Here is a 288,358-nt window from a genome sequence, read left to right as displayed (position 1 = left end):
TTGTTTTACTCCACAAGATATAGTTTGTTACACAATTGCAAAAGATATGTGTTACGTAGACTAATTAAGCATAATTAGTTAAAGGCAAACAGGGGCCTGAGATGATTCACCTGTCTCCATTGTTATCTCGTTCTAAGGTGCTTCTTCTCTACACAAAGACTGTATGACATAATCAGATTGACAGAACCTAAGGCAGCTTCAACAGGAACACTTCCAGAATCATTACCTTATACAACAATATGGAGGGGCAAGTCCAAAGAAGAATTTGAATAGAATGATGATGATGTTGATTTTGAGCTAACAAAATCTGTAGGTACAGGGATGATGCAGAAATTTAGATAGATTAGTTTAGATTACTTACAGTGTGGAAACAGGCCCTTCGGCCCAACAAGTCCACACTGACCCGCTGAAGCGCAACCCACCCATTCCCCTACATTTACCCCTTCATCTAACACTACGGGCAATTTAACTTGGCCAATTCACCTAACCTGCACATTTTTGGACTGTGGGAGGAAACCGGAGCACCCAGAGGAAACCCACGCAGACACGGGGAGAATGTGCAAACTCCACAGACAGTCGCCTGAGGCGGGCAATGAACCCAGGTCTCTGGCGCTGTGAGGAAGCAGTCCTAACTACTGTGCCACCGTGCCGCCCGTATGTTGCAGAAATTATGGAGTGTGTAATTTAGGGAAATCACAAGTGCACGCAAATGATCAAGTCTGTTGGTAACAAAGGCATGTTTCAACAGTTGAAGAGTTGAATCGTGGAGAAACAGAAGTGGGCAGTAATGCTAATAGAATTTGGAGGTGGAAGCCATCTTAATGTTAAGAATGATTCCACAATTAAGTAGGTTGCTAACAATCTTGTTCACTCTCTGTAGTCAAGGTGAAGTTAGCCAGAGAACAGATTTTGTGGCAAAGTCTGAAAACAGTGGCTTCAATCCTGCCAATATTTGATGAAAGATGGGACTGGTCACCAACTTTAGACAGGCATCGTGACAAATCTGAAACAGTGAGGGATTTATGAAAGATGATAATGAGTTACCAGGTCATCACAGTCCATGTGAGATGTAATGTATTTGGTTGATGTTGTTGACAACTAAGTGTGGTGCTGCTGTCACTAGATAATCTGAAGATTCATGCTGCTTTCACAGCATTTGTAAACTACCAATTTAATACTGAAACTTTAGAAATGTCTGGATAATTTGCCAGTTTTAATCTAGATATGTGTCATCATAGATCCAAGGTATGAAATTAATTCGACACTCCATCAACTTGTACTGTCATTCCATCTGCTTATTTTAAAACTTAAAGTATTATTTACCAAAACCCCTGAGTTCACTGGCTTCCACTGATAGGTTCAGCAGCAAAGCCTCAAATCTAAATTTCATATTGTTATGTTCAAAGTATTCCATCTCCTCATCCCTATCTCTGTAACCCCTACCTTCCCCACCACTCTCTGTGATCCTCCTCTTCTGGCCTCTTGCTATCCCTATTTTTTTTTTAAACCTTTCATTAATGGCTGTGCTTTAAGCTGTCTCATCCTTCAGCTCTTGAAATCTCTTCATAAATCTTTTTTCTTCTGTCTCGGTTGCTTCTTAAAGCCTATATCTTTAACCAGTTTTTTTTTTCCTAAATAGCTCAGTGTCCCATTTATGAGATATCAGACACTGATCTGATAATGGATAAAAAGAAACAAAGAACTGCGCATGTAGGAACAGAAACAAACAGAGAAATTGCTGGAAAAACACAGCAAATCTGGCAGCATCTGTGGACAGAAAGCAGCCTTAATGTTTCAAGTTCAGTGACCCTTCTTCACAAGTGTTCTGAATATAGTCTGAATATAGTTTATCCGGTTTCATAAAAAGCTGTACTCACTAGAAGATTCTACATATGATTTCTCGGTTGTGCTGAAGAAGTGGGGTTGCAGTATGTTTAACAGTCTTGGTCAAGGCAGGAAGAAATATAGACACCCTAGAATCCACTTCTGAATACTATATCATGGTAGCTCAGTGGTTAGCATTATTACCTCATAGTGCTAGGGACCTGGTTTGACTCCAGCCTCGGGCAACTGTCTATGTGGAATTTGCAGTCTTCCGATGTCTGTGTTTGTTTCCTCTGGGTGTTCTGGTTTCCTCCCACAGTCCAAAGATGTGCAGGTTAGGTGAATTGGCCATGCTAAATTGCCCATTGCATTCAGCTATGGGTAGGTTAGGTGCATTAGCCAGGGGAAATGTTGGGGAATGGATCTGGGTGGGTTACTGTTCGAAGGATTGGTATGGACTTGTTGGGCCACATGGCCTGTTTCCATACTGCAGGGATTCTGTGATCTATGATTACATAAAAGAAAATAAAAAGCCATAGATCAGGAAGATCTTATACGTTTCAAAAAGAAGGCTTAACCTTTTTTGCCAGCAATATTCTTGACAGATATTCAATTCAAGTGAAATATTACTCCTATATACAATTCAAAGTTTCCTACTCGACTGATGATGTTACAAGTATTTCCTTTTGGTGACTTTCTGCACATCATTCATCAGATGCGATTTTCTCCATCTTTCCTAAAAAGACAAGCAGAAACGGACTAACTCGCCAACATTTCTCACTGAACTATAAGAAGCACTCAAAATATTTTCCAGGCCTATGTACTTGGACTATTGAAACAGCTTAAGTCTTATTTTCAGCTCTGACTGCCTGAGCACTGCCAAAACATAACTAACGTTTTGCTCATACGGAGCTTTTCTTCCAAACTGCAGTTACTCTATCCCCGACCTCTCTTTCTTTAGGTCACAAAAGCTCAACTAAGTGAACATTTGAGCAGTTATTACTCTCGGTAACTTGTTTAATCATTTAGCTTAAGTCACATAATTCACTGAGAACACTACCACCAGCAAGTTCGCTTCAAGCCACTCACCATCTTGACTTGAAAATTTAGCACTATTTCTTCACTGTTGCTGTGTCAAAATCCTGGCATTTTCTCCCTAACATCCCTGTTGATGTGCCTACAGCACATGGACTGAGGCAGTTCGAGAAGGTGGCCTACTACCATCTTCTCAAGGGCAACTAGAGATGGGTAATAAATGCTGGCCTGCCAAGGTTGCCTATATCCCACAAGCAAATAAAAGAAAAATGCTGTTTTAATACACTTTTTAAAATGGTTCTTGCCCTTAAAAAGTCACATTCACAGAACTAAAAATCAGAAACTCATTTATTTCTACTTTAGATTCCAAGTTACCAAATAATGTATTTCAAACCATTGTCACACCTCTTCCATAAAAACAAGGAAAGGGACCTTTAAGGGACATTTTAATTTTGTATTAAAACTCACTCATGCTATTTGCATTTTACTTCTGACAGTAATGATATATTTATATTGAACACAGTACTTTCATAGCAATTATATTCTGCACAAGCCCATTTTTAACGAGAATTATTTTCTTTTATATTTGCTTTTGATCAAGCATCCACTATAATATTGCCTTTTCTTAAGATGCCGATTATTTTCAAATTATACTGCTTCAACATTAAACTCAAACAAGTTTCAAATCTTGGTATAAAATCTCAGTAAATAAAACTATAGGATTATGGTCCAGATAAATTAGTTTTTGGATTTGGAGACTTCAAAATATTGCAGAGTAAAAACCAGGTTCAACATTTCTTTGTCCACCATTGAATCTGTTGGCATAAATTTAATTTTCTAGAAAACTAGATTTGATCCCCATTTCATCCTTGAATAATGTCAGAATGCTTATGACAGTTTGAAAGTGATACTGACTACTCCATCAATTTTACTGGCACCAAATTAAGGTAAGCCATTCAAACTAGTTGTCCTTGTATAACAGGACTGCACCAACACCAATGTTGCTGGTGTCAACAACTAGTTTGAATGGCTTATCTTAATTTGGTGCCAGTAAAATTGGAGTAGTCAGTATCACTTTCAAACTGTCATAAGCATTCTGACATTCCTCAAATTTCCTCATGAACTCTCAGATTTCCTGTCTTTTTTTAAAAACAAATGGGTTAATAGAACCAGTTGAAACTTTATTGCTGGAACAGCGCAGCAGGTCAGGCAGCATCCAGGGAACAGGAGATTCGACGTTTCGGGCACAGGCCCTTCTTCAGGAATGAGCAGAGAGTGTTCAGCAGGAGAAGATAAAAGGTAGGGAGGAGGGACTTGGAGGAGGGGCGTTGGAAATGTGATAGGTGGAAAGAGGTCAAGGTGAGGGTGATAGGTCGGAGTAGGATGGAGGTGGAGAGGTCAAGAAGAAGACTGCAGGTCAGGAAGGCGGTGCCGGGCTGGAGGGATTCGGCTGAGACAAGGTGGGGGGAGGGGGGATGAAGAAACTGGTGAAGTCCAAGTTCATCCCCTGTGGTTGGAGGGTTCCCAGTCGGAAGATAAGACGCTCCTCCTCCGACCGTCGCGTTGTTGTGGTTTGGCGGTGGATGAGTCCAATGACCTGCATATCCTCGGTGGAGTGGGAGGGGGAGTTGAAATGCTGTGCTACAGGGTGGTTGGGTTGGTTCGTCCGGGTGGCCCAGAGGTGCTCTCTGAATCGCTCCGCAAGTAGGCGGCCTGTCTCCCCAATATAGAGGAGGCCACACCGGCTGCAGTAGATGATGTGGGTGGAGGTGCAGGTGAATCTGTGGCGGATATGGAAGTTTCCTTTGGGGCCTTGGAGAGAAGTGAGGGGGGAGGTGTGGGCGCAAGTGTTGCACCTCCTGCGGTTGCAAGGGAAGGTGCCGGGAGTGGAGGTTGGGTCGGTGGGGGGTGTGGATCTGACAAGGGAGTCGCGGAGGGAGTGGTCTCTACGAAAAGCTGATAGGGGAGGGGAGGGAAATATATCCTTGGTGCTGGGGTCTGTTTGGAGGTGGCGGAAGTGACGGCGGATGATGCACTGTACATGGAGATTGGTGGGGTGGTAGGTGAGGACCAGTGGGGTCAATAGAACCACTACAGTGCTAAAATTTGTAACAAACTTCTGATAAAATCCACTCGTAATATATTGTAAAATTTTGCATTTTGTCTTTGGTACAGGAAAAGTCAAGGTATCCCTTATTTTTGATTCTCTAAGTGCTATATGACTGTCTTCCTACGGGGTGGTCCAAATGTTTCACATGCTGTGGCAACTTCACCTTTAGCTTTCTTTAAGATCAATTTGGTTCTTTGAAACTGATCAAACAGTTTTGGGTCCGAGACAAAAAAAATTAAAGAACTGCAGCTGCTGGATATCACAAAAACAGAAATTGTGGGAAAATTTCTGCAGGTCTGGCAGCATCTGTGGAGAGTAATCAAAGTTAACGTTTTGGGTCCAATGAAAAAGGATAGATCTGAAGTGTAGTCTCTGAACTTATTCATTAGTTTTTCTTATCTCCAATCATGTATATCAATTCAAAAGAACTTAACTTTGTGGACTCATTAGGGGTATCCCTAATGGTAAATTCTATCAGGGGAATTCCTTCATTCCAATTACTAGAACATTCTCAATAAGCTCTAATCGTGGTCTTTTATATTTTATGCTACATTTCCAATGCTCCTTGAAATTGTGACTGATAAGCTGAAGACATAAATTGTTTTATTCTCAAATCATTATCTCTTTGAATATATATGACATGCAATCAGTTCAGTATTCAAATTTTATTTAATTAGGTAATTCACATTTTGTAAACAAATTTGGACAAACTTTTCTGCTGCCATTTTTGCAATATTTTTTTCAAAGTCACTGCTTCAAGAAATCCTGTTGAAACATCCATAATTAATAAAAGATATTGACTCCTAATTGGGGCCACAAATAGACGTTTTACACAATCTATTATGATTCTGCTAAATGGTTCTTTGAAAGCTGGTATGATAATTAAAGGTGCAGATTTAACTAATTGTTGTTTCCTGACTGCGTGATATGTATGACATAAGTTAACTTTAATTTTAAGTAAACCTGACCAATAAAACTGTTAGTATTTTAGCCTGCATCTTCCTAATGACTAAGTGACGTGAAATTTGATGAGCCACTCTAAAACTGAATTTCGATACTCATGAAATTACATTCTGATGGGCTACCTAACATTTCTCATCAGCAGGCATTTATAGACTTTATATGTAAGTCTATATCCTTAACATTTTGTCTTTTAAAAATAATGCTCAGATATTGGTGCTCTTTTGATTTCTGAACAGGCAGTTTGGTATGTCCAGCTCTCTTAATTCAGGATGTTTATTGCATTTCTAATAAAGAAGTGAGCCTTCTCTTTACCTTTATCCTTTCTACTTAATTATTTGATACAAAGATAGTATCAAATAATAAATTTCTAACTCATCTCCCCTTTTTGCAGATACTTCCTCCTGTGAAATTCTTTGAGCCTGAGGTCTGTCACAACAGAATCAGGAAAATCCAGGATTTTTCTCCTTAGCATTTCAGGGTTAAATTCATCAACTAAAGTTTAGAACTATTACAGTTATGTAGAGAGTTTGCAAGATAAAAGTGAAATGCCGTAGAATTAGTGATTTTGATTACTAAAGGCAAGAAAAGAATTTGAGAACATGAGTGAAATCTTTACTATGGAAGCTGCTGTGTGGTCCTTTTGCTGGTCTTTGTACCTTTCCCATTCAGCATAATTTACTCTAGTCCAAGCTTTTTGATGAAGGGCTTTTGCCCAAAACATCAATTTTCCTGTTCCTCAGATGCTGCCTTACCTGCTGTGCTTTTCCAGCACCACACTGAACTCCAAGTTTTTTGAGAGACAAGTCATGTTCTCTTAATTTCCTCTTTTTGGTATTCCAGTTTTTTTAAATTTAATTTCCTCTTTTTATTTCTTTCTTCTCAATTTCCAATTCAAACTTTCCTGTCTTTAATTCTTTTTCCCTTCCTTTGCTCTTTTCCTTTCATTCTCTTCTGTTTATTCTTTCATCTCTTTTTGCTTCTAATTGAAAGTTTGAAAAAAGTTTTTAACTGAATCTTAGTTAATTCTAGCAGTGATATAAATTTCAAGTTTGCCTCCTTTTACTCCTGATCATATTCTTATGAAGCTGCTACTATGCATTTAGTGTAAGAATGCAAATTTATTACACAAAATATAAAAAAGCTATATTTCTATATGATAGTTTGGAAAGATCTTTCCATAAACATAAAAAAAAACTAGCCCTTTCTCCCAGCAATATCCTTTACAAGAACTCAATGCCAATGAAGTTTCACTCCTAACTTCACTTTAATTTTTTAAACTCAATTGTTGAGGTTGCAAACATTTTCATTTTGGTGACTATGTGCACACTCACCAGATGTGATTCTCTTCCTCTCTCCGAGAAACACATAGGTACTGGCTAAGTCAGTATTTTTTTTTAACTGAACTCTAAGAAAAGCTAAGGGCTTTTCTCCAGCCCTATCTACTTGGACTACTAAAACACCTTGTGACCTCTTTCCAGTGCTGATAGCCTGAAGACTGCCAGAACTAAACTGCCATTTGTTTGTATGGATCTTTTCTTCTGAACTTCACTCACCTCTAGCCTTTAGGCTAGGTCAAAAATCACATAACATCGGATACACTATAACCTAACCTCGAGGCTCTCTATGGCCACAAAAGTTCAACTAAGTGAACACTTCAGCATTTTTTTCACCATGTAGTTTTAGTCATTTACCTTAAGTCACATGATTTCTTGGAAATGCTGTTTTGAACTCTGCTAAAAAAAAGGTTTCTGATCCTTAAAGCCATATCCACAGCACTAAAAAATTTACTTCTACTTTAGATTCCAAGTTTCCAAATAATAATCTTTTTTTTAAATCTTCATTACATATTTACATACACCATTTTAATTAACTATCCTTAACAATTTGACAGAGATAGCTAATCCATTGTACAAAAGTTTTATAGTTATATACGTTTTTTTCTTGAAGTGCAAAATCTTAATTGATTGCAAAATAGTTGTATGGCCTGCTCCTATTTGTTATATTCATACGTCTGGTAGATATAGCTTCAGCACTTGATTGCAAGTGTAGTATATATTCAATAAAAGAGAGTAAAAACATAGACTGAAAGATTTTCAAATTTTTCCTTATTCTCAGTTCAGCTCACACAAAATCCACTTCTGTCAGTCCCTTTGGCCACCTCAATTTTTTTCTTGAATATAATCAATTGACAAATTTAACAATCATTTAATCTCCTGAGGCACAGCATGATGCAGTTCTGCAAATTATCTGTTAGCATTATTTAGCTGAAAATCTCCACAAGTGGGCCATGCCACCAGTGGTTCTTCTGGAGGCTCACTGATGATGTTACCTAGTATGGTGATGAAATGTCTGAAAACAAACCTGCCAGCTCAGCGAGCAAACCTACATTCAGAATCTCCACCCTCCCCAGCTTTTCAACAGTGTTTCTGAACAACATTTATTTTTAAAAAGGACTGCTAAGACTATTCTGATGAATATGGCACAAGTACCGACCAGTGACATGTAAACATTGGCAGCTAGCCATTGTGTGGCTTTTGTTACTTAAGCAGTAATGCATGGAAGACTAGCACTATCATTGTAAAGACTACTTTCATTGAATTTCGGTAGATGGACAAATTCCATAGCAAATCCACTGACATACAAATGCTACACTGCTATGATGGAATAGGAAAAGTATGCTTCATGTTAAAGTATGCTTCATGTTAAGTCTAAACATCAAACTGCATAGCATGTTGTTACACTGATAGTAATTATCTTCAATAAATCATAATTTGAAGATAGGACAGTTTGATGCAAGTAATTTAAGATTCTTACTTGTAAGAAGCACTTTTTTCATTTCTCACATTTACTGATATTAATAGTGGGGAAAATAACAAGAATGAAAACACATATGTCCTTCAAATAACAGACGCCAAATACAACTTTTTTACTCAGGCCATTAATTTGGGACAATCGGCCACTTATGAATTAAATTGTTCATCAATTTTTAAAATTGACTCTTCAAAACGTTTATTTCTCCAGTTTTCCATCTTCCTCCTCTCCTTACTATTTCTGAAGACAATAATTACAGCCTTCCAGGTGATCATGTGGCACCCTGGACAGTAAAAGACAAAGAGCGGTTTAATTAATGGGGTCTTTTACAGTCAGTCCATCCTGACTGTCCACCATGGGTTGCTGACGAGCGGTCAAGTAGCGAAAACGTGTTCGCCTTGGCTTTTAGCCCTAATCACAGCCGACTCGTGTTGAAGGTGGGAGATCTTCCATTGTCCATTACCACCGAGGCGGTACGTCCAGTGTTGAAAATGGAAACTCTCTCTTGCTAAAACCCTACACTGTTACGGCTGACGTGTTTCGAAATCTAAAAAATAATTCTGATGAAAACATTAGGGGGTTATCTACACATTCGGTAACCAAGGGGACACATTTGCCCGTTGTGCGCGGCGGGGGGGGGCGTCACGGAGAATGAAATACTGCGGCCGCTGGAAACCTGAGATGAAAATAGAAAATGCTAGAAGTTGCAGTCCGTGGGCTCGAAACGTTCGGTGTCTCAGGGCATGGACCGAAACATCGACTCTTCTCCGCCACTCCAGACCTGTCGGGTTTATTTTTAAAAAAATGTCCCCCTTTCCAGCGCCCTGAGTTCGAATGAAGGTGGGAGTTTTCTTCTTCTCCTCTCCCCCCCCCAAAAAGACAGAAACTTCTGGACTTTTTCAAAAAAAATGTCAACAACAGAGGCCCCTGGAGGAGGGGTGACGTCACCGGGCCGCAGCCGGGAGGCTGTAAACAGGTTCGGGCCGGATCACTCTGTGAGGGGGAGGGGATGGAACCTCCATCGTCGACTTCACTGCAGCTTCACCTTAACCTGGAATCGAAGCCGGGAACGCAGTTGTCAAATACACACTGATTGTTTACATTTGCGATAGGTCTCCGCAACATTTTGACGATAAAAGTGTTAAGAGCCGGCTTCACCACGCCAACACACACCCCTGCCCTCCCAGCGCTGTGGAAGTTCCCGGCCCACTTCCGGTAGAAGGCCCAAAGCCGCGGGCGGAGATAAAACATCGGCGGCGGCGCTGGAGGCCTGCGGCAGCGAGAGGGATGAGAGGAGGCGGCTCTGTGGCCTGGGCTGCTGAGCGCAGGGACAAACACAGCCGGAGGCAGCAGCCACTGCAACACTAAAGCAAGCATCCAGCCCGGGCGATGGCTCTGTGCGGGGCGGCGGCGGCCGTGGCCGAGATTCTGCCGTGCGAAGTCATCGTTCACATCTTCTCCTTCCTGCCCCCCTGGGACCGGCTTCGGGCCTCGTCTGTCTGCTCCAGGTGGCGAGAGTGCCTCTTCTACCCGTCTCTGTGGCCCGAGCTGCGGCTCCGCCTGCGCGGCTCCGAGGCCGAGCGCTGCCGCCTTGACTTCCTCATGAAGAAGTGCGGCTCGTTCGTGCGGGAGCTGCGGGTGGAGTTCGAGGGCAGCGGATCTGAGAGTGCGGCGGAGCTGGGTGCCGGGGAGCTGGTCACCCTCAAGGCCTACGTGGACGAGATGGTGTGCGTCTTGAGGAGTATCCGGAGTAATCGCAACCTGCAAAAGCTGAGCGTTTTCGGGGACATCTACCTGCAGGAGCAGGGGGAGAAGCAGCCGCACGAGTAGGTGTCCGGGCAAAACTCTGGGGCTTGGGGATGTGTGAGGGAACAGAGTCGGGTTGGTCGCAGTCACTCCAGCGAACCGACAAACACTAGGAAGGGAGTAGTCGGGGAATTAGGAAAGAGTTCGAGGCTGGGGAATGGCATCGCCTGGGAAAAGCTTTTCTCCATTTATAACAAACGCTGGGATAGTTTGTGGATCCTCCGCTTTTCCACCGTCATCTTTACTTTGCATAATTCCAGAGAGAGGAATTTGTTGTGAAGTGATGTTGTTCAATTCATTGCATGTAACCTTTAGCATGATGGATGATCTGAATGAAGGGACTGGGGGCATTCTAGCGAAGTTTGCCGATAATGCGAAGTTAGGTGGACAGGCAGGTAGTACTGAGGAAGTGGGGAGGCTGCAGAAGGATCAAGACAGTTTGGAAGAGTGGTCCAGTAAATGGCTGGAATTCAACGTGAGCAAATACGAGGTCTTGCACTTTGGGGGAAAAAAAAGAATACAAGCATGGACTATCTAAACGGTGAGAAAATTCATAGTCAAAGTACAATGGGATCTGGGAGTGATAGTTGAGGATTCTCTAAAGGTAAACATGCAGGTTGAATTAAGAAAGTGAATGCAAAGTTGTCATTTATCTCAAGAGGGTTGGAATATAAAAGCAGCGATGTGCTACTGAGCCTTTATAAAGCTCTGGTTAGGCCCCATTTGGAGTACTGTGTCCAGTTTTGGTCCCCTCACCTCAGGAAGGACATACTGGCACTGGAGCGTGTCCAGTGAAGATTCACACGGATGATCCCTGGAATGGCAGGTCTAACCTATGAGGAACGGCTGAGGATCCTGGGATTGTATTCATTGGAGCTTAGAAGGTTAAGGGGAGATCTAATAGAAACTTACAAGATAATACATGGCTTGGAAAGGGACGCTAAGAAATTGTTTCCGTTAAGTGAAGAGACTAGGACCTGTGGGCACAGCCTTGGAATTAGAGGGGGTAAATTCAGAACAGAAATGCGGAGACATTTCTTCAGCCAGAGAGTGGAATTCATTGCAGTGGAGGCTGGGACGCTAAATGGCTTCAAGGCTGAGATTGATAACTTCTTGAGGTCGCAAGGAATTAAGGGCTACGGGGAGAATGCTGGTAAGTGGAGTTGAAATGCCCATCAGCCATGATTAAATGGCGGAGTGGACTCGATGGCCTTACTTCCACTCATGTCTTATAGTAGGACAGATCGGGCTGAAGATGTGAATGGAGTGTGTACAGTGATAGTGTAGTGCTTTTGAAGTTAATACTCACCACCCCCACACTTTTTTTCCTCTTTGTGCCCATTATCACATACCCAGTTTAATGTTCTAAGCTCCAGGACTGAGCCAACGTGGTTTTGTAATCTTTGTGTAAACCCGATTTAATAATATTCCCTCACAGACACTTTCCATGAGGCTTTCTCAGTAATTGAGCCGAGAGTAGGGTCTGGGAAAGCACAGCAGGTCAAGCAGCATCCAAGGAACAGGAGAATTGACGTTTTGGGTAAGAGCCTTTCATAGGGCTCATTCCTTGACCTACTGTGCGTTCCTAGGACCCACTCTCCACTCTGATCTCCAGCAGCTGCTGTCCTCACTTTCTCCTGGTGTAATTGAGTCAAGTCCTTTTTTCAAATATTAACACTTTGTCCATTGTCATTTAGACTAGTTGTACTGCCCTTTCTATTCTTATACCTTTAGACTATCTAATTTCTTTTTAAAAGAATCTCCTACTGCTAATGCATTTTTAGGGTTGGGACTGTATGTTGAGAGCCATTGAATTGATTTGCTTCAGCCTATTTCGTTTTCAAATGTCTTCTCTACTCAAATCAATACAAGGATCCTCCCAAATGATAGTATACCACATAAATATTGTCATGAGCAAAATGCTGTGCCTGCTGGAAGTCTGGAGTAAAGCAATGCAAGGACATACTCTGCAAATCTTGTAGCATTTGTGCAGAGAAAAATGGTCAATGTTTTAAGCTGGTAATCTTGTTTTGAGTAGACTTCCTGCAAATGTACAAGTAAACTGAAAGATACATGCTGGTCTTTTTTTCTTCATGGGCTGAAGATGTTGCTGACTGACTCGGCAGCATTTATTGCCCATCTCTAATTATCTTGGACAGTTGAGTAAACCATTATAGCTGTGGGTATGGAGCCACGTGTAGGCCAGGCCATATAAGGATGACCGTTTTTTTTTTAAAAGGGCATTATGAATCAGATGGATTTTCCCAATGATTGACAATGGATTCATGGTCATTACACTCCAATTTCAGAATTTAAAAAAAAATCGAATTCAAATTTCACCATCTGTGACAAGATTTGAACTCTGATCCCCAATCACTTTCTGGGTCTCTGGAATAACAGTCCAACAATAATACTATCAGGCCATCATCTTCCCCTTTTCAACGTAGTTATACCTTATATTGTCCGTTGATTAGAGAAGGCCTCGAGTACAACTTAACTTTGAACTTTCACAAGCTACACATGTGCATAATTCTGAGAAGCACGCAGTCAGTGATTCCATAATCCCCCATGTCCAAATGCTTATCACTACCCTGCTGTGCATAGTGTGCTGGAAATGAAACTCCACAATCCACAAGTCATCTCATTTAGATTATGATCGATTTTTAATATCAAAGATGGTTCATGCTTGACTGATTATCATTGAAGGTAAAATAAAACTCTCGGTTTCATCAGTTAACCAGAAAGCTAAATAAATATTTAATGACCAACTTGTCCTGTAATATGGCCAAAAATAGATTATTGATTACTAATTCAAACTTAAACTATATTCCTTGAACCGAACACCCTTTTGCACACAGAATGGACAAGACAGATCAAACATTCTGGGAATATGATGATTAGAAAACCTTAGTTAAGGTCAAGTTTTATAGATCAGAGTATAATGGAAGGAGATTACTTTTTTCAAACTTTAATGGTGATGTCATGCAATGTTGACTGCTACAATACTCAATTTGGTAGCTAGTCACTTGTCACAGCTTTGGTTGAAACTAAAAGACTTTTCTTTTTGCAGAGTGTTATTTAGCATTGACTTCCAGTTGTGTGTGCTCCTTTCAGCTCAGACAAATGGCTACTTAAGCCAATCAAAGTAGATTGCGCCATTATTTGTTTCCAAAGATGTGGATGACAGATTTTGTTCACTTTTAGAATTAGATGCGATTAATACAAGGCAGATCAGGATCATATGAGGTGGATTTAATCTGAGGAAGGGTTGCTTTTAGTATAAGTTGAATTCTTAGTGGACAATGAAACGAAAGTATACTTTTGTTTATCTAGCCTTTGTGAATGAGATGGGATATGTCAATGACTACAATTGAGCCAAGAATTTGAATTGATATCTTCTCTTTATACCTCTGGGTTGACTAACTTTAAGTTCCCTAAAGCCAGCTGTTCTGAACTAAACAATTTTTATTGCCCAGGAATTTATACATTGTGCCATGTAATTAACCTTTCTTTGCAGGAATAGCCAATTAAATTTGAAAGTTAGTGGAAACTAAATACATTAAATAGTGGGTATTGGTATCAGTCATCCAAATGTTCTGATTTTTTTGGTTTAAATAGGAAGATGGTTTGCTTTTGCACTTGCATCTTTAGTAATTCCTTCATCGGTTTCAAATAGACATGAGGATCAAAAGATCTAAGTTTAAAAATGAAATTACTCTGGTCCTCTTATTACCTTGGACTATGTTGTAGAATCAAATCTTGCTTCCCATTAAATTCTCTTTGCCAAATTGTGAATGTATCAAGGGCTTTATTTCTAATAAACATTTCTCATGAAAAATGCCAAAAGTATTAACAATATTTATACTCTTACCACAAGTAGAACCACTTAACCAATATTTTAAATAATAAAATGAATGTTAATTCTATGCTTAACACAATCACTTGCATTTTATATAAAATGATTGGATTAAATTTAGAAATTAATGGAAAGAACTTGACTTTCTGGATAACCTTTTTTTTATATTTTTCCCTTCCCTACACTTTCTCACTGTTTAATGTTTAACATGTTTTTTCTTAACATTTTCTGTCTTCGAATTTCATTTTCTTTTTCTCATTTCTATTTTTTTAGATCGATACTTAACTCAAAGTCTGAGCAGATTATTTTTTCCCCTCCCCCCAGTCTGCAGCCATTGGTTCTTCGGTATGCTAAAGAATATATTCTGCTGGTCCAGTTTATATTAAAAATGTAGTTCTCATACCAGTGGAATTTTTGTCCCTTTATTAAAGGTAAGGTTTGCTAGGATATAATGTATTAAAGGGCTATTGATACAGAAACAAATTGATTACCATATTAAAAGTTAGCCCCCCCTCCCCCATGGAAAGAAGTGGGTTTGAAAATTAGTTTGCTAGCGTATTTTCAGGTGGCTATTGAAGCAAAACATCATTTTGAAAGAATCAAATACCCAAGTGCAATATCACTACTTTGGCATGGTTTCAAAAAAAAATTGACACAGGTTGGAAAGTACAGAAAATTGTTTGCAAATTAAAATGTTAGTTTTGGGCTTGATACCATGCGATGTTTCATTTCACAGCATTTTAAATTATAGACTTTTCGAAGTACAAGAGAATTGGTTAGGAATTGTGGAGTAATTATTTTGGAATAGTTTAGAGGCTGAGAAGCAAACCTTTGATCAAAAGGGCTATTGTGTAGGTTTGTTGCTATGGTTAGTTTCAGGGTGTGTAGCGTAGATTGAATTGCATATTTGCACGTCTGCAGCTTGTCTGCAGTGAGTGGTTGTACTAAAGTAATATGGATGGCAATTGTGTATACAGCAGAGCATTTAACCCTGGTAGTTTTAAGGTTTTGTGGGAACTTGCATTTCATTGCAGACAATAAAGTTTTGGCTTGGTTGGTTGCCTTATGTAACCTGTTGACTTGACAAATAGTATAGTGGGATTTGTACCCGTTCTTCCTGTGGCCTTTTTCTTTTTGCTTTGGTGTTTGAGCAGAAAGAAGGCATTTCTCCAAGAAGTTGGAAAAGCACCTGAAGCAGCATTTGGTCTGTTAGTGCCTTGTAAGAACTTTAACTGCAAATTGGTAGCTTTTGTCGGCACTTGGTAGCAATAGATTAGCTTATTTAGTCACCAGATGACGTGGGTGGATTTGAAAGGAGAACAATCCAAGAATTAATGGTATGTTTTAAGCAGCTCATTCCCCTGATAAGAGTATTAATCTGTGCTCTATACTTTTTTTGAAATAACTCCCTAAAACCAGGTATGATCTGGTTTCAGTTTGTAAAGATGACCCTGCTAACCTTTTTGGGCTGTAACTGCCATTTTCTCTCTACTGGTAAGTATCACAATGGAAATAAATGAATCATTGTTTTGAGATTGCAGCTGAAAATTGTCCAACTCCAAAGAAGTGTCTCAGGAAATCATACATTGCATTCTGGGAATTTTTTAAAACAACAAATCACTTAATTTGAGTTTTGAATAAGAACTGTGCATGGGAAATTTTGAATTAAAATATTATGACTTTTAAATTTCCTGTTCCATCTTTGTTTAAACAGTTTTTAATGGCTAGTTTGAAGCTGCATTCTCAGCTCTTGCACTGTCTGGTATTGTTTCAATTAACGTCACACTTTTTTGATTAACTAAAGCTTCTCAATTTCTAACTTGCCCAGAGTCTATTTTAAAATTTCTATTATCTATATACTCTCTCCAAAAGAACATCATTAAAGTGAATGGTAAAGCAAGGGGAGTTCCCAAATGGGGCAATTATTTTTCTCTTTAGAGAAGCTATAAAAGCATAGTGAGTTTATAACTGCAGATGGTTTTCCATAAAATGGAAAACAATTAATTTAAACTGGATTACTGTGAGACACAGGAAAGTTCAATATCTGGAAACTACAACCAAAATGTATAGTAATCTGACCATCAGGTTAATAACAGAATAAGCTCATTATGTTGAAATGTAGTCTTAAACTACAAAGTTAAATAGAATTGGCTATAAATTAGTATTAAATGGCATTTATTAAGCAAATGTGCAGTTGCTAGTTGAGCTGCATGGCTTTCCTGTTTGTTCATGCTGTTTCCAATATGATGTGCATTCTGTCCCAGACAGTTTTTAAATGGTTCTGGGGCTTTGGACTTGCAAATCTAATTGTTGGTAATACCTAGAAATGTAGCAATTGTAATGCTTTTGTTTATTGCAGAATCCAACAATTGATTGAAGAGCTATTGGGAAATTCCAAACATCTGAAATGGCTCTCCCTTGGGTTTATGATGGAGGTAGTAACTCCCACAACATTAGCAGCCTTGCCTCAGTCCAGTGCCAATTGCATTGAACACCTGAGTCTCCTGGATACCCATTTTATTAACAAATCCCCAGTTGTTGAGGCAGTTGAGTTGGAGCGCTTTTTAAACCTGCGATCGCTTGCATTGGATTTCTGCGATTTTACTGCTGATGTGACACGAGTACTCGCCAACAGCAACCACGTGCCTTTGCATAGGTTGTCTCTCTTGATGTCCAACGTACATGTTTTAGATAACATGCCACAAGATGCAGATTGGAAGGTGCTTACCAGGCACTGTGCAAATCTTCATGTTTACATCATGGCTTTTAATGTCAGGAATGACATTTTACTAAGAATTCTGAAGCCGAGTATACCTTTAGAGAGAATTCATTTTGACAGCTCAACTAATGGTATTTCAGGTGATGTGGTAGATCTCATAACCCAGCAGTATAACAAATCCCTTACCCACCTCCTCCTCATAAAGGATGTAGAGCAAGGCATCAATGGTTTTCCAGATGTCGGCAGTGACCGAAATGAAGACCCCATGGTAATTTTGGCATGGAAGTGTAGAAAACTCTCTCACCTCTCAATCCATGGTAAGCAATACTTTTGATTATTTCAATGTATTAATATTAGTGAATTAAATACATTTCCTTTTTGAATTGAATGTGCATGTTTGGTGTTTGAATCAAACAATTTTGCATGTTGAGACTCTGGTTATAGAATGCATAACTATGAAAGGAAAGACAAAAGCAATGTCAGAAATTCAATGCAAAGTCACATCTGAGTCTTGTCACATATGCTGCACTCATAACTCTTCATTAAGATGAAGTAATGTAGATTCTGGGAGATTATGGCACTGGCTTTTGAGCATTCTGCCTGACTCTCACTTTACCTAATGTTACGTACATGTTACCGACGCTGCACTAGTGACATTTCACATAGCATCTTTTATCATAACTCACTGTCATGCTGAATAATGGAATTTTTGTAACCATATGGTCACAAGTGACTGCATTAATGAGCCAAACGCCTTTTCAGTTGGGTAGTGCATTAGTAACTGCTTTGAATTTGAACTCCATAAAAGCTTGTGGAAGGATGTTTGCAGCAGTATTTTTGTAAGGTAAATTAGTTTCAAGAATATTGGAACTTTGGTTCATTTTTCTTTTTTAATTTAAATAAACTACAACTTGGTTTCTCTTTGGAAATTAGTAAATTTTTGGAATAAACTTGTAGCCTTTAACTTGTAACTTTTTTGCATTTTCAAATTCAGTAACTTTTTTTTGTTTTCAATTTACAATCTAGGATATGTTGTTTGGGCCCACAATCTCATTGCTATCGCTCGGCTTCGTGGACCAGGACTGCAAGTCCTGGAAGTCACTGAGGAGAGCATTAATTTTGATGCTGCGATGACTCCCCTGGATGGGGATCCTATGCATAATCTCATTGAAGAAGTATCCTTAGGTTTGGGAAAACGATGGCATCCAGTAATGAAAAATGAAATTCTTTATGTTTTCAGTGAGACCGCTCGTTATTTTTACAAGGAAATGCAGCGCTTCAGTGAAGGCATTTAGCATTTCAAAACTTGTGTATTAGAGGGCCCTGCATTTTCAATAACTTAACATTTACATGTGCTGTTAATTAGTATTAGTTATATATAAAGTGTGTATCCTGCTTAATCTGTAAATGTAGTTGGTATTGGTTTAGAAGTAGATGTGGCAAGAGTCACTGGATTTTCTCTGTCAGCGCCTGTGTCAACTGCCAAAGAAAACAGAATGAAGAAGTGCCCACATGCTGGCAGGGGCAGGCCAATGGCTGGTCAGCCAGAACCTACGAGTTTAAAAGGTCGAATTTTCGACCTGCGGTACACAGCTGTGCTGTGGCTCAGTCAACAACTTTACAGCTCTTAAACGAACGTGCACCTGGTTCACTGTGAATAGTGAATACAAAAAAAATCAGTTCTAACAAAGCTATGAGCTGCTGCTATGATTTTGAGAACATTCCACTAGGATAACTTAAATCTTGTTAAAGCAAGAGGCTTTAAAAGCCGCAATGTTCAGGGCAACCGCGGGTACAGTCGTGGTCTCTGTGAGACTAGCACCTGACCCCAGTTTTAAGTGGTACGAATGTTGTGCATTTAATGTAAGGACAGCCAGTATTACTCAGTGTGGCCATCATGCTGCCCAGCAGTGCTGTGACCTGGCTGCTTTGTATAAGCTTGTAAAACAAATTTACTGTATGCAACATATGTCAAGATTCTATTTATGAAGAAAGTGTGAGTGGTGATTGTTTCAAATGGTTTTACCATCTTGTGTCAATGATGCATTTTGACAGGTGTGCATTATGTTGCATGTCTCCAGTGATTAATGCACTTACCATGCGGATTTTATATGTACATCTGTAGAGTGGATCCACTGGTGCAATGTATGAAAATGCCAGATGTGGTGAGATTTTATCATTGAATGAGATCATATGAAATACTGACAGAAAATGTGAGGAAAGCAGTTGAATGTTAAATTAATGTTTAAGTTTGTGTTGACTGTTTATTGTTTAATCTATCAATAAAGCATTCAAATTACTTAATGTTTAGTGCTAAAGTTTTGGGAATTTACAATAAAGTTGAGCTATATCATGTGCACATGGCAAAAAATGCATGTGCTGACAGTAAAATACATTGGTTTTCAAAAGTTTAGCCTTTTGCATACATTTACTGTATTTGCAGTAAAGTATGGTTGCAAGCTATAACAATTGGTTTCTATTCCTTACACTCTTGTTGGAAATCTCTAATGCTTCCTGAGATATTTGCACATCAAATAGAAAATTGTATTGCTGGTGGGTTTTTACCATAACTAGGTAAAGATAAAGTTGAATTTCTCCCAGATGACAACCATAGGGAGAGAGATGACTAGTGAATTTTAACCTGAATGTCACCATGTCATGAAGGTAGAACCTTCATGGTGACTTTAGCAGTGTGTAAATTGAACCTGTGCTATTAGTGTCACTGTTCATCACTAACTAGCTATTATACCACACATTCCATTACTTTAAAATTTTGCTGATAGGAAAAATTTATCTTTTCGAAGACTTCTAGCATTTGAGTTTGAAAACAATGTGGTGTAGTCTTTTTAGCTGGCTGAAGGCAAGGGGGAAAATGGCACCGGCAGCTACTGAGGGACTTTGGAGCATGTATGGATGTAAAATGCTTTAAGCATAGAACATGGGGAACGAGGTAATTCTTTAAATCAAGAATAACATGGATTTAGAATTTGGGTGGGGTGTTCCAGTGGTGCTAATTCTTTTGTTCCCTGCTTGTGTTCCACTTGATACTGTTCTTTCACTCATTAGATTAAATCTTGGACAGCCTTTCCTAATGCACCTTTTTTTGGTGTAGCTATGCCACCTAGACTACAGAAGTCAAGATGACTCTCTACCTTTAAGAGCAATTATTATGGCCACAAATGTTAGAACTAGTGATGCTCACATTGTGTGCAAATTAACAACTTTGTAGGGGGAAGAAATTGATGTTGGGACTCTGATATATCCAGTACATTTCAGGTGTTCAATGCAACTTGCATTGAATTGCAAACTGGTGTAAGGTCCTGTTCACAGTTAAGTTAATCCAGTGAGCAATTTTTTTAAGATCATTGTGCACCTACACCATGGTTTGAGTATTCATGGATCCTCTTCCTGATTAACCACTAAAATAGATGTGTTTTACTGTCAAACTTTGAGATTGCTTAACTCTTATCTAACCTATTGCATCGGTGTTTAACAAGTAACTTTTGATAGGTTTGCTATATCTTCATACTTTCTACTGAAGCAGATTTAAGGTCTTAATTTAGGGGTGGAGAATTGTTTTTGCTTTTGAACACTTCTTGGCTTCTGTTGGATGAACTTACAGGGTTCAGCTAACAGTTGTTCTTCCCTTTCCACATGGTTTTGTTCAGCAGACATTTTCAGGCCATTATTGAACTCTATATTCCCACCTGACTGTGCTATCCCACCTAGTTATGCTCATTGATTTAAAGGTTGCAAAGGCAGTGACTTGAAGCAATGTTTACTGTTTCTCCACCACTCATTTCAGATTGGGTTTTTAACATTGTTAGCCCTTCAGTCTATCAATATCATTGAGTTTTAAACAAGTGATCTTTGGAATTGGCAATAAAGAAAATAGCACTAACCTAACTACAAAATGATTAAACAATTTGCTTTTTCCACTTCACTCTTTACAATTTACTTTTCATCTATTTGATATCCTGCACTGACACTCCCAGTGCAAAGATGTGATACATGCATATAAATTGACCTCCACAGAAATGGCACACAAGGGTGGGTTTCTTCAGTGTTGCCTACAGTTATTTGACTTCACTTGAACCCAGACCTTCTAGCCCAGGGGTAGATATGCTACAATGCCACAAACCTATATATTTTATTCCTAGGATGTGAAAAATCACCTCTTTAAAAAGAAATGTTCCATTGTTTGCCATTCAACAAACTATCAATAGTTGAAAGTGCTTCAAATGGCATGATGGAAACTAGCTATAATTTCTAGAATTTGTCTAGGAATACCAGAGTTGGCTTTAGATAATTAAACTATAGTAAGTGACTAATTTTCATTCAATGTGAAGTAGCTTTGAAATGTCAAACAAGTTCAAGCAGAAAAGGTGATTTGTAGAACTAGTCAAAGTTGTAAAATCCCATAACTGATTACCTTCATTCCAATGTATAGATGTCTGTATGAAAAAATTACACATCTAAAAAGTTGTTTAAATCAAGCACTTGTCTTATTTTCAGTATTTTACAATAAACTTTTATATTCTAAATGTTCTTCAAACATTCCTTCTTATATTAAGAGTATAAATCTGCATTTACATCAGTGGAATTAAGCACAGCACCACTTTTCAACACATGGTATTTTCTGGTTAAGATCTCTTGCACTTCAAATACTGTTGCTTTAAAAAAAATCATAGCACTTACAAATTCCACACAACTACAGCATACAATGCTGTTAATGCATGGTAAACTACTGTACAATGGCAAGCTAAGTGCACAGTAAAAGTTTAAAATTTCATTAAGTCTCCTGAGTTGTGCAACTTGTAAACAGCACTTTTGTCAGAATGTGTCTTTATTCCAAATTGGAAAGTCCATATTAAATATTAACCAATTAAAGTTATTTATAATTCACATCTTTAATGTACATTTGACTCAACATGGCTAGAGGTTTTTATTCCCCTCACCTAATTCATTTTTCTTCTGATGGGTGTTCTGGTGCAGAAAACTTGGGTACAGGCTGCCGAGATGGGAGAAGACCACTTGGTACATCTAGAAGTTGTCTTGGTGGAAGAAATGTAGGCTGAGGCAGTGGGAGATGATTTACTCCTGCCTGTACTGGATCTCTCACTAAAACAAAAGTACAGATAAGTTATTCTCAATTAGTGCAGCATTTTATTCAGCCAGTTAACTTGTTATTGCTTTCAATAACCAATTGGGAAAGTTGAACAACCTCCAGGAAGACCTTTTCTATCTAATTTCTAGGATATTAATAGATTTTGTTTGATTGAAATATTACAACCTACATAGGGAGCAAAGCCATAAGTAGCTAAATTTGTAGACTACACCAAGTAGCTGCAAGTTGAGTGCAATGTAGGAAAAGATAAAGTTGTTCACTTGGCAAAAAAGAACAAGGTCAAAAAAATAAACTTAAATGAAAAATGACAATTCTAAGGTGCAGAGAAGTGTTCTAGTATGAGTCCAAATCAATAGGCAGGTCGAGCCTGTAATCAAAGTAGTTAATAGGGTGCTATCCTTTGAGAAATTAGTAAGTCCCCTGTATTTCACTGCCTAAGAGAACAAAGCCACAGTATTTTAGAGTTTCTTGGACAAAAGACTTTACATTCAGGATAACATAACTTGACAGCCCAAAATAAAACTTGTTCAACATGGGTAGTGTGATTGAATACCCCACAGCACAAATGCAATCAAGAGATTTCAGTAACTACTCCCAGATATTAATGAGAGGGTGACAGAGAGGTAGCAGAGAGAGAGGGCGACAGTGAGAGGGGTCAGATTCCCCAATTTTTCACTTTTGCTGATCCAACCCTTGACTAAAACAGTTGAGTGTTTCAATCAATTTATCAGTCCAATATGTCTGTGCTGATCAGATATCCAAAATATTTGGCTGATATCCCTTCCTATCGTGTCCCTATTCAGATATTTTTAAAATGTTTTAAATTTTGTAATTGTATCCCCATATACATGCCACCCTGAAAAACTTGCCTTTCAGGTCCCTTTTAAAATCTTTCCAGTCTCACATTAAACCTCTGCCCTCCAGTTCTGGACTCCTCTATCCTGTGAAAAAGACTGGGTCTTCACCCTATTCACTCCCCTTGTGATTTTATAAGCCTCTATAAGGTCACCCCTTAGCCTCTTACACTCCAGGGGTAAAAAAGCCCCAGCCTATTGAGCCTCTTCCTATACCTCAAACTCTCCAATTCTGGCAACATCCTTGTAAATCTTTTCTGAACCATTTCAATTTTAAACAACAACTTTGCAATAGCAGGGAGACCAGAACTTTAAGAATATTGCGTTGTGGCCTCAAAGTGTCCTATACAGCTGTAACACTGCATCCCAACTTCTACACAATGTACTGACCAAGAAGGCAAGCATGTCAAACACTACTAAACAGGGTTATGAAGAAGGCAGCTCCACTTTCAAGGAACTGTGCACCTGGACCACTAAACCTCTTTGTTTGGCAACACTCCCCAAGGCCCTACAATTAACAAAATGCAACACCTCACATTTATTTGAAATAAACTCCTTGGCCCATTTGATCAGGGTCACATATTCTGAGATAACCTTCCTCACTGTACCACCAATTTTGGTGTCACCTGCAAACTGATTAACAAGATGCAATTGAGGTAAGTTATTGTGGCAGAGAAGCAGAAGCTTATTAAAATAGTGCTTGCTATACCGAAATACTGAGTCCAAATGGAAAGTCCTTCACACCCTAGACCTAGTGAAGAACTGGAGAAATCCCTTCCTCAAAGCAAAACACTCCCTTAAAGCTTGCACAATGTTCACATGTGTACTAAATCCATAAATGAAATACATCTGCACACTAGATTCCTTATGATCTGGGGGGAAAAAAGCATAAAAGAGGCAATAAAAATTGTCCTGAACATTTATCAACTTTCCATACAGGATGTATACCACTTCTTATCAAGATGACCAAAAACGTTGTCAAAAACAGCTTGGATTCTTCAGAAGATATTCTCTGGGAAGGCCCAGTACAGTTCAAGGCCTGATAGAATATTAGCACCTTAGTTGAGACCAGCAATGTTGTGCACTTGGGAATCTGAAAAACGTCAAGTATTTACTAATGGAATGAAGCCAGCAGGTTCCACATTTCAAAGCAAACAAATTATATTGTATAAGAAACATATAAAATAGGCTTATACTTTACGCATATAAACTTTACACTTAAATTCTCAACAGAACCTCAACTTTCGCCTAATTATTTCCCCACAGTGTATTTGGTTACTTATCAAGTTCTTGAAAGTTTCTTTACTTCTGAGACTAAAATGCCATAGCTCTCAGGAATTTTCAGCATTCCTCCTGTCCCTCCAGGGTATGAGCTTTATTGGACTCCTTCCACTAGCCTTCAGCTAATCAACTCTCTCCAGTGTCCCTTGAGCACCTTATGTCTATGGACGCTCCATCTCCAGAGTGGGTTTCGTTGCATTCCAACTTAGTTCTGTCCCCTCAGAAATACTATTAGTTTCTGGAGCTAGAACTTAATTCCTGCTTGAAACAGAACCATAATCACAATCCCTATAATTAACCTCTGTATGACATTTCCACCGCCCTGCCGCCCCCCCCCCCCCCCCCCCTATTGTTTATCTCAGGAGGTAGTTTGGTCATATAATAACTTGCTGAAAGTTATAGGCTGATTTTTTTAAATTTTAAAAACAATTCACCTTGCAAAAAACCTATAGCTCTTAAAAAGGATCAGCATCCCAACAGAATATATATTTTATTCAAATTGCCCAAATGTACATGGGCAACACAAGAGTTAAACTATAATAAATAAATTCCAATTCAAATTTTTTGGGCAAAGACAATTCCAACATCAAAAGCCTCAACATATGTAGCTTTAGATCCACGTTGGCTGTAGTGATATGCCCAAGGATGATGATCATAGTGGTCCAAATTATCAACAAGCGATGCTAAATTTTACAACAGCCAATTAGGTCAGGTCCTAGACTGTCAGCTGAAATTCATGGCCAGGATAGATAAAGTGGGCCATTTTACTCTCACAATATGTTCAACTTGATTGCAATTTAAATTAATAGCAGCACTTACTGAATTTAGTTTTGATAAACAAAGTTACAATACTCTAGATTTTAGCAATTTGCTCCATTCAGGAAATAGTTCCCGTATGTAATTCTCCATTTTTGTTGGATTGCCTTTAATTTGTCCCTAGGATCCTTACACACCTTTTGATCCACAAACAAAATCTTCCCATATCTGTGTGGGCTTCCTCTGGGTCTTCGACTTCCTCCCAAGTCCAAATATGTGGGGGTTAGGTGAATTGGCCGTGTTAAATTGCCCATAGTGTTCAGGGATGGGTAGGTTACTCTTCGGAGGGTCGGTGTGGACTTGTTGGACCGAAAGGCCTGTTTCCACACTGTAGGGATTCTATGATTCCAATAATAGGTCCAACTTCCAACGTTAGGAAGGCAGTCCTCTAATGAAGCACCCAATAAGTCTTTAGAAATTTGACATGGAATCCCATTTATTTTGTGAACACAGAATTTGTGTTCTACAGGTTTTAATTTGATTCCTTATATGTTCGGGCATTATTAACTAGGCCAGTATATTTTTTCTTCTCTTCAACTGCTTTGGAGAAGGGGATGGTGAGTTCGTTTTTTTAAAGTCTGTGACATTTAGAAAAATCCACAGTGCTGTTCGAGAGGGAGTTATAGGATTTTGACTGAGCAGCAGTGATTGGATGGTGATTTGTTCCATGTCAGGATGGTGTGTAATTTGAAACTGAACTTAGATGTTACTCCCATGCATTGCCTACACTTATTCTTCTACATAGTAAAGGTCATGGGTTTTGGAAGCTGATGTTGAAAGAGCCTTGAGTTACACATTATCGCTACTAAGTATCAGTGGTAAAAGGAATGAATGTTTAAGGTAGTTAATAGGGTACCAATCAAGCAAGCTTTCAGTGTTGTTGGAAACATACTCATCCAGGAAAATAGGGAATATTCCATAATTCTCTTAACTTGTGCCTTTATATATGGCAAACAGACTTTGGGGAATCAGGAACTGAGTTACACACCTTAGAATCCTGATGTGCTGTTGTAGCCACAGTATTTATATGGTTAGTGCAGTTCAACTTCTGGTCAATGATAATCCGCAGGATATAGATGGTGGGGGATTCAGCAATGATAATGTCACTGAATGGTAAGGAGAGACAGTTAGATTCTCTATTGCTAGTGACGGTCTTTGTTTGGCAGTTGTGGCATGAATGTTGCTTGCTGTTTAACAGCTTAAGCCTGAATGTTGTCCAGGTCTTATTGCAGATGGACACAAACAGTGTTGAAAAGCTTGCCATCATTAGAGAACATTTCTACTTCTGACTTTATAGATTGAGGGAAGATCATTGATGAAGGAAAGATAGTTTGTCTTAGAACTGTACCCTGACAAACTCAACAGTCACGTCCTGGAAATAGGATAATTGAGCTCTAACAAGCACAATCATCTTTTTCTGAGGATCCTTGATGATGCACTCAGATTAACTATTACCATGTTGACAAGGGCAATTACTTTACCTCACCTCTGGAGTTTAGATGAAGGCCCAATTATCTGTTGCAGGAAAGCATGAGTAAATTATGGATTAACAAAATTATGGTTATCTCCACTGCACTTTTATCTGGAGGCTCGGGATCATAAATTTCTGTAGGTATAGGGAGAAATGTGTCTTGGCTATAATGGAGTTTGTTCTGCCACTCAAGCCTCACCTACAGAAGATAGTTAGAGTCATAGAGTCAAACAGACCCTTTGGTCCAACTAGTTAACGCCAACCATGTTCCAAAACCAAACTAGTCCCACTTAAATAAAATTAATACAATCATCTAAAGATAGTTCATCTGCTATTTAGATCATTTTTCAGCACCTGAGATGAATGTTTACAAATAATCTTATTTTATACTGTCACCAAATGGATAAATAGATGAGTATACTTACTTCCCATGGCAGGATGAGGTGGTAAACCAAAAGCTCTTAGAGGGATGTGTTCTGGAAGACCATAGATTCCACTACGTGGACGAAGTGGAATTCCCCTGGGCAGGAAGTGACCTCGTGGATCAAAAGGTAAGGAAGGTATTTGCTTAGCAGAAGCAGCTGCAAAACCAGGTCTAACTCCAAAGTCAGGTTCAGTAGGTAGGGTTTGGTTTATAGATATACTTGATGTGCCCTGCAGAAAAGATCACACTTTATTTAATCTGTCATAATAAATCTAAAAATGAAATAAAATGAGCTGTGTAATCAAGTTAAAAATACAAAGCTTGTTGGAAGTTGTGGGATTTTCTCAGTTGGATACATGGTTTGTGTTCTTGGTGACATTTAAAAGGCAAGAGGCAATGGGGAGAGAAGAGCATAAAAAGTAAGACAGTAATAATACATGAAGTAGACTTGCATGGACTTGTGTCTGATTCCCTGGAGCAGAATTTGAAATTTCCATGCTACTTTCCAGCGTTGAGCATTCACCTGTTCAAATCAAAAATTTATAATAAAGTTATTTATAAATTATGTTTTATCATATCAGGACAATTACAAATGCAATGGTATCCTCATCGATTTTCTACACTTTCCTGTGACTAATTTATTTCTCTTTAGTACTAAGAGAAATTAGCAAATTGCAAACACTACACAATACACACCCATACATACATATGGAGAGGATAGAAAGTACATTCAGCACCCTGTTGTAGCAGTACAATAGTTTATGATTACCTACCAACTTTGATAAAACATGATGTGGAATGATCAAAGCAAGACTGCCATGTGACTGATTGAAAGAACTTAACCTTTCATTTAACTTTTAAGGGATTAGTGAAATGATAAAGGAGTGAACCAACTAATCTTGCCAAATAGGAAAGGTTTAGAAAACAATAAAAAAACCCTATAAAATATGATTATCTTCTTCCCAAAATGAACGAATGGAACGCAAAGATTAAATTTAGAAATTAAATGAGTGCACAAATACCAGAATTAGATTTAGTACTTTACATTTTAAAAATTTAACTAATAAATTTATGATATGGTTTAAACATTAAAGTACATCTTCTTTCACTGTTATTTAGACTTTGTAATGCCTGCATTTTTCAGCCACTTTGCTCTAATACTTTTCTCATTGGGGGAATGAAAATTGGATTTAAATAAAAGCAAAATATTATTGATTTTGGAAATCTGAAATAAAAACAGAAAATGCTAGAGAAACTCAGATCTTGCAACATTTACAGAGAGAGAAAAACACAAAAAGTTAACATTGCAAGTCCAATACAAAGAAGTTGTAAAAAGTCAGAAATGTCACATCGGCTCGAAATGTTAACTCAGTTTCTGTCTCCACAGGTGCTGCCAGACATGCTGAGTTTCTCCAGCACTGTCAATTTTTATTTCAAATCTCAAGCATCCACCATACTCTGTTTTTATTTCACTGTTAAGAATACGTTTGTCAAAGTAATATTTTAGGCCTATTTAAATTTAAATTTTAGAAGTATGAATGATGAAGAGTTTTTGGATTTTGATCGATTTCAATCATAAATATATTTTCTTCCCACAAATTTCTCAAGTTGGTTTATAACTTACTTTATTTCCTCAATTCATTTGTGTTATACTAAAATGATGGCTTCAGTATTATTTTATAACTAGAATAGATAAATGTAAGTGTGTAATTCTACTGGTTCACATAAACTTCCAGAATATATATATCCCTTGTTTGATGCCTGATATTACACAAAAATTAGACAAAATTTCTTTATAAAGATCCTTATATACCTGATGGTGTCTCCAAGAGCTTCCGTTCTCTTTCCCACACAGGGGACAGCGAACCACTATCTGACTGCGGACCATGGTGATCAGACAACTGGTCAGAGACTGAATCTGCATTTTCATTTGAGGCATGGACTGATGGACCTTGTGCTATAGACATAAAGATACACTAAAACAAATTAGAATACATTTTAGATATTATGGCTAATAATTCTTAACAAATAAACACTGTACACGCTATAGAATTGCATCTTGTAAATTAATTTGCATTCCAAAACAATTTCTTTACACATATTGTTGCTCACAAGAGCACTTGTATGTTTACTTTACTATTCAGAAAGCTAAACAAAAATGACAATTGGAGTGCTCAGTACTTAGTCTGAACTATTATGAAGGATAATATTACTTTTGAAATCTGGTCTTCCAGGAAACAAAGGTGAAAACCTTAAGGGTCCATCTATCAATGGAGGTGACAGAAAGCCCACGGAATCAGAGCCAGGTCGACCCACTGGAGAAGAACCATACGGAGAACTTCCTGCAATGCAATACGCAAAATACAAAACACCGCTAATTTCCATTCATGAAATCAAGAGAGTTCTGGTTTTAATTAAGACGTAGACAAATCAAAAAGTGTAATAAATAAACTAAGTCACAGATGTGAAGTCTCTTGAATATACATCAGAAGAATGTACAAATTAGCAGCAGCAGAGGTCATTCAGCCACTTAAGCTTACTCTGCTAGAAGACTGGCTTATCTGATTGAGGCTTCAAGTCCATTTTTCTGTCTACCTTCAGTCAATCAACAATCTGAATAAATCAACAGTGGTCAATGGCCTTGCCTCCCATACCCTCTATCAATGCACTCTCATACTCGCCCTCTCTCAGCTAAACTCATATTTGCTGAGAGTCTCTCTTGCACTCTTGCCCCTCTTTTGTCCCTGTTCTTGCTCAACTCAACCACATTTGCCCTTCCTCCAACACCTATACTCTGACCCCTCACCCACACTCATCACTCTTCTGTCTACCCTCGCATCCCTCTCCATTGTGCCCTTCCCTAGTCAGTCACTCTCCTCTATCTCATACACCCACTCCTGCACATACACATAATCTCCTTCTCCCTCACACTAACATCTGTGTTTGTGTTGGGATGTGTAGGTTACTGCTGATTTGAGGGATACAAAAATATTTTTCTCTCAGAACGTCATAAAACTTTGGATTTCGCTTCTGAGAGCAGTGGAGTCAGGGCTGTTGAATATTTTTAAACGGCAGAGTATGAGTAATGACTTATGTATTATTGGAATGTAGGAAAGTGGAGTTGAGACCACATTTAGATCAGCTTTGAACTTCTCCTAAGTTGTAATGTTCACAAGTCCTGAAAAATAATGTTAAAAGGTACCTCTGTAAGGTGGGACAAGTGTTGAAGAACTTAATAATGCTGGCCTTCCAGACGTATCATTGACAAGTGGACCTTTCAATGCTATGTCCATTTTGAATTCCGCTTCAGTTATCCTGTAAAATGAAGACATACTTTATACCTAAAGCTGGCACAAGGATAGACTTTTAGTTATTTGAATCAACTTGATTTAACATGTCCCACATACCTCTGTGACAATTGGGGCTTGAACCTGGACCTTCTGGCCCAGAGCTAAGACAAGGCCCTATGGGATAACTTTTTATTCTAATGTAAAGTCTATTCTTTTCTATATACATCCATTCATCATTTTTACTAAGTTAAAGATCACACAACACCAGGCTATAGTCCAACAGATTTATTTGGAAGCACTAGCTTTTGAAGTGCTGCTTCTTCTAATCTTCTGCATCTCCAAATCATTTTTACTATTAGACCATCAAGAGGATTGTAGAGATTAAATGCAGACCCCAATGAAGTATTTTAGATCCTGCACTAATTTCCACTGAATTGCAAGCAATACTAATCACCATTTGATGACCATGTTTTATATTCTAGAATCTGTAATAACGTTTTCTGAAGGACTTTCCCTTGGCAGGTTGTAAATCCAAAGAATCACAAGGATGAAACTAAATCGGAGGGAATCATGATCAGAAATGACTGAACAGGCAGACACAATGAGGAGGTGCTGGTGTTGGACTGGAGAAAGTTAAAAATCACAAAACACCAAGTTATAGTCCAACAGGTTTATTTGGATGTACTAGCTTTCAGAGCAGAGCTCAGACAGATTCTAACGTCACATCTCTAATGCATTGTCTGAGCTGAGATGTCATTTTTTTTTATTAAACCTTAAGTTATCTCGGGAATGTGACTTGAAAGAAGTTCTGGGATTTACATATTAAATGAATCAAAACCTGCAATCGATTCTAAAAGATGAAAATCTTAACAGCAATCTAGATTTGTGCAATGTAGTGTATCAGTTGCATGATACTGTGATCTTTTGCTTTAAATTCTGTATCTTATAATCCTGCCCCACCAGCGAGCAGTGCTCCAAAAGCTAATACATCCATATAAACCTGCTAGACTATAACCCGATGTTGTGTGATTTTTAACTTTGAAAAGGCAGAGTCCCTCTTCACTTGCATAAAAGCGGCAGACTGGTGACATAATAGAAATCTTTAAAATTACAATGGAATTAGACAATACAGAGAAGTGCAAATTTAAGGGTCATAAATATAAATTAGTTACTAATAAAATTATAGTGTGGTGATAATGTGGAACTTATTACCACGTGAAAATCAATAACAAATATATTAAAAGGTGGGCTAGCTAAATACAAAATGGAAAGGAATCTAAGGAACACATACTGTTACTAGTATATGAGGGTAAGATGGGAAGATGCTGGTGCAGAGCATTTATTCTTGCATAGATCAGGTGGGTCACATTTCTGCATTAACTATTGGGGGCGGCGGGGGTCAGGGAGGTTATCTCGAAGTAATACTTTTAGAACACAAGAAAATGATTAGTCTATTCAGCCCATCAAGCCAGCATTACCTTTCAATTAGGTCAAGGCAGGTGTTTAATTTCCACTTTCCCACATTATCTCTATATCTCTTAATGTCTTTAGTCTCCAGACACCTATCAATTTCTGATTTGAATATGCCCAATGATCTTGCTTTCACAGCCCTCTTGTGGTAAAGAATTCTAAAGATTCACTACTTTGAGTGAAGACATTCCTTATCTGTCTTAAAGAGCCTGGCTGTTAACTTGACATTACATTGCCTGTTCTAGATTCACCAGTCAAGCTATTGAATAAGGAGTTCAAAGCCCCACACAATATTCCAGGTGAGGTCTTACCCAGCTCAATACATTGCAACAAGTGTATGTTGTTTAAATCTGTAATTAAATCCCCTGAAATGATTGGAAACATACAGATTGCATTTCTATTACTTGCTACACCTGCCTGCTAGCTTTTAGTGATTTACGGACAAAGACATTCAGCTCCCTTTGGACATAGCACTTCCCAAACTCTTACCATTTAAGAAATATTCTTTGTGTTCTCTATCACGTGAATAACTTCATACTTATCTACATTATATTTCATCTGCCATGTTCTAGTCTATTCACTTAGCTGTCCAAGTCCTCTTGAAGCCCCTTTGCATCCGCTTCAAATCTTTCATTCCCTCCCTTTTGGTGTCATCAGAAAATCTGGAAATATTACAATTGATCCCCACATCCAAATCAGATTGTGAACAGTTGTGGTACCCCAATAGTAACATTCTAAGAATGATCTTTTTATTCCTACTTTCTGTCTGTCAACTAATTCTCAATCGCATGCACTCGAATTTTACTTAGTAACTTTCTGTGTGAGAAGTCACCAAAAACTGGGGACATTTTCCTTTGTTTGTTACAAGAACAGATCTCCTATTTAAGCGTCAGGAAATAATGTATCCAATGTTTATGGTCGTCTTTGTTATGGCAATATGGGAGCAAACACTTTGTGCAGAACAGTTTTTTCTGGCAATATATTATTTAAGGATTTTTCAAGTATATGGTCAGCTATAAGTAATGCAAGAGGTAAAAACAATGACTGCAGATGCTGGAAACCAGATTCTGGATTAGTGGTGCTGGAAGAGCGCAGCAGTTCAGGCAGCATCCAAGGAGCAGCGCTTGGATGCTGCCTGAACTGCTGCGCTCTTCCAGCACCACTAATCCAGAATATAAGTAATGCAATACAATCTGCAGCAATGTGACCCACAGCCAGGAAAAGAATGAACACTGCATCATGTCAGTACATCAATACTGCAAAAAGGGATGAATGAATATACAAATGTTTAATATTTAGGATAATGCAAAAAATCCAAAATCTATACTTCTCTCTTCAAATATAACTGGCAAAATACAGCTTTCAAACAAGTATAATGTGATCAAACTATTTTCTTTTCAAGTTTGCCTTCAGGTTTCTGCAGGTGACGAGGGTCAGTTGAACCACTTGGATTCAGTCACCTAGTGGTAGGTAAGAGGGTTCTCTGTCTATAATACAGCAGCTCAGACTGCCCCGCACCTCTCAGTGATTACCTGGTTGCAAAAACTTTAAATTTAAAGAAGTTGTAGAGAGCACAGCTCCATTTTCAAGTGCTCGCTTCCTTATTTGCCTCCAATGTAACCTGCAGTTCCTTTCAAGCCAAAGGAACTCTCAATAGCCCTCCAGTTTCACAGGCCTGACCCCTGTCTTTCATTGGTCAGTGAGCCCAGCAACTGGCCACTGAGTGTAATTATCCTCAGGGCAACCACTCAGGTGGTCATTTCCTCTTCAGTGCAAGCTTCTGACCCAATTTCAGCTGACTGCTAGGTTCAGAAGCCTGCAGGAAAAATCCTGGAACTACAATTTTGTTTTCTGAAGTAGAACCGACTTAGGAAAGAGAATCTGGAGAAACATTTTCATAGATCTAAAGGTTTAGGGGAAAAATGTTTTAACTGATGGAATCAGTTTCTATATCCTCTACCCACCAAATTAAAAGGAGAAAAACCATAAACTCTGAAGGTAATCTCGGACCCAATAAACTTTCAAATATTGTAGTCGTTTCCTATCTTGCAAATTCACTTTCAAACAAGATATCTGTTTGTATCCATATGGGTTATAACATTGAAAGTATCTGCAGTAGTAATCTATATTAATTTTTTTAAAAAAACATCAACATCTAAAAATGTATTTATCAAAACAAATCTCATTTTTGAGCTTGAGATAGCAATCTTCATAAACATTAGAGAAATATTGTTATCACATACAAATAAAAAAAACTCATTTTGGATCATGTTGAAATATTTTGGAACAGATATCAACTTACTTTTGTCGAAGGTGAATGTTCTCTCTCTTAATATTGCCAAGCTCTCGATCTGCTTCACGAGCGGACAGCTACAAATAAAAGTATTTATTTTAAAATGATCCAAGTACAGATAATGCAAATATTAGCCTTTATTAGTTCTCTATATTCCACTGGGATATTGGCCTCACTGACCAATCCAGATAAGCCTGCTAAGTAATTTCACAAGCATGTCACTTCCAACAATGATTTCATACTTTTAATGAGAAATATTATATAGTAGCAATCAAAATAAAATCATAGAACATCTTGTAACTAGGTTCCTAGAATGGGTCATAGATGAAATCACTTTGATACAGAATAGCTATAGTAATTCTCAGAGGCAACAGCATATGGTAAAGCCACTGGATTATAATCTAAAGGCACAGGCCAATGTCTGGGAACACAGATTTAAATCCTACCTTGGCAACTGGTGGAATTTGAATTTACTCAATAAATCTGGATTTAGCCTCAGTAAGGAACTATCAACTGTCATGAAAGCCATTTCGGTTCACTTGTACACTTACAGGCAATTGAATATTTTCCCAAAACGAATAAATTGTCCAATGATCAGTTGATTAATTTAACCCGTTTTTCCCTCTATAAGGGAATGGTAAAACAGGAAAGGAATTTCAGGAATGTGCTGCACAAAGACATCTACTACACATAGCTACCAACTACTCTGAGAAGTTTGGGACAGGAACATTAAACGATAAATGTTGATATATTCAGTTACGATAATTATGCTGGGAGAAAAGGAGGACTAAAAAAAGTGACAGCTGGAAAGAAAGTACAAAAGAAGAAAGAAACTTGCATTGATCTAACATCTTTCACAAACCCAAGATGTCACAAGTCAGCTTACAACCAATGCAAAATACTTAAATTGTATCAGACCAAATGATACATCAGAAATTTAAACAACCAGAACCGCCATTTTACATCCAAAACTCACCCAATTATCATGTGCTTTCTTCTCATGAGATACAATCTGTAAACACAAACAAAAATTTGTTTAATTGAAGTCTGTTCAACAAAATGAAGAAGCCCTATCTGACAACATGATTATATCCATTGACATTAACAGATAATGTTTCATAAACTTCAATTTAACAAGCAAAACATTGAATATTATGTCTTTGCTTTTGATAATGGGAAAATCATGTACATTTTTAATGCAACAGTTCACATTAATATAGCACCTTAAACATAGAAAAAGTATCTCAAATATCTCTCAGAAGTGTAATCAGATTAGTCAATATCAAGCCAAAGAATGAGTATTAGGTGGAATGGGAGGAGATGTGTTGTTTAAAGTGTGTCAAGTGTGTGTGAGGAAAATAGGACAGAGCATAGAGAATCTGAAACTAAATTATACAGAATAGGTACAAAATGACTGAAGGCATGGGCTGAATGGAAGGTGGAGTCAGGAGGGTGGTGGAAGAAGGATGCACATGACCAAAGTTAGAGAAATAGAGTTCAAGTAGAGGTAGAAAATGTTACAGTTATAGAGACTGCAAAACCAGAACAGGTTTTAAACATTAGGAACTAAACAAGTCAGTTAGCACTCGTGTAATGGATAACTGAGATTTGAGCTGATTATTCCTTGCAAGAACGAGAAACAGACATCAGGACCATCTACCTTGCAAAGTGCAGTGTGGACTCATGCACCAAAACTCTGAGGTTCACTGACCTTACAGCTCTCAAAGATGGAGAACTCTCTCAGGTTTTTCAGCTTGAATAGAACAACAGTTGACCGTAGAAGTAAAACAGAGACTCTTCAAAACGACAGTACTTCTTCCCAATCTTTAAAAATCTTAAAAATGGCTTTTACCAGCCAGACTATCATTGTGGGGATGGAGGGAAAGTGCTCTCTCTTCAACTGCAGGAAGAGTCTAAAGATTTATCTGGAATGTTGGAACCTGGCAATACTCCCTAAACTGGCACCTGCCATCTGAGGGACTATTCCAAATGACCTAATGGTTTTTAATGAGCCCGAATGCTTGGCTACCAACAGGCAGCCAAATACCTGATCCAATCTCAGCAAAACAACCAAGAGGATGAGAAACAGCTCTTCAGCCAGTCTCTCCTGCTTTGGCTTCTACCTTGGCACAAACCAAGAATCTATCCCTTTGTGCAACATAGGATATAGCCAGCAGACTTTTGGATGAACTGGAATTATAAAGAATACAGAATGGGATTAATTATAAATATGTGCTGAGGGCTTTAGAAGCAGGGGATCTTAATGGTGGTACATTATTGAAGATTTTTTTTTAAAATATTGAAACTAGTGAAAATTATTCAATAATTTTGTTTTACATACTTGATTTTTATACGACTGTATAGTTTTAACTAATTCTTCTTCAAGATCTTTAGCACGTTGCCTGAAAAGAAAGTAAGAATTGTATTGGTACTGGAAATAAACTGAAATGAGGTATTAAATAACAACTGAAAATGCCAGTTACCTATAAATATTGAGTTCCTCAGTTGCTTGATTAATCTTTTCATCGACTTCAGAAAGCTTCTCTTCCTTCTGTAGACGCTGATGCTCCTCTAATGTCAAATTTCTATGTACAATGCAACAATCGTGAGAAATTATTCACAACCTTACAACCTTCTACCGGTTCATTTAAGAATAAAAACAATTACAAATGTCTCACGGTGATGGCTTAGTGCTATCAGTAGCTGCATTAATATTTTGGAATTTATTGACTTAGGAATTTTCATTGGGGATTTTCAGTTTCTGAAAGGGTTTATATTAAGTGGAAGGAAACGGTGTCTCTCTAAGTATCAACTCTAACCAGGCAACACCAGGATATTTAGTAGATGAAAAACAGAACTTTACAGATTGAATATTGCCTCCTAAATTATAACGGGCTAGAAAGCACTGATGACAACTGGACTTGCGTTCTTATGAAAACAAAATTCAAACATAAATTGTTGAAGAATAACTCGATTAACTTCCATTTTAATCAGGGGAGAAAGTGAGGTCTGCAGATGCTGGAGATCAAAGTTGAAACTTTATTGCTGGAACAGCACAGCAGGTCAGGCAGCATCCAGGGAACAGGAGATTCGACGTTTCGGGCACAGGCCCTTCTTCAGGAATGAGCAGAGAGTGTCACTCTCTGCTCATTCCTGAAGAAGGGCCTGTGCCCGAAACGTCGAATCTCCTGTTCCCTGGATGCTGCCTGACCTGCTGTGCTGTTCCAGCAATAAAGTTTCAACTTCCATTTTAATCAGCATTTTCTTATTTTCCACACTTCAATTGACCATACGTGATTTCATTACATGAAGAAACAATTTACATCAGGCCATAACTATTGTTGCTGAACATACACGCTTGTGAATAGAAAGCAATGTTTCCACATGATTTTCCCTCACATTAAGAAACGATCTGGATTTCACCTTATTCCCCCTCTCAAAGTTAAGATCAGGACCAAGTGTAAGCATCAAAATCAGCATCGTATTACTAAATACAACCAGATTTTCTGAGACTAATGTAATCATATTCCTACACGATTCATTTTCATTTAAATTCTACCTGAATCATGCTTTGTACCTTTGAAGTTCCATCTCTTTCTCATGGTATAATTCTGTCATGATCTTTAACTTCTGCTGAATGGTCTTGTATTCAGTCTCAAACTGAGTTGTCTCATTTTGTACAGAAGTATGTTCTAATTGAAGTTTTTCAATTCGCTCTGCCAAATGGAAAGAAAAAGCTTCCTGATTACATTAGAAGTTAGATTTTTTTTTAAAATTACTTACAGTGTGGAAACAGGCCCTTCGGCCCAACAAGTCCACACCGCCCCGCCGAAGCACAACCCACCCATGCCCCTACATTTACCCCTTACCTAACACTACGGGCAATTTAGCATGGCCAATTCACCTGACCTGCACATCTTTGGACTGTGGGAGGAAACCGGAGCACCCAGAGGAAACCCACGCAGACCCACGCAGACACAGGGAGAACATGCAAACTCCACACAGTCAGTCGCCTGAGGCGGTAATTGAACCCGGGTCTCCGGCACTGTGAGGCAGCAGTGCTAACCACTGTGCCACCGTGCCGCCCACAAGTTCAGTTGTATTTTGTATGACAGCAGCCATAACACAAAATAGTCACAGAAGAGAATTTTCAGGAGAATTATGGATTAGGAAAAATATTAAGTGAAGGTATTAACAAAAAGAAACATGATGTAAAATAGCATACCATGTACCAATGCAAGCACATTGAAACTAGAAATTTTTATTTTGGAAATGTGCAGAGAGACTGCCAGCAAAAGGACAGTAAATCAACAGTACATGGTATCCAAGTGAAACTGGTTGTTTGTTGAAAGACGACGAGCCAGAGAACAATAACATTTTAAATCACAGAAACAGGCCATTCACTGACTCTTTGCTATAACAAGAATAATCCAATTGTCTTATATTCTATCCATGCTTCATGTGTTTAATCATTTCTCTCATAAAACACACAGGTTTCTGCCTCAACTACTACCCGTAGCAAAAGTTATACACTCCAATAACTCTTGGAAATTTCTACTAACTTTTTCCAAATTAGAACCTAACTTAAAGTGATGATCCAAATCATTGACTCTCCACCTGAAAAAATATTGTTTTTGACCGTCACCATAACTCAAACGTTCATTATTTTAATTAGTTCGATTAAATATCTTCATAGAAATGGGGAAACCGTCTCAGTACATCAAGTTACTCCTCATTCCCGTCCCATTATCTTCACTGTGCACTACCTCTTGCTCTAAAGTCCTTCTATAAGGCACAGAACCGTTTAACTGATGAGAGAACTTACACTTTTTCACTCTATGTCTCTATTTATAAAACTCAAAATGCTATTGGCCTTTGTGGCTACTTAATTTATTTTAGCGCTTAAATTTCTCTGTTCCTCACAATGGCCACTATTTTTTCTACTAAGTGTTTCCGTCTTTCAGGGATCACTGGAGTCAGGGAGGGTCCCAGAGAGCTGAAAAATGGCTAATGCAGAACACTTGTTTAAGAGGTGAAGGAGGCACAAGATGGCAAATTAGAGGCCAGTTAGCCTGACCTCAGTTGTTATTAAGATTTTAGAGTCCATGATTGAGGATAAAATTGCAGAGTACTTGGAACTGCATGGTAAAATTGGGCTGATTCAGACTGGCTTTGTCAAGGGGAGATCATGCCTGACAAACCTGTAAGAATTAGAGTCATAGAGACGTACAGCACGGAAACAGATCCTTCGGTCCAATACGTCCATTCTGATCAGATATTCTAACCCAATTTAGTCCCACCTGCCAGCACCCGGCCCATATCTCTCCAAACCCTTCCTATTCATTTACCCATCCAGATGCCTTTTAAATGTTGCAATTGTACTAGCCTCCACCACTTCCTCTGGCAGCTTATTTCATACACGTAGAAATGGAAATCTCGAAAAATGATAGAGGGAAAGGGAATAGGCTGTCAGCGCAGGAATCCTCTGTGGCCAATCCCCTCAATAATAAGTATACCGCTTTGGACACTGTTTTGTTTTTGGAGATGGAGGGGGTTTACCTACCAGGGGAAAACCACAGCAGCCACATCTGCAGCAGTGATCTGGCTCTGTGGCTCAGAAGGGAAGCGGAGAGAATAGGAGAGTAATAGTGATAGGAGATTCAACGGTGAGAGGAATAGACAGGAGATTCTGTGGTCCTGTGCAAGACTCCCAGATGGTATGTTGCCTCCTGGGTGCCAGGGTCAGAGATGTCTACAGGATTCTTAAGGGGGAACGTGAGCAGCTGGAAGCCGTGGTACACATCGGTACCAAGGACATAGCTAGGAAAAGGGATGAGTACCTGAAAAGTGAATACAGGGAGTTAGGTTGGAAGCTAAAACGGCAGGACGAGAAGAGGAATAATCTCAGGATTGCTACAAGTGCCATGGGCTAGTAAGGCAGGGAACAGACAGCAAGTGCAGCTGAACACGTGGCTGCAGAAGGGTGTAGGAGGGTGGAATTGCGATATTTGGATCATTGGGATATCTTCAGGGGAAAATGCGACCTGTAAAAGGAGGATAGGTTGCACCTGAACTGGAGGGGCACCAATATCCTGGGCGGGAAATTTGCTAGCGTACTTTGGGAAGGTTTAAACTACTTTGGCAGGAGGATGGGAACCGGAGCTAGGGATCAGAGGGTGGGGTATCTGGTGAACATGCAGAATCAATATGCAGAGAGTCTGAGAGGAAGGATAGACAATTGATAGAGCAAAGTTGCAGTTAGTGTGATGGTTTGAAGTCTATCTATTTTAAGGCAAGAAGCGGCAGGAATAAGTGTGATAAACTTGGAGCATGGATCAGTACTTGGAGCTACGATGCTGTAGCCATAATGGAGACTTGGATATCATGGGGGCAGGAGTGGTTGTTGGATGTTCAGTGGTTTAGGTATTTCAAAAGGAATAAGGAGAGAAGTTAAAATGTGGGGGAGTGGCATTGCTAATCAGGGTTTGCATATTAGCTGCAGAAAGGGAGGTTGTCAAAGGGGGTTTGTCTACTGAGTCATTATGGGTGGAAAAGAGCAGTTACTTTATTGGGAGCTTTCTATAGAACCCCCCAATAGTAACAGAGACACAGAGGAGCAGATTGGGAGGCAGATTTTGGAAATGTGTAGAAGTAACAGGGTTGTTATCATGGGTGACTTCAACTTCCATAATATTGATTGGAACCTCCTTACTGTCAATAGTTTGGATGGAGCAGACTTTGTCAGGTGTGCCAAGGAAGGGTTCCTGACTCAATATGTAGATGGGCCGACTAGAGGGGAGGCCACATTGGATCTGGAGCTTGACAACAAACCAGATCTGGCGTCAGATCTTTTGGTGGGACAGCATTTCGGTGATAGCGATCATAACTCCCTGACCTTTACTATAGTAATGGAGAGGGACAGGTGCAGACGGTATGGGAAAATATTTAATTGGGGGAGGGGGAGTTACAGGGAAATGCATGTGGAGGTTGTTTAGGGAGCACTTGCTGCAAGTACTGAATAGGTTTGTTCCACTGAGGCAAGGAAGGGATGATAGGGTAAAAAACCTTGGATGACAAGAGATGTAGAACATCTAGTCAAGAAGAAGAAGGAAACTTAAGGTTGAGGAGACAAGGATCAGACAGGGCTCGAGAGGGTTACAAGGTAGCCAACAAGGAACTGAATAATGGAATTAGGAGAGCGAGAAGGGGGCATGAAAAAGCCTTGGCGGGTAGGATTAACGAAAACCCTAAGGCGTTCTACATTTATGTGAGGAACAAGAGGATGGCCACAGTGAGGGTAGGGCCAATCAAGGAAAGTGGAGGGAACAGAGAGCGAGTGCAGCTGAACACGTGGCTGAAGAGCTGGTGTAGGAGGGTGGGATTGAGTCAGAGGAGGTAGGGGAAGTCCTTAATGAATACTTGCTTCAGTATTCAAACATGAGAGGGACCTTATCGTTTGTGAGGACAGTGTGAAACAAGCTGAATTAAGGAGGAGGATGAGCTAGAAATTTAAAAAAAACATGAGAATAGATAAGTCCCCTGGGACAGACAGGAGATACCAAAGGTTACTATAGGATACGAGGAGAGAGATTGCTGCGCCTTTGGCGATGATCTTTGTGTCCTCACTGTCCACTTCAGTACTGCCAGATTATTGGAGAGTGGCAAATGTTATTCCCTTGTTCAAGAAAGGGAATAGGGATAAGCAATTTTAGAGAAGATGTGTAGCTCAGTTTGAAGTTCAATGACCTGGAATTGGGATAACCCTGGGAATTACAGACCAATCAGTCAGTCTTACATTGGTCGTAGGGAAATTACTGGAGAGGATTCTGACAGATAAGATTTATGATTATTTGGAAAAGCATAGCTTGATTAGAGATAGTTAGCATGGCTTTGTGAGAGCCTTATTGAATTCTTTGAGGATGTGACAAAATGCATTGATGAAGGTAGAGCAGTGGATGTCGTGTATATGTATTTTAGCAAGGCGTTTGATAAGGTTCCCCATGGTAGGCTCATTCAGAAAGTAAGAAGGCATGGGATACAGGGAAACCTGTCTGTCTGGATATAGAATTGGCTGGCCCATAGAAGACAGAGAGTAGTATTTGATGGAAAATATTTAGCCTAGAGCTTGGTGACCAGTGGTGCTCTGCAGGAATCTGTTCTGTGCTCTCTGCTCTTTGCGATTTTTATAAATGAATTGGATGAGGAAGTGGAGGGTGGGTTCGTAAGCTTGCCAATGGCATGAAGGTTGTTGGAGTGATAGATAGTTTGGAGGGCTTTTGTAGGTTGCAACGGGCAATTGACAGGATGCAGAACTGGGCTAATAAGTGGCAGATGGAGTTCAACCTGGAAAAGTGTGAACTGATTCATTTTGGAAGGTCAAATGTGAATGCAGATTAGAGGGTTAAAGGCAGGATTCTTTGCAGTGTGGAGAAATAAAGGGGTCTTGGGGTCCATATCCATAGATCTCTCAAAGTTGCCACCCAAGTTGAAAAGGTTGTTAAGAAGGCGTATGGTGTGTTGTCTTTCATCGGCAGGGGAATTGAGCTTATGAGCCGCAAGGCTATGCTGCAGGTCAATAAAGCCCCGGTTAGACCACACTTGGAATATTGTATTCAGTTCTGGTCACCTCATTATAGGAAGGATGTGGAAGCATTAGAGAGGGTGCAGAGGAGGTTTACCAGGATGCTGCCTGGACTGGAGAGCATGGCTTATGAAGAAAGGTTGAGGGAGCTAGGGCTTTTCTCACTAGACCAAAGGAGGATAAGAGGTGATTTGATAGAGGTGTACAAGATGGTGAGAGGCATAGATAGAGTGGATAGTCAGAGATTATTTCCGAGGGCGGAAATGTCTATCATGAGGGAGCATAATTTTAAGGTGATTGGAGGAAGGTTTAGGGGAGATGTCAGAGGTCAGTTGTTTACACAGAGAGTAGTGGGTGTGTGGAATGCACTGCCAGCAGTGGTAGTAGGGTCAGATACTTGAGGGACATTTAAGTAATACTTGGATAGACACATGGATGATAGTAAAATGAAGGGCATGTAGGTTAGTTTAGCCTTAGAGTAGGATAAAAGGTCAACACAACATAGAGGGGTGAATGGCTTGTACTGTTCTATGTACTAAACCTCGAAGAGGGAAAACCTCAAACTGGTTATAAGGAAATAAAAATGTTGCTTAAGAAAATTCCTCAAATAAAAACCAACACTGGAATGGAACTTTCCAACCATGTACTGATGCAATCTGCTTCTTAAAAACAGACACATGATATAGTAATATTCTACAATGAATAGATGAATGTTTCAAGTTCTTGTATTTACCCATCAGCTCTTGCTTTGCTTTGATTTCATCAGATAACTTGCTGTAAATCTGATTTCTTTCATCTTCTGCCGACTTCAACTCAGCATTTAACTAAAAGAGATTTAAAAGTATTTCAAAACAATAGTTACAAACATCACATTGTCACAATGGAGTTTTAAAGCTTTTATTTTATTTTAAGTGGCTAATTTCTGGCAAATTGATATCAGCAAATTATATAGGGACAATTTTCATTCTCACGGGCCTGATGAGCTGAATGATGGTCTCCTGTGCTGGATCAATTATTTTATGTATATTTTTTATATTCATTCTTGAAACGACAGTGTGACCATAAAGGCTATCAGCTATTGCCCATTCTAGACTGTCCTTATCCAGATGGCGATCAGACATCACTTTGAATCACTGCAGTCAGATTAGATTTGCCACAGGTTTTTGACACAGTGGAGGAAAGTAAAGTGAGATTTTTCCAACGCAGGATGGGAAGTGGAAGGGACACCTACAGGTGATGAATTCCCCATATTTCTTCTGCCTTGTTCTTCTGGGTGATCAAGATCACATGTTTTGAAGGCACAGTTAAAGGAGCCTTGGTGAGCTCATCTTGTAGATAGTACACACACTGCTGCCACAGTACTCTGGGGGTGGAGGGAATGAAGTTTGAGGTGCTGAATAGGTGCGAATCAAGTGGGCTGCTTTGTTTCAGATGGTATGTGTGTGTTTTTTCTGATTATTGCTGGTGCTTCAAGGCAATTTAACAGTATTCCATCACATTCCCAACTTGTGTCTTGCGGATGGTGGACAGATTTTGGACAGTCCCACACCCCCCCACCTTACTAGTTTAAATCCTCCTGAGCAGCTCAAGCAACTCTCCCTGCCAGTATATTAGTCCCCTTCCAATTTAGATGCAATTCGTTCTTCTTGTACAGGTCACTTCTACCCCAAAAGAGATTCCAATGATCCAAAAATGCAAATCCTTCTCCCATACACCAGCTCCTCAGCCATGTATTTATCTGCTCTGTCCTCCTATTCCTGCCCTCACTAGCTCATAGCATCGGGAGTAATCCAGATATTACTACTCTCGAGGACCTCCTTTTTAAATTCCTGCCTAACTCTCTGAAATCTCCCTTCAGAATCTCAACCTTTTCCCTTCCAATGTTATTGGTTCCAATGTGTACAATGACCTCCTGCTGGCCCCTCTCCCCCATTTTGCACTCTCTCGGAGACATCCTTGATCCTGGCCCAGGGAAGCAACACACCATTCTGACTTTTCTCTGCTGGCCACAGAAATGTCTCTCTGTACCTCAGACTAGAAAGTCCCCTAACACAATTGATCTGTTGGAACACAACATAGCCCTCATTGCATTAAAGCCAGTTTCAATACATTCCCCTGAGAATCCATCACCCCCTACATTTTCCAAAACAGCATATCTGTTTGAAATGGGGATAGCCATAGAAGACACCTGGACTAACTGCCTACTCTCTTATCTTTCTTGAAGTTAACCATGGGGGCTTTGGGGTGGGGAGGGGACCTTGCTGCTGATTGACTTGTTGCTCTTGGAAGACAGATCATTCCCCACTTGCTCCTGATTCTGCGTAGAGCCTGCTGCTGGCCTTTCAAGTGCCTGAGTGGAACAAAATGTGGCAAGCCTTCCTGAAAAGCTGTGCTCAGGGCTCTTGCAACACTTCAGCCAGTGGCAGAGACCCTTTACATCTCCACAAGATTTCACTCTGGTTCCGTTTGTGTAAAATTGTGGTTCGGTGATACATCGAGGACAATGTGCTTTATATATTAAAAATACTTTATAAATTAATTAGGGACAAGAAAGGGCTAAGCTAAGTTATGCTAAGTTTTTTTTCATGTTTTGTTGAATGGAAGCAGCAGTGCAGTAGCACTCCAGTTCATTTCTCCAAAATGCAGCACAGAACAACCTCGATTGTCCAAACATGATGGGCGGGGAGTATTTTGCTTGGATAACTGAGAGTTCAGATAGCAGATAGCGTTTATACAGGATAATTGAAGTTCGGCTAACTGAGGTTGTTCTGTACATTGAACAACAGTTAATGGTACTAGCTGTTTCATTTTTCCATGAGAATCACTATCTCTCCAGTAGTACAAAGAATATTAGGATATGTTGGCATACTGTAAAACTTAACATTTAATCACACATTTCAAAGCAAGTACATTATGTGGAGCATCAGAAAGATAGAATATTGCCCAGGAATATCTTATTAGAAAGTATGAAAACAAGTGACATAGCATAGAGATTATACCGCAAACTGTAACTTACCTTCGCAAAATAAATCAATTTTTCAATTTTTTCCTTTTGCTGTTCTTCTGACATTTCTAATACACAAAAAAAAACATGTTTTAGACAAACAAGTTAGCATCCTGAGAATCCAAAACTTAGGATAAAAAGGGCCATGAAATTTAACACCAATCAACCTGGAAGCACACATACTAAGTGAAAGTATGACATATTAGTGGGAAGGTCCTTAACCAGAATTAGTTGATCCAGCTCCTTCAATCAGAACTTAGGACAGTGTTCAAAAGATAAAAATGATATTACTACATCCTATTCAGCAGTACTATTCAGAATCTGGCCCTTGAGCCATCTGTGGCCTGAACGTGGCTTTGCTGTAGCCTTTCACTGAGTTATCAGCTTGCTGCCATTAATCTGCTCACTAATTCTCCTACTCATTACCATCCTCATGTTTAGTGCCATTCCTATACTCACCTTCCCACCACGTCTCCTTTACTCACCACTTCCCTCACAAATTTCCCACGAGCTGCCTGTGCCACTTTCTCCTTCCCTCCCACTTGCACTTCCTTGCTTTTGTTATCCATCTCTTAAGCCCTTGCTCACAACGGTTCAGAGAGGGAAGCAGAACGCCAAAGGATCAGTGAGGGAAATGGTAAGCTGATGGTTCAGCAAACAGGAGAATGGAGTGAGTGAGATCATTGTGGAGTGAAATGGCAAGTGAGAGGGTTGACAAGGAGAAGGAAAGCAGTGGGCAAAAGAGGCAGCGAGCAAGAGGGTTGTGGTAAGTAGTTATTAAATATGAGTTATTAAAGTGTTGAAGTGTTTTTTATGACATGCGTTGTATGTAACAAGATTTTTTTTGAAGAAGTAAATCATAATTAATCCTTATGTATTTTTAAACTCTACTTTGGAGGTCTGTTCAAACTCCCAAAACTTCTCCCTATTTTTCCAGTCAATATCACTGCTACCGAATAAGGACATATGTAGGAAAGCACCTGAACTTCAGCAAGAGATTTGCATCATTTGTATTAAAACAAACAAACAAACAAATTAATTGATGCTGTAAGCAAATAACACTACAAAAGAAATAAAACAGCTAAACAATTATTACCCCATATTTTGAGAAATAGCTACTTTCAATGGATGGCTGGGGGTTTAGTACCAGGGTAATTTCTGAATTGTCAGAACAATCTTAACAATAAAGAAATTCTGGAGATTTTTGAGGAGCCCACAATAAGGGTAATGCTGTTGACGTGATTACATGGACTTTCAAAAGGTATTCAATATAGAGAGTTGTGAGAAAAGGTATAGCTTGTGGACTAAAGGAACAATAGCAATGTGGATACAAAATCAGTTGAAGGAAAGGAAGACAGAGTTAAAGGATATTTTTCAGGCTGGAGGAAGGTTTGTGGTGGCATTCCCCAAGGGTCAGGTTACAGAACCATTTATTTTCCTGCTTTATATTAATAATCTCTTAATGTGCTGAAGTCAATACCCAAGTTTGCAATGGTACAGAAGTTGGAAACATTGTAAACTGTGAGGGTGCTGTAATGCTACAAAACAACATGGACAAGTTGGTGAACTAGGCAGGTGAGTGGGTAGCAAATAAAATTCAATGAAGATACATATGAAGTAATTCATTTGGTATAAATAACATGAGGATACGTTATAAAGAGGGCACTATAGTAAAAGATGTGCAGGAGCAGAGAGAGATTTATGAGCATATGTCACTAAAGATGGCAGAACTAGTACAGCGAGATGTGGAGAAATCTTTTCCAAAGTGTTGTGAATCTTTGGAAGGCTCTAACTTGAGAGTTACAGATGCACCATCATTGAAAATATTTAAACTGCAGATAGGCTGATTGCTTTTTCAGGGATTGAACAGGAAGGCAGGGATTGAACAGGAAGGCAGGGACAAAGTCCTAAGTCTGGCAGATCAGGCTTGATTGGGCTGTATGATCTTCTCCTGTTCCTTTTTTTTAAATCTTCTTTTTCCAGACTATTATTGGTACCAGCAAACACACCAACAACTAGATTTAGCTGGTTTTCTTAGAAAAAAACTCTTCAATTAGACCTAATATTAATTCACTGAATCACTAGCTAAGCACTCCCCATTTTCAGGTTTAGATCCATTTTGCCCTAGCTATTACCTTCAGCAGGACTTTCCTCCTCAGGTACATTCCATAATTTCATCTTTAGAAGGCAGCTTGTCAGAGTCTGTAAATAAAGAAAAATCAGAAATGAATATTTTTAAGAACTGCTTGCATTATTACTTGATTTTATAGGAACAAGACCTTACCTTCACCTCATTCTCTTTACTTGCAAAAACTCTCCGAATATCTTTCTGTGTCTTCTCGCATAATTTAATTTGTTCAGAACGTTCACTGTACCGCTCCTCCCATCCTTCTGATTCTTGCAATAGCTATAGAATACAATCATGAGAATGGCTTGTAAGACACCCGCTACATAGTGGGGTATAATCAATACATTTGATCCGATCAAGAACCTGCATCTCAGTTATAACAAATACAATTATCCACTTAGTTATAAAATAGAACGTAAAAGTGAACTTGCATCCAGATCCACAAGTCCAGCACAAAACTGCACAAAGGCTCAAAAATTTGAACTGAGAAGAAATTAAATATACAGTGACAAACTGTTATTAGACAATGCTGGAAAGAAAACATTGTAACTTTTGATATTCAAAAATACAACCTAGTGAACTTGGTTACAAATGAATAGCCATGATTATACAAAATAAATTCCAAATCTTAATCAGGACACTTATCAAAAACTGGAGATTGGAAGCTAGGCACTATCCTATAGAAAGGGAGAAAGAAAACGATTTGCAAAAGTTAACTTCAATATCTCTTAGCTATTAGATGCTGCACAAGATGGTGAGAAGCTTGGAGAATGTTTCATTGGTTCTCATTTTGTATGAAACACAGTTTATGCTGCAAGATGGTGAAAGGAAAAAAAAAATTACAACATAAAAGGGTAAAAAAATTCAAACAAATCATACTAAACCCTCTTTAATTATTATTAAACGCATCTCTAGTTAATCACCATTAGATTATCACTGCCATAGCTCATTGTTATTCTATACACAATATCAGTTAGCATCCTTGAAGAAACAAAGGCCAAACAGATACATTTTATACTTTGCAGGATATAAAATGTTTGAATGAAATATTTCAGCCATACCTGTTCTTTGCTTTGTTTAAGATGATAATTTTCTTCTTGCGCAGTTTGGAAGGATTCCTGATGCTTGGAGTTGTTAATCTGAATTGCTTTTAATTCAGTTGTAGTCTTAAAATACAAACAGACATTGAATTATTTTCTGTCTCATTGTAAACAAATCAGCATTACTCAATTGTGTGTTGTATGCCTTACCTCTTCAATTTGGACTTGAAGGTTCTGTGCTTCATTTTCTAGGGTAGTTAAATTTGCTCGGATTTCTGTAATCTGCAAGCAGTAAACTTGCAATTAAAACTATACAGGACCTATACTTCCAGCTTTCTTCATACATTTGACAACACTTTTATACAGCTGTTAGCTAGTTATAAATGCTAACTATTTAGCATTTATAACTAAATAGTTAACAATGGATTAAAATTTAAAAAAAAATGGAACTGCTCAGTTACTACATACCAAATTGCTGCATTGGGATCTGGTTTGCTTTTCTTCTTCTAGGTCCTGTGTGAGCTGATCAATGGTTTGTCTAAGATTGCCATTTGACTTATCCAACTTGGCATATGCGTCCTAAGAAAAAGTTTTACAAATGAAGTTGATCCTAAACATCATCTCACCTGTACAGAAAAACTCAACTGCAAAAAAAAAACTTAGCCCCTCAAAGCTATTTTAACACCCTTTTGCCACCATCTGAAATCAAGAATAAGGACATTTTAACTTAATTTAGAAAAGCATAAAAACTCTAATTGGATCAGATTTTCTTTTGATGTAGCAAGATTGCAACCTTCTTCCTTCCCTCACACAAACATCCAACACATAAACCGGAGTCTGTTCTAAGCTGTATCAGCAGTTGTAAAATTAATTTTATAAAATGGCAACAGGGAAGACTGATTATTTTAAAATCCCCATATTAAAAATCTGCACATGATGGTGGAATTCCTAATCGAATATTTGAAATTACAAACTAATCACTGCCAACTCCCACTTTATATCTTTCTCTTTGATAATTATTGGTATAGTCTGAAATACATGATTCTTGAAAAAGGGAATTAGTTGGCAGTAAATAGTTCAATTGTGAAATGAGAAACACAAAGAAAAGAAAATTAAGTAGTCAGAAGGGTGTGAAAATGCTAAATATGCAAAACAATCTCAGAGATATACTTCAAATTATGATCAATTCAGAATGTTTGGTTTAGAACACAGTAGTGGTGAGCATAATGAAAGCTGTTTAGTGCTAATATTACACTGAAGGGAAAGAGCTGCATCACTGATGAAAAAGTTGACATTATCAACACAGTTATTGAAAGGCATCACTGGGATGCAATAACATCTGTGGACATGCTGATTATAAAATATCTAAAGAACTGGATTCTGGAGGGCTCTAATAATGTAATTATAATGTTCCTACCACTGGGTTAGAAGAATTGGGCTCAAGTCCCATCTACACCAATGCTGTGCCATAACATATCTGAACAGATTGATTAAAAAAAAACCGAACTGGTTCGTAAGGGTTCTTGTGGTGCAGTGATAGTATCCCCATCTCTGAATCAGGTGGCCTGAATTCAAGTCTCAACTACTCCAGAGCTGTACAATAATATCTTCAAGCAGGGTTATTAGTAAATATCTACATGAAATTAATCTTTGTAGATTAAAATAAATCAATAGTCACACAAAAAAGAAAAATTAGGATACTTGTGGCACAGTGGTAGTAGACTAAGATCAATTCCCACCCGCTCCAGAGGCATATCATTAAATATCTGCACAAGATTCAGTAACAATATCTTTAAACTAGGATAGAATTTCTAAAGTTGGGCTAAGTTTGGAAAATGAAAACTGGGTTATTAACTGGACATTGAGGGGGCTGGGTGCATTATTTCCCCCTCCAACACTATTTTGCTTTCGTCCCCTTCTTTTTTTCCTGTTATTTTTACACAGTCCCTCGTGGTAGTTCACTGGTGATTGGCTAATTTGGTAGTGGGTTTCTTTATTTCAGAAAAAGAGAGTTGGTGCTTTTGTTGTGCTGTGGGAGTGTCTCTACCTTTGGGTCAAAAGTCCCGAGTTCCCTCATAACACATCTGACCAGACTGATTATAAATATCTACAGTTAGGGGAGACTTGTGAGACAACAAAGTAGGGGTGTTGCAGCCTCTAGGCCAGAAGACCCAGATTCAAGTTCCACCTGCTCCAGAAGTGTGTAATTACATGCCTGAATGGGCTGATTAGAAAATGCCTTTAAAAACAGCTGGATTCTACAGTGGCCACTGTAGGATCTGGGATATATTAGCTTCCCCCACCCCACCCAACATTATTTTGATTTAGTTTCCCAACACCCCCCCCCCAGATTTACCCCTGTTTTCAGGTTTTGATTAATAATACAATATTCTTGGTGAGCAGTTTTTTTTTTCTTAATCTGGTTATTTGGTTTATTTAAAAAGATAGAGCTGAGTTCTTCTCTCGTGGGGTTGGCTTCTGGATGAAGAAAGGAGAAGAGAATAATTAAACTGGTATTTGAGTTAAACTATAAATTTACAATGAAGCTTTTGTAAATCTCCAAAAAGTCTTCTACTGTTTAATTCAAAACATGGATGTTGATCTGTTAAACACACACTGCCCTCTTTGGAAAGTCTCAAATGCTCAACTAGGCAACACCAAGTCTTCCACAGGATCCCTCTGGGGGCAAAAATTCCACCATTCCTCCCCTACCCTCAAGTCACCAATCAATCAGGGTTATGCAGCTGCAATTGGAAGTGTAGCTGCTGACAATGCACACAGGAAGATCTCTAGCATTGATGAGGAATCCAGGCCACTTGAGAGTGACGGTGAGAGGAGTTCACTTGGTGGGGTGGAACACCCTGATATTGGGTATCGTGATCAGGTTGTGCCTTTTCTTTCACTGGCAGCACCATTAATACCTTGTGGGTGTTCACGAAATAGGGTCAAGTTTACAGCTGTCAGTTACAGTGACTATGAGGAGAACTTGGATGTTAGATCTCACTCCTCCAAAACCCAAAGCTGTTCTCCCCACAAGTCCATATGACAAAATAGTAGGTGCTCCTTAGAGCACTCCTCAGTATCAATTCTTTTGGACTCATAGAAGAACATAGAACAGATCCACATATACTTGACAATATATTTTGGGTTATAGCTCTAAAAGATAATTTTAAATTTCACTCATCCTCAATCTTCTGGCCAGCTTATTCAATTATTTTTCCTGAAACTCTAACTCACAATATCCTTACCTGAAGCTGTAAAGTTGTTGTTTCTGTTGATTCTTTTAAGTCAGCAGCATTCTTTACAGATGATTCAAATTCTTTGTACTGAAAATGAGAACAATTGTTTTAAACTATAGATAAATAATTAATAAAGATAGATCTTAACTTATTTTTGTACAAATGAAAAAATCGTGGCAGTTCAATCAATTCTGGATATTAAATTGTAATAAATTAAGTTAAAAATGCATTAGTTCTCCAAATAGACTTTACACTAAAATGAGCAGATTTTCAACTGACCAGCTTTAGACAATAGACAATAGGTGCAGGAGTAGGCCATTCAGCCCTTCGAGCCTGCACCGCCATTCAACATGATCATGGCTGATCATTCCTAATCAGTATCCTGTTCCTGCCTTATCTCCATAACCCTTGATTCCACTATCTTTGAGAGCTCTATCCAACTCCTTCTTAAATGAATCCAGAGAGTGGGCCTCCACTGCCCTCTGGGGCAGAGCATTCCACACAGCCACCACTCTCTGGGTGAAGAAGTTTCTCCTGAGCTCTGTCCTAAATGGTCTACCCCGTATTTTTAAGCTGTGTCCTCTGGTTCGGCACTCACCCATCAGCGGAAATATGTTTCCTACTGCCAGAGTGTCCAATCCTTTCATAATCTTATACGTCTCAATCAGATCCCCTCTCAATCTTCGAAACTCAAGGGTATTCAAGCCCAGTCGCTTCAGTCTTTCAGTGTAAGGTAATCCTGCCATTCCAGGAATTGACCTCGTGAACCTACGCTGCACTCCCTCAATAGCCAGAATGTCTTTTCTCAAATTTGGAGACCAGAACTGCACACAGTACTCCAGGTGTGGTCTCACCAGGGCCTTGTACAGCTGCAGAAGCACCTCTTTGCTTCTATACTCAATTCCTCTTGTTATGAAGGCCAGCATGCTATTAGCCTTCTTCACTACCTGCTGTACCTGCATGCTTGCCTTCATTGACTGGTGTACAAGAACACCCAGATCTCTCTGTACTGCCCCTTTACATAAATTGATTCCATGGAGGTAGTAGTCTGCCTTCCTGTTCTTGCTACCAAAGTGGATAACCATACATTTATCCACATTAAACTGCATCTGCCATGCATCTGCCCACTCACCTAACTTGTCCAGGTCACCCTGTAATCTCCTAACATCCTCATCACTTTTCACCCTGCCACCCAGCTTTGTATCATCAGCAAATTTGCTAATGTTATTGCTGATACCATCTTCTATATCATTAACATATATTGTAAAAAGCTGCGGTCCCAGCACGGATCCCTGCGGTACCCCACTGGTCACTGCCTGCCATTCCGAAATGGAGCCGTTTATCACTACCCTTTGTTTCCTATTAGCCAACCAATTTTCAATCCAATCTAATACTTTGCCCCCAATACCATGCACTCTAATTTTACTCACTAACCTCCTGTGTGGGACTTTATCAAAAGCTTTCTGAAAGTCCAGGTACACTACATCTACTGGATTTCCCTCATCCAACTTCATAATTACATCCTCAAAAAATTCAAGAAGATTAGTCAAGCATGATTTCCCCTTCATAAATCCATGCTGACTCTGTCCTATCCTGTTACTACTATCCAGATGTGCAGTAATTTCATCCTTTATAATAGACTCCAGCATCTTTCCCACCACTGAGGTCAGACTAACTGGTCTATAATTACCTGCTTTCTCTCGCCCACCTTTCTTAAAAAGTGGTATAACATTAGCCACCCTCCAATCCTCAGGAACTGACCCCGAATCTATTGAACTCTGGAAAATAATCACCAACGCATCCACGATTTCCCGAGCCACCTCCTTCAGTACCCTGGGATGCAGACCATCAGGCCCTGGAGACTTATCAACCTTCAGACCTAACAGCTTCTCCAACACCAAATCCTGGCAAATATAAATTCCCTTAAGTTCAGGTCCTTCAGCCACTGTTATCTCAGGGAGATTGCTTGTGTCTTCCCAAGTGAACACAGATCTGAAGTACCCATTTAATTCCTCTGCCATTTCTTTATTCCTAGTAATATATTCCCCTGATTCTGTCTTCAAGGGCCCAATTTTTGTCCTAACCATTTTTTTGCCTTGCACATACCTAAAAAAGCTTTTACTATCCTCCTTAATATTCTTGGCCAGTTTACCTTCATACCTCATTTTTCCTCTGCGTATTTCCTTCTTAGTAATCCTCTGTTGTTCTTTAAAAGCTTCCCAGTCCTCATTTTCCCACTTATTTTAGCTATGTTATACTTTTTCTCTTTTAACTTTATATGTTTCTTTACTTCCCTTTTTATTAGTAATAGTAAAAGTTACAATTCAGCAGCTGGTAACAAACAATAGGACAACTGAAGTAGTAGAAACTACGCACATACCTTTTGTGTGCAATCACTTAGTCTTTCGAGAAATTTACATTTTTCATCAAGCAGCTGAGAAACTGTCCCTGCAAGTTGTTTTTCTCTCCCTAAACAAATTCAAAATATAATGAAATTTAAAGATAAACTGATTATATTACAAATGTAAACTCACTGCATCAGGATGTAATACATAAAACTGACATGACTTACCAAAGTACCTTCTGCTTTTGATCTGAAAAGAAAGCATATACCATCAGTTAACACATAGTTCAATACAAGCATCACACGAACATCATCGTCTCTAGAGTATATTGATGCATTTATTTTGTGAAGTAAGTTTTGTAAAATAAGTAACTGTAATTTGCAACAAACATACTTACTGCTCGGCAGATCCTTTGTATAAACAGCAATGTGGTAACAAACCCCACCAGAGCTGGAATCAGGAACAACTCGGTGTAAGTACCTTGCAGGTTCAAAATAGCTTCAGCATCTTCAGACAACGCATCCATCACCTTCAGGTAGAACTGAAAAAAAAAGTATTACTCAGAGACGGGGCAAGGTTTAAGGAAGCATCAGTAACAGTAATACCCAGACTGTGGGTAATATTATCTATAATAAATGGAGAAGATAATAGTGACAGCAATTTGACAGTCAAATCAAATATATTAACAAAAGTAACAGCAATGATGTGATCTATAGTAGCAGTAATATTACCAAACACCCGCAACTGGTAATACCCAAATCAGTATCATTACCCAAATCATAGCCAGAGATCACTGCCAGAAATATTTGTCAGCTTAACAGTTGAGAGTAATAACAATATGAACAAAATTAATGGACAATCTGTTACATGCATCAGCAAAGAAAGTGATGAAATCAAATGTACCAGTGGAAGAGATGTCAGCCAGGATAATATTATCAACAATGCCAGAAGGCATGACATTATCGTTGTCACATTCTTTTGGTAATACCCTTATTTTCCTTTAAGGCAATGGTGACATGCAGGTTTGGCAGTAGTTCAACAGGTATATGATTGGACAATGCAAATGACTCTCCTGTTCCCTGGATGCTGCCTGACCTCCTGTGCTGTTCCAGCAATAAAGTTTCAACAAATGACTAAGCTGTTGAGTTCCTCTTCTTGTGCTTGCCCTCTGCTTTTCGATGTTTGCTTATATTCAAAGGAAGCTGCGTTGATTTTTCATTTGGTTGTGCCGGATTAGTATTTGGTTTCCCCAGAACTCTTAATAGAAGTTTAAAGTGACCTTCTTTTGAACACTATGAAAATGCACTACAGAGTTAAACCAGGCTAAACAAATCCTAAACAGCTGGGATTAGAAACCTGTGCTGTCTCCAGGTCTTGGTCTACCAAAGCAGTTTACTGGGATGTTGCTGCTTGGGAGCCACAGATGAGAAATTGGTAAAATGAGGACCAAATAGGATAAACCATGTCAGATTGCAGCAAGCCCACTTGTGAAAGGTGCCATTGCTCCATACACAATTATTCTTGTATGACAAATGAGTTAAAGGCAGTTACACAGTCAAGCAAAAGGGAGGAAATAATATCCACAAGATTTGGCTGAGGGATCATAGTTGGTCATCATTTACCCAAAAGTACTGGACTTAGGAATTAGAAATGAGTTTTAAAATTTTGCACCCTTACACCAAAGTGAGCTGTGAGGACAGCTGCAACAAACTTCAATACACTAGTAAGATGGCACGTTTGTGTAAGAAGAATCCCATACCACTTGGAAATAACTATCAAAATATAAGAGAGGGATTTGGATCACACATTTTAATCGGCTCATTAAAGAACTTAACAAAGCACTGAAGCACTTATTTCAAAAAGGTTAGGATTTTAAAAAAAAAGAGTAATTGCTTTATACTGTACATGGCGGGGGAGAAGAGAGAAAGAACTGGTCACATAATATTTTGGACCACTAAATAATTCTGCTTTCTGTACAATTAAAAGAATATGCAGGTCAGAAAAGTGCAAATAAAGAATCAATAAGATAATAGAAATGAGATGTTATACTTATCAGGAAAGACTCAGCTGGTCAAGACTCTTTCCTCTAGATAAACAAAGATATGATAACCTCCTGCGATGACACTGAATATAACAGAACATATAATTGGGTTTCCCTGACTCCAACAAGATGCATTACTGCAATTCCTAGGATAGTGCTGATCGTACTGGATGTTATTACTGCAATTTGAGGTTACATTACTGTAATTCCTTGAAGAACACCAGACTGTACTTGGGGAATTATTATTATTATTCCAAGAACAAGATCGGAGATACTACTGCAATTGCCAAGGTCACAGCGGATGATGTTATTGTAACCCTTGGGGTAACATTGACTGAACTGGGGAGTATATTACTGTAATTCCCAAAGTGAGCCAGACTGTATGGGGGGGTAGAATACTATAGTAATTCCCAAACACCGCCTGTGCCGAGATGACATCACAATAACCCGCGTCATAAATACCGGGGTTCGTTCCCCAGCCAGCTGCTGTAATCACGGCCTCCTCCGCCGTCTCGCTCACGCGCGCTCTCTCGATCTCTCCGTCAGGCCGGGCCCTCTGGGCCGAACGCCATCTTTAAAAGACAGCGGTCTCCCTTTACATATCCGAGTCGAAGGTCATTACAGGGAAACAACTTCCGCTCTCGTGGAGAGCGAGAGGATAGAGACGGGGGACATGAAGGAGAATGAGAATGAGAATGAGAATGGGTTGGAGAGGTTGGAAGGTGTTGGGGGAATGGGGATAGAGAGTGGGGGGGGGTGTGGTGGTGGGAAGGGTGGAGTGGGGGCAGGGTGAGGGGGTGGCGGTGGAGTGGGGGCAGGGTGAGGGGGTGGCGGTGGAGTGGGGGGCAGGGTGAGGGGGGGTGGGGTAAGATGTGTGGCAGTGGAAAGGGGGTATGGAGGGGTTTGAAGGAGAGGGGATGCAGGCGTAGAAGGTGGCGGATGCGGAAGTAGAGGAGATGGAGGGAGCATGGGGAAGGAGGAGGGGAAGGGAGGGGCATGGGGGTGGTGGGGAGAGGACATTGGATATAGTGGGAAGGGTGGAGAGAGCATGGGTGGGTGATGGGGAGGAGGGAAGAGGCATGGGAGGGAAGGGTGTTGGGTATGGGGAATGGGGGTGGTAGGTAGGTGGAGGGGGCATGGGGGAGAGGGATGAGGGCAGGGGCTGTGGGGAGAGGGGGTTGTGAGGGAGGAGTAATTAGATTAGATTAGATTACAGTGTGGAAACAGGCCCTTCGGCCCAACAAGTCCACACCGCCCCACCGAAGCGCAACCCACCCATACCCCTACCCCTACATTTACCCCTTACCTAACACTACGGGCAATTTAGCATAGCCAATTCACCTGATCTGCACATCTTTGGACTGTGGGAGGAAACCGGAGCACCCGGAGGAAACCCACGCAGACACGGGGAGAACGTGCAAACTCCACACAGTCAGTCGCCTGAGGCGGGAATTGAACCTGGGTCTCTGGCGTTGCGAGGCAACAGTGCTAACCACTGTGCCGCCGTGCCGCCCATAGAGTGGGGGTGTGGGGAGGGAGACTGTAGAGAGGGGGATGGGGAATGGTGAGGGGGACATGGGGAGAGGGTTCAGCTGGAGGAGAAGGAGGAGCGGAAATGTAGGGAATCTTAAAAAAAAAGGTTGGCGAGGATAGCGTATGTTGGGGATGGGATGAGAAATAAAAACTGAATACCTGCAGATGCTGTAAATCATTGATCAAAAAAAAATTAATGGAAATGCGCAGCAGGTCTGTCAGCCTCTGGTGAGAAATCAGAGTTTTGGGGCCGGTGATCCTTCCTCAGGAGAGTGGAGGTATGGTGGTGATAGGGAGAAGGGGATGAGGAGACGGGGGATATGATGGGGAGGAAATGTTGAGCGGTGAGTGGGGATGGGATGGGAAGAGGGAAGAAAAGGGAGGGGAATCCGGAAGTGGGATGGAAAAAATGGGAAGGGGAAGAAATTGGTGCAGGTGGAAGTAACAGGAAAGTGAAGTGAGAAAGGGATGAGGAAAGGGGAGTGTGAGTGAAGGTGATACTGGAAAGGGGTAAAAGAAGAGGAGGGTAAAGGATGGAAGAGGTCAAGGGAAGCTGGGGAGGTAGAAGACAGGAGGGAATGGATGGAGTAAAGGGGATGGGAGAGGAGATGGAGTGGGGGAAAGAAGGAGGAAAAGGTATAAGGGAGTGAGGAAATAGGGTAAAGTGAGTTGGGTTGGGAGGAAGAAAGGTGAAAAATTGGGAGGGAGACAAGGGGTAAAAGTGGAGGGGGAGGGAAGAGAAAAGGGGAAGGAGAAAGGATCAAGAGAGTGGAAGAGAAAAGGAAGGGGACAGGCAGGGAAGGATGGAAGGACAGATGAAGGAGAATTGGGAGGGATTAATAGCAGGGGAGGGAGAAAGAGAGGGTAGGGAGTTTGGAGAGGGGGTAGAGGTGTTTGGGGAAAGGGGTGGGATTGTTGGGGTGGTGACGGTTGAAAAGGAGAAGGCAGGTTGATGGAGTGTGAGGGAGTTGTTGAGGTAGGTAGTGATGGGGTAAGAGAGGGGTTACGAAAGGAGGAAAGGCAGGGTAGGGAGGGGCATGAGCGAGGGCAAGTTGGGGAAATGCATGAGTGAGGTCACAGGAATGCATCAGTGCTCTAGTCCAAATACTCCATTCACCATAACATAAAATAAAAATACTTTTTCCAGGATGAACAATTAAATATATTTTCTCTGTCAGGGTTCAAACAAATATTGGTGCCATAAATATATGAATTAAGAAATTAATGTTATGGTAGATGAATTTAAATCCCACAATGGCAGATAGTGAAATGAGAATTCAATAAAAAAAATCTGGTATTTAGAACTAACCCAGGGGGGCATGGGAGGGTGTTGGGGAGGAGGGAAGCGGATGCTGTCAATTGTTCTAAAATGCTATCTAATTCTAGGACAGTTGATTTCTTTCCCAAGTCTGACATACATGTGACTCCAGACTCAGCAATATGGTTGATTCTGAATTACCCAGTGGGGAATTGGGGATGACCAATAAATGCTGGTTGAGACAGTGATGCTCACATACCATGAAAAAATTTAGAAAGGATAATTGACATACATAGTCAGTAATGTAGAAGTGCGGGCCCGCTTGTGCCATGGTGGTAATATCCCTATCCCTGGACTGAGGCCCAGGTTCAAGTCCCACCTGCTCCAGAAGTGTGTAATAACATCTCTGACCACATTGTTTAGAAAAATAGCTCAAGTAAAAATTAAAAACAGATTTCTGTGTGGTGATTGGTTTCTGGAAGAAAAACACTTTGGCCTGTGGGTTAATTTTGAAAAAGATAAAGGGTGGAAGTTTTCAGAGTCTGCAGCTCTAATGGTTTAGCATATGTGGTCAGCATGTGTTGCATTGAAACAGACACAGTCTATGTACATTGTATATTTTTTCTTCATATTACTTCAATCACCCTGGAAAGGTAAGGTATTTAAAACATTTTAGCAACTGGGTAGATAAGAGTCTAGCACCAGAGGGCATAATTTCAGAATAAGAGGTCACACATTTAAGACCACAATAAGGAAAATTTTCTTCTTTCAGATGGTAGTGTATCTATGGAATTCTTTACTGCAGAAGGCTTTCAAGACTTGGACATTAAGGCTGTCACAGACTTTTAATCAGTGAAGGAATCAAAGGTTACAAGGAAAAGGCAGGGATGTGCAGTTAAGAATGATCAGTTCAGGCCTGATCTTAATGAATAGCAGAATAGACAAATAGCCAGGTTCTGTTCATACGTCTAATGGTCTTAACAGGTAAAACTAATTGTTGACACATTGCTGTTATGTAGTAGCTAGGTGAGTGAATTTCGTCATTAACTGGATGTTGCTGTCAAGCCAATAAGTGTTATGCCTTTCACATAGATAAGTAATTTGTAAATTTCAGTGCTGGTGAGATGCTATGCTATGTGTTCTGAAGACTGGCAAATCGTATCAGGCAACATAGCCCTTTGGCTGTTTGCAATAAGTGGGGTTATGACCGTAGTCAGCCACCTACACTTGATAAACTCACAATACTAGGAGATAGTGAGATTTGCAGATGCTGGAGATTAGAGTCGAAAGTGTGTTGATGGAAAAACACAGCAGGTCAGGCAGCATCCAAGGAGCAGGAAAATCGACGTTTTGGGCTGGAGCCCGTCATCAGGAATGACGCTGGAAGCCTCGGGGGTGGAGAGATAAATGGGAGGGAGCTGGGACTGGAAGAAGGTAGCTGAGAGTGCAAGAGGTGGATGAAGGTGGGGATAAAGGTGATAAATCGGAGAGGAGGGTGGAATGGATGGGTAGAAAGGAAGATTGACAGGTGGGACAGGTCATGAGGGCGGCGCTGAGTGGAAGGTTGGAATTGGGGTAAGTTGGGGAGAGGGGAATTGAGGAAACTGATGAAGTCCACATTGACGCCCTGGGGTTGGAGGGTCCCGAGGCGGAAGATAAGGCGCTCTTTCTCCAGGCGTTGATTTTACCTGCTCCTCGGATGCTGCCTGACCTGTTGTGCTTTTCCAGCAACAAACTCACAATATTGCCTAATATTAGATACACCTCTGCAATTGAACAGCATTTTTTACATAATGCTGAATATGCTAACAACCAATTATTATTAAGGATTATCATTTGACCTCACTGTATGGTGTACTTGAGTGTATTGGAAGCTTCATACATTAATTCATGGTGTCCAGTTCTTTACAGATGGAAAGCCACTGCCCATTTCAATAAAATAGAACAAGAGCCATTCTCCAGCTTATTTCTCAGGGCGAGGTATTCACCAATCCTCAAGAATTGTCCAAAGTCAAGGGAAAAACGTGATATACTGTATAAGCACTGGTAGGTTGGCACGTGGCCTCTTCTTGGTAGAGGCATTGTCATGGAGAATTCACGAGTCAATGCCTTGTTTACAATTCAGACAAAACTTAACAGTTATCTGTCATTCATTACTAACTAGTGAACAGAGGCTACATGCCAACCCACCAGTGCTCACACAGCATAACTAATTCACAATGCTTTGACAAAAATGTGTCTTTTTTCAGCTATACTCAATCTTGAGATGTTTATTCAATCACTCTTTCAAAAGACCAAATAAGTGTCATCCTTAACTGAAGAGTATTTTTTTTTTAGAAATTGGAAAGACCAGCTGAGTAACTGCTTCTTAGTATGCTTTCTTCCAACTGAACCAGATAAAACAAGAACCTCTCCAAGCCAGTCATCTTTCAAAACAGCTTCAGCAGGAACTTACAGCAAAGCCAGTAGTTATCACCAGTCATGTGATAGCCTTGCTGAAAATAAACTCGAAAGTCCACAATACTTGAAATAAATAAATTTTCCCTAATCCTATAAGAGCTATGGTATTGGTGATGGAATGGATATGAGATTGAACAAGTGCTCAGGGTTAAATAAGATGATACTCCATTGCAAAGGCAATACCTACAGCTCCAATTTATTGCATTTCCCTGCCCCTTCAGCATATCTACTGTCAAAACGCTGATTTATGCTTTTGTCATCTTGAAACTTGACTACTTCAATGTTCTCATGACTGGTTGTTTTGCAATCCATAAACACTGATTTTAAACCTCTTCAGCTCTAAAAACGTGTGGAAATATCTTCAATTCTAGTCTCTTGCACAACTTAATGTTAATTGTTCCACCCTCAGTAGCCATGTCTTCGAATGCCTTGGTCATAAACACTAGAATTTTCTCCCTAAATCACTGCCTCTCCAGAATCCCTTGTTTTCAGTTGCTCCTCAAACCTTTAACATTTGCCATGTTTTTGGATGTTGTGTGGACAGATTAGATTTGAGTGGTTTTGTTGGTAAATGCCAAGGCTCAGATGTGATAGGTGAGCAACTGAATAAGTTACTGCGTCAGTAGCATCTTACTCAAGTATAAAGCAAAATAGGAAAGGTGAGTAGAGAGAGGGGAAAAAAACAAAAACTTGTAAGTTCTAAAATTAAAGGAAATTAAATATATATATATTTGAATGAAACAATATGCAACAGAAGCACTGAAGTTGTAGCCCCAGCTCTTTGTGCATCACGATATGAAGTGTTACTTACATTGTTGATGAACTGGTCAGTTGCTATCTGGATAGCCTGGAAATCAAGGTCAAACACACTGGCTACTTTGTGGAAATCTATATTCTTGACACTCGGCTTATATTCTGTTAAGAACAAAATTAAATAATAAAGTAAAATAATTCAAATTGTCTTTAGACTTCATATAAAATCATGTACACCAATAGGTTTCATTCTTTACGCTTACCATTATTATTTTCACTTGCAACTTTGATTTTTGAATTGATGATTCCTGATGATTTTTTAACCTCAAAATCTTTATTCAAAGATGAGGATGCCATTTTCTCTTCTATTTTGTCATAAATTCTTTCCTCTGTCTTAATATCATGTGACGTTTTCTGTATTTGATTTCCTAACTTAGTTTCCATCATAGTTTTGACAGCTGCTTTCTCCAAATCTGGTATTTTTTCTGATAAGTTTAACAGAGGCATTTCCAATGTTGGTGTCTCTGTAACTTCTGAAGTAATATCTTTGGCTGTCTTCTGCTCCTGGATATCTTTGTTAGTGTGACCATTCTCACGAGAAATATCTGAAATTGGCTCATTATTTGTAACACCAGCCTTCAAAATATCTCCAGAACTGAAAGCATCTGTAAAATAAAGATTTAAAGTACTTGTTGTCTCTAGTATTCTGTAGTGGTATGAAGAAATGACTCTCTGATTTTGATGGCCTGAAAACTGATATCAAAAATGCTAGCAGAGATTGTGATGCACATCATGAATTAGGGATAAATATTATTTTTGGATTAGAATTTTTGAGACAAACAAAACAGTTCAAATTAATGCATTGTTTCGCAAACACTGGAAAATTGGGGAGGATCAATTATTGTAGGAAGCATGATAACATAAAACTGACATCTAAAAACTCTTAATTCATGAAAACTTAATTATGCTAATACAACATTTCTGTTTTCTTCCAAAGACTGTTTATTCTCTATACTTTGAATTTTCTCTCCGTTTGTCTCTAAATTGATGCATCATTTTTGGGTTGAGAGATCAAGCAGGGCACTTTGGATTTTTACCATTCCATCAGCAAAATCAATGTAAATTCATTGACACTTTTAGCATAACAAAACATCTCAAGTCACCTCAAAGAGCATTACCACAAAGTATGACATTGAGCCACACCAAACCCAGCTTTAGAATAGACTGGGAAATGCCATTTCTGACTTGCCTCCCATCGAACAAGGAAATGATTGTCTCCTTGGCAATATTGATATGCATATAAGTTTAGAATTAGACCTGTGAGACACCACTGCATTGCACATCACTGCTCCATTGTATTTTACAACCATGAGAGACCAATACATTCTTCTGAATATGGTGTTATTTAAATGTGTGTGTGGTATATTGCAAGTTCTAAGCTTGCTAGATTGCCTTTTATGTTGGAAAGTGTAAATGAAATTGTTTGTGTCATGATTGCTTACTGTAAATCCACTCCTGAATCTTATCTCAAAGATGATTATGATGCTGGGTAGAAATTTTCTATTGTATTTCGGTTGAGAAATTAAGGACTGGAGAACATTGTAACACATCTTTGGAACACCTAAAGTTAACTCTGAGGAAGTTTGAGCAATTTGAAAGATTGCACAATGTACGCATCATGTTTAACTTCTCTGTACTTAGTTGAAGAGACTTAAGTTACTTAAGAGCAATAGGGGAATTCAAACTTAACAAACAGGACTGATGTAATTCCAAGCCAAGGTTTCACATTTGGCAGAAAATGAATAAAATAGGAGATGAGAATAAAATAGGAGATGAGAATAAAGTAAATGTTTTTCTCATCGCAGTAAAGCCTATGCTTTTGAGGTGTATCTAACCAATGTTTCCTGCAAATTGTTCAAATTATTCAATATACAATTTTAATAGCATGACATTGTGATCTTTTGCTTTAAATTCTGTGTCTTATGACCCTGCTCAACTAGTTACCTGATGAAGGAGCAGCGCTCTGGAAGCTAGTACTTCCAAATAAACCTGTTGGAATATAACCTGGTGTTGTGTGATTTTTAACTTTGTCCACCCCAGTCCAACACCAGCACCTCCACATAATAATAATGTAGGCAATAAGACTTAAAGTCTGAGATTTACAACTTGTTTCTTCATTGATACAGCAGCAGCACTGTCTGTTATCTCAGAAGAATATAAAAATTCATAGTCCATTAATCAAAACTTGTGTGAAACCGACCAAGTTATTCCAATTATTCTAGTGTTAGTTCAAGTTACTGTTAGCGTAAAATACGATAATGCCTCCTGCTATTTGCTATTGGAAATACTAGAGGAGAGTCACCATCATGACTTAAAAATATATTGCTTTTACTTGAATTTTGCTCTATCAAAATCCTGAATCTGTCTTCCTAACCATAGAAAGTGAGGACTGCAGATGCTGGAGATCAAAGCTTAAAAATGTGTTGCTGGAAAAGCGCAACAGGTCAGGCAGCATAGTAGAGTTATAGAGATGTATAGCATGGAAACAAACCCTTCGATCCAACTTGTCCCTGCTGACCAGATATGCTAAATTAGTCTAGTCCCATTTGCCAGCACTTGGCCCAAATCTCTCTAAACCCTTCCTATTCATATACCCAATCCAAATGCCTTTTAAATGTTGTAATTGTACCAGCCTCCACCACTTCCTCTGGCAGCTCATTCCAAGCATGCACCACCCTCTGCATGAAAACATTGCACCTTAGGTCCCTTTTAAATCCTTCCCCTCTCGCCTTAAACCTATCCCTTTAGTTTTGGATGCCCCCACACCAGGGAAAAAACCTTGTCTATTTACCCTATCCATGCCTCACATGATTTTATAAACATCTATATGGTCACCTCTCATCCTCCAATGTTCCAGGGAAAATAACCCCAGCCTATTCAACCTCTCCCTGTAGGTGAAACCCTCTAATCCTGGCAACATACTTGTAAATCTTTTCTAAACCCGTTCAAGTTTCACAATATCCTTCCTATAGCAGGAAGATTAGAAATGCATGCAGTATTCCAAAAGTGGCCTAAACAATGTCCTGTACAGCTGCAACACGACATCCCATATTCAATGCACTGACCAATGCAAGCACACCAAAAGCCTTCTTCACTATTCTATCGACCTGAGACTTCACTTTCAATGAACTATGAACCTGCACTCCAAGGTCTCTTTTTTCAGCAACACTCCCATGACCATACCATTAAGTATAAAAGTCGAGCCCTGATTTGCCTTTCCAAAATGCAGCAATACTATGGGTATAACTACACTGTTTGGACTACAATAGTTAAAAATGCAACTCACCATGATCTACTGTAGGATAACTAAAGAAGAACAATAATGCTGACCCAGCTAGTAAATTCCACATCCCTTGAATAAATAATATTAAAAAATCCCAAATGCTTTCATTGTGCAGTTATCAGGACAATTCAGAAGAAATATCAAAGTAGAGTGGAAAGATTTATCTTTTATAAGCGAAGAATGTTGATTGGTTGGCAAGTGGACTCTGATTGGTAGAGGTGTTGATATGAGGAATGCCCTAGTTAGATGACTACATGACAGTTAACTGCCAAGTTTTGTTTAACTTTTAAACCAAGCAGGTTGACTCTGATTGACCAGAGAATGGCCATCAGTTATTTCAGTGAGTGGAAACAGGTGCATGGTGTGTGCTTTATTTCTGCAAAGACCAGAAAGCCTGTATATTGCATGTAGTTTCCAGAATATGCTCAAGTTTAAGATACGTCATTCTCACATAGTGTCTTTTTCCAGCTATAGTTAAGAAAATATGTTTAAAATATGAAAATATGAGATGCGTTCGTGATGGTAAGCATTGGTAAGTGAATGATCATCAATGAGGAAGTGCTAAAAGAGTATAAAATGGTTTTTGAGTAAAAATTATAAATGAACCATCAGTACAATATTAAAGATTCTCAGTCAGCAGCTCAGTCAAATAGAAGCATTTGCTAGTATTTGCTAGGATCAACTAGACAACGTGTCTCTTCAGCACCGGCTGGACAATTTTCTGTTCTCTTGAAACGATTCCCCACAATCTACAAGAGATTGCTCACTATGATTGAGTGTTTAAAAACATTTCTAGGACCAAGTTTAGTTTGTTTAAGTCTCATAGCAAGAGAAAAGCAAGATAAAGTGAAGATGTGTCCTAATACACCTGTGTGAAACTTACAGACAGCTAATGCTTGGTCAGAAGGTAGTGGTGAAAAGCAATTGAGATGATAAGAAGTTTGTGATTGGAATTGTTGTAAGGAGACTAGCATTCATATTATAGACAGACTCCATCAGAGTCAGTGACAGTAGATCTTTTGCTTAAAAGAGGAAAACTGACAAAAGAAAGCATGGAAAACCTCCAAAAATCCCATTTCCTCAGAAAGGGAAAGTCGAAAAGAAAATGAGTCACAAAGGAACTGAGAGCTTGTGGGGATAATAGAATCCAACAGCACAGAAAAGTTAATCAGGGTTTTTGATTAAAATCAATCAATGTCACAATCCCAACTATTATGCAGACTAATAGTCAAAGTCAAAGTTCAGGCTTGGCACAGTCAGAGATGCTAAGAGAGCAGAGACAAGCTAATGGAAATGGAAGGATACTAATTAAAAAGTTTATTAGAAGAAAGAATAAAAGAGTGTTCTTTCCATTATTGATTGTCAAATAATAGTATTTTGTGAAACACATACTGTTGTTTAGGAAAGAACATTCTTCAAACATGTAAATTACTCTGGTAGTAATTTTGATTATAGTAAAATGAGTTTGCAAACCAATCTGCTAAATGTTCAGGTATGATTTAGTTATACTGCTTTCTGGGAACTTTTGTACCTTTACATTTGATATATTATATATTTAAGAGAGAAGGAATATAATATATTTCAAAATGAGCATTTTGTTGTACCATATTGCCTTTTCTATGGGCAACTGTAACTCACACTGTTTATAGAATGGCTGTTTGTTCTGAGACCATGTATTAATCTTTTCACAGTGCAATAAACAACAACTTGAATTTCATGAATAATATAAAAACTCAAATATTTGCAAGTAGTTTTGCACTGCAGTAAGTTATTAAGCATGCCATGCCCAAAGCTCAGGATGTAGTGTTAGTAAGCAATAACGATGAAGGTCCAGATTCCAATTGCTAGCTTGGATTCAGCGAGCTAATCTTGGTTGTGCTTACAAAGACAGCATTCCCATCAAGTTCTGGAAAAATGGTAGGGGAATTTTCTTCTCAAATTTCCTGTGTCCGATTAATGCTTAAAAATGTGCTTGTGTGATTGGCTGGGTTGGATTTGTCTTGCTTTTTAAGTACATGGACATTCCTGGACAATTTTCCACATTGTTAGGCAGGATCTAGTGTTTCAGTGGTACTGGAACCGCTTGGCTAGGGGCCTGGCTAGGTCTGGAACACCAGTGTACAGTAACATTATCCGAATGTTGTCAGGGCCCAAACCCTTGCAGTATCCAGTGCCCTCAGCCGTTTCTTGATATCACATGGAATAAATCGATGGACTCTAACCTGGTGTCGTGTACTTCTGACTTTAATGTAATAGAGGATATCCTTGATGTGGTGACAGGACTCTATCTCCACAAGTACTCTATGATTGATACTTCAAGGATACTGTCAATCTGCATTGGCAGATTGGTGAGGATCAGGTCAAGTATGTTTTTCCCTCTTGAGGGTTTAGTCAGCAACAGCTGCATACCTGGTCTTGCTGCAACATTGTATCGGACTCTATTAATTCAGTGTGTAGTGGGACAACTGAGCTACCGATAGACACTGAAGTCCCTCATCCAGAGTGCATTTTGTGCCATTGCCACCCCCAGTTTCCTCCAAAGTGGTGTTTAACACGGAGAAATATTGATTCATCCATGGAGGAGTTTGTTCGTGGTAATCAGAAGGAAGATTAACTGACCATGGTTTATTGACCTGATGTCATGAGACTTCATGGCTTCAACAGTCAATATTGAGAACTTCCAGGGCAACTTCCTCCAGACTGTGCCACTACCTTTGGTCAGTCTATCTTTCTGCTGTGTCAGGGCATACCCAGAGATGGTGGTGTCTTTGATATTGTCCGTAAGGTATCATTGCGTGAATGTGACATGTCACGATGTAGCTTGACTAAGTCAACAGGGCCCAAGGTATTAGTAAGGAGAATTTTGTAGGGTCAAGACGGCTGGATTTGCTATTGTTCTCTCCTGTATTTACTAGTCCAGTGACAGAACCATTACACCATCACCTTCCTGGCAATGTAAATTACACAGAAAGATGCAAGAATGCCTGATTTGAGAAACTGAAAAGAAAAATCACTATTGTAGGTGAGAGTGAATCAGTGATGGAGCACTGCAAGTGATTGTGTTTTCCTCAACTGAAATTGATGCGTGGCCCTTTTACAGTGCTAACAATGTGCAAATGAAATTTTCCAAAATATAAATTAAATATACATTTGAAAAGTATTTGATCTCTTTTCCTTAAAAAACATACAAAGATGTTTGTTCGAAATTGCATCATTCCCATTAACTTATTATCCAATACCTTCAATGGTGCTTGAACTAGAGATATTTGAGGTGCATTTCATTTTGATGGCAGTTAGGATATCTTGTAGCTTTTGAAACATCTCTGTATCTTCATCATGTTGTCTTTCAATCATTATATATTCAATGTTTGCATCATTCTTGTCACATGTGAAGTCTTTGTTTTGCCAGAAACTATCTTCAAAAGTGTTCACTTTTTGGAGAATGTTATTAAAACCATTATTGCAATTCTCATTCTCTAACTGTTCAAGAATTTCTTCCAACCATAAGAGCTTTGTTTTATCAAAACATCTTTCCAAATGCTGCAGATGAGCAATACCCATTTGCTTTTTTAATAATTTAAGATTACTATTTAGGTTTAAGATGTCAGATGATGTATGCCTTACTCTGAGTTTTTCAAATGGTTTATTTACTTCTTCTAAAGGTGACTGCCTTCCCCAGAATGAGGAACTGCTGGTTTGGTCATCACTGAATTCAACATCTCTCACTATTGTTATTTCTTCATCAGTCACATGTCTTGTTCTATGTTCATTTTCAGCACTTGCAGAAATAGCTGGATTTATATTTTCATTGGCACCATCTGGATTAGGCATTACTGTTGTGCTTAACTGACTTGTATATAGACTTTTAGGAGTGGAGATATCTGACAGCTCTTCAGAATCACTCAATGTTTTTTCTTCCCACAGGTTTGGGGTTATAGGATCAATCAATGGTTGTGTTGCTTTTTCACTTATTGTATTCTTAATCTCTCTATGGTTGTCATTTGTTTCAACTGTCCTTGTTTCCTTGATAATCAGTTGTGGTTCAACTTTAGTATCAGTGTCCTCAGCCCTACTGAAACTTACTCCAGTAAGATTCATATTCTCAGAAAGCAGTGAATTCACAAGTTCCACATTAGTTTTATGCATCTTGTTTCTTTTTTCACTATGTAAGGTTGTGTTACTATTAACTTTGGTTACTTCTGTTTCTTCTTGTGATAAATCCTCTGTGGAATGTAATACAACGGATTGTTCTGATTCTAAAGTTATTTTATCTCCCATGTTGTTTTGTTGATGGAAAGGGTTTTCCTGTTTCAAGGTTTTGCCATCATTTGAAACAGTGAGCTCTTCAACTTGTGAACTTGATAACTGATCTGATAAAGTTTGTTTTTTGTCTTGCAATAAGGATTCTGTATTATCTATTGTAGTAAGCGGTTTTAATGCTAAATCTGAAATTATACATTGTGTCTGTAAAGCATGGTGTTTATCATTCATTTTTTCATTTAACAGAAGTCTATCTTTATCTGAATCAGTATGTTTTTCAGACTGTTGAAGTGTCAAAATACTTGCCTGGAGAATTTCCTCATGCACATGCAATTTTTCAGACAATGCATTTTTACTATGATCTGAGACAGAAAGCCAGTTAGATTCAGAAGTACAACTTATTTGGTATTCTTGCAAGTCTTGCCCATCACATTTTTTCAGTAAAAGGGATTTCTCAATATCTGGAGCAGCCTGATTAGATTCAGGTTTTATGGGCAGACACTCTTTGAAGACATGCTCTTCTTCATGCAAACAGTGCCGTAATTCAGCTTCACCATGATCCAAAGTAAACTGACTGGATTCAGAGTCTGATACTGGGGCTTGTTGTTGCAAGGTGTTGCTGCCACTGTAAAATTCTTCCTGTGGCAAAGTGTGAGTAGGATCTGAAGCTGGCTGAAGAGACAGTACTCTCTGGGCTTCATCACACATTTGTTCTTTTAAGGAAGGACCATAGGTATTTATAACTGTGATCTTCTTATCAACCAAACTTGATGGATGCCTTTCCTCTAATGCTTGTTTTTCATTCTGTGATAAAGGATTATAATTATCTAAAATTTCCTGCTTTGCTGATGTTATGTGCTTTCCTTCTGTGATGCATTCTTTGTTCCCCAATTCATTCTGTGAAGAAGGAATATCTTGACCAGAGGTAGTAAGTTCATCAAATTCAGAATTTAAAGTTTGCTGTTCATTAAAAGTTTGCGTATGGGATAATAGCTTATTTTCATCTGAAATACCAAGCTGTTCCAGTTCCATGGTTGATTCAATATGTTGCTGTTGTGAGATTAGTTGTTCATGTGGCAATTCTTTATCTGGATATTGATCCCTATCTGTCACAGTAATTTGTTGGGAGTCCGACTTTATTAATTTGTTTTCCTGTGAAAAATTGTCTTTATTCTGTAAGGTATTCTGTGACATAGAATTAGCAGCATTTGAAAGAAGTAAATTTGATTCCGAATCAGAAACTAAATTATGTTGTAAAGTTTCTTCAGCCTGTAATTTGTCCAATGCTGAAGGTTTTGCGGAGTTTGTGACTGTACTTTCTGAACTTCGATCTTCAGTAGGCGGCAATTCAGGATCCAATGTTAAATGTTGTTCTTCCTTATGCAGTCCAAATTCTAAAGCTTGATCTTTACTTTCAACACCAAATTCTCCTATTGATGAAATTAGATCCTGGCTGTGCAAGAAATTGTGTTTACTGTGTGATGTTTCTTTAGTTTGTAGATCTTTATGTGTCATTGACCTCATATAATCTGAGTTAGATTGTTTAACTACTGAAGGAATTTTTAAATGTTCTTGCAGATATTGTTCTTTATGGATACTTTTCTGAGTCAAAGGTTTATTATCTCCTACCAATTTTGAATCCATCATTGAATGTTGCTCTTGTAGATTTTGAACTTCTAGTTTCCAAATATCTTTAAGCTTTGATGCTGTGCCATCAAATCTGAAACTATTTTCTAAACTATTTGTAGAATGTACCTTTTGAGTGTTTTCACTTTTTATTACCCCAGGTTCCTTTGCAGTCTGTTGCAAGTCTTCAGAGAGGCAATTAATATCATTCTCCATTTTACAGAGATTTATTTCTGGATAGTGGATTGGTTCTTCATTTATTAATGAATCAACAATCAATGCCTCTCTTTCTCTTGGAGCTTGATCCACTACAAGTATGGGAGAACAAACTTCAGATTCACTATTCATTGTGTTTTTGTTGCTTTCAGTGATACATTTCTTTGTTTCTTCTTGCAAATTGGAAGCCAACTGATCCTCATTGCCTTGACTAAAGCCGAATGTCTCACTCAAACCAAAGTGATACCATGGTGATGGTTTTGATCTATCAGTGCCTCTTATAGAATCTTTGTTAACAGCACTGTCTTGTGTTCCTTCTGATGTCTTGGAAGTCTGCTCTCCATTGTTTTCATTAAATCTAAATGTTTTCCTTGCAGTATTAAAGTCAAACCACCATGTTTTTGATCCATCTTTATCTGTTGGATTCTTTACTCCAACATTTTCTGTTTCTTTGGATATGCCTGAATTCTCACCTGTACCAGTTTGACCAGCCCATGCTTTGTCCGTATAATTAAATATCAACTGATCATTATCCATTAAATTGTGAGTAGCTCTGCTGGTATCTTTTGATATTTTCTCTGAACTACTAGATTGTAGCTTTATTTCACTTGGAACTGAAAGGTCAGGTGTTTTGTTTTCCAGGTTAGGTATCTCACTTTTACTTGGGACTGTTGAATCATCAACAGAAAATGAATTTATATTTTCAAGCTCTTCTCTACTTTTATCATCATCACTGGATAAAGCATCTTCTGGTGAATCACTAGTGAAGCTGAACAATTTGGACAAATCACCAATCCAGGATGAAGTTTCAGAACCAAGGTTTTCTTTGTCCTTGAAATGCTCATTAATTTGATCATCCATTGCTTCATATGCTGGAGTATCTTCAGCATCACCTAATGCAATTTTTCGACTTTTAAAGGAGTTTATCTGTTCCACAGGCTTTTTATCCAGATCGTTTTTTGAACCAAACCACCCGCTAATTCTAGATCCAATCCAACTAGATGCTTCTTGCAGAAATTTAGATTCTTCGTTGCTTTCAGATGTGATAGCAGGTTTTTCTCTGATCTCCTGCCCTGAAAGTTCACTTTCTGGGGCAATGTGTTGACTGTACACAGATTCAGGACCTGTTTCTGATTTTAATTCATTGTTATCTGTGTGTTTGGAGGCACTTGCTTCATTTAATTGATTCAGATTATCAGCTGCTGAATGAAACTCATTGACTTGTCCAATCACATCAGTTGCTAGACTTGGTTCAATTTGTTCGTTACTAGGTGTCATCTCTAAAACAGCATCATCTGCAGCATGATGTGTTCTTTGAAACTGCTCTTTATAAAGATTAATTAAATTGTCCACAAGTTCATCTTTAGCAGAATTACCTTTGTAATCCTGGCTGTTTATGTTGGACTCAGACTGATGTCCTAATATGGATTTTATTTCTTCTGAGTTTGAATTTTCCCCATATTCATCACTAACTGAATCAGTTTCTTCACTTTCGATGTAATAATCACCACCATCAAGACAAAGGAAGTCACTTTCCTGGGGAAAAATAAAACATTCATAGTCTTAAGTTTATAACCCTGATTTAGGATCCATGCACAACCTTTTGTTCTTCTGTGCTTATTCTGTGGGTTGTTTTAATTTAGATGCAGGCATTGACAATGGAATAAATACCTCGATGATAAAGAGAAGATTAAGAAATACTAAGATAGAAAGCTTACTTTGAGAAGAATATTCTGAATAAAGTTCTACCTATAGCTTATGTTAAAGAATTGAAAATGAAAGTTGAAATGAAAGTTAGCAATAATCAGAAAAAAATTATACATTTTAGTTTGTATTACAATAAAAGATAGACCTGATGTGAAACACATTTGTTACTGTGAGTTCGCTGAGGAAGTTCTGCCTACAGTTTTCAGATTGACTGTTCAGAATTAGCATTTTTTTTATTCCAGGGTAATACTTTACAAATGTTGGATGTAGGTTTGCTTGCTGAGCTGAAAGTATAATTTCCAGACGTTTTGTTACCTTACTAGGTAACATCTTCAGTGGACCTCATGCGAAGCAATGCTGAAAATTCCTGCTTTCTATTTATATGTCTGGGTTTTTTTTTGGTTGGTGATGTCATTTCCTGTGGTGATGTTACTTCCTGTAATGAAGTCACTTCCAGTTCCTTTTCTCAGGGGGTGGTAGATGGGGTCTAACTCGATGTGTTTGTTGATAGAGTTCCGGTTGGAATACCATGCTTCTAGGAATTCTTGTGCATGTCTTTGTTTGGCTTGTCCTAGGATGGATGTATTGTCCCATTCGAAGTGGTGTTTTTCCTCATCCGTATGTGAGGATACTAGTGAGAGAGGGTCATGTCTTTTTATGGCTAGTTGGTGTTCATGTATCCTGGTGGCTAGTTTTCTGCCTGTTTGTCCAATGTAGTGTTTGTTACAGTCCTTGCACGGTATTTTGTAAATGACATTAGTTTTTCTGATTGTCTCTATAGGGTCTTTCAAGTTCATTAGCTGCTGTTTTAGTGTGTTGGTGGGTTTGTGGGCTACCATGATGCCAAGGGGTCTGAGAAGTCTGGCAGTCATTTCCGAGATGTCCTTGATGTAGGGGAGAGTGCCTAGGGTTTCTATAACACATCCAGAAACAGATGAGGAAGAACATCACTTCGACTGGGACAACACATCCATCCTAGGACAAGCCAAACAAAGACACGCACGAGAATTCCTAGAAGCATGGCATTCCAACCGGAACACTATCAACAAATGCATCGAGTTAGATCTCATCTACCACCCCCGAGAAAAGGAACAGGAAGTGACTTCATCACAGGAAATAACATCACCACAGGAAATGACATTATCAACCAAAAAAACCCAAACATATAAATAGAAAGCAGGAATTTTCAGCATTGCTTCACATGAGGTCCACTGAAGATGTTACCTAGTAAGATAACGAAACGTCTGGAAATTAACCTTTCAGCTCAGCGAGCAAACCTACATCTAAAACCTCAACCTGAGCTACAAATCTTCTCAAAACTCACTTTACAAATATTTCTGCTCTGGACTAAACCATGTTCTGGCATGATTCAGTGTCATTTGGGTGGATCTAAAAATTAACATTTGAAAACTTTGCAGGAGGATATTGTCATGAAATGTTTAATGCAGCAAACATAAAGCTAGACTTAAGTACATTCATTCACTGGTTACCTTGGTTGGTAGTTCTATTTCAGTTGACACTAATACATCTTCAACTTGAACTGCATCTTTTGGAAAATACCCAAACTGTTTTCCTATCTAAAATAGAAGAAAGTCATTACAAGTTAACTGAAGAAAGTCATAAAGGTTTGCATAAAGATAAAAGCAAAACACTGCAGATGCATTAGCGCTGAAATAAAATCAGAAAATACTGGGGAATTCAGCATCTATGGCAGCATCTGTGGAGGAAGAAAGAAGGTTAATGTTTCAAGTCCAGTTCTGAAGAAGTTGTTGGATTCAAAACACCAACTCTGTTTCTCCCTCCAAAACTGCCTGAGTTTGCGTAGCATATTTTGTTTTTAATTCTAAACACCTGATTGTTGGAAAACTGTACGTACTCTGAGTCATAAAAAAAACTAAACAATGTTGACGAAACCCTTTTTCCACGATGCACTACATACAAAAACTTAGGTTCATACTTATCAAACTTGATGAACACAAAGCAACTCATTTCTAGTTACTGAAAGCATTGCATAAAGAAGGGAGTACTTTTTTATGGTCTTGGGACTATATAAATTCACTGAATAGGCAAGCAATGCAACGATTAATTCTATTACATTCATTGTGTTTAACAAACACACTTGGGGTTATGTAGTGTCTTTAATGAAGCAATATATTTTCAAGGGAACGTGATCAAATAAAAATTGACAATGAGCCAAAGGAGATATTGGAACAGGTGTTTAAAGTCTTTGTCAAAATGTATTAAGGACCATCTTAAAGCAGGGCAGACTGGTAGAGAGGTGACAAGATTCAGAGGGGGAATTTGAGAGCTCATAGTTTTACTTTCTGAAGGCATGGTCATCAATGGTGGGCAAAAGAAGCACATAAAACACCAGTAGCCAGGGTTGTGGAAACACAGAATTCCTGAAGGGCTGGAATTGGTTACAGAGACAGCAAAGACAGGCAGGAATTTTAACATGAGGATGAGAAAAGATTGGGGGAACCATACCATGTTTTGGCCAAATGACAATTTTGGGATTTCTCTTCACAAGAAAAGGCAAGGCAAGGAGGTCATGGACATTTAAATAGTTTCAAAGTGAGTGAGCACAAAGAGGAAGTAAGATACCCTGAGTTACAGACTGGTCCAATCTCTGAGTTGGGATGCCTGTCGCTATGTATAGTGTGTCCTTGAGCAGTCATTCAATGCTGGCTGCTGGTGCGTTCTGAAGCTTTAAAGTGTAGAAGCATCCTCTAAGTGAATTGAGGTGGCACGGTGGCTCAGTGGTTAGCACTGCTGCCTCACAGCACCAGGATCCCAGGTTCAATTCCAGCCTCAGGCAACTGTCTGTGTGGAGTTTGCACGTTCTCCCAGTGTCTGTGTGGGTTTCCTCTCACAGTCCAAAGATGTGCAGGGCAGGTGAATTGGTCATGCTAAATTGCCCATGGTGTTAGGTGCATTAGTCTGGGAAATGGATCTGGGTGGGTTGCTCTTCGGAGGATCGATGCAGACTTGGTGGGCCAACGGGCCTGTTTCCACACTAATCTAAAAAATATGGAGAGATCCCATAAGGTCCTAACAGGCTGGGAGATTTCAGTTGCCAATATCAGTGGATGGGCTTATGCCCTGGAGAGTGCCTTGTGCTGCTGTTGCCAGGTGTCCAACGGAGATCTAGAGGAGAAGGCAGCCAGTCAAATCACCAGGTACATGCTCAGATATCATTGTCGAGAGTTCTCACCATCTTGTCTTCTCATGGTAAGCGTCTGTATACTAATGAGGTGAGATGTGCATTTAATGAGGTAAGTATAAACAAGAATTCCTTCTTAATAGGCACCTCACTGATGCCTAATGAGAATCTTGTCTCAATATCCCAAACTCTGTTGGAAAATGCAACATTTTGTTCCCAATGTCAGGATAGGCTTTTCTTGACCTCTCACGCAATCCTCCCAGATTTCTTGCCATCGCCCATGTTATTCAGAGCCTGGTAAGATTCTGCCCATGGTACTTGAAGGAGCATGAGAGAGGGCTTTCAGGAGATAGTTTTTCATGATGACAAGAAGCCAGGAGTTTTGTTTGCATTACAGACTTCACAAGTGAGCAGTTTTGGCAGAGAAAAGCAGAGCGTGCAAATGTTTGACGAGGTTTAATCAGATTTAGTCATGCAAGGGCTAAACCAATCATGGACTTTGTTCAAATCAGAATCCATTGGATTTAAGGGAGTGAAAATAGGGCCTGTACATTGCAAAACAATTGGGGTGGGAGAATGTAAAGTCGAAACTGAAGGTGTCGGGCTTTTTTTCCAGAGGCTGGGGTGGTTCCTTTCAGAATGGTCATCAAAGAAGGGAATGCACAAGAGGACTGAATCAGAGGAATAGGTATTGGAGATTTCTGAAGCCAACCTACGTAACGCAGCTTATTTCCATTGCTCCTCTGCATATCTGTTCCTGAAAATCACATCCATCAGGTTATCTTCACTAGGTGCCTGTTATAAAACTGTCCTCATGGTCTTCTATCTTTCTGTAAATCATAAGAAAATGGCAGGGGGAAGAGACCGTTTAGTAAGATCATGGCTAATTCGATTGTGACATTAATCTTGACTTCCCACTGCCCCACAATCCTCAAGTCTCTTCCTGAGCAAAGATCAGTCTTGATTAAACTCAATAACCCAGCCTCCACTACTCAGTGGGGAGATAATCCAAAGATTAACAACTCAGATGATTTTCTTCTCATTTCTGGCTTAAATGGAAGATTTTACAGAATCTGTGCTGCTTAGCTCTAGGTATTCTCACAAAGGAAAATATTCTCTCAGCAACTACCCAGTCAGGTGATTTCAGAATCTTATATTTCAAATATATTATTAAAATAAGATCACTTCTCATTTTTTTTAGAATTCCAGCAAATACAGGTCCAATTTTTTTCAACTTTGCCCATAAGACAAGCCCCTCATCCCCGAAATCAGCACAGGGAACCTTCTCTGAAACATCTCAAATGCATTCAAGTACACTCTTAATTTTTCCTTAAGGAAGAGACCACAGTACTCTCGGTGTGGTATCACCAATGCTCAATGCTCATCAAGTTCTAGCAAGACTTCCTTATTTTTAAACACCACCTCATTTCAATAAAAGTCAACATGACATTTTCCTTCCTAATTACTTGCTGTACCTGCATGCGAACTTTTTGTGAATCATGTACAAGGACACTCAGACCCTGCTGTGCTCAATTTAAATTACATTTTTCTTTTTTATTCTTCTTGCCAAAGTGAACAACCTCACACTTTACAAGATAATGTTTGCCTCTTATGTCTCTCTTCACAACTTTTTGTATCTCCTTCACAGCTTACTTTCCTACCAGCCATTGGATCCAACACTGCCTTGAGGTTAAATTTGTCATTCCTGTTAAAATCATTGCATTACCTCATTCTGTCTATATATGTTATCTTCTCCAGCTTTCTACAAACACTGTACTGGTTGAGTTCTGACCTGTTGAGCAATCCTCATTACTTTTACCCCACCATTGGCAGACATGCATTGCCATGGAACTGCCAATCTCTCCATCCTTTAAACCTACCTCCTCAGCTGAATATTTTCTCATCCATCCTATTATTTACCTCTTTGGCTCGGTGTCAATTTTGTCAGTTCTGTGAACTGCTTGGGAGATTTTAGTATGTCTTTATATATGAATGTTGCTGTCAGTCTGGAGTTGGTTAACCATGGAAGTGGTGAGGCATGCACAATATCGCAAATTACTATCAATTGGCCCATGAGGTAGGAATATAATGAAACAAATCAATTCTACAAAAATGGAACATGAATATATTTTGAAACAAAGTATTATACCACAAAATACAATACTTACACTTCCAGCCCATAAATCATCTTTTTTCCCAGTCAACTTAAAATAAACAAATATTGAGTCTCCAGACTTGAAAGTAAGGAATCTACAGTCGTGACCAATGTAGTCCACTGTAGCCTTTACTCGACTAAGGTATCCTGTATAAACATCAAGAGCAGATTAGACCAAAACCTTAAAAAGACATAAAAGTCCCTTGTAGACAATAAATAGTTGTTTCTTTTGGTATATTAAAGCTAACTCATTGTTTAAATTGTTAATTTTGTAATGTTCATGTTATTAATTTAGTAAACTTATTCCATTACATGGCCTATGATCACAAAATTAAAGTAAAAGACCTTAACACAAGAAATCTTTATAGAGAAGTGAAGGTAGTCAATTTGTGTTGTCAGTACATGTGGGCGTACAAAACTAGGAAGCATAGTTGAATTTGTAGATGCAACTTTGGCAGTACAAGTTATTTAGGGATGCATTGGTGGATAGACAAATCTAGATATGTAACAGTAAAAAGGCACATTATGGAGGGAAGGCAAATGTAAAGCATTAAACAGAGTTGAAAAAACATGGTAAAAAATAAATTACAAATAGCCTCACAACAGCCAAGTTCAGGTATGGGCATTTCTTTTAATAGATTAGTTTCCCTACAGTATGGAAACAGGCCCTTCTGCCCAACTAGTCCACATGGACCTTCTGAAGAGTAACCCACCCAGACCCATTCCCCTACCCTATATTTACCCCTGACTAAAGCACCTAACACAACAGACAATTTAGCACAGCCAATTCACCTGACCTGCACATCTTTGGATTGTGGGAGGAAACCAGAGGAAATCCACACAGACACAGGGAGAATGTGCAAACTCCACATAGACGGTTGCCCTGAGGCTGGAATCAAACCCAGGTCCCTGGTGCTGTGAGGCAGCAGTGCTAATCACTGAGCCACCATGCCGTCCACTCTCTGGCTGAAGAAATTTCTCCTGATCTCCTTTCTAAAAGGCCTTCCCTTTACTCTAAGGGTGTGCTCTCGGGTCCTAGTCTCTCCCTACCAATGGAAACATCTTTCCAACATCTACTCTGTCCAGACCATTCTTCATTTATTTCACAGGAATGTGCGTATCACTGATAAAGCCAAAAATTGTTGGCTTTATGGAGTTATTTAGTTGAGATATTTCAGGGGGCAGTTACAAATCAACCACATTACTGTGGTCCATAGTCACGTGGAGGCCAGACCATGTATAAGACCACAAGACATAGGAGCACAAATTAGGCCATTCAGTCCATTGAGTCTGCTCTGCCAAACAATCATGGCTGATATGTTTCTTAACCCCATTCTGCCACATTCTCCTTGAAATCCTTTATGCCCTTGACAATCAAAAACCTATCTATTTTGTCTTAAATATACTCAATGACCTGGTCTCCACAGGCTTCTGTGGCAGTGAATTCCATAGATTCACCACTCTCTGGCTGAAGACATTTCTCCTTATCTCCATTCTAAAAGGTCTCCCCTTTACTCAAAGGGTCCTAGTCTCTCCTACCAATGGAAACATTTTCCCAACATCTACTCTGTCCAGGCCATTCAGTATTCTGTAAGTTTCAAATAGATCCCCCTCTTATCCTTCTAAACTCCATCGAGTATAGTTCCAGAGTACTCAAATGTTCCTCATAGGTTAAACGTTTCATTCCTGGGACCATTTTTGTTAACCTCCTCTGAACCCACTCCAGGGCCAAGACATCCTTCCTGAGATGTGGGACCCAAAACTGCACATAATATTCTAAATTTTATAGAGCCTCAGCATTACATCCCTGCTTTTACATTCAAATCCTCTCAAAATAAATGCCAACATTGCATTTGCCTTCCTAACTACTGACTCAACCTGCAAGTTTACCTTGAGAGAATCCTAGACTAGAACTCCCAAATCTCTTTGCACTTCAGACTTCTGAATTTTCTCCCCACTTAGAAAATAGTCCATGCTTCTATTCTTCTTACTAAGCTGCATGACCTCGCACTTTCCCACATTGTTTTCCATCTGCCCCTTCTTTGTGGACTCTCCTAATCCTGTCCAAGTCCTTCTGCAGCCTTCCCATCTCCCCAATGCTACCTGAGCCTCGAGCTATCTTTGTATCACCTGCAAACTTAGCCAGAATGCTAAGTTCCTTCATCTAGATCTTTAGTGAAGTTTCCTTCACTAAAGGATATTAGTGAACCAGATGGAATTTTGCAACAGTCAATCATTGTCACAAGTGTAAAGACTAGCTTTGAATTGCAGATATATTGAATGAATTTATACTCCACCAGTAGTCATGATAGAATTTGAATGAGTAGTAGCCTGAGCCTCCAAATTACTTATTCACAAGAATTTCCACTCATCTCTTATAAACTTAAATGCCAACATATCTAAGCACTATATTGCAGCAACTAAAATAGTATACTGAACTCTAAAGCCAAAGTAGTTAGATGTAACCAAGCCCAGGGTATTAGAATCAGCCCTCACATAGATAATACATTTTCATTTGATTTCTCTCTCAATGCTATCTTAACTGCAGTGAACTCTTTATGTGTAAAATCAGGTTCTAGTCCTAAATTACAGCAAGATAGCAAGAGAAGTTTCAAGGAAACTCACCCTTGCTTGGAAAGAGAAGGAAGTTCTTGCACCCTTAGTCTGACCTTCTGTTTTAGTCATCAAGGGACAAAAGCAGAGATTCAATAATGGGCATGATGCGGAGAAAATATTAGGAGCTGATCCCTAGCATCAGTGTTTTGGAATTCTGACTTGAGTGTTGCAGACACTTGTTGAAGGTTTCAATCTTGCACAGATCAAAGCAATTCACTTGAAAAATCAATATATGGGGAAACAACATATATACTGTATGATAGGATATGCTGATTACTTCACAATTGGAATCTGATTGGTAAAGGCATTACCATGGAGAATGCACCAATTAGATGATGACTGACATTTAACTGCTACACGGCATTTAAATTTTGAAACAGTCACGTTGGCATTGATTGGTCTAGGCTGTGCCTGAGCAAGGTAACAGAGAATGGCTATCATCTATAATTGTTGAATTGGAACAGGTGTAGTGATGCACATTTGTTCTTTCAGTCTGCAAATAATAGGCCCCTGTATATTATGTATGTAGCTTTCAGTGTGCACAGGTGTGCCACATTGTAATCCTGACTGACAATCTTAAAAGAATTATGTCAGCATAATTCTTTGCACACTAGAACTGCTTAATAAAAATGGTCCAATCAAAATTTAGATAAGACGTTTTGGGATTTGAAAGTATTGGAGCTGAAATTGACTTACTATGTTTGTGTGATAGGCAGATTGTCTTTTTGGCTTGACTGCAGGATCCTGTGCTGAAACTTTTGAGATATCCTATTTAGAGTAGACTGTATACTTTTTAGGATCAAGACCAAATGGTCTTGATCCCAGTCATGAGCTTGCACAATGCACGGTGGCTCAGTGATTAGCATTGCTGCCTCACAGCATTAGGATCCCAGGTTCAATTCCAACCCTGGGCAACTATCTGTGTGGAGTTTGCACATTCTCCCTGTGTCTGTGTGGGTTTCCTCCCACAGTCCAAAGATGTGCAAGTCAGATGAATTGACCATGCAAAATTGCCAAGACTGTTAGGTGCATTAGTCAGAGGGAAATGGGTCTGGGTGGGTTACTCTTTGGAGGGTCGGTGTGAACATGTTGGGCTGAAGAGCTTGTTTCCACTCTGTAGGGAATCTAATCTAATCTGATCAGGGGCATTAGCTAGCATGATAGCTCTGATGCAACCTATTTTAGCATCAAGCTTGCAGAGTGGCCAAATGGCTCAGATCCTGTTTATAAGGATGCTGATAAAGGAAATCTTATCATACATGGAATTGTAGGAATCGCAATGCATTTATTGAGCAGAGAAGGTTGGGTTGCAATAGCCAGAGTTCTCAACTAAGCATTTTAGAAAAGGGAGCTCTCTCTTTTTAAAAATTCATCCATGGGACATGAGCCATGCTGGGCCCATTTACTGCGCATCCATTGTTCCTTGAAACGGTGGGACTGAGCTGCCTTCTTGAACCTTTGCAGTCCATAAGGTGTAGGTATATCCACAATTCAGGGAAAACTCTTTTCTGGCTAGAGTCATACCTGACACAAAGAAAGAGGCAAGTTATCTTAGTCTTCAGTATTATTGTTGAAACTTTATCAAGACCCATAACCTTTGCAATATCCAGTGCCTCCAGCCATTCTTGATATCATGTGGAGTGAATTGAATTGGTGAGGACTGGCACCAGTGATTTTGGGGATCACTGGAGGAGGCTGAGATGAATTATCGACTTGGGACTTCTGGCTGAAGATTCAGCATTATAATTGGCATTGATGTGCTGGGCTCCCCCATGATTGAGGATGAGGGTTTTTGTAGAGTCTCTTCCTCTAGTTAGTTGTTTAATTGTTCACCACTATTCATGACTGGATGTGGCAGGACTGCAGAATGTAATCTGATCCAATGATTGTGTAATGGCTTAGCTCTGTCTATCAACTGCAGCTAGGACTGTTTGCCACGCAAGTAGCCCTGTTTTTAGTTTCATCAAGTTGACCTCTCATTTTTAGGTATTCTTTCTGCTGCTTCTGTCATGGTCTCCAGCTCTCTTTATTGAATCAGGATTGATCCCCTGACTTGTTGGTAATAGTAGAGTGAGGGAATATACTGAGCCATGAGGTTCAAGTTGTATCGGAGTGTGATTTGCTGCTGATGGCCCACAGTGCCAAATGGATGTCCGGTCTTCAGCTGCTCGATCAAAGTCTATCCAATTTTGCACAGTGCTATGTCACCCAACACGTTGGAGGTTATCCTCAGTGTAAGGGTTGGACTTTATCTCCACAAGGGCGGTGGAGGTGATCTCTGAGGTTGTCACTCCTGAGTTATGGACAAATTATTCTTCAGTCGGCAAACTGGTGAGGATGAGGTCAAGTATGTTTTTCTCTCTGACCATCTGCCATAGATCCAGTTTAACAGCTATGTCTTTCAGGACTTGACCAGCTCACTCAGTAGTGCTGTTGCCAAGCTACTTTTGGTAATGGGCATTGAACACCACAATGGTGCTCAACATGGACAAGTACTGATTTGTCAGATGAGAAAGGTGATATGTAGTAATCAGCAGATTTTCTGGTCCATGTTTGATCTGATGCTGTGAGACTTCATAGAGGTCCAGATCAATGTTGAGGACTCCCAGAACAATTCCCTCTTGACTGTTTATCACCATATCACCCAAGTTTGGGCATAAGACCTCAAATATTGGTAAGGATGTGATTCAGAGTTGACAGGATTGAATTTGCCATTGTCATTTCCAGTGTCAAGGTCAGTGCCAGATGGTCCGACCAGGTTTGTTTCTTTTTTAAGATCATTTTATTGGTTGACACAACTGAATGCCTTCTTAGGCCAGTTTAGAGGGCAATTAAGAATTAACCACATTGCTGTGGGTCTGAAGTCACATATAGGCCAAACCAAATAAGCATAGGAGTTTCCTTTCCATTTTTACAATTGACTATGGTTTTATTATGGTTTCATTGTTAGGCTTCTAATTCAAGATTTTATTGAATTCAGATACCATGGCGGGATTCTACCCCAGGGTATTAAAACATTACCTATGTCTCTGGCTTGCTAGTTCAGTGACAATACCACTATGCCATTGTCTCCCCAAATTTGCATATAGAAAGAACATGTACACATAATGTATATGTTACAACTCAACAAACAGTTGGCAGTAATTCTTTGGATCATTTATAAGGGCAATGCCTTGCAATCAGAGTAAAGCTACAGGTTCAAAATGTAAACAAAACCTGGCAGTTAATTGTCGTTATCTTACAGGAACACTCTCCATGACAACCCGTTACTTTTCAGAGTCCACTTGCTAATTAGCACTCTCTTCTTATGAAAAATAAATGTTGTTTTCCTTTTCATTGCATTTCTTGTGAATTTTCCTGATGAGTACAAGATGAAATGTTTGGACAAAACATGTTTTTGATTAGAAATAGTCAAGTCTTTGACTTTTAGACCAGTTCTCCTCTAAATTGTTCCCACATGACTGCAGTTTGAGGCATGAAACTTGCCTTGACCCTTCAGTACACCTTTGAGAGTTCAGGGACATGTTACAAGAGTACAGCTCAAAATTTCAGCTCATGACTCCACTGGGGGAGGGGAGGGGGGGGCACAAGCCACATTATGGGAATCTCTGTCTTAAACACTGAAAAGAGACAGCAAAGTGGCATATTAATGATTCCTAAGGGCTTTTGACCGGGTAAATGCTGAGAGAATGTTTCCTCTCATTGGGGGTGTCTCAGACCAGAGGACATGGTCTCAGAATAAAGGGGCACCAACTTAAGACTCAGTAGGAATTTCTTCTCTCAGAGGGTTGAGGGTGTTTGGAACTCGTTGCCACAGGGAGCTGTGGGGGCAATGGCCTGATGTATATTTAAAGCTGATTTTTAATCAAGGGTTATGGGAAAACTGCAGGAAAGTACATGTGAGGCAAGTCAGAACAGCCCTGATCTTGTTGAATGGTGGAGCAGGCTTGAGGGACTCAACCAGCGGACTCCAGTTCCTACTTTTTACTGTCTTGTATATGTGGTATATAAAAAGATAGTTCTATTTCTAATTGAACTAAACAAAATTGGGCAAAGACCAAAGCACAAATTCAAATCAATTTGAATTCAAATCAATAAAAGGTAAATTTAATGAGGAAGAATACTTGTAAATGAACATCCTGGTGACAATGGAATTTAATTTTAAACTTGTTTTTACCCTTCTGCTTCGTTATTGACTCAAATAGAACACATATAAGAGAAGCTCGGTCAGAAATTTTGTCATGACATCCCTTTTATAATATGGACGCGAACTGTCACGCGGTATTTCTTGCCGGAAGCTTCTAAAATTTATCTAGTGGCTTTCAAATTTCTATCAATCTTGGAAATCAAACGTCTTATTTTGATTTAACATCGACTGCACAGTAGATCACTTACGTTCACATTCAGGATCTCCACATATTTTTAGGTCAGACAGTTTTGAACACTTGTGATATGGGATGAACTGTAGAAGCAGTAAGACTAAGATGGTGAATGCGGCAGATTGCGCCATGTCTGTCCAATCTTCTTTCCCGGCGTCGGGCGACAGAAGCTGGAGGTAAATCACTAAGCAGCACTGAAATCGGGAAAAGAAAACTTTCTTCCAGACAGCTGGGTACCCCCAACAATGCTATCACTTGCTGTCCTTCAAATAGAGAGCTCTTTTTTTAAAAGAATTGGAAACGTAAATTGCGATGTGTCCTTGGACTGTAGCTCGCTAAAGTGCTTAATGATTAACTCTGTAGAAATTGATCAAGTAAATCATCAAACCTGGAACTTGGAATATCTGAAATCAGAAATACACCGAGTGATTTGTCCAGTTCAACAGCGTCCTGGTCCTAAGGTTACGCATCGCTTCAAAATAACACTTAACGACCCATGATTTATTCTGCTCTTCACTTAGCTCTTGCTTTTTAAAACTGTTTGGACATTCCCCTTACCACCTTGCAGATTACAAAAATGGTTATAAAAATAATTTTTAAAAATCACAGCGTTAAGCTTTCTTCAGTTTCGCTGCCATTTTTCCAAATCTGATGGAAGCTGAGCGCACATAACTGAATCTACACAACTTTAAAATGAAAATACAAGCCGGAGGGCAAATTTGAGAGAAAATAACATTAATTCGGTCACTAAATGCCTCAAGGTTAAACAAGGTTTTTAGAACCGCATCAAAAACTAACTCGTAGGCACAACTTTCTCATCACCATCGACTCAGTGGACTTTCCAGTATTCTTTTCCACAGCGGAAAGATAGTTATTTACTGAAAAACTATCAACCATAACCTTGGACCCAGCAACTGCGTAGTGTCCAGTCACACGTTAGTCTGCCCATTAATTATCTTTCCAAATTGAGAAATCTGTGCCTGAAAGAGCTCCTGTTGAAATTGTTGTACGCTAACAATAGACACACACCTGAACGTTTCCAGTAAGCAGAAACATTGATCTATTGATCTATTTCAAGTCATTTACTTTCTGAACAGTTCCTGCAACTATTCCCATACAGAGAGATTAAAATTCAAACTAAAATATACAAAGTAAGATAGTCCTGAAAAATGAGCTTGTTCAGTATATTTGACAATTGTTTATGCTGGGTTCTACTCGTCACGGTTGAGAATGCTATTTTTCAAGTGGACTTTCAGCCCTGTGCGAATAAGCCAATCAGAGGAGGGCTGTGTCTCGAACTCTTGTTCTTGCCTGTGAACATTCAGGTTGGGCGAGTATGGATCTGGGAGGAGCATCAGTATGTGGTGCAGATCAGGGCTGATACCATTGTATTCACAGATTATAATGTGATCTCCTCGACACCGGGGAGACGAAATGTAAACTATTTGCATCCTGCCTGCAGAAATGACACTGAGCTTCCGTTTGCCTGCCACTTTAACACATCTGCATGGTCCCTGGCCAACATTTCAGTCTTGGAGCTGCTGTAGTGCTCAAGAACAGCATCTCATTTTCCATTTCGGGACCCTGAAGTCTTCAGGACTCAATGTCAAGTTCAATAATTATAAGGCCTCAACACTTTTTCCCAAGTCCTTTTCACAGATCCAACACATGGGCTGCTACCACAACCAATATATGGTCAGCTACTAAGGCCTCCATTAGTAGCTATTGATTCGCCAGGAGGGAAAGCAAATTCATGTTGAATCAGTAACACTGGTGAAAATGATAATAATTTCCATACAGAAATCTGCAGGAGAAAATGAAGCTTGTGAGAAATCTTTTGTATTTAATATTTTCACCATGGGTAATTGATTGGTTTATATTTGAAGAGCATGTCACTCCAACTTTATCCAAAAGTGCCTAGAAATAGAAAGATTGCTATCCTGAGAAATATTGATTCAGCTCTGAACTTACAGTGAGCAAAGATTGGGCCTTCCTTCTGAAAGTTCATGGAATCAAAATTATTATTACAGGGTTTTGATAGAAAATATGTGCCTTTCCAATTGCATAAAGTGCATTTAAATTGTGCTGTGATAAAGGGCTCTTGTCTAGTTGAGACTGTTCCTAAATCACCTGTTAAAAATATTGATTTTATATTGGGAAATGAGTTAGCAAACAATACAATTTTCCATTATCTAGGAAGGCATTCCACAATTCTGAAAGTTATTTCTGTGAGTATAAACTCTCCTTATTTGTAATCCAGATTAAAAAAAACTCATGCAAAAGCATTAATGAGTGTCCACATCAGCAATAGAAGTAAGGAAGATATATAAATGCTTGCCGAATTGTCTAATAAGGCCTTTCACTGGTGAGGACTGAGATCACAAAGTGGGATTGAAAGGCCAATGACAACTAACATCAAATAAAGAGTGATTGCCAATGTAAAATATAGGACACAACAGCAGGAATCCAAACAAGTCAGGAAGTTCCCAAAAGACTGTTTAATATCCAAAAATGATCGAACAAATGAGGCTTATGAATTGTGGGAGAGACAAAAAAATTTGGAATGGAAAATATAAATCCAAATCAAGAATGTTGTGAACGTCAGTCAGAAGTAATTAAACCAGGGACATTCAAAATAGGCTCAAGAGAAAATGAAAGATTTCACTGTTCAGAGCTCGAATCCAACCAGAATATAAACTCTTCTATTTGAACATGAAAAATATCTCATACAAAAATCATTCTTGAAACAACAAAAAGAGACGTGAATAAGAAGTGATATGACATTTTGACTGAGAATTTACTCATTTAAAAACAAATAGAAGTGTTTTGTATTCCTGCCAGTTGTGTGTGATTGGGGTGTCAGCTTCATACTTAGTCAGGAATTCCTGCTAACTTTTCCAGGCAGCTATTCAGTAAGTCAAAATCTCCAAAGTCGCTAGCTGTAGATGTTGGGAACTTTTTGGAGGGTTCCAGGTGCTGGGTAATTGCTCACCAGAGTTTAAACTTCCTAGGCAAATTCCCTGTAAACTGTATTCTGTAATATTTTGTTCTATATTATGTATAGTATCTAGTATTCTATTCTACAATAATATGTGAACAAAATAGTTTATTGGAACTCCTGACATCAGACAAATAGTCATTCTTAGGTTAGACATGTTTCAGACTCATTGTAATAATAATCTTGCGTAATAGAGCAGCCTCAAGAGATTAACTTTTGAAAAAAATTAATAAAGTAAATTTCAATAGAACTTGTTGCTTTTAAAGTATCATACAGAATCACATAGAGGTCCACAGCATGGAAAAACACCCTTTAGCCCATTAAGCCTGTGCCAGTCAAAAACCACCATTTAACTATTCTAAACCCATTTTCCAGCACTTGGCCCATAGCCTTTTCAATTACATTATACTTAGATGGAGGTAACTCAACCACTCTATGGGACTGGCTTTCTTATGTTAATTTCAGATGATTTTTACATATTATAATAACTTGTTTGGATTTTTGAATTTTGAACTTTTTGCTATATGGGTTTTCTGTGTGTCTAAAGGGTTTAATGATTAACTTGTAGGCATTTCTGTAGCTATGGTGACTTTATTTTTATACAGCCTGAGAGAGATTGTTTGGGGAAGCTAATAGGAAGTTTTTAAGAACAAATAAACAGTAGGGCATGAGGATTTTAGTCTAGGTAGATAAGGTTTGATTATTTTGTTTCAGGGAGTCTTTTAGTTTCAATCAGCATTTTGCATAAATCCTGGCTGAAGCTGAAGGTGTTAAATAGTTGTTCCTGAGAAATGGGCATAGTTTAGGGCTGTTAACAAAGAGATTACCTCATGTAAGGAGCTTCGGTTAAAACCAGGAAAGGGTGAAGCTGAGAAGACCAACCTCAGTTGCGTGACAAATCAAGAAAGAGACTTTTTGATTCTCACTTGGAATTGAAACCAAAGCTAAATCAAACGCTGTGTGGGATAGAGAAGCGAATTCACTCTGGTCTTTGAATACTGTAATAGAATGCTGTTAGGATAAATGGAATTTTTTTTTTACCATGTGACATCTTTACACACACATTTTACGTAGTTTGGTTCATCCTGTCTTCACGTCTTGCATTATAACCTATTTTATTATTAAATGTAAATCTGAAGCATTGTGCATTTGTATTTCAATGAAATACCACCTCCTAAAAAGCATAAGAAACTCTCAACAAAATATGTTCTATCAACCCAGATTTCAACTTGGCATCCGATTTATCCAGTAATAACATCAACTAGGGGAAAGTGAGGACTGCAGATGCTGGAGACCAGGGATGAAAAGTGTGGCGCTGGAAAAGCGCACAGGCCAGGCAGCATCCGAGGAGCAGGAGAATCAATGTTTCGGGCATAAGCCCTTCTTCAGGAATGAGGCTAGCGGGCTGAGATAAAAGGTGGTGGGGGGGGGGGGGGGGGGAGGAATTTGGGGGAGGGGCGCTGGGAATATGATAGGTGGAAGGAGGTGTGGGTGAGGGTGATAGGCCGGAGAGGGGGTGGGGGTGGAGAGGTCGGGAAGAAGATTGCAGGTTAAGAGGGCGGTCCTGAGTCCGGGGGTTGGGACTGAGCTCCTCATTTCCCCTCCCCCCACCTTATCTCAGCCAGACCTTGGCCACACGCGCTTGGAGGAAGAGCACCTCACCTTCCGCCTAGGAACTCTCCAACCACACGGGATGAATGTAGATTTCTCCAACTTCCTCATTTCCCCTCCCCCCACTTTATCTCAATCCCAACCCCCGGATTTTTGACATCATTGGATTTAAGAGGGGTCTGTGTCATCCCTTCCAAAGCAACAGTAATGTGGGGGCATTGGACACCGTTCAGAATTGAGATGGTTTATTGCTTTGGAAACTGGAAGATGGCCTTGAATGTTTTTAAGAGATTTCTGGAGGTGGGAATGTATAACTGAATTCTTTGAAATTTTTGAAATGAAGGTAAACTGAGAGATTAAGCAAACTAATTGAAGGCAGCAGTAAAAGGAGACCTTGTAAAGATTCAAAATTTAGAACGGGAAGAAAGGAAACAAGAAATTGGGATATCACAACTGGAATTCACCAAGTTACAGTTAGAAATTAAAGTACTTGTGAGTTAGAGAAGAGTGGTACACAGAGACTAAGTCATAAGAGTTAAGAAAACTTGAAATGAAAAGAGAGAAAAAAATGGAATTTGAACTCCAGCGAGAGGGAAATTAGAGACCATGAGCTGACTATGGACCACCTGAGAGCAAAGAAGAATAGAAGAGGTACAGGTACAGGTTTAAGAGAACAGATAGGTGGACAATATGAAAGAAACAGGCTAGCACCAATAAGTGATATAAAGGAAGTGACATGATTCCATTGTAAGAAGACTGGACATACCAAAGCCAATTGCTGGAGGTTAAATAGGAGAGCAATTACAGTGGTAGGAATGTCAATGATATATTCTGTAATGGGGGTTGGTGGGTGGAAGTGGTGGAGAACTGCATGCGTGGGCTGGGGGGGGGGTGGCAGGAAAGGAAGTAGATAATAAAATTGCAATAGTAGTTTCAAGAAAGTATGTTTTGTTATAAGGCAAGAAGGGAGATAAAGATTTGTTAAGACATTAAGGCCAATATATATCAAGTTGGGCCACATATCAGCCATCATCCCATTGATGGCTTAAGTCAGTCATGACAATTTTATTTCTAATAGTGATGAGAATCATCTTATTGGAGGTTCTGATCATGTCACCTCAAAATAAATTTTCTTATGCTTCAAATCAAGGAGGTAAAGATATTAAACATCTGGGCAAGTTAGTCACTAATGTTGGCTGAAAGTACGATTTGTCACCCAGAGGGGTTCATGAAGGAAAAATAAAGATTAATTGGAGGTGTCTGGGGGTTATAAACCAGTTTCATAAAGAACAGAATTAAGAATGACTTGGTGAATTGGTAAGTTGTAGTGGAGTTAGCAAAACAAATAATAATACAAGAAATTGACTTTTATTTGGGAAATGATCTTGCAGGTTCAAGAATATTATTCAAATTATTCATCCTTATTCATAAAAGGCAAAAAAAAGGGAACCTATAGTCTAGTTAATTTGATCTCTGTAGTGGGAAAGTTGGAATCTATCAAAAAGGGAATAACTAAACACTTGGAAAAAACAAGGCTCAATTCCCAGTATCAGCACAAATTCATGATGGGCAAATCGTGCTTCACAAACTCGCTGGAGTTCTTTAAGGATGTAACCAGCAAGGTAGATAATGGGGATCCGGTGGATGTAGTGCATCGAGACTTCCAGAAGGCATTTGAAAAGGTGCTGCATAAAAGACTGATCCAATAGATTAGATCCCAGGGGGTTGAATGTTGGTTGAACAGAGGATCAATTGTCTGACAGAAAGCAGAGGATCGAATAAATGAGTCCTTCTCTGGATGGTGACATGGAACTAGTGAGTTGTTGCAGGGTTCAGTTCTCAGACCCCAACTACTTACAATCTATATAAATGATCTGCAAGCAAGGACAAAGTGTAACATAGAAAATGTGCAGATTATAATAAAATAGATGGGAAAGCAAGCTATAATGAGTAGATAAAGAGTTTACAGATGGATATTGATAGCCGAGGAGAACAAGCCAGAATCTGGCAGATGCAGTTTAATGTGCATAAGTGTCAGGTTGTCCATGTTGGTTGGAAAAACAAGAGAGCAAATTATTATTTAAAGGGGAAGCAGATTCAAAGTGCATCAGTGCAGAGGGATAAGAATGTCTTTGTGCATGAATCTCAGAAATTGAGTTTGCATGTGCAGGATATAATAAAAAAGGCAAATGGAATCCTGTCATTTATTGCAAAAGGACTGGATTATAAAATTAAAGAAGTGCTGTTGCAATTATATAAAGGTGTTGGTGAGATCACACCTGGAGTAGTGTGCAGCTTTGATCTCCTTACTTGAGGAAGGATGTGGTGGCACTGGAGACAGTTCAGAGGACGTTCGCCAGATTGATTCGAAAGACGAAAGCGCAAGAAACAGTTGAATCGCTTAGGCTTGTACTCGCTGGAGTTCAGAAGAATGAAGGGGGTTCTGATTGAGCTTATTAAATGCTAAAGGAGATTGATAAGGGAGATGTTGAATAGACGTTCTCCCTTATGGGACAGTCTTGAACAAGAGGTCATAGACCGAGAGTGAGAGGAGGTAGGTTCAAAACTGAAATGAGGGAAAACTACCTCAGAGGGCTGTGAATCTGTGGAATTCACTGCCCCAGAATGTAACGAAGATAGAATCAATCAACAAATTCAATAAAGAAATCGATGTTTCTGTTGAAAAGCAGGATAAAGGGCTATGGGCAGCAAGCAGGTGAAACCAGGATAAGATCAGCCATGATATGTTAAATAGCAAAGTGGGCTGTAAGGGCTGAATTGCTTTATCCCACTTCTAATTCCTATGCAATACTGTCTTCACCAACTAGTGGCGATAGAACTAGACTGTTATAAGAGGAACATCTGGTTTGTTTCCTGACTGTATTGTGACTAGATCAGAAGGCCATAAAATTAAACAAGAAAAAGTGTTTTATGAAACAAAGATAATTTGGAAATTCAGTTACTGGATCCAAATATTGACAATTTAACTATCTTCATCCTTTTTAAACAAGAATGTTCAGCCCATCTTCTTTGTTAGAAATACAACAAATTAAACACATTATAGCAAACAGCCTACTCAGAGAATGGATCAGAAACACTATCTGAATGTTAATATTTGGAAGACCAGATCTTAATGAGAAAATGAAGACCATCTCAAATGTCAGGTGATGAGGAATGGACAGTGATCCATCAAGAGACTCTCACTGGCATTTGAATATGATAAAGAGATTCTGTTAGGATTATACAGCGTGTTTTGAAATTTTAACTATAACATGTAAATAGTTTGTTCTATATTGTCTTCATTTCATTTGCATAATAAACTTGTTTTATTGTTAAAATCAATACACAATACTGCAGATATGGGTTTAAGTGAAACACCATCGCCTTAAAACCAAAAAAAATTGAAACATGATCTATCAGACAGATTTCACTCTGCGATCTAACTTATCCACTAATAGCATCAGTCAGGGTCATTGCAATATAAACTGTCAATAGTACTGCAAGCGACTTTTAAAATGCCCTTAGTTCATTATAGCTTGAAAGAAACATTGCATATTGTGCTAAAATAGATCTGTGTGCTTTGCAATTTAGTGAAGTATGGGCTTTATTCCAGCTTGCTTAATTTTATGTCTTAATAAGTCTACAATGGATAGAGCAAAGGAAACCTTTTCCATCCTGGTTCGCTGAAAGAGTAACTCAGCTCGTCACACTTTCTTGGACTCTGGCAAATATTTTCTCTTCGACCAATTATCCCCATTCCATTTGAAAAGCTACAACTGAATCTTCCTCCATTACACTGCATTCCAAATGTAACAACTTGTTGCATAAAATATACTTTTCCTAACATTAAATTTGGTTCTTTTCTAATTCACTTTAAATCAGTGACCCCTGGTTTTCAAATCTTCTATCCATGTGAAGAATGTCTATTTACTCTGATCTGACCCCTCATGCTTTTGAGCAGCTTTATCAAATTTCGTCTCAACTTTAGTTTCTCCAGGGAAAACAGTTCCAGCTTCTCAAATCCATCCAAATGATTCAAGCTCCTCGTTGAAACCACTTTTTTCCACATGCTTTAAAAAGCAGAATTGGACACAATTCTTGTGTTGAGGCAGAAGCAATGCTGGATAAGGCTGTACTGTACTTTTCATTTGTACTTTAAGTTTACAAAGCCCAGGATCTCATACCCTTTACTAGCTACTTTCGTGATCAGCCCTGCCACCTTCATCTTCTGCCCATATAACCCCCCAGGTCACTCCATTCCTCCAGTTTTAGTATTAGAGTTTGGCTGAGAAAAGACTGTTGTCAAAGTAATCAATGTTAACTGGTGCATTCCCCATTGCAATATCTTTGCCAATTGGAGTCCACTTGCCATCTAACCAGTATTCTTGTCTTACACAGTATGTGTTGATTTCCCTCTATTGACAATTATGAATTAGCCTGACCATAAGTTGAAATGTTCAGTACTATCAAACTATTACTTTTAGAATACATCCTTTACCTTATTTTTTTCTCATCCTTCCTACCAAAATGTACCACTTCATATTTCCCAGAACTAAATGTCATTTGCTATGAATTCACTCATGCCACCAGCCTGTTACGCTCGCTTGAAATCTTTCACTAGCCTCCTCACAGTTCAGTGTGGTCAACTGTGTCATCAACAAATCAGGACATCGTACCCTGCAAACCTAAGTGTATTAATCAATACAGTAGTGGCCCTCCTATTAGAATACCTTCCTACAGTCTAGAAAATAACTGTTCACCAATATTGCTTCCAGTCACTCACTCAACTTCATATCGCATCTGCCACTTTCTTTTTTATTCCATGAACTTTGAATTTGTTGACAAGCCTGTTACGTGGCACTTGGTCAAACACCTTTAGAAAGTCCACTGACACATCAATTGCAATAACCTTATCAATGTATTAAATCAAGCTAATTAATCAGGACTTGCCTTCAAACAATCTCTTTGCTTAATCCACTGCTGTCCATTCGATTGTGAATCCAGGATAATATAATCATTTCTAAAAGCTTTACCACCAGGAAGATTAAATTATGTTGTTACTACTACAATATCTTTTGAACAAGGGTGCAAACGTAAATTCTCCAGATCTCAGACACCTCCTTTTCATAGGATTGGAAGATTATAAACAATGCCTCCGCATTTTCTTACTTTTCTGTGTATGCTGCAATGCATCTGATCCAGTCCTGGTGGCTTGCCAACTTCAAACATTGTCTTCTTTAGTATTTTTAAGGCCTTCCTGTATCTGTAGAATACTAAAATAACTTAGGCATCTACAGCTCTCCCTTAGTTAGAATGATTCCTACAGTTGTTTTCAAAATCCTGATCACCGATGAACTCTGTTCACCCTCAGGCCAACAAACTGCCACATTTTATAAAAAGTTTTTGTCAGTTGCTTATTTGTCCTGAGAGGATTGTATCAAAGGCTTGCTGAAAGACCAAAGAAGCAATATCAAGAGGAATTCTCTTTCATCCTTAAAACTGAGTCAAGACTCAAGACACTGGGCCATAATTTTCTGCAGTACATCGTCTTTACCTGTTTAATAACAATGACATTGAGCCCAAAGTTTCCTAAAATGAGAGGTAATTTCACAGCAAGTGAAGGAGCAGATCTGTGACTTGAGTGAACACTGCAAGAGCTGCATACTTGCACTTGACTGGGCAAGGATGTATTATAAAATGGTACAAGGACTTTGGGGAGGAAAAAAAAGTAACAAAATTAATCTCTCTGCTAATATCTAATTTGGCAGAGAGAAAAGTAAATACCATACCGGGTAAAAATATAAAAGTGATTAGACTAAAACCCCTAACAGTTAAAACCTGAAGATATTGCTTGGCAATATTTTTTCAAGAATCTTGAAATATGGGCATCTCTGGCTCTCAGCATTTGTTCCACGTTCTTATTTGCTTTAAAGGCAGTAGAAGAAACTTAGCAGTAGCAGTAGGCTATTCTGCCCCTTGATCCTGTTCTGACATCCTTGATCAGTTTGACAGGTTTCATTAATAGGTGCAAGAGTATAAGGCAGGGTTATAATGAATCTCAAAAACACTGATTAGACCTCAGCTGGAGTATTATGTATAATTCTTGGCACCACACTATAGGAAGGAATGTAAACACACTGGAAAGAATGCAGAAATGGTTTATTATTATGGTTCCATGGATGAGATTTCTGAGGTTTTCAGAATCATGTGGAGTCTGAACAAAGTTTCTAGGGAGAAACAGTTCCTTCTGGAAGTGGATCAACCAGATTTCATAGCTTTAAGATGTTTTCTAAAGAAGCAAATACAAGTTGAACAAAATACATTTTTTATACAAGTGAAAGCTATAACACTGACATTTACGTGGAAAATTGCCAGGCACGTCCTGTATACAAAAAGCCGAGTGAATCCAATCCAGCCAATCACCACCCCATCAGTCTACTTTTGATTGTCAACAGTACTATCAAACAGCACCACTTCAGGAATAATCTGCGCTGTGATGCCCAGTTTGTGTTCCGTCAGGGTCACTCAGCTTCTAACTTCAGTACAGCCTTGGCCCAAGTATAGTCAGAAAGAGCTGAGTTTCAGAGATGAACAGACTGCCCACCATTCTCCTTTACATCTCATCTTGGGAGATTCAACAAATTATGTCAAGATTAATTTGCAAGAAAGCAATCAGTAATACATGGCTTTTAATTTGTGTACTCAAATATTTTTTTCCCAACTTTTAATTGAGAGAGGATTTATTTCTTAGAACTTGTCTATCCCACTTACCAATATAAAATCAACACAGCAAATCAATGTAAAACAGAAATAGGTGGTGGTGGTGGTCATTTGGCCACTTCAGCCTGCTCTGCCATTCATCAAGTAGACAGGAAGGAGGCTGGAAGAACACAGCGAGCCAGGCAGTATTAGGAGGTGGAGAAGTCAATGTTTGGGTGTAACCCTTCTTCAGGACTGGGGTAGGTGTAAGGGAAGCTGCAGATAAAGGTGACAGGTGCAGGATGAAGTATGGCTAGGTAAAGACAGGCAGAGTACGACCTAGTTTGTCCTCCCAATGCTGCCTGGCTTTGTGTTCTTCCAGCCTCCTGTCTGTCTACTTGGGATTACAGCATCTGCAGTGTTTTTGTCTCTAACCATTCATCATGATCATAGCCAATCATCTGACTCAATAGCCAGTTCCTCCTTTTTCCCTATAAATATGTTTATATTTCAAAAGATTAAATCAACAAAAGTCAGTGTATAAGCCATTACTGTAAGAAAATCATATGATAAGCAATTAGTTTCCCTCAGCAATTTATTTTAGATGGTTAAGTACAATTTCTTAACAAAGTTTCAGTCTTCCAGTAAACAAAGACCTCTTTGTAGGATTAGCTACAGGGTCAAAGCTGCACTCAAGAAAACAAAGAGCCTCAAATCTTCATACATAATATGCACCAGGTTTTACCAAGTAATTGAGTTTCCCTCTTTATTGAAGCATGTTGGGTAGTTTCAAATCTTCAATCTAACACAATGTCAACATGATATTGGATCACAAAATCAAGAAAATTGACAGTCAGAGTTGCACAGCACAGAAAGAGACCCTTTGATCCAACTCGTCCATGCCAACCGGATATCCTAAATTAATATAGCCCCATTTGCCAGTATTTGGCCCATATCCCTCTAAACCCTTCCTATTCTTATAATTATCTAAATGCCTTTTGAAAGTTGGTCACTGTACCAGCCTCTACCACTTCCTCTGGCAGCTCATTTCAGACATACACCAACTGCTGTGTGAAAACAATTGCCCCTTAGGTCTCTCATAAATCTTTTTCCTCTCAACTTAAATCTATGTCCTCTAGTTTTGGACTCCCTTACCCTGGGGAAAAGACTTGGTTATTCACCCTATCCATGCCACTCATGATTTTATAAACCGCGATAAGGTCACCCCTCAGCCTCCAACGCTCCAGGGAAAACAGCCCCAGTCTATTCAGCCTCGCCCTATAGCTTAGGCCCTCTAATCCTTGTAAATCTTTTCTGAACCCTTTCAAGTTTCATAACATCCTTTCTGTTGCAGGGAGACCAGAACTGCAAGCAGTACTCCGAAAGTGGCCTATCCAATGCCTTCTACAGCCACAACATGACCTCTCATTTTCTATACTCAATGCACTAACCACTAAAAGGCAAGCTTACCAAACACCTTTTTCACTTTAGGGTGTAGGTTTGATATCCAGACGTTTCATTACCTGGCTAGGTAACATCAGTGGCGACCTCCAAGTGAAGCGAAGCTGATGTCTCCTGCTTTCTATTTATATCTTTCTCCTGAATGGGGTTCCTGGGGTTTGTGGTGATGTCATTTCCTGTTTGTTTTCTGAGGGGTTGATAGATGGTGTCTAGATCTGTGTGTTTGTTTATGGCATTGTGGTTGGAGTGCCAGGTCTCTAGGAATTCTCTAGCATGTCTTTGCTTAGCCTGTCCCAGGATAGATGTGTTGTCCCAGTCGAAATGGTGGGTTTTTTCCTCTGTGTGTAGGGCTACAAGGGAGAGAGGGTAGTGTCTTTTTGTGGCTAGCTGGTGTTCATGTATCCTGGTGGCTAACTTTCTTCCTGTTTGTCCTACATAGTGTTTGTGGCAGTCCTTGCATGGAATTTTGTAGATGACGTTGGTTTTGTCCATAGGTTGTACTGGGTCTTTTAAGTTTGTTAGTTTTTGTTTGAGTGTGTTGGTGGGTTTGTGTGCTACTAGGATTCCGAGGGATCTTAGTAGTTTGGCTGTCATTTCTGAGACTTTTGATGTATGGTAACCACAACACCATAAACAAACACACAGACCTAGACACCATCTATCAACCCCTCAGAAAACAAACAGGTAATGACATCACCACAAACCCCAGGTTCCCCACCCAGGCCAAACATATAAATAGAAAGTTGGAGACAACAACTTCGCTTTACTTGGAGATTGCCACTGATGTTACCTAGCCAGGTAATGAAACGTCTAGATATCAAACCTACAGCTCAGCGAGCAAACCTACACTCTAAACCTCAGCCTGAGCTACAAACCTTGCAACAACCTTTTTCACTATCCTATCTACCTGCGATTTCACTTAAAAGGAATTATGAACTTGCACTCCCCAGCTCTTTACCATTAAATGTAAAAGTCCTGTCCTGATTTGTCTTTCCAAAATGCAGCATCGCACATTTATCCAAATTAAATGCCACCTGCTACTCCTCAGCCCAGTGGCCCATCTAATTAAGATCATGCTGTACTTGGAGATAACCTTCTTAGCTGTCCAGTACACCTCCAATTTTGGTGTTATCTGCAAACTTACTAACCAAACCTAGTTCACATCCAAATCAGTTAAATGCCGAAAAGCAAGTGTACCCTAAAGATGTGCATATATAAACACTATCATAGAAGGGTGATTAAGAGGGCAACACCAACTAATTTTTCCTCTCTCCAGTCATAGGACACTGAAGATTAATTATCCCAACCAAGATTAAGCAACTGAGTTCAAACCAAATTTGGGATCTTCCTGGCTATATGCAATTATGCACTCAACTGTTGAAATGGTGGTATTTAAATCTCTCAGACTACTAACTTTGCAAGTTTATTGTTTAGGAGCGATTTCTTTGTTTCATGAGTCAAGGACTTTCAATATATCACAAATTCTGTAGAAACATTTTAATAGAAAGACAAACAGTTTTCACTCTTTAAAATGTACATTTAATTCTACATAAAGGAACTGTATAGTACATATTCAAAGACAACCATCTTTACGCTAAGAATTAACAATGTTCAGATGACATCTTTTCCCCCTGGAATTGCAACTGTACAGAACTGCATCATTGGTCGAATACAACAGATTTAAAAACACTGAAAAGAGGGGAAGGCTAGCCCTTCTATGAAGTTTAGTACAATATTTCCATACAACGCCATCTTGAGAAATACTCTTTAATTATAATCAGAGAAACATGTGCATACAAAACATTGTAAAAGTACAGGGTCTAATGGCAATTTTAAGTCTCATGGTTTTCAAATAAAAGTACTAAACAGCAAGCAAGACTTAAGGCGGCTTTATCCTCCAGCTGAAAGAAAACATCCCTCCTTTTATCAGGTACATTGTACATAGCCTTCCTAAAGTCATTCTTTCTTTTTCAGTCTCCTGTGAATTAGTGTTTTTTGTCTTTCCTGTCCAATTTATGATCTCTTTCAGTCCGTGAAGATCTTTTGCCTGAATGACTTTCTGTTATAGATCTCTTCCTATCTAACCGTGACCCTTTTTCCCTGGATCCTTTTAAGTCTTTGCTACTGGGTTTTGATGACTTACGATCTTTGTCTGCATTTGAAGTAACTCTACGCTTTCGATCTGAGCTCCTCCTCCGCTTTCTGTCCCTGCTGTGACCCCGACTACGACTTCTACTTCGACTCTCACTACTGCTGCTAGTGCTACTGCTGCTATCTCTGCTACTACTGCCACTGCTACTGCTAGTGCTGGAACTGCTTCTACTGCTGCTACCACTGCTCGAGCTACTGCCACTGCTACTGGTACTTGAACTACTACTCGAGCTGGTGCTACTGCTACTCCGACTGCGACTTTTACTCTTGGTCTTCTCACGACCTCTGCTTTTACTCCTGCTACTACTCTTGCTCCTACTTGTGCTTTTCCTTGGTGACACCCTAACTGGTTCCACTTGTAAATCCACTGGCTGAGTGTTTACAGGACTTTGTGCTGGCTCATTCCCAACCGAACATTCAAGCTCAGGTTCAGGCTTGGGTTCGGATTCCAGTTTGTATTTCAACTCAGGTACTGGCTTGGGTTCAGGTTCTGGCTCCAACTCAGGTTCTGGCTCAGGCACAGGCTCAGGTTCCTTAGAAACCTCTTCTACTCTCTCCTCCCTACACTCATCTACTTCCTCCACCATATCCTGATCATTCTCTACATTTTGGCTTACTTCCTTATCATCAACAGGCATACTCTCTGGCTGGCTGTTGTTTTCCCCCTCCTCTACCTCCTCCTCCTCAGCCTCCACTTCTTGCTCCTTGTCCTGCTGTTTCTCTACACTTTTAACTGCAACTACTTCAACTTCCTCTTCTGCTGCCTCCATTTCTACATCATTATTCTGGTTACCCAAATCCTCCACCTCTTCATGGTGAGCCACCTTACCCTCCTGTTCCTCGTTTTGTTGCTCTTCCTTCTGCACCTCTCGCTGTTCTTTTTCCTTCAGTGACTGACGTCTAGGTCTAACTTCCATTCTGTTAATTTGATCTGCAAACTCCAGACGCCTGTGTTCAAAAATACCTGAAGATTCAAAAATAAACAAACTTGCATACAAAAAACTTAAATATAATGTAGCACCATATCAAAAAGAAATAAATCATAGTGGTGGTGCAGGGAACATAAGAGATGATAAAAGATCATATTAATTAGATTCTGTTCAAATTGATATCCATGTTATAGGCCATATTCCTAGCTTGACTACGAGAGATGTCCATTACAAAGATCAGCTAGTTTTCTTGCTTCTTAAACAATTAGATATTTATAGGGGTAACATGGTTGTAGAAAACAGATTATAAATACAAACAGCGAAGGGGGAAGGGAAACAGGACATGCACTGCACACCTTCCAAAAATGAAAACATATCCTTTCTACACATTTATTTCCAGTGCATTATGAAAACCTGCAATAATTTTGCAAACAACATCTGAAGAACTGCCTGACAGGAATAAACAGTTCCTGTAACTCCCCATGATACCAGACCTTCCAGCACTTTATTTATAGCTTGTCATTCTGAAATCACTGTTTGCTCCAAAACAAAATCAAATATGAATGGGTTAAATCTTTTTTTAAGAGAAAGAACTATCATTTTAAGTCAAAGAAAGAGAGGCATTCTAAATTGAGTAAGAGAAACTGTTTCAAGTGGTCAGATTTCATTTTGCATCTCATTGAATAAAAATATGTCCTCAGTGAGGGAATAGGACTGGAACTTGAAAGATTCAGTATTGAACCATGGATACATTGCATCTTTAAAGTATTAATATACACTTAAGGAACTAAAATTTGTGCTACTAAAGATGACTGCAGTAGAAGAAGAATTACTATCAAATTAGTCAATAGTTACCTAATTAAGTCATTAAACTTGCAATACCCTATGCATAAAACTAGTTAAAATCTGTCAGTCAGTCACAAACATTAGACTGAGGAATTAAGAATAGGGCGCTTAAAAAAAAATTAGGGTTTGACTCTTCAATACAAAGTCCTGTACTCCCCTGATAATTTTTAGAAATATTTTCACTACTTCCTTGTAACAGGCTGTGCATAACGAGATGAATATTAAGATTTGCACCAAACAGTGTGAAATGAAACCTTGAAACACTGAGGTGTAGAAATAGATTGTTCTGGAACTTTTGAATCCATTTGTTACAACAAATACAAAATTCAATCAACTAGACAATGTTAAATATACAGCCAAGGTCTCCCAGGAGTCTCACTCAGCACTTTAAAATGATACAGCAATTTTATTTTAGCAATACTCTTATTTAAAGTTACTGTATAACTGTGGGGAAAGATGTGGTAACCTAGTAAATATGCCAACAGCCTTAGAACCTAAGTACTGCATATTCAAGTCTCAGGGCAATTTATGAAACTGAACTAAAAAAAAATTGTAGATTTACATAAGCAGCGGTGACTACAATAGCATCCATGAGGCTAAATATGACAATTATTGGTCCTGCCTTACCAAAAAGTCAAGTCCAACATTGAGGTTTAGATTGAAAGTTATCAGGCTAACCAAGGACATACAAAAACTTTTGTCCTTTCTAAACCGAAGTAGTAGGTATAGGCTTCTAGAGGGACTGAAGGTGAGATTCAGCCCTTTCAAATCATTCAACAGGTTTGATATGCATGCAGCTTGTGAAGAGGAGCAAACACTGCAGGAAGGTTGAGCAAATTGACCACAGCATCATGATGCAGTGGCCATTCAAGGGGTTTTGGGGAGGGTAGTAATGATGGTGTTTTTTTTGGAGAGGGCAGTGTACTGGTAGGAAACACCACGTTCTCTACATTAGAATGACAAAGTCCAGAAAACTGCTGCTTGCCTGGTACCATGGAGAGAAAGGGAACGGAACCAATTATTATCACTGACCATTGGGAGGATTAAGGTAGACTTTCTGCAGAGTGTTTCAGGATTGAAGTACAAAAGGTAGAAATTCCTGAATCATTACTCAAGCCACAAGTAAACGGACAGTAAAAACGAAACAACAGATGAATGTGTGGTTTAAAACTTGGCATGGAAGAATCGTAAGCGTGGCAAATTAGATTCTAGATTAGAGTGGTGCTGGACAGCAGGTCAGGCAGCATCTGAGGAGCAGGAAAAATCGACGTTTCGGGCAAAAGCCCTTCATCAGGAATCACTTTTGCCTGGCAAATTAGATACTAAGCGTGCAGTTTAAAACCACAATGTTTAGGGAGGGGATGCAAATGGTTTCAAGGAGAGAAGATTTAGAAACTTTAGACAGATAAAGACAAGACAATAGCACAGGCTACCAATGTAGCTAACAAGACTAATTCTTACAGGAATGGGCAGAACATAAACATAAGGCTGCCACAGCAAATAAGATCGGAATAAAGAAAATTGATAAAGGGACAGAACTAAAGGCTCTTTATGACCAGACAGATGATTTGGTTGCAAAAATAGAAATACCAAGTGTGATGCAATAGCCAGACAAAGTTGCAAAGTGAACATGGTTGGGACCTGAATAAATCAGGAGAGGAAGAAAAGGAGATATGTAGCACTATAAGCAAAGGAGGAGATCAATTCAAAGTGAGAAATGATCTTGGCTCAGAATATCCAAACATTAAAAAAGGAAAGTCATTGGCTAACGAAAATAATCATGATTTTAATTTTCATAGAGTTTGAATGAATTGAATCAGCAAATGTAGCTTTGAGAATGAGTGCATTCACTGAGTGTATTCAGGTCAGTTTCTGAGAACAATACATTTTAGAAACAATCATGGAATAGGTTACTTTAGATTTAGTAATCTGCAATGAGACACAATTAAGTAATGACCTCATAGCAAAAGGATCCGCTAGATAAAAATGAACAGGACACGACTGAACTTCACATCCAGTTTGAGTGAGAAATTGGGGTCTGAAGTAAGTGTTATCTTAGTAATTGCTTTTATTCAAAATTACAAAGACACTTTCATTAATGTGCAGTGGAAAAATAAGGTAAAAGCTAGTCAGTAGCAAAGCTGTGGCAAACTTCTAAGGAGCCATTTCGTAACTCTCAAAGATGCATTCCATGGTGCACCTCCTTTTGTCTCCACCTGTGGCTCAGGATTTTGGGATGGTTTAAACATAAGATTGACGAGCTGCATAGATCAGAGCTAGCCCAGATAGAGTCGTAGAACCATACAGCATGGAAACAAACCCTTCATTCCAACTTGTCCATGCTGACCAGATATCCTAGATTAATCTAGTCCTATTTGCCAGCATTTAGCCCTGATCATTCGAAACCCTTCCTATTCACTTACACATCTAGATGCCTTTTAAACACTAATTGTACCAGCCTCCTCCACTTCCTCTGGCAGTTCATTCCATATATGCATCGCCCTCTGTGGAAAAAACTGCCCAATAGGTTCCCTTTAAATCATCCCCCCACCTTCTTACATTAAACCTATGCCCTCTAGTTTTGGATGCCCAACCTTGGGAAAAAGATCTTAGCTGTTCACAATATCCATGCACCTCATGATTTTATAAACTTCTAATGGTCACCCTTCAGTCTCTGATGCTCAATCAACAAAATCTTAGAAACTGGCAATAGTTAAGTGAGCATGCATAAAAATTGGTCAATGGATTATAAATGTGAAAAAAGCATGTTGTGTTATGAGGAAAGATTCAGTAAGATGGACCTACACTCTTTAGAGTTAAAAAAATGACAAGAGATTTCATTGAAACTTTAGATTGAGAAGGGGCTGATAGTGTAGTTGCTGAGAGAAAGGATTCCTACTGTGTTGGAATTCTGAGAACGTGGAGGTACAGATAAGTGATCGCCCACTTGGATGGAAATAAAGGAATTTCTCCTCAGTTGCTAATCATAGAAATTCTTAAAAGGAATCAATTCATATATATAGCTCTTAATGTTTACACAGAAATAAAATGATAAAACAGTGCATAGTTCAAAACAAGTTATTTGAACAAGGATTATTCAAAACCAACTGCTCTTGAAGTGCTTAGAAAATCTACCAGTAAATGTTAAAGAGTGCTCAATAATGAATAGTACCAAAGAAATCTCTAACAGAACGAAGGTAACAGCTTTGAGGTTCAGATTGCTGTGTTAAGGCCACTCTCTGCTTGAACCATCAAAACTCAAATCCAATACCTGCAACTTCAACTACATTCTATGCTAAACAAGCCTCTGGACAATTTTTATAATCTTTGGGCTCATTAACACTCCTAGCAACATGGGTCACTCCATAAAATTTAAACAAACAATGTCAACTGTTCAATACAGCAATGAGTGTCAAAGTTTGAGATTTCATCTTTTAATTGCGGACTGGCCAGACGTGTCAGGTAGGGGTAAAACATTCTGGGTATTTTGCAAATGTGTTATGGCCAACATTTTTCTTTCAACTGTCACCACGACAGAAGATTATCTGATGATTTGTCATTTATCTGTGGGATCTTGCAGTGTATGTACTGGATTCAGTGTTTCCCTACTTCATGATTGCACTTCCAAAATGCTTTCTTGTGGGATATCTCAAGGTTGCAAAAGTACTGTATGAAACCTTTCTAACAGTTATCCTTTAGCATTTAACTCGGAAACCACTTGTGACTGATTCAGACAAGAGTTTCCCTGTCAAACCACCAAAAACGTTTTCATATTTTAAACAGACTATCAAATGTCCTCTTAGCTTTGTGTGTTCTGGGTAAAAAAAGTTCTATTGCCTCAGGTCTCTCTTTAAAACTAAGATTATCACTCCTGAAATTAATCCCCCAAATCAGCATTACACATTCTGACTCTGATGTTCCTTCAAATTGCTTCTAAAACCACATATGTTAAAGAGTGCTCCAAAATACTGCCTGGATTTTATATGAATATACTGTTTCTGTTTAAATGAACCTCTGATCATGATAGAATATTTCTGAAAGACTGCTTAGATGCCAGGAATTCTCTCAACTGAACTGGTCACCTTTGGAACTTACCATGAAAACATGGTAGCTATCAATTTAATGCAGGAGAAAATGGGGACTGCAGATGCTGGGGATCAGAGTTGAAATGTGTGGCAATAGAAAATCACAAACCAGGCAGCATCCGAGGAGTAGAACATTTCGTGATGAAGAGTTATGCCCAAAATGTCGATCCTCCCGCTCCTCAGATGCTGCCTGACCTGCTGTGCTTTTCCAGGGCCACATGAATTTAACGCAATCTCTTGTAAGGCTATAAAAAGACATTTTCATTTATAGAACATAATCTGTTTATTGGGCGGGGGGGGGGGGGGGAGGAAGAGGACACAAAGGTGTTGGATGGGTGATGTTTGAAGGACCCTTTGAATGGAAACTTGCTTGACTGCCTCAGAATGTTGGGCAAATATAAAGTGTATTTGGTTGCACAGTATGAGAATAGGATGTGTGCACACATTGGCACATCAGTTTTAGTAACCCAAAGTAACACCTTGCAAAAAATCAGCCTTGCACTACCTTTATCTTGAAATAAAAAACAAGATTGGTTTGGTCCATCTCAGTTGGACATCATTTGTTACAAATGGCCTGCTGGTGCAAATAAGTTCAAACCGGAGCGGTGAATGAATCACAATTCGACTAATTTTTATTCAGTATCATAGTCATTCATTGCTAAACCTATTCAAAAAGAGAACAAAACTGACCCAATTTGTTAGTTAAAAAAAGAACTGCCGGAATTTTTTTTTGTTTTTTTTTAAGATTAATACTTGAAACTTGGACTGACTTTTTTTTTTTAAAAACAAAGTTGCAGACTCATAACTGCATAAGAGATAGGAACAGAAGTAGACCAATCAGCTGTTCAAGCCTGATCCACTATTTAAAATGAACATAATACACATTTAGGTAAAAACAATGACTGCAGATGCTGGAAACCAGATCCAGCACCATTGATCCATAATACACATTTAACTCAAATCCACTTTTCTGCCACTTACTGATATCCTTTAATTCCCCAAGATCAAAACACTTGATTACCTCAGTTTTGAATATACTCAACAATGGAGCACTCATAACCCTCTAGGAGTAGAGAAATCCATAAGTTCACCAGCCCCCCTCAGTGAAGGTTGCTTCCCCTCATCTCAATCTTTAATGGCTGATTTCTTGGCCAAAAGTGGTCTACCTAGTTCCAGATTACCCAGCCAGCAGAAACAACCTCAGTGTCAAAGTCGTAGATTCCTTCAGCATCTTAAATTTTTCAATAAGACAGTTTTTCAAAAAAATTCAGAATGCAGACCCAATTAACTCAACCCCTCAGCATTGGGCAATCTTCTCATTCTATATTTGATGCACTGCCTGCAAAGCAAGCATATCTTTCTTTAGATATTTCTTCCATTAAAGATCATTATGCCAATTTGCTTCCAAGCAGTTCACTGTACTTGCATGCTAACTCTTACTTGTATCCATACCTTCATTCCTTTAAAGAATATTCTAACTTTGCATTCTCAACCATGTGAACAATCTGAGCTCCCCTCATATCATCATTAACATCCAATGTTCAGGGGTTTAACGAATTTTTCTCTCTGCAGTCTGTCCTCCGTATATTCCATTTCATTCTCATTTGAATAAACAATAATGATTTTAATAGGTTGTTTTCTATTAAAAACAGAATTTCTAAATACAGACATTAAAAAAAAAATCAGATTCTTGACAGAAAACCAATTGCTGAGCTACCAAGAATTCAAGTTGAGACTTCTGAAACACAAGATAATGCCCTTAAATTGTCCTCTGGACTTGCTGCTCTTAAACTTGATTTGGTCTTTAACACAAACATTTCTTTACACACACTATATATCTTAGTAATGAAATTGTGCAAGGCCCAAATCTGTCTAGATTTAATACTGTTCCAATATTTTGGCAGCCCTACTAGCACACTCCAAATGGGGGACAAAAGAAATGTCACCTCAAGACAATCCCTTTCACCTTGAGGCCACAAAAAGCTCTTTTCTCCCTTTCAAACACAATCATTCTCTAGTTATTAGTCAATAAACAGCTATCCCTTTACAACTTCTGAACTGCAAATATCTTATACCCACCACATTATATTTTGATCTTACACTCAGCACCTGTCTCTTACATTATAAGATTTTCAAAAAGGGTGCCTGCACTTGGGTCACACTTGGCCTTGCATCTTAATAACTTGTTTTTATAAAACACAGCAATCCATATCATCCACTTGCTAGTCTCTTTCTTTAGAATAACTGTACACTGGCCATTCTGCAAATCCTGTTTCTATACATGAACCAGTGACATACCGGAAAAAAATGATCACAACTCAAATTTTTATTTTGTTTAGCAAGCTACATTTCTGAAATGACATGATTTAAACTGGCTTCAGGTAAGGCATTATCTGCAATTCTACTGTAAAAACACTTACCATTCATCTTCCTTTGGGATTCATCCAAAAGTTTTTGAGTAGCTGGACAATGTTTACCAGGTATATAAAATAAATGAGGCTTTGTCTTGGTTCTGATGTACTTGATTATTTTTAAATTATGTTCATTCCATACATCTTGCTGTTTGAAAAAGGAAGAAACATTAAAGATCAAGCGAATGCAAAATTCACCAATTTCCTATGCAGACAACAAATTCCTACCAACTGGGCCAGTTCCACTTTTTGTTCTAGAAGTCTTAGCTCAGTTTGTTTAGCACGACGCTCCTCAAATAATTCTCTCCTTTCATTTTCTACTTGTTTACGTTCTTCTTCAGCTTGCACTTCAAGTTTCTGCTCTATTTCCTGACGTCTTTTTTGCTGTTGGTAAGGGAAAAAAAAAAGCATCAAAACTCAAGAATTTTCAACCTCAACTCTACAATGTTCATATCTGAGAATTTAAAACAAGAAATCATAAGTTACATGACACCATGCTTAGCCTAAGAGGTTTATTTTAAATCACAAGCATTCTGAGCACTGCTCCTTAGTCAATGGAGCAGCGATCCAAAAGCTTGTGATTTCAAATAAACCTGCTGGACTATAACCTGGTGTCACGTGACTTCTGACTTTGCCCACCCCAGTCCAACACCAGCACGTCCACATCAAAATAAATTTAATTCAGAAGAGTAATTTTATGCCAGCTGCATCTTGCCATTCATATTATCACCAGAATTTCATGTCTAGCTTTCTCTCAACTTACTCTGATAATAGCACAGAAAACTGTTAAATACTGCAAAGGTTTTGTTAACATATCTTAAATGCAAGTAATAACCATGAAATCACCAAATTTGTACATTTAAGTAGAATGAACTATGCAGTCAATCTTCACGGTCAAGTGTGGTCGAACTGCCATTAAGACAGACATTATTCAAGGGCACCAGAGGCAAACACACATCTTTCGGTTGCATCAATGCTTAAGTATGCCGACAACTTATTCAACATACTAGCATTGCATGTGTGCATATATATTTCATAGGTAAGTAACATCCTCTTACAAAGCCTTTAGGTTCAATGCGATGCACAATTTGTACTGAACTTAAATAGCACAGATTGGTACACTGTAGAATGATACAAAAACGTTTGAATCAATAGGATTTCTGAAGAATCAACCAAAATCTTCAGAGATCACCAAAGTAATGAAGTTACGGATTATACAGCCGTACAGAATAATTTTTAAGTAAACTTACATGTCGCCTTGGACAACGAGCTGCAATCTAAGAAACAATACACTAATTGAAGTGCTTAAAGTGAGCCCAAGAATCACCACTGGACAAAGGAACATTTTTTGGCATGACAGTTATTCAGCACACTATCAAATATTTAGTTTGTTTTAATCGTTGAGAAACACCACTGAAATCATTAGCACAGTTCAACAGAAATTGAAGTCAACATTTTATGAATGGATCTGGGGGACCAGAAAAGAGCGAGTCAGCACTTTGTCCTATCATCCTTGGGCCATGTTCAAATTCATCACCAAGTGATACAATGATTAGTTTTAACAAGCGAGAATATTTTGTAAGTCTTCAGGATCTGAATCATTATTTGTCATTAAATCTCTCCCTATGGGGAGCACTTCCTGACTGGCAAAATCCAAATAATTATTCACATGGCATCATTTAGAGCCACTCAGCACAGTTAAAATATGTACATTACACCTCTGATTCAAATTTAAACTGCGGCTCAGCATTTCATTAAAAATTACTGTAAAGTGAACATGGAAATAGATGCTCTTCATTAATGTTGCATTTAACTAATACAGCATGTCATTCTGAACTGGTCCAGATCTACTGTTCGTGGTAAATAATAACCCTGATCCTCACTAAATCACAGCAAATATAATAATCGCAGTTTTCTTCTGCCTGGAGACAGAATACTGCATGGGATTGGAACAAAATTTGAGACACATTCGAGTTTGCCATAATTTAAAAAGTTACAAAGATTGTGTACATGCATTTTTGAGGTAGAAACTGATCCATAATGACATCTGTTGCACTCTATTTTGATTTATCTGAAATATTTTCAGATACCGTTGTTGTACTGTAATAATCAGGACCCAAATTCTCGATGCAAAATCCAGAAAGTGAAGAGCAAATACAAAGAAAAATATACCCTCTCAGTTGCAACATTAGATTCCTGTTTGAATTTTTGCAGTGTACCCATCAACAGGCCAAACATCCGCCGATTCCTATTAAGTAGAAGACAGCAATTAGACACTTTGTACTTGTTGCTTTGGAATTGGACCAAAAACTTGTCAAGAATATACTGCAAAATAAATTCATCAAGTATGATGATATTACAATTTATTCCTGGGGTTGTAGAGTTTTTAACCATTAAATACTCCTCTAGCAGTAGGACTTCTGACTAACAACATTTGAGTTAGCAGTAAATAGTTATTCTTAAAAAACAAAATGCGTTAACAACAACTGCTCAAACCACTTCCAGTTCAGCTTTGAATTAAGTGCTCATAGCCAAGTAAAACCGCTTGGTTACTTTTGCGCGCACACCAAAAAAAAAAAATCAGATTACATACAATTTGTAGCTTTAGTTTACACCGGTGCAGACTAGTAAATTACACTGGTCCAAGACTGGAGTGCTATTTATCCTCCTTGTACATACTCTATACATCAATAGAAACAGAAGTTGAAACCAAGTATCGTCTAGAAAATGTGCGAAGTCTTTTTCGTAATAAGTTCCAAAAGGGGTTAATTTTTGACGACTATACTGTGAAGTAGAGATACCTTTCTTTGCCCTTTTCATCCATTGTTTGATCTTGAATAAGGTCTCGGCGTGTTCTTTCTTTGGAGGTAGCAACAACAGAAGACTGCAACGCTGGCTATAAAGAACAGACTGAAATTAATAATTTCACTTCAGCAAACATTTGTCACTATCTTTTTAATGGGAAAAGCCAAGTCACTGGAGACACTTCTATAGCAATAGACCCTGTACTCTGATTGCCAGTAGGCAGTTCAACTATGGCAGCATTTTAGTGGAACCTACCAGAACTCTTCAGAACAGATTGTAGAATCAGTTCTGAAGATGGGTCACTAGGACCAAAATGTTAAGTTTTCTTTCTCTCCACAGATGCTGCCAGACTCGCTGAGTTTCTCCAGCAATTTTATTTTTCTTTTGGAATTCAAGCATCCATTGTTCTTTCATTTTTTAAAAATACATTTCTTCACTGACATCCAAAATCTACTTGCTTGCAAAGCTCCTGTCTAGCCCAAGTCTACCAAAGCAACTTTGGAGTTAATATTGTTATGTTTGTACTGAATTTTACAAAGATCTGGGAATAGCCTGATTCGTGGTTCCCTCTGTGAGATCTGATAAACGGTGATCGTGTAAAGTTGACCTGAGAAAGACAGGGGAAAATTGAGACAGAGCACAATTTCTGCCTTAGGGATCACCATAACAGCAAACCTGTAAAGTCCTCCCTTTTGTATCAAATTGAGAGAGATGCACAACAGTCTAATGACGGAATAGCCTGACATTGCCATAATTATGGAAACATATTGTAGACAATGTCTAAGACATCATCAACGCATCCCAGGGATGTCTTGTTCCAGGGGCATGAAAGACCCCTCCAGGACTGCAACAGTGGGATAGAATCAAGAACAGGTTGGCATGGTAGTCCTCAACATTCACGCCAGCTGCCACAATCTTATGGCCGCAAGTCAAATATTAGCAAGGAAATCTCCTGCTAATTCATATCTACCAATCCAACCAACTTGAAGCAGAGGGATTCAAAGGTCTATCACCAAACGTGACTGGTTATCACCTGCATTGACTGAACTGGCTGAGTCAAGAAAGACATCATATTGCTGACAAGTCCAGCAGTAAGCTGCTCAATAATCTTCATTTTGCATTGTCAGTACCACTCAGTAGCTAACCTAGTTACAATATTCATCCAAGCACAGAAGAGGAGCAGAACTTCAGGGGTGATGTGAAAGTGACAGTCCTTAAAGCCACATTCAACCAAGTCTGACAACAAGGAATGCTAAAAACACAATAGTTAGTGGGGAAAAATCCTCCACTGGCTGGAGTCTAGCTAGTACGAAGGAAGGTGGGTTATGGTAGTTGGAAGTCAATCAACTCACTTCCAGGAGATTCTTGCAGGAGGTTATCAAGGTAATGTCCTGAACCCAAACATTTTCAGTTACATCAATTACCATACAAGTCCATCATAAGGTCAGAAGTAGGGTATTCACTATTGATTACACAGTATACTGGACAGCACCATTTGCGACTCATGCAGTGAGAGACAACTGGTCAGGATAACATGATAGCTTGGGTTGTTAAGTGGTAAGCAACAATCAGGCTACACAAGAAGATGATCATTGACCAGCACAACAAGAGAATCTAGACATTGCCCCTTTACATTCAATGGCATAACCATCACCAAATTAAGTAAGGTTTGGGTTGAAGTGTGAGATTTTATTTCAAAGCTTTTTCCCCTAACAAGTCATGGTGATGGAGCTTTCAGGAAGAGCGGAGGGACTTAAAATAAGGTGAATCAGATCAAGATGCTGTGTCATTCAGACTATCTGAAAGGTATCATATCAGGGATTTAGGAGCATTTAAAGGATTTAGTAAGTTTGTGGTTCAGCCAATTGCTATGTCTGGGATTTTGTTCTTTATAGAATTCTAAAGTTCAAGAACCACAAACATAACATTTTCACCACTCAAATGGAGAGGTATAGTTACAACAATATTCACGCAGAACAACATTATCCAGGAGAAAGCAACCTGATTGACTGGCATCCATCCCTTAGGACAAGATTCACCTTGGGATGGTGATGATGTCTTCAGTCATACTCTCAGCATCATACATAGTGTTAAGCTATTGCTCAACTAATCAGTATTACAATTCCCTCAATTTTGAGAAGCTTACAGATGTAGGTTAGGAGTTGTCTGCAGGGTTTACAGGGCTGTATTTGTTGTTGGAACGAGCTCTAAGGCAGATATGGCTGTCAGTGCTCTGCCCCAATTTCCCACATCATTAGATGTCTATTCTCATCAAGGAGGGCTTGATCATTTTCAAGACATGAAATGGGGTCACAGTGGATAAGGATTTGGAAAACTTTGAACGAGAAAGGCAAGCAGATGCATAGGAACATAATCATTTGCAAGTTCCAGCCCAGATCCTACACTATCCCCACTTGGAAGTATATCGTCACTTCTAATTGTCACTCGGTCAGATGTCTGGAACTCCCCAACAGCACTGTGGGTGTCAATCCCCATGCCCCGAGGAACTGCAGTGGTTCAAGAAGCGAACTCACCACATCTCCTCCAGGGTTGTGAGGAATGAGAAATAAATCCTTGCCACTTTCCACATTCAATGAATGAATAAAAAGGTACAAATTATCTATCAACTGAATCAATAATGAGCAGAAGTTTTATTTTGCAATTAAGCAATACTTTTTTTGTATCTTCATCATCCTCTGCGTCGCTGTCTTGACGTGACTCTCTCCTAGATCGACGATCTCCCAGCCTATTAAAAGAGAGCACCAATTGGATTTTGAAATATAATTTATTCATGCACTTGACTCTTAATTTGCATGCAGCAAAAACATTATCACTTCTACATAGTGCATTTGTTTGCACCCTGCACTAAAATCTAAATACTCAACTTTGACTTCTGTCGACATGTTTCTATTATAATCAGACTACAAATATGAAGCACCCACAGCTCCCCAAGTATGATTTGATCATCAAGAGGCACAGTGGGATGAAATAATTATTTTTATTTTCTAGCGGAAAAAAAAGGTCTGATTCTTGTTGAATGTTGCACATTTCCAGTGATGATTAGCTGTTCTTTTGGAAACAATTCCAAATCTTGTTGCTGATTTTGTTTGTTCATATGATGTGGGCATGGTAGGCCTGATTTGGTAAGAGCAGATGCAAGTCTGCATGCTGATTACATAGCTGAGAATTTCAGAAGATTGTACAAGTGAGAGATCACTAATTAAAAATACAGATTTTAGCATTAGTGTATCGAACTTAAATCGCTGAAGGTAGTTCCAAGACGAAAGCGAGGATTGTCGGTATTGGAGATCAGAGTCAAGATTAGAGTGGTGCTAGAAAAGCACAGCAAGTCAGGTAGCATCCAAAGAGCAGGAGAATCGACATTTTGGGCAGAAGCCCTTCATCAGGAATGCAGTTCCAAGTATTTTGTGGTATGTAGAGTAACTTCACACCTTGGATGCAGTTGACTGAAGGGTAATATTAAGTGTGGGAATATTGAATTTGGAGGTGCAATATTCAGGAAGACATACAAGTCGGGAATCCTTGATCTCAGGACCAACTGGTTTTTTGAAAAAAGGACATTTTGGGTCAACTATAATTCGTAAAGGCTCTTCGAAAAATAGCTTGGCTCTACCCAAATAGACCTCAAAGTGAAGATACTTTTCCCCAAAAGGGTCTACAGACATGCTAAATTGTGCCCTTTGGGAAGGAAAAAAAAACTGCTTTTAGATCCGCTCAAGCCAAGGAGGATATTGCAGATGAATGCGTAGCTGAGGAGCTGATGAAGGGGGCAAGGTTTCACACTTTTGTGGTCTCTTCAGGGTAGAAATGACCTACATCTAAATTGGAAGGGAATCAATATTCTTGGGGGGAAAATTTGCTACTGTTCCTGGGGAGTCCTTAAAATAGTGGTAGTGGTGGTTTGGGGTGAGAAAACAGAAAAGGATAAGGCTGGTACAGAAAACATGTTTAATAGTCCACATTGACCAGACATCCCAATGTATCTAATCCCATTTGGCAGCCCTTAGCCTATATCGGTACAAACCCAGATGCCTTTTAAGTGTTGTCATTGTACCAGCCTCACTCATCTCCTTGTTCCATGCAGACACCAACCGATGTGTGAAAAGTTGCTCCTTAGGTCCCTTGTATATTTTTCCCCTATGGCCTCTAGTTTTGGACTGCTACCCTGGGGAAAAGACATTGGCTATTTACCATACCCATGCCCCTCACAATTTTATAAACCTCTAGAAGGTCAACCCTCAGCCTCTGACGCTCCAGGGAAAATAGTCCCAGCTTATTCAGCCTCTCCAACCCTGGCAACATTCTTATTAATTTTTTCTGAACCCTTTCAAGTTTCACAACATCCTTCCTGTAGCCGAGGGATCAAAATTGAAAGCAGTATTCCAAAAGTGGCCTAATCAATGCCATGTACAGCGGCACCATGACATCCCAACTCCTATACTCAATGTACTGACCAATAAAGGCAAGCATGCCGAACACCACCTTCACTATCCTGTCTACCTGCGACTCTACTTTCAAGGAACTACAAACCTGCACTTTGTTCAACAACACCCCTTAGGTCCTTACCATTAAGGTGCAGACGTCCTGCCCTCATTTGCCTTTCCAAAAGGCAGCACCTCATATTTATCTAATTTAAATTCCATCTGCCACTCCTCAACCCATCTGATCATGGTCCCGATATATTCGGAGGTCACCTTCTTAGCTGTCCACTATTCTACCAATTTAGGTGCAATCTGCAAGCTTACTAGTCATAAGTCATATGTTCACATCCAAATCATTTACACAAATGACAAAAAGCAGTGGACCCAACACTGATCCTCGTGGCACATCACTGATCACAGGCCTCCGGTACGAAAAGCAACCCTCCACCACCATCTGTCTTCTATCTTCGAGCCAGTTCTGCATCCAAATGGCTAGTTCTCATGTATTCCATGCAATATATCCTTGCTAACCAGTCTGCCACGAGGAACCTTGTCAAAAGCCTTACTGAAGTCCATATAGATCACATCCATCGCTCTGCCCTCAAACCTATTCACTACTTCTTCAAAAAAACTCAAATCAAATTAGACAGATAATTTCCCACACGAGTATCATGAAGACTATCAGCCCTTGCCTTTCCAAACATGTGCAATTCTTGTCCCAGGATCTCCTCCGATAACTTGCCCTGATGTCAGACTCACCGGTTTATAGTTCCCTGGCTTTTCCTGATCACCTTTCTTAAATAGTGGCACTATGTTAGCCGACCTTCAATCTTCCTGAACCTCACCTGCGGCTATCGATGATACAAATATATCAAAGGGCCCAGCAATCACTTCTCTAGGGTATACCTGATCAGGTCCTCAGGATTTATTCACCTCTACACATTTAGATGTCCAGCACCACCACCTTTGTAATATGGACTTTCAAGGTGTTGCTATTTATTTCCCCAAGTTCTCTAGCTTTATCTTTCTCCACAGTAAACACGGATGCAAAGTACTCACTAAATATGTCCCCCATTTCCTGAGGTTCTACACATACCATCCAAAGACAAATTTATATTTCATAGATGATAAGTTCAATCCCATAATGTCAGTTTGGAATTTTAAACTAACTTTAAAAAACCTAGAAATAGTGTTTGCACTAGCAAAAGTGACCAGAAATCTGTCATCTGCTATAAAATCACAATTAGTTCATGATTGTCTTTGAGGAAGTATACAAGCCTTCGGCAGTTCTGGCCTATGTACACTCAAATCTTGCAATGTTTAATTGATTTAACTGCCTTTTGAAGTGTTTAAGATAGATAAATTATTGTACAAAGGAAACCTGGGGTTGGCAATGTGATATCAAGTTGGTGAAGTTTGTATCAATTTTTAAAAAATAAATACAGAATCTAATCTAAAATGTATGTAGAAAGGTCCAATATAGATAATCAACTGAAATCAGGTTGTGGATAGATTTTTATAAAAGTCCATACAAAAATACATATACATTAAAAATACAGGGTTTTCAATGAACATAAATTTATCCTAATTAAAAAGATTCAATGGTATTAGGAGCGACAATTATAGAATTTCAATACAGTCGCTGATTAGGCAACCTTCAGTGCAATGCAGATCCCAGGAAATGCCTTCGAGCTCAAAAGCTTCCTCAACAACATACTTTTTTCATTGTTAGATAATTTTAGTTTGATTTGGACAAATTCAGTGAGTAGGCAAACGCATGGCAGATGAAGCATAATGTAGTTAATGCAAGGTTTTTGGTAGCAAAAACAAAAAAAGCAGATTATTTGAATGGCAATAGATTGGTGGTGGGGAGGGGGAGGCGGAGAGGTGGAATTCTCTGCCACAGAAACAGCTGAGGCCCAAACACCAGGTTTTCAAGAGAAGATATAATTCTTCAGACTAAAAGCTTCAAAGGATGTCGGGCAAAAGCAGGAACACTGTACTTAGTCAGATGATCAACCATGCTCACATTGAGTAGTGGAATAGAGTACACATACTATGCTCCTATTTTCTAGGTATCTTTTTGATCATCTACATTCAGCATGGACACTTGCAGGAAGGAATGTGATGTGCCATTGTGTATCATTAGTCACATTACTTTACTAGGTACCCATACTATGACAGTAATGTGATTACCATGGAGACTCCTTTACTCCAAAGGTTACTTTTGAGTACAGGTCAGGGACTTGTACTTAATGCTTACCCCATTTATTGCAAATTTGACTCAAAATTCCATTCTGGATCTTGCAATATTATATGCCTAAAAGCTCTAAACAATTCAATGAATTGTTCAAGCAAGTCTTAAAAATTACTTTCATCCGATGTGGGACGCAGTGGAAAAGCAGCATTTACTGCCCTTTCTTAACTAGCTGAATCATATGACTTGCTTGAATTTTTCAGAATCAAACACTGTGGATCTGGAATTACACGGAGGCCAGACCAGGTAGGATTAGCAGGACAATTCCTGAAGGACATTCATAAACCAAATCTGTTTTTATAACAATTGATTTAAAAGATTCATATCACCAACACTGAAAGTGACTTTATATTTTAATTTTATTAATTAGATTATTTAATTGAAATTGATATAGTGGGACTGAACCTGTGTCCGCATGCTGGACTACTAGTAGTGACATAGGAGAAAGTGAGGACTGCAGATGCTGGGGATCAAAGCTTAAAAATGTGTTGCTGGAAAAGCGCAGCAGGTCAGGCAGCATCAAAGGAGAAGGAGAATAGACGTTTCGGGCATAAGCCCTTCTTCAGGAATGAGGAGGGTGTCTCTAATCTCTAGTAGTGTCTCTAGTAGTGACATTATGCAACTGCCTCCTCATGCTTATTAATTTTACAAATTAAGTTACAAACTTAACTTCATCAAGTTAGTCAAAGCAGTCTTATAAGAGTGTTTAACAAGTGTGAAGGATTCGAAATGTGAGAAGCCCAAGATAATTTTGACATTTGCTTAATAGAATTGCTATTACAGCCATCAACGAAGGAAAAAAAAACAAGGGTTGGATTAAGATAGAGGAACAATGGGGCCTTGATGTACACGCTGACAAATCCCTGGAGGTAGCAAAGCATGTAGAAAATATGATTAAGAAAGCATAATGGGCACTTTAATAGTTTAGAGGGAAGCGATGGTCAAACGATATTAATTGCTAGACTGCTAACCCAGGAAACAGGTTTGAATCCCACCACAGTAGATAGTAGGATTTGAATTTAATAAAAATCTGCAGTGGTCCAAAGACCACCATGAAACCATTGTCAATTTGTCAGGAAAAACCACTTGGTTCACTAATATTCTTGAGAGAAGGAGACTGTAATCCTTACCTGGTATGGCCTATAAGTGATTTCAGACCCACCGCAATGTGGCTGACTCTTAACTGTCCTTTGGATAATTAGGGATGGGCAATGAATGCTGCCCAGCCAATGCCACCCACATCTGTTCAGTGAATGGACTGAGGACTAGAAACTGGAATTAGGTTGGATAGAGATTGATGACTTCCTTTTGTGTTGTATACTTCAATTATGTTACCAAATATATTGGAGAAGAAACTGGGAAAACACATTAAAAACACACATACTTGTCTCAAGAATGACTGAATAATGATGCCATTAACCACTTGCCCAAATTTTGTGGATTCTTTGGTAGATTAATTTTACTATATTTTGAAAAGATGTCATAAGGATTCTTCTGTGGAAATTAATAATGAAATTCAGGTTACTCTTTTTGCCAAGCCTAGATATGGTACAATACAGAAGGGCTACTTATTTGAATTTACTAAGCAAGAATTCACCTCTGCATCTCTACTTTATTTTTGGACAGAATACTCATTCAAAATTAAATATATCCAAAACATTAACTCTCAAGTCAGTGTAATAAGCAGTTGTTTTGACTGTATAATTCTTGCAGAGGACTGCACAAAGTCGAATGTCACACTGGAAGGGTTTATGATAAAAGATAACATACCTGCTGAGTGCCCCATCTAAATCTCTCTGTTTAGCTGGGGGACCTCCTCCGCTGTCAGAGAGTCCACGTCTATTTAAGTAAGAAAATAACAGTAGAGTTATTTGCAGCAAGTTCTTTTATTTTTAAATTTTCTTCTTTAAAAAAACGCATCACAAATTAAAACTTCACAGCATTCCTAGTACACGTTAAATTGCAAACTAAAGCTAAATACATGCCAATAAGATCAAACAAAATCACATTCTAAACAGAAATCTTACTTTGGACATTTATAAAACAAAATGCAAATTTTTTAACTTTAGAATATACAACATAGCATAAGATTCCATTCTACCAATGAAAACGTGAAGGCAGGTAAGGAAACAGGTAAAGAATTTCAATCTTACCTCAGTAATCCAAGGCCACGTCCCCTACCTCCACCAGGACCTGCGATGGATAGCCGCCTAGCTTGGCCGGGCCTGTATTTAAAAGTAAATTTCAATTAACAAGTGCTAAAGTCTACCCAATAGGGGATTTTGTATAGAATAAACTAAGAAAATATTCTGGAAGTGAGAAAGACCTTTGGAACTTGTAAATAATATCTATGATCTTCACCCACAGAAGGGAATGCAATAGCTCTAAAGACACCACTTGACTTTTGATGAGGAAACAAAGATTTAGCAAAAAGATGCATACCGTCATATTAAACAAAAGTAATGGCAAACTCTACCAACAATCCACTGCAAAACCCCTTTGAACATAAATGATGAAATGGCAAATAGGGAAACAACTGAAAGGAGTTTTCCTCTTATCATTTGACTTATCACTCATCCCTTCAGATTGCAGTCAATCCTGTTCATGATCACCAATGACTTCAATGAAATCATCCCTTTGAGTCTAAGATTTTCAATACAGTTGACCATTTAAGCTTTCTCTACCACTATGTCACAATAAACTTATTTTCTCCTTTCTTGCTTTTTATTCCTATAGCCTTTAATACCATGAATTCAATGAGATTTCTACCCACTTCTGCCTGATCAGTTCCAATATGACTTCCCCAAACTCTTGCACAACTCTAAACGTAATGCCACCCAACATAATCTCAAATGATGAGGTTAACCTTAATTTGAATGTCAACATACATTCAATTGGTAAGCCTCATGATCATCTTGGCGTCTTACCATCCACCCATTAAAATTACAGAAGTCAGATGGCTTGAGCCAAATACTGGCAAGAAAGCAACCTAGTATTTCCCTCCCCTCCCAAAAATGACTGTTTAGTTTTTTGCAATGTATCTTAATAAACTTTTAGTTAGGCTGAACCTTGATATACTTTTGGTACTAAAATCTTTGTGCTTTTGTTATTGATGAGATTGACTTTGCCTACTCCTTCCAGTTACTCTGCCACAATATGAAAATATTGATCAACAATCATTACTGACTCAACCACAAAAACACCCTCTGCAGTCATCACTCTGGGCTTTATTGAATTATGATTACAGTGCCCTAAAGCACTTATCCAACATTTTAAAAAGATCTAACACAAAGATACCTTTCAATTCTCTGAAGATGAGAAAAACATATTTAAAGAAACGAGCTGATGTCAAATTTGTCAACACTGAGCTCTGGTACTATTTCAGAAAACACACGAGTTGTGGAAATGGGATGGGACAGGGAAGAAACGGTTATTTTGTATTCAGTAGTTTCCTCCAGTTCCTACTTTCGGACAAACAATCGACAAAAGAGTTTGACTTTCTATCATTCTGCAACCATGTTTCAAAACTTCATGGTGTCATTAAATAAGTGCATCAGTAAGTACACTAAATTCAAGAGAACCAATTTATTAGTGGTGTTTTGGTACAGAGCGGAAAGTGACTCGATATTTCTACAGAAAATCCCATTCACTGGCCACATTTATCTTGGTCCCCATGTATTCAAAGAAGCAGAAACATTTATGATGAAACTCCCCAATTTACAATTGGTTACCCCGAAATGTGACTAATTACGAATCCACCTCTTAATTACTGAGGTTCTTTTAACCGTCGCGAATTGGTTCTATGATGGGGTGAGTGAGGTCCTTAAACGCGGGAATCTGTTAGTAACCGCGAAAAGCGAATACAGAAGGGAGTATTTCACAGCCGTGCATGTGTGCAAGGGGGAGGGCGTTCTGCACGTTTCAATCGTCAACATGCGTTGAGAGCAGTGGCCATCGAATTGGACTGATATGCTCTCGCCACTTCCTCCGTTCACTAAAGGGATTGATGACCCCCAGACTCCCCCAAAGCTGGGACATTCTTCCGCTGGTGATTCCCACGGTTCCGCCGGCCATGGGGCCTGCTTGCCGAGAGGCGGCGAGGCCCAAGAACGGGCCTGAGGGAAGCGGCCAGATGGACCAAGGTGTGGGAGCCCACTGGAGTCAATCCCGGAGTCAGGCCCAAGGTTCGGCCTCCAACTCTCCCTTCCCGTGGATTCGTTTCGACGCTTATCCCTCCCCTGCCGGGGATAAGCCCGGGCCCGGCCACCTGGCGGCCCTGTGGATGTAAATCACGAGGCCATGGCGGCCAAACCTGAGGTGCCAAAGGCTGAAAGGCGGTCACCTGAGGTCATTCGGGTCTCGGCCAGTCAGTTTCCGAATGTTCTCGTCCACATTCTTCAAACTTTCCTTCGCTTTCTCCAGTTGATCCTGCAAACTTCTCACCGCCACCGCCATCTTTGCTTTCACCGTCGTGCGCACAGCACTCTGGGAACAGGCCAGGCTCCACCCATTCCCCTATCGACCCGCCTACTATTAGTGATAGACAAACTAAAGCGCCAGTCACCGCTGTTCAATCTCTGTATAAAGTCCAATCAAATGGCCGAAGCCCAGGGCACTGGCCAATCAGTTATTTCATGCTGAGGAGAGCCTCAGTGACTGTTTCAAGAGTCAGGGGTGTTAGAGACTAAGCCAAACACCTCAAAATATTTTTAAACAAGCAGCCCAGTTGGTAAATTTGCTATTTGTTTTAGCTAAGTCAATAGTGGATATTCCGGGAGTAAATTAGCTGATTTGACTGCCAAGTTTTAAACAAACAGAATTTATTTACAAAATTATGGAATGAAACACAATGAACAGAAAATAGAATACCAGTTAACTTATCCTACCCAAACCCGACTTAGTTTTTTGCAACAGTCCCAACCCACACATCCCTTAGCACAAAGAGTAAAAATGACAGCTAGCTTACAGTTTGCAAAGTCAGAAGGAGAGAAGACTTTGCAGTCTTTTCCACACACAGCTGCCACTGAACTCACTAAAGTTCTGAACTGAATTTTAAAAAACTTTAATCTAAAGGAAGGCTAGCTATGCAGCTAGCTGGCCGCTTCCTTTGGATTATACTGTTTCTTTAAGACATGAAAGTCTTAGGCTGGATGTATTATCTGTTAGGGGGAAACTTATATACTTAATGGTAAGATCCTACAGAGTGTTGCTGAACAAAGAGACTTTAGACTTTAGAGCAGGTGTACAGTTCCTTAAAAGTAGACTTGCAGGTAGATAAGATAGTGAAGAAGGCATTTGGAATGCTTTCCTTTATTGGTCAGAACGTTGAGTATCGGAGTTGGGATGTCATATTGCGGCTGAACAGGACATTAATTAGGCTGCTTTTGGAATATTATGAGCAATTCTGGTTCAGAAAAGATTTACAATGATGTTGCCAGGGTTGGAGAATTTGAGCTATAGGGAGAGGCTGAATAGGCTGAGGCTGTTTTCCCTGGACCGTCAAAGACTGAGGGGTGACCTTATAGAGGTTTATAAAATCACGAGGGCATGGATAGAGTAAAGAGACAAGATCTTTTCCCTGGTGTGGGGATGTCCAGAATTAGAGGGCATAGGTTTAAGGTGAGCTGCCAGAGAAAGTAGTAGAGGCTGGTACAATTACAGCATTTAAATACATCTGCATGGACATATGAATAAGGGTTTAGAGGGATATGCTGTATATCTCTAAGACTCTACAAAAGGGCCCTAATAAAGATTGGATTCCCTACAGTTTGGAAAGAGGCCCTTTGGCCCAACAAGTCCACACTGACCCTCTGAAGAGTAACCCACGCAGACTGTCACCTGGGGCTAGAATCAAACCCAGGTCCCTGGTGCTGTGAGGCAGCTGTGCTAGCCACTGTGCCACGCTCTTAGACTCTCAAACTCAGTCTAGTTGGAGCTTGGGCAATTACCCCCTCTGGAAAACTACTCAAAGGCATAGTAACTTTGTAAAAAGAACCAGTCTTGTGACAGGGGTCACAGTTCAAGAATTGTCTTCAAGAAAGGAGCTGGTAAGGTTTGGTTCCAAATTAACCATGAATTTATAACAAAGAAAATCAATGTCAGAGGATTAAATTGATATTTTTTTTAACAAGGTAATTCATAAAAATGACCTCCAAAAGTTACCAAGCAGCAGAGCCCCTTCATATTCAATGGCTTTTCCACCACGATCAACAACCTGCAGATTACCATTTACCAGAAACCGAACTGGACTAGCCATATGAATACTGTTGTGACGAGAGCAGATCAGAAACTAAAAATCCTGCCACCCTCAAGCCTGTTCACAATCTACAAGGTAAGAGTGAAAAATGTTTGATGGAAAATGATCCAATTGTCCAAATGAGTGCAGCTCCAATAAGCTTGATACTATTCAGGCTAAAACAGACCACTTGATTTGCACTGCTTCCACAAACATACACTTGCTCTATGTCCAATGCTTAGTAGCAGCATTGTGTACCATCTATAAGATGTTCTGCAGAAATTCACCAAGGCTCCTCTGACAGCACCTTTCAAAACACACAACCATTATCACAAGGAGGAAGGGCAGCAGATACATGGGAACTCCTATATCCTGACTTGATGTACTGCTGTTCTTTTTTTCATTTATTCACCCGAGGGACATAGTTGTTGATGTTTGGAAGTGCATTTATTGCCCATCCCTAGTTGCTCAAGAAGGTCATTGTGGGCTGCCTTCTTGAACTGTTGCATTCTATTTGACATACTAAGCCTTACAATACTGTAAGCGGAGGAGTTCTAGGTTCTTATCCAGCCACAGTGACATGATAGCAATATATTTCCAAGCCTGGATGATCAGTGGTTTGGAGGGAAACTTGCAGGTGGTGGTGTTCCCATGTATCTCCTGCCCTTATCCTATTAGATGGAGGAGATAGAGAATTTGGAATATGCTGCCTTAGGATTTTTGATGAATTTCTGGTAGATGGTACATGCTGCTGCTACTGAGCATAGGTGAAGGACGGAGTCAATGCTTTTGGATGTGGTACCAATTAAGTGGGCTGCTTTGTCCTGATTGATGTCAAGTGGCTTGAGTGTTTTTGAAGCTACACCCCTCTAGGCAATTGAGGAGTACTCCATTACATTCCTGAATTGTGCCTTGTGGATGGTGGACAGACTTGGGGAGTGAGGAGGTGAGTTACTCATAGTATTCCTAGCCTCTGACATGCTCTCCTCGCCACACTATATATATGGTGAGACCAGTTGAGTTTCCGGTCAATGGTAATGCCATTCACTGTCAAGGGACAGTGGTTAGATTGTCTTTCATTGGAGATGGTCATTGCTTGGCATTCATGTGGCGCAAATGTTTATTGCCATTTGTGAGCCCAAGCCTGGATATTGTCCAAATCTTGTTGCATTTGAACATGGATTGCTTCAGTATCTGAGGAATATGAGTGGTGCTGAACATTGTGCAATCATCAGTAAACATCTCCACGTTTGACCTTATGTTTGAGGGAAGGTCACTGATGAAACAGCTGAAGTTGGTTGGGCCTAAGACACTACCCTGAGGAAGAGTCAAGATAAGAGTGGTGCTGGAAAAGCACAGAGGCCAGGCAGCATCCAAGGAGCAAGAAAATTGACATTTCGGGCAAAGGCCCTTCATCTCCAGCATCTGCAGTCCTCACCTTCCTGAGGAAACTCCTGCAGAGATGTCCTGGAGTTGAAATGACTGACATCCACAACCATAACTAGCTTGCCATGTATGAGGTATGACTCCAATCACTGCCCTAATTTGCCCTAATTCCTATGACTCCAAGTTTGCTAGGGCTCCTTGATGCTGCACTCAGTCTCTATCACTCGGAAAAGGAGTGTAAATTGCCATTAAGCTTTTGGGTTGAGTTTAACTAACACTGACCTTATGTTTTCCTATCTTGCATTACATTTCAAGCTGATCTTACATAGTGAAAACTGGGAATTGGAAGTAAGTTATCTTGTTTTTGATTAACTTTTTGCTCATAGGCATCACTGGCTGGGCCAGCATTTCCTGCACAATCTTACTTGCCTTTGAGAAGATGGTGAGCTGCCTTCTTGAACCACTGCACTCCATGTGCTCTTTGTTGACCCACAATGCTCTTGGGGGGGAAGTTCCAGGGTTTTGACCCAGTAACTGTGAAGAAACGGTGATATATTTCCAAGTCAGTCTGGTGAGTGGCTTGGAGGGGAACTTGCAGGTGTTGTTGCACGTGAATGTAATCTTTTAAATCAATCTGGTCAGACATGTTTTGACACACATCCAGGGCATGATGGACTTTAACCTGGACCTTCTGGTCGAGAGGAAGGTTTAGGGTTAGGGTTACCATAGTACCATAATAATGCTTTTTCAAAATCATCTACAGTTTGCCTGGAATATTTACTGTGATTGTGACTGTTTGTAAATATTTAACAAAGACTAAAGGAAAGAATAAAATCACTCTAGTACTGCTGTCTTGTTGGAGAGTTGGTGAATTAACCTGAGGGTCAGACGATTGAGAAGGAGGAACCTTTATCATAATTTCAGCCCAGGGAAGGAATTGAACTCATTCAGTTAGTGTCACTTATGTATTGCAAACCATCCAGCCAAATGAGCTAAGCAACGTTGAATTTAACAATGTTAGAACAGGAGAGGTTGTGGGGTAGCTGTAGAAAGCAGTGAGGTGGCTAGATAGAATTAATAGGAAATATCCATTTCTTTTTGAAGGATCTCGGCGGGGGTGGGGGTGAGAAGGTGGAATTTTGAAGTTATTAATTTATAGAAGATTTTAAAAAATGGTTTAAGCGAATTTTACCCTTTGACGATGGGGTCTCTAATCAACCTGAAGGCAGGAACCCAAAACGTTGAAGCTCGGCTTGGTTACATAGTGTTTTTTGACTGATGGAGACACAATAGATTGAATAGCTTCATTTTTTCGATACATTTTGATAAAAGCCTGAATGTGGACGGTCAGAACGCACTTCAAGTAGTTAGCTCAAGATTTGGTGCAGGTTGACTTTCGTGTTCTGCAGCCTGATCTGCAATGCAATTCCAACACTGCACTCTCGACTTTGATGTCCAGCATCTGCAGTCCTCACTTTCTCCCTTTCGTATTATATCGCCACCAAGTGATGCATTTCAGTGTTGTGGGCTCTTTCCCAAGCATCCTTAAATTTCCAAGACAACGTTCACCATTTTGCAACTAACTTCATGCTTCGCCTTGGGAAACTCGTTTCATCTATTGTACTGCACAACTTAGTAATAAAAGAGATATTGTTTGAAATGTTTTAAAATTACAGATAGAAGCAAGATGCTGTGGAAAATCTGGAATGAAACCAGCGAACGCTTGAAATACTCAGCATATGTGCAGAGAGTGGATAGACGTTTTGGGTTAATTATCAGAATTTCACTTTGACATTAATTGCATGCAACTGGGAAAGCATTCTTACTGGAGCTGAGTAACAACATTCCAATTTGGAGATGCTGATGTTGGACTGGGGTGTACAAAGTTAAAAATCACACAACACCAGGTTATAGTCCAACAGGTTTAATTGGAAGCACACTAGCTTTCGGAGCGACGCTCCTTCATCAGGTGATAGTGGAGGGCTCGGTCGTAACACAGAATTTATAGCAAAAATTTACAGTGTGATGTAACTGAAATTATACATTGAAAAATTGATTGTCTGTTAAGCCTTTCATCTGTTAGAATACAGTGATAGTTTCACTTCTTTCATGTGTAAATCACAAAACCTTTTTTTTAAAGTTGCATTCTCGGGTTAGCTGTTAACAATAGTGATAGCTAGACAATATGTTGAAGGTGTTGGCCCCCTGTGTTCTCTGTCTATGCCATGATGTTTAGATTGATTCTAATCTTAAAAAGTGAGATAAGAGTTTTACATAAATTCATCCAGTTTTTGAGCTCAGAGTTCTAGAACTAAAGCATTCTTAACTAAAGCATTCCCTGAACAGATGACTCAAGCAATGGTACAGAATTCTCTAAATACTGTCTTCCTTCAACACAGCTCAGAAAGAGTATGTCTTACATTTAAAAAAGTGGGCGGCACGGTGGCACAGTGATTAGCACTGCTGCCTCACAGCACCAGAGACCTGGGTTCAATTCCCGCCTCAGGTGACTGACTGTGTGGAGTTTGCACATTCTCCCCGTGTCTGAGTGGGTTTCCTCCGGGTGCTCCGGTTTCCTCCCACAGTCCAAAAATGTGCAGGTTAGGTGAATTGGCCATGCTAAATTTCCTGTAGTGTTAGGGGCAGGGGTAAATGTAGGGGAATGGGTCTGGGTGGGTTGCACTTCGGTGGGTCAGTGTGGACTTGTTGGGCCGAAGGGCCTGTTTCCACACTGTAAGTAATCTAATCTTAACTCTAGAATCAAGCTAAACAACGTGGCATAGATAGAGAACACAGGGGGCCAACACCTTCAACATATTGTCTAGCTATCACCATTGTTAACAGCTAACCCGAGAATGTAACTTTAAAAAAAAGGTTTTGTGATTTACACATGAAAGTGAAACTATCACTGCATTACAGATGAAAGGCTTAATAGACAATCAATTTTTCAATGTATAATTACATCACACTGTAAATTTTTGCTATAAATTCTGTGTTACGATCAAGCCCTCCACAATCACCTGATGAAGGACCGTCGCTCCGAAAGCTAGTGTGCTTCCAATTAAACCTGTTGGGCTATAACCTGGTGGTTGTGTGATTTTATTTTAGCATTCCAATTGCGGTTATTCAGGACCTTGCATAGGAGCCAAGCATCAGGAAGTGACGTGTCTTTCCCCCACCCCCCAACGCGTGCGGCAGTTGGAATGGGAACCGGGCCCGCCCGGGCTCGAGCCAGCCTTGAACGGCCGTGAGTCAGAGCTGAGCGGCGTGGAGACAGCGGCTGTAACATGAACAGGCAGGAGATGGCGGACGAGGCTCTCTTCCAGCTCCTTCACACGGAGATCGTTTCTTACGTTTATAAATCGGCTGAGCAAGGCGAGATGGTGAGGAGGGGAGTGACTCGGGGCTGGGCTAAAAATGATGGGTACGGCACTGCTGAAGCTTAAAATTCGCGATTTGAATTTGAATTTAAATTCCTCAATTTCAGATTTTTGAAAAATTAAACATACTTAGCATCTTTCTACAATTCCTTTCAAATTACTTAAAATTCCAGTTGAATGTTAAGTGCCGTACAGTTTAAATGGCTGTCGATACACTCCGTAGTTCGCTGTAGTTAAATTAATGGCTCATCTTCACGTTTACATTTCGTGTCTTTTTTTTATTGCTTAGACTATGTTAGGCATGAGATTTGAATGTTCACTGCCCAGTGTTAGCATGTTTTGTATCTTGTTGTTGAAATGGTCAATTTCGCAGTGGTTGATGGCTTTGAAGTGGATGTGGATAACAACCCTTTTCTCTCCTTACAGGTGCTGTTAGACCTGCTGAGATTTTCCAGCATTTTCTCTTTTGGTTTCAGATTCCACCATCCGTCATAATTTGCTTTTATCTTGACGTAAAGATACCCTTTGGTCATGGTCAAGCAACGTTTGATTCAAACGTTCGCATCCTTGTTTTCACATTGTCATCCTCCTGGTCTTCTAACCTCAAACTCCTTCTGTGGTATGGCATCATACTTTGTTTTATACTCCTGTGAGAGAACTTTTGTGGGTCCATGTTGGAGTAATTGTGGGTCAACCTACAGCACATGGACTGCAGCAGATCAAAAAAGTGGTTAATCACACCATGTTTTCAAAGGCGTCAACTGCCTCACTTCGTATTAATGAATTTTCTTTTATATATCCATTCATGGGACATGGATGGTGCTGGTTGGTCAGTCTTTATTGCCCCCACCACATTTCTGATGAAGGGCTTATGCCCGAAATGTTGATTCTCCTGATCCTCTGATACTGCTTGACCTGCTGTGCTTTTCCAGTGCTACACTTTTTGACTTTATTGCCAATCCCTAGTTGTCCTGGAGAAGGTGGTGGTGAGCTGTTATCTTGAACCACTGCAATCCACATGCTGTAGGTATAGCCACAATGCCCTTTGGGAATTTCAGGAGTTTCACCTAGCAACAAAAAAAGGAGCAGCAATATATTTCCAAGTTTGGATGGTGAATGACTTGCAGAGGAACTTGTAGTTGGTGTTCCCATGTATCTGCTGCCCTTATCCTTCTAATTAGAAGTTGTTGTGGGTTAGAAAGGTTCTGTCTAAGGATGTTTGGTGAATTTCTGCAGTGCATTTTGTAGATAGCACATACTGTTGAGTGTCCGTGGTGGAGGGAGTAGATACTTGTGGATGTGGCGCCATTGATTGCTTTGTCCTAAATGGTGTCAACTTCTTGAATGTTGTTGGGACTGCATGCCTCTTGGCAAAAGTGGGGAGTATTCTGTCACATTTCCTAACTTGTGCCTTGTAGATGCTGGACAAGTGAATTTAAAAAAGAAACTCTGGAATTCCCCATCGAATAGCAGGGATGGAGCCTTGTCAGTTAAAGAATATGGCTAAACACAATCTGAAGTATAATTAGGATGGACATGAAATGCTGGATTTGCCAGTGTGATCCCATCATGAAAGGGAAAAAAGGGACAAACATTTTGAGATGCTTTTGCATTTCATTCATTTTTCTTGGTCCTGCTTTGATATGTGAACTGTATTTTTACTGCAGTTGGATCTGAAACCAGTTCAAAATAAATCTGTCGGCAACCTTGTTTGTGTCACTGCAAAGCAGGGACCGCTTTATGTCAAGGTAAAGATAGTATGCAAATGATTCCTTTGTAATTCATAAATAGAAGTATTACAGCAAAGATAGATTTTGGTTAGCCTATTGTGTCTGTGATGGTTTCCTGTATAAGCAACTAATCCTCTATGCTCTTTTAACCTTGCAATTTATTTGTTTTCAACTATCCAAGCCACTGTTGAGAGACCTAGGCCTAGCCTGATGTGTGGTATGAAGTTGTCGGACATTGTTAATGACAATCTCAAACATGAATGAATCTAAGGATCTCCCTTAGATAATTTAGTAATATTTTGCTGAATCCCCCCAAAATCAACATTCTGGTTTTATCATTTGACTTGCTCTTCCAACTACAGAGCTAGTCAAAGCCGAGGAACGTGGTGGTAAATGATTCCCTAAAGCTAGTCTGCCATTTGAGGTTGGAATACTCTCCACTTGCATAGATGAGTATAGTTCCAACAAGATTCAAAATACTTGACATTGTTGAAGGTAAAGCAACTTGGTTTGACACTTCATTTACCATCTTCAACATTCACTCACTTCACCACTGATGCATTTTGGCAGCAATGCGTTCCATCTACTTCCATGACTTCAGGAGCACATGAAGGCTTTTGATGTGACATTTAAAACCACATGTTATGGACCATCCCAGACCCCGTCAAAATATTTTTATGAAGATAGCCTAGAATCTAACTTTTTTTTCTTATTTTAAAGGTAGATGTGAAGTGGGTGTTCCAGGTGTGATGCAACTGGTCAAACCATTCGGCTTTAAGCAAAACAGACATTTATTTAAACACTGCAGTTAAAGTACAAAAGGGAGCAGAATTTAAAATAACTTTTAACTATTGGAAAATTTAACCAAATACTCGATACGGTAACAACTAATTAACTGTTCCAGTATAGTGACATCCCATCAACACATCCCTTGGCAAAAATGTAAGTTCAAACACACATTCTTACAAGCAGGATGGAACAACATCCAGAGAGATTTCAGAGAAAGTCAATTAAGAATCATTTACTGAAGCTTGCAACCTTTCTGGTACTCAAAACATATTTTGACTGCTCCAGCGCTTTTTAAAAAAAAACCCTGAACTGGCCGCTCCCCTTCCATTGTTAAACTGTTTTAGCTTTCTAGCTCCCTAGACTCCTCTTCACCTCTGCCTTTACACCCTCTCCCCAAAAAAACCCAGGATGAAAATAACCTTTTTACATTGACAGCATCGTCACACACAGCCTTTTCCAACTAAAAGGACAATTGATGCATGGGAATACCAGGACTTGAGTTGTTTAGAAGCCACACACTAACTAGGAACTGCACTTTTATTTTCACGAATGCTATTCCATCACTTGTGGGTCAAAATTTCAGGCTGTGTTCATAATAAGACTATGGGGATACTTACACCCCAAGAATTGCAGGGGTCAAGAAGACAACTCACACCCACCTTGTCAAGGGCAATTAGGGATGGGCAATAAATGCTCACCCAGCTATTAATCTTCATATCCATGAATAAAATTTTAAAAAATGGTCCCCAAATGCCTTTTGAACCTGCTCTAACACCTTCACCCATTTGTACAAGTACACTTTGAGAGCTCTGAGTTTTGCATGCTCTTTACTTTACATTGCGTCCTGGTTCTTTGCTAGAAAAATGTACCGACTCGCACTTTTGCATTAAATTTCATCTGCTATATGTCCACCCAATTCATCAATTTTTGTGTCCTGTTTGTATGTGCTCCCAAGACTGTTTATTGCATGCACTCACTATTATTGCCAAGAATTTATTTTTATAACTGGAATGTATGTGAGAATTTGTTTGAATTGTTGTTAATTCATTATAAGTTTCATTGAAAGAAGTGGGGAAGCAGGACAACAATGGATTTTCTAGATTATGGAACAATGATGTTTATTTGATGTGCGGTTGACGCAGCACTAAACTACTATATTGCAGGATCTAACCGTTCTAATTGAAGTCGTGTGCACTGGACAATCAATATTTCCCACTGGAGGAGGAATAGTGCAGTTAATACTTGTCCATGTAGCCAGTGCCACAGCAGTTTGGAAGGAAGGAAGTTGCATGCAATATAGGAAGAACAAAAGAAAGCGAACAAACAAAGTGAAACAATTGTCTTAAATTTGTTTCTGTTCACATAGTATAAAAACTAAAGTTGCCAGTGAGGTACCATAATGAAAGCAGAATTGTAGGAAACTTAATCATGTTCTTGGCTTGAAACTAAGATCCACCCATTGATCTTGCATGACATGGTGCTAAACCAAAACAACTAACTGAAAATTTCTTACACTCCACTCATACCTTTTGATTTGGAGATGCCATTAAACCTGTTGGACTATAACCTGGTGTTGTATGATTTTTAACTTTGCCCATGCATACCGGTTGTATGATCTTTTGATCTCACTGCCTATAAATTCTGTGTCTGTGTTCTCTTCTCTCACTTCACTGACAAAGGGACTGCGCTCTGAAAGCTTGTGATTACAAATAAACCTGTTGGACTATAACCATCTGACTTTGTCTACCCCAGTCCAACACTGGCATCTCAATGTCATGAAGATTTCTTAATGTATGCAAACAGAACACATCCATGCATTCACACTTTTTCAATCATACAGAAGCTTGGGGACAGCCAATGGTGCGTTGTTTTTTTTTTCTTTTTTTTTAATTCAATTTCCACCACCAGGAAGATAGGAAAACACCCGAGTGGCCAGTGACAAGCAGTGCCCTTCACATCGAAGGGCAATGCTGTGTGATCAAAACAGTGAAGGGGAGGGTAGGGACTAAATCAAAAGAGTTGGAGGGGGAAATAATGCACTCCACTCCCTGCGGCGCCCACCTCTCCCTGAACAACTCCAGGGTGTTGGTGGACACCGCGTGTTCCTTCTCCAAGGACACCCGGGCTCTAACGTAACCGCGGAAGAGGGGCAGGCAGTCGGCCCTAACGACCCCCTCCACTGCCCGCTGCCTTGACCAGTTGATGGCCAGTTTGGCCAGGCCCAGGAGCAGACCCACGAGGAGGTCTTGAGACCTGCAATGGTGCGTTGTTAATGGCAGTGACTTGACCAGTCAATCAACTTGCCTGGTTTGAATTTAATCAGAAGTTTGGTACTTAACTGTTCCCTGGTATATAGCACCGATTCTGTTAATCAGAGTTCATTTGTCAAACAACTGAGTACCACCTTCTCCAGCAGTATAAATTGTTATTCCCTTTAACATTTGGTGTTCTTGTGATTCAAGTGTGATCAGTGCAAGATAAAGCTTTGACAGCATGTGTTTTTTATTCAGCAGCTCTCAAATTTTGAATATATTTTAATTCTTAAAACTACTTCTATTACTGAGTTGCCAACCATTGCTCAATTTTTGTAAGAGGTGTCAGTGATCGAATTAACCATAGGGCAGGACAGTAGAATGCAAATATTGTGACTGATTTAGAGTGGCATTGCAAATAGATGGTAAGCTTTACTTTTAATTGACAAATCGTGGGAGATTTTTATCTTGTCAGTAAACAAAATAGAATTTAGAGTAGATCCACTGAGTCAACTTGAACACAGTGAACTTTTTTTTCTCATTTATTTCAGTTACCTGGTCAGGTAGTTGCTAGCATAAAGAAACTACCTCTAGAGGTGCAAATATGAATACTGTTGTTATTTTAACTTATTAACTGTGAAATGCAACTCTACCTGGAAAATGTTTGCTATGCTATCTAACTTTTTTGACTACATACTTTAAAATGGTAATATTCAGATATTATAAAGGTGTGTTTCAATGATCTGTTAAGATCCTAACCTGAAGAAATGTAGAATATTCACATTAACATATCTTTGAATTAGTATTGGCGATTTAGTAATGCTAAGCTAACATTGCAAGTGTACCTGTCAGTACCTGAATTTTCATTAACTTGAGTTAACGTTTGATATTAGTGATTCATAGCCATCAACTTGTGCTGTAAAAGAATATCATTGCATTTTACAATATCCTTTTTCAATGTTTCTCTTTCTTATTGTAACTGGAGGTTAATTCTCCATTTTATTGTTGTTTCAATTGGTTAGAAATACAATATGATGATTCTTACTATGAGTGAGAGTAATTCTACAAAAATGACCCCGAGCTTCTGGTTGCCTGCCATTTCAACACAACACCATGTTCCCTGGCCAACATCTCTGTCTTGGGCTTGCTACAGTGCTCCTGTAAAGCTCTGTGCAAGCTGGAAGAACAGCATCTCATTGCTGCTTGGAATCATGCAACCTCTGGACTCTATAAAGTTTAATAATTTTGGGGCCTAAGCATCTTTTCCTGTCTCCTTACCCAACCCCCACACATCAGGCCCTGTCATCACATGAGTTGCTACTCCAGATAACCCATTGTCAGCCATTAACAGGCGCATAAGTAAGTAGTCATTCTCCCAGGCTGACTTTCACCCATCCCTTTTGTCTGCTCAACTATTTTTTTTTCTTTCACTCCTTCCATCCCTTTAGCATATATACAAATGTTTTCTAGCTGTCAGTTCTGACAAAGGATCACTGGACCTGAAGTGTTAATTCTGTTTTCTCTCCACAGAAACTGCCAGACCTGCTGAATTTTTCCATCAATTTCTAGTTTTGTTTCTGATTTCCAGTGTAATGTTGAAAGATTAAATTGTACTATCTCTCTGGATATTATTGTAATGTTAAAGGGGGGGGGGGTTGACATTAATGCAGGAATGTGGATGACTCACACTTCATTTGGCCAGCCATTTACCACTACTCTCCGCCTTTTATCAAATTAAACTCTCATTCAATCCCTTCGATTCATAAATGCTTTCATAGCCATCCCCTGAAGCTAGGACAAATCACACCTACATTGTCTTGGGGATCACTGAGTGAGGAGATCGTTTGCATAACAATTCCCCATGATTAGGGCATTTACATTTAAATTCTCTCCAAGGATGACCACCTCCTCCTATTGTATCCAGGGTAACGTGATTATGGGGGTGGGTGGGTAGGAGTGGACAGAGTATCTGTGAGCATTACCAACTGACCTGAATAAAGGGGATGTGCTTTGTTTGGGGCCTCTGACTCAACTTCGCGTGACCAACAAAGAGGGTCAAAGGGGTTACCTAGCTTGTACAAGCTTTAATAAACTTTAACTATTTGCCGAAGTTGGTATGTGTGAATTGCATCTTGTGTGTGAAACCTCGGGAAAAGAACCTAACACCAGCATCCAAAATTCTTTCGTTTTTGATTCTCTGTCACTGTCACTCTGTCTTACACATTACACACTTGGTTTTGTGTATTTTATGAACAAAAAGCCCTACAATTTATTTAGCTTTACAACACCACAAATCATTAACTTAAGATGCAATCTTTTCTGTACTTTTGATTGTAGACTGAAATAGGAAAATTATTGTTTTTAACAATCAAGGGTTGTGGAAAGGATTATTAGACTTTATAAAAACAACTTACCTGACACTCATTGTAAGTGCTTCGTACATTGTTGTTTGTTCAAGCAGTGAGGGAAGTCTATTTACAGGTTGGAGCCAAGACCAGTCACAAGTAGCTGATTGGTCTTGAGAATGTTGGCCAGTTTTGACCGGAGAAGTGTTCTGTCTGCCAACTATAGTACTATAGACTTTTGTGTGTGAATGTTTGGGTTGAAAGTCACCAGACATCCTGAAAGGAAGGAGCTGTTCTTACTGCAAAGGAAAAAACACAGTTTATTTTCCTCCTCATTTGATTAAGCTGTGGCATTTAAACAAGAAATCAGAGAAATGTTCTTGTGAAATAGTTGCCATTTGCCTCCTGCAAGCAAGTGAAAGTACTTGGAGAAGGAAAATCAAGGAGCAGAAGTGCTAACACACTAAAGGAATAATCTCACTGAACCTCTTCAACAGGGACCCCTTTTCAGTATTTCTCTCCACCATAACAATATTGAGTTGTCTATCTGTGTGTAAGAGGTGTTTTTAGAAGGGGTTAGTGTTTTAACAAAGAGTCTTATGTTGACGTTTCATAGCTGTTTACTAGTAGCTAGAATCTGTTTATGCATAAATAGTAATTTTGTCAATAGTTTGGTGATGATTCTGCTGATTTTTGTTTTTTGATTTCGTTTTTTTTCCATTACTTCAACTTTGCATGCCCCAACAACAAAATATTTGAAAGTGTCTTTCTTTTGAAATATTAGAATTTCAAAACCGATATCTTCAAGTAGAAATCCATGTCCACTTGTGTGTTTATATCAAAGCTTGCAGAAACTTGAAATGTTCTAGAATGTTGTTGCATTGACTTGGATGTTAAAGTTGCAAATATTTCTATTCCTACTTAAAGTATTTAAACTTCTAAAATTGGTTCATGTTTTTGAATGTTAATTAGTCAGTTCAGAGAGCAGGATAATTCTAAGATAGGAATCTGAATTTAATGAGATACAACTTGACTGGAATTTGTACTTAGATTTACTTTGCTATCATGTTTGTTTTTCTCAAGGTAAGAAACTTCGAGTTAAGAGGATTGAATTTTAACTTGCCAATTGAAACTCATTTAGTAAGGCATCATTGGTGCATGTTGGCATATCAAAACATTGCATCATTTACTATACAACATAAAATGAAAGTTATTTTCATATGGGGCAGTTTATTCCGTCAATAAATTATTTTAATACATGAAAACTCTTAACAAGTGAGAAATCTAATCTACGAGTACATAAATTCCTCCATGTGCTTTGGCAATACATAAGTTATGCAACTAAATACTTATTTCCTTTTCTTAGGAAAGTGGAAGATGTGTCACCAAATTGGAAAACATGGGATTCAGAGTGGGACAAGGACTAATTGAAAGGTAGCAAGCAGTGGCAGTTTTTGAAGCGATTGAACAATAAATTAGTGGTCTGTATCCTAATTGTTCTATCTGATCACAAATCATATTAGTACACTTTTTTTGTAGGGGTGGGGAGAAAAACAGGAATTAAAAATAAGTAACATTTTTTGCATTTGTAATGCATAGTCAAGTCTTCAACTCAATTGTTTAGCATTTGGATATCTATTTTGCTGGCCATAAAGCAAGAAGCTTGCGCCACATGGAATTGTGACTTCTGTGGAATTATATATCTTGTACATATTCAAGAAATATTAGGGCTAATTCATAATTGCTTTGCTGGAATATTTTTCAGGGAATACAGGCTGGAGAGAATTCTGCAGCACTAGCTCCAAATTTTGCTTGGTTTGAGTTTGACTTTTAAAAAAAAAATCTGGAATTAGTCAAACATCACAATAGCAAACCCTGTTAAGCAAGGTATAAAATATTATTTTATGAGGCTAACCAATATGATAAGTATGATTTATTACAGCAGAAATATAACTAATTTGAATTGACTGCCATTTTATTGTTTAGAAACGAAACAAACCATATGCCATAAATTGCTTTTGGACCTGTCAGAGAAGTATTTCCAGCATTTTCTGTTTTTTACTTTTTTATTTAAGCACCTGTGGTATTTTCCTGTGTAATGGAAATAATATGAAGCAATCTATTTTTTTCCTCAATACCTACTGGAGCTATTTTGTTAGCAGTTCAAAACCATCTCCATTCCAGCCTTTGTGAACTCATCAGGAACAACCGGTTCTGTGCCTTCCAGTTCCTCCCCATCAATAATTTTTTTGAGTAGTTTCCTAATCTTATCTCTCTGTCAGTTTCTCTAATTCAGTAATGTAATTGCTGCCAGTAGTTGCATGTGTGGTGGCTTAGGTTATCTTGTGTTTTTGTTTCTAGAATTCCCAGTGTATTGTATCTGTAATTGATGGATCCTGTGCCTTTAGACGGCCAATGTTTGCATATCGGGCAACTTAAAAAAAATATACTTTGCAAAGCACCTCTCTGATGTGTGTTCCTGTGTTTTGAGCAATGTCTCTGCAGTTTGTCTTCCTTTCTAGAATAGGATTTGAAACACAGATAAACACTGGTTCAAAGGCTTCAGACCACATCATACATTTTATGCGGAATGATACCATAGAATGGCTGCAAATATTTATCACTGATTCCAGGTCACAGACTTCCACCAATGCACAAAAGTATTGTTATTAAATCTACAATACTTGAGAGTGTGTGTATTTTAGTGTTGCTGCCAATAAAGTATGGGAGCTCTATACTTTTAAAATACAGAATTGAATATGTTACCAATCATCAACTCCTATCCATAATTGCTTTGATATAAAAATAACTCGCTCTTTGTCTGTATTGGCACTAAATATAGCAATGATCAATATTGGTTAGAATTAATTTGGGAAGGAGCTGATATTAAAGAAATTATTGACATCAATATAGATAGATTATATCAATAAAGCTCAAGCCCTGTCAACTTCATGTGTTCCACTCATGCCTGCTTTAAATTTTAAATTACGTCACTGCTAAAAGTAGCCAGCAGTTCATTTAAAGACAAATTTATAAGTTGAATTCTTCATTCTGTGAAATTAGTGTTTGCAGGATGCTATTTTTACACTTTGCTTATGTACTTATCCCAGCTTTGAAACAGTATTTAGATAATAATCACTTTTAATGTAATTGGATGTTCATAATTCATCTGATTTTATTACAGATTTACTAAAGATACTGCACGATTCAAAGATGAACTGGATGTCATGAAATTCATTTGTAAAGATTTTTGGACCAGTGTATTTAAAAAACAGATCGACAATCTTCGGACTAATCATCAGGTAAGTAATTTGTATATTTAAAGCTTGTTAGTTCAGTCACTCCATTTTTAAAAATGAATTTTTCTGATTATAGCTGGCAAAATAAATAATGACATATGCCTCCACCCTGTTATAGGAAGGATATTATCAAGCTAGACAGGGTTCAGAACAGATTTACCAGAATATTGTCAGGAATGGAGGGTTTGAGGCATAAGGAGAGACTGGGACTTTTTTCACTGGTGCATAGGAGGTTGAGGGGTGACCTCAGAAGTCTATAGAATCAGGAGGGGTATAAATAAGCTGGAGAGCAGGTGTCATTTCCCTAGGGTGGGGGATTTCAACTCGAGGGAGCATATTTTTAAGGTGAGAGGAAAAAGATTTTAAAAAGGACTTAGTTTGTGTGTGGAGTAAACTTTGTTACTGCATCCACCATTTCCTCAATGTTTAAAAGATATTTTTTGATAAGTACATAAATAAGAAATGCACGGAGGAATATCAGCCAAGTGCAAGACTGTGGGACTAGATTAGTTTGGGATTATGGTTGCCGTGGACCGGCTGTACTGAAAGATTTGTTTTCATGCTTTAGGAATCTGTGATGATATTGTGCCTTATAGAGATGGGTTCTGTCCTGTTTCTCTTGCAGAGGAGCGTTGTCACGGTGGTGCTGAAATGCCACCAAAATTCAGACAGGCAGTTGGTAAACTGCTTTTGAATTCTTCCTGGGTGTTTGTTTCTAAAATGTAAGACAAACTAATCATGAGTGAGTGGGGTCAGGCTCTCAGACCCAAAGACTTTAGTTTTGCTTTCAGTTAGTTGAGTAGGTTTTGCTGGCTACTGGAGTTGAAAGCTTGAGTTCTCTGCTGCTCGAGTGAAATCTTAGATGGAGATGCATCCTCTTTGAAAATCAAAAGGGGCAGATTATTTCTTTCTACTGGACTGGAGAGAGGCAACACAAGAGATTTAATAACGTTGTTGAATCGCCTTTGCCAAGGGTGTGTTTATGGGAAGTTGCCTATATTGGAACAGTTGATGATTAGTGGGTAACCAATATATACATTAAGTATTTCAATAAAGTTGTACTAATTTTTTTGTTGTATTTTTACTGTGTTGTAACAATAAAATGTGTTTTGATTAAAGTCTAGTGGTGGACCAGTCGAACCGTATCTGGAACACAATGCCTTACACTTGCCTTTTAAACATATAAAAGTAAAGGCTATCTCCATTATATACTTTGGCTGGAGGGTGGATTCTGGTCTGGACCATAACAATTAGAACAAGTGCAAATGCAAGTTGGCTTGTCATATTTTATTTTGTTAAGAAAATGTGGTTCCATTATCTGAGGTCTAACTTCGTCTCTCCTCTTCGGATCTCTGTGTACTTTATCTAGTGCAAAACGAGTAGGTAAGAAGAATCTAAAATGATGTGAGGAAAGGACAGAACATTGTGACTCGGTGGATAACATTTTAAGAAAACGGACTTCCTTGGCTCTATAAAATTCTGTAGTTATAACGTTTTTTTTTAGGTTTCATGTAGTGATACCATCAAATTGACCTGAGAAACGCAACTGACAATTTACGAACTCTGTAAAACCATGAACAGGATCAGGATGCCTCCATCTGAAGAACTGCAGGCAGGAACTTGTGTTTTATTACTGTGGCATCCTCTACAATCGGATGACTGACCAATTCATTTTATTTTTGTCATTTAAAGTGGACATGCTGACTAGGGCACAGAACTCCCTGCTTTTCTTGAATAGTGCCAATGGAATTTGTAGAATTTCCTTGAATTATAGGAAGATGGCCTTATGTTCAGTGTCTCAACCAAAGAATGATGCATATGGCAATGCAGTACCCTCCGTATCCTTGGAGTCAATTAAGTTAGTTTAATGTGTAATGCTGAGTTTTATCATAACATATAGATTGCTATGACATTGTCTTGTAAATGTGTTGATACCTTCAAACTTAACTTTACAGGGTATTTATGTGCTCCAAGACAATAAATTCCGCCTCTTGACTCAGATGTCTGCAGGGAAACAATATTTGGAACATGCACCTAAGGTACAATGTCTAGTTAATTTGAATAAATAAATGAGTTCACAGAGCCACATGTTGTTGATCTGGAAAGAATTAAGTTATGAAATATAACTGATAGAACAGCAAAAAAAAATTGGCTCATCAGTTGAAGATTTAACTGGTTTTTAAAAAAGTTTTTATTGTAACTACAGTATTACATTTCAATTGGTAGTAGAGGTTGGTCCATTTAAAAGACAATTGAGAGTGAAGGGATTATATAGGAGGAGATTTTTATGCAGAGTCATTGAATTATGGAATGACCATAAAATGTAGGAGCAGATGTAGGCCATTCAGCCCATCTAGTTTACTCTCTTATTCAATAAGATTCAACTCCACTTTCCGAATAATCCTTGATTCTCTTGCTGATTAAATATCTTCAAAGCTCATATAGACAAATCTTTACTGATCCAGCCTCTACGGTTTTCTGCAGTGTGGAATTCCACAAATTCACTGCAGTATGAAGGAAAACATTCCTTGGCTTTACATTAAATGGGTCACCCCTCATTCTGAAAATGCTGGTTGGTCCTAGAATTTCTCAGAAGGAGAAATGACCATTTTACTCTACCCTCTCCAGTTCCTTAAGAATCTTGTATGTTGCATTAAGCTCTCCTTTTGTTCTTCTAAATTCCATTGAGTATAGGCTAACCTATTTGATTTCTCCTCATAAGGTAGTTGTTCATACCTGGGATCAATCTAGTGAACCTTCTCTGGATTGACTGTAATGCCACTATATCTTTCCTTGGATAAGGGACCAAAATTACTCACTGTATACCAGGTGTAATGTGATTAGTGGCATGTTTAGTTTCAATAAGTTATTTTTATACTCCATTCATTTTCAAAAAAAAACAACACTCCCTATTACCTGCTGAATTTAGATGCTAGATTTTTGTGATTTATGCACAAGGACTGCCAAATCCCTTTGCCAAATTCCTGAAGAAGGGCTCATGCCCGAAACGTCGATTCTCCTGCTCCTTGGATGCTGCCTGACCTGCTGCGCTTTTCCAGCTCAAGTCCCTTCGTTCTCTACCTTGTCTGCAATCTTTCTCCACTTAAATGTTCATCTGCCCTATTTTCCCAGCTTTACAGTTCCCATACTCTGTTCCATCTATAAAAGTTTTGCCTATTCAATTAACATTGCTATATCCCATGGCAGACTCATCATTTGATTTAACCACATTTTTTTGTCATTTACAAACATGGTTACAGTATATTTACTTTCCTCATGAAAGTTATTCATACATTGTAAATTTCACTGTAAGTAAGCTAATCTAATCTAATCTAATCTAACTGTGGCACTCTATAAGTAGCCATCCTGAAAGCGTTTTCCCTTATCTGGTTACTGAGCTCCAGACTGAATACATTGCATCTACTACCACCCCTTGTTTTCTATGGGCCAGCCAGTTCTGTATCCAGGCAGTCAAATGTGGATGTAGGTTTGCTAGCTGAGCTGGAAGGTTCATTTTCAGACATCTTGTCACCATACTGGGTAACATCTTCAGTGATCCTCTGGACAAAGCATTGTTGGTGTTTCCTGCTTTCTATTTCTATGTTTGGGTTTCCTTGGGTTGGTGACATCATTTCCTGTGGTGACATCATTTCCTGTTCTTTTTCTTGGATGGTAAATGGGGTCCAAGTCCATGTGTTTGTTGATAGAGTTCCGGTTGGAATGCCATGCTTCTAGGAATTCTCGTGCATGTCTCTGTTTGGCTTGTCCTCAGATGGATGTGTTGGCCTAGTCGAAGTGGTGTCCTTCCTCATCTGTGTAAGGATACTAGTGAGAGAGGGTCATGTTGTTTTGTGGCTCGTTGATGTTCATGTATCCTGGTGGCTAGTTTTCTGCATGTTCGTCCAATGTAGTATTTGTTACAGTTCTTGCATGGTATTTTGTAAATAACATTAGTTTTTGCTTGTTGTCTGAATAGGGTGTTTCAAGTTCATTAGCTGCTGTTTTAATGTGTTGGTGGGTTTATGGGCTACCGTGATGCCAAGGGGTCTGAGAAGTCTGGCAGTCATTTCCGAGATGCCTTTGATGTAGGGGACAGTGGCTCTCTCACTAGTATCCTTGTATAATTTATTGCATTTATATCTTGATTCATGGAAAATTGTGTAGTAAGAAGACTAATGTGAACTGAAAATTCAATTCAGGAAGTAAATGTGGATTTGAGTACTAATTAGGCTGAACTGCACTCCTAAAGTATGAACTCTAATCAAGATTTTGGACTGTTAGGAGGCAAACAAACTCCTCTTGTACTTGGCATTGTGAATTTTTTTTCGGGGGTTTGTGTTTACTCGAAGTAATCTTAAACATTTTGCCTTTACCCAAATCTTAAGTGATTTGCTTTGTTAGTCTGTCATTTGTTGTACTCATTGTACACAGGGGAAACACTTTAGGTTGCACAGCATCACTTCAGTAGTTAAGGCACTAATGATGAACCTTAGTAAATTTGCTTGCATTTCTTTTCAGCTTGATGATAGCTTATTATTGCCTTTCCTGTAATCCCTCAGCCCAGTAGTAGCAGTTTCCCTTTGGAGCCAGAAGGTTATGGCATAAAGCTTTGCTCCAGACATTCAAGCAAATAATCTAAGCTGACACTTCAGTGCAACACTGGATGAATATTGTCTTGATGAAACGTTATACTGATGCCCTGACCTGAAACCCCACAACATGACAAGCCCTCAGCCCCTATTCAAAGATGAGCTGGGGAGCTGTTCTGGTGACAGGAATTTTGAGATATAATCTCAAGAATTACACTCTAGATGGTTTATTTTGACACCCGAGCATCTGGCCAGGCCGCTTAACCAAAACAGCATTTGGGTACCTTTGGATTCTCAATGAAGTGGAGGCATTTTGAATTGGACAGATAACTGATTCATGGCTCAGTGATCCAATCAATTAACCAACTTTAAACTCTTCAAAGGCTGTCATCCTGGCACCATTCACCCTTTATTTATAAATAAATAGCCTTTGACAATAGTTCTGCTTGTCAGTCAGGCATTCAGGACCTTAATATCCCTGACATGCATCCTTTTACATCAGGCTGTTAATCTGGTCCAATCAGGAAACTTGTTTTCTCTAAGGTCCAGCTGGCTGACGTTGTTACTAGTTGAGAGTGTGTTGCTGGAAAAGCACAGCAGGTCAGGCAGCATCCGAGGAGCAGGAGAATCGACTCATCGGGCCAGAGCCGCTGCCGCACCCCCCCCACCCCCCTGCATGACATTGAGCTAGGTAAAATATTGCACTAGCCGCCTTGTCAGCAGCAGAGTAGGTGTAGGGACTGAAATCTGTTTGGATTAAAAGTGTTCAGGGAAAGATGGGCATTGGTTTGGGAGGTGACAGTTTGTTCAAGGTCCTTGGAACGTTAGAGATGGGGTGATAGTTTTCAGGAACAGCAAGGTCAGAGCCTTTCCCTTTGGGGAAAGGGATGATTATGACAAATTTACAGGAGAAAGGTATAGTGCCTATTTTGTAAGTTATTCATAAATAGTGAATTATTGATCAACAAACATGAATCCTGTGGGACAGCAAAATCAATATTTGATATAGAGTAAATTTCATTGGAATTGTGCCTTAAACCAGGTGGTTGATAGAGTGGTGCGAAACAGAATTAAAATAAATTCTGTGCTTCAAAATACAGGATTCAATGAAAAGACTTTTTATGGCAATAACTCATAAAATTAGCAAAATTTCTTTTTGTTTCCGCACTTGGGAGAGGAAAGACCAGGGTTTACTTTCTGGTTTTAAAATAATGTACAAGTTAATTAAATGTAGGAATATTCTTCAAAATATGAACAGAAATAATAAAGAACATTAATCAAAATTTTAATATGAAGCCCACTATAGCTGTGTTGGTTAATTAACAAAAAATTACATTTTAATGGAGACCTGCTGAAGCTGTCCGTCTAGTTCTAATTCCATATAGATTTGAGGTTGTGCAGATTTTGTTTCAAGATAGGTACCTGAAAAGTCACAGTGGAAAGCTTCGAGTGGATTAGATGTTGTGAATGACATTCATTTTTTTCTTTGATTTTCAGCAGTGCCTAGATCACTTCCCTTGAATATAATGAGCAAAATTTACAATATATGCATCTTGGATTCTGGTTGATCATTGTAAAAGTTCTTGCAACAGAACCAAACAGATGAAAATATCTAAACTGCTAAATAGGTAATGAAGACTGTTCTTTTTCTAAGTATGAAAGAAGTAACATTTTAGGTGCAACTTCTTTAGTGAATAAAGTTAATTGCAGTAGCATAATAATTCCCTCCAAAAAAACCTCCAATTTGATTCCTCATTTACTTGCCTGATCACTTGAGAGTTGGAATATATATTTTCTCTAATAACAATAACAATAATAATTTGAGGTGAAATATTCAGCAAGTCAGGCAGTACTTACAGGAGAAAGAGTTAATGTTTGAAGTTGATAATCTTTTATCAGAGCTGACAAAAAATAGAAATGTAAATAGAAAAGCCAGCATTTATTCCCCATCTCTAAGTGCCCGTAAACTGACTGGCTTACTGTGCCATTTCAGGGCCAAGTAAGAGTCAATCACATTACTGTTGGTCTGGAGTTAAATGTAGGGCAAACTAGGTAAGGACGGTAGACATTTTTCCCTAAAGGACATTAATGAACCAGAGATTTTTATGAACAGCCTGGAACCACACAGTCAGTGTATTTTATTTACTGCTGTTGGTGTCTTCCTACTGAGGAGGAGTTTATCTTGAATTTTTCTTTTTCTTTATTGGTTATTGTGTGTTTGTTTGTTTGTTTTCTGGGTTTTCCTTCTGCTTATTTCTATTCGTTTGAAGCTGTTTTTAAAAAAAACCCAGGAGTTTGAGGTTTTGTTCACTCTGAGCTGGCTTTGAGCTAGCTGGATCAGTGTCTTATACTATGCACATGTAAATAAAGGGTAACTTGTTGACAGGGTACCAATGTTTGTGGAGTTATTTCTGACAGCAAAATTTAGAAATTTACTGAATTGTAGGGAATTTCATAGCTAAATAATTCTGTGACTACTTAATGTAATCCCAAGAGAGATGCTTTCTAGCCCTCAACTTTCTTTTTGGCCAAAACTGCTATTGATGAAGAGATCCAGCATTGCCTCCGGTGTGTTGGTGCGGCCTTCCGCCACCTGATGTAAAAGGTGTTTGAGGACAACATCAGATCCGACATCAAGTTCATGATTTATGGAGCTGTGGTGGTTCCTGCCCTCCTACATGGCTCTGAGACATGTACTGTCTCCAGTAGGTACCTCAAGGTGCCAACGCAGCATCACCACTGCGCCTGTGCAAGATCCTGCAAACCTGCTGGAAGAAAGACGCGCCAACATCCCTGCATTGAGGCACTGACCACCCTTGATCGGCTACGATGGATTAGGCATGTCATCCGCATGACCGACATGAGATTCCCCAAGCAAGCACTTTACTCCCAGCTCTGAAATGACAGGTGACCCCCCGGATGGATTGAGGAAGTGCTTCAGTGAAACCCTCTTGGCCTCACTGGTGATGTACAGCATTCTCACATTATTGGTCCAAGGCCGTCCAAAATGGAGGAGGGGCATTTGGGAAGGTGCCGAGTACCTTGAGACTTGCCATCAAGGGGAAGTAGCAGAGGCCAGGCCGATGCCCCACTCACTTCTTCCTGAGATCACCACCTGCTCCCACGTTTAACAGAACCTGTGGTAGCTACATCATCTGTTTAGCCACCTATGGACTCACCCTGAGAGTGGGAGAGACTCATCCTCTTCTGTGGGGAAACCATAGACGATGATGCTTCCCTAGTGTTAGGCAAAAAAAAGAGGCTGCACAATATTTTTGAGGGAGAAAGGAGAACAGCCAGTAGTCATAGTCCACATGGGAAGTAGTGATGTAGGAAAGAGAAATGTTGAGGATCTGAAAAGTGTCTCAGGAGGAAATTAAGAAACAGGGTCTCCAAGATAATAATGTCTGGAATACCTCCAGTAGCATGTCCTGAGTATAGAAATATCAGGATAAGATAGCTTTGTTCAAAGTTTGAGAGAGGATTTGTAGCTCGGGTGCTCGTTGCTGTGGTTCTGTTCGCCGAGCTGGAAGTTTTTGTTGCAAACGTTTCGTCCCCTGTCTAGGTGACATCCTCAGTGCTTGGGAGCCTCCTGTGAAGCGCTTCTGTGGTGTTTCCTCCGGCATTTATAGTGGCCTGTCCCTGCCGCTTCCGGTTGTCAGTTTCAGCTGTCCGCTGTAGTGGCCGGTATATTGGGTCCAGGTCGATGTGTTTGTGGATGAGTGCCATGCTTCCACGAATTCCCTGGCTGTTCTATAATGGTAGTGTTGTCCCAGTCAAATTCATGTTGCTTGTCGTCTGCGTGTGTAGCTACTAAGGATAGCTGGTCGTGTCGATTCGTGGGTAGTTGATGTTCGTGGATGCGGATCGTTAGCTGTCTTCCTGTTTGTCCTATATAGTGTTTTGTGCAGTCCTTGCATGGGATTTTGTACACTACATTAGTTTTGCTCATGCTGGGTATCGGGTCCTTCGTTTTGGTGAGTTGTTGTCTGAGAGTGGCTGTTGGTTTGTGTGCTGTTATAACACCCATGGGCTCACTGATCTCGGGACTCATAGCAGAAGCAGTAATGCAAAGGTTAGAACAAACAGTCTTACCACAAATTCAACCCAAACTCTGGGTCAGATACGTGGATGACACCTTTGTAATCATTAAAAACACGGAAATAGAGAATACACACCAGATATCCACTCCACACTCACAGGAATCCAATTCACGAGAGGAAGAAAAGGACAACCAACTCCCATTCCTAGACGTGAGGGTACAGAGAACACCAAACGGAGAATTCACCACTAAAGTACACAGGAAAGCCACACACACAGACCAAGTCCTGAACTATGAAAGCAACCACCCCAATACACACAAACAAAGTTGCATCAAGACACTATTCAAAAGGGCCACAACACACTGCAGCACACCAGAACTGCAAAAAGAGGAAGCGGAACACCTATACAAGGTATCCGCAAAAAATGGATATCCGCGCAATTTCATCAACAGATGCCTAAGGGAAAGACAACAGAATGAGGACATGCCGCAACCCAAAGGTCTAGCCACACTACCATACATCAAGAACATCTCTGAAATGACAGCCAGACTACTGCGACCACTAGGACTTATAACAGCACACAAACCAACAGCCACGCTCAGACAACAACTCACCAAAACGAAGGACCCGATACCCAGCATGAGCAAAACTAATGTAGTGTACAAAATCCCATGCAAGGACTGCACAAAACACTATATAGGACAAACAGGAAGACAGCTAACGATCCGCATCCACGAACATCAACTACCCACGAAACGACACGACCAGCTATCCTTAGTAGCTACACACGCAGACGACAAGCAACATGAATTTGACTGGGACAACACTACCAATACAGCATCTGCAGACCTCACTTTCTCCACTACCAATATAGGGCAAGCGAAACAAAGAACAGCCAGGGAATTCCTAGAACCTTGGCACTCATCCACAAACTCCATCAACAAACACATCGACCTGGACCCAATATACCGGCCACTACAGCGGACAGCTGAAACTGACAACCGGAAGCGGCAGGGACAGGCCACTATAAATGCCGGAGGAAACACCACAGAAGCGCTTCACAGGAGGCTCCCAAGCACTGAGGATGTCACCTAGACAAGGGATGAAACGTTTGCAACAAAACTTCCAGCTCGGTGAACAGAACCACAGCAAGATAGCTTTGTGTGTGGCTGGAGAAATGGTGCGGGGGGATGGGACTTTGGAATTGCGATACGCGAGAGGTTTGCATCCAGTAAGAAGTGGGACTGGGGAATGTCTTCAGTAAAACATTATCTGTTGTTATGGCGAAGACTTAAATTATTTTCTCAATGGATGGTCACCAGGATGAAAGCAGAGTGGAGAGAATTAAGAGATGCAAAAAAATGTTTAAAATTGGTTCAGAAGTAAGCGATTAGATGGGAGTACAAGATAGAATAAGATGGGTTGGGGTGTGTACATGAAGTGCAAGTAACATCTTAATTAAGGTTGGTGAACTGCAAGCATAACAAGACCATAATGTATTAGCAATGCTTTCCCTCACAGGGGAAGGTTTAGTGTTTTACATACGGTGGGCCAGGACTATTGAGAAGAGGAATAAGAAGGGGGTGATGGTGATGGTGATGGGTTGATTGAGCAAATTATTATAGTATTAGACAAAAATTATGATTAAGAGATCCAAGAACTAGAAGACATATTGTGTGGATGTGCCGCAGGTTGGGGGTGGGTGTTTGCAGTATTGCCTATGGTGTAGTCATCCATTCAGGCAAAATAATGTTACAAATAGATCATATTGAAAGGTGAGAAATTTGTGCACCTCAGTATTTCATGGGGCATGATTCAGATGTATCTTCTACTAACAATCATTTCAAACTCATTCTTCATGAATGCTCACTAAATTGTGGCACTGTCTAGCTTTAGCAATATCAGTACACTTGGAAATGCGTAACCTTGTGTCTCATACACTCAGAAATTTAATAGACACTTGATTGTGAACTAACTGAGTTTTTAATTTAATATTGATTTGCAATATTCTTTACAGGAGGTTGACAGTATATCTTTTATTTCAGTATTTGGCTTTTACTTGTGGACTAGTTCGAGGTGCATTATCGAACTTGGGAATTAAAAGTATTGTGACAGTGGAAGTTACTGCAATGCCTGCATGTAAGTTGATTAGTGTCTTAAAATTAATTGCTGCGTTTGAGGATTTTTATTTCATGTTACAACTGCTTGGAGCAAAGGGGTTGCTGCACATCAGTTGTTAATACTGTTTGATTAGCTGATCATCATCCATGTGTTTTGATACTCTTTATCAGAATTTCTAATTTTGGTGATCAAACAGAATTCTGGCAAAATGTAGTGAAGAGAGTTGGTTATCTTTTTAGAATATTTGGCCAAAAGTCTGCTTTTACCTCTGGCTTGTATTTTTTTTCTCCTTGAATGTTTTTTAATAATAAATTAAGAAAACTCTAGTTTGACTTCAAGGATGTATTCAAATTCAGGTAAGAGTATGATTGTTAGTATACAGTGATAAAATGATATTAATTAAAACAAATAATTGCAAGAGCTTTTATATCCCAAATGAAGTAGTTATCCCTTTTTTTTGCAGGTAAATTCCAAGTAATGATACAAAAGATGTAGAAGATATCTTCACAAACACTCCAGTATTAGCTTTGAAAATCTAGATGATTTAAAACAATGAAAGTATTGTTATTTCCTGTGAAATAACATGACAATGAATTTGTTTACATGTTTGTCTTCAGCTGTGTTTAAGTTTTGTAACTTTTAAATGGGACTTTAGTGATCATCATCTATCACTGCATTGATCATCTGGCGGAATAAAAATTCACTTTAGATTAGGTAATAAAGTGGACTCCTAGTGTGTATTCTGATTTGTTTATAGGGATGTAACTAACTTGATTTATTTGTTTTACTTTGCAATTCATTTGGAAAAAACTTGTTATTTTATATTTACTTTATACAATTAAAGTAAAAATAAACTAACTGCAAGTGCAGAAATTTAGAACAGAATTAAATTCTTAAAATATACAACACATTTGCAACATTTCAAGGCAGAACAATTTTAGGTGAAGATCCTTGGTCAGTTTAGATAAATTTTGAACTAGCCTGTTCAGGCATGTTATTATGCACTTGTGGAGTAGTTGGGACTTGAACCACCTAGCCCAAGGTTGGGAAGCTACCATTGTGCCATAAGAGCCCTCCTTATTTGGGGTCCAGTCCCATTCCTGACATACCTATTGAGATTGACACACTAGTACAGTACTGATTAAAATGTTGTAATAGCAAATATGCTGTCTTTCAGATGAGATGATGAGATGATGGAGTAAATGAGAGCGGAATCATCACTGATGTTTTAAATTGCATATAAACAAAACTGCATTTTGTTTTCTCAGATACAGCCCCTATCTTAAGAATTCTGCAAATATTTCTCCTGAAATGGGAAGACATTTAAACCTGTTAGTATGGAAGTGCTAAATTTTACTATGTACTCAGCATGTTGTGCTGAAAAAAGGTAACTTAGGCTTATATGTACAGAATATGCAGATATAATAATTTGTAATTTGGTATCTGAGTACGAAACAGTATTAGTCAATATAACTGTAAAATTATGGTGAGATAACAAATTGAAGAATAGCTCTGTATGTTTAATAGTTCTCCGTCACGTGTGCAACAAAACAAACTGTAGTTGTCCCCATACCCCCACACATTTAACCAGCTGAAGTAACCATTGATGTTGCCGAATGGCAGTGGTTTTTGTTTTTGTTTCTCTTCTTGGCTAAATCGAGCATGTTATTGTTAGTAACTGGCGTTTTTTTTTCTACAGTCGTGGATGAGGCCAAACTTTGGCCAATCCTAAATGCCCAGAGGGCAGTTAAGAGTCAGCAACATTACCTAGTGTAACTCCAAACCTATAGCAAAGATGGCAGCTTCCTTCCTTAAAGGACATTGTTTTTTTTTGCCGATTGTTGGAGGAATGTATTGATGCTCATCATTAGACTCTAAATTCCAAATTTTTATTGAATTCAAGTTCCACCATCTGCTATGGTGGGATTTAAACCTGGATCCCTGGACATAACCTGGAATTAACAGTCCAGTGATTAACATCACTAGACCATCACCTCCCCTCAGCTTTCATTACAAAGTAGTCAGGAATTATAACTGTATGTACAGCTGAAGTATGCAAGAGAATAAAAAGATAGAACCAGTTGTTCTGAACAATTTCAATGAACAATTAACATATAAAATAGGAGGAGGCGGCCATTCAGTTCTTTTGAGTCTGCTCTGCCATTGAATATGAAAATAGCTGATCATTTCAGTACCCGGTTCCTGCTTTCTCCCCATGTCCTTTGATTCCTTTAGCTCTAAGACCTTTATCTAATGCCTTCTTGAAAACACATGCAACAACTTGGTCTTAACCATTTTCTGTGGCAGAGAATTCCACAAGCTCCTCATCATTCTTGGGATGATGAATTTATCATGTATACGAAGTGGCTGACTGCATATACTTAAACTGTAAGACCCAGTTCTGGACTCCCTGGTCATTGGGACCATCCTTCCTGCATTTACCCTGACCAGTCTGTTTAGAGTTTTGAGTTTCAGTGAAATCTCCCATCATTTTTCTAAACTTCATAGAATGGATTGGTTAAGACTACCTTCAATCTCCATCACATAGTCCTGCCATCCATGGAATCAGTCTGGTAAACCTTCGTTGCATTCTGTCCATAGCAAGAACACCCTTCCTCAAAGCAGACCAAAACTGCACACACTACTCCAGCTGTTGTCTCACCAAGGCCCTGTACAACTGCCTCAAAACATCCCTACTCCTCTTCAAATCCTCTTGCTATGAAATCTAACATATTTTCCTTGTACACTGCCTGCTGTACCTGCATACTTACTGTGACTGGTCCACAATGACACCCAGGTCTAGTTGCACCTCCCATTTTCTCAACCTATTTCCATTCAGATAATCTGCCTTCCTTTTTTCTCTACCAAAGTGGATAACTTCATCTTTAACTACATTATATTACATTGCCATACACTTGCCCGCTCGTTCAGTTTATCCAAATCTCTCAAACATCCCTGTATCCTCCTCTCAGTACACTCTTCCACCTACCTTTGTACTGTTTGCAAACTTGGAGATATTATCTCTAAATCATGAAAATATATTTTCAAGCACTGATCCTCGAGTACCCCACTCGACACTGGTTGTCACTCTGAAGAAGGCTGTTTATTCCTACTGTTTGTTTCTGTTTGCCAATCAGTTCTCTCTCTCTGTCAGTATACTGACTCCAATCCCATGCACTGTTTTTCATACCTTTTTTAAATAGTGGGGTTACGTTAGCTGCTGCCCAATTCAAACTGTTTCATACTCTCTCAAATCTTGAAAAATGACCACCAGTGCACTCTTTCGCGGATTGTATTGGTAATGGATGTAGATTATCGGGTGTTGGTGAGCTATTGGCCTTTAATTTCGCCAATATTTTCTCTACAAATATTTAATTCCTTCAGTTCCCCCCCTCACTGGATCTTGTAATCTGACTGGTATTGGGATGCTATTTGTTTGCTCCTTTTGTGAAGCCAGAACCAAAGTATGTATTTAACTGGTTTATCATGTTTTTTCCCAATTATAACTTCCTGTTTTCTACTGTAGGTTAATATCTGTTGAGAATTAAGTAGACCAGGAAAAAAAAATGACACTGCAATCTATGTTTATTGTTCCTTTATTTAGGCCAGTATTGAGTATAAATATGGTATCTAGAATTGATTAAAATGTAATTCATATTTATTTTATCTTTGTGAGTTCACTTTCTATAACTTGTATAAACCAGACTAATTGATAAATTCTATAACTTGTCAGGTTTAATGTAATATTTTGACTGGATTGAAAACATTAATAAAAGGATGAAAAATACATTGCTGTTTTTCCAACATGCAAATACTAAACCACCATGTCTTATCCCAGTTCTTGTATAAACCAGTGTTTCAAGCTCTAACTTATACTTGTAAGTTTTGTTAATAGGAAAAATAATGTTTGAAGGGAGAGAAACTGAGTTTTGTTCAAGATAAATTTAAACAGTGGTTGTATCTGTTTCAGCCAAATACAAATTTCAGCTTGGACATCAAGTTTTACTGAAGTGATATTCTTGTTTTGAAATAACTTGTAATCCCACAATATCCAAAACAGAATGCTAGGATCAGGTAGTATCTATGGAGAGTAGTTTGTTTACTTAGAATATATTAATTTCATATAGGGAAATGTCCCAAAATGTTGAAGTGTGTAAATAACTAAAAGCAGACAGCAAGTCATGAGAAGATATTAGGATGGGTGACTAATCTTAGTAACAAAAATAGAAATTGCTGTAAGTTCAGGAGTGGCAACGAATGTGGAGAGAAATCCGAAGTAATGTTTCGTGTTGAGTGACCCTTCCTCGTAACCTTAGTTAACACAGCTACAATTAGCTCCTGGTTGAGCAAACACTTTTTAAAAAGTCTGATTATTTTCAAACACTTCTCTGGCTATTCCCCTATCTTAATTACTGACTGCATAACTGACAGCTATTCCTTCAGCTGATAAAACACTAAACTTCAGTTTGTGACTTCCTTAAAATCCATCCTTTCAGTCTTCTAACTGGCTCCTTTGAGTTTGCACCAATTTTCTTTTACAAAATAGGAAAGAAATAGGTCATCTGCCCTAAGATCCCCTAACGTGGGTGTATCAGACTTTAATGCTCACATGAAGCACTCAAGGTATATTTTTGTTAGAGAGTGCTATTTAAATGCAAGCTCTCTAAAGGTGCAATTTGGGAATCTTGAAAGTGCAACTCCCAAAGTTGTAGTGAATGAAATCAAGAGTACACCAGATCCAGCATTGGAGGAACACTGTTCTTGAAGATTGTATGGCAGGAAAGAAGTCACAAAAATGGGGAGAATAGAAATCATAGAAGTGCTTAAAATTCTCCTCTTCTTGTCCAAAGTATTGGTGAATCCAGGAAATAAATGTAGATCAGTGAGTGCAGAGGTGATGGGTGAGATGGTCCTGTACAGGTTAGGATACAGGTAGCAGAATTTTGGTTGAGTCATAGAGATGTACAGCATGGAAACAGACCCTTCGGTCCAACCCATCTATGCTGACCAGATATCCCAACCCAATATAGTCCCACCTGCCAGCACCTAGCCCATATCCCTCCAAACCCTTACTATTCATATACCCATCCAAATGCCTCTTAAATGTTGCGATTGTACCAGCCTCCATCACATTCTCTGGCAGCTCATTCCATATACGTATTACCCTCTGCGTGAAAAAGTTGCCCCTTAGGTCTCTTTTATATCTTTCCCCTCTCACCATAAACCTATGCCCTCTAGTTCTGGACTCCCCAACCCCAGGGAAAAGACTTTGCTTATTTATCCTATCCATGCCCCTCAATTTTGTAAACCTCTATAAGATCACCCCTCAGCCTCCAACACTCCAGGGAAAACAACCCCAGCCTATTCAGCCTCTCCCTGTAGCTCAGATCCTCCAACCCTGGCAACATCCTTGTAAATCTTTTCTGAACCCTTTCAAGTTTCACAACATTTTTCCGATAGGAAAGAGACCAGAATTGCATGCAGTATTCCAACATTGAAAATAGTCGGTAACAGCAACGAGAGGGGGATTCAAACCCACGCGTGCAGAGCACAATGGATTAGCAGTCCATCGCCTTAACCTCTCGGCCACCTCGTCAGATGGGCGCATGCAGTATTCCAACAGTGGCCTAACCAATGTCCTGCCACAACTCCTGCACTCAATACTCTGACCAATAAAGGAAAGCATACCAAACGCCTTCTTCACTATCCTATCTACCTGCGACTCCAAGGTCTCTTTGTTCAGCAACACTCCCTAGGACCTTACCATTAAGTGTATAAGTCCTGCTAAGATTTGCTTTCCCAAAATGCAGCACCTCACATTTATCTGAATTAAACTCCATCTGCCACTTCTCAGCCCATTGGCCCATCTGGTCAAGATCCTGTTGTAATCTGAGGTAACCCTCTTCACTGTCCACTACATCTCCAATTTTGGTGTCATCTGTAAACTTACTAACTGTACCTCTTATGCTCACATCCAAATCATTTATGTAAATGACAAAAAGTAGAGGGCCCAGCACCGATCCTTGTGGCACTCCACTGGTCACAGGCCTCCAGTCTGAAAAACAACCCACCATCCTCTGTCGTCTTCCTTTGAGGCAGTTCTGTATCCAAATGGCTAGTTCTCCCTGTATTCCATGAGATCTAACCTTGCTAATCAGTCTCCCATGGGGAACCTTGTCGAACGCCTTATTGAAGTCCATATAGATCACATCTACTGCTCTGCCCTCAATCTTCGTTACTTCTTCAAAAAACTCAATCAAGTTTGTGAGACATGATTTCCCACGCACAAAGCCATGGTGACTATCCCTAATCAGTCCTTGCCTTTCCTGTCCCTCAGGATTCCCTCCAACAACTTGCCCACCACAGAGGTCAGGCTCACTGGTCTCCAGTTCCCTGGCTTGTCCTTACCACCCTTCTTAAACAGTCTTCTGGCACATCACCTGTGACTATCGATGATACAAATATCTCAGCAAGAGGCCCAGCAATCACTTCTATAACTTCCCACAGAGTTCTCGGGTACACCTGATCAGGTCCTGGGGATTTATCCACCTTTAACCGTTTCAAGACACCCAGCACTTCCTCCTCTGTAATCTGGACATTTTGCAAGATGTTACCATCTATTTCCCTATAGTCTATATCTTCCATATCCTTTTCAACAGTAAATACAGATGCAAAATATTCATTTAGTATCTCCCCCATTTTCTGTGGCTCCACACAAAGGCCGCCTTGCTGATCTTTGAGCGGCCCTATTCTCTCCCTGGTTACCCTTTTGTCCTTAATATTTTTGTAAAAACCCTTTGGATTCTCATTAATTCTATTTGCCAAAGCTATCTCATGTCCCTGTTTTGCCCTCCTGATTTCCCTCTTAAGTACACTCCTACTTTCTTCATACTCTAAGGATTCACTTGATCTATCCTGTCTGTACCTGACATATGCTTCCTTCTTTTTCTTAACCAAACCCTCAATTTCTTTAGTCATCCAGCATTCCCTATAGTTACCAGCCTTCCCTTTCACCCTGACAGGAATATACTTTCTCTGGATTCTTGTTCTCTCATTTCTGAAGGCTTCCCATTTTCCAGCCGTCCCTTTACCTGCAAACATCTGCTTGGGATGCTGGAGAGCATTGGAATAATCAGTCTTTTTGGATATTTTTGTCAAAGACAAAGCATTTCTTAAAAACATTATGGCCCATTGTACAGCCAATCTATCTATCCTGCACATCTTTGGACTGTAGAACGAAACCCGAGCACCCGGAGGAAATGCACGTGGAGAACGTGCAAATTTGACACTGACAGTCATCCAAGACTGAAATTGAACTCAGGTCCCTAGTGTTGTGAGACAGCACTACTGAGCCATCATGCTGCCCTAAATCAGCTCATTTTGCAGGGCTAATCAAGGATAGTAGTGGGACGTGGTGTGTGGATACAGTGGAGATAGGGGAAGCAATAAATGAATATTTTTCAACAGTATTCACTCTAGAAAACGACAATGTTGTCGAGGAGATTACTGAGATACAGGCTACTAGACTAGGTGTGATTGAGGTTCACAAGGAAGAGGTATTAGAAATCCTGCAGACTGTGAAAATAGCTAAGTCCCAGAAGCCAGGGATGAGATTGCTGAGCCTTTGGCATTTATCTTTAAATTGTCATTGTCTACAGGAATAGTTCCCCTGTTCAAGAAGGGGAGTAGAGACAACCCTGGTAATTATAGACCAGTGAGCCTTACTTCAGTTGTTGGTAAAGTGTTGGAAAAGGTTATAAAAGAGAGGATTTATAATCATCTAGAAAAGATTAATTTGACTAGGGATAGTCAGCACGGTTTTGTGACGGTAGGTCGTGCCTCACACACCTTAGAGTTCTTTGAGAAGGTGACCAAACAGGTAGATGAGAGTAAACTGGTTGATGTGGTGTATATGGATTTCAGTAAGGTGTTTGATAAGGTTCCCCACAGTAGGCTTATGTACAAAATGCAGAGGAATGGGATTGTGGGAGATAGAGCAGTTTGGATCAGTAATTGACTTGCTGAAAGAAGACCGAGGGTGGTGGTTGATGGGAAATGTTCATCCTGGAGTCCAGTTATTAGTGGTGTACCGCAAGGGTCTGTGTTGGATCCACTGCTGTTCGTCATTTTTATAAACAACCTGGATGAGGGGGTAGAAGGGTGGGTTAGTAAATTTGCAGATGACACTAAGGTTGGTGGAGTTGTGGATAGTGACAAAGGATGTTGTAGGTTACAGAGACATAGATAAGCTGCAGAGCTGGGCTGAGAGGTGGCAAATGGAGTTTAATGCAGACAAGTGTGAGGTGATTCACTTTAGTCAGAGTAACCGGAATGCAAAGTGCTGGGCTAATGGTAAGATTCTTGGTAGAGTAGATGAGCAGAGAGATCTCGGTGTCCAGGTACACGGGTCGCCACCCAGGTTGACAGGGTTGTTAATGCATACAGTGTTTTAGCTTTTATTAATAGAGGGATTGAGTTCCGGAACCATGAGGTTATGCTACAGCTGTACAAAAATCTAGTTTGGCTGCACTTGGAATATTGTGTATAGTTCTGGTCACCACATTATAAGAAGGATGTGGAAGCTTTGGAAAGGGTGCAGAGGAGATTTACTAGGATGTTGCCTGGTATGGAGGGAAGGTCTTACGAGGAAAGGCTGAGGGACTTGAAGCTGTTTTTGTTAGAGAGGTGGTTGAGAGGTGACTTAATAGAGACATACAAGATAATCAGAGGGTTAGACAGGGTGAACAGGGAGAGCCTTTTTCCAAGAATAGTAACGGCGAGCACGAGGGGGCATAGCTTTAAATTGAGGGGTGATAGATATAGGACAGATGTCAGAGGTAGTTTCTTTACTCACTAGTAAGGGTATGGAATGCTTTGCCTGCAACGGTAGTAGATTCACCAACTTTAAGTACATCTAAGTAGTCATTGGACAAGCATATGGACGTACATAGAATAGTGTAGGTTAGATGGGCTTCAATTGGTATGACAGATTGGCGCAATAGAGAGGGCCAAAGGGCCTGTACTGCGCTGTAATGTTCTATGACATTCCATCAATCAATGATATTCTGACCAGTTACCAGGATTAATCTAACTGGCTCTGAAAGAGAATCTGCATAAGTAGTGAGCTAAGATAGTTAGCGTTGTTTACTTTTATATGGTTAAAAAGTCTTGTTTAAACTGAGGAATTTTGTGGCTTCATTCCTTCAGTAAATAACTTGGTGCACAGGTTTTTTTTTTGCAAAAACTAGTTTGATAAGTCAGTCAGTCAATAACAAACCATTTCAAAACTAGTCAGATTATTTATTCAAAACAAAGTTATTTGACAATGTTTTTTTATCTTTGCATTTTATCTTCAGTTTTAAAAACAATGTTTAATATCCTCAAATTTCAGACATTGTTTGTCCATCAAAATAGAATCCACATTAAAAAAATGTAAAGTTGAAAATTATAGAATTCTTATTCCAGACTGCAATCATGTTAATCATTATCTGCAAGATCACTCTGTTCAAAATACCTGAAAAACAAACAAATTAACTTAATTTTTATAATGTAATATTTACACAGCTACTTTCTACAGAGAAAATTCCTGTTTTTCAATAAATTTCAATTCTGAAAAGAATTAAGATGGTTGTTCTATATAAATTTATTCAAAGATCTTAAACTCATTTTAAATTTCAGCATTATATTCCAAAGTTCTTTTTTGTTTCACTGCAGCTTTGTTTGGCAAACCTGTACTGACTCAAACCTTTCTCCATATGTTTGTCTTTTATACTCATTCATAAGCACAATAATTTCACACTTCCCCACATTATCTGCTATCTGTTTGTCTAGTCACTAATCAGTCTACATTCCTTCACGTTCTTACAGCTTTTATCTTTGTGTACTCAAATTTATGATTACAATTAGCCAAGGTCCAAACATTGATCTTCATGGAATTCCACTAGTTATACCTAGTCATGCTGAAATATTATCCCAACCTTGGTATATAAGAGATGAGGTTATTATATAGCACTATCCAATGTCTTCTGGACCTTAATACTCCATCTTGTTACAGCCTCAAAAATTCTAATGGATTTGTCACAAATGTTTTCTTTTTACAAAACCATATTAAACACTTACATATTTTGATTTTCCATTACTCTAATACCATGTTCTCACCAACAAATTCTAGTATATTCCCTATTACAGATGTTATGCCACTTGGTCTATAGTTCCCAATTTCTTTTTTCCATTCTTCCTTGGTTAACTCTAAAGATAAGACTCTCAAATTTGACAAACTCTTAAATATGCAGATATGGAGTCAACAACAAATTATTAAATACCTGGCAACTAAACAAATAAGTAAATTCACTGCTGACAATTCTGCATCTTCTGGATTTTCCTAGAAGAAGAATTAATAAAAATGATTGAAATGGACTTTGAAAAAATATACTGGAATATAAAAACATACAAAATTCAACAGATATGCGGCTTGATCATTTGAACTTTCTATGGTGGTAGCACAGTTACCTTTGGCTGTACAAATGGCAGTCCAGTCACTAAGAGGCAGGGTGAAGTGTTCAGCTCCTCCCTGCCATTCTTATTCCACAGCAGTGCACCTGTTTAATACCATGGTTTTACATTGTCATTTTGGTGGTCAACAAGCAGCTTTGAGCCACTCTATACCCACAACAACTTTTAGCCAAAGAAAGTAGCATTTTTCTCACATTTAACAAGCTGCAAATAATTAAATAAATACCCAATATTTCTGTCCTAGAAAATAAGAGATGGTATGGCTACTAATTGAACTAAAACAATTTGATTTTGAAACCGATGATGGGTTTCACCTTGCAGCCATAATGAGTTACAAGCGAGCTGAAATGCTGAAGCATGTTCATCTTAGGATGAGAGCAGGAGGGGCTGCTACCTGCTTGAGGAAGTGTCCCAGCAGACAAAGGTACTACTTAATGATCGCACCCCTTAACAAGTGGCGGTTTTAAAACTTTCAATAAAAGCAGGCTACCCTGTCTCTTAACTGGCTGCTTGTTTTACGGAGTGGGCAGAGTAATTTGAGTCAATTGAGTTTTTAACCAGCTCAATAGACCCTTAGTTATGTACATATGGCAGGACAGCTGCTGATTTCAACATCCAGTTACCATCTGTACATTAGCTGAGAGTTTGGGATGGACACAATGGCAGTGGGCTATCCAACAATCTATTTTATGTGCCCCATATGAACCAGGGACAGGATTAGGCCATTCAGCTCTCGAGTCTGTTCTGCTATTCAATGAGACCACTAATCTGATTGTAAGCTCAAATCCACATTCCTGACCACCCAATAACCATTCATACCCTGCTCAACAAGAATCCATTTACTCTACCTTAAACATTTTCAAAGTCTCCCCAAAAAGGTGATGGAAGCAGAAGGAGTTCTACAGAATTTTTAGCCTTAAAAATAATTCACCTCATTTAACAGGAAACACATTTTTAAACAGTGACTCCTAGTTCTAGATTCACCTACAAGCTGGAAACATCCTCTCCATACCTTCTCTGTGAAGACCCCTCAAGACTTTAAGTCACTGTGTGCTCTAAACTCCAGCGAATACAAGTGTAGCCTGTCTAACCTTTCCTGATAAAGCAATCCACCCATTCCAGCTACTAGTTTAAAAACACATCTCTGAACTGTCTCCAGTGCATTTACACCCTTCCTTAAGTAAGGTGATCAACACTGCACACAGTACTCCAGATGTGGTTTCATATATCGCCCTTGCTGTGTGGTGACCTTCACTATATTTCTTTCATTTTTTTGGTGGAACTGAGAGTTGAGGTAAGGGTTAGTTGAACTTTGAACAACTTTGAAAAGAGAAGAAAACAAATGCTGTTGTTTGCTATTGGTAATGGGGCTAGAAGATTATGTAACTTAAATACTGATGTAAAGAACACTGGATGATGTGGGACTGAGTATTGCTATGCCCAGGACTGGCAACTGGTTGGATGTTGAGTTGGTCAATCATGGGAGATTGATGCTAACCAGCCAATGGCAGAATATTGATTTTTAAAAAACAGGGAAAAAGAAAACCAGTTCTGACTGGTTTTGGCAGATGCAGAATGATTTATTGGAAACTTTGACATTGCCTGTTGTTTTTATTCAGACTGGAGGGCTGTGACCAGCGGGGTGCCATAAGAGTTGGTGCTGAGTCTACTGCTTTTTATCATTTATATAAATGATTTGGATGTGAACATAGGAAGGATGGTTAGTAAGTCTGCAGAGGACAGCAAAATTGGTGGTGTAGTGGACAACCAAGAAAGTTATCTCAGAGTACAATGGATCCTTGATCAGGCTGGTGGGTCAAGAAGTGGCAGATGGAGTTTAATTTAGGTAAATGTGAGGTGCTGCATTTTGGAAAGGCAAATTAGGGCAGAACTTATATAGTTAATGTTAAAGATCCTGGCAAGTGTAGATGAACAGAGACCTTGGAGTGCAGGTTCATAGTTCCTTGAAAGTGATGTCACGGGTTGACAGGATAGTGAAGAAGGCATTTAGTATGCTTGCCTTTGTTGATTATTACATTGAATATAGGAGTTGGGAGGTCATGTTGCAGCAGAGGACATTGGTTAGGCCATTTTTGGAATACAATTCTGGTGTCCCTGCTATATAGGAAGGATGTTGTGAAACTTGAAAGGGTTTAGAAAAGATTTACAAGGGTGTTACCAGGGTTGGAGAGTGTGTGTTATGGGGAAGAGACTGAATAGGCTAGGGCTATTTTACCTGAGAGCGTAAGAGGCTGAGGGGGTTTATAAATTTATAAAATCATGAGATATAGATAGGGCAAATAGCCATGGTCTTTTTCGCAGGGCAGTGGAGTCCAAAGCTAGAGGGGCACAGGTTTAAGGGGATAGGGAAATATTCAAAAGAGATCGAAGGGGCCACTTTTTCAGGCAGAGCGTGGTGTGTATATGGAATGAGCTGCCTGGTACAATGACATTTAGAAATGTGTGCATGAATGTATGAATAAGGGTTTAGATGGATATGGGCCAATTGCTGGCAAATTAGGACTAGATTAATTTAGGATGTCTGGTTGGCATGGACAAGTTGGACCTCAGGGTCTGTTTCCATGCTGTACAGCGCTATGACTCTATAATGTCCAGAATCCAGGCACTCGTTAAGTCTGCAGTTTCAACAATTTATGCCAGGTGATTGTGACAACTTCATTGGTGATTGTGATTTGCTTAAATTTGTCTCCTCCAATTTTCTAATTTATCAATCCTTTTGGCATGTGACTTCTATACTCTATAGTGAAGACTGATGCAAAATTCATGTCATTTCCTTATTTTCAGCTATTAATTCTCAAACCTAGTTCTCTTTTGGACCAAAGCTCACTTTGTTCACTCCTCTTTCAATATTTCTGGAAACTTACTATTTGTTTTTTTTTTAAAGTTTCTGGTTAGTTTTCTGTCCTAATATAATAATTTCTTCTTAAACGTTTTGATTCTTTGCTGTTTTTTAGACTCAGATTTATCTTCTGACCTGCCAATTATCTTTGCACAATTAAATGCTTTTTCTTTAAGTCTGATACTATTATTTCTGTATTTCTAGTTAACCACAGACAGGGAATTTTTGGAATTTTACTTGCTTGCTTCATTGAGTCTATTCTGTATATTTTGAAATGTCCACTTAACTGTCTGCCACTGCACCTCTACTGACCTATCCTTTAAGTTAATTTGTAACTCACTTTAGTTAACGCTGCTTTCATGGCCTCCTAAATGTCCTTATCTAAATTTTTTAAAAATTCTCCGACTTACTCCTCTCTAACTCAAACTGCCAGTAAATTTAAGTCATATTATGCTTGCTGTTACCTAGGGGTACCTTCAATAGGAGATTAATTACTGTTGTACAAAACCAGGCCTGCTCTCTGGTTGGCTGAGGAATGTTTGTTCTATGAAATTACTCAAAAAATTATGAACTCATCTGTTACCTTGTCCATCTAGCTTTTCCAGTCAATATTCAGATTGAATTTCCCATTAAAATTTCCCACTGCCTTTCTGACAAACTCATTATTTCTCCCTTTTATGCATCACCCTTGTGGTTACTGTTAGGGGACCTTTACACCACTCCCACAAGTGACCCCTTACCATAATTTCTCATTTCTACCCAAACAGATTCCACATCTTGATTTCTGGAACTGAAGTCATCTCTCCATATTGTGCAAAATCAATTATTAATCAACAAAGCCACCCCTCCATTTTTTACTACTGTCATTTGAAAGTGCCCTACACCCTTCAAGATTCAGGTTCAAAATAATGACATCCCATGTCTTTGTAATGGCTACCAGATCACACTTAGTCATTCCTATCTGCATTTTCTGTTCATCCATTTTGTATCTGCTAACAGCCTTCAGTTTCCACTTTTTAACCCTCTTTGCAAATTCTAATCTTAGCTGTTGGTTGACAAATTTATATTCTATCCTTTCCTGTCATGATCTGTTTATCATTTACCATATTAATACCTTTCTGTTTTGCCTTGACTTTACTCATTCATTTATCACATCTTTCTGAATTTGATCCCTTGCCCCCACTATCCAATTTAAAAACCTCATTATGTCCCTAGTTATGGAGTTAGGAAGATAGACCAAGTGGAGGCACATAAACTCCAGCCCATAAAGTTTCTGCAGAATCAATACCTGTGAATTTGCAATATATAAAATGAACCAAACTGTTTATCATCTCTCTGCACCAGCAATTTTGGAATCACTCCCATGTTTTTCCAGCTTTATATTAAGGTGGGTTAACAAAGACTGGAAGGTGGAATTAATTTACAGAAAAGCTACAATCTAACTTAATAGTGGAACATGCTCAGAGATTTAATGTCCTATTTCTGTTCCTACACTTTATAAAGATCTGTTTGCTGATGGATAGACATGAAATCAGCAACTTTCTTTTTTTAAAAACACACTCTACAGTGCTCATTAATTGTTCTCAGGAAATGCCTTAGAAGAGGAAAGAGCACTGCAGCAGCCTTTATCTTTCAAAAGCATATACTGAAAATAATTGAGAAATTAATCAAATGTAATTCTTACTTTCTTGAATAGTTCAGGCAGCAACCACTGATTTACAAACATAGAGAGCCCCAGATTCATTCCCTCAAATGCAGTGCTGCGTGATCTTATTAAGAGCTGTAATGCTCGATAAATCCACTAACACCATTGTCTGGACTTAGAAAGATTAGCCATTTGGGAAGACGACAATTGAAAATATTCTGAGAAAAAATTAACTTCAGAGAAGGGAGAAATTATCATCGTTCATTGACACAACCTCAGAGATAGGTATATCCCAGTTCTGTTATGTATTGCTGAAACAGCACCCCCTTGTGCAGCAGAAATTGTTATTCCTGATGGTGATATCTTTTCTCCCACCCCAGTCTGTACTGCAACAGACAACATTGACTAATGCAATAAAGCTGTTATTTACTGTGCTCTGGAGTAATAGATGTCGACACTTACCTTCAATAAAACACTCAGTAATTAACTGCAGTAAATGCATTTTTAGCTTTGCAGATTGGAGAAACAATATTTACATGGACACAAACAGAACACTGAGCCACAATTAAATTGAATATATATATTTCAGTTATGAAAAGTGTAAGGAGAATGAAGTTCCAACATTGAACAAAGCCATTTTAAAATTCCATGCATTTACTATGTTTCCTATAAAAAACATCAACAAATACTTACTAGTTTAGCACGAACTGCAGAGCATCTTCTAGCCAGCTGTCGAATAAGTGAATGGGCCTCAGGTAATAGTGGTTTTTCTATACAGGCTAACAGTGCATACAACCATCTGCCCTGTGAAAAAAATTCAAACACAGCACTGACACAGCAAACTATACATGGTCTATAGGGATCATGCTCTTCACAATGAATTGGTAGATTGTCCTTAGAACATGTTTTACAATTTAGAGGGCCAATTTTGCATAGGAGTTGGTTTGGAGAAACACAAAAAGAATAAACTGTTGAAAAAGATTAAAAGTTCTCAAGCTCCAGAACCTAATCAGGTAGTCATTAGACAAGGATCTAACCACACTCTTTGCGATTCAAGTTAATAATCAACAAATGGCAACAGCAGTATTGTCCATTAAGATGTTTCCTAGAGCTAAAGACATTTTTGAGAAAGAAAACTAGAATTTGAAATCTAGGTGCACTGGGAGAATGTGCCTAAGAGTTTGCTTTTTCCACAAAATTATTAGGTCAGATTTTTTGAGGAGTAACAGTCTCATGTAGATTGCCATTCTGGCCAATCATTTTTTTTTTTAAACAAAAGGAGGGAGCTCTGCATTTCTGAGGAGATTTTGCTCAGATCTCCCTCAAATTTGCAGCCTTACTTCCATTCTGACAGTTCTTTTGTAGAGTAGGCAAACCCCACTCTCTCTCCACAGCAGTCAGCTGCCATAGTCTGACATTTAGATGTCCTGACGTTCACTTTTAACAGCTTGTGTTAAGTATAGTTGCATAAGGGAAGTGTGGCCGAGTCCCTAAGTGCAACTCCTATCTGACAACAATTGGCCAGTGAAAATTTACCCCAAGGTTGCAGCTTTCTCCCCCATAACTATTTCTTTTTCACTTCTTCCCCTTTTTCAAAATCAAACTGTCCAGAGATATTATGACACTTCTGAAGCAGGTAGGACTTGAACCTGGGACACTATCACTGAGCCACAAGAACCCACCCAAACACCCCATAGCAATTTTCTTTTCATCAATGATTCAATTCCTTTTGATTGCTGTAATAAATTTAGCAATCACTATTGGCAAAACTTATTTATATACCTTATTCCACCTATAAATTTATGTTCTTGAGATCATGGCCACCTGATCTCAACTTATCAATCATGAAAATACCTTGTTTATTCCTTTTATCATTTTGAATGCCTCCATAAAAATCCTACTCAAAAGAAGGTTAGTTACTGTTTCAGATTTTCTTTGTAACTCATCACTCAATCCTGTTATCATGGTTACCTTGAGTGATAAGGCAAGTGTTGCTAAGGTTATTGGTTAAAGGTAAACTTGGTTAGAAAACAATTAAACAATTGCAATGGTAACTAAAAATAGTGTTTTTCTGTAAAAGTTGCAAATGGTAAACCAGTACAGTCAAAGGCATTAATAAAAGTTGAAATTCAATTGTAAATTAAGCTAGATTGGGTGTACCAAAGGATCTATTCTTAACAATAGAGAAGTTCAATAAAATTATAATATGCGTTTGATTTTTTTGATTAGACATATCTAAGTTAATACAAGGTTGGTATTGCTAGTTGCTACTGCTGTATTGTATTGGTAAACCAACTGAGAGAGAGGATGGAAAAAGGTTTTTTGATGCCTCAAATAAATTATGCACATTCAGGATTTATGGTCAGCTACAGCAACAGGCAGTCTGCCAAAAGAAGATAGTTCCAACAGATTTAAAACAAAACGTAGACCAGAGGGAAGAAATTACTTACTAGTTCTGGATATAATTTTTTATCTCCAAACCAGTTAATTAGATACTCCAGTGTGTTAAATACAGTAGGCTGAAAAATTAAAAACAAATTATGAATATTCTTGCAAACGTTACACAGAAACAAGTGACTGAAGCACAGTTAAGTCTGACACAGGAAGCACTTATGCAATCTGTATGGACATTTTTCAAGAGATTTAACAAAACAAATACTTCCAGTACTGATTAATGTGTTGCTAAAACTGGAAACTGATTAAGCTTAGTTATCCAATTAAGAAATCACAATGTAGGCTATCCTCATCTGAGCAGTTGGAATACCATGGATTGAAAATCAAAACTAGTATCTAAGAACATTTAGTTAGGATATAAACAAGCTTTGTGATGAACACATGAAAAAAAAACGAGCATCATTTTGATGATGCTGCTCCTTTAACAGGGTTATGCTGTCCTTGGTTTTTTTTCCCCCCCCCCCAAGAGGTTATAAAAAGACAGGTTCCAAAATGTCTGGGTTTTAGGACCAATTTGATTGTAGCTAATAGATATTTCCTCAGGCAAAAGGTTTTCAAAATTTTTAAAGTTAAAAATCATGCAACATCAGGTTTATTTGGAAGTACTAGCTTTCAAAGCGCTGTTTCTTCATCAGGTGGTTCGAAAGCTAGTGCTTCCAAATAAACCTGTTGGACAATAACCTGGTGTTGTGTGATTTTTTTAACTTCATCCACTCCAGTCCAACACCAGCTCTTCCAATTCAAGTTTTTAGAAAGAGCACTTGTACAATGAAAGGGGAATGATCAGTTCTCACAGCTCAGCTTTTCTCTGGTTTGGTTTGGTCTGGCTGTTCACTGAAAGCAATCAGGCAGTTGAAAAAAAAGCTGTTGACTCAAAGAAGCAGGTCCATGCTGACCCTCCTCTCTCTCTCTCTCTCAGACTTCTCTCCTGTCAGACCCTTTGTTTGATTTTTAACTTTTGTGCCAAGGGCTGTTGATGGGGATTGTTGCAAGTATTACAAACAGCATTATTAAATTGGGATGATCTGTTAGGTTAAGTTATTCTGTATTCTGTTCTCTTTTGCTTGTGTTTCATTTGGTAATCTTGTAAATAAATTCTGTTTTGTTTAAAATGAAGTGGTTTGACCAACTGCATCCCTCCTGGAATATCCACTTTACACCTGTTTAAAACAACTAGTAAAGTTAGAGTCTGGGCTACTTTCTTGAAATGTTTTGAGGGGGTCTGACTTAGTCCATAACATCATGAAACTAACAGAGTGGTACAGTGCTAGAAAGATTATTTCTGAAAAAGACTCATTTTGCAATATTTTACACTGAAATATTACTAGGAAACTTTACACATTAAAATGTTCATATTAGTTTAAGTTTTCCCTCAAATTGAGTATTGCATCTCCACACACAACAGATTGCTTAATTAGAAGCCAATGCTGGTGCAGCTCTTGTCAATTTTAGTCCTTATGGGTGATCAATTTGTTCAGATACTTAAGGTTAGGAAACTGAGTAAAAATAGCCAGGAATCCTCTAAGTTATTGAGATACCCAATCTAAATGCTTTCTAAAGTGCTTGAGAGAGGGTATGTGAGCAATGTTGCAGCTCATCAGTTGAAAGATTCCATTTAATAAAGCAATAGGATTTATGGGCATTTAAAGAGGCCAAAATTGATTAAGGAGAGTCAGCATGGTTTTGTGTGAAGAAAATAATGTTTCACAAATGTCATTTAGGTTTTTGAAAAATTACTAAAAAGATTGATGATGGCAGAGGAGTAGATATTGTTTATTTGGATTTTGGTAAAAAACTTGACAAGGTTTCACATGGTAAGCTAATTAGTAAAGTTAGATCACATGGGATTCAGGGTGAGCTTGCCAATTGGATACATAATTGGCTTAATGGCAGGAGATAGAGTAATTGTGGGAGTGTTGCTCTTCGACTGGAGGCTGATGACTAGCTGTGTTCTGCAGGGATTGGTTCTGGGTCCTCTTTTGTTTGTCATTTATGTAAATAATTTGGATGAGAATTTAGAAAGCATGGTTACTAAGTTTATGGATGACACCAAAATTGGTGCCATTGTAGAGAATAGTACAAGGTGATCTTAATCAAATGTGTTAATGGGCTGAAAAATGACAGATGGAGTTCAACCTGGATAAACATGAGGTGTTGCATTTTGGTATAATAAACAAGGGTGAGGCTTACAACAATAATGGTAGGACCCCAGGTAGTAAAGAACTTAGAAATTAGAATCCCTAAAGTGTGGAAACAAGCCATTTGGCCCAACAAGTCCACAATGACCCTCCAAAATGTAACCCACCCAGACCCATTCCCCTAATCTATTACTCTACATTTACTCCTGACTAATGCACCTAACCTACATATCCTTGAACACTATGGATAATATAGCATGGCCAATTCACCCAACCTACACATCTTTGGATTGTGGGAGGAAACTGCAGCTGACATAGGGGAAATGTGCAAACTCCACACAGACAGTTGCCTGAGGCTGGAATCGAACCAGTGTCCCTGGTGCAGGGAGGCAACAGTGCTAACCACTGAGCTACTGTGCTGTCATGCTGTAGACCAGGAACCCAGGAGTGTAGGTGCATAATTCTTTGAAGTTTCCAATACATATAGATAGGGTGGTTAAAAAGTTATTTAACATTACTCAGTCCTTTGAATTTAGGAGTTGGTAAGTCATGTTGAGGTTGTACATGATATTGGTGAGGCCTTTTCTGGAATACTATGTCCAGTTTTGGTCACCCAGTTATAGGAAAGATATTATCAAGATGGAGAGGGTTCAGAAGAGATTTACCAGAAGGTTTAAGTTATAAAGAAAGGCTGAATAGACTGGGACTTGTTTCACTGGAGCACAGGAGGTTGTGAGGTGATCTGATAGAAGTTTAGAAAATATTGAGAAGTATAGAGAGTGTTAATGGTAGTTGTTTTTTTCCTGGGTGGGGGATTTCAAGACTAGGAGACACTTTTTTTTAATGTTAGAGGAGAGAGATTTAAAAACGACATAAGAGGCAAATCTGTTTTTATAGAGGGTGGTTCGCATACAAAATTAACTTCTTGAGAAAGTGGTGCATGTTGGTATAATTATAGTGTTTAAAAGACATTTGGATAGATAAATGAATAGGAAAGTTTGGAGACATATGGCCAGGAGCAGGCAGGTGGGACTAGTTTAGTTTGGGATTATGTTCAGCACGGACTGATTGGACTAATGGGTCTGTTACTGTGCTGTATAGCTCTATGACTCTACCAAATAATTCAAAAATAGCTGTAACTTCAACATCTGAGTAGGGGAGGTAATACACCAACCTATGGATCTACTTCAGCTACTAAATGTTTTTAAGATGGAGGAATAATGCAATAACTTGGTGGGTACAAATTTATTAAGTGAAAAACTTTCCCATGGAGATACTGGTATTGAGTTTGAACATAAAATTGTATTTGATTCAGGGACACTACTTCACCCTAAATGAAGTTAAATTGCATTTTCTGAAAAAAAAAGACCCTAGGATATTACAGAAATGGAGATAGTTTCAAGTATTCAGGTATTTGAATTCCATAATTTTATGTGCCTGCATATTGTATTGAGAGGATTACACAACGTATTGCAGACTACATAACATTTAAAGTGCATCAGCAATGTTAAAAATGACATTGATTTTAACAAACATTTAAAACAGCATGAGGGAAGGATTATTGAATACCAACATCCCATAAACAAGTCAGAGTGTTTAGTTCAACTGACAATTCTTCAGATAATGAAGTAGCCCACCAAACAGACAAGATCTAGATAAGGGTTTAGATAGAGGGGAATTTAAGTGTGTACAAGAACATTGTCTTTTTTTTAAATATAGATATTTTTATTAGAAATTTAACATTTTTACAAGTTTACAAAAATAAACAAAACTCTCAAATACAAACATTGATATACAATTAAATCAAATACACAATAGCCAAAATTTAACAAAAGAAAAAAATACCGAAAAAGAAAGAAAAATAAAACTACAACTAACCAGAGTGTATATTTAAGTCTCTTACATGCTCGGGATGTGTTAACATCAGATGTAATAAAACCCGTATTCGTGCAGGATTCCTCTCCTAAGGGGCCCCGGACCAGCCAGGTTTGTAATCTCAATTAAATAAAAGCCCTTGTTAGGATAGCCAAAATATCTGTATTTATGTAATTCAAGAAGGGCTGCCATATTTTATAAAATAATTTGGTCTTTCGGTGCACCATATTTGTGAGGAAGTCAAGGGGAATACATTCCATAATTAATCTGTGCCAATTTGAAAGTCCAGGGGGGCCCTCAGCCACCCAGTTCACCAAAATATTTTTCCTTGCACAGAAAGAGAGAATAGAAAATAGTCTCTTCCCGTATATGTCCAGGGAGGAAAGTTCGAAAAGCCCAAAAGGAGAGATACAGGGTCCACTTTAATTTCCGTTCCTAAAATTTCTGTCAGGGTACTTGCTACTTTAGTCCAATATCTACGGATCTTATGACAGGTCCATAAGCAATGTACAAGACTGCCCACCTCTATTTTGCATTTGGGACACATTGGAGATGCTCCTGCCTTAAATTTTGCCAATCGAACCGGTGCTATATGGGCCCTATGAAGTATCTTCAGCTGGATAGCCTGGGTTCTGTTACAGATAGTAATCCTTCTAGCGTTTTCCCAAATATCATTCCACGTTTCTATAGAGATTTCTAGTCCCAAATCCTGATCCCATGTTTTAAGCAGATTGTCCATATCTCCCGATACTTCATCATGTAGTAAATGATAAATAGTACTGATGGAAGATACCCCCACTGGTCGTAGGACACTACATTCTTTATCTGATTTATAAAGACTATCTAATAAACGTAGTCTTCTTCTGTATATAGTCTCGAATTTGGAAGTATCGAAAGAGGTCTCCATTAGGTAATCCGAATTTCTGACGCAGCTGTTCAAAAGACATCAGGACCCCATCCTTAAATAGGTCCCCTAGACATGATATACCCCTGGATCTCCAGAGTTTAAAAGTGTCATCTGTAAACCCCGGTTGGAATCCCCATGCTCCCACTATCGGTGCATAGGGGGGGGTGTTTTATGTGAATTACCCTCATTTTGCCGCATTATATTCCAAGCTTTAATTGTGTTTAGTATTATAGGGTTTTTACAGTGATCTGTAATGATTTTCCTCTTGTCTGAAAATAAAAGGTTAATAAGTGGGTATTTTACTTGAGAGGCCTCGATGTCCAACCAGATTGATTGTGGATCAGACAAGACCCAATCAGCTATGTAACTTAATAGGGAACTTAACTGAGATTTCCTAAAATCTGGGAAGTCCAATCCTCCCCTTGTCTGTGGAAGCTGTAGCTTCTTCAGCTTAATGAGGGGCCGTCTAGGATTCCTGATAAAGGAACCCAGCCAGCCATATAATTTACGTAGAGCCATCCTTGGCAGCATCACTGGAAGCATTCTCATAGGATATAGGAGACGGGGCAGGACATTCATTTTGATTAGTGCTATTCTACCCAACCAGGAAATTGGAAGGTCTCCCCATCGCTGGCGGTCCTGCCTTATCCTTTCCAGTAAATGCACAAAATTAGCCTTATACAACTGACCAAATACTGGGGTAATAAAAATGCCTAAATATAAGAAGCCCTCCAGGGACCAACGAAAGGGAAAAAGGGATCCGTCCACTAAGTGTGGTGTCATAGCGAGACCACCCATTGGCATAGCCTCCGATTTTGAAAAATTAATTTTATAGCCTGAGAATGCGCTAAATATATTAATCACTTGGATTAGGCAAGGTACGGACATCAGAGGATTACTGAGGAATAGAAGAACATCTGCATAAAGGGTAATTTTATGTTTACCTGTACCAATCCTTGGGGCTGTTATATTAGGATCAGCTCGTATAGCTTCTGCTCGTGGTTCAATTATTAGCATAAATAACAATGGCGAGAGAGGACATCCCTGACGGCAGTCCCTACCCACACTGAAGCTATCCGAACCTAATCCATTGGTAACCACAACTGCTTTGGGATCACTATACAATGTTGAGACCCATTTGGTAAACACCTGTCCAACGCCAAACCTTTCCAATGTGTAAAACAAATATGATCATTCAACCCTATCGAATGCCTTTTCCGCGTCTAATGAAACTACTACTCCTGGTATCTTTCCCTGATGGCAGGCTTGAATCATATTCAAACCCCTTCTAATATTATTGGATGATCTACAGCCCTTAATAAACCCCGTCTGATCCTCCTTTATAACATGTGGCAGTACCCTTTCTAGTCTCAGTGCTAACGTTTTAGAAAGGATTTTAAAATGTACATTTAGCAAGGATATTAGTCTGTATGACGTACAATCTTCTGGATCCTTTCCTTTTTTAAGGATAAGAGAGATATTTGCCTCTTTCAGCGAAAGCCGGAGACAGCCCTGCCTGTATGCATAGTTATACATGTCCATAGTGGACCTGCCAATATTTCTGTAAATTCTTTATAGAATTCAGCTTGAAAACCATCTGGGCCCGGTGCCTTACCGCTCTGAAGTTGCCTAATTGCATCAAGTATTTCTTGGACTGTTAGAGAAGCATTTAGGACCGATACCTGTTCTGGAGTTAGGCCTGGAAAGGTCAAATTTTTAAAAAATGACTGCATCCTCCTAGTCCTATCTTCACAATCCTGCGATTTATATAACTCAGAATAAAATTCTCTAAAGATCGCATTAATCTTTTTATGATCATGAGTCAAAATACCCGTACTTTCCTTGATAGACGTAATAGTCTGAGGGGCCTCTTTTTTTTGCAAGAAATGCTAAGTATCTACCGGTTTGTCACCATATTCATATAACCTTTGTTTTGCAAATAATATTTCCCTCTTAGCCGTTTGAGTAAGCGTAGTGTTTAGAGCTCTCCTAAGAGCCGTAATCCTTTGCAATTTAATAACAGAAGGTCTATCAGTGTATGCTGTTTCAGCTGCTTTTAAGCGAGCTTCAAGCAGACGCTGTTGTTCTCCCTTCAATTTTTTCTGGGTTGCTGAGTAGGAGATGATCAAACCTCGCATGTAAGCTTTGATGGTCTCTCACATCATTGATGGGTTGCTAGCCGTACCTGAATTAATTTCTAAAAAAGTTTTAAATTCTTGAGAAGTCCTTTACAAATTTACTATCTTTCATTAGGAAGGGGTCCATACGGCAATGCCAGGGGAGATGTCCCATTGTTCCTCGTCTTAGTTTCCATATATACAGCAGCGTGATCGGAAATTGCTATACTACCTATTTTACAGGATGATATGGAATTTAAAAAAATCGAGGGGGCAAAAAACATAAATTCTGGTATGACATTTATGTGGATTGGAGTAGAAAGAAAAATCTCTGCCCTGTGGATGAAGACATCTCCATACATCTACTAATCCTAATTCTTTGTTCAGATCCACCAATTGTCTAGATCTGGGAGATACTCCTGCAGTACTCTTGGGAATCCTATCTATTTCCGGATCCATAATACAATTATAGGGGGAGACTTTAATTGTATGACGGGCACCAAAAGCCATCAATTTTGAAAAGGCTTCCGTTATAAATTTAATGGGGTGTGCCAGGGGGGAAGTACAAATTTAAAATCCCATATTCCTCTCCATTTATGAGGGCTTTAATCAAGATATATCGTCCAGATTCGTCTTTTATCTGATTTAGGATTTTGAAAGGGAAATTCTTCCGAACAAGAATAACAACTCCCCTGTTTTGAGCGAAAAGAAGAAAAAAAAGGCCTGATCAAATCCGCCCTGTCGTAATTTCAGTGTTCTTTATCCGACAGGTGTGTCTCCTGTAGGAGAGCTATATCAACTCTTTCTTTCTTAAGATTTGATAATATTTTCTTCCTCTTGACTGGCGAATTACTCCCTTAACATTCCAGGTGCACCACTTAACCGACTGATCAACCATAATCATTTGGGCAAATCCGAGACCCCTCGAGAGGGGAAACCCTATCCAGAACATCCCGAGCATAGAGCATATAAAATTTACAAAAATAAAGGCTCTCTCATACACTCACAACAGTATAATAAAAAACAATTTCTAAAAAAAATATAAAATATATCTAAGTGGAGATTTTCCCCCTTGTTCCCAGGGGGTGTCACTTCCTCTCCAAAAGTCCATCATATCCTCTCCCAACCAATGCCCCACCCTTGACCCAGGCGCTCCTCAATAAAATGAGGAGAATTCAGATATAATACAAAGCTAGAGTTAACAGTGAGCACCCTACCCTCACCCATACCAACACCTGGATATATTTGGTAATGTTAATACCATATATAAACATATAACTATAAAATTACAACCTCAACAAATAATAATTAAATATAATAATACAAAATAACAAGGGAGAAACAACCCGCTCCTAAAGACAGAGGTAAAACAGAATAAGGTAACTACCTCCCCCCACCAACATTAACCAAACCCCCCAAAACCCTATATATATATAAAGTAAGGTAAGAAAAAAGAAAAACAAAGGGGGGGAAAATAAACCAAAGCGGGGGGGAAAGGCAAACCAACATCCATTATCTCTTACTGTTTATCTAAGAGTCCAAGAATTCCTTAGCCTTTTCTGGTGATCCGAAGTTATACACGGATCCTTCATGGTTAAAGCGTAGCGTCGCTGGGTAGCGTAAGGAGTACCGAATATTTAAGTCCCTTAAACGCTTCTTCGCCTCGTCGAATGCCTTCCTCTTTCGGACCAGAACTGGGGAAAAGTCCTGGAATAACATGATCTTGGATCCTTTATAGATCATAGCTTGGGGGTCTTTTCCAAGATTTCTAGAAGCTTCTAGGAGTATCTGCCTCTCCCTATAGCTCTGCAGCCGGAACAGAATCGGGCGTGGGCTCTGGTTTGAGCCAGGCCCACGTATTGCGACCCGGTAGGCCTATTCTACCCTTACCTGGCCAGATCCAGCCTCCAGATTTAAAAGCTGTGGCAGCCACTGCTCGAGGAATGCTGTAAGCTGGCCTTCCTCTTCCCGTTCGGGAAGGCCCAGCAAACGAATATTTTTTCGACTACCTCGATTATCGAGGTCATCAATGTAATTCTCTAAGGTCCGGACTCACTGTTCGAGAGTCCGGACCTGATCCACGGCCGATTGCGCTGTAGCTTCGGAAGTCACGGCCTTTAACTCCGCCCCTCCAACTCGGCGCTCGATTTGCTGGATGTCTCAGTCGTGCTTCTGCAGCGCGGCCGAGAGTGAGTCCCATCGATTTCGAGATTCTTCGATAAAAGCGTCGATCTTCGCATCCAGTTTGGAGATCATTTCTACAAGGCTTGTCACTGTAGGTAAGTCCCCTGGGGCGGCTGTGGACGCCTCAGCTGCAGCTGGAGAGGTTGGGGGAGGGGGTCCTGCTTGCTGAGAGCTGCGGGCTCCCTTCCCTTTGGTCATTTTTACTGAATATTAGATTGTTTAAATTTAATATTAAACAACTAATTAAATTAAACAGCTATTATAAATGATTTGGTGAGTGTGGTGGGGGGTGGGTGACCCACTTTACCCAAGTCTTAGGAGGAGCACTATAGACTCAGACTTGCTGGGTCGCCGCCATCTTGGATCCCCCACAAGAAAATTTTCTGATTCAGTATGTGGATGTACCTACTGAGAAGGTGCAAAACTTGACCTACTGTTGGGAAATAAGGCAGGGCAGGTGACTGAGGTGTCAGTGGGGGAGCACTTTGTGGCCAGCGACCATAATTCTATTAGATTTAAAATAGTGATGGAAAAGGATAGACCAGATCTAAAAGTTGAAGTTCTAAATTGGAGGAAGGCCAATTTTGACGGTATTTGGTAAGAACTTTCAAAAGTTGATTGGGGGCAGATGTTTGCAGGTAAAGGGACGATTGGAAAATGGGAAGACTTTGGAAAGGAGATAGAAAGTCCAGAGACAGTTTATTCCTGTTACGGTGAAAGGAAAGGCTGATAGGTGTAGGGAATGCTGGATGACTAAAGAAATTCAGGGTTTGGTTAAGACAAAGAAAGAAGCATATGTCAGGTATAAATTGAATGAATCCTTAGAGTACAAAGGCAGTAGGAGTATACTTAAGAGGGAATTCAGGAGGGCAAAAATTAGCTACTTTGCCAAACAGGGTTAAGGAGAATCCCAAGGGATTTTTACAAATACAATAAGGACAAAAGTGTAACTAGGGAGAGAATAGGGCCCCTCAAAAATCAGCAAGACAGCCTTTGCGTGGAGCTGCAGGAGATGGGGGAGATACTAAACCAGTATTTTGCAACAGTGTTTACTTTGGAAAAGGACATGGAAGATATAGAATGTGTAGAAATAGATCGTGACATCTTGAAAAAAAATGTCCATATTACAGAAGAGGAAGTGCTGGATGTCTTGAAATGTATAAAAGTAGATAAATCCCCAAGGACCTGATCAGGTGTTACCTAGAACTCTGTGGGAAGCTAGGGAAGTGATGAGATATTTGTATCATCGATAGTCGTAGGTGAGATGCCAGAAGACTGGAGTTTGGCTAACGTGGTGCCACTATTTAAGAAAGATGGTACAGACAAGCCAGGGAACTATAGACCAGTGAGCCTGAAGTTGGTGGTGGGCAGGTTGTTGGAGGGAATCCTGAGGGACAGCATGTACATGTGTTTGGAAAGGCAAGGACTGATTAGGCATAATCAGTATTCCATTGTGCATGGGAAATCATGTCTCTTGAGTTTTTCAAGAAGTAACAAAGAGGATTGATGAGGGCAGAGTGGTGGACATAATCTATATGGACTTCAGTAAGGTGTTCGACAAGGTTCCCCATGGGAGAGTGATTAGCAAGGTTAGATCTCATGGAATACAGGGAGAACTAGCCATTGGATACAGAACTGGCTCAAAGGTAGAAGACAGAGGGTGGTGGTGGTGGAGGGTTGTTTCTCAGACTGGAGGCCTGTGACCAGTGGAGTGCCACAAGGATCGGTGCTGGGTCCTCTACTTTTTATCATTTACATAATTGATTTGGGTGCGAGCATAAGAGGTATAGTTAGTAAGTTTGCAAATGACACCAAAATTGGAGGTGTAGTGGACAGCAAAGAAGGTTACCTCATTACAACAGGATCTTGATCAGATGGGCCAATAGGCAGATCGAGCTTAATTTAGATAAATGCAAGGTGCTGCATTTTGGGAAAACAAATCTTAGCAGGACTTATACACTTAATGGTATGGTCCTAGAGAGTGTTGCTGAACAAAGAGATCTTGGAGTGCAGGTTCAAAGCTCCTTGAATGTGGAGTCACAGTTTGATAGGATCGTGAAGGCGGCGTTTGGTATCCTTTCCTTTATTGGTCAGAGTATGGAGTACAGGAGTTGGAGGTCATGTTGCGGCTGTACAGGACATTGGTTAGGCCACTTTTGGAATATTGTGCGCAATTCTGGTCTCCTTCCTATCAGAAGGATGCTGTGAAACTTGAAAGGGTTCAGAAAAGATCTACAAGAATGTTGTCAGGGTTGGAGGATTTGAGCTCTAGAGAGAGGTTGAATAGGCTGGGCCTATTTTCCCTGGAGCATCGGAGGCTGAGGGGTGACCTTATAGATTTTTAGAAAATCACGAGGGGCATGGATAGACAAATAGACAAAGGGGTGGGTGAGTCTATAACTAGAAGGCATAGGTTTAGGGTAAAAGGGGAAAGATATAAAAGAGACTTAAGGGGCAACTTTTTCACGCAGTGGATGGTATATGTATGGAATGAGCTGCTAGAGGAAGTGGTGGAGGCTAGTACAATTGCAACTTTAAAAGGCATCTAGATGGGTATATGAATAGCAAGGGTTTGGCAGAATGGGGCCAGGTGCTGGCAGGTGGGACTAGATTTTGGTTGGGATATTTGGTTGGCATTGACAGTTGAGTGAAGTGTCTGTTTCCATGTTCTACATCTCTATGACTCTGTATCATGTTTGCTGCTGAGTGGCAAGAAACATTCATGCGTCAATAGGGCTAGAGAATAATCAACTCCAAGAAGAGACAATGTCAACACCTCTCCATTCACTTCAAGACAACATAATCAAACATCCCACAAGGAGTATCTTGGGGTTATCACCAGAAACCTAACAAGACCAGCCACAAAATGATCATTACAGTAATAGGGAATTCTGAAACAGGTGACTCAACTAAATCTCTAAGTATGAAAAACATCTACAATGCACAAGTCAGGAGTGAAACTTTAATTTCTACTATTTGTGAGTGCAACTTCAACTACACAAGAATTTTGACAGCATTAAGGACAAATAGTTTACACAATCAGCACTCTATGCACCTCTAATACAACATAACTCCAATGTTCCATTTACATGGTGCACTTTCAACTTGCCAAATGTTTTTTCTACAGAAGCTCCCAATTCAACTTCTATCAGCAAGAACAAGAGTGGTAGCGGCATGGGAACACTACCACATGCAAGGTTTCCTCTGTCATACACCATGATTTGGAAACAGTTCAGTGTGTCTCAAATCTAGCTAATTTGAGTAACTATAAATATCATCATTTGTTCATTGATGATGGGCTGAAATTTTGGATCTCCCTATCCAACAGTAATTTGGAAGTACTATGTCTATAGGTGACATCAGACTTCTTGAAAAGCAATAATGCCTGCCCCAATCAGCCACACACTAATGGAAATAAGCTAAAGTTCTTTAATTTCACTGTGTGAAGAAATTCTCAACCTGCCAGTCAATTTTCAAAATTGATAACCTTTTGTTCTTCACCCTCAAATAGAGCAAACAGTTTTGCAGTAACCACCCAATCAAAATCCTTGATAGTTTTAAAACTGCAATTAAAATACCCTCTTAATACTTTCTGCTCTAGTTAAAAACATCCAGTATCTTAAGTTTCTCTTTGAAACAACTTTTCTTTTAGTTCCTCGCCATCATTATGATGCATCTGCACTAAGCTTTCTATGGCTTTAATATTCTATTCAATTTAGATACACATGAATACAAAAACAAGTTTACTAATAACAAATAAAAATTCAGCATTACTTCTTCATTCTTGTACTCATTATCTTAAAAAAAACTGAAAAAGATACTCTGCCTCCAGGTAAACTTTCAGAAGTTGATGTAATTAAATCTCCAGGTGTGTCTGTTTACCTTTGCTTTTCAATATCTTTCCCTTGAGGTTATACATCATTATTCCTTCAGGATAATTTTAATGCACATCTCAGAAAAAGCAGGAGAGTAATTCATTTGTTCAAAAGGGACTGTAACCAGCTACAAATGCATCAATTTCTGATTGTTGGCTGATATTGGGTTAGGAATCATAATAAATGAGACATCATTCCTCAGCTAGCTGGATGCAACACCTTCAGCAAGGGTTTCCAGGAACTCTGCTGGATCCAAGAGATCAAGTGCTTTTCCAACATGGCTTGAGGGAGAAATGCTTCCTGACTTTCCTCCATAAACTCGCAACAACCAGCTGATACCATCCCAATCTCAATTTCTCCCACTTCCCTGTGATATCCTCACGTGTGATCTTATAGTCAAATACAAGGGGCAAATCTGAACACAGCAAGCCTGGGTCTGGATGATTTATAATAAAACACTCACATGTTTATTAAATTTTGTAAGGCAGCAAATATTACTTTGGTAAGGTATCATTGTGTCCTTTCAAGTCAGGTCATTTGAGAGCAAGGTTGAATTTAATTAACTGAAGTTTGTCAAATTAGCTTGGAAGCATTCTACATTTTAAAATTATTTTGCACCCATAATAAAGCTGGACATCTGTTGTGCAACCTGTGTGTTCTGATCATTTTGCTTGTGAGTTTCCCACAATGTTCTTTATATAAATTACTCTTGTAAAGAATTAGGTTTTATTTAAAACATGCAATACCTTAAGCTGTAGTACTATTGTTGCAAGATCACAAGATATTTTAATATGTACAAATTCAGAGGTTAGAGTTCATTTATTGCTTGGTTTAGAAACCTTTTAGGTTAGAATATACTTGTATCTCAGAAATACTTCACATTTTAAGATTGTATTACTTGAGATTGTAGTTGAAACCTTAAGTCTTTATACTGAAATTTCTTATAAGGTCGGCATTTGAACACTGCTAAAAAGCCAAAATGTCAAATCTACACATACCTGACTCATTCTGCTGACAATGCTCAACAAGGGAGGAAATCCCACCTGTAAAATAATCAACCACTTGTACTAATTTAAACTTATCACATTAACTGAAAAAACAAAAAATCTAAATAATACCAATGGCACACTCCAAAAGTACTGTACGAGCATGCAGAACAAAAGCATGACAGATGCTCACACCAATTACATCTTACCATACATGTTACTTATAAAGTTGACAATCACAACATAAGGATTTCAGAGATTCCCAGTTAGGCCCCAGCAGATGAACTAAAGAAGCTACACAAAATCACATTGGGACTATATTTTTAAAATGATGGTTGCTGACTAGACAGTGAGGAACCTGCACTGGGTTTGGGAATGCATTACATTCTGTAGCAGGCTTAGCTGTATCTCTTCAACCTAGCCATAACATCAGCATGTCCCTCTCTGGGCCCTCCAGCTAATCAGAGGATAGGACAGGCAGGCTGACAAACTGGATCTGTCAAAGGAAAGATATTTACTTAATAAGGTGCCAAGGCGGGTCAGAATAGCTTAACTATAAGTTGGTTTTTGAAGCTGCAGCAACAGAAAATGGGATAGGAGAAGGTTTTTTTTTTAACTTGGGGTTTCTGCTGTGAGCTTCAAAGCTTTACAGCAAGGTGATCTTGCCTGCAAATGGGAGGAAGTGAACAGCTTCTCCAGATGAGGAGGTGTGCATAACAGAAACCAAATTATTCAGGAGGGGAAATATGGTCACTGCAGTTACAGACACATTTGCAGACAGTGCACCAATTAGTTCCAGAATCTTAGGAAAGAGGATTGTTTAACAACTTTAGGTGTCAAACCTACATTCTTGACTTTGCCAACATTGTCCTGAAGAGTGCTCAGCAAGAGAAAGGAGATGCCCTCCAAGGTGCAGCTCTACTCATTCGTGTTTCATTTACATACATTCTATTTGCCTCTTACACTGATGCCTCACAGGAACTTTCCACAAAATATCTATTCCTCCTAGACACAAACTAATACTCAATTCTACTTTAGGAATATGTACAGACTTACAAGGGATGGCATGGTGCAATTGATTGTGGCCTTCTGGTGATAGGCACCTTGACAGCTGCTGGCAATATGTGCCCATCTGCTCCATGTGGAACAAGATTTTGTTCCAAAAGTCTAAGTGTCAGCAGCAGCCTACTGTGAATGCCTCAATCACTTGAGACTCTGGTGATTACATATGTCAAAGGATTAATTCTCTGCCTGTATACTGTGTTCTAGTCCTTGCTTTCTTGGTATAGATCCGTGCAGCCATCCTCTCTGTACAGCATGTTGCTGAGAATGCAGATGGTGTTGGTGGGGTTTCTTTTGATTTTTACCAGACTGCAAGGTAGAGCCATGCTGTGGTAAAGCCTAATAGCAGGAAAATGCAGCTGAAAGGAAGTGAAGTGCAAGACAGGTTTTTTTTTCCTAAATTAACTCGTGGGACATGGGCATCATTGACTGGTCAGTATTTATTGCCTGTCCTTAGTTGCCCTTGAGAAGGTGATGGTGAGTTGGCTTCTTGAACTGTTGCAATCCACATGCTGTAGGCTGACTTACAATACTGTGAGGGAGGGAATACCAGGATTTTGACCCAGTGACAGTAAAGGAGCACCGATGTTTTTTCAAGTCAGGATGGTGAGTGGCTTGGAGGCAACTTGCAGGAGGTGGTGATACTATATTTCTGCTGCCCTTGTCCTTCTAGATGGAAGTGGTCATGGATTTGGAAGGTGCTGTCCAAGGATCTTTGGTGAACCTTTGTAGTGTATCTTGTGGATAGTATGTACTGCTGCCATTGAGTATTGGTGGTGGTGGGAGTTTGTGGATGTGGTATAAATCAAGCAGGCTGCTGTGTCCTGGATGGTGTCAGGTTCCTTGGGTGTTGTTGGAGCTGCACTTATCCAGGCAAGTGGGGAGTATTCCATCACACTCCTGACTCGTGGCTTCTAGATGGTGGACAGGCTTTGGGGAATCAGGACATGACTCACTACAATATTCCTAGCCTCTGACCTGCTCTTGTAGCCAGTGTGTATATGAGTCCAGTTGAGTTTTGGTCAATGGTAAGCCCAACAATGTTGATACTGGGAGATTCAGTGATGGTAACACCACAATGTCGTCAAGGGCAGTGATTAAATTGTCTCTTATTGCAGATGGTCATTGCCTGGCATTTGTGTGACGCAAATGCTACTTGCCACTTGTCAACCCAAGTCTGGATATTGTCCAGGTCTTTCACTTGTCCATTTAAACATGGACTGCTTTGGTATCTGAGGAGTTGCAAATGGTGCTGAACACAGTCCCTCCATCACAAGGTCAGAAGTGGGGATGTTCGCCGATAAATTGCACTGTCATTAAGTTAAAATGACTTTCAAGAAGTTGTGAATTATTTGTCCAGCAATGAAAGCACTCTCTGAGAAAGGACTGTTATGAGTAGGCTAACACCTGGCCATGGCTTGAGCTTTTTCATTTCACTGACCAAATGCTTCCTAGTCTCACCTGACTGGCCTTGGAGGGTTACTGACAGCTGGGGAAATAGATATGTTGGCTGTCAAACTAATGTGTTTGGTTAAAGCTGCAGTTACTTTTTCGCATATTTATATTACTTAACCAACAGCTGTACATTGGTTTCCCAACCCAAACTGATGTATGTTTAGGGGATTTAATTCCTCATACATATCCCTACCTACTCTCCACCCTTGTTGAAAAAAAATGACCTGTGAGGAAAGAGATTTGTACAACTGAGTTTCTTAAGTAATTTCTATTATACTCAAATATATAATTTACATTCATGTTTTACAAACTATTGCCGCAAGTAGGTATTTTGCAGCTTAAATTGCTGCCTTTTACTATGGCACACACAGCTTTCTGTTGTTTCCTTTGCAAGTCACATTTTCCTGACTCCTTTCAGTACTCATACTTAACATCAGTCATAACAAATGTTCCAGACCCACACGCTGAATGTGAAAGCATCTGCACTTGTTTTGATGAATGAGTACTGTGTCTTGTGAGTGCCAAATTTGGATGAGGGTCATTTCACAATAGACCTACTACTATATTGGCAGGGTATGCTGGACATGCACCACATATGAAGAGCATCCAAGTGTTACTCTTCGACTTTTGATATGCATTTTTCTCTTGCAGCCATGAAACAAATACATCAGCAGCTGGCACTAGTAATTTATATTTGCTGAAAGGCTCAAATGTTACTGATGCCAGATGTTCATTAATTCACCAAAGCTTCAGTAGCATGCCTTCCAATACTCCAGTCTACTTTACTATCCTAAGACCCATTTGCAACCAACTGCATCAGCTAATTGTTATTTCATATTTAAATACCACTGGCTATTATGGTGACATACGGTAGAGATAAAAAGTTACAGTTACAGAGCAAATGATCACATTTTTCAAGGCACCTCACTTAAATGAATTATTTCTAAGGATAGTGATAAATTTAATCTGGATTTTGTTTTGATGATCTTCAGGTCAATATTCTGTCCTGAACAGCAAAATACACATAAATTTGCATAGTAATATATTCCTATGCTTGACAAATAGAACACGAACACTGTCAAAACTATTAATAGACATAAATAAACTAGCAAACCTGCAACAAGTTGATATGACTGCATAACACTTCTAACAGAAAGGGTTCAAATGAAACCAAGAGCAGTGCACAAAATAACTACATTTTCATTATTTTCATCAATTCCAGTTATAAAATAATTTCTTTAGCATAACACAAAGGTTTTTTTTTGACACTAATCCCCAATGCGTGGAGGCAGTTGATTTCAAATTGTGCTATTTACATGAAAATAATTACCTGCACATAGTCAATGCCTGGGCTATCAATCTCATTAGTGTTTGGTGATACAGATGAATCACAGTATAATTTTTCTCCAAGACAGAACTTCTTCCATCCTTCTTCATCGTCAGGTGCTGGCTGTGAAGTTAATAGGAATTTCAATTAATTCAGGAAAAAAAAAGTTTCATTGTCTTCAAGGAAACACTATCTGGTTAAATAAAAATTATATTTCAATCTTTAAAACACATTGAGAATGCTACATGAAAGAAGCCATTCATCTTTATGTTAGATATTAGTTCATGGGATGTGGACATCACTGGTTAGGCCAATATTTATTGCCCATCCCTGGTTCCCCTGGAGGTGGTGGTGGTGTGCTGCCTTCTTGAACTTTATACGTCCTTTACGTGCAGTGTTGTTAGGAACCGAGTTCCAGAATTCTTACCCAGCAACAGTGAAGGAACAGTGATATAATCCCAGCTAAAATGGTGTGTGGTATACAGAACTTGTAGGTGGTCATGATCCTATGCATCTACAGCCCATATAATTTAAAGAGATGGATGTCACAGGAGTGATTGTTCAATTACAGATGTGGGTACTATAAATGATAGCTACTGCTGTCACTCAATGTTTACTAATGGATGTGGTGCCAAACAATGAATGTGCTTTGTCCTTGTTGGTGTCAAATTTCCATTGTTGTTGCACCCATCCAGGCAAGTGGAGAGTATTCCATCATGCTAATCATGTGCGCCCTGTAGATGGTAGGCAGGCTTTGTGGAGTCAGGAGAAGAGTTACTCGCTTCAGAATTCAGTCTCCAACCTGCCCTTGAAGTCACAGAATTTGTATGTCTAATTCAGTTTGATTCTTGGTCAATGGTGCTCCCTAGAATATTGATCATGCAAGATTAAATAATGATACCGCCACTGAACCTCAGAAAGAAATGATTAGATTGTGTCTAATTAGAGATGGAAATGCACAGCATTTGCATGGTGCAAGTGTTACTTTCACTTATCGGCCCAGACCCAGAGGTTCTCCAGGTCTTCCTGCACGTAGACACAAATGTTTCAGTATGAAGAATCAGGAATGGTGCGGAAGATTGAAGATTCCACAGTGAAAATTCTAATATTCATGTTTCTGATGTAATGATGGAGGAAAGTCATTGATGAAGCAGCTCAAGATGACTGGATCTATGACACTCCACTAAGAAATCCTGCAATGATGTCCTGGGACAGAAATGATGGACTCTTAATAACCACAATCCTCTTCCTTCCATGGGTCTGCTCTGTTGGTAGGATAGGGCATACACATGGATGGTGATGGTGTGCACTGTTTGTAAGATATATGTTTCTGAGTGAGTGACTATTATGGTTTATCACTAGATGGCAGCAAGATATTGCTGAATGTTTTTCCTTTGTAACCAAAAGATGCAGTTAGCAATTTGTGTCATGTATAGATTGGTTAAATGTAACAAAGTAACAAGTGTCAGAATTATGCTAGCTGCAGGGAAAAAAAAAATCTACATTCACCTACTAATCATTGTACCAAAGTAAGACAGGGAAGAGTATATGACAGATTTGTGAAAGCTTTGGAAGGACAACACAAATTTTAAAGATAGGCAAGATATCAGGGTGTCTGAAGCAAGGTGCTATTGCTTTAAAATATATTAATCAGGAATAACTCCATCCTTTAGGATACAAGGCAAGGAATGAGTTCAACATTGAAGAGGACTGAACTGAAAGTGAGAAGATATTGTTAGTATTATGTTGATTGTTGCCCTTAAAAACATAGAATCATAGAATGCCTACAGTATGGAAACAGGCCATTTGGCCCAACAAGTCCACACCGACCCTCCAAAGAGCAACCCACCCAGACCAACTCCCCTACCCCACATTTACCCCTGACGAATGTGCTTAACCTACACATCCCTGAACACTATGGGCAATTTAGCATGGCCAATTCACCTAAGCTGCACATTTTTGGATTTTGGGAGGAAACTGGAGCACCCGGAGGAAACCCACGCAGACACAGGGAGAATGTGCAAACTCCACACAGACGCAGTCGGCAGAGGTTGGAATTGAACCCGAGTCGATAAGACCATAAGACATAGGAGCGGAAGGAAGGCCATTCGGCCCATCGAGTCCACTCCGCCATTCAATCATGGCTGATGGGCATTTCAACTCCACTTACCCGCATTCTCCCCGTAGCCCTTAATTCCTTGTGACATCAAGAATTTATCAATTTCTGCCTTGAAGACATTTGGCATCCCATCCTCCACTGCACTCTGTGGCAATGAATTCCACAGGCCCACCACTCTCTGGCTGAAGAAATGTCTCCGCATTTCTGTTCTGAATTTACCCCCTCTAATTCTAAGGCTGTTTCCACAGGTCCTAGTCTCCTCGCCTAGCGGAAACAATTTCCTAGCGTCCACCCTCTCCAAGCCATGTATTATCTTGTAAGTTTCTATTAGATCTCCCCTTAATCTTCTAAACTCCAATGAATACAATCCCAGGATCCTCAGCCATTCCTCATATGTTAGACCAAGCATTCCAGGGATCATTCGTGTGAATCTCCGCTGGACACGCTCCAGTGCCAGTATGTCCTTCCTGAGGTGTGGGGACCAAAACTGGACACAGTACTCCAAATGGGGCCTAACCAGAGCTTTATAAAGTCTCAGTAGCACATCGCTGCTTTTATATTCCAACCCTCGAGATAATTGACAACATTGCATTCGCTTTCTTAATCACGGACTCAACCTGCGTGTTTACCTTTAGAGAATCCTCAACTAGCACTCCCAGATCCCATTGTACTTTGGCTTTACGAATTTTCTCACCGTTTAGAAAGTAATCCATGCTTCTATTCTTTTTTCCGAAGTGCAAGACCTCGCATTTGCTCACATTGAATTCCATCAGCCATTTCCTGGACCACTCCTCCAAACTGTCTAGATCCTTCTGCAGCCTCCCCACTTCCTCAGTACTACCTCCTTGTCCACCTAACTTTGTATCATTGGCAAACTTCGCTAGAATGCCCCCAGTCCCTTCATCCAGATCATTAATATATCTGCGGCCCCAACACTGAACCCTGCGGGACACCGCTTGTCACTGGCTGCCATTCCGAAAAAGAACCTTTTATCCCAACTCTCTGCCTTCTGTCAGACAGCCAATCCTCAATCCATACCAGTAGCTCACCTCGAATACCCTCACCTTGCTCAGCAGCCTCCCATGTGGAACCTTATCAAAGGCCTTTTGGAAGTCTAGGTAGACCACATCCACTGGGTTTCCTCAGTCTAACCTACTTGTCATCTCTTCAAAGAACTCCAACAGGTTTGTCAGGCACGACCTCCCCTTACTAAATCCATGTTGACTTGTTCTAATCCGACCCTGCTCTTCCAAGAATTTAGAAACCTTATCCTTAATGATGGATTCTAGAATTTTACCAACAACCGAGGTTAGGCTAATTGGCCTATAATTTTCCATCTTTTGCCTTGATCCTTTCTTGAACAAGGGGGTTACAACAGCGATCTTCCAATCATCCGGGACTTTCCCTGACTTCAGTGACTTTTGAAAGATCTCAACCAATGCCGCCGCTATTTCCTCAGCCACCTCTCTCAGAACTCTAGGATGTAACCCATCAGGGCCAGGAGATTTATCAATTTTAAGACCTTTTAGCTTTTCTAGCACTTTCTCTTTTGTAATGGCAACCATACTCAACTCAGCCCCCTGACTCCCTTTAATTGTTGGGATATTACTCATGTCTTCCACTGTGCTTGGTGCTGAGAGGCAGCAGTGGTGATGTGACTGAATAAAGCTCACTTGTTTAAAGTTCTGGTCTGTGTGTCTAATTAACCACTAATTCTGGACTTGCTTCAGCTTAGTACACTATATAATAATAACATTGCTCCCCTGTCTTCCTGAAGATGTTGACTCCCTGCTGAAGTTGTATGGGTGACAGTCAGCCTCCAGTACTTCACCCAAGTGAATGTTCTTTACATGCAATCCTGGAAACTGGTCAGTGAGTAGGCAGGTTATTCAATAGTGCAGCACATTACAGCCAAATCCAATATCTGTCATCTGTGCTCTGTCACTCAGAAGTCAGAGTCATAGAGATGTACAGCATGGAAACAGACCCTTCGGTCCAACTCATCCATGCCAACCAGATTTCCCAACCCAATCTAGTCCCACCTGCCAGCACCCGGCTCATATCCCTCCAAACCCTTCCTATTCATATACCCATCCAAATGCCTTTTAAATGTTGCAATTGTACCAGCCTCCACCACTTCCTCTGGCAGCTCATTCCATACACTTACCACCCTCTGTGTGAAAATGTTACCCTTAGGTCACTTTTATATCTTTCCACTCTCACCCTAAACCCCCACCCCAGGCAAAAGACTTTGTCAATTTATCCTATCCATTTCCCTCATAATTTTGTATACTTCTATAAGATCACCCCTCAGCCTCCCACACTCCAGGGAAAACAGTCCCAGCCTGTTCAGCCTCTCTCTATAGCTCAAATCCTCCAAACCTGTCAATATCCTTGTAAATCTTTTCTGAACCCTTTCAAGTTTCACAAGATCTTCCCAATATGAAGGAGATCAGAATTGCACGTAATATTCCAACTAGTGGTCTAACCAATGTCCTGTCCAGCCGCAACATGACCTCCCAATTCCTGTACTCAATACTGACCAATAAACGAAAGCATGCCAAACGCCTTCTTCACTATCCTATCTACCTGCGACTCCACTTTCAAGCAGCTATGAACCTGCACTCCAAGGTCTCTTTATTCAGCAACACTCCCTAGGACCTTACCATTAAGTGTGTAAGTCCTGCTAAGATTTGCTTTCCCAAAATGCAGCACTTCACATTTATCTGAATTAAACTCCATCTGCCACATCTCAGCCCATTGGCCCATCTGATCAAGATCCTGTTGTAATCTGAGGTAACCTTCTTCACTGTCCACTACACCTCCAATTTTGGTGTCATCTGCAAACTTACTAACCGTACCTCTTATGCTCACATCCAAATCATTTATATAAATGACAAAAAGTAGTGGACCCAGCACCGATCTTTGTGGCACACCACTGGTCACAGGCCTCCAGTCTGAAAAACAACTCTTCACCACCACCCTCTGTCTTCTACCTTTGAGCCAGTTCTGTATCAAAATGGCTAGTTCTCCCTGTATTCTGTGAGCTCTAGCCTTGCTAAGCAGTTTCCCATGGGGAACCTTACTGAAGTCCATATAGATCACATCTACTGCTCTGCCCTCATCAAACCGCTTTGTTACTTCTTCAAAAAACTCAATCAAGTTTGCGAGACATGATTTCCCATGCACAAAGCCACATTAACGATCCTTAATCAGTCCTTGCCTTTCCAAATACATGTACATCCCATCCCTCAGGATTCCCACCAACAACCTGCCCACCACTGAAGTCAGGCTCACTGGTCTATAGTTCCCTGGCTTGTCCTTACTACCCTTCTTAAACAGTGGCACCACATTAGCCAACCTCCAGTCTTCCGGCACCTCACCTGTGACTATCGATTATACAAATCTCTCAGCAAGTGGCCCAGCAATCACTTCTCTAGCTTCCCACAGAGTTCTAGGGTACACCTGATCAGACCCTGGGGATTTATCCACCTTTATGCATTTCAAGACATCCATCACTTCCTCCCCTGTAATATGGGCATTTTTCAAGAAGTCACCATCTATTTCTCTACATTCTATATCATCCATGTTCTCTTCCACAGAGAATATTGATGCAAAATAAAAGGCCGCCTAGCTGATCTTTGAGGGACCCAATTCTCTCCCTAGTTACCCTTTAGTCCTTAAATTATTTGTAAAAACCCTTTGGCAAATAGAATTAAGGAGAATCCAAAGCTATTTCATGTCCCTTTTTTGCTCTCCTGATTTTCCTCTTAAGTACACTCCTACTTCCTTTATATTCTTCTAAAGGATTCACTCGATCTATCCTGTCTATACCTGACATATGCTTCCTTCTTTTTCTTAACCAAACCCTCAATTTCTTTAGTCATCCAGCATTCCCTATACCTACCAGCCTTTCTTTTCACCCTGACAGGAATATACTTTCTCTCAGCTATCTGCAAGAATAATAAGGTGGTTATGGTAGGGGATTTTAACTTTCCAAACATCGACAGGGACTGCCATAATGTTAAGGGTTTAGATGGAGAGGAATTTGTGAAGTGTGTACGAGAAAATTTTCTGATTCAGTATGTGGCTGTACCTATGAGAGAAGGTGCAAAACTTGACCTACTCTTGGGAAATAAGGCAGTGCAGGTGACTGAGGTGTCAGTGGGGGAGCACTTTAGGGCCAGCGACCATAATTCTATTAATTTTAAAATAGTGATGAAAAAAGGATAGACCAGATCTAAAAGTTGAAGTTCTAAATTGGAGAAAGGCCAATTTTGACAGTATTAGGCAAGAACTTTCAAAAGCTGATTGGGGGCAGATGTTTGCAGGTAAAGGGACGGCTGGAAAGTGGAAAGTCTTTAGAAAGGAGATAACAACCTTTGATTAGAATCGGTAGCCGTAACTCAACTGTCCTCCTCCGGTCCGATCGTAAATCAAATAATTCAGTATACATTTAGAAGATTAAACTTTGGACCCATATACGGCTGAGATGTGCTGATTAACCAGCTGATTCCCAAAACTACCCATGTGAATGACTCATTTAAGGAACGGTTTGAATTATGAAAAAAAAAATGTATCAAAGGCACCACAAAACAAAGTACTGAAGAAACTCTGTGGAGAGGGAAACAGAGTTAACATTGAATCCAGTGTAACTTTTCTTTTGTATTTTGGTTTTTATCTGAAGTCCATGACTAGATGGGGAGCAGAGGGATACAGATCTTTAGGAATTGGGCGATAGATTTAGATAGTGGATTTGGACCGGCACAAGCTTGGAGGCCGGAGGGCCTGTTCCTGGGATGTAAATTTTCTTTGTTCTAAACAGTGATTTACATGTTCCTAGTAAAGGGTTCAGATTTGTCAGAGTCATTAACTGGGAAAAATGCTCATGATTCCATATCTGCTCTCAACAATTTCATTAGACATTGGTAGCAAGCAAACTTTTGCTGCCTCCTCGTTGCCAAGAGTGAGCCGTGTAATCTATTGTAGTCTTCATTACTGGATGGCTGCTGAGTATTGGGCGATCTAACTGCATACATAGCTAGCATACGTTCTAGCTCTTCAAAGCAGTGTCTCTCTTGAAGCGAAGCTGCACTGCAACACAAGTCTGAAAGAAACTGAAAACAGGTACATTCAGGATGAAGGAAAATACAGCACCAACTAAGGGAGATGAGACTCCCAAATCATGTTCTTGGAGGATGTGGGAGCAGGTGGAAAAGGGAAAGTGTGTTTAGTGCTTAGAGTCTGGCCATGAGGGCCTGACAGAAAGCAGTTTCAAGGCCTCATTCAAGTGCTCCTGCACAGTGAGTGTACCTTCACATTACTTCTCATCTCCACGAAGCCACCTGGTTATTGAGATGCCACTGTATGATACCCCCATCACTCACCCAGCCACACTTAACGTTCAGAAATCATACCTAATGTTCACATATAAGAACTCAACTATACACTTTGCAATCATGCCAGTCTCCTATTCTAATCTCAGTGTTTCAGACAGCTGCAGTTAATCAGGTTTTGTTCGTAAATGACCAGTGTCTGACAATCACTGACCTTCTGCCCTCTTATGCTGAACAAGTCTATCACAGGATGTAGCACAAGTGACTCAGTGGAGGGGAGGGTGGGATTCACTCTATTCAACCACTCAGGGCCAGTAGCAACAGCATCTGTGGCATCCAATGCCATCAAGAACATTGAGATGATGTCAGGTTAAAGCCTTACATCCCTTCTCAACTCTCTACTCTTTGTTCTCCTCAGATCTTTTAAACTGAAACCCACCAGTGGGGTGATCTTGATGTCTGGATTTCCTCCCACCTCATTCCTCAAGATCCCCATCCTCTGCCCGTTTATATATTTTATGCTTTCAGATACAAAGGATCTGCCTCCTGGCCAGCCTGAATAGCCAGGAGGAAAGGGAAAGAAAGCCTACACCAGCAATTCAGAAGCACTTTCCCTCGATCACACAATTACAGGCACTAGGCTTGCACATAGGTCTGAAGCAAGTGCAGAGCAGTGGTGAGTTAATGGACAAACTGCCAAATCATGGGGAAAGGGTGGCTCACACAGCAGCTCACCAGAAAGTGCAACTGTGCAAGTCCTCCTTGCAGCACTACCATTCTGGCAATGTTCTTACTCCTGCCTCTTAACCAGTCAAGACTATCAAGCCTGAGCTGGAGAGTCCAAAGCCAGGTCCCTCAACAGCCAGGCTGTTGATAAGTGTAATGCAAAGCTGTTTCCCCCACTAAAATCTTAATTCTTCAACCAGAAATACTTCAGTTACTGGGATAGTGCAGCATTGGAACACAAAACCTGGCAAAAGCATGTGATAAGTCTGGTGAAAGTAGGATAATTTATCTTTGAAAACTCTTAGTGGGTAGCATCTTCTGTAGGGAACCTTCCTTTTCTGTGTTTATGATCTGATCTGTGCCCTGGCCACATTGCAGACCAAGCGCCAGTACAACACAGCCCCCATCCCTGGGTCAGACATGCCTCAGTTCTTGTTTCCTGAATGGATAAAAATGCCACAAACTCAACACATTCATTTAGGCTGAGTTTGTGGAAATTAATCAATTTTTAAAAAAAATCTGCTGCAGGGACCGCTTGTAGCGCAGTGGTACCAGGAGATTTGGGTTCGCCTTCCACCTGCTTCAGAGGTATGTCATAACATCTCTGAACAGGCTGTTTAGAAAGTATATTAAATAAAATACTTTCAAAAAGTTAAGAAGTTGCTGAAGAGGGCCTCTTGAGGTGAAGTGGTAGAGACCCTAACTCTGAGCCAGGAGGCCTGGGTTGAAGTTCCACCTGCCCCAGATATGTGTCATAACATGTCTGAACAGGTGGATTTAAAAAAAGTAAGTTGCTGTAGCTTCCCAACCCCTCACATTTGATGGTTCCTTTGCCCACAATGAATTTTGCTTGTAAATCCTCAGTTAGATACATAATTGAATACTTGGGTATTTTTACTGGTGGTGGTTGCTAGTTTAAGAGAAAAGCAAAGAAAACTCATGGTGATTTTGATGGTGGGAAGGTACACAGGTATGTGAACTAACGCTTCTGGGTAGAACAAAAAAAGAGAAAATAATAAGCTAGTGCAGGGCCCATTTTGTAGATGAATATTTGGTATACGTGGATTGATGACTAAATTTATCCAATGGACTATGTGGTCCAAAAATAGTAGATGGGCATTCTATCAGATGCTCAGGCTGTATGATGTCAGGATAGCAATAAATTAGCTGCTTCTGGTGCGTGTAGGGGATGTCCACTCAAAACAGCTCATGACATCAGAAACAGCTGGGGGCACAGCAAGCACCAGCAAAAGAAAGGGCCCTCAGCTTCAACAGCACAGTCTCCAGTGGAGTGACGAAACCAAACTCATGCTCAAAATTTATTTTCAAAATGTCAAATTCAAATCCCAATTTATTTCGCTCTGATTTCTTGTAACAAAGTGATCCTTTTGATGAAAATTGCAACATTGTTTTTTTTTCCTGCATCTATCACTCATCGACAGGTTTGCAAGCCCATTTGAAGACAAGTCTGTGAACATTTCCACTAATATTCATTACTTTAAATTAGTGGTGTTGAGTCAGTGCAAATCACATACCAGCATTACATTACTGTCCAAAGGCTGTGACTTCCAATGATCCCGGTGTTTGGCTATACTCTTGAAAATAAAGAAATAAAAATTGATGTCTTTTTCCTAAAACACAAGCATCATTGTACTAATATTAAAACAAAAAAAAAAAACCCCCATGAAATCAAATACTGCTAGAAGACAAATAAATTATACTTCCAAATAACCATTTAACTGGTGCTGATGCTTGGGGCTACATTCCACACATACAATTTATCCTGCAGCATTTTCTATTAATGTTTTACACCATAAATTAGCATAGGGGCATCCCAATGGCCACAATTATTCACTGTGCATTTTCATTTTTGAATTATATGTGGAAATATTAAATCAAAAACCATTTTTGTGTGCATTTTTGAACCTACTGAAACTGTATGTATTCCACTGAATGAACTATACTATAAATACTTTAAAATTAGAGCTTGATATGAAATGCCATAGAATCACCATATTAGTATTTTGGATATTGAAAGGTTCTATTAAAAGTCACAGTGCACCATATTCAACAAGCAGCTTCATTACTATGTAAAATTGCCTGCTTTCCTACGGAAAATTAATACTGCTTTCCTACGGAAAGATATTCTAAATTCATTTTCATCACCAAGTTCTTAAATATCAATAGAAATAATTTAACAATATAAATACATTACCTGTCGGAGGATTGAAAAATTAGCTACTTGTTGCTGCTGCCAACGGAGACTGGGAGAAAATCCTGCAGGGGCAGGTTGACATCCTGATAACTAAAATATATAAATTATCATAAATTTCTAAAATGTGCAACATGATAACCTAAAGTATATGTGATCTGACAAATGTAGCTGCATTTTTACAGCAGAATAGGGATGGACTGGGTGATTCAATTGTATATATGTAAAGGTAACTATATTGATTATACTTGTGTTTTATGATGTAATAGAATATTTTGTTTTTAAAAAAGTCAATTACAGAAAAGAATAAGAATGGAGCTGAACAGTTTACAGATATGGCAAAAAATTAAATTGACTTCAACACAGTGCATTTTGAGTACCTGCTTAGGTTTTTGAATTGCATTCCACAGTTCTTTTTTAAAATATTAAGCTTTTACTTTTGGGGGCAGAATAAGAGGGCATACAAAAATATTGTGGCAATTTGAATAAAATATGCAACATGATTTTGTATAAGGTTACAGTAGATCATATAAATAGATACAATGATAATATAATATGTAAACTTTTCAAAACAATTTGAGAAGAAACAAAAGTGCATTATTTTTGCCACAATCTTTAAGACCATGCATACATTTCAAAATAAAATCAATTCTAGACATGGTCAATGTGCAAGCTCTATGTTTAAATTTACACAAAATGTCTACACTTCATTTTAATTAATTCAATGTTAAGATAGATCTTTGATTGACAAGATATTTAAGTGTTATAGGGAATAGGCAAACAATGGAGTAAGACCACAATCAGATAGCCATGAATCTCATTGCTGCTGGCTCAACGGGCCAAAAGAACTATTTGTGCTTCAGTTTCACATGATCTGAAGATCACATGCACAACATTAAAGGACAAAAAGCTTAACCAAGTATCGAAGAAAAACACAGATCAAAATAATATTTTTTGTTGTTTCAGTCAGAATAACATGCATCTCATTTGTTATGTTCTAAAGTACTGTGCAACAATTATTTCAAAGTACAATCACTATCGTTAAAACAGGAAACGTACGATGCCTAAATCCAAACAACACGTAAATGGATGGGCTGTTAACTTATTTGGATGGAATTTATTGAGAGTAATGTTGGTCAGGGTACTCTCTAACCTTCTCTGAAAAGTCATTTTCCTAACATGACATACAAGAGACCTAAAACTATAATGCATGCTCAATATTACAGAACGGTATGTCTTAAAATGTATTTCCTTGGGCAAGCTAAGATACTTTTCTTTCAATTTCTACTTAAGAAAAAGTTCCTGCTGTGAAAACACAGCCAATTTTCCTCAGTCTGTTTTATGCTTTCTGCTAAATTTTACTTGTTGACATAGACTGACACTACAGAAATAAAGTGGACAAGAAACAATTAAAAATATAAATGTGTTCTTTCAAAACAAATGTTTTCATGTAATATATCAAATTATTGTACTTACGGAGACATTCACTGTTGGATTCCGTTTCAACTTTCTTGGGTCAATTTTTGCCACTACTACTTCAGGACATCTTGATGCTTCAATCCTGAGTGCAAAATTTTAAACAACTTCTAAATTACAACTTATAGGTTAATCTGTAAATAGCAATACAAAGTAAAATCATTCAATTTTCACCTGTCTTACATTTGAATGTCCACTGTTCATATTTTACTGTCCACCAAAATGTCATAGGATAAAACCTTGTGAGAAATTGAAGCACCATGATTCTTTTGCTATTTGCATTACATTCACCTTACTTTCTCTATTAATGTTATTGTTAATTCATGCACAAGCCAAATTACAGGATCTGGAGATTTTCATAATCTACCTTTGGAGACTGGAAGCAGGAAAATCCCCACCAGTATGATAAGTGATTAAGATTTCCACTTTTGATCAGAATGGCTAATTTCTCAAGGTACATAACACTTTGTTCACAAATACTATACAAGCTCATATTAAAACTAAAATCTCTTAAAATGGTGCAAGGGTTAAGGGTGAAAAAAGGTCAATGCTATATTTAAAACATGCTTGGCCAGGCTAACTTTTTGTTTGGGGACATTTAACCTACTAACTTCCCTATCCTCTCATCTGTATGATCATGTGTCACCTATAACAGTGACGTCTTCTCAGCCCTCAACTATCATATTAGATTGATAAATGGTACAAGGAACAAGATGTGTTTGATCTAAATCTAAACTCTAATAAAACATTTACATCTCCTGTTACATGGAATTCAAAATTCTTTACAAGGAATACAAACCAGTCTTTACTTTCTTCTATATTTTACAACTCATACCAAATATTTAATTGCAATTTTGGCAATTCTTTCACTTTTACTTACTGAACTCTTTTCAAGTACTCTTGGGGTGTTCTGGGTGGCACGCTAGGATCAAAGTCTTCAATAGTATCCCAGTCATCCACAGGCAATTGCCTGGGCATCAAATCTTCTTCAAAATTCATTGCTGTCACGCTTTTCTCTACACTAGAAAATATGTTAGACTTACATCTAATTCACCAGAGTGATAAAATTCACTATCTACGAAAATCAAACATTGGAACAAGAGTTCAGAACTTCAGAACAGAAAGACAAGGAAGCATCATCACACCTTGCAGATATATTTTAAGAAAACACTTCAGTTTCTGATCATAAGTTTTTATATCAGTTCGCATTTGAAAAGTCCACTATTGTAAAATACACATTGCAATTAGCGATTTTGATGTGTGAATATTCAGATACTTAACACACTGTTCTGCAGTATTACATATTTTTCACGTTTGGATAAGTATCCATTAAAAGCACTATTCTGGTTTCATAACTGATTTATGACCAAATAGTACTGAAAGTACTTATACTATTTCACAGGAAGAAATGGATCCAACACCTCAAACAGAAACTGGTTTAAAAGTACGGTTTAAGTATTTTGATTTTGAGAATCAGTGAAATTCTCAAAGTGCTGTTTGTATCAATGATGCACAGGGCAACTGGGATCATATCAACAGAAATTAATACACCAAAACAAAAATTCTAAGTCTCAGTGGATGCTGTTCTTCCTGTATAAAAGTAGATAAAGGTAGATGTGTTGTTTGTTAGATGGCGTTAAGTAAACTTGAAATTTTAGATATTCCTCCCATCCCTTGTCAGGCTTCTGTAAGGACCGTTCCCTCCAGACAGCCACAGGTGTAATACCGGTTCATTTAATTCCTTCCTCTTCAGTATCCAAGGTTCTAGACACCTTCCAGGGGAAGCAGCGTTTAGCTGCATTTCACTCAATCTAGTCCACTGTATTCACTGCTCACAATGTGGTCTCCTCTACATTGGGGAAATGAAGTGTAGTCTGGGTGACTGGTTTGCAGAACACTTACATTCTGTTTGCAAAAAAAACTCAGATTCCAGTTGCCTACCACTTCAACACACCACCTTGTTCTCTGGCCAACATCTGTCTCAGGCTTGCGGAGCTCAGTGCAAGCTAGAAGAACAGCATTTTATTTTCCACTTGGCAACTCGTCCAGCCTCTCAAATCAATATAGAGTTCAATTTTAGGGCTTGAGGCACCTTCTCCCACGTCCTTATCCTAACCCCATACACCAGTCTTTGTTATCACATGTCTGCGATTACACAACCCACTGTTAGCCACTAATAGTTCCTATTAGCAGTTATTCATTCTCCTGCACTGAACAGTATCCACTCCTTTGATTGTCCAACCATTCTTCTCGCTCTTTGCTCTCTCTACTTCTCACAGAATCCTTACAGTGTGGCAGCTGACCATAGTTCACACCAACCCTCCAAAAGCACCCCACCCAGACTCATTCCCTTACCCTATCCCTGTAACCCTGCATTTCCCATGGCTAACCCACCTAACCTGCACATCCTTGGACACTCTGACCATGCCAAATCGCCCAATCTACCCAACCTGCATACCTTTGGGCTGGGCAGGAAACCAGAACACTCAGAGGAAACTTATGCAGATAGAGGGAAAATGCACAAGTTCTTATACAGTTGCCAGGAGTTGGGTCGAATCTGGGTCTTTGGCACTATGAGGCAGCACTGTTAACTAATGAGCCATCATGCCACCTATCATTTACTCCTTATTTCCTCTCCCACCCTATATTCTGCATAAAAATAAATCTTTTCCTCGCTACAACCAGTTCTGAAGAAGGGTCACTGGACTAAAAAAAAACTGATTTATCTCCACAGATGCTGGCAAACCCACTGAGCTTTTCCATTGATTTGTTTTTGTTTCCAAATTTTGGATGCTACGTGCCAATTTGGTACTACATTGGCCACTTAAATGAATTCAATACGAAAGAAGAAAAAAAAACTGGAGAAGCTCAGCAGGTCTTGTAGCATCTGTGGAGAGAGTAACAGTTAATGTTTACAAGTCAAATTTTTTTCATAACTGGTTTTGTTTCAGATTTCCATCATCTGCACTATTTTGATTTTATTTTCAGTTGAAATAATCTTTACAAGTTGCGTAAGGACAAACTGTGCTAAGTTACATCACAAAGACAAAGCCTTTCCTCTTTAGTTGACAGGCTAGACATCAGTGAAACTGAAAAGCAGTTAGTCAGATCAAAGATTGGAAAAAAAATCAAGTAACAAACAATAATAGAGATTATTTTCATTAAAGAACATGGAATATAATATTTGCAAAAATGTTTACAAATGGCTGTGGTTAAATAATTAAGGCTCCTTTCCAAAACTAACAGTTTATGACATTACGACAGATGCAGCTGGATTTCAGTTAAATTTTCCATCACCGGAAATGGAAACACAAGTTCAAGGAAAGCCACAACATGAAGAATAATATGTAATTTCTACTATTCACAAAGAACATGCTGTAGTCTCAGTATTAGGCTCAAACCCTGCTCTCCTCTTCCCTCCCTCAACCTGCACATACTCACCGAGCACAGGGTCATCACCTCCCAAAGTCACATGGCCACTGGTAGCCAATCGCCACCTCCCCCTTTGCCCGCCCCGTCCAGCTCTTTAACAGCTCCCCTCTATCAATACTCCACCCAGAAGTAGAAGCATCAATCCACTCCATGTTAAAAACCGTCGCCTGTACTCGTTTTATGCAACTGCTGTGCGCGATATTAACCAGAACGTACTGCATGCTGTCCCATGCGCGGTGACGGGGTGGGTAACGCGACTGCGTGGTGACGGCAGACGGTAAAAGGACGGGTAACGCGACTGCGCAGTAATGACAGACGGTAACAACTGCACAATGATGGCGGGTCTAACGGGATGGCAATGCGACTGCGTAGTGACGGCGGACGGTAACGGGATGGGTAACGCGACTGCGCAGTAACGACGGATGGTAATACAACTGCGCAGTGACGGCGGGACAAAAAGGGATGGTAATGCGATTGCGCAATGCTGGTGGCTGATGACGGGGCGATATTGCGACTGCGCAGTGATGGCGAATGATAAGGGCGAGGTAACGCAATTGCGCAGTGAAGGTGCAGAGGTATTGTGTAGAAAGGTTGATAAGGAAACGTGGGTACAATGAGATTAGTAGGTTAGACTGTTGTAAACGATGGGCCAGGATTTTATCCACATGTTATATATTATGCAGCTATCATCGATGTCCTGCATTTTGGTGGACAATAGTTTTTCTTTGCAATTTCAGTTTTTGAGTTCTGTTTGCTCCAGTTCATTGAGACTCTGGATAGTCCTTGTTGTTGTGCTCAGTTTGACTCTCCTGGTGCTGGAAATAAAACAATATGTGCTCTCAAAATTGTGTTTCTTTAAAAACAAACAAAGTTCTTAAATTAATTTTAGATTCCCATTGGAATCAATATTTTGGTTTTGCATTATTATTGTCATATTTACCAGGATTCAGTGAAAAAGTAGTGTTTTGTGTGCGAATCAGACAAATCATACCTTACACAAATAGATCAGGATAATAGAATAGGATGCAGAATATAGTGTTACAGCTGAAGAGAAGGTGCAGATAATGATATACTCTAATATATGAAAAGACCATTCACAAGTCTGATAACAGCCGGTTCTGTTGGTATGTGTTGAAATTTATGTATCTTCTGCTGGATGGAAGAAGGTGGAAGATGGTATAACTGATTTTTGTTAAATAAAAACTGAAAGAAACAAAAATAGGCATTGCTAGTTTAGCTCTGTGAATAGAAACTACTGAGTTAATGTTTCAGGTCTGGTGACCCTCAGAACATTAACTCTGGTTCTGTTCACAGATGCTGCTAGACCTGCTGAGCATTTCCTGCAACTTCTGTTTTTGTAAGTGATTTTGTTGGCTGCTTTCCCGAGTTAGTGGGCAGTATAGATGAAGTAAGTGGAAAGAAGACTGGTTTTCATGATAGACTGATCTGTGTTCACAACTCCATTTTCTTGCACTCTTGGGCATAGTTGCTAGACCAAGCTGTGACGTACCTGGATAGGATGCTTTCTATGGCGCACCTATAAAAGTTGGTAAGAGTCATTGTGGACATGCTAAATTTCCTTAGCCATCTGAGGAAGTTGAGGTGTTGGTGTGCGTTGTTGACTGTAGCGTCAATGTAGATGGACTAGGATAGATTGTTTGTGATATTTACGCCTAGGAACTTGAAACTCTCGAAGATCTCCACCTCAGCATCATCGATACTGACAGGGGCATGTTCTCCACTCCACTTCCTGAGGTTGATCATGTGTTCCTTCGTTTTGCAGACATTAAGGGAAAGATTGTCTTTACATCATGCCACTAAGCTGTCTATCTCTCGCCTGATTTGGCGTTCTCTCCTGTACTCTATCTTGTAATTGATAAATCCAAAGTTAGTTTCCTTCAGGCAACCTTGAGCAAAGTAAGGCACGAGGTAAAATATTCTTCCCAGTAGAAATGATGTGCAAAATAAAATACATCAATCAATTAAAAAATAAGTACAATGCTCCATACCTTCCTGACAATTTAAAATAAAATCAGTTTCTCCTGTCACTGTAGTGGAGCAGGAGGTCAATACCCCATCCTTGGTAAGTACCTAGCATTAGAAGTAGACTCCTATGTGCATGGATGGTGCTGCCTGAGGAGTCCCTTGCCACTCTTAATTCCATTTGGTGCTCTGTTTGGCACCTTGCTTTCTACCGAGCTACTTGTTCCCACACTAGTTGCCCTACTCTTATCTATACCCCCTCCCTTCTTGCTGCATTGCTCCCTTGATCCTTTGGATGGGAACAGAATGATAAATTGGAAGTGGGCAGTGAGAGAAACATAATCCCAGTATTTTAATTGATGTAGAACATTTGAAAATTACTCATTTCCTTGGTCATAATATTAGGTACAGACAGTTATTTTTGGTGTGTCTGGTATTGCTATTATAGACACAGTGACTGTATGGGCTGAGTATGCCCTTTATCGTTCCAGTGGCAGTTCAGGCAGCTTTGAAAAAAGATTCTCAAGGCAGTTTCCTCAGAGCTTGAGACCACATCATATCAGTTTGCTTGTTTCAAATTCTAATTTGGGAATCTTTGCCATAGGCAAACAGTCCATAAGGAGTAAGCATTATAAACAAAAAAAAACCCATAATCTAAATAGTTTCATTTCTAGCAACACTTAAATCACTTGTTGGTGATTCTACTGTGGCAGTCTCATATGTTTTCTTATAATCCAGAGGTAGCGTGTCGAAGCTAAAATACTTTAATTTCACTTTAGAATTGAACGATCAATCAGAATTGTCAAAAAGCATTCTCCTCTTGAATCACATTTTCGCCTGTTGCCATGTTTCAGATTCTGACCATGTAGTGTAGCTGTGTTAATTCCATTTCCTATTGTGAAAAATCTTGTTCCCAGATGATCAGTCACCCTCTTTCCACCAACATATTTCCCTGTACAATACTTATTTTGTAAGGATGTAACTGACCTAAGCAATTGAGCAATAATGTTCTTGGTCTTGTTACAAAATCCAATAGACCTTAAATATTTTACTGCAATTCTGTCAAAGGCTGATGACTTTAGTATAAATATCATGCACCAACCCACATCCTTGTATTGTGTGATTAAAAGTCGTCATTATAGTGAACAAAGATCTTTGCAAACATTCAAGCATGTGAAAATGCTCGCACAAAAATAACATTCAGTAGATCATGGTGCTGTGAGAACAACTCAACCCCTGGGAGTGTCAAAAAAAAAATAATTCAAGGCAATTGGGATGGAAAGATCTGGACATTTTTCTCATTATTGTGTGCAATAAAACTATTCTAGAAAACTAGATTGGTCATATGTTTTTACCTGTCAAATCATCCATCTCTATAAAATGTGACTTCTACCTCAACTAGGAACTAGTTCAGTTTACTTCTATAGATATTCACGGAGGCAAAATTTAGCACAAGTTAACATGTTTTTCCATATGTCTGTCAACCCCTAGGAAAATAATTGCCTAACACTTATGTTTTTGTAACTTAAGGATTCAATCTTCTGTCTTCTCCTTTATCATAGAGATGTACAGCACGAAACAGATCCTTCGGTCCAATCTGTCCACGCCGACCAGATATCCCAACCAATCTAGTCCCACCTACCAGCACCCGGCCCATATCCCTCCAAACCCTTCCTATTCATACATCCGTCCAAATGCCTCTTAAATGTTGCAATTGTACCAGTCTCCACCACTTCCTCTGGCAGCTGACAATCACATACCACCCTCTGTGTGAAAAAGGAGCCCCTTAGGTCTCTTTTATATCTTTCCCCTCTCACCCTAAACCTTTGCCATTGAGTTCTGGACTCCCCAACCCCAGGGAAAAGACTTTGCCTATTTACCCTATCCATGCCCCTCATAATTTTGTAAACCTTTATAAGGTCACCCCTCAGCCTCCGACGCTCCAGGGAAAACAGCCCCAGCCAGCCTCTCCCTATGGCTCAATTCCTCCAACCCTGGCAACATCCTTGTAAATCTAGGACCTAACCATTAAGTGTGTAAGTAAGGTTTGCTTTCTCAAAATGCAGCACCTCGCATTTATCTGAATTAAACTCCATCTGCCACTTCTCAGCCCACTGGCCCATCTGGTCCAGATCCTGTTGTAATCTGAGGTAGCCCTCTTTGCTGTCCACTACACCTCCAATTTTGGTATCATCTGCAAACTTACTAACTATACCTCTTAAGGTTGCATCGAAATCATTTATGTAAATGACAAAAAAGTAGGGGACCCAGCACCGACCCTTGTGGTACTCCACTGGTTACAGGCCTCCAGTCTTAAAAACAACCCTCCACCACCACCCTCTGTCTTCTACTTTTGAGCCAGTTCTGTATCCAAATGGCTAGTTCTCCCTGTATTCTGTGAAATCTAACCTTGCTAATCAAACTCCCAAGGGAAACCTTGTCGAACGCCTTACTGAAGTTCACATCAATCACATCTACTGCTCTGCCCCCATCAATCCTCTTTGTCACTTCCTGAAAAAACTCAATCAACTTTGTGAGACATGAGTTCCCATGCACAAAGCCATGTTGACTATGCCTAATCAGTCCTTGCCTTTACAAATACAATTATATCCTGGCCCTCAGGATTCCCTCCAAACAATTGCCCACTACCGACGTCAGGCACACCGGTCTATAGTTCTCTGGCTTGTCCTTACCACCTTCTTAAACAGTGGCACCATGTTAGCCAACCTCCAGTCTTCTGGCACCTCACCTGTGACTATTGATGATACAAATATCTCAGCAAGAGGCCCAGCAATCACTTCTCTAGCTTCCCACAGCGTTCTAGGGTACACCTGGTCGGATCCTGGGGTTTTATTCACCTTTCCCCTTTTCAAGACGTCCAGCATTTCCTCTTCTGTAACATGGACATTTTGCAAGATGTCACCATCTATTTCCCTCCAGTCTATATCTTCCATATCCTTTTCCACAGTAAATACTGATGCAAAATACTCATTTAGTATCTCTCTCATTTTCTGTGGCTCCACACAAAGGCCGCCTTGCTGATCTTTGAGGGGAGAAAGTGAGGACTGCAAATGCTGGAGATCAGAGCTGAAAATGTATTGCTGGAAAAGCGCAGCAGGTCAGGCAGCATCCAAAGAGCAGGAGCATCGACATTTCGGGCAGAAGGGCTCATGCCTGAAACGTCGATTCTCCTGCTCCTTGGATGCTGCCTGACCTGCTGATCTTTGAGGTGCTGAAAATGTGTTGCTGGAAAAGCGCAGCAGGTCAGGCAGCATCCAGGGAACAGGAGAATCGACGTTTCGGGCATAAGCCCTTCTTCAGGAATGAGGAAAGTTTGTCCAGCAGGCTAAGATAAAAGGTAGGGAGGAGGGACTTAGGGGAGGGGCGTCGGAAATGTGATAGGTGGAAAGAGGTCAAGGTGAGGGTGATAGGTCAGACTGGGGTGGGGGCGGAGAGGTCGGGAAGAAGATTGCAGGTTAGGAAGGCGGTGCTGAATTCGATGGATTAGACTGAGACAAGATGGGGGGAGGGGAAATGAGGAAACTGGTGAAATCCGAGTTCATCCCTTGTGGTTGGAGGGTTCCTAGGCGGAAGATGAGGCGCTCTTCCTCCAATCGTCGTTTTGTTGTGGTCTGGCGATGGAGGAGTCCAAAGACCTGCATATCCTTGGTGGAGTGGGAGGGGGAATTGAAATGTTGAGCCACAGGGTGGTTGGGTTGGTTGGTCGGGTGTCCCAGAGGTGTTCTCTGAAACGCTCCGCAAGTAGCCGGCCTGTGTCCCCAATATAGAGGAGGCCACATCGGGTGCAGAGGATGCAATAAATGATGTGTGTGTGGAGGTGCAGGTGAACCTGTGGTGGATATGGAAGTTTCCTTTGGGGCCTTGGAGGGAGGTGAGGGGGGAGGTGTGGGCGCAAGTCTTGCACCTCTTGCGGTTGCAGGCGAAGGTGCCGGGAGTGGAGGTTGGGTTGGTGGGGGGTGTGGACCTGACGAGGGAGTCACGGAGGGAGTGGTCTTTACGGAATGCTGATAGGGGAGGGGAGGGAAATATATCCTTGGTGGTGGGGTCCGTTTGGAGGTGGCGGATGATGCGCTGAACATGGAGATTGGTGGGGTGGTAGGTGAGGACCAGTGGGGTTCTGTCCTGGTGGCGGTTGGAGGGGCGGGGCTCAAGGGCGGAGGAGTGGGAAGTGGAAGAGATGCGGTGGAGGGCATCGTCGACCACATTGGGGGGGAAATTGCGGTCCTTGAAGAAGGGCCTTTGAGGTGCCCTATTTTCTCCCTAGTTACCCTTTTGTCCTTAATGTATTTGTAAAACTCTTTGGATTCTCCTTAATTCTATTTACCAAAGCTATCTCATGTACCCTTTTTGCTCTCCTGATTTCCCTTTTATGTATACTCTTACTTCCTTTATACTCTTCTAAAGATTCACTCGATTTATCCTGTCTATACCTTACATACGCTTCCTTCTTTTTCTTAACCAAGCCCTCAATTTCTTTCGTCCTCCAGCATTCCCTATATCTACCAGCCTTTCCTTTTACCCTAACAGAAATATACTTTCTCTGGATTCTTGTTATCTCATTTCTGAAGGCTTCCTATTTTCCAGCCGTCCCTTTACCTGCGAACATGAGCCCCCAAACAGCTTTTGTAAGTTCTTGCCTAATACCATCAAAATTGGCCTTCCTCCAATTTAGAACTTCAACTTTTAGATCTGGTCTATCCTTTTCCATCACTACTTTAAATGTAATAGAATTATGGTCGCTGGCCCCAAAGTGCTCCCCCACTGACACCTCAGTCACCTGCCCTGCCTTATTTCCCAAGAGTAGGTCTAGTTTTGCACCTTCTCTAGTAGGTACATCCACATACTGAATCAGAACATTGTCTTGTACACACTTCAGAAATTCCTCTCCATTCTAAACCCTTAACACTGTGGCAGTCCCAGTCTATGTTTGGAAAGTTAAAATCCCCTCCCATAACCACCCTATTATTCTTATAGATAGCTGAGATCTCCTTAAAGGTTTGTTTCTCAATTTCCCTCTGACTATTAGGGGGGGTCTATAATACAATGCCAATAAGGTGATCATCCCTTTCTTATTTCTTAGTTCCACCCCAAATAACTTCCCTGGATGTATTGCTGTCATGCTATCCCTTATCAAAAATGCCAACCCCCCCACCCCTCCTCTCTTGCCTCCCTTTTTATCCTTCCTGTAGCATTTGTATCCTGGAACATTTAGCTGCCAGTCCTGCCCATGCCTGAGCCATGTTTCTGTAATTGTTAGGATATCCCAGTCCCATGTTCTAAACCATGCCCTGAGTTCATCTGCCTTCCCTGTTAGGCCCCTTGTATTGAAATAAATGCAGTTTAATTTATTAATCCTACCTTGTCCCTGCCTGCCCTGACTGTTTGACTCGCTTCTGTTCTCAACTGTACCAGTCTCAGATTGATCTCTTTCCTCACTACCTCCCTGGGTATTCCCCCACCTTACTAGTTTAAATCCTCCCGAGCAGCTCTAGCAAATTTCCCTGCCAGTATATTAGTCCCCTTCCAATTTAGGTGCAATCCGTCCTTCTTGTACAGGTCACTTCTACCCCAAAGAGATTCCAATGATCCAAAATGTGAATCCCTCCTCCATACACCAGCTCCTCAGCCATGCGCTTATCAGTCGAAGAATTTCTTAATATTTACATCATCTGATCTTATTATTTATAACTTAATTGATGTCAGCCACACCCAACTTCAATTTACTTTGATATAGAGTCATAGAATCATAGTAATGTACAGCACGGAAACAGACCCTTCGGTCCAACTCATCCCGACCAGATATTCCAACCTAATCTAGTTCCACCTGCCAGCAACTGGCCCGTATCCCTCCAAACCCTTCCTATTGATATACCCATCCAGATGCCTTGTTGCAATTGTACCAACCTCCACCACTTTTTTTGGCAGCTCATTCCATACACACTCTGAGTGAAAAGGTTGCTCCTTAGGTCTCTTTTATATCTTTCCCCTCTCACCCTAAACCTATGCCCTCTAGTTCTGGACTTCACCATGCCCCTCGTGATTTTATAAATCTCTATAACGTCACCCCTCAGCCTCCGACGCTCCATGGAAAACAGCCCCAGCCTATTCAACCTCTCCCTATAGCTCAAATCCTTCAACCCTGGCAACATCCTTGTAAATCTTTTCTGAACCCTTTCAAGTTTCACAATATCTTTCCGAAAGGTAGGAGATCGGAATTGCACGCAATATTCCAACAATTTGAAGAAGACTATAATCAATTAAGGCAAAATTAGAAATCTCCAGACTGTTTTAAAATCAGTTTGTTTAAGTAGATATACTTAACAACTTTAAGACAAGGACTGTTTACAACTTCAAGTAGGTCTGCAGTCTGTGGCTGTATGAAGCTTGCAATCTCCTCCTTTGATAGTTGTTCTCTGCCTTGAGATATCTTCAGGGCTTGGCTAGCAATTAAGAACTTTGCAACCTGTTCTTTTATCCCCAAAGTGACCATTACTTCACATCAAAATTGGATCTGTGGTAATAATGAGCTAATTTTGTTACTGCAATAATTTAAGTGGAGATCCCACATTTATTTTTACAACATACCTTTATTAATGTCGGTAGGAATACAATAGAAATGTTTCATATAAACTCTTTATCTGATTCTATACAATCTGTTATTTTTACAGTTTTAAATTTTGGGACTAATCAGAGCTTGTATGTCTTTCTTGCCAAAGCATTCATTTTAATTGCACATTCTTTACATAAGTAGCAATTAAGGTTTTATATTTGTATCGAAAGTAAAACTCAGTCTTTTTAATATAATGACATTCATTATTGATTCATTCATTGTAACTCAATTACGGTTCACAACTTAATCTGTTGCTGATTGCTCACTAATTAGTACAATAACCTTCAATTAATATTTTTAGTTAATACGAGGTACAGTAGTTCAAAAAGACAGCTTGCAGAAGAGAACAGCGTTCTTGCTGATCATGATAGGGTGCTAGATGAGTTTTATTCTTGAGCTGTATTTTGGAAAAATGTAGTTTTTAAAAGTTATAAAATTCTTATTTGTCTAAACAATCTTTTTAGCTTTGCAGTTTCTGGAAACAAGTAGGTTTCTAAAGGATTAATTAAAAAAAAGTCCAGTCCTTTTAATTACAATTACCTATAACATTAATTCACTAAACATAATTTAGTTGAGGTTCATTGTTTCATATCTTTTTCATTACTGACTTTTTACATGAAACCAATATATAGTTTAAAAAGTTACTGAATATGAACTTGTCTACAGGTAGTCAGATGTTAGGTATTAAAATGGCTTCCTTCACTCTGATACTTATAAAAGTGAAAAGACTTTGGAAGTGGTTGAATTTAAAACTAAATTTGTTTCCCCTGACCAAGCCACAAGTTGGAACACCATTCAGTCCTTTAACTTTTTTATAACTACCAAATCATCCTGAATATCTGTGCATATCTATACTGAATAGACGTTTCTGACTAATTGGGTAACTAAGGTTGTTTAAACTGGGATTCATTTTTTGTTGCCATTATGAATCTTTTTTGAAAACATCACGTGGCACAGTGGCTCAGTGGTTAGCACTGTTGCCTCACAGCACCAGGGTCCCAGGCTCGATTCCAGCCTCGGGCGACTGTCTGTGTGGTGTTTGCACATTCTTCCCATGTCTGTGTGGGTTTCCTCCCAGAATCCAAAGGTGTGCAGGTCAGGTGAATTGGCTATGCTAAAAGGCCTATTTCCACACTGTATAAATTCTGATTATCCAAGCATTTTGCCCAACAGTGACCCCATTTGGAAATTTGAAAATTGTCATGACGCCAAGTCAGAGCTGTGTGGAGCTTGTGTTCAGCGGGGGAGCAGTGGGTGTGTTCGTGCTTCAGTTTGTGAGCAGGATTTGACTTCATATAACATTCAGTCATTTACTCACATTATGTCTCTCTGGCACACCCACTTATTCATACTCACATTCTGTTAAAATACTAATTTCCTCACACTCTGACTGACATACTTCCTCACACTCTATATCACTCTCTCACCATTCCCCTCACACATACTATAAGACCACACAGGAGCAGAAATTAGGCCATTCAGACCATTGAGTCTGCTCCGCCATTCAGTCATGGCTGATAAGTTTCTCAACCCCATTGTCCCGGTAACTACCTCCATCTTAAATATACGCAATGATTTGGCTCCACAGCCTTCTGTGGCAGTGAACACTCATTCACTTATTGACACTCACTTATTATGTCGTAAATGCATACTTACTCATGTAAGCTCATTCGCATTCTCTTTCTCATTATCATTAATATTCCCTCTTTAACTCTCTCATGCATGCTCACTCACATTGTCTCTCTCTCTCTCACTCTGTCACACATTGTCATACTTTTTCCCATAATTGCACTGTTTTCTGACACACTTGCAGGAAGCTTGCTTTGGGGAGTGGATCTTGGCAGCAGGTGGTGGTGGAAAGAGCCATTTTTTATCACATGAAATTCAGCAGGTACAGCAGGTCGAGCAACCTTGGACAGAACTGTCCAGAGGATGAGGTTAACAAGACAGAAAGAAAGAGGAGCATCACTGATTCTGGCAACCATAATGGGCCAACAATTGCCATTGTTCAGAATAGCAGCAATCAGTGGCTGTTTACCGGGAATGGTCTGCACCAGATCAGCTACTCTGAGTATTGACCACCTTGGTCAATGAGCTCAGCCCTGATGTTTAGCATTTCCTCAAACAGCTGTCTTGGGCCTTGCTACACTCCATGGTCAACATCACAGGATTGGAAGACCCAGAGAAGTCTCAGGTTGTCAAGTCAGGTCATGGCTGACACTTGTGACTTCCTGCAAGAAAATACTTATTGTGTGTGGTTGATAAGATGCCTATCACTTGAGGCCATCCAAGCGCATCCACACACTTACCAAGATCATTATCCCATCAATTCCCTCCTCAGTCTCTGTCTTCTGCTACAATGTGTGCTCTCTGCTATTACAATGTGAGAAGGCGGAGAGGTATAAATGTTTGAGAAGAAAGGGTGGAAGAAGAATGAGAATTATTGTGAGACACAGGTGTGAAAAGACAATTGGTTGAGGAGAATTGGAAGTGTGAGCTGCTTAGATGGATTTATGGTATGCCTTTAAAGCGAGGAATGAATGGAGCTGTATGGTGAGCAGAAGAAGACTAGGCAAATGCTAATGCCACTTACCTGCCATGCTTTCCTGTGGACCTTAATTCCCTTTAATACATTTTCTCCAAGGTAGAAAACCCACACCTGCTGTGGACTTCGTCAGTCATTTCCAGTTGGAGAGATTAATCTCTTCCTCCAGTCGTTGTGAGAGGCTTCCTCAGTGCAGTCCCTCACCTCTCTCAGTAGACCTTCAGGATAAGAGTCAGAGACTCATGGAGAATATTGACCATATTTCCTCTCCATTTCTGTGTTTCTGAAGAACCAAAAATGTAAATCTTGGTGAGATTTTCTCAATCACACTATGATACCTTTAATTAGAAAACTTTTAACACAATGGTTATGCAAATATTTCCATTCTCTCCACTGGGTAGGGAACTCAGAGGTGGATGTTAGAACTGTAGGTCTGGACAAAGTCTAGGAGAATAGTGAGGACTGCAGATGCTGGAGAGTCAGAGTCGATAAAGTGTGGCGCTGGAAAAGGCACAGGCAGCAGAATCTGCTAATTAATGAATTACATTGTCAACCTATAAATGGTGTCACTTTCTATCAGGGTCCAAATGTAAGAATTTACATTTGGACCCTGATAGATATATTTTTATTTCTTTTTTAAAATTATTTTGTACACATTCTAAATAAATTAGCAAAAAGAATACAGAGGCTAAATTGGATAGCCCCTGAAGTGCGGAGCGATTATTATGTGTGATTAATCTGAGCTCATTCAATGTAGTGCAGACAGGTTGCCAAATTTGTGCTGCCAAGTTTTTGAATGATTGCTGCTTGTAACCAGTAGATCAGCAGGGATGCCAGGTTTGCAATTTGCTAGTGCCAAATAAAGCTAGTCTGCACCTGTTATCCAAAAGGGCGCTGTGACTGGAGTAGACGCTAGCCATCATGCAGGACGTAGGTCTGACCTGGGAACCTGAAAACAAAGGCGCTATGAGAGAGAAAGTGACCCCAAGGTCTGCACTGGACTCCATTGCGAGATGATTCTCTTTATAAATTTTGTTCATAATTTTTACTTTGTGCTGGGTTTTCTTTGTATTTTTGCAAGCAGGTGCTGGAATGCTCAGGGACATAGTCAGTAAGATGTGGAACTATTGTGATTACTAACATCGCACTTGGGCAGCCATTGCAAAAACAGACTATCTAGGTTTTCTCTTATTTTTCCTCAATTTTCTCAGTTCTGCTTCTTAGGTATACATTGTGAGGGGATACTTTCTCCTCATGATGGTGAGGTTCTACAGCATTAGATTACTTACAATGTGGAAACAGGCCCTTCGGCCCAACAAGTCCACACCAACCCTCTGAAGAGCAACCCACCCAGACCCATTCCCCTACACCTAATACTACAGGCAATTTAGCATGGCCAATTCACCTAACCTGCACATTTTTGTTTTGGACTGTGGGAGGAAACTGGAGCACCCAGAGGAAACCCACGCAGACACAGGGAGAATGTGCAAACTCCACACAGATAGTTGCCCAAGGCGGGAATTGAACCCGGATCTCTGTGCTGTGAGGCAGCAGTGCTAACCACCGTGCCACATATAGTAGATGACCAAAACTCTTGACATCTATTCTGCTGAGTCCGGGCAGTCAAAGTTTTTCTGTAGTATGTTGATCTGTAGCATTACTTGGTAGTCATGGTAGTCATTGTATGCATGCTGTGCACGTGCACATTGGAGTCATCAGCCATTTGGTCATGAGATCATCCTGATGGCCCAGTAGTTACCCTTTAGTTTGCTGTCATGGCTGACTGGCATAGTGGTCTGCTGAATTAAGACAATGTATTTGTTGCCGGGATACCAAGCATTGACCTATATGGTTTACTGTCTAGGGTCACGTCACGGGGCATTCTGGTCAAGGGCAAAGTCAGTGATGGGTTTGTCATCTTATCAAATGTCACATCAGTCTGTGGTGGATTCATACCTGTTATACACTTGAGAATCTATTTATAGGAAATAATTTTAAATAAAGTCATATTTCCAGGATAAAATTCTCAAGACATACCAATGGTTTACTTGTTTTAATTTAATCCACAAAATGGCCAAGAACAAAAGAGACTTTCACTAAGTTTCTCTAATTAACTCAAAAATTGATTTATCATAAACAAAAAATTTTTAAAATAAGTTGCAAAAGTGATTAACAACTGAGCTATATTCCAGCATTGAATTATCTCCACTTAATCCCAACAAACAAAAACACATGAAAAACAAGACAGTAGAGAAGTGCAGAGGATTTCGTTTTGGTTGGACTGAATGCTCTGTTTCCATGTTGTATGACTCTATGACTCTATAAATGAAATACGTAAAATTATTCTTCAGGTAAAGCTGTTAACGTAGTGCTACCATTTTAGAGCATGTGTATTAATTTGGAAAATCAAATGAAATGTGAACAGTGTGACAGGATTTAAAGTATGTCCTGATTTCCTGCTAAATTCTGAATTTGATGTAATAATCATAAATTCCTTTTCTATTGCACATCTTATGGAGATTTTTAAAATTTTGAATAGTCTGAATTCCAGCATAATGGCAATATTTTTAATTGATTTATTTACAGTGGGAAAACCACTAACGACTTAGCATAAAGAGCAGTTCACTGAACCATGTGTTTGGATAAATTATTTATAAATAATTTCTCACATCACGATAGAAAAATGTCTGATGTATTAAATAATAAAGCTCTAACATTATTTTTCAGTCTAATGAGGAAATGGAATTTCAAAACTGGTGTTTTTTTATTTGGTTGCATGTCACATGGCATTATGGACATGTAGATAATCTATTAATATCTTTAGAAATTTACTGTAAGTGAATGGATGAAACTGTGGTAATAGAGATCAATGTAAGCAAGTGTGAGATTGTCCATTTTGTGCTGATAAAGAGTAGATCAGAGTATTCTCTAGTGGGTATGAAGCTAAATACAGTGGATGTCCAATGAGACTTGCAGGTTCATGTACACAGATCATTATAATGTCTCAAACAAGTGCAGAAAATAATCAAGAAAGCTCATGGAATGCTGGTCTTTATATCAAGAGGACTGCAGTACAAAGATGCAGAAGTCATGTTGCAATTATATAAAACCCTGGTTAGACACCATTTGGAATACTGTGAGCAGAGCTGGGCACCACACCTTAGGAAGGATATACTGGCCTTGGAGGGAGTACCATGTTAGTTTACAAGAATGTTACCAGGACTTCAGAGTTTAAGTTCTGAGGAGAGATTATACAAATTACGCCTATTTTCTCTCAAAATTAGAAGGTTAAAGATGATCTGATTGAAGTCTTCAAAATATTAACTGGAAAAGACAGAATAGCCCAATTGTTAGGGATTCTGGAATTGTCTGTGAATTAGGGTCAGACCATTCAAGAGAGGTGTTAAGAGACACGTCTACACACAAATGGTGGAGGATGTTTGGAACTCTCACAAGTAGCAGTAGATGCTGGATTAATCTTAAATCTGAGATAGATAATGTTTTGCTAAACTAAGGTATGCACGTATATGAACCAAAAGCATGTGTATGGAGTTAGGCCACAGAACAACCATGATCTCATTGAATGATGGAACTTGCTCGAGGGGCTGAATGGTTTAATCTTGTTGCTATGTGTTAGTCTTTGTAATTTCAGTTTTTTAATTAGAAATTCTTGTGTTTTATCTTCATAATCTAAATGTTTACAATGATTTTTCACAAATAATGCTAATCTTCCTTTGTGAATTAATCAATGGAGTTAAAATTTGTCTGAATCATGATTAAGACATAACAAATTTACGAGAGAACATTGCACCTGAATCGATGTTTCGATGGCACAGTTTAAAATAGTCAGTTGGATAATCTTTGTGCCGCAACCTCTTCAAACATTCATTGTGTTTTGATCTTGGAAAAAACTACACTTTACATGAGTAATTAGATTTCTAAAATATGTAGTCTATGGCTGAAATTCAGTAGCAGATTGAATTTATTCAATGTGCTGAAGATTAAAAATTTAAAAAAAAGGTTAACATGTTTAAATCAGGATTTCCATAACCTATATACATAACTGATTGGTAAAGCTTTGAAGAACAGCCCTAAGAACTTAAGTTTAATCAAAAATGACACTTAACCAAAAGATATATATTGTGAATTAGTGAGATTAGACTTCTAAAATGAGCTACTGTGTTTACATGAAAGTTAGCTGAGGTTTGACTGTATCCTGTTAATGGAGAAAGTGAGGTCTGCAGATGCTGGAGATCAAAGTTGAAACTTTATTGCTGGAACAGCACAGCAGGTCAGGCAGCATCCAGGGAACAGGAGATTCGACGTTTCGGGCACAGGCCCTTCTTCAGGAATGAGCAGAGAGTGTTCAGCAGGAGAAGATAAAAGGTAGGGAGGAGGGACTTGGAGGAGGGGCGTTGGAAATGTGGTAGGTGGAAAGAGGTCAAGGTGAGGGTGATAGGTCGGAGTAGGATGGAGGCGGAGAGGTCAAGAAGAAGACTGCAGGTCAGGAAGGCGGTGCCGGGCTGGAGGGATTCGGCTGAGACAAGGTGGGGGGAGGGGGGATGAAGAAACTGGTGAAGTCCAAGTTCATCCCCTGTGGTTGGAGGGTTCCCAGTCGGAAGATAAGACGCTCCTCCTCCGATCGTCGCGTTGTTGTGGTTTGGCGGTCCACCGCCAAACCACAACAACGCGACGGTCGGAGGAGGAGCGTCTTATCTTCCGACTGGGAACCCTCCAACCACAGGGGATGAACTTGGACTTCACCAGTTTCTTCATCCCCCCTCCCCCCACCTTGTCTCAGCCGAATCCCTCCAGCCCGGCACCGCCTTCCTGACCTGCAGTCTTCTTCTTGACCTCTCCGCCTCCATCCTACTCCGACCTATCACCCTCACCTTGACCTCTTTCCACCTATCACATTTCCAACGCCCCTCCTCCAAGTCCCTCCTCCCTACCTTTTATCTTCTCCTGCTGAACACTCTCTGCTCATTCCTGAAGAAGGGCCTGTGCCCGAAACGTCGAATCTCCTGTTCCCTGGATGCTGCCTGACCTGCTGTGCTGTTCCAGCAATAAAGTTTAAATTGTATCCTGTTAATCTAAATCTAATCACTGCATTTTATTTTATGCTTGAGCTATGATTATTTTCTTTAAATGTGTATCCATGAGAAATATTTTAAATTAGTGCCATTTATTTTTTGTGGACATGAAAGCAAGGCCAATATTTGTTGTTCATTTCTAATTGCCCTTGAACTGAATAGCTTGCTAAGGCCATTTCAGGGTAAGTTAAGAGTCAACCACATTATTGTGGGTCTGGAACCACTGGCCACATAAACCAGATCAGTGAAGGTTTCCTTCCTTAAATGACATTAATGAATCCAATCAGTTTTTACAATAATTGATGACAGTTTCAAGGACACCACACCGAAATTGACTTTATATTTTGGATTCATTAATTGATTTTAAATTATCCAATCTGCTTTGTTGGTCGTGGAAAGATAACTAGTCTGATGCTGGTAAACCAGATGGTGTGGCCCTACAGATTGAGGGTGGGTATAACATATATGGCACACAATAGTTTAATTGTGGAATGATGACCATTGGATCACAGCATTTAGAAATTAGAATGAAATGGCAATGTAGTGGTAATAACATTGAATTAGTAATCCGAGGCCCACGCGAATGCTCTAGATGTTCAACTAGTGGCTGGCAGGAACAGTCATCATGTGAGCAAGCTGTGAGGGAAAACTGAGCAGGCTTGTAGGCAGCTTTGAGGAGTTGGCTCATCCTTTATTGCAATTTGATGGTGAGATTGTTTCTGGCTCTCCAGTTGGTGAATAGGCTCACTTCTACATCATAAATTCAGTTTCTCTCTCCACAGATACTGCTGGGTTTGTTGAGTATTTCCAGTATTTATCATTAGGCTATTGTTTCTCCAGCTGTATAGAGTTGAATGATAACAGTTCTATTATTCAGGTTACATTACAGATCCAAGCTGTCTAAACTTCATCAACTGGAGGACTAGGGTTCTGTGTGATGCGGATCTCAGATTAAAGAGTGCATCGCACAGTTGAATTCGTTCCAAACTATCACCAAAAAATGAGACATACTATTCAGATTTGTTTTCACAAACATTTGCAAATCTTTCACTTGGACAATCTATTCAAACTCCATTGAAACAGTAAAGTCAACCTCATTAGCCAATTCAAACACAGCTACCATTCGAAAACAACCAAACAATCAAAATGACACTCATTGTACTTGAATACCTAATTAATAACTATTTCCAGTCAACACAGCCTAGCTGGAAGTTGCAGAAACAATTACCAGTCCTTTAGTGACAGACTAATCAATAAATACAATCTAATACCCGTGCACTGCAGTTTACACTAAACATAACTTAATTAGCTGGGCCATGACTTTGCTTATTTCTTGAAGATATGTGATTGTGTTTATTTTTATTATTTTGAGAAACTCATAATTAAGCTGAAAATTGATTAATGACTAAAACTGGTGCATGGACCACAGTACCCGTATGATTCAAAGTATATGGACTGAAGACTCAAACATTTGTGGATCAGATCAAACAGCCCTTCAGCTGTTTGCAACTTGCAGGGTACTGACAGGACTCAACCAGCTCACGCTTGCAAAACTAAAGACACAGTGTCCAATATGAGATTATGATTCCAGGATTGAACAACAGGATGCTGATATTGGGGGATTCAGCAATGATAATGCAAGTGAAAGTTAAGATGTGAAGGTTGGATTCTCTCTTATTTCGGATGGTCATTGCCTGGCATTTGAGTGGGGCAAATATTGCGAGCCACTTTGTAGCACAAACCTGGGTTTTGTCTGGATGTGTCTGAGGAATCATGAATAGTGCTGAATTTGTGAAATTACCAGTGAACATCCCCAATTCTGACCTTATGACAGAGGGGAAGGACAACGATAGAGCTACTGAAGATGGTTGGGTCTAGGGCACTGTTCTGAGGAACTTATTACATTGATGTCTGTGGAGTGAGATGATTTACCTCTAACAATCCCATCCTTCTTTCTTCATGACAGCTATAACTCCAACCAATGGAGTGTTTTCCCACAATACTGAGCAGGTTATTACTTTGCAAGTGCTGCTTGATTGCATTATTGATGACACCTTCCATCACTTTACTGATGATCGAGAGTAGACTGATGGGGTGGTAATTGATCGGGTTGCCTGATAGATGCCAATATTGTACCTGCACTGGAAAAGCTGGGTTTGTTCTGGAGTAGAAGTCTTCAGTACAATTGTCTGAGTGTGGTCACAATTGTAGCCTTTGCATTATGCAGTGCCTTCATTCATTTCTTGATATGAAATGAAGAGAATTCAGTTGGCTGAAGACAGACATCCATGGTGCTGGGACCTCAGGAGAAGGCCAAGGTGAATCATCCACTTGGCATATCTAGCTGAAGATGGATACAAACATTCTAGCTAGTCTTCTGCTCTAATGTGCTGGGTTCCCCCATCATTTGTGGAGCGTATTCCTCCTCTTCATTGTTCATAACTAGTTGTGGCAGGACTGCAAAGTTCATGTCTGGCCCGACGGTTATGGGATTGCTTAGCCCTATTTATTGCATGTTGATGCACAAGTTTGCACATGTCTTGTAACTTTATCAGGACGTCTCATTTTTAGGGTGCCTGGTGTTGCACTCTTATTGGACCAAGTTGGATCTCCTGCCTTGATATGCCTGGGCATGAAGTTATAGATTGTGGGTTAATCCAGTTCTACTGATGGCCCACAGTGCCTCAAAAAGGCCCAGTTATGAGTTGCTGGACTTGTTTGAAGTCTGCATCATTCACTATATTGGAAATGCTACTCAACACAATTAAGAATATTTTCACTGTGAAGAGTTGATTTTGTTTTCACAGTGATCATGTGATGGACATGCCTGCTGATACTATCATGGACAGACACTAGTAGTTTGGTGAGATTTTCCTCCTGTTGTTTCCTTCACCATATACCGTGGACACTGTCTAGCAGCCATATCATTTAGGACCTGGCCACCTTGGTTAGTAGTTGTACTACTGAGATACTCTTGGTGATGAACACTGAAGTTCCCCACCTAGAGTACATTGTGTCACCTTGACACCCTCAGTTTTTCCACCAAGAGGTGTTCAACACGATGGAGTATAGAAGAGGATACAAGAGGGTATTATGTGATAACTAGCAGGGGATTTCCTTGTTTATGCTTGACCTGATGCCATGATACATATTGGGTCTACCCTCCACTTTTCCTCCCTCACTCCCTCCACCTCCCCAAACCCCTCCCTAACCATATATTATTGTGTTGCTATCTCTGGGGAATATTTTTTAAAATTCATTTGTGGAACTTGGGCCAGCATCGATAGCCCATCCCTTAAGAACGTGGTGGTGAGATGCTTTCTTGAATCGCTGCAGTCCACTTGCTGTGGGTTGACTCACAATGCCGGTAGGGAGGGAATTCCAGGATTTTCCAGGATATCTTGGGGGTGGGCTGGGGCAGACCCATGAATGTGGATGGCGATAGTGGTGTGTGGTACATTGTAATGGATTGTTCCATGAGCACGACTGTCAAGTCTTTGAGAGGGCTATCCTAATTTCAGAAGAAACTTCCAGCTCTTAGTCAGGAGGACTTTGCAGCGTCAAGAGGGATTTGTGTGCTGTTGCCATTTCTGGTTCAATGCTGGATGGATTGTCCAGATGCATTCCATTCTTTAAGCTTTTCCATACTTTTGATACGGCTAAATGGCAGGTTTGTTCATTCCTGAGGGCAGTAAAAAATCAACCACATTGCTGTGGCTGGTGTTACATGTACACCAGACAAGGTAAAGATATTAGTGAACCAGATGAATTTTTATCACTGACAATCATTTTCATTTTGAATATTTTGATATTGAATTTACCTCCATTACACTTTCAGCTTCAGCATTTCAGATTATTAAAATGCGTTGTGTAAAACAAAAGATCCTCATCCCCCTTCTGCCTCATTTGCCAAATATTGTGAATCTGTATCCTTTGGTCACTGACCCAGCTACCAATTACAATAATTTCCCCTTATTAATCCGTCAAAATCCCAATTGCTCTGCAAACTCCTCCAATCTAAATTGAACTCTGGATTTTTTAGTCCCTTGACATAACTAAAGTCTCTCATTCCTGACATTCTGGTGAATCTTATTTCCATTCTCTCGAAGGTCTCTGCCGTCAGACAGACTGAGATCAGCTAATTAAGCCCAGACTGTGGATTGATTATTGGCTTTTCTCCTCAGTATTGCTTGCTTATAGATAATGCTCTACGCTAATGGATTGAACTGTTTGCTATTTCAGCAGCATCAAGCTGTTATATTATCATTCTAGGCTAGTTTTGTTTTTTTCATTTTTGTCTGTCTACTATTTGCGCAGTAGAATCAGTTTCATTTGTGTCAGGTAGGTTTTTCCTTCTTGTTGAACCTTTGCCACCAGCCACAGACCTACTATTTCCTTTAGCATTTGCCAGCTCACTCAATTGATGTTGCTGCTGAGCCACTCTTGATGGATGTTATGTCCTCACCAAGAGTACATTCTGTGCCCTTACCCCCCTCAGAATTCTTCATTTGCATTAAACATGAGGGAGTATTGATTCATCAGCCGATGAAGAGGTGATAGATAGTAATCAGCAAAATGTTTCCTTGTCCATGTTTAACTTGATGATATGAGTCTTCATAGCATCCGATATCCATGTTGAGGATTCCCAGGGCAACTTCCTGCCTGACTGTAAATTGCCGCATGGTCAGCTACATTGGATCTGCCCTGCTGATGGATAGGACACACTCAGCGATGGTAAGGGGCTTTGTCTGCAAGGTATGATTGTGTGAGTATGACTGTGTCAGTCTGTTGATTGTCTCAACTGTGGAATAGCTCTTCTAAATTTGCCACGAGTTTACAGATGTTGGTAAGGAGGACTTTACAAGTTGACACAATGTTGTTGCCATTTCCAATGTCAAACTCAATGCTGGGTAGTCTGTCAGTTTCATTTCTTTGTTTGTGCCTTTGTATTTTTTTAATTTCCCCCGTACTACCGCCTAACAGCGATAGTGCTTATATTTTCCCCAGCACCCAGGTCGTGTGTATGTGCAGGTGTGAGACACAGTGAAAGACAGCAGGTGTTTGTGTCTTTGTATTGGTTGGCACAACTGAGTGGCTTGTTAGGACCATTTCAGAGGTCATTAAGAGTCAACCACATTGCTGTGGGGCTGGAGTCACATATAGGTCAAATTTGGTAAGGATGATAGAATTCATTCCCTCAAAAGAATTAATAAGCCTTTTGGATCTTTGTGGCAATTTACAATAACCATTAACCTGGGCCTGTGGTTACTAAAACAGTGACATTACCACTAAATCACCACCTCCCCACTGAGCTTGGTTGTGTTTCAAAGTGTCAGCTCATCAGATGGTCTTATTGATCCAACATCTATTGAAACTTTTATGAAGTTATAATAACCAGATCATAGGCAGAATTTTATGGTTACTCCACCAGTTTTTTCAAGTCATGCTGGTCCAAACACTGCCTGGCGACCTGTCCGCTGTGATTCCCACTCAGGCTCGATTTGTCCGCAATTTTACCTGGGTGGGTGAGGCCTCATTCAGATATTCCAACCTCACCTCAATTGAAGCCCTTAAGGTCCTTCAAGGACCTCTTCCCACCTTGCACAAAATCAGAGGTTTGTCCCACTGTCAAGGCAGGAGAGAGTTCAGCAGCAGGAAATGGGTTGAAGGTCACCCAGCCTATACTTGGTCAGAAAGAATGGAGGTGCTTCCCTCAAGGGCCCCTTTCCACAGTGGGCCCCCTCCAAAGAACCACGCCTCCCATGCCCCTTCCCCCTCACTGCCTCTGTGATTCTTCATCCACCCTTCTGCCCTTCTCACCAAGATTCTTATCTTGGTTCCCCATAACCTAGGACTCACCTCCCTGTCTCATCATGAGACAATGCACTCTTTCCTGCTCCTGTACTCCAGCACGTGGAATCTGGGGATGATTTGTAATCCCAATCCTGGCCACTTGTGCCACTGGCGCTGCTGGGATGACAGAGCAGCTGGCTACTCAGTTTGGCTGACTGCTCTCTGAGGACTAGGCTTTTGCTCGAAACATCGACTCCCCTGTTCCTTGGATGTTGCCTGACTGGCTGTGTTTTTCCAGCACCATGCTCTCAACTCTGACTGTTCTCTAAGGCAGGACCTCTGCCAGAGTGAGGGCTGGAAATCTAGTTCACAGCCAACTAATGCTTGTTGGAAACATCACCAACCAGAACAATCATGCCAGGTATCTTTAACATGATTTCTTGTTTACATAAATGCCTAATAGGCTCTTCAAGGATCACAACTTCTATTTTCTTGGGGTTTTGACCCCGTATCACTGATAGTGAGTTCGAGTTCAGGATTTCTTCAACTATTAGCGGTTTCATGGTTTTTACAATAATTTTTAAGAATTCTCATTGTTGCAGCATGGCTGCTGAAAATTGTAACATGGCGCACACTGGATCAGTGCTATGAATGATACATGGAGTATAGAGTTGGCGTGGGGTAATATGGAGAATGAGGTAGTATGGGGGAATGTGAGAAGCCTGGGATGGCATGGCGATTCTGTGGTATGGCATAAAGTGAGAGGTCACATTTAGGGGGCTTTTAAATTATATTGCAAAAGGCGCTGTGAACCCAGTCCCTGTGTGAAAAGTTGAAAATCCGTGAAGGTTAGGTGTGTCTTTTTGCCAATTATCAAAGTGTACAGATTGGGGTTTCTCAGCCGCAGATGTTCCAAAATATGTTGTTTTAAACCAAACTTGAGAATTAATGTGTTTTGTTAAGTATCTGAGCTAGATTGAGAAATGTAAAGGTTAAGACAGCAAGAAGACAGTTTATGAAGCTTCAAAATTGAAGCCCTTCCAATTTTTAAAAATATATTTAGCTTGATCATCAATTTGTGAACTGTTGCTTTCTTTTCAACATATAAATGATCTTGTCCTCGAATTCAAAGTCACCATCCATCAAACGAACTTTAGAAGTTATAGATTGTATTCTTAGCAATGTTCAATTAAATTTACCTTTACTTCATGAACAGAATCTGTCAGTCAGCAAACCTATGATTTTGTGCCTGTAAGCATTTAATTTGTCCTTTTACAAGTCCTATATGGTATGTGACTATGCTGGGGAGACTATAATAATGACATAAAAATCTGGTTAACCTTTGGAAGATTCTTCATTGTTGCAGAGTAAAATGTGTATTCATTTTGCAAAGAGCTCAATTTAATGACCTGATTGTACCTCTGTGTTGGCTTATCTGCTGTTGAAACCCTCACCCATCTCTTTGTTATCTACAGAGTTGTACATTGTGTAATAGTACTGGCCAGTACTCCATCTTCTACCTTCTATTCATTTGACCTTTGCTGCCTTTATCTGGATTCAACAATCACCCTAGCAATCACTGACCCTACAGTGGCTCCAAATTCAACAATAAGTCAATTTTGAAATATTCATGTTTGGACTAAATCATTCCAGCCCTGAAGAGATATGTTTCAATGCAGAAGCAGAAGAAAACTCAGAGAATCATGTATCAGAGTGACTCCATAACTCTGAGTGATACTTCTGGAGGCAGACTTTGAACAGCACTGGAAGGTAGCTAAGTAAGATAAATTAAATTCTTATTGCGTGCCAATTGAAGATGTCACCTTAATGTTGCTGGCAGCAGATACCTCCTCCTGAGGCTGAAACTTGGAAGGTTACTGAAGGCAGCCTCCTGGTGACAGCCCAGAAGGACATTAATGCTTTCTTTAAAAACCTTCTATACCCTTGTCCTGGTATGTGGTTAGGAGGGGTGCCCAGGTGTGGCATTGTGCCATCCAAGGTGGAATGGTTTCCTTTCCATAATCCAGACCATGCAGGTATGGCAACTCTTTCAGTAGTCTTAGATCTTTTCATCAGGCATTCCCACCTCTCACAGTGGCGTTGCTGGACACCCACACATTGTTTTCTGATTGGCTCTCCAGTCTGTAGAGCAAGGCTGTCATACCTATTTAGACGTTGCCCCCAGGAAGATCATGGAGGCAGGTAGGGCTGACATGTCAGGGGTTAGGACCCACATATGGTCCTGGTGTCATGGTCCTGGAGCTTGCTGGGAAGTTGATCCTCTTATGACCGAGCTTCTCCTTAACTCTGTAAATCTCTTCAATATTACAACATGAAATATCTGTATTCCTTCAATTCTGGTTACTTGGATATTCCAAATTTTAATTGCTCCACCATTGGCAGCCATACTACTTGCTGCTGAGACCCTAATCTCTGGAATGTCTTTCTTAAAAGCCCACTGGCTCTTGATCTCCCTTTAGGACGTTGGTAAAAGGTATTCTGATCTAATATTTGCTTCTGCTATTAAAGTGTCAAATTTGTTTGAAAACCTGCCAATGAAGCACCTGGATGTATTTTATTATATTACAGGTACTATATAAATACACATTGTATTTTATAAACTATCAATTTAGACCAAATTAGCAATTGCCAATAAAAGAATTGCTACCCATTTACCTAGCCAGCTAACTCGAACATTCTTTTCTGTCATAAGTTTCAATTAATAAAACTGTGAAACAAAAACTGTGCCTCATGTTATGATTGAGGTTATTTCTGAAGTATATTTGTATTCTTATCCACATTATGATCCATCTGGAAGTAGTCATAATTTTCCAAAGCTGCATAGGTCTATGAATTGTATCTTGATAATAAAGGATATTCCAAAGGATATTCAATTCAATAACTTGGAAAATTACAAGCATCTCTCACCACATGAATAGGGAAAGTTTAGAGGGACATGGGCCAAAGTCAGGCAAGTAGGACTAGATTAGTTTGGGAAACTTGGTCAACTGAAGGATTTGTTCCAGTGCTGTATGATTCATGTCTTTCCTTCATTAGTCAGAACATTGAGTATAGGTGTTGGGATGTCATGTTGTGGCTGGACAGGACATTGGTGAGACCACTTTTAGAATACTGCATTTAATTCGGAGATTCCGGTGTTGGACTGGGGTGTACAAAGTTAAAAATCACACAACACCAGGTTATAGTCCAACAGGTTTAATTGGAAGCACACTAGCTTTCGGAGCGACGCACCTGATGAAGGAGCATCGCTCCGAAAGCTAGTGTGCTTCCAATTAAACCTGTTGGACTATAACCTGGTGTTGTGTGATTTTTAGCATTTAATTCAGGTTGCCTTTCAATAGGAAGGATGCCGTTAAGCTTGGGATGGTGCAAAAAATATTTACCAGGGTTTTGCCAGGCTTGGGTTTGAGTTATAGAAGAGCCTGAACAGGCTGAGGCTTTTTTTTTCCCTGGAGTGTTAGAGGCTGGGGGGGTGACTGTATAGAGATTCATAAAATCATGAGGGACATAGATAGGGTGAATAGTCAAGGTCTTTTTCCTTGGGTGGGAGAGACCAAAAATAGAGGGCATAGGTTCAAGGTGAGAGGGGGAAGATTTAAAAAGGTCTTGAGGGTTAACTTTTTCACACACAGCTGTGTTTGTGTGGGATGAACTGCCAGAGGAGGTGGTGGAGGCAGGTATAATTACATTTCAAAGGCATCTAGATGGGTATATGAATAGGACGGATTTAGAGGGATATAGGTGAATTGCTGGCAAATGGGACCAGGTCAGATTGGGATGTCTGGTTGGCATAGACAAGTTGGACCAAAAGATCTGTTGCCATGCTGTAGACTCAATGACTTTATGACTCTTAAGTTATGGTGAGAGAGATGACACACATATTGACCTGTCAGGTTTATATCAAATGTGGAGAAATTACTGGAATCAAGGCCAGGTTGACTCAGTACTTGGGTAATTATGGTCCGATTAAAGAGAATCAGCATGGATTTGTGAATGTCAGGTCATGCCTGATCAATTTGGTTGCATTGTTGTGGACCTCAGTGGCATGGTGAATAGAAGAGTGCTTGTGAATGATGTCTATGTGGTCCAAAAGGAATTAGTAATTATCTACATATCCAAAGGAATATCCTGCTTTTCAAATGGACGTATTTACCAGAGGTGGTAGTGCATTAGTAAGCATTTGGGAAGGAGTGACCTAGAGAGTCCTCAACATTCGGATCCCGTGAAGTCTCATGACATCAGGTCAAAGATGGGTAAGAAAACCTCCTGCTAATTACCACCTGCATCCTTCCTTAGCTGATGAATCAGTAACCCCTCCATGTTGAATACCATGTCAAAAAGGCACTGAGTGTAGCAAGGAGACAGGATGTGCTATGGTTGGGGAACTTCAATGTCTCTATGGTAATAATTCTTGACTAAACTGGTTAGGTCCGAAAGGACATAGGTGGTAAAAGAAACAATTAGAGGAAATAACCTACCATACCTTGCCCTTCCCAATTTACTGGTTGTAGATGTACTTGTCCATGACAATATTAATAGGAGTGACCACTCACAATCCTTGAGACTAAGTTCCAACTTTACATTGAGGATACCTTCCAGCATTACTGTCATGCAATAAAGGGTAGATTTAGTCTGACCTAGAGATCAAAACTAGGCATCCATTCAACAGCAGCAGTAGAATTGTATTCACTCACAATCTGTAACCTCATGACACAGCATATCCTTTACTTTATCAATTATCTTCAAGCTAGAGGATCATTCAGAGATATGCAGAAAAGAATGCCAGCCAGATGAAGCACTACGTAGGACCACATGCATTCTAAGCGGGTTAAAAAAACGCGCTATAGACAGAGCAAAGTGATCTCACAATCAACAGATTAGATCAAAGCTCTGCAATCTTTCCACATTGAGTTGTGAGTGGTGGTGAGCAATTAAACAACTAACTGGAAGAGCAGGATCTACAAACATCACTTAATGGTGGTAGCACCCAACACACCAGGTTGAAACATTTGCAGTCAACATTTTGCTAGAAGTGCTAAATGGGTGACCTATCTTCGGCTGATCTGTTGTTTTCAACATTACAGTCTTTAGCCATCTGGTTCATTTCGTGTGATCATTAAGAAGTGACTGACAGCAATGGGTAGAGGAAAAGCGATGAGCTTTCACAATATTCCAGTAGTAACATTGAAGACTTGTGCTTTAAAAGTAGCCACACCCCTCATCAACTTGTTTCAGTAGAGCTATTATGTTAGTACTAGTATGTCCAAAAGACTAATGTGATGTGTCTATTATATGGGTAAAGAGAGCTACTATGCTTCCTGCTGTTGTGTACTAGTTTGTCTTTTTGTTTTCAGCCTAAACCCCCGACTAGTAGCTGGTCAAAATGCAGAGTCTCTGTTGGGACAGGGCTCCTACGCTCAGGCTGGTGTTGAAGTGGGTTGGTGTTGAGGTGGGGTGGGATCGCTGTGCTTGGGTTGAAGTGAAATGGGGCTGTTATGATTGTGTTGGTACTGGACCCCACAGTGTTTGTTTTGGGATGGGGGCCCACTGTGCTTGGCAAAAGTGAGCACTGCAGATGCTGGAAATTAGAGTCGTGAGTGTGGTACTGGAAAAGCACAGCAGGTCAGGCAGCATCCAAGGAGCAGGAGATTCGACGTTTTGGGCAAAGGGCCTTCATCAGGACGAAGGGCTTTTGCCTGAAATGTTGACTCTCCTACTCCTTAGATGCTGCCTGACCTGCTGTGCTCTTCCAGCATCACACTCCCCACTGTGTTAGGGTTAGGACTGGGCACACTCTGTTTATGTAAGGACTGGGGCCCACTGTGTTTGGCTTGGGATGGGAGCATACTGTGCTACGGTTGGGACTGGGTCCATTGTGCTGGGGCTGGGACTGGGGTCAACTGTGCTAGGGTTGGGAGTGGGGCCCACAGTGTTTGGGTTAGGATCAGGGCCTACTGTGCTAGGTTTGGGACTGGGGCCCATAGTGTTTGGTTTGGGACTGGGCCCACTGTGTTTGGGTTGGGACTGGGGCCTACTGTGTTTGGTTTGGGACCGGGGCCCACTGTGTTTGAGTTGGGACTGGGACCCACTATGTTTGAGTTGGGATTGGGACCCACAGTGTACAATTTGGGACTGGGGCCCACAGTATACTGTTTGGGACTGGGGCCCACTGTGTTTGGTTGGGGACTGAGGCCTACTGTGTTTGGTTGGGGACTGAGGCCTACTGTGTTTGGTTGGGGACTGAGGCCTACTGTGTTTGGTTGGGGACTGAGGCCTACTGTGTTTGGTTGGGGACTGAGGCCTACTGTGTTTGGTTGGGAACTGAGGCCTACTGTGTTTGGTTGGGAACTGAGGCCTACTGTGTTTGGTTGGGAACTGAGGCCTACTGTGTTTGGTTGGGAACTGAGGCCTACTGTGTTTGGTTGGGGACTGAGGCCTACTGTGTTTGGTTGGGGACTGAGGCCTACTGTGTTTGGTTGGGGACTGAGGCCTACTGTGTTTGGTTGGGGACTGAGGCCTACTGTGTTTGGTTGGGGACTGAGGCCTACTGTGTTTGGTTGGGGACTGAGGCCTACTGTGTTTGGTTGGGGACTGAGGCCTACTGTGTTTGGTTGGGGACTGAGGCCTACTGTGTTTGGTTGGGGACTGAGGCCTACTGTGTTTGGTTGGGGACTGAGGCCTACTGTGTTTGGTTGGGGACTGGGGCCCACAGTATAAGGTTTGGGACTGGGGCCGACTATGTTTGGGTTGGGATTGGGGCCCACTGTGTTTGGATTGGGACTGGGTCCACGTGTTTGGGTTAGGATTGGGGCCAATTGTGTTTGAGTTGGGATTGGGGCCAATTGTGTTTGAGTTGGGATTAGGGCCCACTGTATTTGGGCTGGGGATAGATTTGGAGAGTGCTGGGACTGTGGGCCAGGAGTAATACCAGGGTCTATGTATTCTGCCTCTGCTGCTGGCTTCTGACTCATAAGGATGTATTGACTTGCAGGGGTTCCTCAGGGTAGTGTCCTTGGCCCCAAGTATCTTTCAGCTGCTTCATCAATGATCTTGCCTCCACCATAGTTAGAAATGTTGATCTCGCTGATTGCACAATGTTCAGCACCATTTGCAACTCCGCAGATACAGAAGCAGTCCTTTGGTCATAGGTAGCAAGATTCAGTCAGTGTCCAGGCTTGGGCTGGTAAGTAGTAATTATTGTTTGCACCACATAAGTGCCATAGACAACCTCTATCTCCAATTAAAGAGAATCTAATAATCTCTCCTTGATGTTCAATTGCATTACCATCATTAAATTCCCCACAATAAACTGGACTGCACCAGCCATATAAATACTGTGGCTATAAGAATGGATCAGAGGTTGGGGTTTTTGCAATGAGTAACTCATCTGACTCCCCACAGACTGTCCATGATCTACAAGGCATAAGTTAGGTGTGTGCTGGAGTACTGTCCACTTGTCTGAATGAATGCAACTTCAAGAACACTCAACCTTGACACCATGCAGACCAAAGCAGTTAAAGCACTACTTAAAATATTTGTTCCCTTCACCACTGATGCACAGCGGCAAGTAATATGTACCAGTGTGCACTGCAACAAACTACTAAGGGTCATTCAACAGCAAGGTTGAGACTTTTACTACTTAGAAGGCCAAAGGCAGCAGATGCATGGAAACATCCAACATCTGTCAGTTCTTTTTCAAATCACACACTATCCTGCTTGGAGGTATCACTGTTTCTTCATTGTGGTTGGATCAAAATCCTGGAACTTTGTTCCTAACAGTACCGTGTGTCTTTCTACACCACATGCATTGCTGCAATTCGAAATAGTGGCTCACTACCACTTTCATGGGGACAATTAGTGATGGTCACTAGTTGCTGGCTTAGCCAGTGATGTGCATATCCTGTAAAATAATACATTTTTGAAAAATGTATTCCATGACACATTTTGGATAATCATCTTTGGATGTTTAATTTGACATGGAATTGATTATGTTTTTGGTGTTACAGTTATTTTCTAAGGTATCTGATATTGCTTCTGTTTTCACATCTTTCCTGATCTGAAGTGTAAATATAGTAATTATCACAGTGAAAATGAGCTAAATAGCATGATATATTTTTTTCTCCAAGACTTTTACTGTTGGAAATTTACTTAACATAGTAATTAAATTGATTTGAGTTTATTGCATATACAGTTACTCAACGGACCATTGCTAATTACTGAGACTATTTCCTTTCAATTATTATACCAGGAGATCATTAAATATTTTTTGAATTTTTAGTTGAGCAAAACATGAGAGGTTTCAAATGAATTAGAACTTGTCAAATTGCAATTACATGATTTATTGCAGAATGCTCATTTCCTGCAGTTTTCTTGAAACTGAACCAACCAACTAACAGCATTTAAAATTGTATTCCTGTCAATTACTCTTTCAGAAAATATGCGAGCATTGATATTTATTCTTATTCTCAACTTAATGGAGAGCAATGAAAGAGCCCATTTTGCTTGACCTACCAAGGTTGGCTCTACAAAAGAGCTAGCCTGTTACTCTCACTTCCCCATCCTTGCCCAAGGGCTCTATAGGTATTTTCCCCAAGTATTTATTCATCGAACGTTATTGTTGAATTAGCTTTTATCTTCCTTTCAGGTACTGCAATCCAGATCTTTTGAGTTTGCTACATTAACATTCTGACTTCATCTTGTCACTGGACCTTTTACCAATTAACTTAAATCTGTGCCTTCTGATTATTGGGTCTTCTGCCACTGAAAACAGCTCTTCCGAATTTAGGCTTTCAAACACTTCATGACTTAGAACATCTATATTAAATTTCCTTCAGCCTTCACTGTTCTAAAGAGAATCAGACTACTTCATTAGTCCGTAGTGACTGTAATGAGGTTAGCTGGGAGGACTTCATAGAATATGAGTTCCCTCATTTGGGCTGTTAATCTGATCAAATCAGGGAGCCCTGGCTGACAGGTACAAACAGGAGTGTCAGACATCTTGTTCACTCAGATCTGATTCTGAGGGCACTGGATCAGTATCAAGGACTCTCCATGCGTAAATAAAGGGTGACTTGGTGTTGGGATACTGGCTTATGTGGAGTTATTTTAGTGCCGGTGAGAGAAAAGCATGCTCCTGATGAAATTTGCTCACAAATGTTGTCTTTTCATTGAGGTAAGCATTTCTGGCATTATGTAGTTATTTGGAAAACTTGCCTTTCCAAATACATGTACATCCTGTCCCTCAGGATTCCCTCCAACAACTTGTCCACCACCAATGTCAGGCTCAGTGGTCTATTGTTCCCTGGTTTGTCCTTACCACCCTTTTTAAACAGTGACACCACGTTAGCCAACCTCCAGTCTTCCGGCACCTCACCTGTGACTATCGATGATACAAATATCTTAGCAAGAGGCCCAGCAATCATTTCTCTAGCTTCCCACAGAGTTCTAGGGTACACCTGATCAGGTTCTGGGGATTTATCCACTTTTCTGTGTTTCAAGACATGTAGCACTCTGTCATCTTTACATTTTGCAAGATGTCACCTTCTATTTCCCTACAGTCTATATCTTTCATATCCTTTTCCGCAGTAAATACTGATGCAAAATACTTCACAGTAAATACTGATGCAAAATATTACCCTAGAAACTTTCCAAAATCATCTCACAGAAATGTTATTTTGCACTTTTATTCAGACTTTATTGAGGTGAACACTGGGAATATTGTAAAACCTCTAACCTTTTGCTGAAAAGTTGCTGTAGCAATAAATTTTATAATATATGATTTGAATGCAAACTTACTTTTACAATTTCTTCTTCATATGCTAATTACAACTTGCAGAAATTTGTGACATATTCAATCAACATCACATTCCTATCTAATTACACTCTGTTGACAAACCACAATGATAAAAACAAGCCATAGATTGGGTGGAATGGAACTGACATGAGTAATTATTACAAGGAAATTTTGAGTGATAAAATTAGGTAAAGGGTTTGGTTATAAACATTTGAGGATAGCAAAACAAAGGCCAGTGGGAAATTTTGGTAAAGACCACTTTTAAAAACCTTAAAAATTCTCAGGGGCTGAAAACTTTGATTTGGGCAATCTTTCTAATTAAGAGTTGGTAGAAGCAACAACATGAGAGTCATAGACTACTTAACAAACTTCAGTGATGGAGTGATCACAGATTACTACGAGAGATTATAATCATCCATTAACTTGAACATGATAAATGAGAGTTCAAGTGGATTTGAGAAAGTTAAATCATGCCTGACAAATGTAATGGATTTTTAAAATATACAGTGGAGTTGCAACTGCAAACAAATAAGACAAGTGTTGTAGATACTTATTTTTGCAGAGGAGCTGATAAGATTCTTGGTGCAAGATTATTTGAGAATTAAAGAGTCAGTGAAATCCGCATTTGGATAACACAGTAGAACAATGTCCAAGTGTTGATGCAGAAAATTATTTTACATTGGAAACTTAAATATTAGAGAAGATGATTATTAATATAATAGCTCATGAAATAGCTTTGTAGTGTTTCTAACTCATGCAACATTTTTTCCAATGAATATTTCAACTCCTGTGGTCAGTCGCCTTTGAATCCCAAAGGGAACTTATTGAGCTTCTAATTTACTGTGGAGATATTCATTGCTGTGTAGTTCAACCTGTGGGCATAAACTTGTTCCCTTGTGCTCATTTACAAGTTTAGTATTGGAGTGAATTGCACTGCTAATCCACTTCTTGACTAATATTTAAATGTACAATGTACATCAACCCTCTCTGCCTCTTGGTTTGCAGCCATACTCTTTCTATTTCGTTACTTAGATACTTGTTTAATTTTAAATTTAAATATATATTAAATTGGAATTTTAAATCCTGTATCAACACTAAACCTGACTCCAGAGCAAAATAGAGTAAGATTTCTGATAGGTTCTTGTCTTCTGTACTTTTGATTTGATATGTTGTGTCTACTATGTTGTTGAATGCAATTTACTTTGTAAGGTCATGTAATTTAATTAGAATATTGAGAGAATAGGAATTCTGGCATTCTCATGTTATAAAAATTTGTATTTTTAAATCGTTGTCAGATGTCTGTAGTCATGTCCCACTCCTGAGAAAAATTGAAATGTTTCTTATTTGTTGTGTCAATGACACACTGCTTCACTCTTTTGTTTTTTTTTACTTGTGCAGTTAACATTTCTATTTTGCCTCACACTATCCCTTTTGTCATTTAATCTCTCATCATTTTAATCCGATCACAGATATTCTCTTTTAATCTTTCCTTTCCTCTCCTCACACTGGCATTGTGTTAATATATTATTAAACCTGAATTCGCAACTATATTTTTACATTTAAGTATTCGGGGTGCCACATCACACATTACTGCATGATTGTCTGTACACCAAGCCAACAATCTATCATTCTGCAGCACATGGAGATTGAAAGAAATGTGCTTGATGAGAGGTTTCAGTATATATGTCAAAAAATGTGATTATTTCAGAATTCAAGGAAGCACAGACATAAAATAGTATTAGGAGGTATTTATGAGTAAAATCCACACAATATAAAATGAAATAAATGCTGAATTAGATTGAAAAGTAATTAACCTAAATTAGTGTGAGAGAGAGACATGGATGGAGTGAATTGTGCAAGAATAGAACAACCTATAATATTGTAGAGGCAACTGAGTTTAAACAAAAATACTGACTGACATTCAGTAGTTTTCTAAAAGGCAAAGTGTCAGCTTCATCTTTTATGTGCGTGAGGTAAAACATTAGATCCTCTCAATAGCTGGGACTTGAGTGAGGACAAACCTAAACATCAAGGCAAAACCTTTGAGAAATTCAGCACAAACATCCTGCCAAAGACACATCAATATGTATTTCAGAATTTGAAGCAGGAATCAGGTGAGCTTGTTTAATTTCATAACAACATTGAAAAATATAGCCAGTATGTGTAAATTCAAGGGTACAATTCAAAGATGACAGATCAATTAATTTGGGACTCTGCACATCTTGATATCCAAAATGATGTGATTACAAAGGGCAAGCTGAAAAGTTTGCAGACTGGAGACATTGCCAGAACATATTAACTATGAATAGACAGATGAACACACTGACTATCCAAACGGCTAGCCTTCAGTTCATGCAAGGGGAAGCCAACAGGGTTGATGCAGTGAAACAGCAACAAAAAAAGGATCATTAGATAGTGAGAAAGATGTACAAAAGCTGTGGATGACCATGTGTTCACCAATAGAAACATATAAAACATATTCACTAATTGATCAAACTTCACAGCTCATGATGTGCAGAACAAAGATTGAAGATGGGAAAGTGGCTACCTCTGCCAGAGAGAAAGGGGAAATGAGAAAGAAAAGAAACAAAAAAGATAATGATGAACTTGAGGACCCAGTAGACTTAGGACTTTGTAGTGAATACAACAGTTCTCAAGGAAAGGAAATTCACACAAGGAAGATCAGGAAAAGGGTAAAAAATAATCCACACCATGAATCTGAGCATGCCACATGGACTATATTGAAACTATTCCTGAAAGTTTAAAAACCAATGCTCTGAAACTGAACAATATCATGCAGACAGCATATGGTCGACTTGAATTTCAACTGCTGGGAATAACCCAAGTCATAGGGAAACACAAAGAAACTTTAAATACATGATCCATGTCAATGAAACAAATAGATCTGGGGTTGAAAATTGTGAAGAGGAAGAGAGATGAGGGAGAGACCACATAGAGTCATGGAGTCGTAGAGATGTACAATACGGAAACAGACACTTCATTCCAACTCGGCTATGCCGACCAGATGTCCCAATCTAATCTAGTCCCATTTGCCAGAACTTGGCCCATATCCCTCTAAACTCTTCCTATTCATATACCCATCCAGATGCCTTTTAAATGTTACAATATTACCAGCCTCCACCACTTCCTCTGGCAGCTCATTCCATACACGCACCACCCTCTGCATGAACAAGTTGCCCCTTTGGTCGCTTTTATATCTTTCCTTTCTCACCCTAAACTTCTGGAGGCTATGGAGGGAGTGCACTGAAGGCTTCCCAATCTGATTCTTGGGACACCAGGACCGACATATGAAAAGAGACTGGATTGGTTAGGACTATATTCACAGAACTTTAAAAGAATGAGACAGTAACTCAGAGAAACCTATACAGTTCCACCTGGACTAAAAAGAATAAACACAAGATGTTCCTGAGGATTGGAGAGAATAGAACTAAGGGTCATAGCCTAAGGCTATGGGGTAGGTTATTTATGACTGAGATGAGAATTGTTTTTCACCCAGAGTGTTGTGAGCATGTGGAATTCTGTGCAACAGACGATGGTTGAGATCAAAATGTTGAATGCTTTCAAGAATGAGATGAGATATAGTTTTTAGAGCTGAAGGGGGAGAAATCAGGAACTGAGTACTAAGTTGGATGATCAGCCATTATCACGTTGAATGGTGGTGCAGACTCTAAGCGACTAATGGTCTAGCTGCTCTTATTTTCTATGTGTCTATGTGTCATTGAGGATCAGAGGCAGAATTCCATAAGAGAAGAATCCTCCATTAGAGGCAAGGAAAATGTGGTAAAAATGTCCCGAAGTGTTTTGGTAAGACAGTGGATGAATCACTGAAAATTCAGTAATTCATCCAAAAGTAAAGTAACAATACAATTAAAAGGAAACCTTGAAAGTGAGCTCCAAGAGATGGAAGAAAAAAAAATGATTGGCAGAGTTACAGAACTTACAGATTGAGTAAGTTCCATTGTTGAGAGAGATAATATGCAAAGTGGAATGAATTGGTTGCAGTCACTATAAGCTACATTCACAAATGTTGAGGCAGTGCAAACCAGCCCACTGGAAGTTTAAACTTTGTCATAATTATAACATAAAAGTGCACATCCAGATTTTCTCAAGCTCCCAACAGCTTTAACTTATCCGGGAGTGCAATGAACTGAAGATATGGAAGATCAGTCCCAATAATTTCAAATTGACTTTTTTTATGATCTGGTGTTGAGAATTTATGAGCAGCTGCTAATCTGCAAGTTTCTCTCACCAAGGGCAATTATTCAACTTCGCAAAGCCTTTAATCAAGAGGAATTAAATTTGTCAGCTTTGGTCAATGATGGCACTCTTCGCTGCCTTAAAATGTCATGAATTCAAGGTATAATATCGATTCAAGCACATAATATAGACTGATATGCATCACTGAGGATGTTGTAATGGCAGAGGTACAATCTTTCAGATGAAATGTTAAAGCGACATTGTGTTTACTTGCTCACATAATCATAAGAAACCAGATGATACTATTCAAAGAAAAGCAAGTGAAGCATTCTTACCAAAATTTATATCTAAACCAAAGCAACTAAAACAAATTGACCTTACCTTTCCTTATTGCTGCTTGGTTGTTGAAACCTGATAAGTATTTTGTTTAAACCTGATCTTCCCCACTAACTTTGGACATCCCCACAATCATACTTCACCTCTTACCTGTAAATATTAACCTCCTCTGTGGAGCCTAGTTTGCTCTGATCTCATGAGACCTGATACAACCTACCCTCTCTCCATTGGTTAGCAATGCTCTGGCCTCCTTGTCAATAAGCTCTGGTTCATCATGTTGGGGAATGTCTTACTAGGACAGGATAATTATTGCTACCAAGATATTAAGCATTGACCTTCATGAATCTTGTGTTTGTCACACATCGTGCATATTAAGAGAATGGACCTCTTGCAGTTCTGGTACATCTCCTCCTTGAGATGTGGCGCTTGTGGAGCCAAGTGTGAAAAGTTGATTGCTTTCTGCATTATTGAAGTTCTATTCTTTGGAAAAGCCACATGCCCAGACTTCCTGCTTTTTTTTGCTTAGAGAGATGCCACTGAGGAGTCCCCGCATTGAAGTACAGAGAACTGAGAGATGTTGTTGATATGGTTATAACCTTGAATGATTGTGAGGTTTAGAAATTGAGCACCATGGCAACCCTGATTAGGGTAACAGCAATATCACTTTGCCCTCTTCTGTTCCTGCAGGTCCATCTGGAGCCACAGTTCAGACAGCACTTCCTTGGTGAATTGTAGCTATCGCAGATACTGCTTATGTTGGAGATGGATGTAGCGGAAAGGCATTATGAATATACTAGATGAGTGTAACTTGCTGCTGAGAGTTATCTTCATCCTTTGTCCTCTCTGCATAGCTTCCCTTCTTACTGCTTTCGCTCCATCTCCCGGTTGTACATGGTCCAAGTGGAACTGTAACTGCTGCCCCAAAGACTTTTCCTAAAATGTCTTCAAACTCCTTTGAACCACATTACTTTCAAAAGCCCAGTACCACTGTCTTCTTATACCAACAACTTCTTCCACAAAAGTAACAAACACAATCCTTGAATGTTCCATGCTGGAGCCTGCAAGCAGCTCTAATGAGAGCACCACCTATCCATGTGTGAGTAATCAAGATGAGGTCTGTGGCATCCAAAATAACAGGTTGGGTTTCTAATCAGTGTTAGATGCTATATGATGCCAAGATTTGCTGACAATGCATGCTTCATTTGCTCACAATGTACGCTTGCACTGACAACTTCACAAATATAGCAACCTGAGCAACTTGTACTGGAAATGGCCAAGAATGGATTGACCACCATAATTAACACCTCCTACCTCCCTTAGCGATTCTATGAAGCAAAATTAGCAGCCAGAAAATCCTCAGCTGCATTATACAGCTCTTTGCATTAGATGACAGAGTTTCTCTTTATGAGACTTTATACCCTTCAACTTACTATGACAAACGCTGTAAAAAATTTGTTAATTATACTGAGAAAGGTTTTTATAAATTACACTTTGAATAAGCTATGTACAGTATAGCAATGAAAGCAAGGCATGGTGCTCGACATTGGAGCCATGGTTGTGCATTCAAGATCATCAATTGAGAGATAACATGTTGTCAAACTATTGTTACACTTTAGTGAATATTCATGTTGTGCATGATAGAGGGCAATTTCAGAAGGTACTTTTCCATTTGTAATTGATAACTTTGTGAGGAGAAAAGACTAGCTGATGATTTCATGTTTAAATATAGACAAGACTTGTAAAAAATTTAAATTTTAAAAAGTGTCCTGTTTCAAATATGCATTGATCACTGGTAGTCTCCAGTCAGCACCAGAATCCCTAGCATTACAAATATTAAATTTCATAATTCATATATTAAAGGAGTATAACTCTAAATTTTGCGAGTTTAGTTTTGAAACTCAAGATAAATGGGAGAAAGCCTCGCTTGAGAAACTGGCTCAACCCAAACATAACTACAATTTTACATATGGCCCATGATTACTTAGTCAAAAAGTGTGGCATGGGACAGCTCAGCCGGTCAGGCAGCTTCCGAGGCTCTTGCTCCTTGGATGCTGTCTGACGTGCTGAGCTTTTCCAGTGCCACATTCCAGCACCTGCAGTCCTCACTTTCTCCCATGACTACTTAAACAAGTTAGAGATGTGAAAACAATTAACAAGTCATCTCTTAACTCCATAATTGAGTCTGATAACATATCAGATACTCCCATTAGAGATACCAATTATTCATATGGTTTCATAGAACCAAGGAAATATTTGGAAATTTGGGATACTTAGTTTACATCTCTATTTGAGACTTGCCGAATGTGGTACAGCGTACTTTGCTGTGGGAATGGATTGTTGGGAAGTGCTGTATTTTGTTTGGTTGTGAGTTCTATTTCTGCTGAAGGAGAATGAAAGTGGATACCTGATAGATTGTTTCACAGTTTGGTTTGGTCCCAGGAGAAATTAATGAACTATCAAGATCCTGTACAGTATAGGGAACTCTTAAATAGAAATAAAAATAGAACGAGGAGTTCTGGTAAAATTTCCAGCTTTAACTTATAAATGTTTTAAAATATAGTGATGATTGATGATACTTAACTTTTGTACAGTCAATGTTTTTGCTTATAGTGTGAAACCTTATGATATCTTTCTGTATCTGGGTGTTTGAACTTCGTTTAAAATTTATGATATTACCAGGATTCTAACACTGGCAGTGTTGGTGGACATTGGCATTGGGAATAAATTGGATCTCTGACTATTTGTATGATTTATAACTTGCGTTTTGATAAGCACACTACTTCAAAATCTTCTACTACCAATCTTGCCCTTAACAAATGGGCAGGTCTACAGGCTCAGCACACAATAATAAAAGCTGTACAGAAGAACACTAATCCTTTTTTACAGAGTAATTATTTCTGGGTTGAACGATCTCATGTGGGAAGAAATAATATATGTTTTTATATAACTCTATATTTTCTGAGATAGTGATAATGTAAAGTGTTGGTTTAATTGATAAATTGTAACTACTGATTCAGGGCAACAGTATAAAGTGGCTTAAGTTGTTTCATACTGAAGTATCAGAGAATGCGTAGATTTTCTTTATCGTTATCTGAACATATTTCTACTCAATTACACAAGAGCAACCACTATATACAGAATCTCACATTAAAAATTGCTATTGATGCTAGTAAAATCTAATATTTCACTATTGATGGATAGTTAATTTATCTTTAACCACATGGAAGTCAGTTGGGAAAATCAATGCAGATTTCTATGGAATGGAATCTCCATTCTGCACAGAAATGTAACCTGGTTGAATTCCATTAGAATTAACTTTAAATTTCTCAACAAGAAATGATCCATTATTTTATTCTTCAATGGAATGCAAATGTTACTGGTAAATACAGAATTTTTTGCCGATCCCTAATAGCCCTCAAGAGCTGGTGCACTCACTTGTGATTGACACATTCTCAGCGCTACTGGGATGGCAATTCCAGATTTTTGATTGAATTACAGTGAAGGAAATGCAATATTTAGTTCCAAGTCAGGATAGTGTGTGACTTGGATGGTGCTCATAGGTACATGGTGGTGTTACCATACATCTGCTGCCCTTCATCTTCCCATTGATGGAGGTCAAAGGGTTTGGAAGACATCGTTAAAGGAAGGTCGACAAGTGTAGAAGAAAGAAAATGCAGTAAAACTTGTAAAAGATGGAACTGGTGCTGACCTGTTTTAAAAGTCTTAGAATGGAGCTCCAGTTCAGACCAGTTGCAAGTAATTTCCAAGTTTACTGATTTTTACTTCTGGTATCTTGGGATCAGCCTTGTGAATCTTCCCTGGGCCACCTCCAATGCCAGTATATCTTTCCTTAGATAAGGGAGACAGAATTGTTCATTGTATTATAGGTGTCAGTAGTGCCTTGTGTCGATTTTGCAAGTTCTCCATATTTTTATGTTATTCCATTAAAAATAAAGCTCAACATTTTATTTATCTTTCCTATTAGCCGCTGAACTTGAATGCCAGCACTTTGTCATTCATGCATGAGGACCCCCACAGTGTCTGTGTACTGCTGCTTTCTGCAGTATTTCTGCATTTAGATTCAGCTCCTTTATTCTTTTCGGCGAAGTGCATAACCGCACATTTCCTCAGATTGCATTCTGACAAATTTTTACCTATTCATTCAACTTGTTTATTAGATTTTAGATTACATTACAGCGTGGAAACAGGCCCTTCGGGAACAAGTCCACACCGACCCGCCACCCACCCATATCCCTACATTTACCCCTTACCTAACACTACGGGCAATTTAGCATGGCCAATTCACCTGACCTGCACATCTTTTTGGACTGTGGGAGGAAACCGGAGCACCCGGAGGAAACCCACGCAGACACGGGGAGAATGTGCAAACTCCACACAGTCAGTCGCCTGAGGCGGGAATTGAACCCGGGTCTCAGGCGCTGTGAGGCAGCAGTGCTAACCACTGTGCCACCCACGGTTATTATCCCTCTGTAAACTTTGTGTCATCCTCAATTAAGATATACTAACTTAGAAATTAATCAAAAATTAAAATGGGAAACAAAACAGATGCTGGATCTCACATTGTCTCTCAAGTTCTAAAGTCGCAATCTGCTCATTCACTGAGAGTCTTTCTAATTGTAGTGTAGCTGATTACTCCTGAATGCAATAATTTACCAAGAGGCAATGACCCAGTGTGTTGCATAATGTTACCTGTAACATCATAGTTACATTTTATTTTTATCATTATCACGTGCAGAATTAACATTTGGCTATTATTGCACAGTAAACAGTTCCCTGTTTGTAAATCAACCTGTCTTCAGTGTTCTATTCAAAGTTTATTCACTTAGTCCAGATTCTATTCAAATTTAGTCACACTTAAACCATTCATTATTTCAAATTGCCGACTTAATGATTACGATTTCATTCAAATTACTTCTGGTTGTTATCAATGAGGTATATCTTTTTACAGTCATTAGGTAGATAGAAAGGATTATTGTCAAACTGGATGTTTTTGAAACTATCAATCTGGAAATTTGGTGATACCAGGCCCATTTTTTCAGAGTTACAATGACATCTAATCATTTGGAAAAAAAACAGAAATGCCAGCTCACTATATTGGATTAAACTGCTCCAGAGACATGCATATCCATGCTGGCTATTAAACAGCTAATTAAATTATTTTAATACAGATACTTTGCTTGAGACACTTTGATGATAATTAGGCTTCTCCAGTGATCGATAAGCTACATAATATACACAGTTATAGCTAGAAGTGGGACAAATGCATTCACAATGGGTCTTTGTCCTCAGTTCAGGGGAAACAATGGCTTAGGCACTTTGCTTCATACAGGGGGCTGTGACAAAGAGAAACAAAACAAGAAAATAGACTACACCCACATTTCAGGTTTCTGCAAGGGCAGAGTGTTACAGAGGACACTCATATGACAGTGCATACTCCTCATTATAGGTCTGGCATGTTTTTAATTGGAATGAATTACAGTCTCGTAAAATTCACTGTTTTTTAACTGCATCTAGTGCATCTTGTAGGAATGTGGCTGCTTTCCTGGCAGCAACCATGACTGATTGATTAATCTTCTGTGCCACTTTATTCCTGACTGTCAAGTTATAGGCTGGCTACTGGTAATGTAGGTTATCTCTTTCAGAGTTGCCTCATTACTGTTGTCAAGACACAACTACACACAAACACACACCACTGACAGTCATTCACAAACCACAGACAGATACAAAGACAGACACACACACACACCACAAGCACACCCTCAGCCCCTTCAACATTGAGAGACACATTCTTCCCCAAATGTTGCAGTAGAACAGTTGGAAATGTGGGGTGACATTGCAGATATTTTATTCCAAGATGGCTGCCATCTGAGCATCTTTGAGAGCTTTCTGATCCTTCAACAGAGATACCATCACAGTCAATGCCACAATCATAATCATGTAGTTGATTGCGGTGGATACATTAATCTTCATCTTTTGCAAAAAGCCTTGACACAAATCAGAGCTGGACTCCTTAACTCTTTGACACTGCATGCCAGCTCACTGGCAGGCTGACAATTGTACCTATCATCCGCATGTTCAGTGGCCTGAGCTTTCAAACTCAATGATTAAATGCTGTGCAGCAGAAATAAAAAATGGTTTTGCCCTGTAGCTCACCCACACTTGTGTTGTTTTATTCTGTCATCTTAGTTCCAGCACATTTATGCTGTGAGATTTACTACATGAAGATTCATCTTCTAATCCCAATCCTAAAATAAAGCTCTTTAAGCCAATACTTGCCATGGAATTGGGAAGTTGTATATCATCACACATGCTATCTTCCACTTCCTGAATCGGCATGGGGGTCTTTGAAATTTTCTGCACCTGATACAGAAGAAGGGAAGGAAAGGAAACAGAGAAACATAGAAGATACCAGCCATTCAGGCCTTCAAGCCTACTCCATCATTCATGATGATTATGGCTGATCAGCTAACTCAACAGCCTATTCTTGCTCTTTGTCCCTATCTTTTGATCACTTTAGCCCCAAGCACTAGATCCAACTCCTTCTTGAAATTATACAGTGTTTCAAGCTTAGCTGTGTTCTGTGGTAGCAAATTCCATTGGCTTAGCACAGTCTGAGTGAAGACATTTCTCCTCATCTCAGTCCCAAATGGTCTACCCTGTATCCATAGACCGTGACACCTGGTTCTGGTTCTGGACATCAGGAAGATTCTTCCTGCATCTACTTTATTTAATCCTGTTAGAATTTTATAGGTTTCTATGGGATCCTCCTTATTCTTCTGAACTTCAGCAAGTGTAATCCTAACTGAGTCAACCTCTCCTCAATGTGTCAGCCCTGCTTTTCCAGGAATCAATCTAGTAAACTTTCACTGCACTCCCTTTGTAGCCAGAACATCCTTCCTCACATAAGGAGACCAAAATTGGACACAATATTCCAGGTGTAGTCTCATCAAGGGCCTGTATATTTTCAGCAAAACTTTCCTGTTGTTGTACTTAAATCTCCTTACTATGAAGGCCAATTTACTATTTACCTTCTTTACCATCTGCTGTACCTGCATGCTTACCTTCAGTTACTAGTGTATGCATTCATTCACATCTCATTGCACATTCTCTCTGTCAATATAGAGCCATTCAGATAATGTTTTTGCTCCCAAAGTGGATAACTTCATATTTATCCACAGTATATTAGAAAGGAAAGGCACATAGGAAGATGATTGTGGTTGCTGGTGGTCAGTTATCTCAGCTCCAAGATACCTCAGCAATAGTTCCTCAGGATAGTGCCCTAGGCCCAACCATCTTCAGCTGCTTCACCATTGACCTTCCTTCTATCATAAGGTCAGGAATGGGGATGATTGTTGATGATTGCGCAATGTTTAGCACAATTTGCGACTCCTAAGGTCCTAAAGCAATCCATGTTCAAATGCAATAAAATCAGGATAATACCCAGGTTTGGGCTGACAAGTAACATTCATGCCACTGAAATGCCAGCAATGGCCATCTCCAATAAGAGAAAATCTAACCTCTGCCCCTTGACATTCAATGGTTTACCATCACTGAATCCCCAACTATCAACATCAACAACTGAGTTCACCACGTAAACACAATGGCTGCAAGAGTGGATCAGAGGCTAGGAATACTGCAGAACGTAACTCACCTCCTAATTCCTCAAAGCCTGTCCATCATCTAAAGACACAAGTCAGGAGTGTGATGGAATACTCCCCTGGACGAGTGCAGCTCCAACAACACTCGAGAAGCTTGACACCATCTAGGACAAAGCAATCCACTTGATTGGCATCACATCCACAAACATCCATTCCCTCTACCATCCATGCTAGATCACAGCAGTGTGTACTATCTACAAGATGCACTGCAGAAATTCACCAAAGACCATTCAGATACACTACCACATCCATCTAGAAGGGCAAGGGCAGCAGATACATGGGAATATCACCACCTGCAAGTTCCCCTCCAAGTCAGTCACTATCCTGACTTGGAAATATATCACCATTCCTTCAATGTCGCTGGGTAAAAACTTGGAATGCCCTCCCTAAGGGCATTGTGGGTCAATATACAGCACATGGACTGTTGCAGTTCAAGAAGGCTGCTCACCACCACCTTCTCAAGGGCAACTAGGAACAGGTAATAAATGCTGGCTAGCCAGTGATGATTATATCCTATGAATGAATGAAAGAAAGAAAAAGTGCTTGTGATGTGAATGGAGAGCAAAGACAAGTGAGCATTGTATTCTTCACTTTGTTCTATTATCCTGAAACACTTCATATGGTATGACCTGCCTGTGCTGCATGTGAAACAAAACTTTTCATTGTACGAATGTGACAATAATAGATCAAATCAAAAAGAATGATGAAAGTAATTGTAAGTGGTCATTCAGAAAGTTTACAATGAGATAGAATGACAAAAGAATAAAGAAAAGAAGATTTGGGTATTGTGAGTAGTGAGGGTGAGGTGATGGTAATATGAACAGAAACTAAAAATGGAGAAGTTTTAACTTGAGATCTGTTCATTGAAATGTGTCTGCTCCCCAGCACTGCAGCCATGTTCTGGGAAATTAGTTTGTGGCATTGACCACTCTGCAGTGAAGGTGTTACTGGGGGAAGTGGAGCTGGTTTCAGCCTCCTACAGGGTACAAGATTTCTCTCTTCTTGTCCACCATTTGCACTGGAGCCTCCGGGGCAGCATTGGTGACCATGGCAGCTTGATCTTCAGCTGTTCAGACATTCTTCACCAGCTGCCTACGACCAGATTGCACCTCCCTGTTAAGTGGTGCTGGCTACTTGTAAGTGAATTCAGAAATGTCTGATTATCTGCCCCCCAAACAGGAATGGAGGCAAGGAAAAGCACAAATGGTATGTTAGAATCAGTTTAGTGAATCTCATCAATGGCAGAGCTCTGCCACTTCACGAAGGGCTAACAGAGACACATGTCCCTGATAGTGCTATATGGCTACTCTAGTCAGATCGGTTGTACCCTTCCTGTATACCCACACCAGCACTAACTCACTGGAGATTCAGTGATGACTGAGCTGCCCCTCCTGTTCTTATCCCTGTCTCTGGCAACAGGTGATGGATATATCACTGGGGCAGTAAGGCTTTAGATTATTAATTTGAATTCAATCCCATTCTGCCAGTTTATAAATTAGAATACATTTGAAATTCGCAAACAGCATTTTACTGACTGTTAGAAAAAAATCATGAAAGTAAACACTGGTGTCAGTAAAAGTAATCAAATAGTTGCTATACTGTCATAAAACCTCAGCTAGCTTTGGAAAAGGAAAAGGAAGTCGTCTTTAGCTGTTTTGGCTTGACTTTTATTTAATTCCAATGCCTTAATTTCTTAATTAAACTCTTGATTCTTAACTGCATTCTGACCTTGTTTTGTGGAACCCATCCTTAGTTTCTCAAGACAAACAACAAATGTTGGCTTTGTGAGTGATACCCACCCACATTCTTTCTGGCAGATCATTGAAATGGAGATAATGAAGAGTCCTATTGAGAAAAACAAATATGTAAATTCTGAAATATTGGTATTTTGAATAAATCAATGTTATCTTGCGTGGAAATAGCAACAACAATTTTCATCAAATTTCTTTCCTCTTCCCCCCTTTTTGATGCTTCCACAGATGCCTTCAGGCCTCCAGCAACAACCTCTTGATGAGAAAATAATAAACTGGTAATGTGAAAAATAATGTATACCTAAATAAATAATTGACAAGCGAGATGGTGAGAAAGTGACGAGCATCTGGACATTAATGTTCAGTGCTGAGGAGTGAGAGTGCACAGGTTTCATTTCCCACACCATTCAGTTTCCATTCTGAGGTACACAAAGTGCAAATTGCTCTGTCAGATATGGAGTGGTGGTGATTGGGTGAGGTTGATGGGTATGTGCATGTAGTCAGATATTTTGTTTCTGGAAAGATCTCAAGCTTACAACTCTTTTGATCGGAAGCAGAGTTGAGTTTCATTGAAAGTTAGAGTAAGTTAATAATACAGAGGAACCTCAGTTATCCGAAGGACACCGGCAGGGAGCATTTTGTTTTGTTAATTGAATGATGGATAATTGAATGCCGGATAACATAGTATAGCAAAGCATTGGGACCTTGCGATATTCAGATAATCAAATGCCGGATAATTGAGGTTCCTCTGTAATCCAACTGCACTGTTTGTGTCAATAAAATAACAGCTTGCATCTATATTGCTTCTTTGATATAATAAAACAACCTGAGGCTTTTTACAGGAGTGTTACCAAACAAAGCATGACACTGAATCAAAGTTGAAACTTTATTGCTGGAACAGCACAGCAGGTCAGGCAGCATCCAGGGAACAGGAGATTCGACGTTTCGGGCACAGGCCCTTCTTCAGGAATGACCTGAAGAAGGGCCTGTGCCCGAAACGTCGAATCTCCTGTTCCCTGGATGCTGCCTGACCTGCTGTGCTGTTCCAGCAATAAAGTTTCAACTTTGATCTCCAGCATCTGCAGACCTCACTTTCTCCTATGACACTGAATCAGTTAAGTAGATATTAGGCCAGATGTCTAAAGGTTTGTTCCAAGAGGCAGGATTTAAGGAGAATCTTAATGTTGTGAAAATATCGAATTTCATATGATATAGAAGGTGTATAGCTTTTAATGAGAGATTGAAATTTTTTGATGGAAAGTAATGGGAATTCAAAAGGTAATCGGCATTTATTTGGTGGGTTCAGAGTCAGTGGTGGGAAAGCATTAAACACCAAATAGTTGCTTTCTGAGTATTTTTTGGTAAAGATGAGATGTCTCCTCTTGATTTCAGAAGGGGTTTAAATTATTTATGAGTCCCAGATCAAAAAAAAATGAAAGAAACAGGTAAATAAGGGAAGATGTTAAAGTTTCCATATACTTTCCAATCAATGGTGCGGCACGTTGGCACAGTGGTTAGCACTGCTGCTTCACAGCGCCTGAGACCCGGGTTCAATTCCCGCCTCAGGCGACTCTCTGTGTGAAATTTACACATTGTCTGCATAGGTTTCCTCCCACAATCCAAAAATGTGCAGGTTAGGTGAATTGGTATACTAAATTGCCTGTAGTGTTAGGTGAAGGGGTAAATCAAGGCGAATGGGTCTGGGTGGGTTACGCTTTAGCAGGTCGGTGTGGGCTTTTTGGGCCGAAGGGCCTGTTTCCACAATGTAATTAATCTAATCTAATCAAACGCAAGATTTTACAACTGGAGGTAATTAATTTAAATCTTTGTCTGGAACATCTCAGTTATGTTTCATTGCAATGGCAACATTGTAGGGAGATATGTTTGGCTTTTGGGTTTATCCATATATTTTTTTTTCTGACAGGACAGACAGTTGGAGTCTCAGAGCAACTTTGAGAACCAGGGAGCATATTTGCCAGAAGCTGGAAGCAAGGGTGCAGTTAGGCCCATGCTTGAACATGAGTGCCCATAATTGTGAGATTTGTATGGAGAGCTGAGAGATCACTGAGCTGGATCAATTGGAAGGATCCAAGAACAGCACAAATGAAAATGAATAGATTAAAAGGAAATTCCCAGAAGCTGTGGCATACCTTGTACTGGTTCAAAGAGCAGTGAAAAGATCCTCAAAATCCTGTAACATGCAGGGGCACTCTTGGTTGGATGTGAAAAATAGGCAATCGGAGTCTCTGAGCAGTTTTGAGAACCAAAGGCGTCCCGTCGAGATTTTTGGGCTTAATGAGTAAATGTTTATGAAGTAACTGTAAAGTTAATAATACTTGTTCTGTTTAACTTGTATACAGTAAATGCTTTTATTTAAAACATTAAACATTGTGGCATAATTCTTTCAGGTAACAGTTGGGGATTAAAACTTAGTTTTAAAAGTTTGGGGTCTCCCTTGCAATCATAACAGAGGAGAAAAATGTTTTCAAATGGAAAGGTTTAGTAATGGAATTTCAACTTTCTCACCAATGGATATTGTCCAGGTCTTGCTGCATTTTGAAATGGAATGCTTCAGTACTGGAGGAGTCACAAATGGTGCTATACATTATACAATCATTAGAGAACATCCCCACTTCTCACCTTATGATGGAGAAAAGATAATTGATGAAGCAGCTGAAGATGATTGGGTCTCTAGAACACTACCCTGAGGAACTCCTGCAGAGATGTCCTGGAGCTGAGATGAGCTCTAATTTTGCCATAGCTCATTGATGCCCCACTTGGTCAAAATCAGCTTCGATGTCAAGGGTAGTCATTCTCATATCATTTCCAGAGTTCAGGTTGTTTGTTCATATTTGAACTAATGCTGTAATGAAGTCAGAAACTGGGCATCAGTGATCACGTTATTGATAAGAAAGTGCTGCTTGATTGTATTGTTGACAACATCTTTCATCACTTTGCTGATGATTGAGAGCAGATGATGGAGTGGTAATTGAATAGATTAGATTGTCCTGCTTTTAGTGTACAAAGACATTCTTGGACAATTTTCCACATTTCTGGATAGATCCCAGTGCTGTAACTGCTTGGCGAAAGCTGTGGGATGTTGTGGAATACCAATCTTCAGTACTATTGCCAGATTTTTGTCAGGGCCCAATGCCTTGCAGTATCCAATGCCTGGGAGAAAATGAGGACTGCAGATGCTGGAGATCAGAGCTGAAAAATGTGTTGCTGGAAAAGCGCAGTAGGTCAGTCAGCATCAAAGGAGCAGGAGAATTGACATTTCGGGCATAAAACCTTCTTCAGGAATGAGGAGGGTGTGCCAAGCAGGCTAAGATAAAAGGTAGGGAGGAGGGACTTGGGGGAGGGGCGTTGGGAATGCGATAGGTGGAAGGAGGTTAAGGTGAGGGTGATAGGCTGGAGAGGGGTTGGGGACGGAGAGGTCGGGAAGAAGATTGCAGGTCAAGAAGGCGGTACTGAGTCCGAGGGTTGGGACTGACAAAAGGTGGGGCCACGTTGGTAGTTTGGCGCACCGACCTTTACATTGCTGAGGCTAAATGGCAGCTCGTGGACACCTCCTCCTACTGCCCCCTTGATCATGACCCCACCTCCCACCACCAAACCATCATTTCCCAGACCATCCATAATCTCATTACCTCAGGGGGTCTCCCATCCACCGCCTCCAACCTCATAGTCCCACAACCCCGCACCGCCTGTTTCTACCTCCTGCCTAAAATCCACTGCCCCGGCCGACCCATTGTCTCAGCCTGCTCCTGCCCCACCGAACTCATCTCTGCATACCTTGACACGGTCCTATCCCCCTTAGTCCAAGAACTCCCCACCTACATTCGGGACACCACCCATGCCCTCCACCTCCTCCATGATTTTCGCTTCCCCAATGCCTTATCTTCACTATGGACATCCAGTCCCTCTACACCTCCATCCCCCATCATGAAGGCCTCAAAGCCCTCCGCTTCTTCCTTTCCCGCCGAACCAACCAGTACCCTTCCACTGACACCCTCCTTCGACTGACTGAACTGGTTCTCACTCTGAACAACTTCTCTTTCCAATCCTCCCACTTCCTCCAAACCAAAGGAGTAACCATAGGCACCCACATGGGCCTCAGCTATGCCTGCCTCTTCATAGGATATGTAGAACAGTCCATCTTCCGCAGCTACACTGGCACCATCCCCACCTTTTCCTCCGCTACATCGATGACTGTATCGGCGGTACCTCGTGCTCCCAAGAGGAGGTTGAACAGTTCATCCACTTTACCAACACCTTCCACCCTGACCTCAAATTTACCTGGACCGTCTCAGACTCCTCCCTCCCCTTCCGAGACCTCTCCATTTCTGACTCAACATGGACGTTTATTATAAACCGACTGACTCCCACAGCTACCTAGATTACACCTTCTCCCACCCTGCCCCCTGTAAAAACGCCATCCCATATTCCCAATTCCTTCACCTCGGCCGCATCTGCTCCCAGGAAGACCAATTCCAATACCGAACAACCCGGATGGCCTCCTTCAAAGACTGCAATTTCCCCTCAGACGTGGTTGACGATGCTCTCCACTGCATCTCTTCCACTTCCCATGCCTCCGCCCTTGAGCCCCACCCCTCCAATCACCACCAGGACAGAACCCCACTGGTCCTCACCTACCACCCCACCAACCTCCAACATCGTATCATCCTTCATCATTTCTGCCAACTCCAAACAGACCCCACCACCAAGGATATATTTCCCTCCCCTCCCCTATCAGCGTTCCGGAAAGACCACTCCCTCCGCGACTCTCTCATCAGGTCCACACCCCCCATCAACCCAACCTCCACTGCCGGCACCTTCCCCTGCAACCGCAAGAAATGCAAAACTTGCTCCCACACCTCCCCCCTCACTTCCCTCCAAGGCACCAAGGGATCCTTCCATATCCGTCACAAATTCACCTGCATCTCCACACACATCATTTACTGCATCCGCTGCACCTGATGTGGCCTTCTATATGTTGGGGAGACAGGGTGCCTACTTGCGGAACGTTTCAGAGAACACGTCTGGGACACCCGCACCAATCAACCCAACCGCCTCGTGGCTGAACACTTTAACTTCCCCTCCCACTCCGCCAAGGACACACAGGTCCTTGGCCTCCTCCATCGCCAGACCATGGCAACACGACGCCTGGAGGAAGAGCGCCTCATCTTCAGCTTAGGAACCCTCCAACCACAAGGGATGAATGCAGATTTCTCCATCCTCCTTATTTCCCCTCCCCCCACCTTTTGTTAGTCCCAACCCTCGGACTCAGCACGCCTTCTTGACTTGCAATTTTCTTCCCGACCTCTCTGTCCCCAACCCCTCTCCGGCCTATCAGCCTCACCTTAACCTCCTTCCACCTTTGCATTCCCAACACCCCTCCCCCAAGTCCCTCCTCCTTACCTTTTATCTTAGCCTGCTTGGCACACCCTCCTCATTCCTGAAGAAGGGCTCATGCCCGAAATGTCGATTCTCCTGCTCCTTTGATGCTGCCTGACCTGCTGCGCTTTTCCAGCAACACATTTTTCCGTATCCAATGCCTCCATTGTTTTTTGATATCACATGAAGTAGATCCAGTTAGCTGAAGACTGGCATCTGTGTATCAGTGTCTCCTCTAGTTGAGAGGTAGTGCCTCCTCTACAGGAGGTCAAGCTCAATCATCCACTTGATACTTCTGGCTGAAGATTCTTGCAAATGCTTCAGCCTTGTCTGTGTCATGCATGTGCTGGGTTTGTCCACCATTGAGGAAATGGATATTTGTGAAACTCCTCCTGCAATAAAGGAAGCCGATGCCAATGTCAATGCCAAGTGGCCTGTCCAGTTTCATTCAATTTTTGAGACTTTCCAGTGATTGTTACAGTGGAGTGTCTTGCTCAGTCATTTCAGAGGGTGGTTAAGGTTCATGTTCTGGGCTCGCCCATCATTGAGAATGGGGATATTTGTGAAACTCCTCCTCCAGTGAGTTGTTGAGTTGTTGACCATCATTCATGACTGACATGGCCGAACTTCAGAGCTTGGGTTCAGTCTATTGGTTATGTGATCTCTTATCTCTGTCTATCACTTGCTGCTTATATTGTTTGGTACATAGATAGTCCTGTTTGATAGCTTCAGCAGGTTAATACCTCATTTTCAGATATGCCTGCTGCTGCTCCTGGTATGACCTCTTGCACTCTTCATTGAACCAAGGTTAATCCTCCGGCTTGAGTGGGCGATATGCTGGGTCAAGAGACGGCAGATTGTGCTGGAGTACAATTCTGCTGTTGTTGGTGGCCCACAGCACCTCATGTGTGCCTAATGAATTGCTCAATCTATTTGAAGTCTATTCCATTTATCATGGTGATAGAGTCACACAACTCAATTGTGTAGCTCATCCACAACTGGAACTATTCTCAATGTGAAGATGGGATTTTGTCTCCACAAGGACACTGCAGCTGAATTGTGTTTCTTCATAAATTTAGATGAAGGGGTCTGTGGGGAGGTAATAACATTTTATGGAAATATTCAAAAACTTTAAAACATATAAATGGAAGGTGGAAAATATCAGCAGTGCTTCGCCTGGAGGCCCACTGAAGATATTACCGAGTCAGGTGTCGAAAAGTCTGGAAATGAACCTTCCAGCTCAGCGAGCAAACCTACATCCAGAACCTCAACCTGAGCTACAAATACTCTCAAAACTTGCTAATTTTTGAACTATATGAATAATTTAAATTAAAAGATCAGAAATATCGCACAAATCATTTACAAGTTAATATTCATCAATAGATTATTAGATAAATATCTTGTGTTCAACAACTTAGTATGAATAATTAATGACAACCTGATATGTTTACTTTACAAATGGATCATGCAGCAAACATTATTCATGGATCCTAAATATGCAGCATATCTTCAGCACATTTTCAGTATGGGAAAAAGATGACTAGGCTGAAGATGAAATATTAGCAAAATTCTGTTGGCAGTGCATTAAAATGTTCTCTGGACAAACTCTGCATGCGTTAGAGGCAATTTGTCTAATCATAGTCTGAGCTAATCATTTCAAACTTCAACTGTATGCTGAATGATCTTTCTCGTACCATTTGTAAATGACAGCTTGGATATAATTATAGTTCTAGCAACCTCTGAGAGGATATTTGCCATTAATTATTATGAAAAACTAAAGTTTAGCTTTTCAGAAATCAGCTAACCACATGAATGATATAAGCCAGTGTGGCCATAAATGGTGTTTTTGGGTAGTGACAAAATGGTAGTTGCTAAATCATGATGCTTGCACTTCTTTGCAAATATGAATACTTATAGGGATTGGCAGCATGATACTAAACTTAAAAACTTGTCTAAGCATGGGCCTGAATGTTGGGTTTCAGTGGCAGATTTTAAAGGTCATAATGAAAGAAATCTCTGGAAAGTACTTTTTTCATCCTCAATGAATGCATCATTTTAAATGAAAAGTAGTTTTACAGTCTATACAGGATAGTTGGTACAATCCAAATTCTTTACTTTCCATGTCTCCAAATCTGCTGCTTCTTTTGAAACAAAGATTTCAAACTGTGGAGTGATGAACAGGCACAAAGTATAAAAGGGAAGGTTCATGAGGCCAAGGGAGATCAAATAACAAACATTTTGAGACATTCCATGGTGAAAGATTGTCAAACAGAAATGTTACTCTGTTTCCCTTCATAAATGCTGCCTAACCTGCTGAGTATTTTGAAACTTTTGTTCTTACGTCAAATTTGCAGCATCTACAGTGCTTTGCTTTTGTATTCCTGTTTGAGAACCTTGTTATACTCAGAGTTGTAGTCCCCAGTACAGTCATGGCAGTTATTTTATGTCTATCCCTGAAAATATAGTGTATCAATGCTCTCTGGCATGCTGGTAGACATGAACATGAGAACATGACTGTGGTCAAGCTGTCTGCCCTCTGATAAACAAAGGTCACTGATAACGATGGAAAAGTTGCATTATTTTATTGATGGTTTTAGGCTAAATATTCCCAGCCACTAAATGATGTGGGCACTTGTGAGAAAGTTGGGTAAATCAGGTATGATTGGCAGTAATGAGTTTCTTGATGTGTTGAACAGCGAGACAAGAATCTCACTCATGAGTGTCAAGAGGCCTATTTGCATCCATTTACATGGATTCATGTCTCATTTTTTAGTTAATTCCTCCAATTCTCCCAATTATTGGAGAAAAACAGACAGACAGAAAAGTCAGAGTGAATACCTGGAAATTCCAGCTCACTGGTTGCTTCTCTTGCTTTCCATCTTGGATAGCAGTTGCCAACATCTGGAGGCATCCTTCATAGCAAGTGACTGCTCACACCCCAGTCCACAGTTATCAGCATTGGACACAGACCAGCCTTATCACACCCTCATGACACATCTCTGACCAGCTTACAATACAGTTCTCTACTTTAGTGCTTCACCTTGGAGTGCACTGGCCCTGGCATTGTGATGCTACTCCCAAGACATTTTATGTGCAGGGACAGACACCTCCAGGCTGTATCTTAGTGCTCCTCAGTTGCTCCCTTAGCATTTACTTTGTACCTACTTCAATGCTTACAACATCTCTGTCTTGCATTTTTGTGTTTTATTCTCTCTCTGCCAGAGCTTAAAGGCTCACAGTGCTATTGTATACACTTACCTTTTGGTGCAGCAAGGTAGCTTGTTATAGTTGTCAGTTGTCATGGGGTGGACATGTTGCTGTATGGCACTAGCTACATCAATGTCACACCTATACCATCCACCAGCAACCTATGTGGCAAATGCACTGCATAGGCTTCAACCAAATGACTATGTCTCAAAGTTTTTGTGAAGTAGTCTTCAGTTAAGTCAATGTTTTTACCCAGACAGTAATAAAGGCTGTCTCTGATATCATTCCAGGGGCTTGCACATAGTCAGTTGGCTGCTCGGGGTGGTCAGGGATCCTTACCTTTGCAGTGCAGAAAGTGGGACATGGCCAGCTGATTAGGTACAGGGAAAATTGGTCTGGAGACCAGTCAGTCAGGGAGATATTACTCACACAACTGATGTTGAAAAGTGAACATCTATTTGCAAATGTGATAATGTATTTACAATGAAGTGTTACCCATACCACCTGTGTGCCCTCAGAGGTTCTACTCACTTTCCATCCCACAATGTCTTAGTGCAGTCCTCGGCTGCTCAGCTTGGGTGGAGGGAATCTACCAACATTGGAATCTGTTGGCCATGTAGTTTTGATTGGGGAATGCCAAGGTTGTTTCTGTATGGAGGGCCCAGACATGCTGACTGTGTCTTGCCAGGGGTAGGTGCATCCTTTTTGACTAGGTCCCATAGGACTGAGAGTGGCAGGCTGGGAACGGAGTGTTCTGAGAGGCAGCTGCTGGGTGGAGGGCCTGTATGTGGTTCCTCCCCTAACTGGCAGCCTACTGGCTCTGACCTGTCTCTTTATGGGGAAGAGACATGTGGAGTGAGTTCAAGATTCTTTATCACCTCACTGCCTTGCTACAGATGCTGAGCACCAAAGGGTGGCATAATGGAATGAGGTCTGTGCACATATTTAGCAGACACTGAGTATTCTGGGTCTAGCTCCCAGGTTAAACCCTCAACAGATGTTTCTCTCACTAATGAGAGAAAAGCATATGATTTGTTTAGCTTTTAGCTTTGATGTTACCTTTCTCTATACCTGGCTCTCCTTGGAGCTATCAACGTGTCCATAGAGGCTGCCAAATGCTTGCATGCCAGAAGCAGCATAGTATAAGCAGCATTGGTCAATGTTTGAGTCCCAAGTCATCTGTAGAGATACCATGTTGCAGTCAGGAGAGGTGTTCCATCTGATCCAATGTAAAATAGAAACAGCAACTTTCAAATGTGATCAGTGACATACACTACTGCTTTTTCATGAACTGGAGGTTCCATGCTTATGCTCAGTGTTAGTCTAATTAAATCAAATTCTTCTAATTTAATGGAGATAAACAACTATTTACATGTCAGCTTCTCTCTAAATAGTAGGGAGGGATGTGAGGTGAAAAGTTAAGAAAGGAAAAAGAACTGCAGTTATGTAGCACTTTTCATGATATCATGATTTCCACAGTGGTATATAGCTCATTAATTCATTTTGAAATGTAGTTACTGTTGTAATAGAGTCATAGAGGCCGTCCAACTCATCCATGCCAACCAAGTTTCCCAAACTAAACTAATTTCATTTGCCTGCGTTTGGCCTATATCCCTATAAATCTTTCTGATTCATGTACCTGTTCAAACGTCTTTTAAATGTTGGAATTCTACCTGCAACTACCACTTCCTCTGGCAGTTCATCCCACATTCAAACCACCCTCTGTGAAAACCTTGCCCCTCAGGCCTCTTTTAAATCTTTCCCTCTCAGCTTAAAAATATGCCGTCTAGTTTTGAACTCTCCTACCCTAGGGAAAATATCTTTGCTATTCACCTTATATAGGAGTCCTTTATGCAACAGATTACTCATAATAGCGTCATAGAGTCATGCAGTTATAAAGAACAGCACGGGGCAGTGCGGTGGCTCAGTGGTTAGCACTGACGCCTCACAGCACCAGGGACCTGGGTTCGATTCCAGCCTCAGGTGACTGTCCGTGTGGAGTTTGCACATTCCTGTGTCTCCTCTGGGTGCTCTGGTTTCTTCCTACAATCCAAAAATGTGCAAGTTAGGTGAATTGGACACACTAAATTGTCCATAGAGTTCAGGGATGTGTGGGTTAGGTGCATTAGTAAAGAGTAAGATAATAGGGTAGAGGAATGCATCTGAGTGGGTTACTCTTTGGAGGGCCTGTTTCCACACTTGAGATTCTATGAGCACGGAATCAGAACCTTCGGTCCTTCAGTGCCGACCAGACTTCCCAATCTGATCTAGTCCCATTTGCAGCACATGGCCCATATCCCTCTAAACCCTTCCTATTCATGCACCCATCCAGCTGCCTTTTTAAAGTTAGAATTGTACCTGTTTCCATCACTTCCTCTGACAGCTTGTTCCATACACTGCATGAAAAGGTTGCCCCTCAGGTCCTTTTTAGATCTTTCCCCTCTCACCTTAAACCTAAACCTCTGGCTTTGGACTTGCCCACCCTAGGAAAAAGACCTTGGTTATTCACCCGGTCTATTCCCCTCATATAAACCTCTACAAGGTCACCCCTCAGCCTCTGACGCCCCAGGGAAATAAAGTCCCAGCCTATTCAGCCTCTTCCAATAACTCAAACCCTCCAGTCCTAGCAATATCCTTGTAAGTCTTTTCTGCACCCTCTCAAACTTAACAATATTCTTCCTATAGAAGGGTGACCAGAATTGAATGCAGTATTCTAAAAGTGGCCTCACCAATGTTCATATTAATATCATTCTTTAAACAATCATTTACAGAAAGTTGACAAGTTCTGGCTTGGCCAGCATTTATTCACTGTCTCTAATTGCTATTATGAAGGTGGTGCTGAGCTGCATTCTTGAGACAATGCAGTCCATGTGGTGTATGACTGTTAGGAAAGCAGTTCCAGAGTTTTGACCCCATAACAGAGAGGCATCATTCCAAAATGGTGTGTAGCTTGGAGTGGAACTTGGATTTATTGGTATTCCCATCTATCTGCTTCCGTTGTCCTTCTAGATGGTGGAGATCACAAGTTTGAAATGTAGTTTAATGTATCCGCTGATATGAGAATCATTAGCTTATTACGAACAGTGTCTCATCATTATTAATGTAGCAATGCAGTTGTATGAAATCTTCATTGTTAGGGTATTAATTAAATGAGCATTGCCATTTGGGAATCTGAAGTTTCTTTTCTATTCTTAAAGCTTGCAAATGCTCATATTTCACTTTTATTGACTCTCAGCTCTCTAGTTTAATGAACTGAATACATGATGTAAATAAGTAATATAATTGCTCAAAGTTATTTTCTACAAGACAGGTTGATATATTTTCAGAAAAACTGAAACGTATTCCATGAATGATCTGAATTAATCACTTGCAAATATCGTTGATTATTGATGTGGTTTTATTGATCTTCCTTCTCGTTAATCTGTTCATGATGTATTTTCATCAATGTTCCAAATCCGACAAGTCCCCTATTTCCAAGAGACTGTGATTGTTTTGATAAAAAAGTCTTTCTATCTGTGAAAGGATGCATATGATTTGTGAAAGAGGCAATACAGTCTCCTTGGGAAGATGTGCAAAATGATGGAAAGGTACTGCTGGAGTGAAGAACAGGATGTATTTTGAGATGACTGGAGATTCCATTTACCTATGTAAAATATTCACTTTATAAATTATGCATCTTTGTTTTTAAAAAGAGGGACTACATTTGTATGTCTGCCTGTGTATATCATCAACAGAGAATGAAAAAGTATTTTTCATTATTCATTTTGGTAACTTTATAGACTCAAAGCAGCTCAACTGGATGGGCCAGAGTCAGTCTATTGTATTCCTTCTACAGAAACTAAAAGGAAAGTTGGGGGTGGGGTGGGGGTGTGGAAACGTTGGTGGGGGTGGTACACTGCTGTGGGAAGGATGCTTGATCACCTATTTGTGGGGATTAGGGGCTGCATGTATGTCTACATGTGGCCTAGTCACCTCGTATGCCAATGGCTATGGTTGGACATGAGGTTAGCAGTTACAGGCTCATGTAAATGATTTGGGTACAGACCTGGGGAGCTATGAAGCCTACAGTTAGAAACAACAGTGACCTGGGGGTGGTGATCTCAAACCAAGATTCCACAATATAGTGGCATGGCCTCCTCTGGCAGTTGTTCAGGAAGAGGTCAGCCTTCCTTTGGAATGTACAATTGGCTAGGGATGTATGGGTGCTGTACTGTTATGATTGCTGGATCATTATTGCAGAGATCTAGGTAGTCTCTGAGGGATTTGGGTTCGAATCCCACCACGGCAGATAGAGTCGTACAGTCAAAGAGATGTACAAAACAGAAACAGACCCTTTGGTCCAACTCATCCATGCCGACCAGATATCCTAACCTAATCTAGTCTCATTTGCCAGCACTTGACCCATATCCCTCTAAACCCTTCCTATTCATATACCTATCCAGATGCCTTTTATATGTTGTGGTTGTACCAGCCTCCACTACTTCCTCTGGCAGCTCATTTTATACATGTACCACTCTCTGCAATAAAAAGTTGTCCCTTAGATCCATTTTAAATCTTTCCTCTCTCACCCTAACCATATGCCCTTTAGTTCTGGTCTCCCCCACCCCAGGGAAAAGACCTTGTCTATTTAGGAGAAAGTGAGGTCTGCAGATGCTGGAGATCAGAGCTGAAAATGTGTTGCTGGAAAAGCACAGCAGGTCAGGCAGCATCCAGGGAACAGGAGAATCGACGTTTCGGGCATAAGCCCTTCTTCAGGAATGAGGAAAGTTTGTCCAGCAGGCTAAGATAAAAGGTAGAGAGGAGGGACTTGGGGGAGGGGCGTCGGGAATGTGATAGGTGGCAAGAGGTCAAGGTGAGGGTGATAGGTCAGACTGGGGTGGGGGCGGAGAGGTCAGGAAGAAGATTGCAGGTTAGGAAGGCGGTGCTGAATTCGATGGATTTGACTGAGACAAGGTGGGGGGAGGGGAAATGAGGAAACTGGTGAAATCCGAGTTCATCCCTTGTGGTTGGAGGGTTCCTAGGCGGAAGATGAGGCGCTCTTCCTCCAACCGTCGTGTTGTTGTGGTCCAAAGACCTGCATATCCTTGGTGGAGTGGGAGGGGGAGTTAAAGTGTTGAGCCACAGGGTGGTTGGGTTAGTTGGTCTGGGTGTCTCAGAGGCCCCCCTCACCTCCCTCCAAGGCCCCAAAGGAAACTTCCATATCCGCCACAGATTCACCTGCACCTCCACACACATCATCTATTGCATCCTCTGCACCCGATGTGGCATCCTCTATATTGGGGAGACAGGCCGGCTACTTGCGGAGCGTTTCAGAGAACACCTCTGGGACACCCGGACCAACCAACCCAACCACCCTGTGGCTCAACACTTTAACTCCCCCTCCCACTCCACCAAGGATATGCAGGTCTTTGGACCACAACAACACGACGGTTGGAGGAAGAGCGCCTCATCTTCCGCCTAGGAACCCTCCAACCACAAGGGATGAACTCGGATTTCACCAGTTTCCTCATTTCCCCTCCCCCCACCTTGTCTCAGTCTAATCCATCGAATTCAGCACCGCCTTCCTAACCTGCAATCTTCTTCCTGACCTCTCCGCCCCCACCCCAGTCTGACCTCTTTCCACCTATCACATTTCCGACGCCCCTCCCCCAAGTCCCTCCTCCCTACTTTTTATTTTAGCCTGCTGGACAAACTTTCCTCATTCCTGAAGAAGGGCTTATGCCCGAAACGTCGATTCTCCTCTTCCCTGGATGCTGCCTGACCTGCTGCGCTTTTCCGGCAACACATTTTCAACCTTGTCTATTTACCCTATCCATGCCTCTCATGATTTTATAAACCTCTATAAGGTCACCCCTCAGCCTCCGATGCTTCAGGGAAAACAGCCCCAGCCTGTTCAGCCTCTCACTGTAGCTCAAATCCTCCAACATTGGAAACAGTTTTGTAAATCTTTACTGAATCGTTTCAAGTTTCATAACATCCTTCCTATTGGAGGGAGATAAGAATTGCACACAATATTCCAAAAGTGGCCTAACCAATGTCTTGTACAGCCACAACAAGTCCTCCCAACTCCTATACTCGATGGCCTGTCCAATAAAGGAAAGCATACCAAATGCCTTCTTCACTATCCTATTTGTCTGTGACTTTCAAGGAACTATGAACCTGCAGTCCTAGGTCTCTTTGTTCAGCACCACTCCCCAGGACTTTACCATCAAGTGTATAAGTCCTGCCCTGATTTGCCTTTCCAAAATGCTGCACCTCACATCCATCTAAATTAAACTTCATCTGCCACTTCTCAGCCCATTGGCCCATCTGATGAAGATCCTGTTGTACTCTGAGGTAACCTTCTTTGCTATCCACTATGGTGGAATTTAGATTCAATAAATATATGGAATTAAGAGTCTAATGATGAATGTCTTATAATGAGTCAAATAATGAGATTTGTGGATGGTTGGAAAAAATGCATCTGATTCACTAATGTCCTTTAGGGAAGGAAACTGCCATCCTTTCCTACATGTTACTCCAGACTGACAGCAATGTGGTTGACTCTTAACTGCTCTCTGGGCAATTAGGGATGGGCAATAAATGCTGGCATAGCCAGTGCTACCCTCTTGTCATGAATAAGTAAAAGATACCTCCAGCTCCTGTTGGAGAATTGCAGTGCCATTTGACCCTTCTCTGGCATTTTTGGAATGACTGTTCATCAGCTAACAGGTCAGCCTTGAAATGCCAGTGCCTGGCTGGGAGCTCAAAGTCCTTTTAAAGATGATGCAGTTCTTTTCCACTGAGTTGTGTGTTCTTCTGGTAGTATGGGCATAGAATCTGGGAAGAGGGATGCTATAGGTGTAGTTAATGAGATGAGTTTAGGAAAATGTGACATGAAAGCTCACTTGGCCTCATGGAGAGAAACCACCAGGCATGCCAAATGAAACTGACAAAAAGATGTAAGAATCAGCTCAGAGTTTTGTGAATGTAGTATAAGTGCCTCAGGAGCTGAGTTCATGTCTGGGTGAAGTAATGCGTTTCTGTTCACTAATGGCTACACTTTGAAATTGATTGCCAAGAGATGGATGTTTCTGTACCTCCACAAGACTGGTCCCAGACCCTGTTAGCGAGTGTCACAATCCTCTCTTCATAGGGGATGAGGAGCCCCACCAACTACCTTAGCTCTTTCTGTCCTTTTATGGACCATTTTTCCCTGGAATCAGACAAAGGGAGGGACTGAATAATGCGCAAGTGGCTGGTGCAGATGAGGAAAAGTGGTGAGGTGTCCCATGTGACAGTCTGCATCACAAGGCCACATAGGCTTAGCAGTGTTGGGTGAAGGTGATTGGGGTGGGTAAGAGCAAGTGAAGCAAAATTTTTAATGCAATAGTGAGAGTCGAAGAGGATGGGCCTTGATGGGAGGTGTGTTCAGTCGGAGAGAGAGGTTAAGTGTGAGGTAACAGATAGTAGGGGATGACACTCACCCTTGGAGACTGAAGAAGGGCAGTCACCTATTTTCTACCCTGCCAGGCATTCCTTGGAATGCTTGAGACTGCACTAAGGTCAAACTGGCAGGGTCTGGCATCATGGTCTCTCCATTGGTCCTGAGGAAAGAGGACAGCCCTCACCTGCACAGCCCCATCCACAGGAACTTCTAGGTTCCTGTCTGCAAATTGGGGCACCGGTTTTCCCTTGTCTGCCATGACCAGGGCAGCTATCAGGAGCCATGCAGGGCAGCTCAGGGCTGCCATAACTTGGCAACAAAGGGCCTTTCAAATATGGTGCCCTGGAATCCCAGAAGGCGAAGCAGTGACAAATACTTGCAACTCCCGTGAGTGTGAGAATTTGGCCAGCAACGGATGAGAGGGGCACCGCAGGGTGTATGGTTAAGGAGCTATCTTTGTAACGATGGCACGAGAAATCTTGCTGGACCTCGCAGAGAAAAACACTTTATGAAACTCGACGATAACACTGCTGATTTCTGGTAAGGTTTGTCTTTGATACAGTTTGTTTACAAATTATTTTTCCCTTGGATATCTGGTCAAGTATCAATAACACTTTGAAATCAGAATTTTCTTAAGATTGTTAGATGTTTAACGTTTTTCCAATTATTTACAAATATCTCCCATCTTTATGCAAGGAACTGAAGAGTTGTACATGTTACATTCTATGTAAGTAGCGTAGAATCAGAGAACCCCTTTAACGTGGGACTAGGCCATTTGTTTCATCAAGTTCACATGGGCCCTCGGAAGAGCACCCCACTAGTCCCACTGCTTTACCCTGTAACCCTGCATTTCTGATGGCTAACCCATTTAGCCTGCACATCCCTGGATACTATGGGCAATTTAGCATGGTCAATACTTGGACTGTGGGAAAAACCTACACATACTTGGACTGTGGGAAAAAAACTGGGGGAAACCCATGGAGACACAGGGAGAATGTGCAAACCGGGGTCAACTTGAACCTGAGTCCCTGGAGCTGTGAGGCAGCAATGCTGATCATTGAGCCACCGTGCTGCCTGAAAGAAATGAAAGGGAGCTCAAGAGATGGTATATGGCAGCAGGGGACAATGTAGGGGGTGTGAGTTAGCATAGAAGCAACCAGGGTGGGGGGGGGGGTGCAGCATGAGATTCCATGGAAAATCTGATTGTATGTGGGGTGTCATGGGAATTTGAGATGGAACAGGTTAGCATAAAAGGATCTGCATGTGCACAGAGAATGTAAGAGGATATGGGGCAGCATGAAAAATGTGAAGTGACATGGCAGAAAGTTTGGAGCATGGGGTATGATGACGAATGTGAATTGGCATGAAGTGGCATCTGAATGGGTGTCAGAGTGAAGGAGTGACCTGGGGACCTTCAGGGAATATTGGGTGCTTGGATGCAAGGACAGAGAATTGAAGTGGGCCTTCTAATCAGCTAGTCTCTGCACCTGCAATCCTTATACTTTCCATTGAATACATAAACACATTGTGAATCCAACTCCTGTGTGGAAAGACAGAATTACCTCTTAAAGTCCCACATGGGCTCGGATGTGTATTTTCTCAATCTCACAAGTGCACAGACTGGGTTTTCCAAAGCATGGGTGAAGTTTTGGCTCTTGCTCTTCTGAAGTTTGGAAAGCTATATCGTTGCATGATAGTTTAGAGTTCAATAAGTTAACAAAAATAACAGATAAGCAGTTATAAGAATAAAAAAACAATATCTCTACATAATCTTTTAACTCATGCTCTTTACTTTGGTACAGAAATAATGTATGTCACACTTTACTACCTTGATGATAATCGAGTCTATGCTAATTTCCATATCATCATTAATCTTCATATTAAGTTAAGGCTCTTGCGTGATTTGTGCAAGCATTAGGTAGGTTAAAAAGTGCAGTCAGATGTTCAAACACACCACAGAATGGGTGAATAATTGTTTGAACACTCCTTTTAGTGTTCCAAGTACCCGATCCACTCCATTTTTAATTGTTATGGCAAGTGAAAAATGGTCACATGTGACAGTTAAACATATTTTTAAATCTGGTGTAACTTTTCTTCACAAAAGTAAAATTTCTGAGTGTTTTATGATTTTGTTCACTTTCCATGCTTGATTTTTAATGTTTAGAGCTAACTATAATGATCAAATAATGCAGACACAGAATCAAGAATTGCTTCAATACAGACCATTTGGCCCATTGTATCTGCATCAGTGTCTAGACAAGCGTTATGACTTAGTGCCATTCTCCTATATTTCCCCCATGACCTGACAGATTATATTGATTTGGATAATCACTTGATGTTCTTTAAATTTCTTGATGGAACTTGTCTCCATCACATTTCCAGGCAATGCATTCCAGAGCCTAAACTGTTGACAGTGGGAAAAAGCAATTTTTCCTACATCGTCCTTGTTTCATTTGCAAATTTCTTTAATCTGTGCTAACTGGTTTCTTTTTTAATTTATTCATTTTGTGGGATGTGTGCATCGCTGGTTGGTGAGCATTTATTGCCCATCCCTAGTTGTCCTCGAGAAGGTGGTGGTGAGCTGCCTTCTTGAACTGCTGCAGTCCATCCACTGTGGGTTGACCCACAATGCCATTAGGGCGGGAATTCCAGGACTTTCACCCAGCAATAATAAAAGAACAGCAATATATTTCCAAGTCAGGATGGTGAATGGCTTGGAGAGGAACTTGAAAGTGGTGGTGTTCCCATAAATCTGCTGTCCTTGTCCTTCTAGATGGATGTGGTCATGGGTTTGGAAGGTACTGTCTGAGGATCTTTTGTGGATTTCTGCAGTGTATCTTGTAGGTGGTACACACTGTTGCTACTGAGCGGCAGAGGTGGAAGGAGTGGATGCTTGTGGATGTGATGTCAATCCAGTGAGTTGCTTTGTCCTGGATGGTGCCAAGCTTCTTGAGTGTTGTTGGGGCTGCAACCATCCAGGCAAGTGGGGAGTATTTTATCACATTCCTGATTTGTGCCTTGTAGATGGTGGAACGGTTTTAGGGAGTCAGGGGGTGAATTACTTGCCACAGAATTCCTAGCCTCTGACATTCTCTTGTAGTCACTGTGTTTATATGGTCAGTCTAGTTGAGTTTCTGGTCAATGGTAACTCCCAGGATTTTGATACTGGGGGTATTCAGTGATGGTATCACCATTGAATGTTAAGGGGCGGTGGTCAGATTGTCTCTTGTTGGTTGTAGTCATAGCCTGACATTTATGTTGCATGAATTTTACTTGCCACTGGTTAGCCCCAGCCTGGATATTGTCCAGGTCATGCTGCATTTGGACACAGACTGCTTCTGTTTTGGAGGAGTCGTGAATGGTGCTAACACTGTACAATCATCAACAACATCCCCACTTCTGACCATGTGAAGGAGGGAAGGTATGACTCTAACCATCTGAGAGTATCCCCCACCCCCCGGATACCCTTTGATTCCAGTTTTGCTAGGGCTCCTTGATGCCACTCTCGGTTAAATGCAGCCTTGATGTCCAGGGCTGTCACTCTCATCTCACCTCTGGAATTCAGTTCTTTTGTCCATGTTTGAACCAAGGTTATAATGAGGTTAGGAGCTGAGTGGCCCTGGCAGAACCCAAACTGAACGTCACTGAAGAGGTTATTGCTGAGTAGGTGCTGCTTCATAGCACTGCTGATGAAACCTTCCATCACTTTACTGACGATGCAAAATTCAAGGGAACACCAGGATTTATCCACCTTTATGCATTTTAAGATGTCCAACAGCTCCTCCTCTGTAAATGGACACTTATCAAGCTATCATTATTTGTTTCCCTAAGTTCTTTAGCTACCATATCCTTCTAAACAGTAAACACTGATGCAAAATATTCATTTAGTATCTCTTCCATCTCCTGCGGTTCCACACATAGGTGGCCTTGCTGATCCTTAAGGGGTTCTATTTTCTCCCGAGTTACGTTTTTGTCCTTAATGGATTCTCCTTAACCCTATTTGCCAAAGCTATCTCATCTCCCCTTTTTGCCCTCCTGATTTCCCTCTTAAATATAGTCCTATTGCCTTTATACTTTTCAAAGAATTCACTTGATCTCTGTGTCAATACCTGACATATGCTTCCTTCTTATTCTTGACCAAGACCTCAATTTCTCCAGTCATCCAGCATTCCTTACATCTACCAACCTTGCCCTTTGCCCTAACAAGGACAAACTGTCGCTAGACTCCAGTTGTCTAATTTTTGAAGGTTTCAAACCTTCGCTAAATAATCAATATATAATATACTTTTGACAGAAGATTCTGAAAGGTGAGGAAGGGTCATCCTGCCACATTGTTGGTTGTGTCTACTGAAATATTCATAGCTCTTTCATTTTATCATTGATATGGTGAGACATTGTTTTTGAAAAAATCACAGCAAATTTTGGAGCAAGCTATACTTTATTGGTAGTCTGTTGTTATTGTTTGTTGTGTTGCTAATTAATATCTGTTGCATGAAGCAATTGGTCTCCAATCACGTAGCCAATTTATAAACCTGCCTGTTGGTAAGGAAATTTTGTTTTTGTCAGTGATTGTCAATGAAGGGCTCATTTACAATTCAGATTGAAAAATAATCCTCTTTCCCTTAACAACCACTTGTTTCAACGGCCCTAGAGGTGGTTCAGTCTCAAAAGGCTGTGGTGGTAATAGGTAATAGACTTTGCATGGCCTTAGGAAGAACTTGCTACTTCTATTCTATAGCTATTTTATTTGCAAGTTAGGTTGTTATTAATTAAAATAAATTCCTTGCTAGTTTCTTGTTAAAAGATAAACACCAGGCAAGTCTTTAATTCTAACAAAAGACAAAACATTGACTTTGAAATTATAAAATGCAATGGTTCTTTTTACTCATTTACTTGAAAGAGTCCTGATTATATTATCCCTATAATATAGCTGGAGCTACAAAATTAAAAGCACTTTTTTGAGCATGATTATAAACATTTTACTTTAAAATATAATTTATGAAACACATGGAAAAATTCACGACTAAAGGATGTGTTATGTTTATTCATTTATGGGATGTGGACATCACGAGTAAGGTCAGAATTTCTGCCCATCTCTAATTGATGTTGTAGATGTCATGGTGGGTTGCCTTCTTAGTTGCTAAATGGTGAAGATGCATTCATCCTGTTCGGGAGGGGATTTGAGGATTTCGATGCAACAAAGATGAAGGAACTATAATATCTTTCCAAGTCAGAATACATGAGATTTGGAGGGGAACATGCAGGTTGTAATATTCCTATGAATCTGCTGCCCTCATATAAACATGGTAACAGACACCCGAGATAAAGGTGAGTGCATTTTCTTGTCTCCATGTCATATGCAGTTTACATTGTTTGTTTCTTGCTGTTGTAGTTTATTTCATGGATTGTCTTATTTGGAATGCTATCAGTAGCAAGGAATTCCTGAGCTATGACTGGGCATTACATTCAGATCTGTCATTTTGGGAGTTGTCCTTTAGGTCCTGATCCAGCTGCATTTGGATGAGTGGAAGATACCTGTGTGGGTTTTTTTTTAACAATCTGGGAAGATTGTGGCATCCGCTTGAGCGATGTTCTCAAAACCTAACAATTAGAGTCATAGAGTCACAGACATTTACAGCACAGAAACAGACCTTTTGGTCCAACTTATCCATGCCAACCAGATATCCTAAATTAATCTAATCCCATTTGCCAGGACTTGGCCCACATCTATTTAAACCCTTCCTATTTATATACCCAATCAGATGCCTTTTAAATATTGTAATTGTATCAGCCTCTGCCACTTCCTCTGGCAGCTTGTTCCACCCTCTGTTACACACACTACCCTCTGCATGAAAATGTTGCTCCTTAGGATTAGCCTGAAAAAGACAGGGGACACAGTTTTAGGGCACTGGGTGATGTGGGCTGGCAAGATTTGTGAGAGAATTAGATGAGGAGTCTGGTGAAGCTGATCTTGAAGTCAGAAGCATTTTGCTTCATCTTTATGCTTTTGATGTGCAGCAAGGCAAGTTTCTCACTAGATATTGGTGAGTTGCTGAGGAAGAATGATTTTAGCTCGTGAAAAGATTCTGCCCTCTGTCTTGTTAAAACAATTGTGTTTTGAGAACATCTCAGGGTTGGTTACTTGCTCACTTAGCACCTACCTGTATGCTCACAGCATCCACACCTTGCATTGCCTTGTAATGCCAATTAACGCAGTCAAACATCCAGGCAGCTTGCCTTGCTGGCCAGCAGTCCTCAATCAAGGGAATGTGCATCTTGCTGCCTGGTTATGTCACACTTGCATCATGGGCCAGCAGCTTATCAGGCAGCCATCTGTCAATGTCTTAGTGAAGCAGTCCTCATCAAAACCTGGATAGACACCTGTCAGAGAGGGGGTTTTACATCAGCTAAGGGCAACTTTCCACTCCAGTCCAGGCATTGGCCATCTGGTCAGGGTGGTCTCGATCCTGAGGTCTGTGCCTCTGTAGGTCAGGAAGGGCTGCAGCCATCAGTCATAGATTCTCAGAGATGTACAACATGGTAACAGACCCTTAGGTCCAACTTGGCCCATATCCCTTTAAACCCTTCCTATTCATCTACCCTTTCTGATGTCTTTTAAATGTTGTTATTGTACCAGCCTTCATCACTTCCTCTGGCAGCTCATTCCAAACATGCACCACCCTTTGCATGAAAAAGTTGCCCCTTGGATCCCTGTTAAATCTTTCCCCTCTCCCCCTAAACCTATGCCCTCTAGTTCTGGACTCCCCCACTCAGGGAAAAGACCTGTCTATTTATCCTATCCATGCTCCTCATGATTTCATAAACCTCTATGAGATCACCTCTCAGCCTCCAATGCTTCAGGGAAAACACCCGCAGCCTATTCAGCCTCTCCCTATAGCTCAAACCCTGGCAACATCCTTGTAAGTTTTTTCTGAACCCTTCCAAGTTTCACAACATTCTTCCAATAGGAGGGAGACCAGAATTGCAAACAATATTCCAAAAGTGGCCTAACCAATGTCCTTTACAGCTGCAGCATGACCTCCCAACTCCTGAACTCAATGCTCTGACAAATAAAGGAATGCATACTAAACGCTTTCTTCATTAGCCTATCTACCTGTGACTCCATTTCCAAGGAACTATGAACCTGGAGTCCAAGGTCTCTTTGTTCAGCAGCACTCCCTAGGACCTTCCCATTAAGTGTATAATTCCTGCTCTGATTTACCTTTCCAAAATGCAGCACCTCACATTTTTTTAAATTAACTCCATCTGCCGCTTCTCAGCCCATTGGTCCATCATTCCTGATGAAGGGCTTTTGCCTGAAATGTCGATCCTTCTGCTCTTTGGATGCTGCCTGACCTGCTGTGCTTTTCCAGCAACACACTCTCGACTCTAATCTCCAGCATCTGTAGTCCTCATTTTCGCCATCTGATCAAGATCCTGTTGTACTCTGAGGTAACCTCCTTCTCTGTACACGACACATCCAATTTGATGTCATATGCAAACTTACTAACTATACCTCCTATGTTCACATCCAAGTCAGGCTTCTCCCTTGGGGATGTTCAGTTAGGCTTTTCAAGGGAATGGGCCATAGTAAGTCTGTTGGGTTCATCTACAGAAACCAGAGGAAACAGAGTGGAGGTGGGGGGAGATCATGCTGGGAGGAAAAAGACACTGCTGCCATGGGACTGTGACTCAGGAACCTATTCTTCAAGATCAGGAGCTGCAGGCTGAGGGGAAGGGTGATTAGATTAGATTAGATTACTTACAGTGTGGAAACAGGCCCTTCGGCCCAACAAGTCCACACCGACCCGCCGAAGCGTAACCCACCCATTCCCCTACATTTACCCCTTTACCTAACACTACGGGCAATTTAACATGGCCAATTCACCTGACCTGCACATCTTTGGACTACGGGAGGAAACCGGAGCACCCGGAGGAAACCCACGCAGACTCTGGGAGAACGTGCAAACTCCACACAGTCAGTCGCCTGAGGCGGGAATTGAACCCGGGTCTCTGGCGCTGTGAGGCAGCAGTGCTAACCACTGGGAGGAGAATAGAATATAATAGAATAAAATAGAAGAGAATATCCTTTCTTGTCACATGTGTTCCAGTCCAGAGGTGCAGGAGTACAGTAAAAAGTTTTTACAATGGCTGCCCTTAATGGCACCATCTTAGGTACAAGTACCTAGGTACACATCTTAGATACAAAAGAGAAACAACAGGAAAAGTGGCAGCATTAGTTACAGTGTCTAAAAAAAGTTAGAAATAAGATGGTTATAACATTGTTAAAGGATTGACATGGCCCCAGTTCAAGAACTGTCCCACACTGCTCTGCTCCAAGCCTCCAGACTGCTCCGCACTGGCACTCAACTTACCTTACTCCCAAGGTACGTTGCACTGCACCAGATCTCAAAAAATGTGGTGCTGGAAAAACACAGCAGGTCAGGCAACATCTGAAGAGCAGGAGAATCAACATTTCAGGCATAAGGCCTTCATCAGGAAGGTATGCCTCGAAACATCGATTTTCCTGTTCTTCGGATGCTGCCTTGACTGGCTGTGCTTTTCCAGCACCACACTTTTTGACTCTGTTCTCCAGCATCTGCAGTCGTCACATTCTCCTGCACCAGGGCTTGCTTCCCCTCACGCTGCTGTGGGACTTGGGACTGCTAAAAAGAGAGAAAAGAAAGAGAAGAAATTAAAAGGGCAGGTGGGGCAGAGCAGGTCCGTGTGGCGTGTCCTGTCCTGCTGCAATCTTGCAGGAATGTTCCCACTCAGGTGTCAGTATCTGAGGTGATGTTAATTTAAACACTTCTGAAGAACGGTCACTGGAGCCGAAATGTTGATTCTGATTTTGCTCCTCATGAGCTGCTGGACCTGCTAAATTTCTCCAGCAAATTCTATTTTTGTTTCAGATTTCCTGCATTCGCAGTTCTTTGTTTTTCTTGCTGGTAAGTTATTTGCACCTTTGCTCAGCACTCATTGCATCAAAGTGATGGGACAGAGAATCCATCATAAAACTCTAATATGGAATCATGCTGTACAAATTGATTAAGTGCTCACTGTTGGGTTGCATAACATCGAGAAAAAGGGTCTGATTCTGCAATGGTTACAATTGATGTCTGTAAGAAAATAGAATAGCAAAGCACCCCAATGTCACACATGTCTAAATTCCTGATGCCACCACCTCCATGGACACAAATCACCCCATGTACAAAACACTGTCGGTGGAGTTCAATCTGTATAAATCCATTTTTTTATTATTGAAGCAGATTGAGTAATAACAATTAGAGAGGGTAATTAATAATGGAAGTAATGAAATTGGATGGACAGATTAGCATCAGTATAATATGATGGCAGCTGATTTTCATCCAGCATTGCAGGACAACTGTAAATGATTATGAGTCATAGAGTTTTGGAGTCCTACAGCATGGAGACAGGCCCTTTGACCCAACTGGATCATGCCAACCAAAATGTCCATCCATGCTAACTCCATTTCCCTGCACTTGGCACAAATCCTTCTAATCCTTTCTGTCCATATATTTGCCCAAAATGCCTTTTAAATGTCGTTAATCTACCCGCCTCAACCACTTCCACTGGCAGTGTTCTCCAGATGTATACCCCCTCTGTGTAAAAATGTTGCTTCTCAAGTTCCCTTTTTTATTCTTTCCCCTCTAACCTTCAACTGAAGCCCTCTAGTCCTCGATTCCCCATCTCTGGGAAAAAGATTGAGTGCATTCACCGTATCCATGCCTCTCATGATCTTGTAACCACCTTGTAAGGTCCTCTCTCAGTCTCCTACATGCTAAAGAAGAGACCTAGCTTGTGCAATCTCTCCCTATAACGCAGACCATTGAGTCCAGGCAACACCCTTGTTTCTTCTGTACTCTTTCCAGTTTAATACATCCTTCCTATAGAAAGGTGACCAAAACTGAACACAATACTCCAAGTGCAGCCTCACCAATGTCCTGTACAACTGCAACATAGCCTCCCAACTTCGATACTCAATGCCCTGACTGATGAAGGCCAGTGTGTCAAAAGCCTTCTTCTCTACCCTGTCTACCTGTCACTCCACTTGCAGAGAAACATGCACCTGAACTCCAAGATCCCTCTGTTTCACTACACTCCTTAAGGCTCTACCATTCACCATAAAACTTCTATCTTGATTTGACTTTCCAAGATGCAAGATCTCACACTTATCTATATTAAACCCTATATTAAATTTGCTATTTCTCAGCCCACTCCCCCAGCTGTTCAAGACCCTGCTGCAATTTCTGATAACCTTCCTCACTGTCCACAATATCGCCAATTATAATATTACCTGCAAGCACACTAATCATGCCTGTGCATTCTCATCCAAATCATTGATAGAGATAATGGGCCCAGCACCGACTCTTGAGGCACTTCACTAATCACAGGTCTCCAGTCTGACAAGCATCCTTCCACTATATTACCTTCTACTTATTATCCTCCACTTCTTCCCATCAAGCCAATTTCGTATCCAATTTGCCAGCTTGCCCTGGGTTCCATGCAATCTAACCTTCCAGAGTAGCCTACCATGTGGAACATCGTAAAAGCTCTTACTGATATTCATATAGACTTTGTTTACCACCCTGGCCTCATTAACCTTCCTGGTCACTTCATCAAAGAACTCTAACAAATCCATGAGGCATGATCTCCCACCCACAAAGCCATGTTTTCTACTTCTAATCATACCCTGTCTTTCCAAGTGCATGTATATCTTGTCTCTCAGAACATTCTCAAGTAACCTACCTACCACAGATTAGATTAGAGTGGTGCTGGAAAAGCACAGCAGGTCAGGCAGCATCCAAGGAGCAGGAAAATCGATGTTTCGGGCAAAAGCCCTTCATCAGCATGTTAGGCTTACTGGTGGATAGTTCCTAAGTTTTTCTTTGCAGCCCTTCTTGAATAAGGGCACAACATTTGCTGCCCTCCAGACTTCCGGGACCTCACTGTAGCCAACAATGATGTAAAAATATCAACCAAGCCTCCCGCAATTTCTTCTCCAGCTTCTTGCCGTATTCTTGGATATATCTGCTTAGGACCAGATATGAGTTGTAATAAAAGTCAGCAGAAAGCCAAACTGCTAATAACACCTCATTTCTTTGGTGAAAGTTTATTTGCATAATTAACCACTAGTCCATGTGCAGACTTGGACATGTCTAGAGAGCATAGCAATGATGGGAATGGCAATTTAACTGTAAATGAAACTGGAAAGAATGGTGTTAATTATGTAGGAGTGCTAAGATAGGGGGAGTTAATTATAGTCCTTTGTTGTGGGATGAACAGTGTTGTGCTTATACTTTACTGAATGTTCATGCCAGTGTTGCAAACACCGTCTAATTATCAGTTTGAATAAGTACAACATGTCTTGCTAGATTTTCCTTTATTGGATGCAATATTTGTTTCTTGATGAAATTACAGACCATCAATGAACTTTAATATTCTATAGAAATATGAAGACAACTTAAAGGTTTTGTTATGAAGATAGAGTCATAGAGTCAGGTCTACAGCATGAAAACAGGTCCTTTGGCTCAACTTGCCCAAACTGTCCAGATTTTACAATGTAAACTAATCCCATTAGCCTACGTTTGTTTTATATCTTTCTATACCTATCTCATTAATGTCCCCGCCTGTTTCTTAAATTGTACTCGCTTCCACCACTACCAATTCCAGACACTCAGCATCCTCTGTGAGAAAACATTGCCCCACTGGACCCTTTTGTACCTCTCCCTCACTTTAAACTTATGACCTATAGTTTTAGACTTACTATGGGGAAAAGCTGTCTGCTTTCTAACTTATCTATGCCTCTCATGGTTTTATAGACCTCTCCTATGCTCCAGGGAAAACAGTCCCAACCTATCCAACCTCTCCTTAGACTACAAACCTTTCACATTTTTGGGATGAACAACCAGTTATCCATGTTAGATGCCTTATATTTAATATTGTTTGGAGGACTTAATTTCTGAAGGATTGTAGATAATGGATTTGTTTCAAGTTTAAAGGAAATGCCAGGAATGGTTTCTTTGAAAGAGGTTATTGAAAGCTCATTGTGGGTCTTGGAAATTTTTTTTAATGAAACTTCTTGTAAGTCTTCTTCACATGCCTGGTGATAACTGTTTGCTTCCATATCGACCCTGCTAGGATTACCAAGGAGAGGCAAATTTGGAGATAAAATAGCCAAGAACAAACAGCTCAGCTGATCCCTCTCCTTTCTGAAAAAAAAATCTCCTCATTCGATTCAAAATTAAATTATTTGCTCTTTTGAGAGTGATTGAAACAATATCTCAAGGTTTAGTTTTTGGACAAGGTCTGTCTGCAAACTTTCAGACATTACCATGGCAATTAGTGATTTAATCACTTGTGCCAAACGATGAGAGCAACATACTCCAGAACATTCTGAGCTTTATCGTTTCATGTCTAAAACTTTTCAGAAAGTTATGACTTGTCGGATATAACACTATTAAAGTCTTCAGCAAATCATTCACAGATACAAGCACCATCAAGAAACCAAAACAATGATTAGGGCATGCTGTCATAACTATTCATGTGACACTATGGGTGACCCTACTACACTACACTACGCTACACTACAGACACACATGCGCTCACACACACGGGCTCACACACACACACATGCACCACACTCATACCTATGCGCATACCCTCCCACGTGCATATACTCCATAATATTCACGCACACACTCTATCAAGTGCGCACGCGCGCACACGCACACACTATCTCTCTCTCTCTCACACATGCGCACACACACTTACATGCTCTCACTCTCTTTCTCTCTCCCTCACATGCATGCATACACAAATATAAGTCTATGGGGTGAATTTGCATTTGGAGAACTGTATTTGCAGATACCTTCTATTTTGTTCAAAAAGTAGACAATCTGTTGGCAGTCAATATTTTTTATGATCAATGTGACATTTTATAAATTCCTACTTTGGAAATAGAACCAATCTGACTCAAGACTGGAATACATACAGACTCTAACCTCACACCTTTAAGATATTGCCTGAGCAGAGATGTTAAGTTTCTTAATAAAAGCTTAAGTTATCTTGGGAATGTGATTTGAAAGAAGTTCTGGAATTTGCATATTAATGAATCGAAACCTGTAGCCCATTCTAAAAGATGAAAGACTTAACAGCAATCTAGATTTGTTCAATATATTGCATCAGTGTAAGACACTATGATCTTTTGCTATAAATTCTGTGTCTTATGATCCTACTCCAATAGCTACCTGACGAAGGAACAGCACTCGAATAGCTTGTACATTCAAATAAACCTATTGGAGTATAACTTGGTGTTGTGTGATTTTTAGTTTTATTCACCCCAGTCCAACCACGGCACATCCACATCATAAATATTCTCATGCTTGGGGCAAAGAACTGGAAATTCTTTTGTTGCCAAATGGGATTCACTGAACGAGTCTACTGGTTTTAGTCCTTTTGATTTTTTTATGGAAATGACATCAGGTTTCCTGTGAACCTAATCAAAGAGACAGTTTTTGGGAATGAAGGGCCAGTCATCCATGTTAGGTAATGTGTGGGATTGGGATTGGCTGATGGGAGTGAGAAAATTAGCACAAATATATACATTCAAGCATCATAAACAGTCAGAAAAAAAGAGCCAACAAGCATGTTTAAGTCCCAAATGTTTCAACCAGGGATGAGGGGTTAGCATTATTTCCTTTAGCAAGATGGAATTGGCAGTGTCAGATTTCTTACCAAAATAGGTTAATTAAAAGGGTTACTGGCAAGTTCCTTTATCACTTAGAACTAAAAGATAGATAGACTTTTCCAGTGCTGAATAATGCCATTCAGGCTAAAATATTTTCTAGATATTGATGAACCAAGTGGTAGTCAAGTGGGAACTTTGTATAGGAAATTAAAATTGGTTGATTGGATCATAAAGTTTGCCAAAAGTGAATTTGTAAAAGTGTGAACAGCTTAGTGAGTGAATACAGTTAAGGTCAGATGCTGCAAGGAACAGCAATTGCACAAACAATTGTTTCTGATATAACACGATAGTTCTATTCTCATGCGACCCCGCGTTATAAGAAAATCACGTAATAGCCGTGCCATTTAACTAATGGGGCAGGAGTTCTGTTCTAGCCAATACAGGTAAGGAATGTTTACATTCTACAAATATTGGCCTAAATTCTTCAATTGCATTGAAGAAATGCGTGTTATAACTGAACCAACTGTAGTAGAATTCCCTGCCCTAAAAGTAAATGAGAAATAATTAGATTTTGGGAAGTGTGGTTTCAGTCACAAGTTTTTACCAAATATCAGCAGTAAAGTTGCGCTACCAATGGATTTTCTTACCAAGAAAGCTGAGATAGTGAGGTCAGGGGAGTGCCTGGCATCTTCTGAAAACTTGAAAGCATTTAGATCAATGAATAAATGTCCCTTTGTCCTTCAAGTAGCATTTGATGCTCATGATTTGGGAATGGGTGCAGTTCAGTTACAATAAGATGAGTCAGATATAGAGAAGCCAGGAGGATACTTTTTTCAAAAACTAAGTTGACCACAAAGCAGATGTTCAATGGTCAATAAAGAAACTCTGTAATTGTTACTGGCTCCAAAACATCTTAAAGTATTTGTCTATCACAGATGTAGAGATACATTGATATGTACAGATCATAACCTTTGTTGAAAAATTCACAAGGTAAATTGCTAGATTATTTAGATGGATGTCTTATTAATGCCCATTCTTTACACATTGCTCACATCGCAGACTAATTGCCAATGCTTTGTCAAGAATGTAATGTTGTTTGAATTGTCTAAGTATTGAGAAGATATTAGAAAAGAATTGTATAGGTTACATTCAATTTAATATTATATATATAACATTATATCCCTTAAACAAATAGTTGAAATATATTCTGAATGCCCCACTTGTCCCTGCCTTCCATGTCAACAATAATCGATTTCTTTCCACTTTGTTTACTGTTTGCTAACAAATGCCCAGTTCATGCCTATATATTATCACCAATCCTAGGTGCACCAACCTCAAGAGCTTTCGGAAAAGCTGAACACAATACATTCACTGATTCTCCCTCATCAATTTTATTAGTTACATCCAAAAGAAACTCCAATTTTCCTTTCATAAGGAATGAGATTTTGTGTAATCTCATTAGTATCTTCTACGTGTTCTGTTAGTGCATTCACTGTAATAAATAACAGCATTTTCCCTGCAGCTTATGTTGGGCTAATTGGTCTGTATTCCTGTATTCTCCGTCCTTTTTTAAAACAGTGTTGTTACATGTGCTACCCTCCAATTGGGCATGATTGTTCCAGGATGTACAAAAATGTTGAAGAAGGCAACCTCCACTATTTCCATGACTTCCTTCCTTTAGAACCCTGGGATGCCATCCGACTCTAGTACACATATTCCCTAGATACCTTGAGATTCGCCATCACCATCCCTGTTCCTATCTCTAAAATGCTTCTGCTTTGTATCCCCACATGTTGACTTCCCTGCTCCTTTTGGCAGTATAACCCTCTCTGCACTGACAGATTTCCCTGCACCCTCTTTAATGGTCAACAGATGGAGCCCCAGCACTGCATTTACCCCAGACCTTGACAGAGTTTGACAAACTGCCAGGGCAAGACTGACCAGACCCTGAGTGCTGTGTTTTCAAGTCTCTGCCTGATGACATACAATACTCCTGATTGCTGCTGCTGTTGGCCCTGGACTGCATTCAGACAGATCCCCTGATGGTGCATACCCCTTAAATGATGATTGGCTGTGGCTAAATCCATGGACTGTGAGAGAAATCCTTATGAAGTTTTAATGAGATTTTGTGACACATTGTGTTACTAATGCTTAGTGTGGGTTGAGTGGTAGTTTTTTAGATTAGATTAGATTAGATTCCCTACAGTGTGGAAACAGGCCCTTCAGCCCAACAACTCCACACCAACCCTCCGAAGAGTAACCCACCCAGACCCATTTCCCTCTGACTAATGAACCTAACACTATGGGCAATTTAACCTGTGCTGAGAAATCTGTGCAATCTGTGCGATTGCAATTGCTGCTTGATATGTTCTGAGGTTGTATCTATTAACCTTGTATCTATTGTTATCTATAATGACCTCATGTTAATTTGGATATTAAAATATAAGTTACAGTTACCGTGGAACCTTTGAAAAAGACCTGGCTGAATTGTTTGTGACACTAAAACAGATAAAGTCTGATATCTCTCTAATTGATCGTATTTCAAATTTGCTGTGACCTGTGAAGAAGTGTAACACGAAAGGAATTGGTGCAACCTTTACACATTGGGTCAGTTAGTTTAGTTGGCTGGATAGCTGGTTTGAGACACAAAATGACGCTGACGGTGTGGATTATATTCCTGTCCTGGCTGGAGTTACCATGAAGTTCCTGCATTCTTGACCTTGGTCCTCACCTGAGGCGTGGTAACTGTCAAGTTAAACTCAGCACCAACTGTCTCTGTCTGAAAAGAGAACAAATCTATGGTCTTTTGGGACAACAGTGACTATCATGTGTTGCAAACCCAACACAAGTAAGTTGTCTTGTGCCTGGAAACATTATGTGGTTAATCAACATGCATTTTGATTTTCTGGAAGGATTAAATGAGCATATGAAGAGAGTTCTTGGTCCTTTCATGATTACTTGTTACTCTTCACTCTAGGATCTGACTTGGGCAACATTGTCATTAGCTAGAATGATAACAATTCTTCTAGAGCTTCAGAGTTGATGCATTCCTATTTCCAACATTATATATCTTGTAAATCAGCTTCAAAATATAATAAGTCCCAAAATACTTTATAGGAGGTGTACTCAGACTAATATAGAGACTTAGTCAATAAAAGGAGACATTAGGAATGATGAATGAATGAATGAATTTTAAAATACAGGAGGAAGCTGTTTGACCCATCATGATTCCACCAGGTCCTGACATAGCTACCCATCCAGTTCCATTTTCCAACCCTATCTCTGTCGCCCTCTAAATTGATAATTTTCAAACATATATCCAACTCTCTTTTGAAACCTCCCATGGAATCTGCAACTCCCAGGCAGCACATTCCAAATCCTAACAACTCTCTGAGTAAAGAAGTTTCTCCTCATCTCACTCCTAGCTCTCTTGCTGACAATCATGAAATTATGACACCTAGTTACTGATATACGAACTAGCGGAAACCAATATCCTTCTTCACACTCTCAAAGTTGTTTATAATTTTGAACATCTCAATAAGGTCATCCCTTCATCTTCTCTGCTCCAAGAAGAATAAGCCCAATTTCACTCATCTTTCTCAATATTTAAAATCTCTCACTCCTGGTTTCATTCTTATAAATTTCCTTTGAACTGTCTCCAGGACTTTAACATTCTCCCTTAAATAAGATGCCCAGACTGAACACAGTACTCTAAATGTGATCTGGCAATTGCTTTGTAGAGGAGTAGCATCACTTTCTTAATCTATGCATGTACTTACAAATCCAAGGATTCTCTAAGCCTTCTTAACAACTGTTTTAACTTGCCTGGCCACCATCAGAGAATTATGCAGTTGAACTCTGAGGTCCCTCTGTTCCTCTACTCCTCTCAGCCTGTACCATTCAGCCTGTATTATCTCTCCATGTTTTTTGTACTGAAATCCAACACCTCTCATTTCTCTGCATTGAAATCCAGCTGCTCGGTATCTGCCCACGTGGCCAATTTGTCAATGTCCCTCTGCAGTCACTCAGCATCATCCTCACAATTCACTGTTCTTCCTAGCTTAGTATCATCTGCAAATTTAGAGATTTTGCCTTCAACACTCATCTCCAAATTGCTTGTATAAATCAGAAAAATCCCCAGGGAACATCACTTTCAACTTGTCACCAGTCTGAGAAATGCTCATCTAGATCTATATTCTGTTTCCTATTTTTTAGCCAACATCTAATCCATAATGTCAAGGACCCATCAATCTCAACATTTCTAAATTGTTATCCAACCTGCCATGTGGCACCATCTATCAAATACTTTCTGAAAGCCCAAATATACAATATGCACAGCGCTACTCTGATCAACTTCCTGTGTCACTTCCTCAAAAACTCAACTACATTTTTTAGACATGACCTGTCCCTTACAAAGCCATGTTGATTGCTTAGTATTAACATATTTTTCTCTTATTCAGTATTAAGACCTCCATCATTTTCCCACTATTGAAGTCAAGCTGCAATTTCCTGGGTTATCCTTTGTGCTTTTCTTAAATAACAGCATCATATTTACAATCCTCCAGTCTCCTGGGAGTAATCTTGTGTTAAAAGAGGCCTGGAAAATTTCTGTCAACGGCTCCACACTTTGTTCCTTTACGTTTCGCAGCAGTCTAAGATGCATCTCAACTGGGCCTGGTGACTTCCCTACCTGGAGTGCTGCCAGTCTTTTTAGCACATCTTCTTTATCTGTAATTATACTGTTCAGTTGCTCAGCATCCACATTTTCAACTGGGCCAATGTCACCAGCGTCTAATCTGGTAAAGACAGAAGTGAAATGCTCATTTAATACCCATGCCAAACCATTTACTTATCTGAGCAGCTTACCCTGCTTGTTTTGTTTTTAATGGGTCTTACTCTAATCTTCACCAATCTTTTACTATTAATACATCTGAAGAACATTTTACTATTTGTTTTAGTGCAGCCTGCCATCCTTTCCTTATGCTTCCGTTAGCTTTCCTTATTCCAGTCTTAGCCTCTCTCCTGCATTTGAGATACTCTTCCTGATAATGATTGTTATTACTATTCCCGTAAACATCATGTGCCTCCTTTGTCTTCCTTATTTTCTTAACAATATTGTTAGTCATCCAGAGAGCTATGATGGATCAAGTCCTTAGAAATGAGGCAGACCAAGTGGACAGCATCAGAGTGGGAGAGTATTTGGGAAATAGCTCAAGCTTTGGTTACCCCATTTTTATTTTTCACAGGCATGCACCTGTCGTGTTCAAACCTCTTTTGAAAGTATCCTACTTTTCTTCGACTGTTTTATCTACCAAAGTGTGCTTCCAATCAACTTGCTCCAATTCAACTTTTGGACACCTGAAATCTGTCCTTTTCTAGTCTGGGATCTTAATCCTTGACTGATTTTTATGCTTTTCCAACTTAATATTGAACCTTATTTTGTTATGATTGCTAGTTCCCAAATGCTCACCCACTTTGATGGTCTCCATTTGGACTGTCTAATTTCCAAGGATCAGATCCACACAGCTCCCTCCATGGTAGAAGTTGAAATATTCTGTTCCAGAAAGATCTCCTGTACACATTGCAGGAATTTTTCCCTCTGTGCCCCACATTCGACCTTTTTCTAAATTTACCCTTGAGAACTTGAAATCACAATCTATCATGATTTCTATAACCTGCCAAGAAATACTCTCTCCTACTTTCTTTCCATTATTTGGAGGTCTGAAATAGATACCCAACAAGGTATTGCTCTGTTTGTGTACCTCACCTCCAACTATATCGATTCCAATCTCATGCAAGGGTTATGACGCTTTCTTTGATCATAACTGCTACACTTCCTCCCTTTTTACCCACCTTGTTTTCAATTGAAAATCCAGGATATTGAGTATCCAATCTGTTTCTGTCAATGTTATTATGTCATATCCCCCAGAGCAATTTCTGCTTCCAGTTCCCCAATTCTTTTCACTATACTCCATAGATTTGCAGTCATACAAATTAACCTGGCACTTATCATCAGAAAAGATTTGGTCAAAGAGGTACATTTAAAGAAGTGTTTTGAAGAGGCAGAGGAATGTTGAGGGGAGGAGAGCTTAGGGAGGAAATTCCAAAATTTAGAGTGTTATGACACAGGGTAAACACTCCTGCTTAATTTAAACCAGCAACACGGGATTTATCCCGTGCAGTAATCTTTAAAAAATTGAGTGGCTAAGAACTATTTAAAGTAACAATTAACAACTTTATTTCTTAAAGTATAACAGAGAATAATTAACTAACAACTATGTACAAGTCCTTACTCTAACCTATCTTTTACCTTACCTTCTATAATACTAGTCTGATAAAACTCCCAATTAAGATTTACAAAACAATACTTCTTATCTCCAAACCAGGCAGTTTTTGGTTCTTCTATTTGGATCTTCCTGTGTCTTCTTTTCCTCTTCTTAGGAATTTCTGTGTCACTGGTTACTGATCAAAATGGTACCTTTTTAGAGGGCTATTTTTCAGGCAGCCTGTTTACATGCTGGGCCTGGCAGTTCTCCTCCCAACGGTTCAGTTTTTCCTCGGTCTTATACCCTAGAGCATCGGATTGTGTCATTGGCTTTTAAGATTGTCAATATACTAAATTCAAATTTGATTGGAATTTGATGTTTTTCAGGGTATAATTTAAACTGATTTGGCCTAATTCGAATCTGTCTATTGTTGTTTCCAGGCAAGCAGCTACTCCAGTAGCAGGAGCATATGTCATATTGTGTCTTATTGAGAACACTTGGTGCTGTCACTGCTAGCTTTTAACTCTCTTAAAAGGTATAGTTCGCCCACATCTTCATAACAAGAGCCTAGACACCTAAAGCATGATCACTGGTGGACTGATGGAAATAGTTATAGAGAGGGCCTAGAATCTGAGGAATGGGGCTTTCTTGGAGGGCTGTGAGAATGACTAAGGAGAAAGTGAGGTCTGCAGATGCTGGAGATCAGAGCTGAATGTGTTGCTGGAAAAGCGCAGCAGGTCAGGCAGCATCCAGGGAACAGGAGAATGACTAAGTCAAGATTGAGGGATTTGCTTGCCTTTACATTGTAGGGTGTATTATTGGTTATGCAGTCCAATTTTGAGTAAACTCTCACGCATTTCACTGTATATAGTGAACATGCTTATGTCATCTTTGTATTTCCACTCTCAAGAAATTTTACTGTGAAGAAAATTGTACTGAAAAAAAATTGGTTGTAATGTCTAAAATAAATGCTTTATCAAACAACCTTGAAGTCACAAACTGGTTTGGTGAAGCAAAAATAAACTCGACAGCTGTAATGCAAAGTAAACGTAACACAAAGCAAAGCAGGGAAAACCTGAGCTGTGGGAATCCCCACCAAATGATTGAAGGGCTGGTGGGGGAATGCTGTTGCACAGAGGTAATATCATTGGATTACTTATCTCGAACTCCAGGCTGAGAGTATTGAGTCTCCACACCAACACCTTCCCTTGTTGCCACGAGGTGTAAAACCTGCGCCCACATCTCCACCCTTACCTCCGTCGTAGGCCCAAAGGTTCTTTTTTAAATCCAGCAGAGATTTTCTGCACATCCACCCACCTCATCTGTGTCTGTTGCTCTCAATGTGGTCTCTGGGAGACAGGATGGTAATCTAATAGTGACTGTGCCATCACTATAAATTGTTGTTATAAACTCATCTAGTTCACTAATATACTTTAGAGAAGGAAATCTGCTTTTGGGTAATTAGGCATGTGCAATAAATATTGGCCAAGTCAGTGATACCTACATCCCATGACACACACGATAATGGTGTCAATGCAAAGAAATATAGTTTGGATTGTTTGAGGCGTAAAGTTTAAACCTGAGATGATGATGATTAGTTAATTTCTTGGATTCCGTAAATCATAGTGAATCTTACAATTGTCATAATTCTTGGTCTTTGGATAACTTTTCTCTGAAACTGTTTCTGTGGGGGAATCCAGTGCTAATTTCTTCCAAAAGAGAGAGAGAGTGATTGGACTCAGGAGTTTCTCTGGACTGAATTGGTCAGAACTCAAATAATGAGTAATTTTCCTTGTATTTTATTTTATTTGTTGGGTTATAACAGATTTCCTGGTGCTAATCACTAATGCAACATGCCTGATTTCATTTCTAACAAAACCTGTGTAAGTGAAAGTGTCCAGATGTTATAATGGGCAAGTGACTCACTTTGCCAGTTTACCCCCAAACAGCGCAATTGAAACTTGCTCCCCAGATCTTTAAAAAATGAGGTGTCAGCATAATTCCTGAATTTACTACAGTCACATAATTTAATTCTTCTGATGGGTTATGGTGTGAATTAGCAAGGAGCCTAGACCTCTCTGTTGTGTGTGACTAATCAGTAAGTACAGGATCCACAACGTCATGCCTTACACTAGTTGCTCTTGTGAGCTGGATGAAGAAGCAATTGTTGATTGCACATGTAAATGGCCTCTTACCTCCAGTGTTTCACCCTTGTTTGGACCTGACCAGAAAAATCACTACCTACAGCATACAGTGCATTATCCTCCACCATTTACACCACCTATAATCAGAACCCACCACCAGAGATATATTTCCCTCCCACTCGTATGTATGTTCCACAGAGACCATTCCCTCCATGCCTCAGCCATCAAATGTTAAAAAAAAGACTGTTCAAATTGATCCATGAATGTTCAACTTGCCCTCAAGCGTATTTTCAAGGAGGCAAATATTCAAATTCTACAAGGTTATTGAAAATGTGCCCGATATACAATGGATAATTATCAGAATTGCTTTATTTTTATCAGAGGGAGAAAGACTTGCATCATTCTATTGTTTAAAATGTGTACTGATTTATCTTAAAACTTTCATTCAAAGTCAGGAAAATATTAAGCTCCACAAACCCAACTCAGAAGAAAGTGCCAAGGCAGTCAGAGTTTTTTTCTTGGTTGGGTTTTCGTATTGTGTGGGTGAGGAAGGTCAGAGAGTACTTCAAGGACCATGGTTCACAGAACCTGCCAGGTGCTGAGGCAGGTTGTTTAAAAGACCTGTCTCATGATCTGTAACTTTGTGCCATCAGTTTAATGAAAAAACCCCAAAATTAATCTTTTAGTCTTCACTCCTTATACTCAATGCACTCCCATGATTCGCCCATGCAAATTCCAGGCACTTTGTGTTCCCAACTCATCCCGAGGACCCTCAGGTCTTCCATGACAACCTATGACCCTCCAAAAGAGTGCCTCACCTCTACTTTTCCAAAGACCTTTAGACTGAAGAGTAAGAAGCCCATAGATCATGTATCAGGCATCCCATCAGCATAAATTGAATTTGTATGAAACCATCTTCAGTTTAGTAGACCTATCTCTGTGAACCACAGAAGGGCAGATTACAACCCACCCCTTATTACCCCAGTGAAAATACTGGCTGCTAATATCAGGTCCAAGACTTTCAGAATTGGGGCTCTGGTGTCATTTTAGTTTGGAGAACCTCTCCCTAATTATAAGAACCTGGACCCTAGTTCCTTAAGTCAAAGTTGTTTCTATTTACTAGAATAGATATGATAGTGAAGAAGGCATTTGGTATGCTTTCCTTTATTGGTCAGAGTATTGAGTACAGGAGTTGGGAGGTCAGGTTGCGGCTGTACAGGACATTGGTTAGGCCACTGTTGGAATATTGCGTGCAATCCTGATCTCCTTCCTATCAGAAAGATGTTGTGAAACTTGAAAGGATGCAGAAAAGATTTACAAGGATGTTGCTAGGGTTGGAGGATTTGAGCTATAGGGAGAGGTTGAATAGGCTAGGGCTGTTTTCCCTGGAGTGTCAGAGGCTGAGGGGTGACCTTATAGAGGTTTATAAAATCATGGGGGGCATGGATAAGACAAATAGACAAAGTCTTTTCCCTGGGGTCGGGGAGCCCAGAACGAGAGGGCATAGATTTAGGATGAGAGGGGAAAGATATAAAAGAGACCTAAGGGGCAACTTTTTCACGCAGAGGGTGGTACCTGTATGGAATGAGCTGCCAGAGGAAATGGTGGAGGCTGATACAATTGCAACATTTAAAAGGCATTTGGATGAGTATATGAATAGGAAGGGTTTGGAGGGACATGGCCCGGGTACTGCTAGGTGGGACTAGATTGGATTGTGATATCTGGTTGGCATGGAAGAGTTGGACTGAAGGGGTCTGTTTCTGAGCTGTACATCTCAATGACTCTAAGACTGTAAATCAATAAAATATTGAAAACAATTGTAAGGCAGTATATTGACTTCTGGTTATGATTGTGATCACTGGTATATATATGCCAATTCAATTAAAACTGCATTTTAAATTTCAACTAAACTTTCAACTTGGATTTTATAGGAACTGGCAAAACAATGATCATTTCTTCTGCAACTTATTTGGTTTTGAGCTGTTTATTTATTATAGCAACCTTTGACGGAGCTCAGAAGCAAATTCATTGTAACAAGAAGCTTGCAATGTTGGGCTTTTGTCTTTGTTCAATTGATTAAGGCTGTAATCATTTGCTGCAATATATGTAACCCTCATGTATGCAATAACTTTTAATTCATATTGCAGTAAATAATATTTGGCTTAATAATTCAGGATGTATTAAACAGAATTCTTTAATGCACCTGTCCAAATTGACTTATAGCCTTTTCAAATTTGTAAATTGATCATGTAACATTTTCATTCTTATTATTGCCCTCCTGAATAAATCCAATAAATTAGATTGATATATTTGGTTTCTGTAAGTCAGATAAGTGAATTTCATAAGTGGATGGGAGAAACTCACTCTAATGAAACTAAATAAAAAGGATTAGACTGTGTTATTTGAAATTATTGTTACCTTATGGAGAATAAAATTATAGTGAAATGTTTTAAATGAAAAACACTGAAGTATTTATTTCAATAATGCAACTTAATGGTAACAGGTAATCGCCAAATAGTTTTTTAAAAGCTGACATTTATTGTACACTAAATGGTGATGGTTAATATTTATCTCAGCTGTAGATTTAATTCCCATTTTGAACCTGTTGACAGCAGATGTGATTATTGCTGGTATCTGGTTATTAATCATTTTGTGCTGGCCAGTGAAGTCCTGGGAGGTATTTTAAACAGGAGAAAAAGCTAATGAATACTCTGCAATCAGACAATCTTTCATCCATAAAACAAAGTCAGACTTTGATGACTTGTGTGCTAAAAATACTGATAATTCATGTTGACTTTGTAAAA

The 288,358-nt window shown here is 39.9% G+C and overlaps 5 protein-coding genes, 1 long non-coding RNA gene and 1 other non-coding gene across 16 annotated transcripts; 3 read left to right on the top strand and 4 right to left on the bottom strand.

Annotated features, from left to right (window-relative positions):
* Positions 1–9,610: 9,610 nt before the first annotated feature.
* On the top strand, positions 9,611–19,424 carry fbxo33 (F-box protein 33). Its single transcript, XM_043697811.2, has 3 exons — positions 9,611–10,569; positions 16,765–17,441; positions 18,151–19,424. Exons 1-3 carry the CDS (start codon positions 10,133–10,135, stop codon positions 18,417–18,419), a joined length of 1,383 nt encoding a protein of 460 aa, XP_043553746.1. The 5' UTR covers positions 9,611–10,132; the 3' UTR covers positions 18,420–19,424.
* Positions 19,425–21,639: 2,215 nt separating this feature from the next.
* Positions 21,640–87,194, bottom strand: mia2 (MIA SH3 domain ER export factor 2). Of its 4 annotated transcripts, XR_015757924.1 has the most exons (29): positions 86,015–87,194; positions 79,017–79,150; positions 75,176–75,262; positions 69,116–73,514; positions 62,797–63,198; positions 62,592–62,695; positions 54,886–55,029; positions 54,716–54,737; positions 54,524–54,612; positions 52,153–52,230; positions 49,373–49,483; positions 49,115–49,186; positions 48,926–49,030; positions 48,021–48,143; positions 47,872–47,938; positions 45,749–45,804; positions 43,466–43,556; positions 37,729–37,867; positions 36,635–36,736; positions 36,493–36,553; positions 35,128–35,163; positions 34,161–34,228; positions 30,301–30,413; positions 29,312–29,440; positions 28,912–29,055; positions 27,536–27,621; positions 27,100–27,328; positions 26,192–26,309; positions 22,111–22,245 (listed from the first exon to the last, which is right to left on the bottom strand). XR_015757924.1 is itself a non-coding variant. In XM_087989912.1 (28 exons), the coding sequence occupies exons 1-28, from the start codon at positions 86,127–86,129 to the stop codon at positions 22,088–22,090; spliced, it is 7,464 nt and encodes a 2,487-aa protein (XP_087846038.1). In that variant the 5' UTR covers positions 86,130–87,189; the 3' UTR covers positions 21,640–22,087. The 4 variants fall into 4 exon arrangements, 3 of the variants coding, with proteins under 3 accessions (XP_087846038.1, XP_087846039.1, XP_087846040.1); XM_087989912.1 differs by lacking the exon at positions 26,192–26,309 and having other exon boundaries at positions 21,640–22,245; positions 86,015–87,189; XM_087989913.1 differs by lacking the exon at positions 26,192–26,309 and having other exon boundaries at positions 21,640–22,245; positions 27,551–27,621; positions 86,015–87,188.
* Positions 87,195–100,249: 13,055 nt separating this feature from the next.
* On the bottom strand, positions 100,250–123,166 carry pnn (pinin, desmosome associated protein). Of its 2 annotated transcripts, XM_043697809.2 has the most exons (10): positions 123,036–123,166; positions 120,847–120,918; positions 120,464–120,532; positions 114,668–114,740; positions 111,991–112,085; positions 111,362–111,437; positions 110,440–110,466; positions 109,418–109,573; positions 109,199–109,337; positions 100,250–101,882 (listed from the first exon to the last, which is right to left on the bottom strand). In XM_043697809.2, exons 1-10 carry the CDS (start codon positions 123,146–123,148, stop codon positions 100,753–100,755), a joined length of 1,950 nt encoding a protein of 649 aa, XP_043553744.1. In that variant the 5' UTR covers positions 123,149–123,166; the 3' UTR covers positions 100,250–100,752. The 2 variants fall into 2 exon arrangements, with proteins under 2 accessions (XP_043553744.1, XP_043553745.1); XM_043697810.2 differs by lacking the exon at positions 110,440–110,466.
* Positions 123,167–129,483: 6,317 nt separating this feature from the next.
* trappc6b (trafficking protein particle complex subunit 6B) lies at positions 129,484–154,681 on the top strand. The gene is made up of 6 exons (XM_043697808.2): positions 129,484–129,697; positions 138,177–138,244; positions 139,995–140,112; positions 142,065–142,148; positions 150,787–150,880; positions 151,326–154,681. The coding sequence occupies exons 1-6, from the start codon at positions 129,602–129,604 to the stop codon at positions 151,355–151,357; spliced, it is 492 nt and encodes a 163-aa protein (XP_043553743.1). The 5' UTR covers positions 129,484–129,601; the 3' UTR covers positions 151,358–154,681.
* A 1,695-nt stretch (positions 154,682–156,376) lies between these two features.
* On the bottom strand, positions 156,377–156,458 carry trnas-gcu (transfer RNA serine (anticodon GCU)). The gene has a single exon. It is a non-coding gene; the product is annotated as a tRNA-Ser (tRNA).
* Positions 156,459–160,147: 3,689 nt separating this feature from the next.
* Positions 160,148–201,895, bottom strand: gemin2 (gem (nuclear organelle) associated protein 2). 5 transcript variants are annotated; one of them, XM_043697799.2, is made up of 11 exons: positions 201,777–201,895; positions 199,009–199,149; positions 198,129–198,213; positions 196,656–196,745; positions 195,976–196,035; positions 186,263–186,382; positions 182,428–182,472; positions 168,330–168,398; positions 166,573–166,683; positions 161,185–161,243; positions 160,148–160,376 (listed from the first exon to the last, which is right to left on the bottom strand). In XM_043697799.2, exons 1-11 carry the CDS (start codon positions 201,779–201,781, stop codon positions 160,340–160,342), a joined length of 822 nt encoding a protein of 273 aa, XP_043553734.1. In that variant the 5' UTR covers positions 201,782–201,895; the 3' UTR covers positions 160,148–160,339. The 5 variants fall into 5 exon arrangements, with proteins under 5 accessions (XP_043553734.1, XP_043553735.1, XP_043553736.1 ...); XM_043697800.2 differs by lacking the exon at positions 201,777–201,895 and adding an exon at positions 201,570–201,720; XM_043697801.2 differs by lacking the exon at positions 201,777–201,895 and adding an exon at positions 201,373–201,511.
* A 128-nt stretch (positions 201,896–202,023) lies between these two features.
* LOC148149416 (uncharacterized) lies at positions 202,024–249,783 on the top strand. Of its 2 annotated transcripts, none has more exons than XR_015757923.1 (3): positions 202,024–202,150; positions 247,632–247,681; positions 249,328–249,783. It is a non-coding gene; the product is annotated as an uncharacterized LOC148149416 (long non-coding RNA). The 2 variants fall into 2 exon arrangements; XR_015757922.1 differs by lacking the exon at positions 202,024–202,150 and adding an exon at positions 225,054–225,375.
* The last annotated feature ends 38,575 nt before the right edge of the window (positions 249,784–288,358 follow it).

This window comes from Chiloscyllium plagiosum, unplaced genomic scaffold (assembly GCF_037043375.1).
Source record: "Chiloscyllium plagiosum isolate Xiang-an unplaced genomic scaffold, Cpla_swu_hap1 HiC_scaffold_8, whole genome shotgun sequence".
Taxonomy (NCBI): Eukaryota; Metazoa; Chordata; class Chondrichthyes; order Orectolobiformes; family Hemiscylliidae; genus Chiloscyllium; species Chiloscyllium plagiosum.
This window is presented reverse-complemented; position numbering and strand designations above follow the sequence as displayed.

Coding starts and splice junctions, on each gene's coding strand:
- fbxo33 (XM_043697811.2), top strand. CDS start 10,133: ATGGCTCTGTGCGGGGCGGCGGCGGCCGTGGCCGAGATTCTGCCGTGC. Junction 10,570..16,764: donor GGGGAGAAGCAGCCGCACGA/GTAGGTGTCCGG, acceptor TGTTTATTGCAG/AATCCAACAATTGATTGAAG. Junction 17,442..18,150: donor CTCTCACCTCTCAATCCATG/GTAAGCAATACT, acceptor TTTACAATCTAG/GATATGTTGTTTGGGCCCAC.
- mia2 (XM_087989912.1), bottom strand. CDS start 86,129: ATGGCGCAATCTGCCGCATTCACCATCTTAGTCTTACTGCTTCTACAG. Junction 52,231..54,523: donor TAAGTGATTGCACACAAAAG/GTATGTGCGTAG, acceptor TCTCATTTTCAG/TACAAAGAATTTGAATCATC. Junction 27,329..27,535: donor TCCATGCAAGTCTACTTCAT/GTATTATTACTG, acceptor TCTTTTCTGCAG/GGCACATCAAGTATATCTAT.
- pnn (XM_043697809.2), bottom strand. CDS start 123,148: ATGGCGGTGGCGGTGAGAAGTTTGCAGGATCAACTGGAGAAAGCGAAG. Junction 110,467..111,361: donor CTAATGTTGCAACTGAGAGG/GTATATTTTTCT, acceptor ATTGTTTCTTAG/ATTGCAGCTCGTTGTCCAAG. Junction 101,883..109,198: donor ATCCCAAAGGAAGATGAATG/GTAAGTGTTTTT, acceptor TTGAATCTTCAG/GTATTTTTGAACACAGGCGT.
- trappc6b (XM_043697808.2), top strand. CDS start 129,602: ATGAACAGGCAGGAGATGGCGGACGAGGCTCTCTTCCAGCTCCTTCAC. Junction 140,113..142,064: donor ATCTTCGGACTAATCATCAG/GTAAGTAATTTG, acceptor TTAACTTTACAG/GGTATTTATGTGCTCCAAGA. Junction 150,881..151,325: donor AGTTACTGCAATGCCTGCAT/GTAAGTTGATTA, acceptor TTTTTTTTGCAG/GTAAATTCCAAGTAATGATA.
- gemin2 (XM_043697799.2), bottom strand. Junction 196,746..198,128: donor ATCCAACAGTGAATGTCTCC/GTAAGTACAATA, acceptor TATATATTTTAG/TTATCAGGATGTCAACCTGC. Junction 160,377..161,184: donor CTTATTTGTTTAGTTGCCAG/GTATTTAATAAT, acceptor TTTGTTTTTCAG/GTATTTTGAACAGAGTGATC.